Source organism: Cervus canadensis, chromosome 33, assembly GCF_019320065.1.
Source record: "Cervus canadensis isolate Bull #8, Minnesota chromosome 33, ASM1932006v1, whole genome shotgun sequence".
Classification (NCBI taxonomy): Eukaryota; Metazoa; Chordata; class Mammalia; order Artiodactyla; family Cervidae; genus Cervus; species Cervus canadensis.
Window position 1 is genome coordinate 12,062,871 of NC_057418.1, and position 288,358 is coordinate 12,351,228.

At 39.3% G+C, this 288,358-nt stretch overlaps 4 protein-coding genes and 1 long non-coding RNA gene across 9 annotated transcripts; 4 read left to right on the forward strand and 1 right to left on the reverse strand.

Annotated features, from left to right (window-relative positions):
• Positions 1-30,100: 30,100 nt before the first annotated feature.
• On the forward strand, positions 30,101-44,749 carry CCDC28A (coiled-coil domain containing 28A). The gene is made up of 6 exons (XM_043457275.1): positions 30,101-30,208; positions 33,655-33,854; positions 37,045-37,208; positions 38,011-38,165; positions 39,212-39,234; positions 44,178-44,749. The coding sequence occupies exons 2-6, from the start codon at positions 33,697-33,699 to the stop codon at positions 44,230-44,232; spliced, it is 555 nt and encodes a 184-aa protein (XP_043313210.1). The 5' UTR covers positions 30,101-30,208; positions 33,655-33,696; the 3' UTR covers positions 44,233-44,749.
• A 2,657-nt stretch (positions 44,750-47,406) lies between these two features.
• On the forward strand, positions 47,407-123,005 carry ECT2L (epithelial cell transforming 2 like). The gene is made up of 22 exons (XM_043457274.1): positions 47,407-47,504; positions 60,095-60,221; positions 61,330-61,442; positions 79,587-79,749; positions 82,983-83,235; positions 84,033-84,201; positions 85,040-85,175; positions 86,960-87,128; positions 87,779-87,907; positions 93,816-93,908; positions 95,483-95,665; positions 97,122-97,225; positions 100,724-100,849; positions 104,780-104,866; positions 110,096-110,310; positions 111,232-111,379; positions 113,015-113,088; positions 113,188-113,344; positions 113,961-114,026; positions 115,314-115,402; positions 120,767-120,939; positions 122,274-123,005. The coding sequence occupies exons 2-22, from the start codon at positions 60,120-60,122 to the stop codon at positions 122,399-122,401; spliced, it is 2,877 nt and encodes a 958-aa protein (XP_043313209.1). The 5' UTR covers positions 47,407-47,504; positions 60,095-60,119; the 3' UTR covers positions 122,402-123,005.
• Positions 123,006-124,665: 1,660 nt separating this feature from the next.
• On the reverse strand, positions 124,666-212,641 carry REPS1 (RALBP1 associated Eps domain containing 1). 5 transcript variants are annotated; one of them, XM_043457001.1, is made up of 20 exons: positions 212,284-212,641; positions 173,612-173,735; positions 171,762-171,958; positions 171,476-171,629; positions 170,372-170,496; positions 169,705-169,867; positions 169,363-169,426; positions 167,615-167,769; positions 156,009-156,130; positions 152,461-152,541; positions 146,997-147,084; positions 146,131-146,232; positions 135,658-135,727; positions 134,129-134,247; positions 133,218-133,282; positions 131,279-131,464; positions 130,030-130,125; positions 128,019-128,167; positions 127,184-127,289; positions 124,666-124,937 (listed from the first exon to the last, which is right to left on the reverse strand). In XM_043457001.1, exons 1-20 carry the CDS (start codon positions 212,434-212,436, stop codon positions 124,869-124,871), a joined length of 2,388 nt encoding a protein of 795 aa, XP_043312936.1. In that variant the 5' UTR covers positions 212,437-212,641; the 3' UTR covers positions 124,666-124,868. The 5 variants fall into 5 exon arrangements, with proteins under 5 accessions (XP_043312936.1, XP_043312935.1, XP_043312938.1 ...); XM_043457000.1 differs by having other exon boundaries at positions 135,658-135,730; XM_043457003.1 differs by having other exon boundaries at positions 135,658-135,730; positions 170,435-170,496; positions 212,284-212,581.
• On the forward strand, positions 196,156-208,636 carry LOC122433926. The gene is made up of 3 exons (XR_006267208.1): positions 196,156-196,203; positions 201,029-201,210; positions 208,552-208,636. It is a non-coding gene; the product is annotated as an uncharacterized LOC122433926 (long non-coding RNA).
• A 25,420-nt stretch (positions 212,642-238,061) lies between the features above and the next one.
• ABRACL (ABRA C-terminal like) lies at positions 238,062-253,375 on the forward strand. The gene is made up of 3 exons (XM_043457331.1): positions 238,062-238,552; positions 243,905-243,971; positions 252,791-253,375. The coding sequence occupies exons 2-3, from the start codon at positions 243,911-243,913 to the stop codon at positions 252,973-252,975; spliced, it is 246 nt and encodes an 81-aa protein (XP_043313266.1). The 5' UTR covers positions 238,062-238,552; positions 243,905-243,910; the 3' UTR covers positions 252,976-253,375.
• Positions 253,376-288,358: the final 34,983 nt, after the last annotated feature.

A 288,358-nucleotide genomic window follows, 5' to 3' on the forward strand; every position in this document is an offset into this window, starting at 1 on the left:
AGCTCCCTAGACAATTATAAAAGATATCTGAGTCAGATTTACCCAGCTGATAACTGTAGTCAAAACATGATTATCATCAGTCATCATGGCATATGGATTAGTCAACATTTACTAGTCAACTTTTACTAGTAACAATCCCCACACTAAGTCACAGTGACTTAGATAATAAAAGATATATTCATTGTCTATCAATCATGGGTTTATGGCAATTATTTTTCTGCCACAACTTTCTTCTTTAATATTCTCATAGCAAAGGGAACAGAGAGGGTTGGCAAAAACACACAATGATGATCAACACTTCTATTTAGACATAGTGTAAGTTATATCTGCTCACACTGAATTTCAGGGAATTTGAACTTGGACAAAGAGCTTTGGTTCAGTCTGGTGGCAATATTGAATATGGAACATGTAAACACAAAAGACATGGATGGTCATTTTCTACTCATCCTGCATTTGTGAATCAAACAAAACTATACAGGAGCTGGAAATGGAGATGTATAGAAAACAGCAGATGTGGAGAGACTGCCCGATGAGATTTCAAGTACTTGACTTCAGATACATTGGATATCAGCTGCATTGTCCCCCTTGGGTCCCATGAACCATATCAGCCCATGCCTTGGAAACCTTTGTGTACATTTCCAATCACATCTGATTGTGATACAACTGCTTTCACACAGGCTTCCACTCTTTTTTTTTTTTCTCTCAGCACCTCACTTGAGAGTGGACACACACTCTTGTTTCCCGTGCAGGGTTTCTCTGGACCAGTGGTATAGGGCAACACGGGAGCCCACTGGGACTGACATGACACCCGCAGAAGGACAAACCAGCAGTGGGAGGCAATGCTTCTCTCCTCACCTAGTCCCTGTGACAGGCCTGCAGAAGGTCTCAGCAGGAACAGGCACCAATCCATCTCCCAATAATGCAGCCCTGTGTGCCTTTCTCTCCTTCCCTGGTTCACTTTCTTTCATCCCTCCTTTCTGCTTCGTTGAATCACATCCCAAATAAACTACTTGCATGTAACTCTAGACCCAGGCTCTGCTTTGGGGGGAACCCAGAATAAACAAGTTGACACCAGAAGTAGCCATTGAAAGAAAGCCCTCAAGACAAGATTCTAAACCTGGCTCACCCACTGGGCATGCAGCAAGAAGAACCTCATTGTTGGTAGTATGTGAGATGGTTATAATCTCTGGCAACAATGGCTTCATAAACTGTAATCGTCCCTGTTGGATTGGAATGTGGTGGAAGTAGAAGGCATAGCATGGGTTATGTGGTAATTTGGGACTGGAACAGATGGCAATAGTAATTACAAAAATTATAGAATGGTTTGGCTTCCGTTAACTGCTTTTAAAGTCTTGATAAAAGAAAACATATTCATGTAATTCAAATATAATGCAAAGTCCACTATAAAAATAAAAAGTCTTCCAGGTCAGTGTCTTTTCCATAATTGGTGTTGGATCTACTAGACATCCATATGGAAAAGGTGAACTTTGACCTCTTACTTCACACTATATTCCGAAAGGAATTCTAGATGGATCATGGACCTAAATGTAAATATTAAAACAATGAGGTTTTAAGCAGCAGGAACTCTACTTAATATTCTGTAATGACCTAAATGGGAAAAGAATCTAAAAAAGAGCGGATATATGTATACCTATAACTGATTCACCTCCCTGTACACCAGAAACAAATACAATGTTGTAAATCAACTATACTCCAATAAAAATTTAAAAATTAAGAAAAAAAAACAATAAAGCTTTTAGAAGAAAATAAAGGAGAACATATTCATGACCCTGGGGTTAAATAGAACACAGAGAGTGTTAACTATGAGATGACTGATAAATTGGACTTCATTAAAACCAAGAACTTCTGTTCATCAAAATACCATTAAGAGAGTTTTTTAAAAGGAAAGCCAAGGACTTGGAGCACGTATTCAACAAAGTATGTAGATTCAGAAACATAAAGAATTCTCACAAATCAATAAGAAAAAAAATAAACTCATATAGCTGGATTTTTAAAAACTGCCTCCATTTGGTATATATGCATGATGGAATACCACTCAGTCATAAAAAAGCATGAAATAATGCCATTTGCAACAACACAGATGGACCCAGAGATCATCATGCTAAGTAAGTCAGAAAGAGAATGACAAAGCCTATATGATGTCATTTATATGTGGAATCCAAAATATGACACAAATGAACTTATGTATGAAACAGAAACAGACACACAGACATAGAGAATAAACCTATGGTTACCGAAGGGGAAGAGACGCAGGGGAGGGATAAATTAGGAGCTTGGGGTTAGAAGATCACGAGCTATGATATATAAAATAGATAAACAACAAGGTCCTGATATTTATTACAAGGAACTAGATTCAATATCCTATAACAAGCCATAATGGAAAAGAGTATGAAAAAGACTACGCATATGTATGTATACTGAATCACTGTGCTATACACCAGAAGCTATGGAAACTAACACAACTATACTTCCATTGAAAGAAACCTGTCTCCAAAACACTTTTTACAAGGATAAACAAATGACAAAAAGCATATGAAAGGATGATTAATGTCATTATTCATCAAGGAAATGCACATTAAAAACCTACAATTTAATACAACTACACTCCCACAAGAATGACTTAAAAGAAAAGAACGGTCAGGGTGAAGTAAATACCGGGTAAGGATGTGCAGCAACTGGAATCTGTTGCTTGTGGGGCATTTAAATCAGTACAACCACTTTGGGAAACTGCTTGGCACTATTTAACTAAAGGTATATGTACATATGGTCCAGAAACTAAGCAATTCTACTCTGGGAAAATTGTGCTCCCAAAAGAAATGAACATTCATGTTCACCAAGAGTCACATGAAAGAATGGAATGTACATAGCAGTTTTAGCATAATAACACAAACTGGAAATAACCCAAATATCCATCAATAGGAGTATGGATAAATGAACTATGGTGACTATGGAATGCCAAACAGCAATGAACAAGAGCATCTGCTTCCCACAACAACATGAATACACCTCACAAGCACAATGATGAGCTGACGTACAAACCACAAATCCATTTATACAAAGTATATAGGAAAAATACACTTGTGATGAGAGAGATCAAACAGTGATAACCTTGTGGGGAAAATGTTGATTGGGTGAGGGCATGAAGATGCCTTTTGGGGTGTTGGAGATGGTCTGTATCCTAATTGGGGAGCAGTTATAGGAGTGTATGTGAATGTAAATGTATAGCAAGCTCTATATCTAGTATGTATTTACTTTGTTGTATATAAATTGTACCGGGCTTCCCTAGTAGCTCAGCCGTAAAGAAGCTGCCTGCCATGCAGGAAGACCGCCTGGAGAAGGGAATGGCTACCCACTCCAGTATGCTTTCCTGGGAAATCCCATGGACAAAGGAGCCTGGCGGGCTACAGTCCATGAGGTTGCAAAGAGTCAGACATGACTCAGCAACTAAGCAACAACCATATAAATTATACCTTGATAAAAAAAAAAAAGTAAATAAAAGGAGACAGAGGAAGAAATTTTAAATGACTCTCATTTCCTATAGCTATTGGGCAAAATATGGTTAAAAAATCAGGCCCCAGATTTAACAGGAAAGGTGGCAAAACTGCAAGGAGAGTGAAGGCACACCCTCAAAAGTCTTCGATGCCAAAGTCAGGTGCCTGCGAGGGAAAGCTGTGCCCTGACATCTGGGATAGTGACATTTGAGTGGATACACCAAAATATCTTAAATTCCCAAATTTCCATGAAACTTCTGCCAGAAGCAGCAGTCCTTTCCCCCTTGCTAGAGAAAAATTCACAATGGCTGGAAGCTTTGCAAAAACCTCACCTGAGTCAGGCCTCTTGTACGACAATGCTTTGTCTTTTCAAGATCTGCCACCACAACCTTCACTGCCTCAGGAATAACAAGGGTTCACGGGGGAAAAAACATTTCCTACTCTGGGAGGAAATAGCTTATACAGTCAAAACAATCACAGGACCGGAATAATAAGGGCTGGCAAGAAGTGGAAGAACATGTGTGGGAGTGTACCTTGACAGTGGTCAATCAGAGTGACAGTAAGGGCAAAGAATATAAATCTCTAAATCTGCATAGTGGAGAACTCGTCCACACTGGAGCACTCTCCTGTGTCCTGGGATTATGCCTCCTGAAAAGGAAATCTGGAGTTACCCTAACATGCTGCTGAGATGGACTCTTGAAGTGTGGCCAGCGAGATGTCTTACTGTAAGCAAGGTCAAGATGCCAGAACTGCTTTGGCCGAATAGTGAAGAAGAGGTCACAAAACTCGGGGGGGAGGGGGGGGCAGTGGGATGTGAAAATGTTAAGATAGATTTACCACACTTCTTACAAATGATTCGAGAATCCACTATCTGGCCATACTCCCCAGGAAGTCCTAAAGGACACTTACTTCACTGAAGGGATAAAAAACACATCAAGAAGTTTGCATTGAGGGACTTCCCTGGTTGGTGGTCCAGTGGCTAAAACTCTATGTTCCCAGTGCTCCTGGCTTCCATCTCTGGTCAGGGAACTAGATCCCAAATGCTGCAACTAAGCTTGCATGCTGCAAGTAAAAGATCCTGCATGCCACAACTAACACCCAGTGCAGCCAAAAAATTTTATAAAAAGGAGAAGTTTGCATTGGGATCTTTGAGAAATTCAATGACACATTTCCTCTATGTGTTGAAGAGATGCTGCCTTGAAACGAGCAGAGATGACAGAATTCTAGAACAGCGGGGTCCTGGGAATGGCACTTGACAGAGTCAACATGGACATAATTACTGTAATAGACAGCAAGTCTAGAATAGCAAACATAGTGTCTTTACAGAAAGCTGTGGCAATGGTTATAGACTATGACGTTCCTAGGAGCAAGACAGAGGGATACCCAATCACAGTCTTTCTTCAAAAGCTTTTGCAGCCATTTATGATAGGAACTTTACAGTGGAGAAAACCGTCTTTCTACACTTTAAAAAAATTAATTACTGTACTTTTGGTTGCACTGGGTCTTTGCTGCTGCAGAGGCTTTTCTCTAGTTGTGGAGAGTGGGAGCTACGCTCTAGTTGCAGCGCATGCGCTTCTCATTTCAGTGGCTTCTTTCGTTGTGGAGCACAGGCTCTAGGATTCTAGGGCTTCGGTAGTTGTGGCTTCCGGACTCTAGAGCACAGGTTCAATAGTTGGGGTGCACAGGCTTAATTGCTTTGTGGCATATGGGATCTTCCTGGATCAGGAATCAGACCTGTGTGTCCTGCATTGGCAGGCAGATTCTCCACCACTAAGCTACCACTAAACCACAAAGGAAGGCCCTCTTCCTAGACTTTGTGAAGACAGTTACATAACAGGGTCTGAACCGACACAAACAGAGTCAAACACAAAATGCTATCATAGACCTCTGCGTGGGTAAGGCCTTAACGGGTGTCAGGTAACGTCTTTATGCTTGGCACAAGTCCATTGTTACTATGATCCCCAAAACTCTGCAGAATAGAATAGAATCCTAAAGGTAGGAAATAACCTATTCTGTGATTATTTCTCCAGTCCCCAAGAGTGAAATTTGAATGGACATACTTATCATTTGGCAGAATTTTCACATTCCATGACCTACTATATAAAAGTTAATATGGTAAGAAAGGCTACAAAGAAATCCTTGAAAATGTCCCCCATTGTAGTCAGTCTAAGTGCAAAGATAGCAAACCAAACACATCTCAAGAGGAATTTCAAGAATTCACACAACTCAAATATTTAGAGGATTCAGAGTGTTGGTTTCCCCGTTTAATTCACCTGTATGGCACCTGCAAACGCCAGATAGATCATGTCAGTTAATGGTGATATTTTAATCTTAACCACTTGCTAGCTCCAACTGAAACTGATGGACTGGACATAGTTTGTTTAATAGAAATGATCAATACAAGCTCTGGTATACAGTATACAGCTCTTGCTCAACAATAAAGAGGATCCAAAAAAATTTACGTGAGGACAGCAGTACATTTTACTGTCTTGACTTGGCTTTTAAACACTTCTGCTTTCTTCATAATATTGTCTCCAAATTCCTGATCATCTTGATATTCTCCAGAAAATCAAGCTGGTCCACTATGACATCATGCTAAGTAGACTTGGTGAATAGAAAGTGACAAGTATTCTGGATGCCTTAGTAAGAACCTCGCGTGCCAGAGAGTGGGAGATAAACAATACAAAGATTCACAGGCTTGCTACTTCAGTGAAACTTTTAGAGGGCCAGTAGTCTGTGATGTCACAAACAGGCCGCCTAAGGAATACAACAAGTTTTTGTCCTTGCACCACCACCACCAAGGGGAACAGAGCTTGGGGGTCTCTTTAGATTTTGGAGGCAATATAATACTAAACTTGGAAATACTATGCCAACCCATTTATTAAGCAGTTCAAAAGACTGCAAGCTTTGAGTGGGGCCTAAAGGAAGAGAACGTACACCTATAATTTTAAGTCACTCAAGTCATATGCTAACCAAGAACCAGTGAGATTAGATGTATCCTTGATATTTAAGGATTTAATGATGTTAAGATGCAGGGGCTTCCCTGGCAGTCCAGTGGTTAAGACTCTGAGCTTCCACTGCAGAGTGGCAGGTTTGATCCCCAGTCAGGGAGTTGAGATACTGCATACTTTGCAGCCAAAAGAAGAAGAAGAAAATTTCTTGAACTGAATAAAAATGGAAATACAACATATTAACTTAAAAACAATTTATTTAAAAAGAGGATGTTAAGGATCACTAGAGAACCTCAATAGGAGAGTTGTAACTCAGACCCTACGATTCTGGTAGAAAGTGATGTCTCTGGCAGCGGAGAACAACTTACCATTTGAAAAGCTAGGCCCCAGTAGAGACTGTCATGAGACATCAAATGACTGTGTGATCTAAGCAACCTACACATCATGAATGAGAGTTTAAAAGAACCATTAAGCCATAAATTCAGATGGATGTAGCAGTAACCTATCATAAAACGTAAGTGGTACATAAAGGATCAGGTCTAGCATGGCCCCAGGGCTCAAATAAATTACATAAACAGGTGGTCCAAGTGCCCATACCTCCTACTTTTATTGTACTGATGCCTCACTTTGCACCTATGACCAAATGACGGAAGAAGATAAAACACAGCCTTGATTGTCAGACATGTTCACTCAGTATGTTAGTGTGAGCCAAAAATGGAATGTGGGTACAGCTAACTCCACCCAGGAGGTGCCCAGAAACATGCGGGCAAAGGGAAATTCTCCCAAAGGAAGAGTTTATTTATGCTAAAGAAATCTAGCATTTTCTTTGATCATGTATGTGAACAACAAACCACACTAATATTGATAGCATTTGTGACATTGGGATGAATAGAAATCATAAATGTTTTCATTATTATTTATGGCTAGTTATTACACATTTAATTCATTAAAAAAGAAGCATTCCTTTTGTAATCCCACGTATTTTATCTTATGCATTTAAAAACACACTTTGAGATGAGTCTGCTGGCTTCACCAGACTGCTACAGAGGTCACAGCACAGAGATGGTTGAGAACCCTGTCCCAAAGACACTCACCCAGTGGTGTCTGTGGACATATACCGGCATAGTCACACTAACACCATCTATCACAGAGAAGAGCTGGTGGAGAGCTATGTCTTCATCATCAGAAGGAGTAAGTTAAATGTTGTAGCTTTATTCTATGGGATACTATAGCTACATACACTAAAACACGGGTTTCCCTTGTGGCTCAGCTGGCAGAGAATCCGCCTGCAATGTGGGAGACCTCGGTTCAATCCCTGGGTTGGGAAGATCCCCTGGAGAAGGAAAAGGCTACACACTCCAATATTCTGGCCTGAAGAATTCCATGAACTCTATAGTCCATGGAGTCACAAAGAGTCGGACACTACTGAGCGACTTTCACTTTCAATATCCAGTATTGTCAAAAGAAGGGGAAATCTAACCTTTAAACATTATTAGTGGGGAAGAGAAAGGTAATAAAAAGTTTCTGAAAGGAAATTTGGCATATGTTTAAAATTCCATGAAAATTTGCTCTAAAAACCTGCAAATCCTTGGCATAGCATTTTCACATTTAGAAGTGTATCTTAAGGAAATAATGAAAGGAAAGTACATAGATATTTAGTTACAAAGATGCTTACTGTGGAATTTTTTTCTCACAATGGAAATGTGAAAAAAAGATGATTAGATACCGGCAAAGTAAACTGTAATATCTACATATTAAAGAATAGGATGGGGGCTTCCACGATGGTCCAGTGGTTAAGCGTTCACCTGCCAATGCAGGGGACATGGATTCAATCCCTGATCTGGGAAGATCTCACGTGTCACGGAACAACTAAGCCCGTATACCATAACTACTGAAGCCTGTGCGCCCTAGAGCCTGTACTCAAGACAAGCCAGCGCAGTGAAGAGCCCCTGTTTGTCACAAGTGGAGAAAGCCCTTGTGCAGCAATGAAGATCCAGCACAGCGGCAAAAGTAATACTAATTAATTAATTTTTAAAATATAGAATAATGTCACTGAAGTAGTTTCAGTAAGATAGGAATACACTTTAAAACAGCATAGAAGAAAAACAGGACCTATGTAGTATGAAGCATTTTGTGATTTAACATTTATACAGCAATTTTTCATTTTAAGAGTTTCATATTCATGAAGCGAATTTGTAAAACAAAGGTCAAAGAACATAAAAGTCACACAAAATTTCAACCAACCAGATATATTCACTGTTTATTTCTTGTTGGATATTATGTTATGGATAAGACTCTAATGTAAACAAATGGAATAAAAACATATTTTTTAGGAACCCAAATATCAAATTGAACTACAAATCTAAATGTTCATCCTGTATGTAAGTAGAATGAATTATACTATACCTATCTGAACTTCCAAAAGAGCTAATAACTCAGAAATGTTAGGGATGCCCATTGGGTAAATTTTCCAAATTCTGATCAGGAAACAAATCTGATTGGAAAGAGGTAGGAAAAATGAACAGAAGCCACCTATAGTTAACATTTGTTTTTTGAACTTTTACCTAAACACCACAGGCCTTAGGTATGAAGGATTTTATGATTAACTACTGTGTTTGCACATGTTAAAATTCAAAGCTTGGGTTCTGGAGACCGTCTGCCTAGGGTTAAATCACTGCTCCACTACTTACAAATTCTGTGTTATTAGGCAGCGTACGGTCTCTGTCTGTCAGTTTCCTCTGAATGGAGAAGATAACAGGCTCCACTTACAGGGTTATAAAATGAAATGAGATGATATATATATGTAAAGCACTTAGAATCGTACCTGGCTCTTAATAAGCACACTATAAATGCTGACGACTGGCTTTGCAGGCATTAGTGAAGCAACAGAAGCACATTTTTAACAGCAATCTGAAGCCCTTCATATCATGTGCATTGAATAAACGACTCATTAGGAAGCTGCACAAGCTACAGCCTCCCCTTCCTTTTGTCCAGGAAAGCTGTTTAATACCACCGTAAACACTTACAGCCACCATCAGAATGAGAAAAGCTGAGAAGGATTTCCCTGTGAATAGAGCGGGTGTGTGCAGATGGGACATCTAAAAACCAGTACATAGTTTCTTAGGGGGTGAACTCTCCCCTCTCCTCCCTAAATTCTTAGAATCAGATTGTGATACTTTCTGTGCTCAAGACCCTGCTATTAAGTTGGCCCATAAAGATACTTAAGGCTTGGCACCCATCTTCTCAGAACTTAAAATCACTTAAGAGGATGATGTCAAAATACCTAAAAAGATAACTAAGTAATCCCAGCACATTAGCTTCCTAACATTGCTGTAACATATTTTCACAAACTCAGTAATCTAAACAATACGAATTTATTCTCTTACAGTCTGGGAGGTCACAAGTCTTCAGTGGCTCTTACTGGGCTACAATCAAGGTGTCCATACGGCTTGCACTCCTCTTAGACACTCCTGTGGGAGTATCCATATCTTTGTCTTTTCCAGCTCCTAGAAGCTATCCACATTCCCTGGCTCATGGCCTCCTTCAAAGCCATCAATGTCAGGCTGAGTCCTCACACTGCATCTTTCTGGTTCCCTCTTCTGCCTCTTCCATTTTTTAAAGGACTGTTTTATGATTATATCTGCATAATCCAGGATAATCTGCCTGCTTTAAGACCACCTGATTTATAACTTTAGTGCCATCTGCAATCTTAATGCTTTTCTACCATGTAACCTAACATCCTCTCAGGTTCTGGGGATGTGGACATCGTTGGGAGGCTATTATCCTGCATTCTGCTCCTAGTAAATGATAATGATCAAGTGAGATAAAGAAATGGCACAAGATAGGATTTCGATGGAGTTTAAAGTCACTGCAGCTGGGAACAGTCAGTGAAAGCTTAAAGGAAAAGGCAGATCTATTCTGGCCGGTTAAGCATAGTTTTAAAAGTGGAGTGGGAGGAGTCCAAATGAGAAAAGGAATAAGAACAAAGTCTTGAAAATGTAAATGAAATGAAAATGAACCAGACCACAAAGGACGAATACTTTGGCTAAAGGAAGAGTCACAAAAGGGGGAAGCAGAGTGGCTAGGAACCAGCTTGACAAGGGTCGAGAGTTGATTCCCTGTCAAAGCAAACTGACCCCAGTGTGCTTTTTAACATGATAATGTATTCACAGATGACCATCAGGATGTCAGTGCTTTTTCATGTAATAACAGCTGAATGTAATACCATCAGAAAAATCCATAATTACAGTTCCTGGCCAAATTAAAGTAGGCAGCCAAAACTGTCCCCTCAGATGAACTATAAGAAATGACCAAAATTGGATTTTGTAACAACAACAAAATAAATTGGATTTTGTCCATTTTTAACAGGGCCATTCATAGAAATCAAAACATTTTACTACGAAAAAATGATGCCTGTTAAGATCTCTCATATTAAAAAAAAAAAAAAAAGATCTCTCATATTATATCTTTACTCTGCAAAATAATATACAAAAATATTTTTAAATGTGAAAGGGGCTCTTTTTTTCTCCCCATAATGTGGCTGTTTGGTGCTAAAAGTAATGTTACAGGTCAGGTTCTCATATCAGGTACCGCATCAAGCCTGCTCCTTCATTTTGTTTTCACAAAACAAAAATGACATTTTACAAGGTGCATAGTAGTGAAAGGAGTACTGCATATGCTGTAACGTCCAAGTACTTGTGAAATAGACTCTTCCAAAAATCACTGAATATTTTCAATAGTTCACCTCTAGATTGTTAATCTCAGGAAAATGTATTATGTATACTGGTTAAAAAAAAAAAAATTGTAATTGTACAAATCAGAGTGAAAAAAAAAAAAGTCAAGAGTGAAAGCCGGTTTCGCTTGAGCCTTATCATTCCAGTCCTTACCTCCTACCCTTGAGCCATATTATTCCAGTCCTTGCCGCCCCGTCCCAGACAACTACTGCTTGCAATGTCCTTGTACAGAGTATCTTTACACCCAAATGGTAGTGCGACAAGAGGGAAGAGGGCAGACCACGACTTTCAAAAGAATGGCCTAGCCCTCAAGAATACAAAACAAACTCCTTAGAACAGATTAAGTCCAAGATGGTGGACGATTTGACTTCCAGTGGACCTTGAGCCTCATTATACCCTCATTATAATACATTAACACACGCTAAATGACACGCCTCATCCATGGAACAGAGTTAAATATCTTCAAAAGACTGAAGAAAACTGAACACAAAATAACAAACTATGTGTAAAAAAACTGAGAATGGTGTTCAATAGTGAGTGCCCCACAGATCACAGCAGTGGTCTTCAAAGTAGGCTCGGCTTACCTGGTTTGAGGCACCTGCCAACGCTCCACTCCATCAATGCCATTCCGCAGACACACCATGAATCCTCCTGCCTTGAGATCACCAGCGGCCTCGTGCGCCTCACATGCTCCTCCCCAGATGTCTGCGTGGCTCACTCCCTCGCCACGCGCAAGGCTTGCTCAGATGGCCCTCACACGGGTGGGAGCTCCCTGACCATCCGAGAGCTCACTCTGGCCCCTCCTGTCCTCTGCTTCATTTTTCTCCACAACACACCTCACCATCCCACCTCCCTGCCCCCGTTGTTGTTGTTTAGACACTAAGCCATGTCCACCTCTTTTGTGACCCCGTGGACTGTAGCCCACCAGGCTCCTCTGTCCATGGGATTTCCCAGGCAAGAATACTGGAGTGGGTTGCTCTTCCCTTTCCCAGGGGATCTTCCTGATCCAAGGATCAAACCCAAGTCTCCTTCATTGGCAGGCGGACTCCTTACCACTGAACCACCATAGCTTAGTTGAAAAAGAATCCGCCTGCAATGCAGGAGACTCCAGTTCATTTCCTGGGTCAGGAAGATCCCCTGGAGAAGGGACAGGCTACCCACTCCAGTATTCTTGGTCTTCCCAGGTAGCCCAGCTGGTAAAGAATCCGCCTGTAATGCAGGAGACCTGGGTTCAATCCCTGGGTTGGGAAGATCCCCTGAGAAGGGAAAGGCTACCACTCCAGTATTCTGGAGTATTCAGAGTCAGACATGACTGAACAACTTTCACTTTCACCATGAAAGCTCTGTATATTACTTATAATTCTTGCTATTACAATACTGTGATGAACATTTTTTTGTCTATTTTCTTGTGCATGTTCTTGTACTTAGGAGCAAAAATATTGAACCATGAGTGAAGCACATCGTTAATTTACTAGATACTGCCAATCAACTCTCCAGGGTGGTACTTATTCATACTCCCACCTGTTGTTTCACATTCTTCACAGCACTCCACATTATCCGACTTTTCAGTTTTCTGCCAATCTGAGTATGAAATGGTATCTTCAGTTTCAATTTGCATTCCCTCTATCACTAGTGAATTTGAGCATCTTTTCATGTTTATTGATCATTTTAATTTTCTCTTCTGTGAATTACCTGTTCATATCTTTTGCTAATATTTTTATATATTCTTGATACCAATTTTTTGTCACTTAAATGTGCAGCATGTCACTTCTCCAGTCTCAATGGTCTTTTAACTATTTTTTATTTACAGTAAAATTTACTTTAATTGATTTTAACATAATTTCAAAGTAGGTCTTTGCTCTAAGATAAGCAAAAGAACAGATATCCTAAATCTCATTAAGAGATCTTTCTCACACTGTTCCCTGAGTAGGGCATTGAGCTTTGGGGGTTGAGTAGGGCACAGAGCTTTGGATGCCCCAACAGTGACACCCTAACATTCTATCCCTGGAGATTTTACCTAGAGATACAGAAAGAACAGATAACACCAACATACAAGAATCAAATTGTACGAGGGTTTGATAAGATGGAGAAGGCAATGGCACCCCACTCCAGAACTCTTGCCTGGAAAATCCCATGGATGGAGGAGCCTGGTGGGCTGCAGTCCATGGGGTGGCTACGAGTCGGACATGACTGAGCGGCTTCACTTTCACTTTTCACTTTCACACATTGGAGAAGGAAATGGCAACCCACTCCAGTGTTCATCCCTTGAGAATCCCAGGGATGGGGGAGCCTGGTGGGCTGCCATCTATGGGGTCGCACAGGGTCTGACACAACTGAAGTGACTTAGCAGCAGCAGCAGCATGATAGGAAGGAACTCTTGTGTTACATTCTACCTACCTCCTTAGGGTTGTCATGATAATGACTGATTTTTTTCTCTGCAAAGCTCAGTGCTGTTTTCTTGTCTGTTTTTGTTTTAAGTAAAATGTCAGAGTACATGAAAATGCTATACTTATTTATCTTAATAATAAAAATAGTGGAAGTTTACAAATTCTTCATGAGTACAAGCTGGGCCATGACTATTACTGATGGAGTTTACCCAAGACACAAACTCCAAGTTTGGCGACCATCAGCAAGCTGGCGCAGTGGCTGAATCTCATTCCCATAATGCCAGCCAAGGTTCCAGAAGTAACTAGCAAAAGCGAAATGTTCTGGATCCTGAGACAGCTGATACGTACCCAGGCCCACTAGGCCACCGCAGAGGAGCCCGGCAACCAGGGACGGGACACTGCCTGCTTTTGCATAGCCACTGATCCCACCAGGGGCACCCAGCGCTGCACAGCCAAAGTCAATCCAATGTAAAGGCACCAGTGGGCTGGAGGCCTGCATTGTTCTCTTTCATTTCACTCGAACAGAATTTTACACTCGGCCTGCACTGCCTTCCCGAACACCTGGGCCGACACCTGTCTTTCAACTTTTTTAAAGTGTTGTTTAAAAAAAAAAAAAAAATTATTCCACCTTTTACAAATGTTTCTTTGTTTGTGGCTGTACTGGGTCTTGCTGCTGTGCATAGGGTTTCTCTGGTTGTGGCTAGTGGGGGCTCCTTTCTCTTTGTGGCATACAGGCTTCCCAGGGCAGGGGCTCTCTTGTGGCAGAGCACTGGCTCTAGGGCAGGTGGGCTTCAGGAGTTTCGGCTCAAGGGCCCTAGCGTGCAGGGTCAGTCGTTGTGGTGCATGTGGCCCCTCGGCATGTGGGATCTTCCTGGACCGGGGATTGAACTGGCATCCTTTGCATTGCAAGGCAGATTCTTAACCACTGGACCACCAGGGAAGCCCTTAAACTGCTTTTTGATGTACAGAAGTTGCCATTCCATTTCTTTCTTTCTTTTTTCTTTAAATTTATTTATTTATTTATTTTTCATTTATTTTTATTAGTTGGAGGCTAATTACTTTACAATATTGTAGTGGTTTTTGCCATACATTGACATGAATCAGCTATGGATTTACATGTGTTCCCCATCCCGACCCTCCCTCCCGCCATTCCATTTCTTAAAGATAAATTATTACATATTAATGATTTCTTAAAGGTGTTTAGAGTTTTTCTTACATGCATAGAATTAAAAGCACATTTTAGGATTCTTTTTTTCCCGTAGGCATCTATTTTTCAGCACAATCTATTACTATATTTCAGAATGACAGTGTTCCCATGGCACAGATATGGGGAGATACTTCTCTAAAAAAGAGGAAAGGACAGTGGGCTTTTGAGGAGGGCAGGGACCTGATGGGAAGAGAGTTTAGGAAGGGAGAACACTATTCTCTCATTGTTTTATGTGGGAAAGTTTGCCTCTGCCATGGTGAGTTCACAGTCATTCAAAATGTCTTGACTGACTTATACAATGGCTAAATTTATCCCTCCCACAAAAGTCTTGTTTTTCAAAACATCTGACTAGGCTGACATTATTTCACATGTTACTCTGCCAAGAAGGTTCATAGGTCCTAGGGAACTTCTTTCCTGAAATATATTATTGGGAATTTTATATACCTAACTTCATATTTGAAAGATTTAGTGTAGCTGTAATACTCTAATTATTCTAAAAACTTTAACCTTCTGTAATTGAAGTGATGGGATTCAGTCAGTTATTTTCATTTTAGTTTACCTAAATTCCTGATGATTATCAATTGATCATTAAATGCCTAAACTCCAGTGTGACTGAGGAGACTTTGAGCCCCAAGTTCCTTTCCTCACATTGTCAAGGGAACATTCATCCTTATCAAGTTTGATCCTTTAAAGATAGAAACAGTAAGAGGCTACTTGTAACTCAATTCTGATCCCCTCCTTCTCTCTCCATTACAGTCTCAGGTAGACAACGTTGATAATTCAAATGACGTTTAACTTCCTCAGTGTTTCCTATTCCTTATTCTTTCAACTTCTATTTATCTTAACACATTTCTCAATTCTAGATTAGGAGTTAGTAGTAAGGTTGTCTAGGCATGGTTAGGTGAATAATAAATATAACATAGCAACAAAAACTATGTCATTAAAACATAAACTAACTTAACTTCAATAGAGACCGCTACTTCTTCAAATATCATTATTATTCACAACGCTTCAGTGAAAGGAATTACTGGATAATTGTTAAATAACCAAACTGAGACAATTAGTAAGAGAAATTACGGACATAAGAAAAACAAACTAGACATAATTTTAAAACACTGAACTTAAATGCCAGTGGCTCCATATGTATGTAAAGGAAAAATAATTTTGTGGTAAATTAACTAATGAACAAACAAGACAATGGTTTGGTTTGTTTCACTGCAAAATACTTGTTTTGATATTTTATCACAGTCTTGTAAACCTCTCTCTTTCATGTAATAAAATTGCATCAGTCATTTTCCTCTGCTGATGGATTTAGCTACTGAGATTTATTATAGATCATAAAAAGATTCAAACTGTAAAGTTAATTTTAATACTACAGCATTTCCTACTCCAGGAACCTGTCTAGATTTTTTACATTTTTCTTCATCATGTCCTAAGGATGACTGTTCTTTTTTTTTCATCCTATCTTACAACTTGCTGTCAGCCTCTTGGCCAGTCTAGACTGGAAGAATAGTAAGGGCACTCCTATAACCCAGAGAGGTTAAGTGATAACTGGGAGGGGTGGTGAAGCTCCTGTGAAGAATATAATGGAAATTCTTAGATGTGAGAATTCTCTAGATAGCATCACCTTAAGGAAATCTCCCACTGAAAATGAAAATTTTAATAATCTTAGGAGTCTGACGGGGACTTCCCTGGTGGCTCAGACAATAAAGAATCTGCCTGCTATGCAGGAGACCCAGGTTCAATCCCTGGGGTGGGAAGATCCCTTGAGAAAAGAAAGGCTACCCACTCCAGTACTCTTGCCTGGGGAATTCCATGGACAGAGGAACCTGGGGTGTGGGGGCAGGGGTACAGTCCGTGGGGTTGCAAAGAGTGGGACATGACTGAGTGACTAACACTTCCACTTTCACTTTTAGGAGTCAGATGAATTACCATTGGGCTCAAAAACTTCGTTTCTTTTTTCAGACCCTATTAAATGAGTCAATCTTGCAAAATTGGAAAACAAAACTAGAAGTATTTACTATGAAAACACAGATTCCTTTTCTTTCTGTGTAGCATCCTCTTCTAGTAACAAATAGAAACAATGACATTTGTTAATATCATTAAGGCTACATAATACATTTATAAGTGACATCAAAATTTAGAAGAGCAAAGTATGGGAAAGGGGAGAAAGTCAAGGTTTGATAAGAAACTGTATGAATCTGGAAGATAATGGAGAACAGGGGTGCCTGGCTTGCTGCAGTGATGGGGTCATGAAGAGTCGGACATGACTTGGAGAGTGAACAACAGTAACATAAATAAGTAAGTAAATAAAACATTGGAGAAGTATGCAGAATAAAAGGAGAACAAAATTTTTGGTAGCTCTGACTGATAAGTAAGGTCACAAATTCAAGATACTGTGACTAAAGTTTTTCTTTTTGATCTGGAAGTCACAACTATTATCTAAGTGTTTTAAAAAGCTGTGCTATGTAATGCTTTAACAGCATTACAGCTTAAAGGAACTATCAGGTGATCTTCCCTTTTTAGAGTTGGTAAAATAAATCCCCAGCCATTGTGCTTGTTATTTGAGGAAAAGGGCAAGATCCTGATACCTTCTTTCGGTCTAGTGTAGATTTCTCTCCTTCCTGGTCTGACGCTCACACTATTAGAGTCACACCTTTTGTTTACATAATGCACACAGGTCACTGGCCCAGAAGATGCAATTGCACCCAGGGATGGTGAAAACCCTTTCCCTCCTTAGCATGGATTCTCTTGTCACATCCCCTCCTTCTTTCAGGCAGTAACTTAGACTCTAGGTATTGGCAAATGAAGAAGATATAGTCTTTTTCCTTTAGGAGCTCAGTGTCTAGCAGAAAATAATACACAAATATAATGCAACATGATACATCTTCTACTATAGTTGACAGAGGTTGAAAAGAAAAATAAATAGTCAAATATAATAAATAATAAAGATTGAAAAGAATAATAATCAGCATTACCTAGAATATGGGGAAACAGGGCACTGAAACATGATTGCCAGAAGTTCAAATTAATAAGTATTCTGGACGGCATTTAAGTTTTATGTATCAAAAGCATTTTTAAAAAGTAAGAAAAAGTGAATACCATTTACCTTAGCAGCTCCATAGCTCAGGACTTAACCTAAGGAAATCCTCAGACAAATTTGCAAGGATGTTTGTACAAATATCCAGAGAGTAGCATTTGTTGTAATAGTGAAAATACTACAGGTTCCAGTAAGAGGTGGTGATTAGTTAAATGAATTTTGCTACATCCATACAACAGAATATTATTATCACCATTAAGAATGCTATAGATTTTTATATATATATACATATATATATATATAGAGAGAGAGAGAGAGTAGAAAATACACATTTGATTTACTTTTGAGTGAAAAGTAGGTTATAAAGCATAATAGATAGGATGAAGATGGCATATAACTTCTTCCTCTCCAAAACCTATAACCCCCGTCTAATCACGAGAAAAACATCAGATAAATTCCAATAGTGAGGCATCCTGCAATACACTGACCTACTTCACAGCTGTCAAGGTCATAAAAACAAGGGAAGTCCAAGAAACCATCAAAACCAAGAGATCCCTAAGTAGTGTGTTAGTCACTCAGTCGTGTCTGACTCTTTGCAGCCCCATGGACTGAAGCCTACCAAACTCTTCCGTCCATGGGATTCTCCAGGCAAGAATACTGGAGTGGGTTGCCACGCCCTCCTCCAGGGCATCTTCCTGACCCAGGGATTGAATCTTCATCTCTTAGGTCTCCTGCTTTGTCAGGCAGGTTTTTAACCACTAACGCCCCCTGGGAAACCTGTGTATTTTACATATGTACACACATATATATGTTAAATATATAAATTGTCTTTCTTATAGTAGCTCATCTTTCATGCCCTGTTAGTTGCTTCTTTTCCCCCCATGCCTACACCAGGCTCCCAAAGCATTCCATTCCTCTCTCTCTTACTTCACTATATTTATAGTGTGGCATTTTAACCACTTGCTTACAATCCTGCAATCTCCAGTTTGACAGGAGCTCCTGTAGATTCTGTCCCCTACTTTACACTGTATTCCAGAGAGGTAGAAAATCCTTAATAAATATTTAGTGAGTGAACAACTATATTTCCACATGACAAAGAAGGAAGAAATCTCGAGAGGCAGCAATCCATGGCGGATATGTTTCTATAAGAACAAAAAGGAGAAACTAAGAACTGAATGATTAGTAGGATGAAAGGAAAGACAGATCTAGAGCTCAGGCAGATGCAGTTGTAGGGGCCTCGCCAGGAAAAATCACGTGACAGTTTTGACTGGAATAACCTGGGGAGCTATCACATCAATCTCAATATACGACTGTGTCTACAACATACAAGTTCTACACATGTCAATATGGAACAGAATCTGAGATATACTGTGAAGTAAAAAGAGAAAGTGACAGAACAGTGTGCATATCATAAGTGTGTGTATGAATACATGTGTGTACACACATATATATACATTCATATACTGCACACGTGTGTGATGAGACCAATAACAAGGCTGTGTAGAAGAGAGAGCTCCTTTTCATCATAAACTTTTATTACCTTTTAATATCACATATGTGTTATTAATCTATTCAAAGTTTTAGAGGGATCTACAAGGTGAAATTTTGGATTATATTTCTAAGTGAACTTTTAAAAAAGGAAACCATATGCAGCAAGGAAAAAAACGTCTGGAATAGGATATACTAAAATGTTAATGGCATACCCATTGTCTGTGCTAATTTTTAATTTTCTCCTTCTCTAGTCTTTTCTGTCTCAGTCTCCTAGTTTTGCCAGTTCCTTTTTTCCCAAGGCTGACTCCTTACAAGTGTTCCCTCTCTGGATTCTCTTGGTGATCTCATCAGGTTTCATGGCTGTAGGTACCAAGCATGTAATGAACAAATATATACATCCAGGCTAGATCAGAGCTCCAGACTTAAATATACAACTGTTTCCTCAACACTGCTACCTGAATGCCTAAAACATCAACTCAAGTGTAACATATCTCCAAATGAACTTCCTGCCCTCCCTGGCCTCCAACACACAAGTTGTGCCATCTTAGTCTATGTCAAATCCTTCCTTGCAGTTGCTCAGGCCAAAAACTAGACTCATCTTCCCACATCCCATATCCAATCTCTCAGTAAACCTTGTTACGTTCACCTCCAGAATGGATCTAGGTTTTGACCACTTCTCACCTCCTTCCAGCTGCCCTCCTGGTCCAGGCACTGTCTCCTCTCATGTGGATCACCTGGATGGTCTCCAGATTGGTCTTCCTGCTCCTCCCCTCCACTCCCACAGTCTCCCCCGAGGTGGCGATCTATCCACATGAAGGCCAGATCATGTTACTCCTCTGCTCAAAACTCCCCAGATGCTTCCATCTCTCAAAGGAAAGAAGTCCAAACCATAGAAACAGGTCACTGGGTCCCACATGACCAGTCACTCCTTCCGACGCTCCCATCCACAAAGCCTTATCTCTCACATGTCACCACTTGCCCTTTCCTGTGCTCACCCCTCTCAAACCAGCTCAACCCCCTTACCCGTCTTCTTTACACACCTAGCCTGCTCCTACCTTGGGCCACGGCGCTGTTCCTTCCTCTGCTCTTATCCCAGGTGTTCTCATGACTCACCCTTTCCCATTCTTCAAGTCTTTGCTCAAAAGTCACTCGTTCAATTAGGCCTTCCCTTCTGTGCCTCCCTATCCAAAATTGCAACTGCCCATCCATGACCCTATGCCCCTTTCCCCAGGCTATTTTCCCCCATAATACTCATCCTTTCTATTCTATAGAAGTGATTTGGTTATTAGGGTTATTTTTACAATCTGTCATGTCTACATTTGAGTACAAGCTCCATGAGAATGGGGACTTCTGTCTGTATTGTTCACTGAGCCTAGAAAAATATTTGACATATAGTAGATGCTCAGTAAATACAAGTTGAATGCACAAGCTTGGATTACTCACATAATAAGAAATGATTTAAAAGTTACTATAATGAATGAAGGCTACAACTGTCTACTTATTCATAATTTGAAAGTTTCGGTGGGTGTTACAAACATTGTATTTTGCTTTGAAAAGATCTTTCCATTCTTGTTGTCTTAGGAAAAAATATTTCATTTTTAAAGAAATGCTTTAAAATATTTTTTTTTCTTATTTCTCAGGGCTAAAGTAGAAAAAGGTTTTGTTTTATTTTCACCATGGGGGGGAAAGTAATCCGTTTTGTTTCAGTGGTTGCCTTTTCTACTGCAGGCAGCGCTGCGGAGGAAAGAGAAACAGCAATCAGGGCTAAACAAGAGGGTTTTACCCTGTCTCCACCACGCACTCACTTGCTTTCAAATAAGGACCTTAACCTCTCCTGAACCTCCTTTTCCACATCTGTAAAGTGAGAATGATACTTACGTCACAGAGTTGTGAAGATTAAATGGGGTCATAGCTAATATTTGCTGGGTGCTTACATCACAGAGTGGGTAATAGCATGCCTGTTTTCCCAGCTTAGGAAACAGAGGCCAAAGGTTATCCAACTAGTCAGGTAGCAAGGGCAGAGGCCCTGAATGGTAAGTCTGGGATTCTTTCCCCTCCGCTCTCCTATGTCTTATCTCTTTGGGAGAGGATAAATGGTGGAAAGAGCATCTAAAGATGACTAAGTGGGGACTGGAGTTTGACCCTTCCCTTAGCACCCGAGAGACTGTTGCCTTGAGCAATGTCCCTTGGGAAGTGCACCATGGACATGACTGGGTCATGCATGAACCACCTCAGGCTATCACAAATCTGGACGAGTTACACAGAATTAGCAATAATCCAGGGCAACATCTCTCCCACTTCTTTTTTTTTTTCAGGTAGATAATTACGCAAAGTCAAATTCTTCTACTTTTGATTTTTCTTTTCGGGTCTCAGCTCAGTTATTTCCACTCCAGAAATTTCTTCCTCATACATGTGCTCCTTAATCTTCTTTCACCTTTTATTAATTCTTATCCAGTTACCTCAGGTAAATCTTTCTTCTCCTTACTGACATTCTTTATTGCACCTATAAACCCCAAAACAGCTATGTTCACATTGGTAAGCATAAAGAGAGTATTCAAAATAAAACTAAGTTAAGGAGAAGACCAGCCCTTCACTTTGAACTGTTCCGGGCTCAGGGAACAATATGGCGTACTACCCCAGATGGAGATCAGATACCCTCTTCAGCATCTTCTCTTACGGTCCACTGACCTCTGCATTCACATCAACGTGGCTGTGGTGAACAGGGCTTAATGCAGCTGCGGGTGGGCCCAAGTCCCAGTTCCAGCCGGCAGCTGTGAGACTTCGGGCACTTCCTTACCTCTCACCCCACTTTCCTCATCTGTAACGTGTGTGCTAAGTCACTTCAGTCATGTCCGACTCTTTGCGACCCTATGGACTCTGGCCCACCAGGCTCCTCTGTCCAAGGAATTCTCAAGGCAAGAGTACTGGAGTGGGTTGCCATTTCCTTCTCCAGGATCTGTAATGTGGGATCATAACAAAATCTACCTCCTAGGATTACTATGAGGATTAAATGGGTTAATTCATTTAAATCACTTAGAATGGCTTCAGGGACAGAGCAAGGCCAAAACAAACACGTCAATGGGATTTCCTCAAATATGAATATTCAATATTAAATTTTTTTCTATATTTCTTACTCCTTAAAATACTATTATTATGGAAATGAAAGTGTGAAAATGTTAGTTGCTCAGCCGTGTCCAAGTGTTTGCAACCCCATGAACTGTAGCCCACCAGGCTACTCTGTCCATGGAATTCTCCAGGCAAGAATACTAAAGTGGGTGGCCATTCCCTTCTCCAAGGGATTTTCCCAACCCACGGATGGAACCCAGGTCTCCTGCACTACAGGCAGATTCTTCATCATCTGAACCACCAGGGAAGCCCCAACTATTATCATAACCACTCTTAAAAAAAAAAAAACAAAAAAACTTTTAAACTACAAATACAGTGGTTAAGTCACATAATTTTTTTTTTCAGTCACATAATTAAATACACTTTTACTAGGTAAACTGAAGATCTACCACTCATAGTATTGTTTCTATGGAAAGCTTAAATTCAGAAATTTTTATAAATGACATTTTAAAGCACATTTTATCTAGAAGATAGGGAATGCTCATATTGAAAATGCAAATATACATAAAACTATAACATATGATTGAATTTACCAGAAAAGTCTTTACTTTTGTGAAACAGGATTTATTTCATAAGCAATTTACCTATTTCTGTTGCCAGAGTTGCTGTAAATCTGGTACCTCTGAAAAGTATTAGAGGTGACAGGATCTAGAATCTCACTTATTCACGGTTTGGCATTTGCAAACAGAATCACATGTGCTATTAAAAAAAAAAAAAGTGTTTGTATAAAATCACCACTTCAGTTTCTACCATCTGTACTTGCTTGAGGGGTCAATTTCCTGCAGATAAGTCACCCAGCTGAGGAACTCAGATCTGCATGGGGAGAGTACAAAGAGTGGTGAAGTTAAAGTGAGGAAGCCCGCCCGACCAAGCTACTTCCTTTTTATCCCTCCAAATAAGGAAACTCGGCAGCACCCTGCAGACGGGGGAGTTCTGTTTATTTTGGAAAGAACGACAACAACAAAATATCTGTTGGTAAGATTGTCAGATTTAGTAAAGCAAAATATAGGATGACCAGTTAGGTATGATTTTCAGATAAAGAAATACCCTTTCAGTCCCCAATATTGTATGGGATATACTTATATGAATAAAGTATTCTTTATCTAAAATTCAAGTTTAACTGACCATCCTGTATTTAATCTGGTCACCTTATTTGTTGGACGATGAATTATTTCCAGACATATAACTGGCCCCTCCAACACATTTCCATACTTTAAAGAAATACATGTGTTTTGTATGCAAAGTATACCAATTTGAAGATGTCTTCAAGGTTTTGGAAACTGCTTGAATTAGAGAACTACCAGTAATCCTCATTTGCGCTGAAACTGGAGAAGAAATCTATAATCTCATGTAAGTATATTTTAATTCTAATTTTGGCTCAGTACAATTACAGAAATAAGTTTCAGAACTGTTTAATTCGTTTTTTTCCCTCAAAAGTTAAATGCAATTCTCAATTTTAAATGAGATAATACTGCCACCTGGAGGACAGAGATGTGTTATGTCTAAGAGTGTCATTTCTAATTCTTTAGTCACTGAAGTATGGTGACACCTGATTAGTAATACCATTCTGCTACTTGCCACTATGTAAGTCTGGTTTTCTCCTCATTTATTCATTCTTTATTGAACACTTTCTAGGTTTCTACTGTATGACAGACACTATGCTAGACTTTGGGAATACAAAGTTGTAGAAGACCTAGCTTCTTCCTTCAGGCAGCTAACAAACGAGTGGGAGAGAGCAGGGGATTACCAGATGTCATCCCAGGTATTCTTGCCCTTTAAGGTTAAAATGAAATTAATATAAACCTCCAATCTTCAGATGGTGGAAAATTCGTGTCTTTCTAAGATTGCAGGGGAAACTGTGGCTTGCAGTTTTCTTGTTCACCTTGGACTCATAGCTCTTGCTTCATCTGACATAGTTCAGTTTATGGACTGCCTTAGTGTTCTATACATGCTGCCCCTGTTCTCCATCAAGCCTCCTGAAGATGTAGAATACAATGCTTTCCCCTTGGTTTTCATAATGATTAATTTACCCAAAGCTTTGAACTTGTTGGGGATTCATTTTGATGTTTTTTTTTAAAGATTGATTTATTTTTGTCTATGCTGGGTCTTCATTACTGCATGTGGGCTTTATCTAGTCGCAGCGAGCAGGGGCTACTCTTTGTTGTGGTGCACAACCTTCTCACTGCATTTCAGGGCAGACTCTTAACCACTAGACCACCAGGAAAGCCCTATTTTGACATCAAGAAGCATGGGGGGATGTGTGTGTGTGTGTGTGTGTGTGTGTAATTAGAGCCACACCAGGAATGATAAATTGAATACCTTCCTTGCTCTTTTAAGGTCCTTCTTCCCATCATTTTGACTCTTCTTCCCATCTTTTTTTTTTTTTTTGCTGTCCATTTGCAACACTTCTCCACCCCCATCCTCTACCACAGTGAAAAACTTTCTCCAATTTATTATACAGAATGATTCAATTTCATATTCCCAAACTCAGTGTCACATCCACCTGTGCATATACAACACTCATTATTGTATTATGACACATATGGGCCATCTACCTAGAGTCTCACCCTTTATTTTTTGCCCCTATATAAGTGTTTATTTCCCCCATTAACAGGAATTACAGCAACTCCTTAAAAGATAGAATGATAACAGTTTAGGCTTTATGTAACATTTTAAAATTTCCTTGTTGCTTTACTACCTCCGCCCCCGCTTCCTCCTTTTCCTTCACCCACCTCTGCAGGTATTTCTTAGCAATCTTGTGGTTTGTTGTTGTTGTTCAGTTGCTGAGTTGTGTCTGACTCTTTGTGACCCCATGGACTGTAGCACTCCACGCCCCTGTCCTCCACTATCTCCTGGAGTTTGCTCAAATTTATGTTCATTGAGTTGGTGATGTTATCTAACCATCTCATCTTCTGCTGCCCCCTTCTCCTTTTGCCTTCAACCTTTCCCAGCATCAGAGTCTTTTCCAATGAGTCGGCTCTTTGCAGGTAGCCAAAATACTGGAGCTTCAGCATCAGTCCTTCCAGTGAATATTTAGGGTTGATTTCTCTTAGGATTGACTGGTTTGATCTTCTTGCAGTCCAAGAGTTTCAATCTTCTCCAGCTGCTGCTGCTAAGTCGCTTCAGTCGTGTCCAACTCTGTGCAACCCATAGACAGCAGCCCACCAGGCTCCGACGTCCCTGGGATTCTCCAGGCAAGAACACTGGAGTGGGTTGCCATTTCCTTCTCCAATGCATGAAAGTGAAAAGTGTAAGTGAAGTCACTCAGTCGTGTCTGACTCTTCGCGACCCCATGGACTGCAGCCTACCAGGCTCCTCTGCCCATGGGATTTTCCAGGCAAGAGTACTGGAGTGGGTTGCCATTGCCTTCTCCAATCTTCTCCAGCACCACAATTCAAAAGCATCTATTCTTCGGCTCAGCTTTCTTTATGATCTAACTCTCACATCTGTACATGACTACTGGAAAAGCCACAGCTTTGACTACATGAACGAACCTTTGTCAGCAAAGTGATGTCTCTGCTTTTTAATACCCTGTGATTTTGGAGCCTAAGAAAATAAAATCTGTCACTGCTTCCACTTTCTCTAACCCTAACCCTAATCTTGCTTCATGATAATACTATTGAGCCTCAACTAAAATTCAGCAACAAGAGAGAAAACTGATGGAATGATTGTAATACAGATAGCTAATTAGCTGGTACATTGTATCCTTTGCTTTCTGGTTGAGTCTATAATACAGCGCTTCTTCTAAAGTCTGAGTGCTCCTATGACAAAACTTGGAGAAGGGATACTAGAAGGATGCATTATTCTCATATCTTGCAAATGACCACTCACTAATCCTGTTAACTGTTCCTGCCCTTAAAAAGGACATGTGAATATGAAACTGGATTAAAACCTTAGTTTTGTAGAATCACAGGAAGAAACTATCCCAAATATTAGGCTTTTAAAATAATCACTCAGGCAAGCAACAACTTCCCAAAGTGTCAGAATTAGTTCCTTCATTAGATCCCTTGGTATGAAGACTTTGGTTCCCAAATACAAACTGCCCAGTTGGAAAACGAGAAATTGCCTGGGCATTAGTGATGCCATCTGACTGGTATTATGACTGGGCCTAGATCTATGGACTTTGGGGTTTAAAGAAGGATTCTTTGAATGACTTTACTTTCAGAAATAAAATCAGTGAGCTTCATTTGTTTGTAACACATACATTTGAGTACTTACCTTATGTCATGTTCTATGTAATACACAAGGTAAGGTGTTTCAGATACAAAAATAAACTAAAAAATAATATCTGTCCTCAAAGAACTTAAAGCCTACTGAGGGAGACAGATTAAGCAAAGGCCATATATGTGAGGGCTTTGTAAATGCCTAAGTCTGTAACTTTTCATGTCTGTTGTTTACCCTCTTGTTTGTTTTACAAAAGTAGCTAGCAGTAAAATACTTACAATTTAAAGGATCTCTCTGTTTACTTTGGGAACCTGCACTAATGCTTAAGATGTACATCTTAGAGTAGACTGAAGTCCAGAACACTCTCCTTGACTGGCATTCTTTCAGTTCCACGAATATGGCAAGCTCATTTCTGCTTTAAGCCTTTTTTACTAGCTGTTTCCTGAGCCAGGCATGCAAAGAAGCATTAAGACTGACCTATCCTGGCCTGGGCATTCTGGCATAGGAGGAAAAGGAGACGGAGGAACCCTTAGAAAAATCACAGATAGGTTTCTAAGTTTAAAAATCTCTTTCCTAAAAGAACCACAAGGGACAATAAAGCGGTGACTATTTTCTAGGTAGAGCAGCCATTTGATTTGGGTTGAGATACATTTTCCTTTGGAATGTAATCTCAAGGGGAAAAATAATGCCTGCCTGCAGTGCAGCTCAACGAACAAAGATGCACAACAGTGGCTTCCAAACCCACTCATTGCCCAGGACCTTACTGAAAAATATTCCTGAGCCAATAAAATGTGGAAAAAATTATGACACATGATGCTATTGGAAATTTAAACACTGACTGCATGTTTGATAATATTAAGCAATTATTGCTGTTTTAGGAATAATGGTGATATTGTGATAAAGTTTTTGAAAGATCCATACTGAAATATTAGAGATTCAGTCATCTGTGGGATTTGCTTCAGTGTATTACTGGGGAGAAGAAAATGTCATGGGAGGAATATAAATAAAACAAGATTGGCCATGAATCAACAGCTAGATGTTGGGTGCATGGGGATTCATTATACTATTATGTCTTCTTTAGTACATGTTCAAAATTTTCATAAGAAAAAGTAATTTTGAAAATATGCTATAGAGTACATTAGTGGGGGGTGAGGGGATTGGTCTTGTTGATCACAGCTCCTATTCTGGAAATATCTACTCTCTTTGGGAAGAAAGTATCTGATTGGAGTAATTTATACAAGGTGCGCATTTAACAATCCAAAGCAGGGATTTCTGAAGTATAAAGGAAAATCTAGTACATCTCAAAGAACAAGATTTCTTTCAAGCCTCTATGTTTCAAATAAAAGAAACCACACTCAAAATTGTACTTCTAGGGAGGGGGGATCGGGATGGGGAACACATGTAAATCCATGGCTGATTCATGTCAATGTATGGCAAAAACCACTACAATATTGTAAAGTAATTAGCCTCCAACTAATAAAAATAAATGCAAAAAAAACCCTGTACTTCTATGACTCTGTCTCACGTCACTCTGTCCCTAAGTCAGTACGATCCAGGCACCCTGACCACTGGCCTCCTCAAACGCGCCAAGCTCATTTGTACCTAAAGACCTGTGGTTTTAGTGTATGCTTTGTCAAAGAATGCTCATCCCGCTGGCTGGCTCCTGTTCTTCATTCATATCTCAATCTCCCCCACCAAAGTTGCCTTTTCAGGAGGGCTTCCCCAGTACTCCACCTTTAGTACCCCAACCCTTACAAAAACTATGATCTTAAGCTGTTATTTCAGAGCACTTATCACTAAATGAAACTCTTATTTGCCTAATTTATTGTCTGTCTCCTTTATCAAGGATATAAGATTTCTGACTGTAGGGCTCTTGTCCATCCTGTTCATGGATGTCCCCTGATTTCTTACAAGTGTCTGTCCAAAATAGATATTAAATACAGAACTTTGAACATGGAACTATGTAATTTGAAAGAATACCTTCTTGTGCCCTTATGTTATATCTGGGGTTGTAAATGCAAATGCCACAGGGCTTAGATGGGCACTAAATGCATGGGTCTTAGAGAAAAACAGAGATCACCTGAACTTATCTAAGAGTCAGCTGCTCTTGAGCTTGAACTACTGTTGCCAGCCTACAGTAGAGATCTAGTGTGGTCAGATCTTCCCATTTATTATTGGGATGATAAATAAATGGGTTGAAATAGCTCAAAATTAAACCTGTTTATAAGCTCTGCTCATACAGATAAGACAATTCAGAGATGAGCTGAGTTACTGAGAACAGATATTGAGAAGATCACACTCTACAGCATTGCTTGTAACAGCAAAAAATGGGAAAACAAAAACACCCACCATTATGGGAATTCTCAAAGAATTTGGAGTAAGCATATTTGATAGAATACGGTATGATTAAGACAAATGAAGTCTAGCCTTCTGTATTCATGTAAAAAGATCTCAAAAAACACACAATTGGGTGGCAAGTCAAGTTGTAGATCAATATACAAAATATAATAGTATTCATGTAAAACTAGAAACCAGGATAACTGCGTTCATCTTTGCTTTGCGTGTCTGGCATGGATATGATGCCAGATAACAGTTTCCTCACTAGCAATGAGGGAGAAGTTAAGTGCTACTCTCTCGTCTCTTCAGTCTAACAGTTTATGAATCTAAAACCTCCCCATCTCCATCCCCCACACGGAGAAGGCTATCCAGACTAGGAAATGAAAAACGGATTCGCCCCTCACTTAGGAGAGTTCTATCTCTCTCAGTTCTCAATTCCTTCTCCAGAGGCAGTATGTGTAGAGGGGAACAGCCTTGGTGAAAGAGAGACGTGGATTTACCAACCTTTTTCATTGTCATATTCTTCATTTCGAAACACAGATTCTAACACCTACCTTATAGACTTTAGTGAGGTTTACAGTTAACGTGTCAAATGACTAAAAGTAATAGTAGCAGTAATAGAATTCCATTTAAGGGCTCAGCATCAGGGTCGCTAAACAGAATCACGGTTTTTCACGCTGCCTCCCAACCAAAACTGATTTACTTTAAGTCGGACACGACTGAGCGACTGAACTGAATTGAACCGAACTGATCCGGACTGATCCTGGTGATGTTCCAGAAACAATCCAGAACAGTTGCTATGGCGACACTCTGGTTCCGCCTCCAAGCTTGTTCGAACAGCTTGCTGGGAATTGTAGTGCGTGGGAGATTACACTCACTGAGGGGGCGGGGCAGCTTCCGGAAAAGGTATATTTCCGGTTCTTGCCTTCACACCTACCCTCCTTATCCTCCCCGCTTCTGGGCCATTGAGCCCCAAATAAAAGCCCGTCTATGTGTCTTCCTTTCCGTGCTCGTCGAACTTACAGTTGAAGGCAGGATAAGGGAAGCAATGTGATGCCGGCGCCGTAGAAGGGAGCGCACAGGTGGTTCAGGAAGAGGCGGGGCGCCCGCCTCGGGCACGGAGGCTCTGCCTCCTACGTCACTTCCGTAAACAAAGAGCGCTGTGGAGGCGCGAGGTCCGGGATGTGACCCCGGCTCGAGCTGCAGCGGTAGCATCGGCGGCTGCGGCGGTGGCTTCAGAGGCCCCGGGGTCTTTGCAGGGTGAGGAGAACTGCGATCCCCTTTCTCCTCAGGTATGACGTGGAAACAAAGGCACCTCCGCAGTGTCCCTTGTAGGCCCCTCCCATCACTGTCTCTGGCCACTACTGGATTCTGGGCGGTGAAGGGTCTCCGTGACGGCTGATTGCGGAAGGGAAATGAGGTGAAGTCTAGAGAGACTCCTCGTGGTCTTTCTTGGAGGCTGTGAGTTCCTGGCTCTCAAAAGACTACGAGCTGTGTTCTGTGAAGGTCTTTTCTGAAAGGGTCCTTGCTGCTTGGTATACAGGAGGAATTTTGGTGCTCTTGTAGAAGTGATGTTACCTTCCCAACACGGGTAATTTTCGAGCCCTTCCCCCTCAGAACATCTTAGTTTAGACCACTCTTGGTTTATTTGCGTTGCTTTACTTCCTAGTTTTCTTTTTTTCTTCTTCTTGTATCACCAACTGTATATAAGCATCATTAAATTAAAAAACCAGTGTGTTTGTATGTAGCATAAATGTATAAGATCCTTGCCTCTGAAGAACTGATATCCCATCTTCTGTGTTCAGTTATTTTTTAAACATTTAACTTGTGTTGCATGCCGAACCAACCCCAGAAGGTCTGTTCTGTTTCTGAGAATGCTTAAAGGAAGAACCGTTAACCAAGATTTAAGCAGTTTGTTCTCTGCGCTTACAGACTGGGCAATACAGCCTTTCCTTTACAGCCTTTGGTTATTTGGCAGTTTAGCTCCAGTTATGATTGTCTAGAATCAGCGGAATAAACTGAGTTCATTGGTTTAATAACAGTGCTAGTAGCACACACACACAAAAGTTGTTTTGATTAAAATTCTCAAGTAATTACTTTAGGAGTGATATCAATGTATTTGAGTCTTTTTGAATGGTCATTGTTGTTTAGTTGCTAAGTTGTGTCTAAGACCCCATAGACCATAGCCCACCAGGCTCCTCTGTCCATGGGATTTTCCAAGCAAGAATACTGGAGTGGGTTGCCATTTCCTTCTCCATTGAATGGTCATAGAATGATTAAATTCAACACAGCATAGTCAAGACCTAATGCTCCTAAGGCTTTTTGCCATACGATGAGACAAGTAACCATTTCTCATCTTATGATACATGAAACAATATAATTAGGAAGAGTTGAATTTATGCATAAGTAAAAAGGAAATGTAGAAGGATGTTTTTAGATAGGTGGCTATTAGGAAAATAAAGCTGGTTAATACATAAAGTTAAGGGAAAGTACTGGGTAAATTCCCTTGTGGCTCAGCTGGTAAAGAATCCACCTGCAGTGCGGGACACCTGGGTTTGATCCCTGGGTTGGGAAGATCCCCTGGAGAAGGGAAGGGAAAGGCTACCCACTCCACTATTCTGGCCTAGAGAATTACATGGGTCCATGGGGTCACAGAGTCAGACATGACTGAGCAACTTTCACTTTCATATGTATTCTCTCTGGAAAAACCAACTGTAATTTCATAGTGTAACTTTTTAAATGAACATTCTTTGGCATTGCCTTTCTTGGAAGTATGTGAACCATGAACTTTCAGATGTTCAAGCTGGATTTAGAAAAGGCAGAGGAACCAAAGATCAAATTGCCAGCATTACCGTGAACTTTCAGATGTTCAAGCTGGATTTAGAAAAGGCAGAGGAACCAAAGATCAAATTGCCAGCATTTGTTGGATCATTGAAAAAGCAAGAGAGTTCCAGAAAAACATCTACTTCTGCTTTATTGACTATGCCAAAGCCTTTAACTCTGTGGATCACACAAACTGTGGGAAATTCTTAAAGAGATGGGAATATCAGACAACCTGACCTTCCTCCTAAGAAATATGTATGCAGGTCAGGAAGCAACAGTTAGAACCGGATGTGGAACAACAAACTGGTTCCAAATCAGGAAAGGAGTACATCAAGGCTGTATATTGTCACCCTGCTTTTTTAGCTTATATGCAGAGTACATCATGTGAAATGCCAGGCTGGATGAAGTACAAGTTGGAATCAAGATTGCCGGGAGAAATATCAATAACTTCAGATATGCAGATGCACCACCCTTATGGCAGAAAACAAAGAAAAACTAAAGAGCCTCTTGATGAAAGTGAAAGAGGAGAGTGCAAAAGTTGGCTTAAAACTCAACATTAAAAAAACTAAGATCATAAAAAAAACTAAGATCATGGTGTCTGGTCCCATCACTTCATGGCAAATAGATGGGGAAACAATGAAAACAATGAGAGACTGCAGCCATGAAATTAAAAGACGCTTGCTCCTTGGAAGAAAAGCTATAATCAACCTAGACAGCATATTAAAAAGCAGAGACATTACTTTGCCAACAAAGGTCTGTCTAGTCAAGGCTATGGTTTTTCCAGTGGTCATGAATGGATGTGAGAGTTGGATTGTAAAGAAAACTGAGTGCTGAAGAATTGATGCCTTGGAACTCTGGTGTTGGAGAAGACTCTTGAGAATCCCTTGGACTGCAAGGAGATCCAACCAGTCAATCCTAAAGGAAATCAGTCCTGAATATTCATTGGAAGAACTGATGCTGAAGTTGGAACTCCAATACCTTGGCCACCTGATGCGAAGGACTGACTCATTTGAAAAGACCCTGATGCTGGGAAAGATTGAAGGCAGGAGGAGAAGAGGATGACAGAGGATGAGATGGTTGGATGGCATCACTGACTCGATGGACATGAGTTTGAGCAAGCTCTGGGAGTTGGTGATGGACAGGGAAGTCTGGTGTGCTGCAGTCCATGGGTTTGCAAAGAGTTGGACACAACTGAGCAACTGAACTGAACTTTTTTTATATTGGCAAACTAAATGTATATAATAAAATTTCATGTTTCCTTGGAAATAGATAGAGAAAGTAAATTCAAAATAGTCATGGAACAAGTTTAACTTTACAGAACAGTTTTTGGTCAAGGAAATAGAATCAGTATTATCTTTTGGGAGAAACTGAATTTCTATGTGGTAATTGAAATAAGGTTTCTGGTTGCTAGTTAAAATGCAGGTACCTATGTCAGTTATACATCTGTTTGAATCTAGCTCCTTTTTCAAAGAATATGTTTTAGAAGGGAAACCTAAAGACCACCTTAGGCTTGAGGCAGGCGGAATGATTTGTTTGGTGTTTAGGTGTCATACCCCTTCTATAACAATATAGGTTTTTTGAGGGCAAGGACTTTGTGTTGCTCAGTACTGTCTCACTAATGCCCAACATAGTGTCTGACGTGGAAGAGAGTAAATATTTGTAGGATGAATTAGTAAAATGATGAACAAAATTTTTTGTCTAACAGGCAGTTTTGGTTAGGGCTTCTGTGTATTTAGTAAATGAAGCTCAAGGATCCTTTTTCTAACTTTCTTTAATGATCTCTGAAATTCTTGATCATCTTTCAGCCTGTAAAGTGGGTCTTTGAACCCCTTTCATTTTGGCATCTTCTAGCATATGTGTATAAATCTGCTGTATTTCCTTAGGTCATAAGAAGCTGGCCTGGGTGCAATAAGGAACTTAAAACAATGGAGGAGCGCAAAATGAAGAGGAGAAGTCCTAAGTCTTTTAGTGCCCACTCTACTCAGGTTGTTAATACCAAAAAAAATGCCATTCCAGTTAGTAAAAGCACGGGGTTTTCAAATCCTGCATCCCAGTCAACTTCACAGCGACCAAAGTTAAAAAGGTGACTTCTTTTCTTTTACATTATTATAGCAAAATGCTATTAAAGTAAATACTAAATCCACTCAATCTTATAACATTTTTATCTTGGTTTGACTTTTGAGGCACATACTATATGTGATTTAGAAAAAATTTTATGAAGGTTACAGTGTACAGAGATTAGAAAATGCAGAATGAATGATTGGCTTTAAGGCTCTTTGTCTCATATTAAAATATACAGAGCAAGAGAACTTGTAGACAAAGTTGATGAGCTAGCCAGAAATGGAAAAGAGATATGTGGTGGTGGTTTTTTAAACTGAATATTTGTGCTTTAGTAGTTTTTTTTTTAAATAATGAATTCATTGTTTTAATAGAAATGATTTGTATTTATTGTAAATATTCAAACACAGGAAAAATTCAAAGAACAGAAGAACACTAAAATTCCACCACCTGGAAGTAATCATTATTAACATTTGGTGAACATCATTTGTCTTAAGACTTGAAAGGAAACGGGGGACAAGTTTGAATATGTTACATATTACTGCTGCATATATGTATTTTGTAGTGCTAGATATTTGGAAAGCAAGATAATATCTTTAGAGAAAAAGCACTTCATAACCTCCATCCTTTAGATAATTATGATTAAATAAACTTCCAGTTGCAAGTTCATCATGAGAGTCAGTTAAGGAAGTAACACTGTGACACTTTGTAGCTGCTAGATTTACACAAAAGACAAGAGGACTGTCTTGGTGATGATCTTACACTCTTTGAGGAAGCCAAAGAGACATAGCCAGAGACATTTGGAAAAGAACATTCCAATAAGGACTAAATGAAAAACAACAGGAGTTATAAGGGCTTCTTTTAAGTACATTATCCGACTAGAAAGGAGTTTTCCTTCTGGAGGAGTTTAATTTAGAGTCAGATTTTGAATATGGTTATGGTTGGTGGAGAAAGAGGGCCAAGAGATTTGCAAGATCACTCCTTTTTCCAAATTTTTGCATCAGTTTATTTGTAGCTCATTGTCATTTTCTACCTGGTACTTTTATTCCTATACACCATTCTAGAATGTAGGCTTCCTGAGGCCTGGGGTTTATGTGCCACACAGTATTTAGAGTGGGCCTTGGCACAAAGTGTAATTTCAGTGGGTACTTTTTAATTGAATTATTTTAAAATAAAGTGAGACAGCATGACATGACCAAAAAACCTGAAGTAGGAAGGGACAGATTAATATTTTCTTTTTTGAGAGGGTTGTTAAATGATGAACTGATGCAAAACACTTGGATAAAGCTTCCAGTTTGAAAGAAAAACAATTTGCTACACCAAGACCTTATATTCTGTAGCAGTTTATCTCAGATTTTAATGTGAGTATGAATCTCCTGGGGATCATTTTAAAATGTAGTTTCTGAATCAGTTAGTCTGGGATGGGGCTTCAGATAAGCATTTCTAGTAAGCTCACAGGTAATAGGGATGGTACAGGTCTTGGACAGCACTAGAGTAGCACTCTAATACCATATATCATCTAATATATGTATATATATCTAATATCATCATTTGTAATATAAAATTACAAATCTTGCTTTGTGAAGAACTGTTACTGACCTACTCTCCACAGCCCATGTGTTCTACATTGATTTCAAGAGAATTAGTTTGTCTTGCCACATTCCCCCCACACCCACAGCCCACCCTATTCATCTGACCCAAATTTGTAGTGAGTAGAGTTGTGGGGAAGATGTCTTCACGCAACATTATGCAGAAACTAGTTGAGTACGCAGTATATGTGTACTTCAGGATCTGTAGCATGTGTTGGGGTTATAAAAGTAATCCCTGTTCCCACTTAGTCTTTGAGCCTTCACTCACATACCACCTTTCAGAAGTTTCCTCTGCCGTCCCTAGGCTGAATGAACTGTTCTTTCTCTTTGCTCCCATATCTCAATGTGTGTAGCACCATCACTCAAGTGTTTGGGAGCCTGGGATATGCTAGACATGTATAATAAGAATCATCTCTACTAAGGGTTCTGAAAGGGCCTTCCGGAGGAAATCACATGTAAAGGATGTGTGGGAAGTAGCCTGGCAAAGATGGCAGTGGGGGGCTGGGGAAAGATGCTAATGTAGGCAGAGGATTAGCTGAAAGCAGATGAGAGAACGGATTTCTAGGAAGCAAAAGAGATTCAGAATGTCTGGAGCATCAACAGAACAAGAGAGAATAGGATTCCTGAAAGTTATTGGCCTACTGAAGGGTTTGAATTAAGTCAATTATATGATCTGATTTTACTTTTTAAAACTGACTTGACTGCTCTGTGGGCAAGGAAGGGGGATTCAGACAAGACACAGGCAGGGAGACCAGTTGGGAAGCTGTTGGAATCATTCAAAGAATAGTAGCAGTGGAGAAGGAGAGAACTAGAGAGCTTGTAGAGAGCTTTATGGATATAATCTATAGGACTTCCTGCCTGCACATGGGAACATAGGAAGCTGGGGGACTCAAGGATGGTAACAGATTTTAGCACTTCATCACATTATGATTGTGAATTTATGTCTGTCTTTCTCCGAAGACTGGGCACGCTTCAGTACACTAACTGATGTCCTGCGCATGTTCATGTACTCAGTATCTGGCACCAAGTCAGCTACAGAGTGGGGGCCCCATAACCACTTACTGGACAACCCATAGTTCGGGGAACAACTGGGATAAAGTTTAGATGAGAAAGCAGAATGTTTCCTGAGAAGTGAAATATGAAACATAATGCTAGTAAGAAGACTTACTAATTCTCTTTTCAGTTATTTATTTATTTATTGCATATCTAAAGAATTAGATACTGGAGGAAAAGAATTTCCCCTGGAGGAGGAAATGGCAACCCACTCCAGTATTCTTGCCTGGAGAATTCCAAGGACAGAAGAGCCTGGCAGGCTACAGTCCATGGGTCGCAAAGAGTTGGACACGACTGAGCGGCTGAGCACAAAGATATGTTACTCAAAATTTGTATATACCTTAATAGTCCTAGTTTACATTTGTTTGAGATTTTCACAGCCTGTTCTTCTGGTTTCTGCCTTGAAATGACTGGTTTTACTTAGTATTGTTTTTATCCTTATGTCTTGTTTTTATGGAAATTCCATTTAACTCACTAATTTTGCTGAATCTAGAACAACCTGAAAAAATAGAATTATCTCTTTTTAAAGATAATCATATGCAATTAATTTTTATTATTGCATCCTTTTAACAGAGTGACGAAAGAAAAGGCCAAACCTCAGGGTGGAGAAGGCAAAGGTGCCCAGTCAACCCCAATCCAGCACTCCTTCCTCACCGATGTCTCCGATGTCCAAGAAATGGAAAGGGGCCTCCTCAGCCTTTTAAATGACTTCCACTCTGGAAAACTCCAAGCCTTCGGTAATCCACAGTGTTTCTTTCCACTCTTTTTCTTCTCAAGATGTTGGCATCATATTTTCTGCATGTATTTGTCATTCCTTTTTAAAGTGTCAGTTTTTTTTTTAATTAAAAAGTCCAGAGGCATAAAATGCAATCATCCTAGATTGCATTTGTCATGGGATATAATTTGCTTTTTAAACTTTCAGGAGAAAAGATTTTTTTAACAAGGGTTGATTAGTCGAAATGTTAAAGTAGGATTGCTGTTGATGGATTAGGTCTCTTGAAAGTGTAACAAACAACAGGGACATTCTTTGTCAATTAAAATATTTTAGACTTAGTTTTCAATTTAGAAACACTCGATTATTTTTTTTGAAGCCTAAACTTGTTTATTGTTCATGAGTCCTGATTTTCAAGAATTTCATGGCTGAAGTTCTTATAAGACTCTTAATTTCACTCAGATTATTATAAAATGCTGGGTTACTTAATTCTAATGGTATTTGTCAACTAGGACATGAATAGATGGTGTTAACACTTCTATATATGATATTACTATTTAAAAAAAATTTTTTTAGCTAAAAGCATTCTTTTACTTAAAAAAATTTTTCTATATAATTTTTTAATGCCTGATCATGTTCTAGATTGTTGTTTTCTTGATCAGGGATTTGATTTATAATTTACACAGAAAATAGGCAGTCATTACAATGTAATTTACAAAAGAAAGAAAACTGATTTATTTTATGTACCTAGACTTTAGAAGTTTTTCCTCAAGACAGTTAGTTTAACCTATCCTAATCTTTATTAATGTTCTGGAATGTTCCCCTAGGAAATGAATGTTCCATTGAACAGATGGAACATGTTCGGGGAATGCAGGAGAAATTAGCTCGCTTGAACTTGGAGCTCTATGGGGAGTTAGAAGAACTTCCCGAGGATAAGAGAAAAGCAGCCAGTGACTCTAATCTGGAGAGGCTTCTGTCTGATGTGAGTACCGTCCTCTTTTTTTTAATTCTTTTTTTAGTCAGAATTTTTATTGAGATAAAATTCACCATGGTAATCATTTTAAAGTGTAAATTCAGTGATTTTTAGTATACTCACAAAGATGTGCAGACATTACCACATCTAATTTCAGAACATTTTCATCACTCCAGAAAGAAAGCCTATACCTCTCCATTCTCCCCTCTCACCATCCCGTAGCAACCACCAATTTATCTTCTGTCTCTATAGATTTGCCTACTCTGCACATTTCATATAAATGGAAATCATAAAATATGTGACTATATATGTCTGGATTCTTTCACTTAGTGCAACATATACTCTTTTTTAAAAGAAATTTATTCAAAGGAAATTATATTTACATCTAAGCATATTTTCTGAGATGCTGGCAAATCTAAAAGTGAAAATATTTGCTTCTGTACATATATAAAGGATCTTAAGATATAAAAGATAGTATCTCAAAAGATCCTGGCATGATTAATACATTTTGTATTAATTACTCAGGCGGTAGTTGCATATACATTTGGTGTTTATTGTAATTTAGTCCAGGGTCTCCATAGAACTGTATAACTTTGGGCAATTTAATGTTTTTGTAACTCAGATTTTTCTCTCTGTAAAATAGGGATGGTTAATTCTACCTGCTACTAAAAGCTGAGTATCATGTGAAATCTTTTTGTAATCCATAAAGTTTTTAAAGATTTTGATCATTAAAATGGCAACTTTTTTCTTTTAAAAACTATCAGAGATGATTATAGTTAAGAATGGTTTTAAGAATACTTATAAAGCTTCTTTTTTATCATATGGTTTTAACTCTTTTCTCATATTCTTATTTCATAAATACTAAAGCTACTTTATTATTATTTTAAGTGACTTTCTCAGTCTAAAAAGTTTTAGAAAGTTCTTTAATCTTTTGCTTTTTTATTTAAAGAAAGTTTAAATGAGAAATAATTTCTTTAATATCTGATTAACAATTATCTACTTGTGATATTTATGTTATAAAAATGAAAATTAAATTTGTTGCTTTGTGTTTACAGCTAGAAGAATTGAATTCTTCCATGTATCCTTTGCTTAGTATCAGCAGTGAAAAGTTTACAGATTGTAATTTTTGGTGAATAGTACTAATCAAGTGAAGAAACCTACTATTATTTACTGGGGCCATCTCTTTTTCCTTTTGGTTTCTAAATGGAATTTCCTAATTGTTTTGCATGCTTAAAATTTGTTTTTCTATCATTTGTGCTTTGCTTTGTATTATTTTTGGAATTTTAAAACAAAATTTTAAATATTTTAAAGAATAAGAATTAAGAAATAAGATATAAGAATTAAGAATATAAGAATTCTTATAAGAATATAAGAATTAAGAAATCAAAAGAATTAAGAATTAGCCTAGTTGCCATATACATTATTTTGAATCTTAGACTCTTAAGGTAAATGGAAGTGGGATAGCAGACATAATAGACTACAGTAAATTTAATGTTAGAATTAGATGCATTAAAAAAGGTGTATAATGAGGTTAACTTAAAATCACCGAGGCACATGTAAAATATTCATGTTTTGACATTCTAATTTAGAGCAGTTATTTCAAGAACTTTTTAAACTGTATTTTTGAATGTAGTGATAGGCACAATATGAGGTATGTAAGAATAAAAGAAAATGAAGTAAGGCATCTCTTTGAACCAAATAATGAGATAATGGTAAGGATACTGGTTATAGAGTCAAGAGATTTGATTTTCAAAATTTGGTTCCACATTTTGCTAATGTAAATTTTGGTAGATTGTTTAACATCTTAGAGTGTCCTCTGTAATTTGAGGTAATTGCTACATGTAATGATGTGTATATGAAAATTTCCAAACTATATGTTATAGACTATATATTTTAAAAGTATTTTGCTATTATTGCTATAAAATGTACTATTTCTAATTGCTAAATTGTATAATAACAACAATGAAGAAATAGGAAGATATATATAAATCCAGTAGTAGTAACTAATATCTAACCTTTATTGAATACCTGTTATTCTCCAAGTATTATATGAAGCATTTTACATGCATTATCTCATTTGATCCTACCTTGAAAGTAGGAAGTAGGTGGTTCTACCCTTCATTTTATAGATGAAGAAAATACAGTTTTAAGAAGCCACATAAACTGTAGGGAGATATGGATGTGAGATATCATTGTCAAGAAAGACTTTAATACAGGGGTAAGATATGAGTTAATTAGGAGGTTTTTCACTAGGGGTAGTTCCTAGTTCTTTTTTAATATTCTTTTTATAAAAATATTTTTATCTATTTATTTATTTGGCTGCACTGGGTCTTAGTTGCAACATGTGGGATCTAGTTTCCTGACCAGGGATTGAACCCAGGTCCCTGCATTGGAAGTGTGGGGTTTTAGCCACTGGACCACCAGGGAAGTCCCTTTTATATTTGTTTTAAGCTTCATATTCTATGCTTTATATCCTTTCTTATATGCTTATGACACAGAATTGCTATCCTCTTATCTGAGTTTTTGTTAAATATTTAGACTTACTTGTCTCACCAACTTCCTCAGTTCAACCCCCACATTTAAACAAGGCATGGTGGTAGAGTACAAGAACATGGGCTTTGGATTGCTTGGTTTCAAATCTTGGTAAGCAACTGTAACCTTGAGCAAAGCCTGGCAACCTTAATTTCCTCATCATTAATAAATGTTCTCTCTGTAATCACACTTTCCCCTCCAAGTTTTCCTCTCTATAATCAGTTGTTGTTTTTGTTAAGTCACTAAGTCATGTCAGACTCTTTGTGATCCCATGGACTGCAGCATGCCAGGCTTCCCTGTCCTTCACTGTCTCTCAGAGTTTGCTCAAACCCATGTCCATTGAGTCAGTGATGCAATCCAACCTTCTTATCCTCTGTTGTCCCCTTCTCCTCCTGTCTTCAATCTTTCCCAGCATCAGAGTCTTTTTAATGAGTTGGCTCGTTACATCAGGTGGCCGAAGTATTGGAGCTTCAGCCTCAGCATCAGTCCTTCCAATTAATATTCAGGATTGATTTCCTTTAGGATTGACTGGTTTGATCTCCTTCCTGTCCAAGGAACTCTCAAGAGTCTTCTCCAGTACCACAATTCAAAAGCATGAATTCTTCAGTGCTCATCCTTCTTTATAGTCCAACTCTCACATCTGTACATGGCTGCTAGGAAAACCATATTTTTGACTATACGGACCTTAGTAGGCAAAATGATGGCTCTGCTTTTTACTATACTGTCTAAGGTTTGTCGTAGCTTTCCTTCCAAGGAACAAGTGTCTTTAATTTCATGGCCGAAGTCACTGTCCTCAGTGATTTTGCAGCCCAAGAAGGTAAAATCTATCACTCTTTCCACTTTTTTTCCCATCTATTTTCCATGAAGTGAAGGGACCAGATGCCATAATCTTAGTTTTTTTGGATGTTGAGTTTCAAGCCAGCTTTTTCACTCTCCTCTTTCACCCTCATCAAGAGGCTCTTTAGTTCCTCTTTGCTTTCTGCCATTGGAGTGGTATCATCTACATATCTGAGGTTGTTGATATTTCTCCTGGCAGTCTTGATTGCAGCTTGTGATTCATGCAGCCTGGTATTTCACATGATGTACTCTGCTTATAAGTTAAATAAGCAGATCGTCTTGGACATCTGAGTGCCTTCCTGAGTACGTACACTTGGACATTTGGGTAACCCTGAGTCCAACTCATGAATGACAAATCCAAAGAGAGACAACTACAGATAAAGACTCCAAAGCAGTGGGTCTCATTGGCAGAATGCATACTACTTCTGCCTTAAAGTGACTGGTCACCCCTTAGGCCCAGCTGAATGGGGGAGGCAGAAGTTGGTTAGTCTTAAGTAAGGGTCACCTATTAGAGATGGTTCTCAAAGCGAGGTGTGAAACGATGTTTCATTGTTAACAACTTTTAGGAGCACCAGAATGAGGTGCATTCAACTATTTTGGGACATTAAATAGGGGAAGGTGGGTGCAATGCAGTCTTCTTTTTATCCTTTATATTATGTTCCAGTTGTTAAGCTGAACTTAGGACACATTTGAAAAAAAAGTATTGGGATTTGAACATCACATAGAAAAACTGGTTTCTAATCTACAGGGTATTGGGCTTTGGAAAAGAGAGAAGGAGAGGGAAGAAAATCATTTTTATGTATTTCTTCCCCTCCATATATATTATGAAAAAAATAATTAAAATATCTTCCCAAAAATTTTAGGTAATTGAAATATATCCCTGGATATCTGTGAGCAGTGTTTTCTGGAATCTACATACAGAAGAAAGAGCAGTTTATTATTTGCTGAGCAATAGATAGGATTGAATAATTTTTATTAGTTATTTAGAGAGCCTAAGAAAAGGCTACAGTCCCTGACAGAACAAGTAGAAAAGTCTCTGCCTGCTAAGAATGATGATAAGTGGTCAAACATAGCCCTGTCATCAGCGCCCCTAGTTTTTTAATGTTCAAGATTATTTAAAAATCCTTTCTATGACTGTAGCAGATATTGCTAATCAGTCATGGCACTGTCTGCCATTTAACTGGACAGGGACATGAAATTACTTGCTATCTCTTAATTACAGTTAGTTGTCAGGCATTACCAGTTCTGTTTTATATTCTTTCATTCTCTACCCTCATCACCTGATTCTATAATATTTCAAATTTCTGTTCTCTAGAAACTCTAGAGTTGCACTGTTCAATATGAGAACCACTAGCCAGGTTATCTACTGAGCACATGAATTGTGTCCAATATGGATTGAAATATGCTCTAAGTGTAATGTGCACACCTAATTTCAAAGATTTAGACTGAGAAGAAGGATGCAAAGTATCTTAATGTTTTTATAAAGATTACTTGTGAAATAATTTCCTAATTATTAATATAAATAATTATACTTTAAAAACTATATCTGTTGCTTTCATTATATTTCTGTTGGACAGTACTACTGTAGACTTTAGACATTGCCATTAAAAGTTATTCTTCCTAAAACATCACTTTTATCTTGCCATTCCTGTTTCTTACCAAATTTTTCACTGTCAGACTTTTTAAAGGCTCTCAATAATTTGATCACAACATATTCATCCTGTTACATTTTTCATTATTTTTCATTCCCATCAAGTTAGTTCTCTGGATGCTCAAATTCATGCTCACCTTAATGCCTTTGTTCAGGTTGTACTTTCTACCTAGAGTTACTCTGGCCTCCCCTTTCTCCTTGTCCAATAACACTCAAGCTGACCACATTCATAAAGCATTTTGTTTGTACCTCAGACTAGCATTCTGCCTTATTTCATCTTATATGTGTTAAATTTCAACCTTCCAGCCGACCGAGAATATCTTTGACAGCAGAGCTCATGTCTGTACATTTTTTGCAAACATCTGCTACACGTGTATTGCTAGCATTTAGTTATCCACAGGATGTCCAGATCATTGTTTGAACTGGGTCTTGAAAACCAGGTGGTAAGTGGATCATATAGGTGAAAGAGGAAAATGAAAGGCAGTGATTAGAACGATAGGGAATACATTTTGCAGGAATTCTATCCTATTTCCAGTCTTCTTGAAGAATAGGTTGGAGGATTATAGAAAAGATTTTAGAACCATGATGATTTTCTTCTATTTTATTCTTTTGGACTTTCGAAAAGAAATTATCTTCCCAAGGATCATAAAGTGGTATTGTCTTCTCAAGTGAATTTTGTTAATCCAGTTAAGTTTTCATATTTAACATGGAGATGATTCTTGCTGCATTAAAGTCATTTTGTGCTCTCTTAGAACCAGGAACATAGTCTTGAATCAGTGACTTTCTTTTAAGTCTTCAAATTCTAGACATAGTAAAATACTTCACTACATTTAAAGACCATCTTAACCACATCCAAGTTCCTCAATAACAGCATAGGCACTTTCTGTTTAAACATATTTCTTTTTCTAATACCTCTGTCTCTTAGCTCTTGAATGTAATTTCCAGAAATGTAAAAGAAGTACTCATTAGAGAATGAAAATGTTCTTAACTGATGAATTCAGACAAAAACTCCATTTGGCAGATGCACAAGATGTTCCAAATACTTCCACCAGCTAAAATGAAATTCAGTTGCTTTCTCGTGGTTTGAAGAAAAGCAGCACTCTTTACTTTTCCAGCTGAATCCAGTAGCAGAATCATCTTTCACAATAAGGAATTAAAGTAATTAAAGTGCATATACAGTGATTGCTTTCACATGCTGCTTTTAGTAAACTTGACTTGCCATAATTCACCTAACTGGAGGTCTAGGTCTTGTTGAAGGCTTAATCAGGAAATGTGATACAGAGCTTTTGCTGCTATGCTTAATATTGTTGCCTTATGGGTTTATACTTGAAATGCACTGTGCTAAATGTTGTTGATGGGGCTGAAGGATTTATCCTTCCTGAGCTCATCAAACTTATTCCACTGTTGATAAGTTGATGATGCACAGGCTTTTTGTGGCAGCCCAGCTTCAGTTTACATTAGACAATCGGTACACACACCTGGTGTGTTTTCCAGTGGCCAGTGACAACAAAATGTTGAACGAATATTTGTGAAATTTGCTATTTTTAATAAAGTGATTGTTTTAAATTAAAAATAGTCTCTCTGTTTTAGATCAACTTACAGTCTTCAGTCTGGGAATACAAGGGCTGGCTCAATCCTCCAAGGGTAAACTGTATTTAGAAAGTTGAGGTTCTGTACCTTTCTTGCAAACCTTACACCTTGTGCACATTTAAATATTGATATAATGAAAAACAGCATGGGCTTTGATCTTACTTAGATCTAGGTTTGAATCTCCATTCTGCTCCTTAGCTTTAGGTTCATGTGTGTTTACTCAGTTCCTGTTTTTTTTTTTTAATCTAGAAAAATGTGGTTAATAACCAACTTGTAATGGTTGTAATGAGGAAGTAAAACATGTATGTATAAGATCCTTAGCACGATAGTTGACACCAGTAATGTTCAGCAGTCAGTAGCTTATTAATACTAACATTAGCTTTTAAATAACTTTATTGAAATAATTCATATGCCATAAAATTTTCCCTTTTAAAGTGTGTAATTCATTGGTTTTTAGTAGATTCAGAATTGTGCGTTCATCACCATAATTTAATTCTAGCTAGAACATTTTCATCACCTCAGAAACTCATTAGCAGTCATTCCCTATCTCCCAAACCCTTCAGCTCTTGGCAACAGTAATCTACTTTCTGTTTCCATGGATTTGCCAATTCTGGACATTTTCTATCAATAGAATTATATCATACACAGCTCTTGTGACTGGCTTCTTTAACTCCCTATAATGTTTTCAAGATTTCAAGTTTCATCCATGTTGTAGCATGTATCAATACTTCTTTTCCTGGCTGAATCACATTCTGTTGTATTGATATACCACATTTTGTTTATCCACTTATAGCTCACTTGCCTTCACCTTGTAGAATAGGCCCATGCTTCTTCCACCTTGTTTCCAGGCCACAGAAACAAGCACCTAAATGGAGACGGGGGAGGGCAGGGACCCACTGAACACTGTTTTTTAAAAATCTCAATTTCAGTAAATTTTGGCATTCTGAGTTGAAAGAATTTTGGTCACTTTATCTAATCATCTTTTTAATACCCCTTTTAAAAATGACAAAGTCACCAGAACATTAAATGCACCCTTCAAAACTTTTCTGTTGGGATAAGCGGATAGGGATTCCAGGGGAAAGAGCATCCTAAGGTCTGACATAGCAAAAGGAAACTCTGTCATTTGACATGTTTTTCTTGGATGAGTCCTGAGACAGAGTAAAGAAAAAGCTGTTTCCTGTGGCTTAGTGACAGAGCAGTAGATTGACCTTGTTTGTTCAGTTGGTTCATTTGTCCTTTGTGTCAAGGAACTCTATGTGGGTCTCAGGTGACAAATTTTTAGTTTATCTAATTTGTATCCTTTCACACAAACATGTTAAAAGACAACAGGAAAAAAACATGAGGTACTTGGATTAGAACAAAACCTAGTTAGAATAAAATTTATTATTTATTATACGGTTGTTATGTATTTACCTTCCCAGGTGGCGCTAGTGGTAAAGAACCCATCTGCCAATGCAGGCGATCCTAGAGAAGCAGGAGATGCAAGAGACACATGTTCAATCCCTTAGCCGGGAAGATCCCCTGGAGAAGGAAATGGCAACCCACTTCAGTATCCTTGCCTGGAGAATCCCTTGGACTGAGTGAGGAGCCTGGTGGGCCACAGTCCATAGGGTCTCAAAGAGTCAGACACAACTGAAGCGACTTCACACACATGTTTACTGTAGAAAATTTTTACTTATGATTGGATTTTTTAAAAGTACTACCAGAGCAAACCATTTAACATTTGTTCACATACTTCCAGAGTTCTTAAACATTTATTTACAAAAATTAAAGTGAAAGTGTAGTCTCCCAGTAGTATCTGACTCTTCTCGATCCCATGGACTGTAGCCCATCAGACTTCTCTGTCAGTGAAATTCTCCAGGGAAGAATACTGGAGTGGGTAGCCATTCCCTTCTCCTGGGGATCTTCCCGACCCAGGGATCCAACTCAGGTCTCCCACATTGCAGGCAGATTCTTTACCATCTGAGCCACCAGGGGACTCGAAAAATTACAAAAATTAGGTAGCACAATTCATTTAGTTTTCTAACAGACTTTTCATGTTGTGAACATTTTTCCTTGGCGGTAACTGTTCATCTACATTAAAAAAAAAAAAAAAAAGGCTTCACAATAAATACTTAAAGGCATTTTGACCAGAATCAATAAAAACTTATCAAGAAGGATATTGTTTGGGCTTTGGTACCTCTTGTGTAATGTGAAAATTGGCAATAGGTATTAAAATATTCGGAGGATTTACTGAAGATTAAGAAATCCCACCCGTTTGCATCACACAGCCTTAAAGTTACAATGGAGACCAAGCAAACACTGGCTTCAGCATCCAAGTCCCCTGTTGGGGTTTGGCTCCCCTGCTCGGCGTCGTCAGGGGCTTCGAGGACTATAGCGACTCCTGGGATCCTGTCACAAGCTCCCTGGAGGGTGACAAAGGAGCAGGATCGCCGACCTGGCCAGAATCCGGTGCAGCCCCGATGATGGGGGTGTAGTCCGCCCGGCTTCTCGGCCCCCAGCTGGAACAGCGGGCCACCCAGCCGCTCAGGCCGGGCTTTGGGCTGTGGGTGCCGATGCTGCAGAGCCGCCGGCGGGGCGGGGCGGGGCGGGGCCGTGTTGTCCGGACTCTATGGAAACGGCGCGCTGCAGACCCAGCCCCTTCCCCGGGCTGCGGCCAGCGTCCTGCTCTCGCCCCTCCACGCGATCCAAAGAGGAGGCAACCGCCGGGAGCCGGCTCTCTCCGCCACCTCCTGGAGGTAAAGCTCTTGGCTTCCGGGCCGCACAGCTTTTGCTTGGGGCCGTCGGGGTCCAGCGCCTGGGCGGTTTAGTTCCCGGTGCAGCCTCGCGAAGACCCTAAGCTGCGCCCGCGCTGGGCTCCCCTTCCGTGACCTTGAGGAACCAGCGCCCAGAAGTGGCGCTTGGGAGGAATGAATCTGTCCCTGCCTAAGGTCAGGTTTGAACTGGGCCGTTGCCAGTAAACTCTTAGCTTCTGCAGAGCACGCATTTGGGGTAGAGATGAAGTTCTTTAGCACTTCGGAAAACACTGATTTTCGTAGAATTCTGAACTCGCTCACAATGACTCCCACCCTTCGTTGGCTAGTTCTCGCCCTCTTCCTCCCGCGGAGTCAGAAATGTGGAGAATGGGAGGGGTGGGCGGGGGGTAGCAAAGGAGAAATACAAAGATCCTGCGAGTACAGTTCATGGTTAGAACTGCATAGCTCAGAAAAGGTAATATGCTAAGATTTGATGAATAGGATTATATTCGTAAATAGGTCAATAGGATCAAATCATGGTACTTATATTTATCCTTTTAAAAGTACTTACGCTCTACTTATTAATAAATCTTGCCATATATCAGAACAGAATATCCAGACGTCACATGTATTCAAGTGCAGCTCAACCCGTATAATTGTTTTCAAGCCCATTTTGACCTTTGTGCACCATAAGAGCCTCAAAAATCATGCTCTAAAAACCATTGTTTCCATAAAGAAAGTAAGGATTGAGACTAGAAAGTTTTAGAACAACAATAATTGGTTATTTTTCTCAAATGAATTTAAATAGTACAGTCGCTTCTTGTTATAATTTTAATGTTTATAACTTTAAACTTCTCTATCAGTGAGCAAATTCATCGTTTGAATATGTCCAGTTTTGGCTCACGGGCTTCCCCGGAGGCTCAGGGGTAAAGAATCTGCCTGCAACGCAGGAGAGGTAGGTTTAATCCCTGAGTTGGGAAGATCCCCTGGAGGGGAGGACATGGCCACCCGCTCCAGTATTCTTGCTGGAGAACCTCATGGACAGAGGAGCCTGGCAGGCTTCAGTCTGTAGGGTGGAAAAGCATAGGACCCTACTGAAGCCACTGAGGAGCAAGAGTTTTGGCTCACGGTGTGGTATTTCCTACCCCCTTCTATGCTGTTAATCAGGCAGATTTCCTCAAGACACGCGGTTATTTTCATCATTTATTTGTGCATTTAATAAAAATTATATGCAAGTTGACATTCAAGTGTCTTGTTTTTACATGCCCTGCATATTGGACATTTAACTAGAATTATCTTTCATTTCTATTTTTTCTTGAATCACACTCACTTTTTCTCTACACCTGTTCTTTTCTGCAGTCTTTAGAACCATGCAACCCAAGAGGAGGCATATTTAAAGAATTAAAATTTAGATAGTAAAATAAATGAATCATTGTACAACTCGCAGTGTGAATTGCCAAAGTACTCAAATGTAGGTACTCAAATGTAGGTACCTCTGTGCCGGGGAACAATGTTTCGTTTCCAGTTTCCACTCCAAGCCAGTGTCTTGTCCTGTGGAGCAGAACCAGAGTAATTTACATTCCCCCAACTGTGTAACCAGTCACCTGTGGAAACATAGTTAAGGACAACATGGTTCTGATTTATCCCAGTGATGATTTAGCTCTCTGTATGGACTGGCGATTGTCCAGCCGTCTCACCCTTTAGTCTGGCTCTGATTGTCATACGAATCACCCCCTTTTCTTTCACTAAGCATGGAAGTACCAGTGTCAATTGCTAAGTTTCTCATTGATATGTCAGTTATAAAGAATAGTCAGTGACGGAATAGAAAGTATATTTCCAAATTAACCCTTAGTAGTCATATATCAAATTAAAGTTACACTCACATATTAGGAAAAATCCAGTATAATCTTTAAATTTGATAGCCAATTACTGCCTGTGTGACCATAGATGATTTCCCTGTTCTTGTCTGTAATCAAACTCTCAAGGTGAATGTGAGAAATATATGAGCTTATGTATAGGAAAGAGACTTACTAGCACCGTGCCAGTTAGAGTAGCTATTCAAAAAAAATAGTAAATACAGCATTTATGACATGTTCCTCTCCCCACTTTGATTTTGTTACTTATGTTTGTTGGATCCAGTTACACATGAGAAGACCTACAGACTAGGATCTCCTGTTTTACTATCCTTTTCCATCAAACTTTAGAAATATGTAGAGCCCTTGTTTTGCCAAGTGAAGTAAGAAGGAGTTCTCCAGTTTGCGTCACCCATGCTGGAGTTTCAATTCAGTGGAAAAACTAGGCTGTAAGTGAAGAAGCAGCAGGATATTCCCTCTTCTAAGAGTGACACACTGCTTTGTGTAAAAACAAGAGAGATCCTAAGTGATCAAGGAAGATCTTTATGGTACAGTGTTTTGGCTTTTGGAGAAAGGACACTGAGAAAAGATGAAAAAATGGATGAGAATTTGATTTTGTATTCAGGTTTCATGTCTCTCTTGGTATTAGAATATATTGTAGCTGCCTTATTGTGTATTATAATTCACAATATCTATTCTTGCCCCCAGAGTGAATTCTCACCTCAAATAAGTATGCTATCTTCCAGTTGCTAATGTCATTTAAAAAAAAAACTGTCCTATCTACATATGAATTTGATTGTAAGCTTATTTTACCACCTAACTCACTTAACACAATGATGGACATTACTAATAAGATCACACAAGTAGATAAGTTGTTAAGTTGTGATGCAATAGTCAGGCCCTAATAATCAGTGAAGGAATTGGGCTTTTTCTTGGTTAGCAACTTTTCTTTCAGCTCTTGCATTTAGAAAATTGGTAGATGTGGTAGAATTACTCATTTACTCACTCAGCAAATACTTATCAAGTCCGTAACAGTTGGCAGGCTTCCCAGGTGGTGCTAGTTGTAAAAAACCCGCTTGCCAATGCAGGAGACATAAGAGACGTGGGTTCGATCCCTGGGTTGGGAAGATCCCCTGGAGGCAGAAATAGCAACCCAGTCCAGTATTCTTGCCTGGAGAATTCCATGGGCAGAAGAACCTGGTGGGTTACAGTTCATGGGGTTGCAAAAGTCGGACATGACTGAGCAACTCACACTTTCTACCTGTTGGTAGGCACTATATGATAGGCAGCTTCTAAAATGACTCCCTACAACCCCAGCCTCCTGGTATTCCTGCCCTTGTGAAACTCCTCCCCTCAAGTGTGGGCTAAAATTGTTTCTAATACAGGGGCTGCCAAACTTTTTCTGTAAAGGGCCAGGTAGTAAATATTTTTAGCTCTGTGCACCATATTGTTTCTTTCCCAATTATTCAATTCTGCTATTATACTACAAAAGTCACCACAGCCAATATGTAAATAAATGTGATTAGCTGTCTTCCAATAAAACTATTTACAAAAATAGGCTGTGGGCCAAATACGGCCTGCTGAGCATGTTTACTGACCCCTGCTCTGATTAATCAAAAGTGATGGTATATTACTTCTGAGATTTTATCACAGACTCTGGCTTCCATCTTGCCTGCGCTCTCTTACCCTCTCGCTTGCTTACCATTTTGTGAGCTAAGCTGTGGAAAACCCAGCTGGAAGGGGAGCCGCCAACCTACAAGGCAGTCTTGTTCCAACAGTCTGTGAGGAACTGAATCTTGCTGACAGCCCTCTACCAGGATTTGGAAGCGGCTCCTTCCACAGTTCAGCTTTGCAATGACAAAAGCCCCAGCTGACACTTGGGTTATTAGAGATTCTGAACCAGAGAACCTAGTTAAGCCATGCTTGACCCCTGACTCATGGAAACTATGATAGAATAAACGTTTTAAAAAAAAACAATTTTTTTTTTTAAAATTTGTTTGGTTGTGCTGGGTTTTAGTTGCAGCACACAAGATCTTCACTCTAGTTGTGGCATGCAAACTCTTAGTTGGTACATGTGAATTCTTAGTTGGGGCCTGTGGGATCTAATTCCCTGACCAGGGATTGAACCTGGGCCCCCTGCCTTGGCAGCTCAGAGTCTTAGCCACTGACCTACCAGGGAAGTCCCATAAATGCTTTTTTAATGCAACTAAGTTTTGGGACCGTTTGTTACTTAGCACTAGATACCCACCATGTTACCCACATCAGATAACTAATACTCTTCATGATAGGCTCCTATAGCAATGAACAAGGGAAATGCTACGTATTATATCCTTCTCATGGAGACTGACTATGGACATCAACATACTAAATTTCTAAAATATCCTGCAAAAAAAATCCCCCACAATTTAAATTTTGTTCCATCAATCATTTCCAGGCATATTTAACCACATATCTTCTTTTTCTGGGAAATACCTATTAATATCTTATGGAGCTACTACTTGGAGAGATTTTAAATGTTAGACTGAAAAGAAATCATTCCATTTAAAGAAGTAGTGATTGCCAGCATGTTGTCTCTCCCTCAGTCAAATAACTAGTCAATGAAGTAAGACATTAATCTAAGAGAATGAATATAATCCTGTGGGAATTTGCATCTGAGTCTGTATTTATATCTATATATGATGTACTATATCCACATATTGAAGCCCACCAGCAGAGATAGTAACTATTCTTTCTGCAATGTTACGCTCATTTTGTAATTCAGCAAATTCCTTGCCACAGGGGATAATAACAATTCTGAGAACTTGCTAAATAAAAATCCCTTATGTTGGCTCTTAGAGACATTTCACGTAACAACAGCTGGGCATCTTATGAAACTAAGGATTTGTTTTCATTTAATGTTGATTCAGAGGGAGGTATTAATTTTCCACATTGCCATGAGGTTTTTATCCGAACATTGTTGTAGTGTAGTGTGCCAAGACACATCACTGCCTTGCTTCACACATGAGATTGAGGTCCGAGATGAAATTACCTGTGAAGCTTCAATTTTTTTTCTTTTGGCTATGTCCACATGGCACTTGGGATCTTAGTTCCCAGACCAGGAATCAAACCCATGCCCCCTGCAGTGGGAAGCAGGGAGTCTTAAACACTTGACCACCGGAGAAGCCCCTAAAAGCTTCAATTTGGGGGAGATCAGAGCAGGAGTCCAAATTTGGTGCTCACCATGTCATGCTGCCCTTCCTAATATGGTGCATGCCTTTCTGAGAGACTCATTTTTAAAATGTGCTTCTATCTGACTGAAGTGTAATAAGTGTAGAGGCACCACCAGTGTTTGTCTTATTTTCATATTTTTCTGACTTGCCAAAAAAATTTCCTCAGCTACTCCAGGCTAAAGAAATTTACATTGTTCCCTCTTGGTATTTATAGCAACAGAGGTTGCTTAGAAACTTAAACATTTCTGATGCTTGAACCTCAGCTATAATTTCACTGAGAAGCAGTCATCCAATTTGTGTTTTAATGCCTTCTGTAATGGACATAATCTCCCAGGACAGCTAATGCTGCTGAAGTGATTGTTTTCCTACTTAGACTGAGCCAAAATCCATCCCTCTGACCTCATCCATTGTTCTTAATTTTGTCTTCTGGGCACTCACAAACCATATGTAATTGATTTTATGTATAAAAAGCCTCCAGATTTTTATGTGTGTGTGGTATGGTATGAGAAAGGGGTCTACTTGCTTTTCTCTTTTTAAAATATTCTATTTTTCTATAAATGAAAAAATCTCTCTCTTCCTCTTTGATTTGTCATCTAAGAAGTGTCTGATTGACATGAGTCTATTTTGGATTTTCTCTTCTGCTCCTGTGATTAGTTGTCTGTCCCCATGCTAATACCATGTTATCATATTACTGCAGCTTTATAAAGTCTTTTTTATATTAATTTCTTATTGACGTATAGTTGATTTGCAATGTTTTAATTTCAGGTGTATAGCATAGGGATTCAACAGTTTTACAGATTATACTTGATTAAAAGTTATTATAAGGTAATGGCTGTAATTTCCCATGCTATACAATATATCCTTTTTTAAAAAAATAAGATATAGTTGTGATGTGGTGGTGATTGTGATTTAGTCACTCGGTTGTGTCTAACTCTTGCAGCCCCATGGACTGTAGCCCTCAGGCTCCTCTGTCCATGGGATTTCCCTGCAGGTGTACTGGAGTGGGTAGCCATTAGCCATTTCCTTCTCTAGGGGATATTCCTGACTCAGGGATCAAACCTGCGTCTCTTGTGTTGCCTGCATTGCAGGCAGATTCTTTACCAACTGAGCTACCAGGGAAGCCCATAGTTGTGATAGAGTTTATATATATATATAAAACTTTGCTATACACCTGAAACTAACATAGCTTTGTACATCAACTATAATTAATTTTTTTAAAAGCCCCACAAGGGCTCCCTTGTGGCTCAGTCAATAAATAATCTGCCTGCAATGCAGGAGACCCAGGTTTGATCCCTGGGTTGGGGAGAGCCCCTGGAGGAGGAAATAGCAACCCTCTCCAGTATTCTTGCCTGGAAAATTCCCTGGACAGAGGAACCTGTCAGGATACAGTCCATGGGGTCACAAGAGTTGGACACGACTTAGCGACTACACCACCACCACCATTCTTTTTCAGGTTCTTTTCTGCCATAGGTTATTACAAGATAGTGAATATAGTTCCTTGTGCTATACAGTAGGTTCATAGATACAATAAGAAATACTGTATCTATTTTATATACAGTATTGTGTGTATGTTAATCCCAAACTCCGTATTTATCCCTCCCTATTATAAGTCTTGATATCTAGGAACACATCTCCTTCTCTTGCTCTTCCAGACCATCTGGACTACTTTAGCCCTTTAGTTCTTGGCCATGCCACTTGGTTTATGGGATCTTAGTTCCCCAAAAAGGGATTGAACCCAGGCCCACAGCAGTGAAAATGTAGAGTCCTAACCAGTGGACTGCCAGGGAATTCCCAACTTTAGTCCTTTAAATTTCCATGAATATTTTAAACTCAGCTTTTCAAGTTACTCACACCGCCCCCTGCCCCCAATCTCTCTTTGGGATTTTTTTTTTTTTGATTCCACTGAATCTGTAGATCAGTTTGAATGAATTAGTTTCTTCATTTTTCTGAATCTCTAATACATGAATCAAACATATCTCTCCATTTATTTAATTCTTTAAAAGTTTTTTTTCAGTAAAGTTTTCTAATTTTCTTTATAAAGTTGTACTTTTAGTTTTTCCTAGGAAATTAGTAGTGTTTGATATTATTCTTTTAAAACTTCTTAATTGAAATAGAAGATAGGAAAATATGTAAGTAATATGTAATATGTAAATAATAAGTAATATGTAAATAATAAATTATGAAGTGGATTCGCCGAGGGTCCCACTCTTAGATCAGTACCATCACCCCAAAATCCCTTCTCATATCCCTTCTAGTCATTCCCATCTCTTTCCTCACTAAAGATAACCACTATTCTGACTTTGAAAACTACAGTGTAGAACTTCGTATAAATGAGACTACACAAAATGTGTTATTTTGTTCCCAGCTTCCTTTTTAAATGTCTTATGATGTGTGATTTGTGCATACTGATGTGTCTAGCAGCAGCCTGTTCATTGATCTATAACATTTTATTGCATGAATATATGACAATATATTTATCCATTCAACTACTGATGGATGCTTGGGTTGTTTACAGTTTGGAGCTATCCAATGCAGCTATGAATACTCTTGTGGATACATTTGGTTTATATGTGCATATTTTTCTGTTGAGTCAACTGTATGCATATTTTCAACTTTAGGAAATAATGCCAAACAGTTTTTCAAAGCACTTATACTGATTTACACTTTCACCAGCTGTATATGACCGTTCTGGATGTTCACCAACACTCAGTTTTGTCAGTCTGTGCTGGATAACAAAGCATCCCCAAATTTGAAACAGGAATCATTGTCTTTCACAATTCTCTGGGTTCACAATTCATCTGGGCAGGTACACTTCTTCTTTTTCATGATTAATTATTTATTTTTGGTTGTGCTAGGTCTTCATTGCTACTCTTGGACTTTCTCTATTTGTGGCAAGTGGGGGCTACTCTTCATTGTGGTGTGTGGGCTTCTCATTGTGGTGGTTTCTCTTGTTGCAGAGCACAGACGCTAGGTACACAGGCTTCAGTAGTTGCATCTCAGGCTCAGTAGTTGTGGCATCTGGGCCCCAGAGCTTGCAGGCTTCAGTAGTTGGAGCTCAGTAGTGAGGGCTCAGTCGTTGTGGCACACAGGCTTAGTTGCTCTGCAGCATGTAGAACGTTCCCGGACCAAGGATTGAACCCATATCCTCTGCACTGGCAGGCAGATTCTTATCTACTGTACCACCAGGTAAGTCCTCTACTTCCTTTTATAGGCTGGAGTCATTTATATGGTTGCATTTACCTAGGAGCTCAGTTGGAACTGGAATACCTGAGTTGGCTTCATTCACACACCAGGTACTCTGACTTGCATGGCTGAAAATCTAGGGGCTGGGTTCAACCTCTGTCTTTTCATGTGGTCTCTCCTCACTCAGTAATCTAGTCTAAGCTTATTTACATGGAAGCTACATCTCCAGATGCAAAAAGAGAAAGCAAGTCTTAAGGTCTAGGACCAGAAGTCATTAACCATCACTTCTACAACATTCTAGTGGTTAAAATAAGGCAGTGCTAGTTCAGATACAAGGGGAAGAAGGTCAATAAGACTCTACTTCTTGATGGAAGAACTGGGATGGGAGCAATTATTCTTGGCCATAGCTACAGACAGTATACGACATCCCACCCTCTGGTCATGATTCACATGCCTTTCACAAGCAGAATACAATTACCCCATCCCAGTACACCCAAAGTTTCATTCAAGTTCATCTAGATTGGTAAGATTTTTATTGTTGTTACGAATGGGAGTTGAAGCTCATCAAATGCACTTCTGGGGGAATTCCCTGGTGGTTCACTGGTTAGGGCTCTGTGCTTCCACTGCAGGGGCACAGTTTTGATTCCTGGTTGAGGAACTAAGATCCTGCATGCCATATGGAACAGCTGGAAAAAATGCACTTTCTGTATTTACTGAGATTTTTATGATTTTCTCCTCTGTTTTATCGGTGATAAGTACATTGATTTTGTAATATCAAACTAAATTTATGTTCCAAGAATCAGTCCAAATTGGTGGTGATATGTTAACTTTTTCATATATTGGCGTGTTTGGTGTTCTAATATTTTGATTAGGATTTTTGTTATAGGATTATGTTTACGATAATAAACCTATAATATTCCTCTCTTATATGGTCTTTGTTGGGTTTTGGTGTTAACGTTATGTTGACTTCATAGAAGAACTTGGAAATAATTCCCAATTTTCTATTCTCTTGAATAAGTTCAATTGATATTTTTTCCTTAAGTGTTTTGTAGGTACAAATATTGGCTCCAGGAGTAGGGTACTGCCATACAAGCATCAGTATATTCCAAATTATGTGGCATTAACATCCAATATAGCAGCATGAAATTGTTATTGGGAACTTGGACTGTTAGCAATCCATGTCACCAAAAAAATTTGTAGAACTATATTCTAGAATAGCTTAAAGGGCATATTATATACCTAATAAGCTTATACTTTATGCAAAGAGGTAGAAAATGACTTATTATAATGAGTCTGTTATTACTGGCTGCATTTGCCAAGGTACTACCAGAATTAAAGGAACTCAGAAGAAAAAATTTGTCTGGTTTGCAAGCAGAGATGAAAAGGAATTCAGAGACAACAAAAAACTCAGATACCTGCAACTGAGTGGAGGTGCAACTAGTCGCACATTCAACCAGCAGAGAAGCAATAGAGAAACGCTCTGAGAAACAAAGGCTGCTTAAAACTCGGCATCGCAGCAAGACCGAGTCAAGAAGAAAATGGCTGTCACAGCACTATAGGATCTCCGAATGGAAAAAGGTGGTAGCATATACTTTCACAGCTGGGAGCATATCTCAAGAAGAAGAGACTTAGAGTTTGGTTCTTCCCAAGGAAAGTCTGATTAGGCTCATAGTTGTTGTTCAGTGGCTAAGTTGTATCCGACTCTTTGAGACCCCATGAACTGTAGCACGCTAGGCTTCCCCATCCTTCACTATCTCCCAGAGCTTGCTCAAACTCATGTCCATTGAGTCAGGGATGCCATCCAACCACCTCATCTTCTGTTGCCCCCTTTTCCTCCTTTCTTCAGTCTTTCTCAGCATCAGGGTCTTTTCCAGTGAGTTGGCTCTTCACATCAGGTGGCCAAAGTATAGGAGTTTCAACTTCAGCATCAGTCCTTCCAGTGAATATTCAGGATTTACTTAATTTAGGATTGACTAGTTTGATCTCCTTGCTGTCCAAGGGACTCTCAAGAGTCTTCTTCAGCACCAAAGTTTGAAAGCATCAATTCTTTGGCCCTTAGCCTTCTTTACTGTCCAACTCTCACATCTGTACATGACTACCAGAAAAACCATAGTTTTGACTATACAGAAAGACAGAGACAAGTCTCTAAACAGTTGTGAACATAGCACTGCCTGAATTCAAATAATTTTAAATAAATATTAAGAAATCAGTATTGTCAAAGGAGTCACCTACATGGTCTAAAAGAGAATGTGATTGAGACTAAAAAATGACAATCGAGATCTGGCCTTCTACAGCAGGATCTCTGACTTGCTGTGGATTAACTCTTTTATATACCATTCTTATCCTTTACAAATGGGAATACTTACTGCAGCTATCCTTTAATTGTTCTACCATTTTATATGTATCTTGTATGTATGGGGGCTTCCCAGGTGGATCAGTGGTAAAGAACCTGCCTACAATGCTGGAGACCTGGGTTCCATCCCTGGCTCAAGAAGATCCCCTGGAGTAGCAAATGGAAACCCCCTCCAGCATTCTTGCCTGGGAAATCCCATGGACATATGAGCCTGGTGGGCTACCGTCCATAGTGTCACAGAGAGTCAGACATGACTGAGCACGCACTCATAGTGTGTGTATGGGCTAGGCCAGATAACTTTTCTTTTTAGTTCAAAGATCTGTAGGTCAAGAGTATATCTTGGTCTGTCATGACTGTTATGAATCATTTCTATCTCCTGGAATCTAAGCTAAAAGTATTGATGAAAAATAAAAGAAAATATTGTTGAGATGGAACTTTAGGGTTGTCTGCTTTGGGGAGTGGATGAGTATGTTCTGCACATAGGAAGGGAAGGAAGTTGACCCAAAGGGTTAACTGTGGTAGACTGTATTACTCTTGTATAATACGCTGCCCTTGAATGTGGCCTGGACTTAGCTACTTTCTTTAACCTAATAGAATAGAGCAAAAGTGATGGGATACCGCTTCTGAGGTTACAAAGAACCTGTGCTTCCCTCTGTGTGTCCTCTCTTGCTTTTTCATTTGCTTGCTCTGATGGAAGCCAACTGCCATATGAATTGCCCTATGGAGAAGCCCATGTGGCAAGGAAAACAAGGGATTCCTCCACCCAACAGCTCATGAGCAACTGAAACCTGGCTTCAACCACATGAATGAGCCACAGATCCTTCAGAGGAGGGACTTCCCTGGTGGTCCAGTGGCTACTCCATGCTCCAATGCAGGGGGCCTGGGTTTGATCCCTGGTCAGGGAACTAGATCCCCCATGCCACATCAAACATCCCACGTGCTACTGGGAAGACCTGGCACAGGCAAATAAGTTTAAAAAATCCTTCAGATGAGACTGGAGTCCTGGCCAACACCTTGATTGCAGCCTATGGGAGACTGGGAAGCAGAGGGACCCCTTATGGACTGAATTATGTCCCCATAAAACCCACATGTCAAAGCCCCAACCCCCAGTGTGACTGTATTTGGAGATAGAGCCTATAAAGAGGTAATAAAAGTTAAAAGAGTTTATAGGGTTGGAGGCCTTAATCCAATTGCACTGATGTCCTTATAAGAAGAGGAAGAGATACCAGAACGCACTCCCACCCCCATCTCAAACCCACATGTGCTCAGAATGAAGACCTTGTGTGAACACTGCAGAAAGGCTGCTGCTGCAAGACAGGAAGAGAGGCCTCACCAGAAACAGCATGTAGATCTTAGACTTTCAGCCTCCAGAACTGTGAGAAAATAAACTTCTGTTGTTCATGCCCCATCCCCACCCCAATCTGTGGTATTTTGTAATGGCAGATCTAGTACCTTAACAATACTATACCCCACTAGATTGTGTGTGGATTTCTGACCCCCAGGAACTTTGAGATAATAATAACCGTTGTTTTGAGCTGTTAAATTTTAGGATAATTTTCCATGCAGCAATAGATCATTAATATATTAGTCTAATTTTTCTCTCCTTATCCTCTGACTTATGCCTTCAAAATTTGGGTAGGGGTAGGGGTGGGGTGCATCCTCTTTGAGCCTTTCAGATTGCAGAGACAGAAAAAGTCAGTATTCATGGCTAGTAAAGAATCATTCCAATTTTTGAGTCAGTTTCCCAGCAAAGTAAAAAACAACTCTGGTTTGGATTCATATTTCAGTGCAAGTAGTTGAGGAGAGAATAATTTCAATGATTTAGAGCTCATGAACTCCCTGTACATATTTGTATGGATATATATATATTTCTAATATAAAAAATCTATATAGATGAATTTCTGTAATTCTATTATTCCTATAAGGACAGAATTGATATACTGGATGTAGGTGATCTTAATTAAACATTTATTGAAATCAATGTATATTTTCTAGGACTGGACAAAAATAATTTGCTGAGATGTCAGCTGGGAATTCTCCCAGGGAAAGCCTGGAAATGGAGAGCTTCCACACAAGATTCAGTGCCTGGACACCTTTCAGCAACAAGTCATTAAATCGACAGGTGAGTCACATATTCTAGAATAAGATAAGATTAAATTATAGGGTGACATTTACTGTGATATATTGGGTCTCATGTTACCATATTTAAAATAAATGCTTGTAAGAACTTAGTATTTGAGTCACTTTAAACAGAAATGAACATACATTTGTCTGCCCCAAAGATAATCTCTCTTCACCCCAGTTCACAACTCCAGTTTTATGGAAGGCACAAGACCTGCCCCCACTTTTGTCCTGTTTACACCTCAGGAAACAAAATCGAAACCTCCAGGACACACCCTGATTTCTGTAAGGGTGGTGTTTTGGTGTGGAGAGCATTAGTGTGTGTATTTCTTTAATTCTGTCTGCACAGTTCCCTGGGGCCTGAGGATTCCCCCTCCTCTGAGAGGTAGTCACTGGATGGCCCAGGCAGCTCTGCCAGGCCTCCATGGAGGAGGCTGCCTGGGTACTCAGAGCTCAAGCGTGGCCCAGGCTTGTTCACAAAATAAAGAGACCAGACAGGCTGGGAGCAAAGCCTGACTAGTAGTAATAGCCATGAGTTTATGTATATCATCTAAGCCAACCTGGACTGAGGTCCTGGTTTAGGGGCACACTGGTCCTGGTGTATGTCTTTTGTGGAGACATTCCTAACAAAGGCTACTCAGTAATATTTACTAGCTTTCATTTTGGTGGGTGTTAGGAAAATGTAGGACTCTGGCTTAGTAAAATCACACCTACTCCACATGGCCCTGTTTTCACAATTAAGCAAGTAGCTGGTATGTATTTTCAAGATGAAATGTTTGGGATCTGTTTCTCCGTACCACACTAGTTTAGGTAGAAACAAGAGCGAGGATTCATTACTTCTTTGCGCCCTCCTTGGACGTCTCTGTAATTACGTTCCCACCTGCCTTTACCACCTGCCTGCCCAGCAAGCCTGGGCTTGCCTGAATCCCTGAATAAAAAGCAGTTTAAGCTGAAGGGAAAGACCCTTACTACAATGTGAAAGTGCTTTATGAACTGTAACGTGCAAAGCAAATATTAGCTGTGAGGTTGTTAGGTTGCTTATGTCTTGCTTAGCAACTTAGAATATATTGAACTATAAAGGAAAATGTCATTTCTCCCCCAACTTGTAGCTCTTTCAGGAAAGAGTTGCTCTTATAAGTCACTGGTTTGATCTCTGGACTAACAAGCAACGTCAAGAATTCTTATTCACGATTTTTTTACGATGCACTAAATCACAACTAAGGTAAATGTAGCCTAATGATGTACTTATCTTAAAGAAAATAAATATTACCATTGCTCATATAACCTTTAAGAGTTTCCATTTTCCCTAGAGAAAAACAACACAATTGATATTTTAACAATCAATTGTTTATAAACAATCTTTTCTAGTGCTGCTTCCTCTTTGAGTGTGAAATGGAGCCTTGGGGACCTTGAACACCTTCATACCATAGTGGGATTTGCAAAAAGTTATAAATAGCTTCAGCCAGTGAATCTTTAACAATCTCTTAGTATATTAAGTTCTCCTTGAAACTATCAGATAAGGTATTTCAAGTATGTGCTCCAAAATATTTGTTACGTGAGTGATAATTGTGAAGTCACTCAGTCGTGTCCGACTCTTTGTGACCCCATGGACTGTAGCCTACCAGGCTCCTCCATCTATGGGATTTTCCAGGCAAGAATACTGGAGTGGGTTGCCATTTATCTGAGAAGTGACAATGGCAGCAACAGTTAGAAATATGGGAAGGACTTGTACAGCAATGATTACTTATTAACAGTAAGTCCTGGGTTTTAATTGTTTCCCTTACATCCTATTATATCTGTAATTTATTTAAAAATACTCCAGCATGGCTGATGTGACATGTGAAAGTGTTCACTGCAATTACACCCAGGGGCAGCTAGTGTTCTAATCAAGAGTTAGTACTTTGGGTTGGTTAGCTAGCCACTGTATTGAAAAGGTTAAAATGTCTTAGTTATTACCAGATACATTGCTAAGTAGCATATCAAATATCAGACATTAGTTTTTCTCAGAGCAACTTGTGGCATAGCTTGAGGGATGAATGCTAGAAATGGCCTGTCTTTGGTGAAATTAAAGGTATTCTGATATGTGGACTAACCAAGATATTCTAGAGTGCCCTCCGGCACGCCTGGTTGAAGAATCCAGCCAGGCTGGTAGGTGCTCATAAGGATGAATTCATCTCCCAAAATATGGCCTTGTCTGCCTGCGGAATCTCTGAAAGCCTTAGGGCAACAACAAGGGTAGTGATAGAATCCTGTTTCTGGAACACTGTTATTTCTCAGTTGAGTGAACCTTTCACCCAAGGGTCAGAGAGCTGGGATTTCATCAAGCCCACAGAGGAGACTACATGAAGTGGTGAGGTTGGGAGGACTGGCCAACCTTTGGAATTCTTAGGTAGTTATCCAAAAGTGCCTAAGAGTTGTGCAAGACCAAACTGGCTAATTTTAGTTTCTAGCATCTGCTTGTCACTCTTTCTTACCCTTCCGCCCACCCCATTTCTTTCAATCAGCCATTTCTTCTCTTCTGCCTATGAACTCACCTTCTCTGCTGCCAGCTTTCTGTGCATCCGTGGGCCCATAATGGATTATCCCTGAAAGAGTCACTGGAGGGAGACGGCCATCTTCTCCCATTAACAGACTGTGTTGAAAGAGGCTGCAAAGACAGGTCACAGATAAAGAGGCTCTTCAGACAATGCTTAAAAATCAGGGGGAAGGGACATTCTTATGGTAGTCATTGGCTAGGTTTCCTTTGGCTCCAGCTTTCAAGATAAGAAAATAATAGACCCAACCCTTATATCCATAATTGCTTTGTGAGCCATCACGTTCTAGCCTCATGCATCACAAAGTGAGCAATTTTAGTTGTAACCACTGGAGGTCATTAGTGATCTTGTAGTATACTTTGAGGCTCAATAACATTAGGCCTGACATTTTTTCACTGGAAACTTCATCCATTGTCTGGTACCTGAATTCTTCTTACTCTAGGACAGGGATATAGAACTAACTGGTTCACTGAAATTTCTCTGCTTTGTTGGACAGCAGTTTCTGCAGAGTGTGTATTTCATAGTCCCATGAAGCTGTTATTACATGTTCTGGGCTAGTGATTTCAGGGGAAGCTGTATGTCAATTTCTAGTCTCTGAGTTTGGCATCCTGAAACCAGAATCTTTAATTTGCAGTGGTGGTTTTGTTGGTGAACATCAGTCGGTTCATTCCCCACAGTCTGGATGAAGTCTCTCTTACACAACTTCCTCCCATCTTTTTCGGTCAGTCATTTCTTCTCTCTTACAGACAGCTGCAGATACCACGTGTAGATGGTCTAATCTCATTTGAGCTATGCTTGATTTTAAGTAAATATAAAAGACCAACTCATTTTCATTTTTAGCCTAAAGTTAATATGATAAATTTTAAAGCATCATTATTGAAATGTAATCCACATACATAAAACTTATCCATTAGAAGGACACAATTCAGTGGATTTCGTACATTCCCCGAGTTGGGCAACCATCAGCACAATCTAAGTTTAGAACATATCCATCAACCACAAAAGAAACCTCCTTTCTATTAGCAATCACTCTCCATTCTAACCCCCTCCAATTCCAGCCAATTCCAATTCCTCCAATTCCATGTACAACCACTAATTTATTTTCTTTCTCTATAAATTTGCCTATTCTAAACTTTTCATATGAATGGATTCATACAATATGTGGCCTACTTTCATACAATGACTGCCTACTTTCATAAATTATAATGTTCTCAAGGTTTACATTTTTATCATGAAATAATACTCCATAATATGGATATGCCATATTTTATTTATTCACCAGTTGATGGAATTTGGGTTGTTTCTACATTTTGACTACTGTAAATAATGCTACTGTAAATATCACTTTATAAGTTCTTCTCTATGGATGCTTATTTCTTTTAGGTGTATAGCTAGAAATGGAGTTGCTCAGTCAAATGGTAACCCTAGAAGCAACTTTTAACTATTGTTTCTTCTGAATTTTTTTTACTCTAGTCCCTATTCCCCCGTAACTATGAATAAGCTTGTGACTAAATGAGAGAATTTAGTGTTATTTGAATGCGTGAACACTTTGTATGTAAGCTTAGTTATTTTTGTGTAATACCTTGTTTTCAAGACAGAGAAGCCAAAGTTTGAGATGCTTTGTTTTATAATTTCTGAATAACTTTGTTTTAATTCAGGCAGTTATAAAACTTAAATAGGCTATTGCAGTGTTGGCCAGATATATGTTGTCACAGTTTTTATTAAAAGTTTATTCTTAATCTGTATGAGATATATTCACATATCTAATATTTTCTGTCCTAATAAATATTCCATGTTGTTAAGAGTTTGGAATTTTTCTTATAATATTTAAGACATTTTTCAAAGGTTCACCTTCTTAAACCTTCCCTCTGTCAAGTTTTCCCTCTCATCTCAACTTAAATGTCACCTCTGCTGGGAAGAGATGTCCTCTTTGTGCTCAACTTTCACCCCATGATTTTTACAAAACTCTTGCATGGCATTTCCCCCAACCTCCCATACATTATGCTTAATCTGGCCACATGTCTGATGATTTCCAGTGGCGTTGTCCCCCTGCCTCTTGCCTAGGCTGACCTTTCCTGTGACTCCTTGAAGGAAACTTGGCTGTTTGTGTCTGTCATGCTTGGAGAAACCTATGAGACATTTGAATCGGTCTCCTAGTCACACTTGTGGGACTGGTTTCAAATTGCTTCTGTTCAGCCAAAGGTAATACCTCCTACAAAGACCTTTCTTTCTGGGGTTGGAGCTGTTCAAGCTTGTAGCTTTTCCTGGCGGGTGGGGCAACATTCGTGATTCATGTAACTGCATTCCCAAGACTTGAGAGTCACTTGGACTGCAAGGAGATCAAACCAGTCAATCCTAAAGGAAATTAACCCTGAATATTCATTGGAAGGACTGATGCTGAAGCTGAAGCTCCAATGCTTTGGCCATCTGATGTGAAGAGTTGACTCACTGGAAAAGACCCTGTTACTGGGAAAGAGAGCAAGAGGGGAAGGGGGCGACAGAGGATGAGATAGTTGAATGGTACTACCGACTCAATGGACGAGTTTGAGCAAATTCCAGGAGATAGTGAAGGACAGGGAAGCCTGGTGTGCTGCAGTTCATGGGGTCACAAAGAGTCAGACATGACTTAGCTACTGAACAACGACATTCCCAAAACATGGATGGAGCGTGTGTGTGTGTGTAGGTGGGGGGGAGATCACAATCAAATAAAGATTAGCTCTTGTCACTCATCCCCATCAGAGTCACCTGGAAATGGGGTTGGAGGGCAGAAAAATGTACCAACCCATGTATAGTTAAGAGGGAACATCCCCTCTTACTCTCATCTCAGTCACCCACCAACCCCCCACCCAAGGAGTTCCTTGGAGGACTCAGTTGAGGATGTCTGTTTCAATTGTAATCTCTGAGGAAATCTAGTGCATAAACTTTTTCAGAGACAACATACCTCTAGATTATCCTTAAATATAGAACAACTATATCATGCTGAATTACTGCCGTCCATTTGAAAGGAGGATATTTCTGTGTGGAGGTGGTGGAGAGGAAGGGGTAGTATTCAGAGACACATTGTTTTCTAAATATCCAAGACAGGTCTGGAAATGTGGGTCATCCTGCTTCTTCCCTCTCATCAGCCTCATATTCTGGATATACTGGGTTGGCCAAAAAGTTTGTTTTGAAAACCCAAATGAACTTTTTGGCCAACCCAATATTTCTACCCTTTCACATAGATCAAATGGTTATGGACAACCACAGGAAATATCAGTATTTGTTTTGGGGGTGGCTTTTAAGGGTGGATGAAACAAAGAAAGAAAATCCTGAAGTTTAAAAGGAAAGGAGAATATGAACTATATAGTATATGGCCTATACAGTCCATGGAATTCTCCAAGCCAGAATACTAGAGTGGGTAGCTGTTCCCTTCTCCACGGGATCTTCCCAACCCAGGAATCAAATCTAGGTCTCCCGCACTGCAGTCAGATTCTTTACCAGCTGAGCCACCAGGGAAGCCCAAGAATACTGAAGTAAGTAGCCTATCCCTTCTCCAGGGAATCTTCCCAACCCAGGAATCGAACTGGGGTCTCCTGCATTGCAGGTGAATTTTTTTTTTTTTTTTTTTACCAGCTGAGCTACCAGGGAATCCCTCAAGAAAGAAAATCCTGAAGTTTAAAAGGAAAGGAGAAACCTAAACCCAAAGCTTTTTTACCAGGTAGGGGTGGGGACAGAGTAAGAGCGTGTGGTAGGAAAGTCATTGGCTTACATTAGGCAAAGCCCCTGCACTTGAAGTCCTCACTTCCTGTTTTCTCCTTTTGTAATGTTTCACTTCTCTTTACAGCGTGGAGCTCCACCTGCCATTCTTTATACACAGGAGTACTTGCTTGTTTATTTACTGTCTGCCTATTCCATTAGAAGGTAACTTGATGGGTGCAGGGTATCTGCACTCTTGTATCTCTTTCCATCCCTAGTACTTAAAACAATACCAGGTTCATAGTAGCCACTCAACAAACACTTGTTTGAATGAATGGAGATGTGTTAGACACTCCTATTACAATGATAATAAAAAGATAATCAGGAAAAAACTTTCCTTTGGTAATTCTTTAGGAGGAAGGACTTTTTTTCAAGATATTACAAGTTCTAGAATATAGGATATTATTAATACTTTGCTTCATTGAAGACTTTTCATTTTTAATCAATTAAAGACTTCCATAAAGTGATTCCAGAAGGAATTATGCATAGTAATAATACCTAAGGGTATTACATATTGCTGGAGAAGGGTATGGTGTTCTTGTCTGGAGAATTCCATGGACAGAGAAGCCTGGCTGGCTACAGTCCATGGGATCACACAGAGTCAGACACGACTGAGTGACTAACACACATTACATATTGCACACCTCCAGAGGGTGCTGTTTCATTCTGTCATCTGTGTGAATGGCACCTGCTAAACTTGTTTATTGTGCAGCTTCCCAAATGTAGCAGCCCTGATAATACTCCAGTCATTTATAAAGTACATGATATTAGCTTCCAAATCTACCAAGTATCATTTACCCTCTGCGTAGGAAGGGTCAAATCCACAGATAATTTACTGGAAAATGAAGACAAGGTTTTAGGAGACTATTTGTCTCTATCCTGTATTTAAGAATCTCTTTAAGAAATTTTCAGGAGGGTTGTGACAGAGTCAGAGTAGAAGTGGGGCTTCCCTGGTGGCTCAGTGGTAAAGAATGCCTGCCAATGCAGGAGACATGGGTTCAATTCCAGGAGGATCCTACACATGGCGAAGCAACTAATCCCATGCGCCACAACTATTGATCCTGTGCCCTAGAGCACGGGAGCTGCAACTACTGAGCTCACATGCGGCAACTTCTGAAGCCCACAAAATACCCTAGAGCCCTTGCTCCACAGCAAGAGAAGCTGCTGAAATGAGAAGCCCAAGCATCGCAACTGGAGTAGGCCCCATTTGCCACAACTAGAGAAAAACCCCCACAGCAACAAAGATCCAGCACAGCTGAAAATAAATAAATTTTTTGAAAGAGTAGAAGAGGCTGCCTATCAGACTTAAATGGCTAAAAATCTTAGAAGCAGAAGAAGGATGCTTTTATTACATACATAATAAATATTCAGTGAACACCTGTCATCTTTCGTCCTGCCTTCTCTGTGTATGCTTTTGATGTCATGGTCAGAAGGCTTTCAAGTGCAAATAATAGAAATGGAATTCAGACAAGACTAGGAAGCAAAGGAAATTTAATGACCTAAGATTTGTCAGGTTATAGGCTGTGCTAGATCCTAAGATTCAAACAATGTTACCATGGCTCTTTCTCTCTCCCTTCTCCCAGCTCTGCTTCCCTTGTGTGCTGCATAAAACTATAGAGATAAGCACAAGACCTTTATGAAGGAAATTAGAAATCTGTATTAAAGAACAGGAAGAAAAAACCTGGGTAAATAGATATGCTATGTTTAAAGATACCAGTTCTCTCCACATATATCTTTCAATTCAAGTCAATCCCAGTACAAATCCCCAAAGAGCATTTTCTTATGAACTTTGAGAAACTAATTCTAAAGCTAATCTTGAAAAGAGAATGGACTATTACAGCTATGGAAAATCTAAGGATAAAGAAAAAAATTAGTGAGTTGCACTGCCAGATATTAAGACCACTTTTATCCATTTACGAAATATCTCCATGTAATAACTCAAGTGTAAAGGGTAAAAGGACTGAGATAAGTGCTCTGAAGGGGAGGAAAAAAACAGGCAACTATAAAGATTGGGTAGATCAGGCACTTGGGCAGCTGGATGGAGATCCTTCCTCTTCTTGCATCAATTCCTGTTTAAAGGGCTAGAAAGTGTCCATCACACACCCTCCCACCCACACCATTCCCCACTTCCTCTTCATCTTCCTGCAAAGCCCTTCCCCCTCCTAGATATCCTGTGCTTCAGGGGTGGTGGGTCAGCCCGACACCCAAAGAGTAAGTCACAGTTGGACAGAATCATGGTCATTCCCTCCTCCTTGAGGTGTCTGGTTTAGGAAAGGGCAGGCAGATCTTGGTTCTGCCGAAGGAAACACAAGAGAGTGGCTGCTAGAGTTTCTGGGAGAATTTTCTTCACTCTCAAAGGAACCTAAAAAGGAACTTGGGGGAAGGACATGCCTTCATTTGCCCTATAGCCTGTGGTCTCTGTTGGGTGCAAATCTCTGCTCACCGTAGTCAGCCATTTGGAAACAGCCTCAGAGAACAAGCTTGAGGAGCACAGCAAACTACTAAGCAGGCAAAGTGAAAATACAGAAAATCTTGACACTTGACTACTTTGAGTTCTTGAATTCACCAACTCTGGAGCTGCCCTGATTTTCCTTCTTTAAGAAAAGAGAAAGGAAGATAAATAGGTTTTAAGGTAGTCCATAATAGTCTGTTTATCTACTTGTCACTCTCTTGTCATATCAACTTTCCAGAATCTAGCAAAGAACCAGATAGATTTGGAAAAACAAAAAGCACCTAGTGGTCAAACTGATGTCCTTTACACAATAGGAGAGAGCCTGTCAGACCTCCCTGCAGAGTTTAAGTATTTAATTCAGGGCTTCAAACAGGATTATACAGTCTTCTAAGGACATCATGCATGTATTCAATACTTTGTATCTGATTGGCATCAGCATCAATATCTGCTAGGCTGCCTCTTCTACCAACAGGAAGTCTAGTTCACCAACATTGAGGAGGGTGACCCCATTAGAGTCACTTGGAACTTGTTAAAAACGAACTGTGAGCCTCACCCATAGACATTTTGGCTCAACATACCTGGGGTGGGGCTGGGAAGCTGTTTTTACTAAGTTCCCAAGATGATTTGATCTACAGTCAAGTGTATAACACAAGGCCTGGGATCAAACCAGTCAATCCTAAAGGAAATCAGTTCTGAATATTCATTGGAAGGACTGATGCTGAAGCTGAAGCTTCAAAACTTTGGCCACCTGTTGTGAAGAGCCAACTCACTGGAAAAGACCCCAATGCTGGGAAAGACTGAAGGAAGGAGGAGAAGGGGACAACAGGATGAGATGGTTGGATGGCATCATTGACTCAATGGACTGAGTTTAAGCAAGCTCCGGGAGGTGGTGGTGGAGAGGGAAGCCTGGCGTGCTGCAGTCCATAGGTCGCAGAGAGTCAGACACGACTGAGCAACTGAACTGAACTGGGTGACCTGAAGGCCCCAAGGCTTCTTCCACCTCTTCATCTATTCCTTCTTGGAGGCAGGGATACAGACCATGAGTGTCCTGTCTTTTCTATTATCAATTAACAAAGCAAAATTATTTGTTGAGTTTCTGTAGGTTTTTCATCTTTCATATCTGATACTTCTTAGTAGTTTTAGACTATTTCACTGTAAGTAACTTTCAACTGTGGTGTTGGAGAAGACTCTTGAGAGTCCCTTGGAATGCAAGGAGATCCAACCAGTCCATCCTGAAGGAGATCAGTCCTGGGTCTTCATTGGAAGGACTGATGCTGAAGCTGAAACTCCAATACTTTGGCCACCTGATGCGAAGAGCTGACTCATTGGAAAAGACCCTGATGCTGGGAGGGATTGGGGGCAGGAGGAGAAGGGGACGACAGAGGATGAGATGGCTGGATGGCATCACCAACTCGATGGCATGGGTATGAGTAAACTCTGGAGTTTGTGATGGACAGGAAGGCCTGGCGTGCTGCGATTCATGGGGTCACAAAGAGTAGGACACAACTGAGTGACTGAACTGAACTGAACTGAACGTTCAACTTGACACAAATAATAAAAGAAATATTTTACTCTCATGTAATTGGAAAACTCAGAGGTAGGTTTGGCTGCAGTTGAAGCTTGATACAGAGGTTCAGTAATAAAACCAATGATGTGTTTTTTCTGCCCCTCTGCTCTACCTTTGATGGTCATGGCTTCAACTATTATGGTTCCTCAGTTGTGTCCAGAAGAGAAAAATTTTTATTTTGGTTTCACTCTGATTGGATTAGTTTGGGCCCATGCCCATCTCTGCCGGTGGCTGTGGCCATGGGATTGATCCACATGAATTAGCCTTTACCGTGTGATTTTTGGAGTCAGCTTCTGTAGAACCATATGGATCACCAAATAGGAATTGAGGTTATCTAAAGAAGAGGAAATAAATGATAGATGCCAAAAGTGAAAGTGAAGTGAAAGTGTTAGTTGCTCAGTTGTGTCCAACTCTTTGTGAGCCCATGGACTGTAGCCCCCCAGGTTTTTCTGTCCATGGGATTCTCCAGGCAAGAATACTGGAATGCCATTCCCTTCTCCAGGGGGACTTCTGGACCAGGGATTGAACCTGGGTCTACCCACATTACAGGCAGATTCTTTACCATCCAAGTCAGCAGATAAAGTCTATTCTTCGAGCATTCAATGAATCTTTACCAAGGGTCTACTGTATAACAAGCATAGTTCTGGGTACATGAGATTCAACACTAAACAGAGTGTAGAAGACTCCTACCCTCTGAAGTGCATATTTTAGTAGACTAACACTTGTCCTAAAATGGTAAAAGAAGAATGTCCATGAGTCTCACTGGATATTTGATAATACAAAATAGCACCCCTGGAAATATTTGCGAGTATTTTGCCTGTCTTAGAAGCTAGAGCACTGTGGTAGACTGGATAAATATCTCAAAATATGTCCAGGCCCTAATCCCTGAAACCTAGAAATGTTATCTTGTATGGAAAAAGGACTTTACAGATGGGATTAAGGATTTATGATGGGGAGATTATCATGCATTATTGGGGCTCAACATAATCTCAGTGGTCCTTGTAATGGGTTCAAGAGACATCATAATCAGAAGAGAATATGATGTGATGATGGAAGAAATGGAGCGATTTGAAGATCTCATGCTGCTGGCTTTGAAGGTAGAGAAAGGGAATATGAGTCAAGGAAAACAGGCAGCTACTAGAACCTGAAAAAGACAAGGAAACAAACCTCCCCTTAGAGTTTCCAGAAATAAACCAGTCGTGCCAAAACCTTGTCTGTAGCCCAGTGACCCTGATTTGAGACTTGTGATCTCAGAACTCCAAAAGGACACGTATATTGCTTTAAGCCACCAAGTTGGTGATAATTTGTTATAATGAAAAGGAAATTAATACAAGCAGTGACTTTGTCTTCCTTGTTTTTCAACTTTTTTTTCATCCTTTATTTCTAATTTAAACATATTTATTTACCCCCCTGCTAAGCTACCAGCACCATATCAGGTGCTGGGGACAGAGTAGCCAATAAGACTGCCGCTATGCCTTTTTAATTTTTTTATGAGGCTTCTAATCCTGTAGAAGAGAAAGACTTTAGGTGAATGAGTTAAAAAAAAAAAAAAAGGACTAAAAAGATTTGAGGGCTAGCTAGAAAAGAAACACAAAAATAGTGCTTAGCTTACACTATAGTACACATCAAGTGTAAAGGATACAGGTTTTGGCAAAGAATATGAGATGGAATTAAGTATGAGATGGAATTAAGTAGGCAGGGCTCAGTGAGCAAACAGTAGCCTCACAAGGGGAAGTGTTTGGGGAACAGAAACGGTCAGCCTATTGGGAAGGTGAGAGGATTCTGGCAGTACTCCAGAAATAGCACCCCCCAAACCCACCTTATATGGTCACCTATATGTCACAAAGCTAGCTTTTGACAAGCCACGTGACTTTGATCTGCCATTCTGGTTCCAGAGAAAGTTTCGTGCGCCTGCCTCAGAACCTTATTTTGCTTCATTGGTCACAAGTCATATAATAATACGAATCACACAAGGAAAGTCATCCTGCACTCACATAGTGATATCAAGTCCAAGTGCATGCATTATCCTTTATTTTCCATAACCCTAGGCAGATTTGGCCAACCCAGTCCATATCAAGGAAATAACTACTGTTGTGCTAAGTGACAAAGGAAAAGTAACTGGGATCTCACCTAGTGAAGGGGCTCAGGGAAGCCTTCCCTGGGGATTTGACACTTCAGCTGGAATCTGAAGGATGTTTAGAGATAGACAAGCCAAGACTTGGAGAATGAGTGTTCCATCTGGAGAGGACCACTTGTGTGAAAGCCATGGGCCTTCTCTGTCTCTTCAATAGTTCTATAAAATCAGGCCTTTGTAGATGCATTAGAAAATGTGAATAAGCAAAAAGAGGAAAATAATCACCCATAATCACCCATAATTGCACCACTTAAATGTGACTTTCTTCTATTTTTTATGCTTTTATGTATCCACTTAACTATTTGTGAATGTGCATATACAAATTATTTTAAAATCGTAAACGAATCTTCAGTCAGGCTCCTTACTGCCCTACCCACACCTAGGGTTGCTCTTTCTTTCCCTGGAGACCCCAGCACACGGTTCTCATTTTCTGTCCACCCCGGACCCAGGGGTTATTCTGTGTGACACTCGCCTCCTTGTGAAAATCCACCCGGCACAGACCCTTACCACCTCACCAAGCGTGTGTGAAGCCGCTAGATGAGACAGGGAGACACTGCGTAAATCACCAGAAGGCCAGGAGCCCTGCCAAGTCTGCTCAGCCCTCTCCAGACCACCTCGCCAACCTGCCCTCGCAGCCGCTTCATCATGATTGTGGCAGCTTCTTTCTACTTCTTATCAGAAATTCTAGAACAGAGAATTAGATTCAAGTTCCGTATTACTAAGCCTGGTTATTTTTGCAAAGCACACGTTGTGCATTGAACAGCACACTGTGAGACATTATCATGCATTATTTAAATGAAGCGATCCCTGTCACAGCAAATGAGCAAAGCACATTTTGTTCATTGTCTCCTCGCATGTTGTTATTTCTCTTCACGGATTTCTTACTTCGCGACATTAACTAAAATGCAATGAGCCACAGTGTCATTACTGCAAACCAGCCTATTTCTCTGCTCCTCCTGCACTGATTGTTTTTTTTTAATGTGACTGAAGCATTTTCTTTCCTTCATGCTTAAGATTCATTATACTTGAATGTTTCCTTGTAGCAATGCAGACTAGGAACAAACATAAAACATGTGTAATTAAGGTTTACTTTAAAAAGCAACTCAGACTTGATTCTCCTTTACTTTACTGAGATGGAACAGCAGATGCTAAAGTGGATGGGAACAAAGACTCTGAAGATACTCAGACTTTGAAAAGGAGGCTGAAAACTCCTGTTTTGCACTTATTTTATTGATCTATTTTAGAATTCCAAATGAGAGCAAATTGTCTCTCAAGGGCCCGTAGAATGATTGTGAAGGCTACCTCAGACAGTGAGGCGTTAAGGTCATGAATCCACTGGGATTAACTGTCCTTGTTGTTGTCACAAGTCTCGTTCAGTTTGAATGTTAATCACTGTCACTACTGAGAAGATCCCTATGAGACACTCTGTCTGTGGATACTCTGTGTTGCCAGGACATGCAGAACTCCATCCTTTGCCCTCCTGCTTACCCCCAATCCCCATCCTTTCCAGACTGCAGGTTCATTTTAAACCACTCTGTTCTATCTCCAGTTATGATAAAGCTGCATGGACAGGGATCAAGAAAAAGCAGTGACATAAAGTCAGGGGAGTAGAACACACAAAAATAATAGGCAATCATTAAACCTTGGAACTGAAGCAAATAATTGCTTCTTAAAAAACAAAAACAAAACAACTTTTACATAATTGTTTAACTTACAGAGAAAAGGTGCAAAGCTAATGCAAATAGTTTCTTTAAACTTTTTACCTGGATCCCTTGATTGTTAACATTTTACCATTTTTTCTTTATTATTCTGATTATTTGAGAGTGAGTTGTAGACTTAATGCCCCACTAACCCTAAGCATTTCAGTATGTTTCTTAAAAATCAAGTGCACTCTGCTGAAAAATCACAGTACATCCTCCAATGTCAGGAAATCATCAATTCAACACTAGTGTCCAATGCACCAATGCCATTCAATATTCCTGATTGTTCAACAATATCTTTTACAATCATCCTTTCCTTCTCAGTCCAAAATCCAGCCAAGGTCATTTGTTGTATTTAGTTTCAAGTCTCTACATCCCCCTTCAATGTGGCAAAATTCCTCAGTGTTTCCTTGTCTTTTCTTACTTGACACTTGAAGAGCATAGAGCTGGTACTTTGTTGAATGACCTTCAATTTGTGGTTGACTGATATTTCCTCAAGATTACTTTGAGGTCATACATTCTTGGCAGGAGTAACACAGACTTGACGCTGTGTTCTTCTCAGTGGATCATACTGGGGGTATAGTATATCAGGTTGTCCCACTGTTAATGACCTTGACTTTATCACTTATACAGTATTTTATATTTATTAATAATTAAAAAGTATTTGAGTGATTAGTTTTAAACTAATTAAAAATATTTATGCAAGTATTTTTTTCTCATCAAACTTTTACCCACTAGTCTTTAGCATATGTTGTTGATTCTAATCTGAAGTACTTATTACTGTGATAGCTGATTTTCTCACTTCTTAATTTCTTCCATATGTATGAAATGGTGTTCTATTGCAAGGTAGAGCATTTCTTTCTCCCAGGACTTGAAATGAGGCTCCAGTTAAGCCAAAAGTTTGTTATTTCAAGGTCAAAACTGTCTCTGGGTCTAATGGATATTCAGCAGTCTGTTGGTGAGGGTAACTAAGGTCTTTTTTTGTCCCTCACTGGAGGTACCATTTTCATTTTGCCTTGAAACTTTCTGAGGCTTGGCCCACTCTATGTAAATTTAGGTCAGAGAAGACCCACTGAAGGAGGAAATCTGCTCAGAGTCATCACTGTTCTTTCAGTGAGTTAATCTGTGTCCATTAGGACTCAGTAATAGGGCAGCAGTAGCCACTTTGTGAGAAAAAGTCTTGAAGTCCCAGTGGCGTTAGGTAAATGAGTTCTGGTAGGTTCTTATACCAAAGTTTTCAATTAGCTGTTAAGATTAGTCACAAAATGTCAGCGATTCTGCAGAGTTTGGAGGAAATCAGGGAGTTTCAGGGAAAAGCTTAATTTACTGATACCTGGATTGCTACCCGGAGGCTTGGAACTGTAGCAGATGTTTATTGCTAATATATAAAGAGAACCATCAGGTATTAAGTGTCTTTTTTGTGTGTGTAATTGTTAGCTGCAGGGCCAACAGTACATCCTTCATGGACCATGAAATGTTTTTTGGCCTAAGAGGGCCTCTAAGATCATCACTTTAGTAGGGCCTTGGACTTTGTATTCCTTCAAGATCTACCTGTGCTTAGGTAGCATGCATATAAGAAGTTTTCTTGTAGGATATTGTATTTTAGAAGTTTTATTTGTGGATGTCATATTAAGAAGTTTTTGTTGAATGTATTAACATGTGATATAGTTTATGCTTAATTTTTCTTTTTTAGTGATAAACACTGAAATATTTATGGATGAAATTATATAATGTCTTGGATTTGCTTTAAAATAATATGGGGATGATTGAGGAAGATGAAGAATGGGATATGGCAGAAACCAGATTGGGTACAGGATGATAATTATTTAATTACTGGAGTCATAATAGTATTAAAAATATTAATGTAAGATAAAGAAATTTTCAAATAAAAGGAAACTGAAAAAATTTGTTGTCAGAAGACCTGCAATAAAGAAATGCTAAAGGAAGTTCTTCAGGCTAAGGAAATTGATACCAGATGGAAACTTGGATTTAAAAGCAGGAATGAAGAGCACAGGAAATGATAAATGTGGGAGAAAATATAAAATTTTAAAGTTATTTTAAAGATATATGACTAAAGCAAAACAATGTATTGTGGGGTTTATAACATAAGTAGATGCAGTAGAGAGATGACAACAAATGCACAAAGGATAGTGAGAATTATATCATTGCACTGGACTTTAATTTTACATAAATATTAGCTCTATGTAGACTATGAAAAGTTAAAGATGCATATCATACTTCCTAGAAACAACTTTAAAAAATAGTGCCAAGATACCCTAAAAAACAAATAAAGGTATTAAAATGGAATACAAAAAATGATTATTAATTCAAATCAAGGCAGGAGAAGAGGAATAAAGTTTCATAAAACAGATGGGACAACCAAACAACAAATAACAAAATTGAGATTTGGGTTCAACTGTCACCAATCAATCCTAAAGGAAATCATCTCTGAATGTTCATAGGACTTTCATAGAAGGACTGATGTTGAAGCTGAAGCTCCAATACTTTGGCCACCTGATGTGAAGAACTGACTCATTGGAAAAGACCATGATGTTGGGAAAGGTTGAAAGACAAAGGAGAAGGAGGGTGGCAGAGGATGATTGGATAGCATCACCGACTCAATGGCATGAATTTGAGCAAACTCCAGGAGATAGTGAAGGACAAGGAAGCCTGGTGTGCTGCAGTCCATGGGGTTTCAAAGAGTCAGAGGTGACTTAGCAACTGAACAACACAGCAAAAATAACAATAATTCCCTAGAGAAGGAAATGACAACCCACTACAATATTCTTGCCTGGGAAATCCAATGGACAGAGGAACCTGGTGGGCTACACTCCATGGAATCACAAGAGTTGGACATGACTTAGCAACAGAGCATATAACAATAATTAAATTAAATATAAGCAGACTAAACCATCAAATAAAGACAATGTTTGTCAAGTGAGCAGAAAGATAATCTCACTGTATATTGACTACAATGGACACTTTTAAATAGGACTTTTTTTTTTTTTTTTGCCATGCGACATGTGGGATCTTAGTTCCCCAACCAGGGATCAAACTCAGGTCCCTTATAGGGAAGCATGGACCCCTAACCACTGGACCACCAGAGAATTCCCTACATTTTAAATATAAAGACACTTATTGGTAAAGTATAAGAATGCTGCTGCTGCTACTAAGTCACTTCAGTCGTGTCCAACTCTGCCTGACCCCATAGATGGCAGCCCACCAGGCTCCTCCACCCCTGGGATTCTCCAGGCAAGAACACTGGAGTGGGCTGCCATTTCCTTCTCCAATGCGTGCATGCATGCTAAGTCGCTTCAGTCGTGTCCAACTCTTTGCGACCCTATAGACAGCAGCTCACCAGGCTTCTCCATCCACAGGATTCTCTAGGCAAGAACACTGGAGTGGGTTGCCATTTCCTTCTCCAAGTATAAGAATAGGAAAATATATTATACACTATGCAAATAGTAAGCATATAAAAGTAGGATGGCAACATTAATATCAGACAAAATGGACTTCAAGACAAGGAATGTTACCAGAGAGATAAAGATGGGCATTTTATAGTGAGAAAAGTAACAATTCATCAAGAAGTCACAACAATTATAAATGTTTATGTACCAAATAATGGAGTTTGAAATTACATGAAACAAAAACTGACAGAATAGAACCAAAGAAAAGGAAATTAGTTTGAATATAGAAGACCTGAGCAATCTTCTCATTCTCCTAGAACTAACATTTATAGAAAACTAGACACAACAATTTCCAAATATATGTTATTTTTATGAGAAAAGTAACATTTATCAAGATGCATTATTCCCTGGTCCACAAACTAAGATTCAAACATTTCAAATTCTTGAAATTTTATTAAGTATATTCTTAAACAACAATGCAATTAATTTGGGGATTGATAAAAATAAGATATCTAGAAAATCCCCAAATATTTAGAGATTAACATCATTTATAAATAACCTATGATCAAATAAAAATCACAAGAGAAATTAGAAAATATTTCAAGTTGAATGACAATGAAAATACGACATGGCTAAAGTGGACTGCAGTACAACTTAGAGGGATAATATAATGTAAATATTTTTGTTAAAGAAAAAAACAATTTAAAATTAACAATCTATATTTCCACCTTAAGAAAAGGCGGGCTGTGGGGGTGGGGGGGCAGGATATAGCAGACTATACCCAAAGTAAGTAGAAAGAGAGAATTGATGAAGAATGGAAATCAATATAATAGAAACTGAACAAACAATAGAGATAAACTATGAAAACAAAAACTGGTTTGTTATAAATAGTAACAAAATTGATGAACTCCTAGGAAGAGTAATCAAGGAAAACAGAGAGAGAAAATGTGAATTAGTACTATCAGGAATACAAAATTGGATGTTGCTATAGATTCTATGAACATCTAAAAAATATAAAATTATCAACAATTTTTTACTAATAAGTTAAACAATTTAAATAGTTTTATAGATTCTACATACATGGTGCATGAATTGAAACAGTTTACTGCTCTCTTTTCAATACATATACCTTTTATTATTTTCTTCCCTTATTGAACTGGCTAGTATCTCTATCCCATGTTATAGTAGTGAGTGTAGACAATCTTGCTTTGTCAAGAGGAAGACATGTACCATTTCACAATGAAGTGTGATGGAGCTATAGGTTCTTATTCTAACTGCATTGGGAAATCACTGCAGACTTTTACTTGCATGAGTGATATTATCTAATTTATATTTTTAAAAACCACTTGGGCTACTGTGTGGAAAATGGGCTCCAGGAAGACTGGATGGAAGCAGTGAGGCAATCAGGAGGTGACTGCACTCGCCCAGGAGAGAGGTGGGGGTTGAGAGAAGTGGCTGTGTTGGGGCATGTATTTTGGGGGATGTCTATTTGTAGAGCTGACAGGACTTGTTGATTTATTGAATTTGGGTAAAGAAAAAACCCAGATTTACATTGTATACAACCATGTTTACTTCAGAATTTTTTTCCCCTGTGAATTTTAGATATTGATTGATATTGATAATATATAATTTTGTATTTATAACTCATCTTCCTCTTTAGAATGGATCATTGAATGTGGATACAGTATTCTTAAAAATCTAGCCATATGTTATTTAGGACTTAATTTTTTTAAAGGTAGAACATTAGAGAAAGAACAGTGACCAATATTTATACTGGATTTTTAATCAATTTTAAATATTAGTGTTCTGAACTAAATTTCTGTATTTTTCTTTTTAGGGTTATCCAAGACTGGTTTTCAGAAAGGATGCAAGTGGCCAAAGTGGATTTCTCTACAGTGTTACCACGCTTCATTTCTCTATATATCTTTTCCTTTCTGAATCCAAAAGATTTGTGTGCTGCTGCACAAGTCAGCTGGCCCTGGAAATTTTTAACTGAACAGGTTTACCATTTGTCACTTCCTAGGAATAGGGTCAGATGCAACTGTCATCTGTAATGAGGCAATGAGGGTAGCTCCTTTCCCTGACAATAATAACTGAGGGTGTCTGAACCATAATTAATTTATCCTTAAGAGAAGAAAATAGGGAATTTTTTAAATGGGGAATTATATTTAATGGGGGAATTAAATACAGTAATTTATTTTACAAGTCAGGGGATATACACTATTCTAATAATTCATATAATTCTGATCATCTTTAAATACTCAATTTAGTTATTTAGGAAATAATTTATCTTGGTTAAGAAGTCCAATATTTTGTGAAAATTTATTTAAGATTTGGTTTTAAATGATATTATTTTAGTCATGATAACCCACCTTAAAAATTGCTCTACAACTACAACTTTAACTGCTCCCTCTTTGGCTAACCTCTGTTGAAGAATATAAAACTAGATCTTCTACATCTGCTGCCACTAATTCTGCCTCTGGGATGTTTATCTCTTTACTTTTAAAAGACTTAATGAAATGTAATAGTTGGCATACTTTAAATACAAATCAATAATTTACTCCTTTAACTTATACAAACTTTCCAGGATGGACTTACGTTGAGATTCTGATCTTACAGAATACCTGGCTCTCCATGGAGGGGCCACATGAAAAGCCAACTGTGAGCCCTGGATTTATAGCATTTGTGAATCCAGGTTTAGTGTTCCCATGGTATAGTGTTTCCTCTTTTTTTACTTTCAACCTTTCTCTGTCCTTACATTTAAGAAACATCCTTATAAACAAATTATGGTAGTGGTTTTCTTTTACCACTTGACAATCTTTGACTTTTACCTGGAATCATTTAGTCTGTTCACGTTTATGTAAATACTGATACATTTGCGCTTAAGTCTGCCATTTTACTATTTTTATTTACTATTTTAGATTTTGTTTTTCTGTCTTCTTTTAGGAATAACTTAAATGTTTCTTAGATTAATTTTAAATTCTTTGGCAGTTCTTTCATGGCTACCATAGAAATTACAGCACTTATCCTAGGGTTATTTACTACCTCTGAGATAATGCAAGGAGCATAGAACTCTTTAACTCCATTTGCTTCCCTGTTCAGTTTCTATGCTTTTGTTCTCAAACATCTTAATTTTACACATACACACATATAAAATACACAAACATACATTAAAATATATATGTAAATATATACTAACAAATATAAAAATAATTTATAATATCTCTTTTGTATTTAAAATATATGTATACCTCATGAGTATTTGTTACAATTGTTTAATACATAGTCAATATTTATTTACAAGTAAACTTTTTCTGTTATACTTCATACCTTTCTGCATCTCTGATTTCCCTACGGGGTTCAATTTTTTCTGAATTCTCTTTAATATTTCTTTTAGTACAGCTTACTACTGACAGATTCTCTTAGTTTTTGTGTGAAAATGTCTTTACTTCACCTTCAAATCTGAAGGATATTTTCACTGCAAATTTGAACTCTAGGTTGGCAATTAATTTTTTATTAGAACTTTGAAAATGTTCCATTGTTCTCTGGCTTTCATAATTTCTTGAAAAGTAGGGAGTTTTATTGTTGGTCCTTGAAAGGTAATGTTTCTGTTTGCTCTAGCTTCTTTTAGGATCTTTTTCTCTGCCTTTGGTTTTCTGCAAGTAAGATCCCCTGGGGGAGGAAAGGACAACCCACTCCAGTATTCTTGCCTGGGCAATCCTATGGATATAGGAGCCTGGTGGGCCACAGTCCATGGGGTCGCAAAGAGTCAGACACGACTTAGTGACTGAGCAACATGCCCAGAGGCGTGTGTGTGTGTGTGTGTGTGTGTTTATCCTGTTTTGTATTTTGCACTGATTTATAAATTGGGGGTTTTATGTCTTTTATAAACTTTGCAAAGCTCTCAGATTCTGTCTCTTCATATATTGTTTTTGCTCCACTTTTTGTTTTTCCTCTGGGTTTCGATTTATTACATTGATCCACCATGTCCCATAAGGTTCGTATTCTTTTATGTGTCTTTTCCATTGTTCTGGCTTTCAGTGTTTCAGTCTGGATTTTTCTTCTGGCCTAGCTTTCAGTATACTAATTATCTCTTTAGCTGGATTCTAATTTGCTCTTAAACTTGTCCCTTGAGTTCTAAATTTGTTATTATATTTTTCAGTTTTATAGTGTTGGTCTGATTACTTTGCCAAAATTTTCCACCCAGCCATTTAATTTCTTAAGTGTATTAACTACAAGTTTTTTTTTTAAGTTCGTGCCTGATAATTACAACTTTTGGATCTCCTGAGGGTCTCTATTTACTATAAAACAAAAGAAGAAACAAACAATTCTTGTCTTTTTTTGTGTGCCTGCTATTTTTGGTTGAGTACCAAATATTTCATATAAAAAAATTGATGCAATAATTTGAGTCTCCAGATGATGTTATCTTCCTCCAGAGAGAACTTGCTTCTGGCATTTGGTTAGCCTAGGAATAGCTTATTTAAATCCAATCAGAGAATGAGATATTTCAAAGCTAGTTTCAACCTAATTCTTTGTCATCCTTAGTGAAAAGGATCTCAGCTAAAAGCCAGGATGATTACCAAGGCTATTCCCCTTTGTGGGCTCTGAATGTTTCCTCTCTTCCCTGCAAGAATCCTTACAGTTCTTAACACCTTCTAAGTCTTTCAGTCAAAACGTCCTGCTCTGCTCCTCAGCCTTAGTTTTGCTTTGGAACTGTCAGGTGTCTGGAAGTGAAAAGTGAGACCGAATCAGGATATTACTTTTCTGGGTCTCTCTCCTCTAAGGCCTTGGTTATACAAGTCCTCATTGAATTGGTACCTTAAGTAATTGTTTTACAGTATTTTGTGTAGATTTTGATTAGATGAAACCACATGAAATTTGCTGTTTTCATATCTCAAAACTGGTTGCATATTGGCAGTATTATATGGGTCAAAGTTGTTCCCAGTGCAAAGGTCAGAAGCAGAATTCTCAGAATCTGGTGCACGCTATGGGAGCATTGAATAAGTATACAAAGAGGACTAATACATATATTCATATAAAACATACATGTTCATCAAATAATATTTTTCCTATGGAGTAAGGTATGCATCTTATTTTTCAGAATCAAGTTTAGATGGCAAGTCAACTGCACTAAAAATCTCAATGTAATAAGAAAAAATTATCTATGTGCCTAAAAAGATTATTACTAGGAAATGGTTCTTGCAACTCATCTTTCTCATTTCTTTTTCTGAAGGATTGCTTATGGATGCCCAAATGCATTAAGTTTGGATGGTTTCTGCCCTATACGCCAACAGATAATGAGTACGGTGCTTGGAAACACCATTACATTGCTTGTGTGTCCAACTTAGATTGGCTAACCCCTAGGGAAGCCGCTGCTGTTTATGGGACTCTGAATGAACCCAAAACAGAAGATGAAGAGCTACAGGAGAGGCAAAGAGAAAAGTGCCTAAGGAAAATAGTTTGGGAGAAAATTGCACTACATAAGCGTGAGTGGTATTTTACAACTTTATGTCTTAGCTGAGTATTGTAGAAACCAATGGATTTACATACAAATTCCCACAGAAGAGGATAGCACTGTCTTCTTGAAATAGCCTATAGGTGGCATTCTTTAAAGTATGTCAGGGAAAGCTCTTTGTTCTTTACTATTAACTAAGAAAAACAAAAAGATTTCCAATGAAATATGTAAGGTTAAATGCCAGTGCCTCCGTGAGACTAAAGGTAAGGAGAGAGCAGCACAAACACAGGCAAAAGCAAATACATTCAGGACAATTCAGAAGAATTAGTATTGGTGACAACATAGGGAAAATGGAAATGGAAGCAAGAATGACATTTTTTTTTTTAAGGTGAAAAGGGAGCCGGGATGAGACATGCTCTCAGCTAAGCCCTCTGATCTGCAGTGTGTAATTAGCAAACCTGATCTGAGTTCTCCCATCTTGCTTTTTCACTGACTCACCCTCTGTGAGACTGTAACAAATGGGAAATTTACTTGAAGCCAAGAAGAAAGGCAAAAATGATGTGAAGCCTACAAATTGATGAACTTGGTTTCTATGAGAAAAGAGTTGCTTATTCTCTGAGCTTTGTTTCTTGACCTGAAGTGACTGGTAACTTGCAGCTACAGAGCGGAGAGGATAAGAGAACCAAAAAGAGTCTGTAAAATGGCTGTAATTACTGCCATCTGGAATACTGCCCTGGTGCAGCTTTAATTTTGATGGCTTTATCTGTGTAGACTTGGCTGGGAGAAGCTTGAAGTAAACAGCCAAGCCTGCTGCTGTTTGTTTTTCAGAGGAGTTGTTCAAAGTTCGACCCCCTTGGGTGAGTGGAACACACTGCTCTAGATTGTTCAAATCCAAATGCCAACCACGTCTCTCCCAGACTGTGAGGGATCGAGTGAGATTACATGAAACTTTGGAGAAACAGCTTGTTTTGTCATCTTTAGAATCTTTGCCCAAGCGGTAAGCAAACCTTCATCTGTTGAAGGTTCAGCACCTTCCCATGATACCAAGAACTCATTCTAGAATAATTTAGCTAACATGCAGTGGTCTTGTATAATTTTTTTTTTTTGGTCTTGTATAATTAAATCACTCTTATCCTATAAAATAGCAATAGAAATAGTTCCTTAATCTTCAATAACAGTGGTCTTGAACATGCTTTCTGAAGTAAATATGTAACATTCAAAATTTACATTTCAAATATTCTTAACTGCAAAGAAGCTATATTGTGGATGTAGCAGTTTTTCTCTATAAAGTTATTGAGCAAAAATAACATTTTTCCAGAATTTTTTTTCCGTTTATTTTTATTAGTTGGAGGCTAATTACTTTACAATATTGTAGTGGTTTTTGCCATACTAGAATTTTTTTTAAAAATGGAGTAAGTATATTCATCCAAATGGTGGTGGGGATGAGGCAACTGTAGAAATAATGGACATTATTTGAAAAAACCATGAGGCCCAGGTGATTAGGGAAATTTAAAATATCTTGGCTGCTTCCTTTTTGAATGTTATTTTGAAACCTTTAGTATGTCAGTACATTGGTTTTAAGTGCCCTACAAAAGTAAGTCCCAAGAACACATTCTAGCATCCCATGAAGACAGGAGGAGACACCTGGTGGGCAGCTTTGGCCCCACCCACCCAGGAGTCCCCTTTGCTGACATCCGTGAAAACCACAGGGAGAGACCAAGGTCCTGAATCTGCTTGCCTTGTACAAAGAACTGATGCCCAGAGGACATAATGGTGCTCACTTATCAAACTAGAGAAAATAAAAACTTCACTTTCCCCCCCTCTTTTCCTCATAGAAGCAACATTTCTGGATGCCATTCCTACCCTTTATTATCAAAGAAAAATTGGCGTGGAGTTTATAAAAATGACAGTTCTTCAAATGCTCTCCAGCCACACTTCATATTAATATCATCTCGGATTCCTGCATATGAGGTACAGTGTGTTAGGAGGCCAGCCCTTCTCTGAATTGGGTTTTTTTAATCTTCCCTAGAATAGACGTATGGCAATCTTTTGGTCACCATGTGTATGAAAATGATTCATCTCCTAAAAGGAAAGCTGTCTGATCTAAGTGGAAATGTACAGGCCCAAACAGTTTTAAAAATCAGAAGCAATAAAAATAACCATAAATCAAAAAAAATTTTTTTATATTAAAGGCCCAACTGCCTTGCTTTTAGGGGTCCAATAAATTTTTGTTGAATTCAATTTTTTGCCCCTAATCCACAAAAGAGCAAAGTTATACAAATTATTTTAAAATTTCTTTGGAATGACTGAGGAATTTAATAATATCTTGTAACTAGCATCTCTAAAAAGAAAACTGTCAGAAATCTATTTTGTGATCTACTTAATGAAGGTGACTTTAAATGAAAATATGCTCTTTCTATAATGAAGTTATATATTTTAAATTTTAATGTGAATAAGAAAAAAGAAGCACAAAGAAGACATAGGAAGCATGTATACATATGAGTATGCATGTATATGTACATATACATGCATTGATACACACATAGGCATATATGTAAGGGATGGCATTAGTAGAATGTATTTGTTGGCTTACTTAGAAAGTTCTTGCAAAAAATTCTATTTGTAAGAAAATGGTTGCTTTCAAGGTATGAAATCACTTCACTGTTGAACATCTAGGAATTGACTTTGATCATTTACAACTGGCTAGCTTAATGGATCCATATGAAAGCAAGATCAGAGTTTGATCTCCATGTGGGCCATAGATAGTTTCTCTAATGTTTAAAAATACCTCATGCTGGGCACAGAGGATAACTGATGACAGAGTAAGAGTGAATAAAGTGGAATTGAATAAATCCATGATCCTGTTTGTCTTCTTTATGTAAGACTATGCCAGACTTACTCATCTGACTATGAATGTAATGGAGGTTTAGGTAAAAACCATGAAACCATGTGGTAGTTCTCGATTCAGTTGAACTGTGATCTCCAGAAAGTGGCATGAGGTTTTGGGAAAAATCAATGCCTTCAATGACTTTACAACCTGACTGCTGCTAAGGAATTAACTTTATCAAAGTGAAAAGTTTAATTGGTTGTTGAATTCAAAGAACAGTGGTTTTAGCATTTATTTACTACGAAATAAGTATTTACCAATATTGATCATTCAAAAATTTATAATTAAGAGGAAAACAAAATCTATCTAAGAAGTCCATTACAAAATTACATAATTTTATTACTTTAGTGTATATGTCACTGTGCATGGGTGTGTACAAAGATAAAAAAACTGGAAGAAAATAATTCATTAGTGTTTCTTTGAGTGGTGGATGGTGGAGTTACAAATGCACTCAAATTTCCCGTTAGAAAAAAAAAACAAAATAATTTAAAAAAGAAACTAGTGATGGGGAAAACTTATCATCTTCCTCCTATAATTTCGGAAGAAAAACAAGAGTCTTCAAAAATCATAGATTACATAGTCACTGTTTTTAATTTATTAAAAAGTATTCTAAAGTAACAGGCTTCCCTGGTGGCTCAGATGGTAAAGAATCTGCCTATAGTGCAGGAAGCCTGGGTTCAGTCCCTGGGTCGGGAAGATCCCCTGGAGAAGGAAATGGCAACCCACTCCAGTATTCTTACCTGGAGAATTCCATGGACAGAGAAGCCTTGTGGGCTACAGTCCATGGAGCCGCAAAGTCAGACATGACTGAGTAACACATTCTAAAGTAATGGGCTTTGGTTCCTACTGGTCTGGTTTTGTTTTCTAGATGGTGGCGAACAGTGTTAGAGCAGGTATCATTTCTGTGGTGTATGAACACAGTGGCCTAAACTTGGAGACGCTACTTTATCTCATAGAAAAAGCTCTGGATGGGCAGATGGCACAAAGTGTGGGAATATTCAGTGATGGAGACAGCAGAGAAATCAACTTACTCCAAGGTAAGACTGGGGATTAGGAAGAAAAATTTGCACTGAGATAGTGTTTGTCCACAGTTTAAGGAGGTTGCTATCCCATCTCAAAGCAATCAGGCAGGAGGAGTTCCTTCTTACTCTTTTCTTTCTTCACTGGGGCTTAGGAAGGCAGTCTCCAGGACTCCTTTAGAAATCGGTGCAGATACATGCAGACTAGCTGAATCATCACATTCAATTCCCTGCAGGTGAAAGGTACAGTGAAGTTTCCCATGCCTGGGAGCCTTACTTCTGCTCTTGAGGACTTATTTATTGATTGGCAATCACGGGAAACATTTCCACTTTGGAACTTGGTTGCAAAGTCCCAGGACTTGACTGGCCATTGACCAACCATGCCGTGAGCCTGGTAACTCACACCGCTGCCCCCCGGAAGCAAGACACAATGTCCTTAACCTAAGCACTGTGTCTAATAAATCCAGGACAGGAGGAGAGTGTTGTCTTGTTGGAGCCCAGTGGTTCCTTCTGTGGTCCTAACATGGGGCCATCACTGAAGCAGAGATGCCCTGCAGATCTTGGCCTTACAAGCAGATGTTGGCTTTTTGAACCTTTATATTTTCACAACACAAACTGCTCTTAGCTTCTGTTAAAGTAATGTGACATTTTGATTTCCTCCCCCTCAGGCTATAAAATTGGTATTAAAAATTTATTGATGCCTGAAGTGAGAGACTTCTGGGAAAAATTAGGAAGCTATGTGGCCCCTGAAGAAGAAGGGGGTCACGTGGACCTCTTTGTACCACTTGGAGCATCAGGTCAGTTTTGAGAGGTAGTGGTCATACCTACTTTGTGATGATTCATAAAATGTCCTCAATTCAAATAACTAAGTTACATTTATTTTTTATTTTTTCTCCTTATACTGCACATACTCAGATATTTAGGGGGAAAGGACATCAAGGTTAGTGGTCAGAGTCCCTAAAGAATAGTCATTAGTGGTAAGAGCCAACCAGAAAAATTATTTCTGTTTCTTCTGGAAAACACAGTAAAATCAGCCTCCACAGTGCAGGTGAAAATGCCAGACCAGCACTGGGACCATGAGTAGCCTGTATGAGGAAACTTTCCCTGTTGGGTTCAGAATCTGGAAGAAGTGGGCATGAACTTGGTGACCAGGGACCTGGACTTCAATTCCACTCATGTGACTTGAGCTGTGTGGTCTTAGGCTAGTTTGTGGACCTCTGTTTCCTCATATGAAAGTTAGGATAATAGTATTTTACCTTATTGGACTTGTGAATATCAAAATACATATAAAATACTCAAATGTTGGAGTATTAAAAAATGGTGAAGTGCCTTGTAAAGATGAGTGTGGTAACTTATCATTTTAAGTGTCTGTCTAGTATCAGCCATATTTAACATAAAAGCTCTGCTTTCTTGAATTCATGGGCTATGTTTTTTGTTTATTTCTTTGTTGTTGTTTTTTAGCTAAGCAGAACATGGGAAAGGAAGTGTGGAATTAAAGTTTCTCAAACTGTTTCTTGCTACCCATTCCTTAGGGAACTTAAATTTAGTTCTTAATCCTTAGATTTCATTGGACTATTCTATTGATACAAAGCATGACTCTGGCAGGATTCCTCTAGGCAAAGGAAGTATAGCAAAGTTTAAAAGAAAATGAAGTACAAATTATTGTAAAAAGATAGTTTTTACAATTACTACAAGTATATAATCTCAATTATGTAGAAAATAGGGATAGACAACTCTAGGAGGAAATATAGCTCACTATTAACACTGTCTATCTCTAGATCTGTTATTTCAAATTTTCTTTTAAAATCAGTTTGAAAAGGGTAAGTTACAAAGAATGTGGAAGGTGTGACCCCAATGTTTAAAATCTGTGTATGTGACAGGGAGGGTTGTGGTGGGGTGTGTGTATAAGAGGGTTTGGAAGCATATATACCATCATGCTGACAATAGTTGGATAATATTAGTGAGTTTTCCTTTCTTTTGTATTTTCCTTTTTCTTTGATCTTTTTTTTTTCTTTGGTCTCTATTTTCTGTAGTGAACTAGTATTACTTTTAAAATGAGAGCAAAACAAATTTTTTAATGGGAGTAGGGGGAAAGAAAGGATGTTAAAAAGTAATGTATTGAAAGGCCAAGAGAATATGGGCAAAAGGGGAAAAGAACAGTAGATTTAGTGACACAAAAATGGTCTCAAGTGAAACTTAATGGTACTCAAACAACAGATTTCCCATTGCCATTCTGGGCCCCCAGGTCATCCCTGGACTTCTCATCAAATATAATTTCTCCTAGGTGAACCATCGAGACCCTGGTTCAGTCAGAGGCCCTGGCTTCTCAGTCAAAAATCTTCCACCACCTTAGGAATCACTCTGGAGCCTGTCAGTCCTATAGCTGTACCACCTCTGAAATCTTGATCTTAAGCATTTGTCTCTAAGTACCACTTCCAAATCGTGTCCTCAAATATTCCCACTCTATCGGTTCTTTGCCTGAGGATCTCCAATCCACAAACTCCCACTTACTCACTCTCCATCACCATGCCTTCAACCTTGGTTCCTTCCTCATTAAACCTAGATTTACTGGTTTGTCATTATCATCTCTCTTGCAAAGAACCTGAACTTCTTTCCTGCTGGCCAAACCCCAGTTTATCTGGCTAAACCCCAATGCTGGCTGGAGAAGGAAATGGCAACCCACTCCAGGGCTCTTACCTGGAAAATCCCATGGAGGGAGGGGCCTGGTAGGGTGCAGTCCGTGGGGTCGCAGAGAGTTGGACATGACTGAGTGACTTCATTTTTCACTTTCACGCATTGGAGAAGGAAATGGCAACCCACTCCAGTGTTCTTGCCTGGAGAATCCCAGGGACTGGGGAGCCTGGTGGGCTGCCGTCTATGGGGTTGCACAGAGTCAGACATGACTGAAGTGTCTTAGCAGCAATGCCAGTTAGAACACAATCTTCTGCATAATCTATGCCTGCCAGTACTGAAGCAGCTGAAGACTGTTGGAAAGAGTAATACAACTGTTCTTACTGATGAACTTTAATGCCATAAATACCAAATGGGATTGGAGCTCTGACAAGCAATCCTACCACATTTCCTTGGTAAATTCATTTTCCCACACTTTAATGACTATGTCATCCCTTCTCTTTAGTCAATCTTTCAATAACCCTCTCTCTCACTTATTGATTTCACCATTTACTTCCCTAAGGAAACCCCTTAATATACCTCCCACCACAAAAACCACCATCTATCCCACCTCTTACATTCATCCTGTCTTCCCTTCTGTTACGGTGAAAGAAGCACCCCTGCTTGAATCAAACATCAGCTACTCCACTTGGACACCGGATTGCACCACATTTCACCTTCTCAAGACATCACTCCTATGCTCAAATTCACTCCCAGAGCCTCAGTCCTATTGGATTAATCCTATCAGAGCAAGAACACCTGTAGTAGCTCCTCCACTCTCCCTCCCCCCTGAAAAAGAGACCATAAACTTTCTCTCACATGAGTTGACTATACCAATGGTTCTCAAGTTGTTGACATGTATTTGACTCACCTAGAGTCAAATACAAGACCTAGAGTCACCTAGAGGACTTGTCACAATCCACCTTGCTGGATCCCACCCTAGTGTTTCAGGTTCAGGTCTGGCATGGGAGCTGAGAATTTGGCGATGCTGATGCTGCTGATCCCACAGCCACACTTGGAGAACTATTGGTATAGCTCAGAGGTCCCCAACCTTTTCAGCGGCAGGGACCGATTTTGTGGAAAACAGTTTTTCCATGGACCAGAAGTGGGGGTTTGGGGATGATTCGAGCATATTACATTTATTGTGCACTTTGTTTCTAATCTAATGCTTTCACTGATCTGACAGATGGTACCAGTCCACAGCCGGGAGGTTGGGGATCCCTGATCTAGCCGACTGTTTCTACCTTCCTCACCTCTCACTTGCCCGCCTCCCAAGCTCCTCCAAGTGGTCTCAGTCTACCAAAGCCACTTTTGGAAGACTATAAACAACTCCCATGTGCCCAAATCCAGCAGTCCCTTCTCCATCCGCACCTTGCCCTGACCTCGCAGTGGCGTTTGAGGTGGATGAATACGTCTCCTCAAAACTCTCCTTCTTCCCTTGGTTTCCCTAATACCACCCACTCCTCGTTTTCCTCCTACCTCAGCAGTCTGTTCCCCTCAGTCTCCTCTGCTGGCTCCTTCTCTTTGGTGAGGCCCTTAAATGTGTCGTGGGCTTGATCCCAGTCTCACTTATTTTCCATGACTATATACTCTTCCCTTAGGGAGTCTCATTTATTCCTATGACTCTATGTTCAATCTGGATACTGAAGACTCCCAAATTTATGTCTCCATCTCTGAAATCTCTCAGCTGTAAACTCATATCTAGCTTTTACTTGACATCTTCATGTGGGTGTTTAGTTTGCATAGCTAATAGGCATCTCAAAGTGCACACACCTGAAACAGATTCTTGATTGCCTTGCATCACAAACCCACCCCTTTCCCAGGATTCTTCACTTAAGATTGCATTATTCACCAGTTACTGATAAGCCAGAAACCTAAAATTCATCTTTTTTTTTTTTTGGTATTACAAATTGTAATACAAATTGTAAGCACTTTTATTAAGGTATAGTTGACACGAAGTATTTAAAGTGTGTAATTTGATAAATTTTGACATATGTCTACACACCATGTGAAACCATAAAACAGTCAAGATAATGAACACATTCATCATCCCCGAAAGTTTCTTCCTGCCACCTTGCAATTTCTCACTTTGCTTCTCCACTCCAACCAGAGGCAACCACTGATCTCACAATATATTAGTTTGCATTTTATAGAATTTTCTGTAAATGAAATCATACAGTGCATTTTTTTGGTCAGGCTTCCCTCACTCCAGATATTTTAGATTCATCCATGTCATACTGGTATCAATGGTTCATTCCTTTTTACTACTGGGAATGATTATATTGTATAGTTATACCACAATTTGTTTATCCATTCACCTGTTGATAGATATTTGAGTTCTTTCCAGATTAAGGCTTTTACAAGCAAAGCTGCTGTGAACATATGCTTTCATTTCTCTTGGGTAAATAAATGACTAGGAGTGGAATCACTGGTTTATATGATAGGTGTATGTTTAACTTAAAAAAAAAAAACAACCAGCCAAACTGTTTCCAAAGTGGTTATGCCATTTTAGATTTCCACTCCAGCTACCCAACACTCCGACACTTGGCAAGGTCAGTCTTCTTAATTTGAACCATTGAAGTGTGTCCTGATATCTCTTCATGGTTTTAATTTGCATTTTCTCTAATGATCAGTGATGCTAAGCTTCTTTCCATGTGTTTATTTGCCATTTGTCCTCCTTGGTGAAGTGTCCGTTCAAATCTTTTGCTCATTTTAAAAATTAGGGTTTTTGGCTTTTTACTGAGATATCTTTGTATATTCTGGGAAATAAACAAATTTTTCTGTTGCAAATATTTTCTTCCACTCTATGACTTATCTTCTCCTTCTCTGAATAGTTTCTTTTGAAGACAAGAAATTCTTAATTTTGACAAAGTCTAATTTATCAATCTTTATGTTTTATAGATTATGCTTTTGATGTCATATCTAAAAACTCTACCTAACCAAAGATCACTTCTATGATTTCTCCAAAATTATTTATAGTTTTAAGTTTGACATTTGGGTTTGTGATCCATTTGATTTATGCTTTTTTAAAAAAACAGAATGCAAGGTATGAATTGAAGTTTTGTTTTTTTTTTAAACAAGTGGCTATCAAATTATTTCAGTACCATTGCTTGTAAAGACCATCCTTTTCCCAGTGGATTTTATTTGCATCTTAGTTGAAATCAATTGACTATGAATGTGTAGGTACTATTATGAACTTGCTGTAATTTCATTGATCTATTTGTCATTGGAAATATTAGATACAAATAAGTGACAGACATCCCAATCTTTCAGCCACAACCATCTTGCTGCGAGCAACTGAAACAACTTGGAGTAATCCTTTACTCCTGGACCACAAAGAATTAAAATATATTACCCTATAGTTTCATTTGAAGTAGTTTGATCTATATGCTGTGTCACGGAAGAAGGGGTAAAATTAACACTAAAATTTGACCATTATATTCCACTGTGTGTTTAACAGTTTTTTTTTTACCATTTTTTTTTTACCATTTTTATTTTTTTTATTTATTTATTTTTTTTTCTCTTTTTTCTTTTTTTTTTTAATTTATTTGCACCAGGTCTTTACTTGCGGCATACAAACTCTTTAGTTGTGGCATGTGGGATCTAGTTCCCTGACCAGGGATTGAACCCAGGTCCCCTGCACTGGGAGCATGGAGTCTTAGCCACTGGACCACCAGGGAAGTCCCTTTTTTACCATTTTTAAACTATCTTCTTGCAGTGAGACTTCGAGTCAGACTATTTTAGAAAACCTGTGTAGACTTTTCTATCTTTGGCCGAATTCCAAATTTGAAAATAAGCACCAGGTCAAACTGCATCCCTCTTTCTCCACCCTGTTGTCAATCCTCCTGAATGAAGTGTCTGGACTTCAGCATTGATGAACTGTAAAGTGTTGATGGACTATTCCATGAGGGATTTGAATTGAAGACAAGGCCTACAAGTGACCTTTCTTGGCCAGCTCATTAGTGCTTCTAAGTAGTATTTAACTGTTATGGCAAACCTGTGAGTGAACTAATGAAAGTATTTTTGACTGTGCAGAGGCAGGAATAGAAGTTCTTTCTCAGCTGTCTCAACTGACTGGCACGTTATTTACTGCTCCCACTGGGATTGCCACTGGCTCTTACCAACATGGTAAGTGTGTATGGGTGCTGACCACCGTGTCCAGGGATACCCACCAACTCCAGGATCACCAAGGACAAAACACAGCTCATAATACTGGTTCTGGCAATGTCAATTACTGCCTTTCCTTCCTGCTCTGAAGGAGTGCTGTCACCCCCCAAACTAGTTCATTTCTCATCACTCAATCATTTGCTTAGAAAGGAATTATTACAAATATCTGCTTCAAACCATCATTTGCAAAAACTGTTGAAAATACAGCTTTAACAGTTAAACAAAGATGTAGCTGATCTAGAGAAATTATAAGTACAGAGAACAATTTTCTTCGTAAAACATTATTAATGTGCTTTCATTTGGAAAAATGAATTGGAGCTATAAGGAGCTAGTGAAGGGGCTGGCTCAAGTTTCACTGCAGTAGCCTTAAGGGAGAGGAAGAACAAAGAGAAATTACACTTGAAAGCAAAATTTCATTTAGATAATAAAGCTGCAACTATTGGATCAAAATGTAACATTGGCTGACTAACAAGAGTCAAATTGCTTTGCTATAATAATGTTAATCATTTTCCCCTTTAAAACTCCCTCACTTCCTATCAAACAGGGATGGGAGTGATGTAAAACTATATAAAGCATTACTTCTCTAATCCTGGATGCTAAGTGCCTTTCAAGACAGGAAAGCTGGCATCATTGGGAGAAGATTCATGATGATACAACAAAAAGCTCGCTGACCTAATACAGTTTTGCAGCAGAAGTTGCTTGCTACTTTTAGTTTACATAGCAGCAGCACCCAATGAGAGCATATTTGGCCCCATGAAGGGAGGAAATCAGCCTCGCAGAGATAGCAGGGTGTAAATAGCAGTGTAGTGCAGATAGCACTGCAGTTATAAAATGGATTTTCATCTTTTTCTCCTCCTCTGTCTCTTCTTCCTCCTTTTCCCACTCTTCTTCTCATTCTAGAAGAACATGTTACAAATAGTTTCACGTTTATCAGCAAAAAATGTGGAGAGAAGAATGAAACTATCTATTTAGGACAGAAAATCAAATTTCCCTTGGCCCTGTGTAATTCAGTCACTGATTTTCAAGGAAAGAAACTTTCTTAAGCACCCATTTCAGTACATGTAGAGATATCTGTAGAGAAAGAGCAGCTGGACATGATGTAAATAAGATGCAGGGCTGGCTCCAATGGAGATGACTTTCGGATGACATGATGGGGAAACCAGGCAAAGTGTGGTTTTCCTGTATTTTTACTTTTTAGGATGTGAACATAAAATAGTGTATTCTTATTTGGAAGTCTATTCTGCTTTTGATGCAAAACTCCAGCAGCTATTTAATTTTACTTCAAATACAGTGTAACGTCAAACTTATCTATCAAGGAGTAGATAGACATTTGAAATTATTCATTTTGTCCTTTTTGAGTTTCTAATTTTACCTTTGAAAGCAGACTATGGGTGTTTATCTTAGTTTTCTAATGAGAAAGTGTAATAAGCCTGATATAAATACAATTAAGGGTTTTTTTTTCCCATACTGTAAACAAGAAGAACTCTTTCATTTGAGCTTAAGTCTGTGATACTAAATGGGGAAAATAATGTCAGTTCTTAGTGACTGGCTGGGACAACAGTGGGAACCGGCACCCCCTTCCATCTACTTCAGCGAATCAAAGCTGCAGACATGGTCCAGCTTCACCGACTTCCTGGAAGACACCTTGAAATCAGTAAGGAAACAATTAAGTCCTCTCTTCAAGGAGCTGCAGAAGAACATCAGTGGCAGGATGATAGGTAAGAACTGTTGCTACTTCTGTTGCTGGTTAATTATGAAGCTTGTCACATATCCAGAGTGAATACAAATGTAGGAATGCAGAAGTAAAAAACTGTTTATTGTCTTTGTTTTTCATAGCTTCTTTCAGATATCATGAATATCCACTAAGAACAAATATATTCATCTTTACAATGCTGAAGCTAGTTCCTGGTTTCAAATGTTACCATCTTATTCTGTTAGTCAATTGTTTACCTTGGCAAAATTCACTTTGCTAAGCCAGAGAGCTCTGTCCTTTTCCCTCTACAATTTGCTCTCAAAGTTAAGCACCAACATCCCAATTAAGCATCTCTTAGACCACAGCACCCATTACTTACACTGTTCTATAATTGAATTCTATGTATTTTCTTTCTAAAATATTTAATTTGGTGATGGGCTTCATGGGGAGGCCTATTGGACATTATGGGCTTCATGGGGAGGCCTATTGGACATTATTTGTTTTCACATTTATGCTTGTTACTCATGATCCAATTATCACAATAAACACTTTTGGAAACAATGTCCTGTTTCAACTTTAGATCTTCATCTAAACCTGTCAGTTCTTCAAAATCAAGTACTTTTTAAAAAATGTATTTAAGTAGGTTTTTCCTGCATCTTTAACTGCCAAGTCATTTTCCTTCCTAACTCTTCACACTGAAGCACTGTATCAGTCAAGCCATTATACATCTGTCTTACTTCTCTCTTCCCTTCCTCTGCCTTGCTCTGTCTACACAAGAGCTGCAACATATAAATATGCATGCAGGTATTTTATCTGTCAACGTATGTCCATATCTGGTTGCATGAAGCAAGGATTTGTCTTTTTGGTTTTAACTCTATCACATTTAGTAGGTGTTCAGCTAATATTTAAAAATTGTTATGAGGCTAAAAACAAGGAGAAATTATTTCTCCTGGTTCTTTCACAGGTATTAACGACTAGAGAGATAAATGAAAAGATTAACAGTAGAAGTGTTCTCTGATCATGTATGTCATAAGGCATGAAAATCAAATGGAAAAAGGTTGCTTTTCAAATCAATGCAAGTTGCTCAAAATATTTTTAAAATATGTATGTATGTTTGTATGTTATTCTCTATGGACTTAAAATATTTATGGAATTGAGCACAAAGATAATGCAGAATATGGAAGAGCTTTTGGTAGAATTGAGAATCTAAACTGTATAAGGTTTATTTTTACATGTTCTTTCCCTGTCCAATGTATACATTTCATTCAATATCAACTTTGTCAGGGTGGGTACTTTTTATATGCTACACATTTAGATGCTTTTGCTCATTTTCTATTTTACCTTGATAATCTTCATGGCATAATAGAATTTTTATTCTTAGTCTGCATTTTTATACACTAACAAGCAACTGTAAGGACTGAGTTTTCTTCTTGATCACATCTCTTAAATTAATTACAAAGCATATGGACTTATATTTACAGGGCAATTTGTATTTGACACCATGAGTATGGCTAACATTCTGAATAACCAAGAAATCATACAAGCTCTGGCAGATGGATTGATAGAGCTTTCAAAAGAAAATTCTGTAAGTGTTCCCTTTAAAATAAGCTACAAAACCCCCAAAACTTAAATTTTAGTGTGCATTTACCACTTTATCCTTTAGGACACAATTCCTCAGAGAAATAGCATCAGTTTATGAAAACAGCCACTGAAAGAGTGTGAACCCAAGATGTATTATTACACCAAAATAGACATATAGGAAAATCTTCTCAGTTATTTGATATTAATCATATGGTACACTGACCTATCTTGTGATTAATTTCAGTCAGAAGTGACTCCTTTAAAAAAAAAACATGTTTAGTGGCTTATATTTCACATAAACATTATTCAACAGTTAAAACAATTTAATAGTATGGCAGAAAAACTGAGAAAGTGTGAAACCAGCTAGAACAGATGAAAGGCAAGGAAGGCTAGATGAGAGAGGAAGGAAAAGAGAAAACAACAGAACAGAAACAAGGCAGTAATTTGGTTGGGGATAAGCTTGAGGAAAGCCTGAAAAAAATCAGAAGCAAATCTTGAATGCTCTTCCAGAAAAGTCAGTCCACATACCAGGACACAGTGAGGGGAGGCAGTGTAAAAACATACTCTGCCCTAATATCATAGAAAGGCTCTAGGAAAATAAAATACAGTCAACTCTATATATCCTTGGGTTCTGCAACCATGGGTTCTGCACCCTCAGATTCACCCAACCACATGTTGAAAATATTCATTAAAAAAAATTCCAGGGACTCACCTAGTGGCTAAGACTTCTTGCTGTCAATGCAGGGGACCTAACTTTGTTCCCTGGTTATGAAACTAGAACCCACATGCTGTAACTAAGACCTGGCATAACATAATTAAATACATATTTTTTTTTAATTCCAAAAGTTTCAAAAGGTGAAACTTGAATTTAGCCATGCATTGACAACTATTTACATAGTGTTTATACTGTACTAGGTACTATAAGTAATTGACAGATGATTTAAAGTATATGTGAGGAACTTCCCTAGTGGTCCAGTGGCTAAGACTCTGCACACCCAATGCAGCGGGCCTGGGTTCAACCCCTTGTCAAGAAACTAAATCCTGAGAGCTGTAACTAAAGACTGAAAATCCCATGTGTGGCAAATAAGACCCGGTACAGCCAAATAAATAAATATGTAAAGTATATGGGGGTGTTTCCCAGGTAGTGCAGTTGTAAAGAATCAGCCTGCCAGTGCAGGAGATGCAAGAGACTTGGGTTTGATTCCTGGGTCAGGAAGATCCCCCAAAATAGGAAACGGCAACAAGCTCCTGTATTCTTTTTTTTTTTTTTCATTTATTTTTATTAGATGGAGGCTAATTACTTTACAATATTGTAGTGGTTTTTGTCATACATTGACATGAATCAGCCATGGATTTACAAGTATTCTCCATCCCAATCCCCCTCCCACCTCCCTCTCCACCTGATTCCTCTGGGTCTTCCCAGTGCACCAGGCCCGAGCACTTGTCTCATGCATCCAGCCTGGGCTGGTGGTCTGTTTCACCCTAGATAATATACATGTTTCGATGCTATTCTCTTGAAACATCCCACCCTCGCCTTCTCCCACAGAGTCCAAAAGTCTGTTCTGTATATCTGTGTCTCTTTTTCTGTTTTGCATATGGCATTATCGTTACCATCTTTCTAAATTCCATATATATGTGTTAGTATACTGTATTGGTCTTTATCTTTCTGGCTTACTTCACTCTGTATAATGGGCTCCAGTTTCATCCATCTCATTAGAACTGATTCAAATGAATTCTTTTTAATGGCTGAGTAATATTCCATGGTGTATGTGTACCATAGCTTCCTTTTCCATTCATCTGCTGATGGGCATCTACTTTGCTTCCATGTCCTGGCTATTATAAACAGTGCTGCGATGAACATTGGGGTACACGTGTCTCTTTCAGATCTGGTTTCCTCAGTGTGTATGCCCAGAAGTGGGATTGCTGGGTCATATGGCAGTTCTATTTCCAGTTTTTTAAGAAATCTCCACACTGTCCTCCATAGCGGCTGTACTAGTTTGCATTCCCACCAACAGTGTAAGAGGGTTCCCTTTTCTCCACACCCTCTCCAGCATTTATTGCTTGTAGACTTTTGGATAGCAGCCATCCTGACTGGCGTGTAATGGTACCTCATTGTGGTTTTGATTTGCATTTCTCTGATAATGGGTGATGTTGAGGCTCCTGTATTCTTGCCTAGAAAATTCCATGGATGGAGGAGCCTGGTGGGCTATATATAGTCCATGGTGTCACAAAGTGACAGTGAAAGTTGCCCAGTTGTGTGCGACTCTTTTTGATCCCACAGACTATAGCCCACCAGGCTACCATGTCCATGGAATTTTCCAGGCAAGAGTACTGGAGTGGGTTGCCATTTCCTTCTCCAGGGGATCTTCCCGACCCAGGGATAGAACCTGGGTCTCCCACATTGCAGGCAGACGCTTTAACCTCTGAGCACACACACCAAAGTATCTGGGAGAATGTCCTAGGTTGTATGCAAGTACTACACCATTTTACACAAGGGACTTGAGTATCTGAGAATTTTGGTATCTGCAGAGGTCCGGAAGCAAATCCCCGTGCACAAGGAGGCATAATTGTTGCAGCCCTCAGTTCAGGGGAAGCTGAGAACAGGACAGGAATGGGGTATTATTAACATACCTGATGCTGTATAAGGCTTGTAGTTTTCCAGGAAACAGTTCTCAAATCCTTCCTTCCCACTGTAGTAATTATACTTTGTGGGGGATTTAACATTGCCTTTGGACACTTTCTCCTTATCCATCATGGTTTCAACTTGGCTTCCTGGGTAAGCACCAAACATCTCCTGGGCTCATGGCCCAGTGTGGAGCCTGAGGAGTTGCAGGTAGCCATGATTTCCTTCTCTGAAAACTCAACTTTCCAGTGCACTAGCCAACCCTCTCACAGCCCAGCAATAAAGGCCCTGGAGAATTCTGCTGATAATACGATCAGGGATGTTCACAGGGATAATCCTGAGGCCCTGAAATTCTCTGCAGTGTTCTCAAACACCAAAGAATTATTCAATGTTTGATGTTGGTTCATGGTATTTATGCCACCAAATTATTTAAAAATAACCTTGTATCATATAATTTTCATGGTGTTCAAACCTACAGCCTGAGAGGGAACCAGATTTGGGAGTCTCGCCAGGGTGTTTTCCCGAAGAACTCTGCTGCTTGGAGGCTCTCTTCTTTCCCCTGTAACACACCAAAGTTGTCCTGTCACCTTTCCTCCTCTGGCTAAGAGGCCAGTGTGGGCCACTTTGGTTCTGAAGACCTTGAGACCCTCCCACAAGACCTTGGCATCCTCACTGAACTGTAACAATAAACTGAGAACCAAGATTAACCAGAAAGCCCCATTTACTACCTCAAACAGCTACTTTGTTTTCTAGACTTGTAAATTAATTAGGCAGAAAGCTGAAAATGCTACTAGAAAATGTGTTCTCATATCTGCTGCACTCTTGTTGACCTGCATTTGAAATAAAAATTGTTCTGGGGGGGGTTTGGTAATCTTTCAGGACAACCCTCTGGAATTTTTGTCATATTTTCTGCTGAAGAAATGTAGTAAAAAGAGCAAGCATTTTGAAAGAAATGTCATTCTGACAAAAAGTGACCCAAAGGCAACACACAATTTACTCACAAAGGTAAAATTACTGTGGTATTTTTATGCTGTTGCTTCACTGTACAGTTCGAGAAATGTGCTTAAGAAATTCATAATCAGTAATGATAATTCTAACCTGGAAAGCTTTCAATTTGTCATTTCTTGTAAGAACTTCATTTTCATGGATTTTTATTTTTTAAAGGGTGTTTTATAGTTTCATAATGTTAGTAACACTTAATCTACTTGATTAGTGGATTACATGGCATCATGCTGATGAGAGTAACACTAGTTGACTCTTGGGGGAAGAATTGAATATGCATATTCTGTCCAACATAACCTAAAGAGATTTTTTTTTTTTTTCATTTGCATCCCAGGACACTTTTTTGCTGAAACTAAAAATGGTTCTTTTTTTCTTTTTTCTTTTAGTTGAGATTCAAATTCATAAAAGAAAAAAAAGTGGGTTTGAAGCTAGTTCTTTAGTCGAGCAAAAATAATTTTGCCAGTACTATATTCAGAATACGTACATTCTTGGTTAAGTGAAGTAATATGGATTCAGGAAATACTGAAAATTGCATTGTCATTCAGAGAACTGATTTCTATGAAAATGCCATTTCATGCCCATTGGAAAAGCACCTATCTTTGATGATTGAAGGCTGGGAATGCCACCCCTAACACAAAGTCACTGTGGAGACTGTTAGGAAAAATAGACTTGTAAGTTCCCCTAGTAGCAAATGGTGTGTTGCCCTATTAACCTGATATCCTGGAAGACTTTGTTGCCCTAGCTTTCAGGACAGCACAGTGCAGGGGAAAGCAAATGGTGCCCCTCTGGGGCCGCATCCTCTCTGCCAAGCTGCCCTAGACTCACTCAGGAGAATGAAAGGCCTGCACTTATGCAGCCCCTGCCCTCTGGCTTTAGTAGACCATGCCTCTTAGCAGAACCCCCACCCCCTGAAGCAGCTTATTCTCCCCAACCACAAGCATCCTCTCCAGCAGGAGTCTTGATAAACACATTCCCGGGGACATCAAAGCCTTTAGATGTTAGAACCCTGCTTCCTTGTAGCCTGACCCCTAAATCTATCTCTTAGGAAACTCACAGACCATGTACTCATCAGGGTTCTCCAGAGAATCAGAACCAATAGACCTGCTCTTGTTACATCACCTTCCTGTAATAAAACTACAGAAATCTTAAACTCCTTAATGCCTGGGAATATCTTTGATATTTTCCTTTTTTAAAAATAAAATTAAAAAAAAATAGGTGTTAGATTCTTATTTGGTTTTCTGTTATTTAACACTTGGGAGCCTGTGCACGATGCCCACGAAACAAAGTTGGTGGCCCTAGGAAGGAAAACCACAGATTAAATATAGAGGCTGAATTTGGATAAAATGGAGGTGAGTTTCTCCACACCTTGGAGTTTATTTTTAAAAGTGTAGATATTCATCCAGAAGAGCACACAAACTCTCACCCATGAGAGTGGAAAGTAATGCCTTCTTCTGAGACAACTGTTTTATAGATTCTTCCACAAGGGTTTGTATAAGAGGATTAGTCTGCCAAATCCAGGACCAAATACACATACATATACATAGGTAGACAGCTCACTCTATAAATCTATCTATCATCTATCTATCTATCATCTTGCTGCCCAGTCAGTACAGTAGTAACTCCTGGCCTTGATATGCCTGCAGTGTTTACACTGATGCTATAGAACCATGGTGATAGGTCACAGCCAGAATCATAGTTGTTCTTCAGCACTATCATTTTCACAACTACTGCATGCATGCTCAGCTGCTCAGTCGTGTCCAACTCTGCGACCCCATGGAGTAGCCTGCCAGGCTCCTCTGTCCATAGGATTTCTCAGGCAAGAATCCTGGAGTGGGTTGCCATTTCCTTCTCCAGGGGATCTTCCAGACGTAGGGATCAGACCACATCTGCTTTGGTTCCTGAATTGACAGGTGGATTTTTCTTTCTTTCTTTCTTTCTTTTTTTAACTATTGAGCCATCTGGGAAACCTCACAACTCTTTCTGGACCCTAATTCAGGTAGTCAATTGTTTTCTGGGAGAAGTGCCGGCAATAAGTAGGATGTTAGCAATAACTAAGATCCTAGAGGAAAATTCCAAATATGTGATCCAAAGTCTCCCTTACAGGCCGTGGAGAGAGTCAAGGCAAAGGCCCATAGACTCAAAATAATTGTTTTCTTAAAAATGTGCGAAGTTTGCTGCTCCGTTACTTCCTTCGAGTTCATGTTTCAAAATGATTAGCAAACGGCATCTTAACCTAAGAACAGGCTCTAAAAATCCTAATAATTCGATAATATAAAATGAGAGAACGTGTTGTTTTTAGTTTCAAACACAATTACTATGTCAAATTGACTTGCTATCCACAAAGAAAAATTTACATTTAAGAAATAGCTGTAGCTGGGAATTCCCTGGTAGTTCAGTGGTTTGAAAAATTCTTAAAAAGCTGTTGCTGAGCCAGAGATGAAACAAAGCCCAGTCTGAGTAAGCAGGTTCTAAGATAACCAGGGTAGTCTAGGAGTCCACTGCTGAGCTTCAATGACTGAGCACTCATGGGAGCCTGTCCAAAGGGATGATACCCCAGATAAGGGGGGCCTCTGTCGTCTGTGGAATCCACAATCCGAATCTGTATAGTTTGGGTTCTCTTAACCTCCAGTCAAGCAGGCTGAGTTTCATTTTCATTTTATGCCTGCAACCACGTCTACCTACACAACTGCAGTGTCACTGCTGACTGGTTGAAGTTATCATTTCTCTACATGAATGATCAGCATTATTACATATTTTGAAAGAAGACAATGTTCCACGCATGGAAATTTTGAATTATTTTGTCAAAATTCAAAGTAGATTCCCCCCCACCCAGCATAAATATAAATACTGGAGTAGGAAATGACGACCCACTGTAGTATGCTTGTCTGGAAAATTCCATGGAAAGAGGAGCCTGGCAGGCTAAAGTTCACGGGGTCACAAAGAGTTGGACCTGTCTGAGCACACACGCACACAACTATAAATACATGCCAGACTGGTGTGGGTCAGCCCCAAATGGGGAAGAGAAAGGACATGGTGAAAAGACTATGTGGAGCAGCCATGAAGTGCTCAGACTCAGGTGCGGGGCCTGCAGGCCCAGGAGAAACTGGCTGCCTGCATGTGCTTCTGGGCCCAGGGGTCTTACACAAAGGCTTCAGGCAGCCATGAGGGATGTCTGGAGGTACAAAATAAAATTGTGTCTTTGTCTGAGTAGAGTAAGGCAAAAGGAGTCTTGGTTATAAATTGGTGTTTTTCTTCTAGTTTCATTCCTACATATCAAGGTTGCCATGTATGGCTTTATCTTTGACTTGGAAGGGCAGCAGTAGTGACCATTAATCATCATTAGCTTTCAATACAAACGTGGGACCATTGTTCCATTTCTCGGGTGGACCCTGGGATGCTGCAGGCAGAAGGGGGGTTATTTTTTAATGTGATAATTTATATGGAAGCCACAAGAAAAATTAACAAGGCAAAGTGAGGAAAGAATAAGCCATATTTAAATGTGGAAACAGATCTAGAAATGCCATGTGAATTTCTTTATGACACTTTTTCATTAGGTGAAAAAAGAGGTGAATTTCACAAAGTACTGTGAACATTTCTTCTAGCATCTTGAAAGTAAGGTAACTTATGTGCTCACTGCTGCCAGAACTGAGGCAGAGACCTATTTCCCAGGCACGTGTGAGGAGCTGCTCCCAGGGAAAATGGCAACTGCACTGAATTGAGTTTCTTAACACAGTTCCTAGGAAGCAAAAAGTTATTTTTTTTTAAAAACATAAAATTTAATTTTGTTGAGTGCTTAACTTATGTGTCTAGAGAACACTGTGATTAGGGCCAAAGGCAGAGCTACTGAAATCCTCCTGTGGGCTTAGCACTGACTGGGCATTTAGATATTCCAGGGCCTGCCTCCGAATAATCAAGTCTGCATTTAATCCTCAGGAAAGAGATGTTATAGAAGATAACCCTCAGGACACAAAACCCAGTCTCAGCAAAAATGATCCAAATTTTGAGTTGCTGGTTAAGCTGGTAAGCCAACTATTCTGGTTTGTTCTTTCTTTTTTCTTGAGAGTTTCTCTTAGGGGGGAAAAAACCCCAAATATAACTGGAGGAGATCCAACCAGTAGCTTTTTCTTTTGAGTAAGTCCTGATCTAAAAAGAAGCTGAGCCAAGGGGATGGACATGAAACATCTTGGTAACAACATCTCTGTGCTACTCCATGCTTTTCTAATAGGACGCTAGAAAGGCATTTTAAAAAATGGTCCGTGGACACGAAGGTTCACAGTTTCTAACTGACCCATCAACTGCTGATTGAGTATAATCAAGCAGTCACAGTTTCTAACCGACTCATCATCAGCTACGGTCTGATTTCAAATGTTGAGGATAATCAATATAACCTTTAGGGCTGTCTTTCAAAGGGTAGTGGGTGGAGAACGTGTGGACCAGCAGAGGCCTGGTCCCATGCTGCCAGTTAACACACAGCACATGCGTGCTGCTTAGACTTTCTACAACACACATCCAGTTTTACTATCATGTTTCAACCTCAGAATCCTGAAAAGCAGACATTAGAACCCGCATTTTGTCGAAGAGGAAGTCAAGTCAGAAAACTTAAAATGATTTCCTTAAGGTCAAGCAACAGGCAGAGAGAAACATTTGAATCCTGCAGAAGGGCGCTCAGCCCTGGGCTCTTTCCCAACTACACAGTAGCTGGGACCCGTCTGCCTACAATGGATTGTCGGGAGCCGGCACACGAGATCCCACCACTGACAAGGTCATGAGGAGAAATCCTGACAGGCAAGGCAGATCAGGTTTTCAGGGATTCCAAAAAGCTGCCCCCAGCGCTCACCTTAAAGATGATATCTGTCTTTCTGATGCTTGCTTCAATAGACTACTCCCTAATTTCTGTGACACAGGCAGAAGGCCTTCCCCGATCTCTTCCCAAATAAGAATCAATTTAGAACTTTAATCTATAAGTTTCCCAGGTGGTGGTATTTTATGAGATTATCCAGGGTGAAAGGAGTGTTTTAATTTAAACTCCTTTGCTGGTATTTTAGTTTGTTTGGCAAATGCATTTATGCCCTTGGTACTAATATGCATGACTGCTCATAATACCCTAATCATAAAACAGCATAAAGAACCTGATCATATAAAGGCCCTAACAGACATAGAGCCTTTTTGAGGGGTGAAGGAGTCCTATTAGAAAACACAAGAAAAATTATTCTAAAAGTGGTTATTGGGTTGACGTTTGCTTGCTGTGTTTTGCTTGCTGTATTTTTACTCTTAATGTGCTAAGGTTGTGCAGTGGAAACCATTGTTAATATAGTTAAAGGTCTAGAAAAATAAGAGCTTAGTCCTAGTGTGGTAACAATGAGATGGTTGTTAATTGTCACCCAGGAGTGCTAGGCAGAGGCTACTTCACCAAAGTCGCAGAGTCAGTGTGGGGTAAACTTCTTAGATAAACTCAACTGACAACTTCTGCAGAACGATTAATTTTTGTGTTAACAAGGTTATACTTCTACTCTGTACTTTTGCCCTATGAGGCTGCTACCTTTCAGTTAAGGTCACCATAGAAGTGGAAAATAGGTTTACATTCACCTGACCTGCATAAAATGTTAATAGGCCCCAAGGCCAGAAGATAATGTACAAGACCCTCATAAACAAAGAAGTATGTAGAAAACACCCTGGTTTCGTGAAGAACAAGCTGATGTAATGTTAAACTATTTTCCCCTAGAAATGTACTAACTTAGGGTATAAAAGCTACAGTAAAAAATAAAGCACTGCCAGACTCTGCCAGACCCTGCCAGACTCTGCTGCACCCCCCGTCTGGTCACTCTCTCTCTCTTTCTCTCCCTCTTTCTCTCTCTCTCCCTTGCAGACTTGGCCCTATCAAGGCTGGTCTCACGTGTCTTTTCTCTCTCTCTCGCCGACGCCGTTCATCCTGAGGGTACCCCCTGGATCCTGCCGAGGCTGGACCCCGGCAGTGGATGGTGCCTACAGTCCGCCTACAGTGGACAGTGTCCCTGTGGACCTCGGCGGCCACGGGCTCACTCAGCCCCACGCCATCCCCAGGAACCACCCAGGAAGAGACGGTTTACAAGGAAACAAATAACGACAGTATCTCCTCTGACCATTGGTGATAATACTGCACAATGGTTTTGTTACCCAAACACAACTCCATATGCCCAACGCACAGTGAGGCCAAACATACCAAGTTATGAGTTCAGAGCAGAGAAAAGTTAATGGCAGGGCCAGGCAAGAGACAGGTGGCTCAGGCCTTAAAAACCCCAAACTCCCTGAAAGCTCTCAGCAAAGCCCTTTTCTAGGCAAGGTGAGGGGGAGTGTGGTTAGTCCTTGCAGACTTCTCCGTGTCAGAGCCTTTGTTCTTGAGGTCAAGTCATGGTCAGGTAATGATGTTCCTATAAATTTCTACCAAACAAACATTATCCTCTCTTCTGACAGGAAAGAGCCAGGTCCCAAGGCACACTTTCACCCTCTGAGTTCTGGTCTTGGCTGAGAGGAGGCCGATCTCAACTGGTGACTCCCTCAGGGCCAGGTCCCCAGACCCTGCCCAGCCGGCATCACTGAGGGAGCCAGGCACCTCAGACTCCTCAGGCCGCCCAAATGGCAGGGACAGGTTCTGGAGACCAAGTCCCAGGCACATGGCCACTGCCATTAGGTCACAGAGGTGGGGATGGGGGAGAAGCTCACCATTGCCTCAAGGCCTGGGGCTCGGCCAGTGGGTGGCCTTGGCAAGAGCTCCAGAGCCCTGCAGAACAGGGCCCCTGCTGGCCCAAGGCTGGGTTAGCTAGAGAGCCCAGGGAAAAAGCTGAGATCCACCTCTTACCTCACTTTCCACCAGAAGACCACCTCTCGGGCTGACGGTTGGTGGAATGCTCCCACCAACGGTAGCTTATTGACAGTTGGTTGTTTGTGGGAGGGGCCACTGTGGCACCAACCAATGACTGAGCAGGAACGCTAACGGTCTCTCCGTGGCCGTTGCCTGGTAACAGGGTGGGGTGGGGGTGGGGCTAATGGTTCACAGCAATGGCCCCGTGCTAAGAGCTATGCTGGGCAGCGCTCTATTACAGTTTCAAGATAACAGTGGAAGTTTGACAACTGAAGCCTTAAATCAAAATAGTTATAAATATTATAAGGATTAATTATAATGATTATTATAAAAACGCCAGTATTTTAAAGATCACTTCATGGCAAATAGATGGGGAAACAATGGAAACAGTGACAGACTTTATTTTAGGGGGCTCCAAAATCACTGCCCATGGTGACTGCAGCCATGAAATTAAAAGACGCTTGCTCCTTGGAAGAAACATTATGACCAACCTAGACAGCATATTAAAAAGCGGAGACATTACTTTTCTAACAAAGGTCCATCTAGTCAAAGCTATGGTTTTTCCAGTAGTCATGTATGGATGTGAGAGTTGGACTATAAAGAAAGCTGAGTGCTGAAGAATGGATGCTTTTGAACTGTGGTGTTGAAGAAGACTCTTGAGAGTCATTTGGATGGCAACATAAAGGATATCAGCCCTGAATATTCATTGGAAGGACTGATGCTGAAGCTGAAACTCCAATACTTTGGCCACCTGATGTGAAGAACTGACTCATTGGAAAAGGCCCTGATGTCGGGAAAGATTGAAGATGGGAGGAGAAGGGGACAACAGAGGATGAGATGGTTGGATGGCATCACCGACTTAATGGACCTGAGTCTGAGTAAGCTCCGGGAGTTGGTGATGGACAGGGAGGCCTGGTGTGCTGCAGTCCTTGGGGTCCCAAAGAGTCAGACACGACTGAGCAACTAAACTGAACTGAAATACACATAAAATATAATATGGACTGTAAGCCAGCTGCCAATGGATATGGATGCAATTTTAAACTCATTGTGCCTGCTCAGTTGCCCAGTCTTGTCTGACTCTTTGCGACCCTATGGACTGTAGCCCACCAGGCTCCTCTGTCCATGGGATTCTCCAGGCAAGAATACTGCAGTGGGTTGCCATTTCCTCCTCCAGCAAATCTTCCTGACCCACGGATCGAACCTGTGTCTCCAATGTCTCCTGCATTGCTGTGGATTCTTTACCGCTGAGCCACCAGGGAATTTAAACTGTCTAAATAGGCTTTATATACAATAGGCATGTGTTTGAAAGATTAAAACTAACCAAGAACAGTGTTTATAGTATTTCAAACAGAATGAATGTTCTGATTCTTCTCTTAAATTATTTTCACATTTTAATTTTAGCTCATGAAATTATGGTTGACATTTTAGGTGCAGATCACATGGCATTAAACATTAGTATTGTCATATTTTATTTGGGGCAGTGTGGGGCAGGGCTGGAGGGGAAAGAGGAAATTGTGTTTTAAGAGTTTTAATTGTTCTAGGTGCAAATACAAGGCCATTAGATTTTTAAAATTTGAATATTGTGATTGTTTTCTAGATTGTAAAAATACTAATTTTACAACTTCAAAAGTATAAATAGAAGGGAAAGAATCCTAATTCCAGTAAGGAAAATTAATTTCTCCAATCATAAACATTGCACTCAATATCAGGGTGTGGGATTTCTTTATATCAGTGCATGGCTTTTCCCTCGGCATTGCTAAAACAGAACTTTGATATATAGAAAGCATAGAACATCGGGAAACCTAACTACCCAGGAGAGACAGTACTTTTTCCTAAACACAGAAAGAAGAGCATGATTTTGGTATTTCATAATACACAGCAGGAATAACTATTGAACTATTTGATAATGAGAGGTCTAGCTCATTTCAGTCACAATAATGAATAAAACGCTACTGGAGAAAAAAAGAGGAAAACAATGCACAACCCAAAGGCTTTCTCACCATCACCTCTGTAAGGGCAGAATTCTGCCTTCGCATCATTGTAGCGCCAACACCTAGCACATGACACTAGATATCTATTTGGATGGATAGATGGATAAAAGTAAATTCTCAATCTGCACCTTCTCAAGATTCAAGAGTCCAAGGCCCATCTCTACTATGGCATCAAGCTGGCCAGTGCAAGGGACAATTTGATGATGGGGACAAGCAGTGGTCAGCAGAGTCCTCCACATTCCCTTATCAAGTTTCCCTTCAGCCCTACGTATTACGAACCAGAAAGACACCCTCAGAGTGGCTGCCTGACTGCTCAATACTTTCATTTCTCTGTCTCCTTTGACCATCAGGCTTTTTGATGATGGAAGCCTGAAATGAGTCATTACACTTTCCTTCTGAGTTCTTAATGCTTTTCCACAGGAGAGAAAACTCCAGCTGGATTCAGCCGAAAAGCGAACGAGAGTCGTCAGGGAACTCTTAAAGAGTGAGAGAAAATATGTGCAGATGCTGGAAATTGTGAGAGATGTTTATGTGAGGCCACTGAGAGCGGCACTGTCATCAAACAGAGCCATTCTGAGTGCTGCAAACATCCAGATCATGTTCTCTGATATTCTGCAAATCTTATGTCTCAACAGGTAAACTCTGAATAGCTATATTTTGAAATATGCATTGTAGTATGGGAGGAGCACACACTTGTTTCAAAAAGTTATACAGAGGCTCAGTCATTCTCTGCCCCTCCTGGGGACACTGCCTGATCCTCTCACAGAGGAGAGACAACTCTAGACAGTGGGCTGCAAACAGCAGTGATGACTCCTGGGGTGTATCCCTGCCTGGACTCAGAGCTATAGTACAAGGGGTGGAGTTCAGTGCCTGGGGATTCTATATTCATCATACTATTTATGCAAAAGACAATGGGAAGGGGAGCTGTTCATAGTCATTAGCGTTTGACTGATCAGTGGGAGAGGAACAGGAGGCTGTAATGGGATTAAGTCACTAGAATACTTTGCTTAGAGAACCAGAGGCTGGGGATTAGTGTAATAACAGTATATGTATATGAAAGGGTTGAGAGAGAAAATTGATCATTTGCACTGAATATAGTAAGACAAACTGAACTTGTGTTTCTCTGCCAGTAACTCTTTAGATAACTTAGAACAAGTTCCTTAGCTTCGGGGACCCCAGATTCTATAAAAGGAACTGGTGTGCTTCCAGTTTTGAAATTCTGTGATGGCTGAAGAATAGCCTTTGATCCAAGGGAAATGGGCTTAGTGGCGGTGATGGCATTCAGCCATTGAAGTGAGTTGAGCACCCTCCTCTGAGGACTGTAAGAAACTGTCCCCAGACAAAGGGGAGAGAGAACACAGGGCAGCCTCTCCAGGCCAGCCTGGGATCCTGACTCAGCCCCCAAGTCAACCTGCTTCCTCCCTTTCCGGCTCTGTGTCAAGGCGAAAAGATCTGACAAAAGCCCCGCCCTATATGACTGAGTACAAATTTATTTTTTATAAGTTATAGGCTGTCACTGGTCAATATTTCACAGCCACGCTTTTCTCATGTTGCAGGCGGTTTCTAGATGACCTGAGAGACAGACTACAGGAATGGGGCCCCGCTCACTGTGTGGGAGAAATATTCATAAAGTTTGGAAGCCAGTTGAACACGTATACCAATTTCTTCAACAATTACCCTGTGGTTCTAAAAACTATTGAGAAGGTAACAGATTGAGGGACCATCCACGCATTTAATTAGATCTTCTGAACTTGCGAGGACTAGAAGGACTAGAATTAGTAGGAAAGACTTCTTTTCTACCCTTGGCTTCCAGATCTCCTCCTCTGGTTTACCTTGAGCTCTTTGAGGATGAGGGCACTGACTTAGTTTTGATCCCTGGCACAATGCTTGACCCAGCAGTGCCTAGGAACTGGCTGTGGGACTGAATAGTCCTCATGCAGATTTCCAGACTCCCACCTGCCCCAGTTACCCTAGGGATTGGTTATAGGAACATAGTTCACAGGCAGAAGCAAAACTGTGAACCCTGCTTTCACACTGCCTCTACAGCCCGTGGGGTGAGTCCAGCTCTCTCATGGAGAAAAGGAATTCGTAATCATGTGTTGGAATAATGACACTCAAGGTGTGAAATCTCACGATAAAATAAGGAATTCCTTTGTCTCGTATTCCCGACCAAGCGCCTTTTAAACAGTTGTCTTTGTTGTGACAGTGTGTATGTAGTCTGAGCAGGACTACACAGCTCTCTTCTGTGCCCCTTGCTGCTCTCATTGGGATCTCCTCTGATGACCATAAGATACCTCTTTTCCCTCCTCGGTTTGCATCAAAAGGGCAGCAGGAGGGGCACCTTGGGACGTGGTGGTACCCTCTGCCCTGTCCCTGTCCACTGTGGCCCTGCCCACCTGTCTGCCCTGAGGCCCTGAAGTGAAGGCCTGGGGCTGGGAGGTCTCTGAACACTTCCTGACCTCAGACATCTCCCTTTGTCGTCTTCTTCCTGCTCCACCCCGGGGAGTTTAAGCTCTGCTGCGCAACTCGATTATGTGAAAGTTGCATGAATAAAGCAGTGACATAGAACTGACCTTTAGGACAAGAATTGGAGCAAAGCATCAGATGTTATCATAGCAGATTGGTGCCAGCAATTTTATAGTTATGGATAATAATGTCTCTATTTCACTAGCATGGGGGGTGCATATAAGTAAGTACTCAGTAAATGTTAGCTATTAATATTACTGAAATCAGTGACTATTTGATTTCTAGAAATTAGAATTACTGGCATCTGAGAAAAATGAGGTGACTTCCTGGGGGCTGTAATGGTGATGAGTAATGCATTTTAAAACAGATTTTAAGTACAAAGGAGCACCTTCTTCATGTTATTGTGGAAAACATGCTTAACAGCAGAATCACACACCAATCCCTACACTTAACACTTACTGTGTGGCAGGCACTCTGTGGACAGGATTTCCGCCCCCTCCCCAGCCCCTCACCAAAAGAGTTAGCTATGACATCCATAAGAAGACTGAGGCTCAGAGGAGTTAAGTAAGCTTGACAAAGTCACACAGAATTAGATAAAATTAAATTAGAATTCTAATCCAGGCCTACCTGCATGCAAAGTTCATTTTTATTTTTCTATATTGATTAAGCTCAATGACTAGGGTTAATTTATGGTATAATTAATACATTATACTTAGGATATCAGGAAGCACCTATAGTATTAATAGTACTGTGATTTGGTGTAGATGTTGCCCTTTTGCTTTAAGCGCTTCATAGATGATGCTTGTCTGGTGGAACAGAAACAATACTTCACAACTGTCTTACAGAATTTTGACAATATAACTCTCACCTTAGTGCAGAGAAATGATACCAGCATTCCGAGCTTTCCTGAAGAGGCACGATAAGACCATTGTTACCAAAATGCTGAGGTAAGCTCTGAGGGAGAGCACAGCTAGGGCACGCCAAGGCCTGGAGTTCTGTGGCCTCAAAAAGAGACCAGAGCTCCCTTCTCTCTGCGCCTCCTACAGTCTTCCAGAGCTGCTTTTGTACCCATCCCGAAGGTTTGAAGAATATCTTCATCTTCTCTATGCTCTGAGGCTTCACACTCCTGCAGAACATATTGACCGTGGAAACTTGACCATTGCAATTGACCAAATAAAAAATTACAAAGGCTACATAGATCAGGTTGGTTGCTGGTAAGAGTCTGTGTTCTTTAAAAATGTTATAATGCTTTTGTGGTACTCTGACTCAAAGGTTCTGAAATCCCTTAGCCTCTTGGGGTTCTCTTCAAACTTTTTCATTCTTTTAATGCTAAATCATTGTATTCAGTGATATTGAGCACTGAGGGCCTTTTTTTAAACCAAATGATGTTTTCAGATATCTCTATAAGTACACTTATACAGATTAAAAAAAAGAGCAAACCTCTTTGTTTCTGAAAGTACTTCTTAATGTATTAGTCAACTTTCCTGCCTAAGAAAGTACAGCAATCACAACTATTCTCTGCAAGATTTGATCATCTTGGAGTATAGGACTACCATTCTGAACATGTCACTGTGATGGGCACACAGCCCAGGAGTCTGGGCTGAATGGAAACAATAACACAGTACACCTAGAAAAAAACTTTTTGGACAGTCTTGCCACTTGCCTCTTTGTTTTAAAACACTGGGTACAGGAAATTGAGAGTCTTATGATAGTTTATGAAAATACCACAACATTATCAAGTGCCATAACATATTTTAATCTATTTTTATGTATAAAAATATCACAATTTCAGTTTGCCTAAAATCACTTTCTTTTCTAGATGAAGCGGAACATCAATATGAAAGATCACCTGTTAGACATACAGAGACTCATCTGGGGGTGCCCTGTACGTATTCTAATGCACTTGCTGCATCTCACGCTCAAAAAGGAGACAGGGATTCTGATGCAGCTAACATCTGTTGAGTGTGTGCCAGGTGCTGCCAAGCTCTCATATTCCACATCCTTGTTATCTGCAAGGATGCTAGATGAGAAGAGGCACAGGTGGGCTGGACCCCATCCCATGATTTCTCTTAGTCTTAGCACCTTGCTTGGTACTACAGAGCTCATGACCTGCTTTGAGGAGTGGGGCCATGTCTTTATTGTTTTCTATCTCCCTGCACATAATATCTGGTGCAGGATTCTGCCCACTGAGGACATCTGTAAAAATCCTAGACGTCCTCTGTTAGTTATCTGTTACCTACGGAATATCGTCTGACTCATTCTGCTTTCCTTCCCACTGCCTTGCCTACCACCTTATGACCAAACCACACAGACACACTCACAGTTCTCTAGTGATGTCAGCCTCTCCCGACAACATTTGTGTTTGGCTCATGCTCTTCCCTCTAAGAAATTGCTTCTTTTTTCTGCTCCACTGGATAAACTCCTATTCATACTTTAAAGATCCAGTTCAAGCATCATCTGCCTTGAAAAGTTTCCCCCGACATCTCCAGGTGTGAGTTGCCCCTTCCTCAGTATTCTCAGCACCCTGCACCTCCCCGTCACACTTTCTTACCGTCCTTTATCCACAAGATTGGGAGCTCCATCAGGTATGAACTAGTGTCTTCTAGTGTTCAGCATATAGCAGGAGTTTAATATGTGAATTATATTGAATTAAAGTATCAATCGATTGTGGTTTTATTTGGCTAAATTGAGGAAGCAAAATGCAGTTGTTTTGGCCTAGTTTAGATCTGCACATTTTGAAAGGGAAAGAGTAATGGGATTGATTGGGTTACAGAAAATCCAAAAATCTTGGGGCTCACAAAGTCCACAGAACTTTATCTCTGGATCACTATATGCCCCAAGTGATCATCTCCATGGCTAGATCAGTAAAAGAGCCTGATATCTTAATTTGTAACATTTCACTCACTTCCTTTTCTTGATAGATCCCTTCTGACTCACCCACATCCCCACTTTATTTTTGGTAGTAGGAAAGCATTTATAATAAAAAAATAATTTCAATAGTTTTAAAAATTAGACAACTTCCTCAAGTATAGTTTTAAAAACAATGCTTTTTTTCATAATTGAACTTAGTTATACTCAACACTTAGATCTTTTGGGATATGATTACTCAGTAGTAAGACTTATTTTATAAAATATATATATATATTTCTAATTCTTTTTATTTATTTCATAGACTCTATCAGAAGCAAACAGATATCTGATTAGGGTTCAAGATGTGGCCCAACTTCACTGCTGTGATGAGGACATAAGTTTCTATTTAAGGTAAATATTCAGCTATCCTATGGCTATGAGTGTTTCTTACTTATCTTGTACCCAGAATCCAGCACAATGTCTGTCATATTGTAAATATACAATAAATCCTTGTGTTGATCTGAAAAGTTACACACGCACCCCTCTGAGACACGTGAGGTGTTTATCACCTTACTCACATTCCAGGCAGCTACTTCGTAGAATGTAAGAAACTAAACTGTCATTGCCTGGGCCACTAACTCGAGACATGGGATTTCCGGTTTGGTCACTTTCCTACTGAGAGGAGAGCTGATGTGAGATATCACATGGATGACCTGCTCAACTCTAAGAAAGAGAAGACCAGTTAGTTACTGAGGTCAGCACTCGAAAGGTCTCCCCGTAGGACCACCATTGTATTGAGGTCTCCCATGTCTAGTTTGCACAGTGCTCACAGTAGTGTAAAAACTATTGTGATGCGAAGGTGCTAACATTTCCTTTTCTTCTTTACAACAAGGATGGGCAAACTTTTCTGTAAAAGGTCAGATGGTAGTATTCTAGATCTTTCTTACCAAGTGATATCTGTGGCAACTACCTAACTTGGCCATTGTAGCACAAAAGCAGCTACATAAATACAATACATAATGATTAATATGATCTTCATAAACAATACAGTATATAAGTCAGCAAATGTAGCTGTGTTTCAATAAAACTTTATTTACAAAAAGCAAGGAGTGGGGCCATTGTTTTTAAATTCTTGCTTTAGAGAACTGTTTGCCAATCTATGTTTTCAGTATTAATGGCAAAGATGGTAGCTCCACAAAGAGCAACCAAATGCAGAGAAATTAATTCCAATAAAAGAAATGAAAATCAGATTGCCTGTTATTTCAATGAACATTTCACCGAATGTTCCCCAAAGGCCCAGGACAGGATTTGGGTTGGAGGAGAGGTTAGAATAAACCAGTCCCTTCACCTTGATGTAACCAGTCCCTTAAATGGAAATCAATCACACAACTGTGTCACTTTTCTCCCTGTCCCAGTGCTTTTGTTTTCTCGTTTTGTTGTTTTTGGTCAGAAACAATAGAAATGAGCTACAAGAAGAGAAGGAAGCTAGATATCAAGTCAACAATTCTAAACACATCCGTGTATTAGGACACATGCTAGGGATTATTCCAGTTTTTTATTATTAGAATTAATTTTACCTTCATGTGCTCATTCTCAGACACGCTTCCTTTATCTTTCTTTATCTAAGTCCATGTTTCTAACTGACAGAATTTGCTCTGGGGAGAGTCATTTTAGAGCTAGGAAACCTGGAGGCATTTGTCTCTCTGTAGATATAACCCACATAGTTTTGGATTAAGCCTTTATGTACCTTGGAACTTTGACATTTTCATGTGTGACTTTAAACTTGCTGATTTTTTAAACATTTATGTTTACTTTTGTTCTTCTAATGGGGTGTCACCAAGGGCAAAAGTGGAGCCTCTAAGACTGGTGAATAGAGGCATGGCTTTAGATCACCAAACAGAGCCATCCACTGCTCAGACCCTGAGTCCTCTTGAGGACATACATTACTAAACTACAGAGTATGTATATTGTTAACTTTACTTTTAGCTTACCCAAAGGGACCTATAGTCATTGACCAGGAAACTGGGCACTGGGGGAAGAGAAATACCCAGATTCCTCAGGGATACAGGACTCTGGCTCTGAATTGACTTTTATCCTGGCAACTGCCAAAAGCCACTATGATCCACTAGTCAGAATGTGGATGATGAAGACAAGGTGATAAACAGTTTGACTCAGGTCAGCTCGCAGAGGCTTCCCTCATGACTCAGACAGTAAAGAATCTGCTTGCAATGCTGGAGACCCAGATTTGATCCCTGGGTTGGGAAGATCCCCTGGAGAATGGAATGGCTACCCACTCCAGTATTCCTGCCTGGAAAATCCCATGGACAGAGGAGCCTGGCAGGCCACAGTCCATGGCGTTGCAGAGTCGGACACGACTGAGTGACTAACACTTAGCTCACAGAACCAATGACGTCCTGTTATCTGTTCATGCCAAAGTTTATGCTCTGAAAATTACTTTTAAAGTTTTATGTATTTATGGAAGTTGGGTACTTTGTTTTTTGGTCTGGCTAATGTATTAATAGTGATTAAATAATGACAAAACACTTCTAGAATGGTGTTAAGAATTTAAGCTATGTTTGGCAGAGTCATTGAGTCTATTTGTGAAAAAGCAAAGAAATCCTGTCCAGGTTCAAGGAAAACACTCTACCCGTGGAGTTGGTTCTTCTGAATCTGAGCAGCAGCAGTTTTCTGAAACTTGAGTAGGATCCAGAGTTTCCATTTCAGTTGTTCCATTATGTCAATGTGAAAGGCAAAATTATTTGCTTTTACATATGTGGAAGAATAAAGGTTTTTTTAAAAGGGTTCTGGTGTTTTTTGTCTTTGGATGAGTTGAAACTCTTGGTGAGTATAAATGGCTTTTGGAAAGCTTTTTCCGAGGTAAAATTCATTTATATGTATTTTAAATAGCACTTTCATAATCAGATTAAAATAATAAAAACCTCTTTGTGCATTTATCTTTCTCTGCTCACATCCTCAGGTTACAAGTGGCCTCAACTCCAAGTTCAATAAATGTGCCTGCTCCTTCCCTCCTCTGGGCCATCCACCCACCCAGTCCAAGTGGGTCACGCAATTAGAATTCTCCCTTCATTTAACTTACTTTCAATGCTATCCCTTCCAAAGTGAAAAACCAAACATCTGTTTACCAAAGCAAACACCCTTTTCAAAGCTACATCTTCAAAGCACCCTGGTAGGCACATTCCCGGGCCATTCAGATAGAAAGGCAAAGTTTTATTACAGCTTTTAAATATTTTTCTCAAATGACATGATTCTCATCAGTAATAAGAGTAAAAATATTGCCAAAGGAGGGTCACAAACATGGGTGGAATTCTTTTGCCTAACGTGGCCATTCAGCACATACAGCTCACCACATACCGATCTACATGCACCCCCTTTCTTGCTTCCCCTTTCCCTCATCCCTACTTCTCTTTGCTCCCTTATTCTCAGAATAACCTATCAACTTAATCTGGAACATTATTTCTTGCAAACTACCAGTAAATATGAAGCATCCCACTCCCTCCAGCCTAAATCATAACCACAGATATGGGAAGGAAATGTTTGAAAAAGGAAGGTGGCTCCAGTGGTTGGATGACCACTGCATTTCTCTCTCTCCACACACCTAACATGACCTGTACCCCCAACACTCTCCCAGGAGCTGAACCTGAAGCAAAGCACTCCTTAAAAATGTTTAAACCACTCCCTCTCCCAGTCTAGTCTTTTGCCCACAACATGGGCACAGCTGTAATAAATACATGACTTAAGTGCCTCAATACTCTCAAGTGTGGTTGGCGAACCAGCATCACCAGGGAGCTGTTAGAAACACAGAATCTCAGGCTAGTCTGCTGCTGCCGCTGTGTCACTTCAGTCGTGTCCAACTCTGTGCGACCCCAGAGACGGCAGCCCACCTGGCTCCCCCGTCCCTGGGATTCTCCAGGCAAGAACACTGGAATGGGTTGCCATTTCCTTCTCCAATGCATGAAAGTGAAAAGTGAAAGTGAAGTCGCTCAGTCGTGTCCGACTCTTCACGACCCCATGGACTGCAGCCCACCAGGCTCCTCCGTCCATGGGATTTTCCAGGCAAGAGTACTGGAGTGGGGTGCCATTGCCTTCTCCGCGGGCTAGTTTAGCTCTACTGAATTTTCATTTTAACAAAAATCTCTGGGTAATTCAGAGGCACAGTAAAGTTTGTACAAGTCAGAGCCATTATGATACAGAGTGGATTCTAAATGTGAATTATAGTAGCTTTTATGTCAGTCTTTGGTAAAAATATATATACCATTTGGTCAATCAATCTTACCCTTGGAAACCCTATCTGCCAGAAATATCAGTGCATGTAAGGAGTCTGTTTATATGTAAGGAACTAGTTTTTTCAAATATTGCTCACAGTGGCAATAAAGAAAAAACAAAGGAAACGAGGGAGGGAAGAAGGAAGAGAGACCTGAGCCTGCAAACAAAGAAATGCCCACTCAGTGAGGGAAGAGTTCGAACAACGATGGTCCGTCCATGCTATTACTTGGTCATTAAAAAGAACTTGAAGTGACTTCTATTGCTGGGAAAAGCAAGAAAAGGGCCTGGAATAATACTCAAAACCACCGACCTGTCAATAGATGCACACATAGGTACATATGTGAGTGACTACTTGAATGGATTAAAAGAAAAAGTGGAAAGATTATGTACTGTTTGGTAACTTGGGTAACACAAGTGGAGGCAGGCGTGAGCCAAACAAAAAGGGAAACAAGAGTGCTACAGTAAAACCAGACAGTGCATGCTGTGACGGTGCCACTCCTGTGCAACTCTCTCTGCTTCTAACTCAGCAGCGTAAAAATCAAACAGACGACGAAGATAAGAGATAAGAGAATTCCCCTCAAGAAACCAGTCAACTGAGTTGCTTGCTTAGAGTAACTTCCTGAGGGCTTCCTGAGGCTTCTAAGAGAAAAACACTTTTGGGGGCTATCCTCCACCCAAGTAACGCGCTTGCTGCACTTGGCCACCCCCGGTGCTGGACAGAGATTGGGGGCTTGGGGTGAGGCTCTCCCAAGTTCCTCCCTAGTACATCATTTGATGCTTGGTTGAGTACTCCCATGAGATAACCCACACCAGAGCACAGTGAAATCCTGCTCAACACCGTGATCTGGCTCCATCAGCAGAAAACCACAGACGATACTAGGTGGAGGTGGGGGACCAAAAAATGCCTACCATTGACCATGGTAGCAACCTCAGTAGAATTGAAGAGCTACTTAAATCCAACCTTTCATCAATTTCTCTCCAACTGATACTAGAAAATTCTCTATTTCCCTACTTAGTAAATGCTTTTTTCCCCCTGCTTTCTACTTGAGACACCGTACACCTTACTGATTCTTGTGCTTCTCTCGAACCCAACTTGTTACCCTTAAAGATGAAACCAAACTAAATGAAAACATTCTCCACAGACTGTCTAAGTACATCAAACACAAAATACCAACACAGCTTTAACCTGACTTGTAATACTGGGAAAATTCAGTGTTCATTTTTTTCTGCATCGATTGGATACTGTCCAATGGATAAGCTCAAATCATTCCACCAGGAACCCTGAGGCCTACCCACATGACTGGACTGAGAGACAGAGGGACTATTCACACCAGGAGAAAAATATACAGAGAACTTCAAACAGTCAGTCCAAAGGTCTGAGGGAAAAACCCTGATGATGAGCTTATCAACATAAAGATGGTGAAGTGTGTTAACAAAACACATATGTATGCATATGTAAAACTAAACTGCTCTTTCTCTTTTTTAAACCAGGCTCTATGAACATACCTGTGATCTCAGTCTTTTCCTCTTCAATGATGCACTGCTCGTTTCTAGTCGGGGTACATCTCATACTCCATTTGAAAGGACCTCAAAATCAACCTACCAATTCATTGCATCAGTGGCACTTCATAGGTTAATCATAGAAGACATACCAGATTCCAAATGTATGTATTCTCTTCCTCCTAAGAGATAACACCTTTAAGAAGCTGTATTATATAAAACTCATTAGCTATTAAAGTAGAAAAGCAGGAAGAGAACTGGAATTTGCATTTGCAAATAATTTCCCAAGTATTTTCAGGATCTCATTAATGTAAACTTTCCTCTACCTTTGAAATAGCAAAAGAAAGGAATGCTGGCATTGTCAGACACAAACCCTACACATTAGGAAAACAGCTTTCCAAAGTCACAAAGGGAGACATAATCCTGTATCATTGCCAGGGAAGCTGGAGTCCTTAACCACTACCTTCTATTGCTTGTAGATGTTACAATTTTTATCTATTACTTTTCCATTATACTAGGACTAAGTGATTACTGCAGATTTGACTGTTCTCTTTTTCTGTAAATTTGCATTTACAAGTTCTCTAAAGGATGCATTTGCAAATAATGTTTAGTAACAAACATTTAACTCATAATAATCTCAGAAGAAATAATCGTTGTTACAAAAAGAAATCCTACTTAAACCTACTGTACCTTTTAGTTTTTGTCTTACACTCTACTTTCCAATCTTAAAAAGATCTGTATCTCTTTTCCTATATTTCTGTTAGGCCAGGCAATCTGAATATAACACCTTTTGTTCCAATATTTTTCACTGCATGTGAAGGTAGGACTTACGGGTAAAGCTAGAACCAAGATCTGAGAAGGAACTAATCTAAAAAGAGCTGCTTTCCATTAGCTTTGGCTTCATTTAAAATCTGAGCATGAGAAAAACTGAACACTAAATGTGGGAATAAATATTTTCACCTATTGAGAAATAAATATTTTCAAACTCAGGTAAGAAGGGTTAGTTATCCATAATGTGCATGACATGTCTCCTTCCGTCTCCCCTTCATCAGCTGTGCTCTATGTCAGAACATTATAACGTAAGCTAAAAGTGGGCATTCAGCTAAGTCGTCGCTGGCTTCATTCTGTCCTGCTGCTCATACCAGGGTGGCCAAGGTCCAGCTCTCAGCATCTGTTATCTACAATAACTCTTGTAAAGACCTTTACTGGTTCCAGTTCCTTCTGAAATTAAAGACTATCATATCATCTATTACTTTAAAAATAATTGCTAATTATAACTAAATAATTATAAAGACAAGTTTATTTTAGACTATATTTGAATTTTTCAGTAATTTAGGAAGTTACATTCTAAACTGGATGTGTTTGAAACTTTAATTTTCAAAAAGTCTTCAAGATGACTTGATCAACTCTTGAATTTTAAAACATTTTTTCCTTTTGACTGTTACCTACAAAAATTAATTTATGTACATTAATTTATGTACTTTCAATATTTTTACAGTTATCAAGAATGCATTTATTCTTCAAGGTCCAAAACATGAATGGATCTGTGCAACAGAAGTTGAAGATGATAAATTTCTATGGTTGTCTGTACTCCAAAATGCCATCAAAAGTAGTATGGAAAAGTGAGTCTGGACTTCAGACAACAGGGGTGCCAATCTGCCCTGACAAAGACAACATGTTGTTTTCTGTTCCAGAAGATCCAGTAAGAAGCAGAATAATGGTTCATCATGGATGATCCATGGATGAACTAGGGGGGACTCATAAAATTCCTCCTAACTTTTAAACTTTATCATCTATGCTCAATTAGGTGAAATGGATAAGAAAAATTTTAATGTAAAAATTTGAACCACTTCTTTTGATAGCTGTTTTTTATGGACAGTATTATTTAATCTGACTGACAAAACCTAAGGCTGAATAAGGATATTGAGTATTTAAAGATTTGTTTTCTGATCTAATGAAAAATAAAAGTCATAATGAAAAGTATTTCTTAAATGATCAGTCTAGAGAAATGTCTTAATCTGTTGGTGACTTACCAATTATCAACCTCTTTTAACATTTCCATGAAATAGTTATGGATTTTAAAAATATGTATAAGAAATCTAAATAGTACTTTACTAAAAAACTGGTCACATATATCCATAATATGAATGTATTCCTACAGAGAGCATTAAAAACATACCACTATAAAGCACTAAAATTTTCTGTAATTCTTAAGTGTTCTTTTCTTGCAAAATTAAATTCTTAGACCTTCCAAATAAAATGGTTTAAAAATTTGTTACGCTGCTAAATCAGAAGGCTGTTTGGTAGAGGGTGAGGGGGTACTTTCTAAAAAACAAAAACAAAACTTGCCTGTAATGGAATTTAGCTGAGTAAAAACTGAAGAAATTAAGACAATTCTATTTAAAACAGAATTAAAAAAATAGGTATTGAGTAGTTTTCTGGGCCCTTAAAGCTTTCATTTAATTATTTAATAAACTGAAGCTATAAACTGGTTAGCCACTTTGAAACTTTAGCTGATATATGCTAAATATGTAATATTTTTACTCAGTTAATGATAGATAATATTGTATTAATCTTGGAAGCTTTTGGCTGTCAGTTCCTCTTTGCTTCAAATTCTCCTTTAAGGAAATGAAATCTACTAGTACAGTCTAGCATTGGGAAGTAGGCTATTTTAAACATTTTCTTTTTTCTACAACAAAAATACAAATTCCTTCTAATTCTTAAAAATTTAAATTCTTGTTTAAAAATGTACAAAAGTTAAAATGTTGTTTTTAATTAGTGTAAAATCACACTTCTGATTATGATAAAACCATGCAGCTTAACATCTATGTCAGACAGAATAAAACATTAAAGGAATGTCTGCTGTTAGTCAGCAATAAATGTAAATTCACAAATGTGATCAAAATGGAAATATCATATAATAGAAAACAAATCCTGAGACACTACATGATCCTGAATAGGACAAACTTTAGAAACTCTTTGTTAATAGGAAAAGTCTCTCTCTATAGCAAAAGAATGGAGTAGAAATGGCAACCCACTCTACCATTCTTGCCTGGAGAGTCTCATGGACAGAGGGGCCTGACAAGCTACAGTCCATGGGGTTGCAAATAGTTGGACATGACTTAGGGACTAAACAACAAAAACATGGCAAAAGAATGAGTAACAAGAGAGCTAAAGATAACTAGGAATCTTAAGGAATTTTCATTTATTATAATAGTGAATAATTAAGATCCTCAGAAGTTCTAAAACATGTTACTTGAAAACACTTCTAGAGACTGATGAGCATAAGCTTATAATTGCGAGTTTAGTGCATAAATCATGCAAAAAGTGACATCTGCAACTGGACAGTACTTCTGTGGCTTGCAGCATCAACACTTTCCCTTTGCTTCTAGCAGACAATTTAAAAATGCCTATCTTCAGTTATTTCCTAATTTTATAGGACTGCTGAGGAATTAAAATCTCACACACAACAAAGTTTAAGTCACAGGTGATACTGATCAAATTTTCATCAGGAAAACATAAAATCTAACCCCTAAGCTGATATGAAAAAGCCTGTAAGTGCCATGAGACTCTTGAAGGATGTTGGTTACAGCAGAGCTTATGGTTAAAGTATGCCTTATCTGATACAGTTCTTTCAAATTAAAAATCAAATGGGAAACACATTTTAAAGATTTTTGGATTCTTTAAGTATTAAGCCTAAAGACAAATTGACAGTTTATTTAATTTTGTCTTCTTTTGAAAATATTTCTGAGTTTGTGCTTAAGGTGTTAAATGAGAAACCCATTCTGTAAATCCAAGCAGTGTGAGGTTTTGGCCACATAAGTATAATGCACCAAAGTTATGGGATAACAACGGGGGAGGGGGGCTGTGCCAACAAACACAATACACCCTCCAGAAAAAGTCATCCTGACCCTTTTATTGTTGAAATTAAAAAATAAAAGATACTTAAATACAATGGTGAACATATAGGGCAAAACAGAATCATAAAATTTAATGTTGAATTAAGCAGTGAGCTGAATGTCTGGGTCTCCAAATTGGCTTTGAACCCAAAACCGCTTAAAAACAGGTATGTTCACAGTTAACGGCAACTGGCTTAAAGGTGAGAGAATGGTCGAAGCTGTTCCAGTTGAACTTCCAGGGAAATTCTCTCCTCAAGAACATCCTGAAAAAGATGCAAAGACAAGTTATGTTTCAACATATACAAAAATGCAGGCACATCTAACAGCAGCACTGCATGAAGGGACAGCTGTTCCTTTTAGAAATGTAAGTTTCTTTTTAGGTGCGTACATTAAAACACAATCTTAATTAAAATCTTTTTCTCTCATTACTTTAAATCAGGGTAATCAAATGTTTTTTCCTTCATTATTAGAAAACCCAGTATTTGCAGATGATGGTTATTAATGCATGAATTTTGCACAAAGCCCACCCCTTGCAGTAACTGCAGATGAGCTGGTTAACAAAGATTTTTTCCCCTGGTGATTACCTCTGGTCATAACAACTCCTGCACCTCATTTTGAGCTTCAGTTTCACAATGAATTAATGTATTTTATAATCAGAATTTCTAATGACTGTCGATTTGAGACAGTCTTTTCAGACAGTCAGCAACTTAAGCAGCCATATCCTTTTTTTCTTTTTCTCTATCACACTGACAGTATCATGTTTTAACCAGAATGACCTCCTCCTATTTGGTACCATACTTTCTCAGAGGATAATGAGAAAAGTGATTTTTAGAAACAGCTTCTATACGCATGTTTCTATGGTTTTTCATAGTTCTTCAGAAAAACATGCATTAACAAAACTTTCACCTAAAGGTAGCTACCAGAAAGCTTGTCATTTAGTTTTACATTCTTCCTTTACAATGGACCAAATTCACAAGTCATAGAACAGCTATGAGTATCTTCTTTGATCAAAGAGTTACACAAGAATACTATTCCTTTAACATACATTTATCAAATGCCCCACATGTGTGGAGTTTTGAGGACAGAGACAAGATGGTTATAAACCTATCCAGGACAGTCTCAGATTATCTCTGATGTCCTGGCCTACATATTAACACATCCCTTTCTCTCTTTTCTCTTAAAAGTACTTTGGTTTGAACAATGTATTACATGGTCACTGTAAACAGGAATGATTATGACTTAGCCTCAGTGAGTTCAGGTTAGTAGGACAGACACACATATGTGCCATAGATATGGACAATGTGATAAATGCTAGAAAAGGAATATGAACAGAATATTACGGGACTCAACTGACTCTGTATTCATTTTACATTTCCATGGACTCCTTCCTCATCTTTATGGTTTACGACCTTGCTACTCAAAGTGGAGTCAACTGTCCAGGAGCATCTCCTTCACCTGAAAGTTTATTAAAAACTGCAGAACTCTCAGGCCCTTCTCCATACCGGACATGAGTCACAATTTTCATTTTACCATGGACCTTTCCTACGTGTATACAATTACGGTTTGAGAACCACTGGTTTCTAAGACGTGAATGCCTAATAATGTTGATGAATCATACATGATTCTGCTTGTTAGTTTTTATGTACAGGGATTAAAAAAAATCATGGTGAGTAGTAAGCAAGAAAACAAACTCATCCTCTCAAGTACAGATGACAGAAGCACACACTGGCCCTGAGCACCATTTCTATTTAAGGTTTGTCTTTTCTGTTTTAGAGATGATCTAAATTGCCCCCATCCCTCTTCTTCAGATCTGTCATTTTCATAGAATCTGAGTTGTTTTGATAAAAGGATAAGTTAACAATACTCGAATCATTGTAGAATTAGTGTGTAGAGAGCCACATATATGATCCTGGAGGTAGCTGAGGTCACAACATTTCTACTCTTGGGTTTCATTATGAAAGTTAACGAACATTTTCAGTTCAGTTCAGTAGCCCAGTCACATCCGCCTCTTTGCGACCCCATGGACTGCAGCACACCAGGCCTCCCTGTCAACTGCCAACTACTGGAGTTTACTCAAACTCATGTCCATTGAGTCGGTGATGCCAACCAACCATCTGGTCCTCTGTCATCCCCTTCTCCTCCTGCCTTCAATCTTTCCAGCATCAGGGTCTTTTCAAATGAGTCAGTTCTTCGCATCAGATGGCCAAAGTATTGGAGTTTCAGCTTCAGCATCAGTCCTTCCAATGAATATTCAGGACTGAACATTTTAGGAATATGCTTTACATACATACAGGATAAGGCAATCATACAAGAAATTAGCACAGGGAATTCTTTTTAATATTAAAAGATTCAAAGGCATATAAAACATTTTAGATCCACACTTCTCCTGCTACTCGGAAAAGTTTCACACTAGCATAAGAACTGCTGGATCACCTCCAAGTCTTAGTTCAACACTAACAGGCTCTGACTCCACGGAACTTTCCAAATAAAGATTCAGAAACTACATTACCTTTAACTGTTGCTGCAATTCACTATTCAATCTGGCCAAAACTGTGTTGGTTTCCTTATTGCGTCTAATTGATGCCTGAATAGCTTTCTTATCTTTCCCAACAGACCTGAGAAGATAAAGAGAGCAAAAAACTTGACCTTCATTCTTATTATTAAATTCATTCCATTCTTCCCTGTGATCCATGGCCAATCCCAGAAAGCCAAGGGAGCACCTTTGCCCTGCTAGCGTATCTCAACCTTGCTTGATCAGTTTTAAAGCTCAACCAAAAACTACTAAGCTTCAGAGGCTTAGTTACTGTAGTTATTGATTTAGTGACTTTTCTGTAGAATCACCTGAGTTTAAGTCAGTGCAGAGCAGGAATAAGCAAACTTTTTCTATAAATGGTCAGATAGTAAGTATTTTAAGCTTTGCAGACCATACCATTTCTGCTGAATATTCTGTTTTTCGTATCTTTTCTTTTTCTCTTTTTAAACAAAAATGTAAAAACCCTTACAAAAACTGGCCATAGGTTGACTTTGGCCCATGAGCTCTAGCTTGCCAATTCTTGCTTCTAGAACAACCATAGTTAAAACATCAGTGTTACTGAGCGATATAAAAATTTTTTAAGTCTGCTCTAGGATTTGTAACTTGAGTTGAACTTAATAACAGAAGGGGGGGAAAAGTGGGAAGAATATTCCACTTACTTATAAATGAGCAAACTCTCAAAGGGGAACAGTGGAGGACCTGTGCTCAACTACAGGACCAGTCTGACCATAATTCCCTTCTGTTTAATATTTTTAATTACTGTGCAATTTGTTTCCAGGAATTACACATGTTTAGGAACAGCTTTGATTACCGAGGAATAGAAGGTTGTGATGCAAGAACAGCAGCTAGGACGCCTGTCTTCTGTGTATGTTCATCAACTTCTGGCCTTAATTCATCTTCTGATTTTAATCTCCTTCGAACAGGCTTAGGTGGTGGAGCAAGAGGTGTTGTGCCTTTGCTCTGGGAGACAAGAATTTCATGAATAATAAGCATTTCTTAAAGACATTTGTGGTTTGTTAGCACTTTGCCAACATCATATGCTTTCTTTAAGCCTTCCCTTCTCTAAAAATTATGGGTCACTTGTCCTACTTTAAAGCAATTTATATATTTGTGGCAACAGCTAACTTAAATTACAATGGGAAAGAATGTTCCTAGTGACATCGCAACTGTAAATGTACCTATTAAGACAAAATTTTTTACAGGGTGACATAACAAGCTCCTCAAGGCCCGAATTCTGTGACTCAAGGCTGTAATATTCAGTTTTAACATAACACACTCAATATGTATCTGTTCAATAACTATAAAAGGCAGTCTCCAGAAACATGCATCCAGTATCACCACAGGGTTTTCTAGTCACATATCCTAAGATGTATTATCTTAATGAATAATTTATAAAGAAGTGGAAAACCAGGCAATTCTTTAAAAAATCTTTCATTAAGATATACAATAACTCTTAAAAATGAGTGGCTGTTTTATTGGAGATCTGTCCTCAACAGAATCAAATATAACAGCCTGGTATTTACTATAACCTGATCTGACCTGTTAATAAATAAAAACAAGAGTCAACTGCCATCCCTTTGGTTAAATGCTATTTTTAATCTATTGCCATTTACTGACAAAATAAAATTCACTATTAAAAAAATTACAGAAGTATTAACAGTAAAAAAAAAAAAAAACAAACCAGTGCCCAGAAAGTAGTATTTACATACTTTCAGAAACACTCACTGTTTTAATGACTACTGGGGATGTCTCAATGATAACAAAAAAAGTGACCATAATTCCTTTCTCAAGAAGTGTCCTGTTATCTGCAATGTACTTTGAAATGCAAACAACAGATAAGAAGGACTGATATAGAGAGAAGGATGCAGATATAAAGCAAGTATATTAACACAAGGAAAAACGTTATAGTTTTCTATTTCTTTAATTCTGTATTTATATGAAATGAAGAACATTCACTAAACATACTGATAGTCATTTCGTTATATATGTAAGTCAAATAATTATGTTGTACACCTTAAACTGTGTTGTGTATCAATTATATCTTAATAAAACTGGAAGAAAAATATAGTAAATATTAATGGTACAATCAAGGTGTGGCTTTATTGTACAATATAAAATTCTTCCAACTTTTCTGTATGGTTAAAATTTTTCACAATAAATTTTTGGGAAAAAAGTATTCCTAAGACAGCTAAAAAAAGAACAGAGAGTATAACATTAACTTTGCCAAGTCACTTCAGTCGTGTCTGACTCTGTGCGACCCCACAGACGGCAGCCCACCAGGCTCTGCCGTCCCTGGGATTCTCCAGGCAAGAACACTAGAGTGGGTTGCCATTTCCTTCCCCAATGAAAGTGAAAAGGGAAAGTGAAGTCGCTCAGGTCATGTCTGACTCCTAGTGACCCCATGGACTGCAGCCTACCAGGCTCCTCCGTCCATGGGATTTTCTAGGCAAGAGTACTAGAGTAGGTTGCCATTGCCTTCCCCCAGTATTAACCTTAGAGGGTTGATAATCTTTCCCTGTTATACACTCAGAACTGAAGTAACAGAAACTGAGTATGACAAAAAAGGAAGTTCTACTTTATGTACTTGAAACAACGTAATAACCACACAAAATCTGAGAACCTATGGCACGTATTAATACAAATGACAGGCTATCATCTCTACCTCTAGGTGGATTGTGTTCTGAGACACGCTATATGTATTACAGTTTAAGGCAGTGAAACGGGTTAGATGATCTCTAACTTTATTTCTAAGATTTTTCAAATTATATCATACAATTTTTATATGCATAAAACAATCAATACTATAAAAGACTTTTGTATACCACATTGGCGGGAGCACTAGCAGCTGTCTTTTCTTCAATTTTACTATCTGTTTTGGCAACGCGAAGAGAACTTGCGGGATCAGAAGCTTTTTCAACCTAGAGATGAGTATATTATTATTACAAATTATATATAAGTAACATACATATATGAATAAATATGTAAGTGGCAGATCAGAGCGTAAAATGTTTAGAAAACATTCATTCTAACAGTAAGAAGCTCAGATGAAGATGAGAGGAGTTTGAGACTACCCTGTGAAATGATCATGCATCTGCCCCTTTAGGGCAGAGAGGGAAGAGAATACATCTCTGAGGGGATGGCGGACAAAGTCTGGGAAGTTCTTTGGCTGGGGGAGGGTACGTACAAGTACCCCCTGCACACCGCTACTCCCACCTCAGGCCCAGTCTGCCTTCCTGGAGGTGCAGCCCATTTCCCTAGTAGCCCCAGGCCAGGTGGAAAGTTATAGGTTTGAAGAACTAGCTGGCAGAAAACTTCCCATGGACCAAACCTGTAAGAACTCTTTATGTAAATTATGCCAGTCAAACATCAGTTTTTTAAATCTATTAGAGAAGATCAGTATAAACTGGAATAATCAGAGCAAACTTCAGAATTCCCCTGTTCCCTCCAACTCCATATTTACACTTATGAGGACAGGGATTCTTGTCCCTCTTACAGAAGTTTTTGCTGCTAGAACCAAACAGTCCCCCAGAACACTGGCTGCAAAGATGAAATTCTGGCATCCTGTGGTCTGTAAGTCTGTCTAACTGATGTGACTTACTCCCACACAATTTTCACCAAATCACAATCAAATGCTTAGCATTAAGAGGCAACCCCATAAACTGACTTATTCTCATACAAACCGAGTGTAGCTATGGCAACCACAGCTTCTCCTTATACAGAAATCTTTGAATCACACAATCAGATGCTCAGCATTAAAATGCAACCCCCAGAACAGTGTTTTAGCCAAAACCAGATGGTTGCATCTTTTCATGTGACATCTACCCTTCACCCAGATATTGATTCTTACTAAGCATTTTATGCAACCAGCAGGTGGTCTGAGGCCAGTAAGAAATTGAGAAGCATTGATCTACGGAATATAAACCCTCTAAAAGCAGGAACAGCAGGTATTTTACTCACTGATGTCCCTTCTATTATCTGCTCTTTTAGGGGTTCCTCTGTTTCAAGACTGGCTTATGAGCACAATATTGGAAGATTCCCAGCAGAAAATTAGAGAAGCTCTTGAAAACTGACCGGCAAGACCTCTGGATGTTTCTCGGCTTCATCATCTTGTTCTTCATTTACATTTGATGCAGCAAATACTTCAAATTGGCTGAAATCTGCAAAATTTGGTTGTTCTGGTATCTGCTGAGGTGAGGTACTAGTGTGAGTTATTAGGCCATCGGCATCCACTGGGCGATGCACAACGGGACCAGGAGCCTATAGGAGGGTTTAGGATATAGGAGCAAATGTTTTACTGATCTTAGTGTCACAGAGAGCCTTCTTTTTCTTTGAAAATTTATTATAAGGATGGTCTGATTTATTAGCTGAAAATTCAGGAAGGTGAGCTACAGTAACATTTAGCTCTAAAAAACCTTGAGTGAAATGCCAAGACAGTAAAAAATTAAGATAACAAATCTCCAAATAAAAAAATACTTTATTTAACAAAGTTCTTACTGCCAAGAATGTGCAACAAAGGAGACAAGTTCTGGTCTTAATCTCTGATTCTCTCCTTGCATCTATTTTTTTCTTACTTAGGTTGCTGCATAATGGTTCATTATTTTAAAAGGCAGGTTTTAAAAATGTTTCACTATGTTTCTAAAAAGACTATTATCTCTAAAGTGTGAAAACCAGTGCTCTCGCCACTCTCCAGCACTCCAGTGCACTCGCCTTCAATCTGTCCTCCACCCTTTTACAAGATCAATTCTCCTAAAGTCTCCATTTGAAAACTAAATGTATTGAGTACCTATACTTTTGACCAAACAAATAAGGTCCATCCCTAACAAAGCTGATAATCTAGTGCAGGACATGAGGGAAGTAAACAAGGGATAAGATACAGTGTGAGTTCTGTGGCAGAGGAAGCGCAGCAAGCTAAAGGAATGCATCTGAAGTCTCTCCCCTGCTGGCCCTTAGAAAACTCTCCCCATCCTGCAAGAAAAACTCCACCGTCGTAGTATGACAGAGGAGATGCTCTGTCATTTCCTCACCTCTTCAATTTTATTCCCCATCACTCTAGTTGTACTGAACTCAATAGCTTTTCCTTGAAGAATATGCCAGGCCTACCTTACCCTCTGTGCCACTCCTTCTGGTTGTAATGCCTTCTCCTTAAGAACTAGTATTTTATCGTTCAAGTCTCTGCTTACGTCTAACTTCCTTCATTTTACTTGACTTTTTCAGTGTGATCCCTGATGTTACTAGCTAGGACATCTATGCTAAAACATTTTATAAGTATGTCTACTATAGCATTTCTATTATAACTGCTTACAGGTCTGTTTTTCCCACTAGACTGGTTCTTGAGTCAAGAGATAATTCACTCCGTTTTACACCTTAATACAGTAAAAGTATTTTCATTGGCCCTTTAGATAAAATAAATACTGGAATATTCAAATTTCTGTATCTTTTGACAATTAGGAAACCATATATTTAGCTACAAATAACCAATTTCATTATAAGAATCTAACTCAGAAAAATCAACCAAATTCATTCATGTAAAAATGTAGCCAGTCAGTCACATAAAACTAAGTTACAAACTAGAATCTACTTTGGAACATAATAGTTTTATGCAGATGAAAGAACTTTGACCTGTTAGTTGTGCAACACTTTATTCACTGATGCAGGAACACATCCAGGGAGATGCAGGGAGGTGACCTTGAGTCACTACTAGATCCAGGACATACATGACACACTCCCTATCCCTCAATCTATTGATTCTTCTTCTAAACCCTCCTTTGTCGAGACACTATCATTTGGTTCACTTCTAAGCTTCTTTGAAAAAACAACCCAAATCATTATTGGAATTCTTATCCTCTAAGAAAAGACCTAGCTTCTCCGAATTAAATAGGCATTAAGAATGACAGTTAGGCAATTCCCGATTTTCAAAATAATTATAGAATAGTATCAAAGACCTAACAGATAAACTGACCAAGGGGACTATAATAACTGATGCTTACTAATGAAGACTTAGGAGAATTACCTGGGAGGGCTGTGGTCTTGGAGGCACTGCAGGAGGTTGGGCAACAACTCCAGCCTGTTGCTGTCCTGTGTGAATACACAAATCTTCTTTTTGTAAATATATATAATTACTTTGCCAGTAAAGCAGAAAGGCTGAATGAATGTGATCAAATGATAAAGATTTCAAATGCCAATGTATAGTACTGGAAGCCCAATCCATCTCATCAGACTGTCCGGATACAGTTGAATCTCACAGCCTCTTCTCAGACCCCACTTCCCTGGCTCTAGTGCACACAGTGCTGGTCTTGGTCCTCCCCGTCCCAGTAACACTACACGTTCTTGGTCTTCTCCCCACCTTTCTGACTACTTCTAGCTATCAAATATGAAGACTTCCAAATTTCTTCTTTCCATTTAGCATTTTAGTCTACCATTTCTATGTAAATGATTCTCAAATAATAGATCAATCTTGCTTAGCCCATAGGTCCAGCGGCCTGTCTATTTCTTTCTCATCATTCCAAACACATAATATCAAAAACAGACCATCATCACCCTCTATCCTAACTTTTCTACTTTGACCAACAGTAAGACCAGTCATATAAAAACTGAACCCTCTGAGTAAGTTATGACTCCTCTCTCCCCTCTGTCATGTAAGACCTATTAGCTTTTCCTCCTTAATATCTCCACATAAAATCTTTTTTTTTAATCTCTTGTGGCATCTCTCAGGTTACCATCTTTATCATTTGAACTCACATTTTAGACAGTCATTAAAAAAAATAAATTCCCTCACCTGATACTTTTTCAATTTAAAATTTTTCTTCAGATAAATATCAAAAAATAAGAGAAAACAAAATACTGTGTATCTTTAATCAACTAAATATATTTAACAATTTAACATATTTAATTTAATTTGTATCACAGTTCTCTAACCCCTACCTGTTGAGACGGAAAAGGTCCGATTCATGTCTAAAGATGATGATCTAGAATGAGAGGGCTGAGGCCGTGGTGGTGGGGGTGGAGGTGCGGTGTTTTCAGGCGACGTTCCTGAATGAGACCTGCAAAAGTGGCCCCATTACAACTGGTCATGTTATTGATATTGCAGCTTTTCTTTTTAAGCAATCAAACTTAGCTAGGCAGCAAAGGATCTTATTGGAGTGACATTTTCTCCAGAGGGTACACAGGTATTAACAATGAATAGAGTATTATTTATGATGTGCATTCAACAAGCAGTTACTTAATACAGCAAATAATCTTCTAATTATACATTTAACAAAATTTAAAGAACTTTAAAAAAAGTTATTAACATGAATTCAAGGTAGACTACTAACCTAGCGTAATGTTTTCATATTCAGTTAAAGGCAATATTAGTCTGAAAAGCTGTTTTCAAAGAAGAGAAACTTTACTTGCAGATACGGTTAGCTTTCAACGTATTTAAATTTGGTAAGCTGAGGTATACTTTGGCTCAACTATGTGAGATGCCATCTCATCTTAAAATCACTCATTTTAGAGGTGATTATACTCATGTTCACTCACCCTGGAGATCTGCTATTAGCCACTAAAGTCTTCTATATTCTGAAGAATCTCATGGACTAAGACAATCTGATCCTCACTTATAGGAATAAAAAGGAGACTAAAATCCCAAATGAGAACCTTAAGACATATGAAGAAGCAACCTTCTGACTGTGTGAGCTCTTGGAGAGTCTACGTTACCAGTCTCTCCATACACCCTCCAAGTGTGTGGCAAAAGACTCTCACAATGTATGAAAAGCAGCAGAGAAAGATGCTTCTGTCCTGTGCAGTTTTGAGAGGATGGTGAAGCCCTGGGAGACAGACCCCTTGCCACCTCACCCTATCCCGTATCATTTTTGTCTGTGCCTGAAATGTTAACATGTGACACAGGTCTTCAGGATGGGTAGGTAGCCCAACACTGGCCTGCGTGTCCAGATGACATTTTAGAACACCAAATTCTTTTGGTACTTGTCCCATTCGGCTCTAAGAGGAAACCTGCACATTTCATACTTAAAGAGACTCTCACTGCTCAGCTACAAAAAAAGGACTGTATTAAACCAAGTGCAAAGAAGTTATCAGTTTATTTTAAACCTTCCACAGAACACCATGAAGACAACGATTCCTTTTGCTTTGCTTTGCTTTGGAAAGAATAAAAATCATTTCCCTTTTACATAAATCAATTGGTAACTTGACAGCATTTAGAGAAGTGAAGAACTGAGAAAAATAACTTATGCATGCATGCATGCTAAATCACTTCAGTCGTGTCCGACTCTGTGCAACCCCATGGACAGCAGCCCACCAGGCTCCACTGTCCACGGGATTCCCCAGACAAGAATACTGGATGGGTTGCCATTTCCTTCTCCGAAAATAATTTATACTTGGTTTCAAATAATTTTCAATATTAAAATGTAACAAAATACTTTAATTATGCTTTTTTAATTAACAGAAACACTAACCTTTGACGAGTTACGTTGTTTCCAATCTGTTCTGGATCCGAAGTAAAAGAGTCTGAACTACTGTACCCATCTGCTGATAAATGGGATATATCCTATTTAATAATAATCATTTCCTTACTTTTTATTCTATATGCCCTAAACAGGTAACTGAATTACTGTTTCAAACCAGGGATATTCAAAGATTGGCCAACAGGTTAGTGTTTCACCAGTGTATTACTAACCATAAAAGATTAGATATAAATCAAATAAATGGTGTACTTATACAACAAAATACTATGCACAGAGAGAAATTAAAATCTAGAAATGTTACCATTTGATAATAGAGAAATATTCAAAATTAGTTACACAGAAGCAGGGCAGAAAATAGTACATATATCACAATTTCATTTCATATAAAAATATAACATGCACAAAGTAAAGATTCAGGTTGACAATGAATGTTAATTATGGTCATTTGTGGAACAGTGAGATTATAATTTGTATTTTCTTATTTTTGTTTATTAATTTCTACAAGTGTGAATAGTTTTTATAAAGAAAAAAATTCATTTTAAAGGATAAATTAGAAGCATTTTAAGTTAAAAAGTGAACTTAAAAATTGTTAATGTAAATTTTAAAAAAATTGATAAAGGAATAAATTGTGCTTAGACAATGATAAAGCTTATGAAATTAAACAGAGGGTACCAATTTTTCACCTGAGGACATATTTTCAATTTCCTCAAAATCTTATAAAGGAGCAGAGAATCCCAGAATCAGACTAACAGTTATGAAACAATAAAGAAGTTTTAAAACAGAAACTCTAGGGATAATCTGAGGAAATACTACTAAATACCTCTCAAGAGTTATAAATTCAAGGAACTGGTTATTTGGTTTAGTTTCATTTCAAAGTGTATCCCACTTCTTTTTCCTGTCAAATCACTGAGAAGTTTACTAATTGGTACAGGAATGATGCTAAAATTAACACATTCCCATTTGGACATTGTTAACAGGCATCTCAGACTGAACACGTCCAAAACTGAATTCCTACCCTTTCTCCCACAAATCTTCTACTACAACAGACTTCTTCAGTTTCCAGTTGCTCTGGCTAACATCCCTTGAATCACCCTGATTCCCATGCCCCTACCCCTCACATCCTGTATCACAAAGGTAAGCAAATCCTGTGGTCTTTTCCTACCAAAATCTAGCCAGAATCTGACCACTTCTTAGCACTTCTACTGCTACCACCCTAGGCCAAGCCATCATCTTCTCTTGCCTGTATTAATATAACTGTTTCCTAAAACGGTCTTTCCCTGTTTGAATTCTTGCCTTTTTCTGGTCTATTACCAATATAGCAGCCAGAATGATCTTGTTAAAAAAGGAAAGTCAGAAAAAAAAAAAAAAAAAAGGAAAGTCAGGTTACATCACTTCTCCATTCAGAAACCTTCTAAATGGCATTTCATCTTTCTCGGTAGAAGTCAGTCTTATACTGCTCCCCAGTTACTATTCTCCCACATGCTAGTTCTAGTTCTGGTGTTTGCTGGCTGTTTCCAGTAGATATAAAGAAGGCATCTTCCCTAAACCAGGGCTCCATATTGGCTATTCCTTTGGCCTAAAACGTCCTTCCTTAAGATACTCACACAGTTAAATTCATCTCCTTCAAATTTTAACTCAAATGCTACTTTTTGGTAAGGCTTTCTTTGATCCCCTTACTTAAACTGTCACTCCCCCTCCCCTTTCACAACTTAATTTTTATCCAGGGTGTTAACTATATCCTAAGATACAAGTTATTTTTATTTTATTTTTCTGTTATCTCCCCTACAGAATGCAAGCTTCATAAGGGCAAAGAATTTTTTGTTTTGTTTACTGCTGAATACTCAGTGTCTAGAACAGAGCCTGACACATATTAATAGTATTCCATTAACAATGACTGAATGAACATGTACACAGTTTCCTGTGAGAGGAAGAAAGGAGTTAGTGGGGAAGAGCTAGCGGAGAGGGGTGGCCAACAGGAGGCAGGCCTTGAAGCAGGTGCAGTGGCAGTAGGCATCCGTTTATTAATACAGAAGGTACAGGTCTTTAAAAGGATTGACTATTCCCTACATTATCCAGTGAAGATAATACTAAATGGTTATATATTCAAATAATTCAGATGCTAAATGTAGACAAGGATAAGAGAAGATGGCAGAGGAGCAGGAGGAAGTGGAGTACACCTCTCTTCACAGATGCATCAAGAATACATCTTCAGATGCAGAAGATCTTGCAGAGCACCAGCTTAGAGTTAGTAGGAGTCCCTGACCACCAGAAAGGAATATACAGATTCACACAAAACTGGGTAGGACAAAGAAGGGAAGGGAAGAGGAGGAGAGTTAGCACAACTGAACCTGTGCCCAGCAGGCGGGGAAGTGGAAGAAGGAGTGATATCCCCATATCAGGGCAATCGGTTGGGACAAAGGAGAAGCATCTGAGACTGCTGGAGAGTGAAGGAGCTGATCTGTGACAGTCTGAATGGCGTGAGAACCACACCGACAATCTGTGCCGTGGCCCTACATAGCCCAGGCAGGGACACAAGTCCGCCAGAACGCAGAGCAGCTGGGAGCTGGAGCGTAAGCGCAATCCCAGGGCAAGGACTGCTGCTGACTTTGGGGAAACAGCCTGAAGGGATGCGAAGGAGGAGATCGCTGTGGGGAATGCCTTTGGAATAAAGTCAGGCAGCAGTGCTACTGCTGAGTCCCACACAAGGAGCGGGACCATCACTTCTCTCCCCACACGCTGGCATGAGCAGCTGAGTAACAGGGGAATACCCCAGAGAAGGTGGCCATTTGAGTGCCTGACATGCCAAGCAACAGAGAAGGACCCCCATCAGCCCCTTGGAATGTCAGCTGCCAGAAGCTAGAAAAAGATTCTAACAGCACCATATCTCCCGTGCCCGTGGCTGCCAGCTTCCCTGCATACCTGGTGCCATCAGAGTCCCTGTGACCTAAGCCGTCATACCACCTCCACACCTGGTCCTCCCTGGGGCAGACCCAAGTCCTAGAGGGCAGCCTCAGGAACTAATTCTTGTAAATGACCCACAAGCAGAGGTGGGGATAAAACCACAATTGAGCTCCAGGGGCAGAGTGGACAAGAAAGAGGGCTGAAAACCTTTTCACCAGCTATACGAGCTAGAGATTATATCCACATGGATCAACTAGGCAGACTCTTGTGTCTATGGAATGCATAGAAGGATGAGTGTATCCACAAAACAAAAGGCCCTAGCTCTGACAGCTGTGGACACTGGAGGCAAGAACCTACAGGAGTAGAACTAGATTCGAGTCTGTGCTGTCCCCACAGCTGGTCTAGAGACCAGCTCCCCCAACACTGGAGGGCTTCCTAGCAAGGTGGAAGTGGACTGTGAATCACAGTAGGGGAAAGGATGCTGACAGTTGAGACCTGAGAAAAACATTTATTATTATTCTTATATTTTGATTTGTTCTGTAGTTGATTCTGGTTTTCTTTCCTCTGATGCTGTGCCTGTTGACTTCATTATTATTTTATCTATTTAAGCTTTTGAGAATTTTTTAAAAACACATTTTATTTCCTTCATATACATCTATCTCTACATTGGCTTTTTGCAGATCTGTGGGGCTTTTTCTTTTTTGTTGTTGTTTCGTGTTGTTTCCTTCTTCTTTATTATATATAAATTATACATAATAAGATATATATATTATTTATATATTCAGTTCAGTTCAGTTGCTCAGTCGTGTCCGACTCTTTGCGACCCCATGAATCGCAGCATGCCAGGCCTCCCTGTCCATCACAAACTCCCAGAGTCTACCCAAACTCATGTCCATCGAGTCGGTGATGCCATCCAGCCATCTCATCCTCTGTCGTCCCCTTCTCCTCCTGCCCCCAATCCCTCCCAGCATCAGGATCTTTTCCAATGAGTCAACGCTTCACATGAGGTGGTCAAAGTATTGGAGTTTCAGCTTCAGCATCAGTCCTTCCAATGAACACCCAGGACTGATCTCCCTTAGGACAGACTGGTTGGATCTCCCTTGCAGTCCAAGGGACTCTCAAGAGTCTTCTTCAACACCACAGTTCAAAAGCATCAATTCTTCAGCACTCAGCTTTCTTCACAGTCCAACTCTCACATCCATACATGACCACTGGAAAAACCGTAACCTTGACTAGACGGACCTTTGTTGGCAAAGTAATGTCTCTGCTTTTTAATATGCTATCTAGGTTGGTCATAACTTTCCTTCCAAGGAGTAAGCGTCTTTTTAATTTCATGGCTGCAATCACCATCTGCAGTGATTTTGGAGCCCAAAAAAATAAAGTCTGACACTGTTTCCACTGTCTCCCCATCTATTTGCCATGAAGTGATGGGACCGGATGCCATGATCTTAGTTTTCTGAATGTTGAGCTTTAAGTCAACTTTTTCACTCTCCTCTTTCACTTTCATCAAGAGGCTTTTTAGTTCCTCTTATATACATACAATATATACACTATTGTATACAATATATTCTTTTTATAGATATTGAATATATATACATATATATAGACTATACAATAAGATTATTATGTATATATTCTTTTTTATATATAAATCTTTTTTATATACTTTAACTGTACTTTTCTATTTTTTTCTTTCTTTTATCATGTTTGTCAGTTTGTTTGCTTTATTCCTCAGCTGGCTCTCTTCTTTGGTCCTGTTTTCTGTTTAGTTAGTGCTGTTTTAATTTGTTGATGTCACTTATGGTTTCCTTTGCTCACAGGGTCACTCTCTTGTACTTCGTTTTCTTTGCACTATTTTGGTTTTGTGTGTGTATGTCCCTTTGTTTCTGTTACTATTTGTCTGATTTTGCATTTACCATTTGTCTGGGGTTGTTTTTTGTGTGTGTTTGTTTTAATCTCCTTTATTGCCATAACAAACAGCTTGTGGGATTCTGGTTCCTGGATGAGAGATTGGGCCTGAGCCTCTGGGTTGGAAGCACTGAGTCCAGGACACTAGACGGCCAGAGAATTCCTGATCCCAGGGAGTATTAATTAGCGAGAACGCCCACGAAGGCCGCTTCCTGGATCCGAGACCCGGCACCACTCAACTGCCGGCAGCACCCAGTGAAGGGCACCTTACCCAAACAACAAGCAAGACCTCAAGAGGAGACAGGCTTCCCACAGAATCCCAACACACACCACTCACACAGCCCTGCTAGTTAGAGGGGGAAAAATACCTCCTCCCACCAGAAGGCAAGCACAAGTCCCTCCCAACATGCAGCCTACACAAACCACTGGACCAACCACACCCACTGATGGCAAGACCAAAAATAAGAGAGGATATGTCAAACACAGAAAGTTAGATACCATGAAAAAACAGAGAAATATTGTGCAAATTTAGGAACAAGGTAAAAACCCACAACACCAAATAAACAAAGAGGAAACAGGCCAACTACCTGAAAAAGAATTCAGAGTAATGATAGTAAAGATGATCCACAATCTCAGAAATAGAATGGAGAAAATGCAAGTCATTTAACACACTTAACAATGACCCAGAAGAAACAAAGAGTAAACAGAGACAATTACTGAAATTAAAAATAATCTACAGGGAATCAATAGCAGAACAACTGAAGCCGAAGAATGAACTGAAAGACAGAATAAGTGAAAATAACTACTGAAGAGCAGGATAATCACAAAAGAATGAGAAGAACTGGGGATAGTCTCAGAGACTGCTGGAATAATATTAAACTACCCACTCCAGTATTCTGGCCTGAAGAATTCCATGGACTGTGTTGTAAAATATTAAACACACCAACATTCAAATTAAGGGGTCCCAGAAGAAGAGAAAAAGAAAGGGTCTGAGAAAATTTTTTAGGAGATTATAGTTGAAAACTTGCCTAACATGTGAAAGGAAATAGCCAATCAAGTCCAAGAAGCACAGAGAGTTTCATAAAGGATAAATCCAAGGAGAATCATGCTGAGACACATATTAATCAAACTGACAAAAATTAAACAAAAAGAAAAAATATTAAAAGCAGTAAGGGAAAAGCAACAAGTAACATACAAGGGAAACTCCATATAGTTAACAGCTGATCTTTCAACAGAAACTCTACAGGTCAGAGGCAATGGCAGGATATATTTAAAGTAATAAAAGGGAAAAATCTATGACCAACATTACACTACCCAGCAATAATCTCATTCAAAATTGATAGAGAAGTTAAAAGCTTTACAGATAAAAGTTAAGAGAATTTAGCACCACCAAATCAGCTTTACAACAAATGCTAAAGAGACGTCTATAGGCAGGAAACACAGGAGAAGGAGAACACGAAAACAGTAAGAAAATACCAATAGGAATACATGCATCAACAGCTACTTTTAATGTAAATGGATTCAATGCTCCAACCAAAAGACACAGACTGGCTGAATGGCTACAAAAACAAGACCTGTATATAAGCTGTCTACAAGAGACCTACTTCAGACCTAGAGATATATATGGACTGAAAGTGAAAGGATGGAAGAAGATATACCATGCAAATGGAAACTGAAAGAAAGCTGGAGTAACTATTCTTATATCAGACAAAATAGACCTTAATATAAAGGATATTACAAAGAGTAACAGGACACTACATGATGATCAAGGGATCAATCCAAGAAGACATAGCAATTGTAAATATTTACACACCCAAAATAGGAGCATCTCAATACATAAGGCAAACACTAACAGTCATAAAAGGGGAAACTGACAGTAATACAATTAGTAGGGGACTTTAACACCCCACATACACGAATGGACAGGTCATCAAAACAAAAAATTAATAAGGAAACATAAGCCTTCAATGACACAGTAGACCAGATGGATCTAACTGTTATCTTTAGGGCATTCCATCCAAATGCAGAAGAATAAGCCTTGTTCTCAAGTGCACAAGGAACATTCTCCAGGGTAGATCACATCTTGGGTCATAAATCAAGCCTTGGTAAATTTAAGAGAACTGAAATTATATCAAGCATCTTTTCTGACCACAGTGCTATGAGACTAGATTATCAACTGCAGGGAAAAAAAGCTGTAAAAAACACAAACACACGGGGATTAAATAATATGTTTTTAAATAAGCAACAGGTTACTGAAGAAATAAAAGGGGAAATAAACAAATACCTAGAAAAACAAATGATAATGAAAACATGATGACTCAATACTTATGTGATGCTGCAAAAGCAGTTTTAAAAGGGAAGTTTATAGAAATAGAGTCCTACCTCAAGAAAAAAGAAATACATTGAATAGACAATCTAACCTTACATCTAGAGCAATTGGAAAAATAAGGAAAAAAATCTCAAAGTTAACAGAAGGAAAGAAATCATAAAGATCAGAGAATAAAAAAAAATAAAGGGAAGAACAGCAAAAATCAGTAAAACTAAAAGCTGGTTCTTCGAGCAGATGAACAAAATTGACAAATCGTTAGCCAGACTCATCAAGAAAAAATGGAGAAGACTCAAATCAACAAAATTAGAAATGAAAAAGAAGAGGTTACAACAGACAATGCAGAAATACAAAGGATCATAACAGACTATTACGAGCAACAATATGCCAATAAAATGGACAATCTGAAAGAAATGAACAGATACTTAGGAAAGTTCAACCTTCCAAGACTGAACCAGGAAGAAATTAAAATTTTGAACAAGTCAATCATAAGCACTGAAATTGAAACTGTGATCAAAAATCTCCCAAAAAACAAAAGTCAGATGGCTTCACAGGTAAATTCTATCAAATGTTTTGAGAAGAGCTATCCTTCTCAAACTCTTCCAAAAATTGCAGAGGAAGGAACACTTCCAAACTCATTCTATGAGGTTACCATCATCCTGACACCAAAACCAGACAAGGAAATCACAAAAACAGAAAATTACAGTCCATATCACTGATGAACATAGGATGTAAAAATCCTCAACAAAATTCTAGCAAACACAATCCAGCAACACATTAAAAGGATCATACACCAAGATCAAATTAGGTTTATCCCAGGGATGCCAGACTTCTCCAATATATGCAAATCAATCAATGTGATATACCATATTAACAAATTAAAAGATAAAAATCATATGATAATCTCAACAAATGCAGAAAAAGCTTTTGACAAAATTCAGCACACATTTATGATAAAACTTTCCAGAAAATTGGAATAGAAGGAACCTTTCTCAAGTAATAAAGGTCATATATGATAAACCCACAGCAAACATTATTCTCAATGGTGAAAAACTGAAAGCATCTCCTTGAAGATCAAGAAGATTGATAAGGGTGCCCACCCTCATCACTATTATTAACAACATAGCTTTGGAAGTCCTAGCCACGGCAATCAGAGAAGAAAAAGAAATAAAAGGAACCATACTGGAAAAGAAGAAGTAAAATTCTGTTTGCAGATGACATGATTCTCTACATACAAAACCCTAAAGATACCATCAGAAAATCACTAGAGCTAATTGGTGAATTTAGTAAAGTCACAGGATACAAAATTAATACACAGAAATCCCTTGCATTCCTATGCACTAAGAATGAAAAATCAGAAAAAGAAATTAAGGAAACAATCCCAATCACCACTGCAACAAAAAGAATAAAACACCCAGGAATAAACCTACCTAAGGAAATATAAAAGCAATATATGAAAATCTATTAAGACACTGATGAAGTCAAAGACAACATAAACAGATGAAGAGATATACCATGTTCTTTCTTGGATTGGAAGAATCAATATTGTGAAAATGATGATAGTACCCAAAGCAATCTACAGATTCAAAGCAATCCTTATCAAATTACCAATGACGTTTTTTACAGAACTAGAAGAAAAAAAATCCACAATTTGTATGGTCACACAAAGACCCTGAACAGCCAAAGCAAACCTGAGACAGAATGGCATTGGAGGGACCACCCTCCCTGACTTCAGACGATGCTACAATGTACAGTCATCCAGGCAGTGTGGTGCCGGCACAGAGACAGAAATACAAACCAACGGTACAAGACAGAAAGCCCAGAGATAAACCCACACACCTATGGGCAGGTGTGACAAAGGATGCAAGACTTTATCTTTGACAGAGGAGGCTAGACTATAGGATGAAAAGTCTTTTATCGAAAAGATAGTATCTTCAATAAGTGGGGCTGGGAAAACTGGACAGCTATGTGTAAAAGAAGGAATTAGAACACTTCCTAAAACCACATACAAAGATAAACTCGAAATGGATTAAAGACCTAAATGTGAAACCAGAAACTATAAAATTCTTAGAGGAAAACATAGGCAGAACACTCTTTGACATAAATCATATCAAGATCCACTATGACCCACCTCCTAGAGTAATGGAAATAAAAAGAAAAATATACAAATGAGACCTAATTAAACTTAAAAGCTTTGGCACAGCAAAGGGAAACCACAAACAGGATTTAAAGACAACCCTCAGAACAGGAGAAAATAACTGCAAATGAAGCAACTGATAAAGGATTCATCTCCAAAATATACAAGCAACTCATGCAGCTCAGTATCAAAAAAACCAACAAACCAATCAAAAACCGAGCAGAAGACATAAACATACATTTCTCCAAAGAAGACATACAGATGACTAGTAAACATATGAAAAATGCTCAACATCAATTATTATTAGAAAAATGCAATCAAAACTACAATGAGGTATCATTACCACACCAGTCATAATGGCCACCATCAAAAAATGTACAAAAAATGCTGGAGAGAATGTGGAAAAAAAGGAACCCTCTTGCACTCTTGGTGGGAATGCAAACTGATATAGCCACTATAGAGAACAGTATGGAGATTTCTTTAAAAACTAGTAATTAAACTACCATATGACCCAGCAATCCCACTACTGGGCATACACCCTGAGAAAACTATAACCGAAAAAAACACATGTATTGCAATGTTCACTTCAGACACAGAAGCAACCTAGATCTCTGTAGAAAGACGAGTGGATAAAGAAGTTGTGGTACAAATATACAATTGAATATTACTCAGCCATAACAATGAACGAGTTTGAGCCAGATCTAGTGAGATGGATGAACCTAGAACCATTTATACAGAGTGAAATAAGTCAGAAGGAGAAAAATATCATATATTAATGCATATATATGGAATCTAGAAAAGTGGTATTGATGAACCTATTTGCAGGGCAGGAAAAGAGACTCAGAAAACAGGCTTATGGACACAGTGTGGGCAGAAGAGGGTGGGATGAATTGAGAGAGTAGCATTGAAATACAAACATTATCATATGTAAAACATATAGCTAATGGGAAGTTGCTGTATATCACAGGGAGTGCAACCTGGTGCTCTGTGATAACCTGGAGGGATGGGCGGGGATGGGGTGGGATGGAGTGGGAGGGAGGCAGGGAACACATGTATGTATACCTATGAATGATTCATGTTGACGCATGGCAGAAACCAACACACCACTGTAAAACAATTATCCTCCAATTAGAAATAAATTAATTAACAAAATAAATCTCACATGGAAAATGTAATTCTCTCTTTCACTTACCTACAGTATTTCCAGAAGCAAATTTCACTGATGAATTTATCTTATTTTCTTCTGAAAGGTCAGATGTTTTCACAAGCAATGGGCTAGTGGGATTAGTATGATCTACGAGAGAATTAATACGTAAACATACAAGATATAGGTACCTGAATTAATAAATTCATAAACCTCAGAGTATAAGACAAGACTTAATTTTAATACTCTGAAGAAGTAGCAAGTAAATCCGTGAAATATAAGACAAAGTAATATTTTAATAGGATAAATATAAACCTGTTTATATAGAATTTGTTATCTGCCACAACAGAAGATACCTTATAATAAAAAATCAAGCTGCATGTTCATACATTGTTAATTTTATCCCTTAGGGCAATTAGTTAAATAAAGCACCACACAAACAACCGTAAAGTAATTAATTTATTGTTGTTGACCTACATAGAAAACAAATCTACTTTTGAGAGACCCTAACTAAAACATTTAATCTAAAATGAGAAGAAACTTCAAGAATTAAAGCAAAATAAACAATTTCAAAGACAAAATTCATTTTAACATATACCTCTTCAGTTAAAATTTGAACACATTTTCAATGTAGATCTGTAAGCATGATCATTAAAATACAGAGGGTATTAGAAAAGTCACGTTTTCCAAGCGTCCTTATTTAAAATTTTATAAATTAAATTCAATAATTTGCTTAAATTAAAAAATATACACATAGTACATATATTGCCATAGAAAGTACTATGTTAAAAATAAGTAATTAGCAAAAGGAATCTGAACTCAGAATGATTGCTTGTGTATTTTGGTTTGACGCAAACCTAAAATATTAACACAACACACGAAACTAAAAAACAACCCAGCAACAGTTTCCTTACCACTGCCAGTTCTCTTAAGTTCCATTTCCTGCATGTGGATTTTGCTTGGAGTCATACGAATGGGAACTGGATGAACAATAGCAGTATCCTACAGACAAATAAGAGGACATACAGAATTTGTATTAAAAATGTCAAGTAGATACCATGAAATAACCAAAACTAACACTTCAAAAACTAGTGGACAGAGTTCTCATTCACACTAAGCTAAGCATGAGAATTTTTTAATTAAAAATTCCAGAATTATATTTAAAAAATCAAGCTTACTATATATGCTTAGGAATCTGATTTGTTTTATAAAAAGTACATTTTAACTTTGAATGATTAAAGATGTGAAGAAAAAATTGGTCTTACACACTTCACGACAATATTCAAAGGCAAACTGTGAAATGATATGAGAATCCAAAGACTGAGTAACAGATTGAACTCATTCACTAAACTGCTCAAGAAAACTTGACACTCTTCTTTTTCATGTATAAAACAAAGTTAATGAAATGCCCGTCATATTGTGGGCACAATACATACTTTATACAGATTAGTTCCACAGAACTTTGCATGTTTAAAATTCATGCATAAAACTTCCACAAAGGAATTCATTTTTTAAGTTAGGATAAGTAACACTCCTACTCTAATACTTAAACTTTTCATGACTATAATAAATCTGATAATCTTCAACTTAAGTCATGAGTGGCAAAGCTAGTTAGAGCAGTTAAGGAACTGCTAGAACAAATTTCTGAAAAGACTGAAAAGTGTACAAGGCGCCGGTATGGCAGCCTCTCCAAATGGGAAGGAAGACAGAAAGGTGCATATGGGAAGCCAGGCAGGCCTGGCCCTGGGAGCTGAGCCACCCAGGGGAGGAACCAGAACAGGATCAAGCAACTGGCTTAATGGCAACAGACCAGCTGAAAAACATGGCTACTTCTACGAGTAGCTACGTTCAGCTCCTTCTATCAGGAGCTGGCTCATATTTTGAATGTGCTGCTGCTAAAGACAACCTGAGATCCTTAAATTTTGAATACCTTGTAATGAATTTATAATTTAGTATAAAGAATAATGACCTTTCAATTTAAGTTAGACACCGTTTTGGTGACAGTATTAGGTAACACCACAGAAAGTTGAGTTCCAACATACCATCTCCTGTTTTATAGGTCTCCTTGGTTAATTCTCATAATCTCTAAATTCAAACCATTAATAACAAATGAATTCCTTATTGCAATTCTATGGATAAATCCATTAACAGTAATTTCCTGTCCCCATACCAGTGAGACTCTGGACAAATAGTTATCTACTATCTAACAAAACTGAACTAACCTTTCACCTACAACTCTAAAATTATAGTTATAAAAGATGAATATAATAGATGGATAAAAGTTTATAGATTTCTCACATAATAATGAGTCATACTCAGAAAGTTATTAACAATAACTCTAGATGTTGTTTGTTTATAGGTATAAAAAATATGGCTTCAAGAATAACATTTTCTTAACTTACAATTTTAATAGCAGAAATAACTGCTAAGAACCAGAATTTAACATTCTAAGGCAAGATTAAAGGAGAAAGCAAGGTATCTCATTATTCTAAACCCAAACAAACTAGGAAAAAACAAGCAAGGAAAACTTATTAGATACTTTAACTCATAATACTGATCTAATATGTATTCTGTGTGTATGTTTATAAAGTCAGATTTATAAAATTTGTAACAGAAATATTAAATAGCCTTTTCATGTATTTACCATACAAAAAATAGAAGTCATATTAATGAACCCTAAGAAAAGAAAATCATGAAATCTTCTAGAATGAATATTCTCTAAATAATTTGCCTAAGTTTCTGTACTAATAAATCAATTTTCTGTTGCTATGAGCCTACAACAGCTTTATTCCACCAGATCCTGCTACTAGCAGGACAAGGCAGTTCCTGGAAGAGTTTTACAGAGATGACCAGGCCTAACCTCAGACTGGTGGACTGGAAGCTTGGTTTGTGACTGTAACGTGCAGTTCAATAAAGAGGATTTCAATATCCAAATAAAGAACCATAAATGCCTATGATTCTTTGAGTCCTAAGCCAAAAGATGCTACGTAAAACTTCTGTTCCAAATTAGCATCCTCATATTTAAAAATAGAGAAAAAAGTAGAAAGACTGACTGGAGGCTTTGCCCATTTCTTCTGTCTATTCAAACCACACAAAGCCTTTAGGACCTACCCCTACACACTTCACAACCATGGCACATTTGTATCATATATTTGAGTACTTCATCTGATACAATTTAGTACTTTACCAAATATTCTATTGTGCTCATGTATCTATATTTTCTACTTGGCTTAAATCTTAATATACTGTTTGTCTCATTATCCTGTTTATCCCTGCTTACTTTCTATTCCTGTGTCACTAACTTAGTTCAGGTGCTCATCATCTGACTCTTTCCACCCCATCAATCCTTCACATTGTTGCCTGAATGACCTTCCCCAGCTACCTCTGCAGAACCCCCATCTTCTCATGGTACTTCTTGTCAGCTTGCAGTGTCTATGAGATTAAGTTCAGATCCTTGGTCAAGCATACAAAGATCTTCCCACTTGTGTTTCAGGCACACTCTTTACTCCCCATCACTGCCCCATACACAACTACCCTGTATCTCACTGCACTGAACTGCTCCTGCTCATGCTTTTCTCTCTGCTTGGAATGCCCTTGTCCACTTCTGCCAATTAACAGTTTCATTAAAAATTCATCATACAAATGTAATCTCTTTTGTGAAAACTTCCCCAAACATACTGGGCTGAGTTATTCTACAGTTCTCCGCCCACAGTTTGTTCACAGCTACATATGATAATTATCACAATCAGCTATATTACAATCATCAACTTGTAATGATCAAGCTGTGGTCTCCTTAAGACTGGAATTTTTTTTGACATCTTGGTATTCCTAGAGAATAACATGGGCACCTGGAAGGGGCTCCACCAAACCAAGTGACTTGGCTGGACATAATCAGTGATCAAATGAACTCCCTTTTCACGCGCTGAGTGACACAAACATTCTACAGCACTCAGGGTCAGACATAAACCATGGAGAAGACTAGTACACTGCACTTCTCGTCATTTCAGAATTTCCTAGCAGAAACAGATTCTACCAGAAGCTATTAACTGATAAGCAGTTCAACAAAAGTAATCGAGTTTCTGGAAACGAGATATCAAAAACCCAATTTCATAAGAAACCTGGGAACCTAAAGCCATCTTGGTTTTCATGTGAGGTCACTGTACTGTGTGACAGCTCTCTCTAAGTGCCACAGAGCAGAGTGGAGCTCTTCACAGACTTAATGTTTATTGAGCAAATGCCTGCTTATCAAATTTTGGCTTTTAAAAATTACTCCATCAATTCTTTCTGACATCGTAAGGTACGCTAAATTTGTATATCTGAACTGTGGTGTTCTTTTTCTCCTATGTGATTCTAATCTGAATGGATCTTTATTTTACTTATAATTCTCATTTATAAAAGCCTTGCTGAGGATCACTTGGGATTGTGACTACAGACTGTTCTGTGGACAGGCAATATGTTAAGTAAGAATTAGATGATGGTTAAGAAGCTCAGACCCTCACTAAGAGCAGAGCATTGTACCAATTACAAGTTTATAGTGAGATTATAATTCACCACCATAAGAGAAAAAAGATGTTTTTTTGGTACCAGATTATAAATATTTAAGACTGCCAACATTATTAAATTTAGAGGTCTAAATTCAAGTTTAAAATTTTCATTGACCATTAAAAATTTTTTTTCCCTAGAGCCTTCTGTCATACTAGAAATAACAAAAGAAAGTATTGTGTTATGTCATTTAAAACATTAGGCTAGAATTCACGAATTTGGATATTATTTCCAAGAAGTTACAAGAACATCACTGTTATTAAACTATTTCTCTGCATTTCCTGCCAGTCATGAGTCAATTTATTTTGCCTTTGAGTCTATATTTTTAACATTCTTTCCTAGCCTGAATTTCTATTTTCAATATCACTTAAGTGTTAGAGAATAAAAGAGAGCCTCAACTGCTATATCCTTCCCTGTAAAGTACTTTTACTAAAGTACTTTAAACAAAATTAACTTGACTCTGTAAATAGAAGATAGGAATAACATGGAGAAATGAAACTCAGAGCTAAAGTAAAACTTAGCTTATAGCACACCTGTCACTTTCCAAGGGACCTTAATTACTGCTTCTAATAAGCAGCAAAAATTGTTAAGCATTACCTTTTTATTTCTCTTTCATTTTTCAGAGACTAAAATCAAACATCCTCAAGGTGGTAAGAAAAGAGAAGCCAAAGGCATAGATAATCTACATATTAATTGTTCCCTGAATAATGATTATAAAATAGACACTTAAAACATTTTGATACATTATGTTTGAATATAACAGCATTCTCTATATTTCAAATAGATACAAATTCTTTAAACTGTAAAACACCAAAGGTTCATTCATTTAAAATGCTGAAGCCATACTATTATCTTTAAATACCACTTCTCCTCAATTTATATTAAATAACAAGAGTATTTTTACATTTAATGAATAAAATGTTGGCTATCTTCGGTCAGAAACACCTCAAAAGAATGCCTCATGTCACCTTCTCCATATCTTTTCACTGAACTCATTTTTAAAAATCCTACCTTTACACTCTTCTTCCCTTCCTACTTACTTCCTCTTTTCTTTTTGAAAGGTGCTTATTAGCATGTCCTTCTCTTTACAGGAAAAAAAATTAAAAGAAAAAGCAGAAGTGAACAGTGAGAAGAATGATTCATAGCTAAGGTTTTGAAGTTTTCAAATAACTTGAGGGACAGGCGGGGCATATATGAAGTTCAATCTATGGGGATAATTTATTTTTTAAATCAGGATGTGAACTTTGTAGCATTTTCAAAGCAACACAGCAAACCACAGGAAGACAAGACAGAGGTCCTCTGCACAAATGAAAATCTGACTGACAATTCTACATTGTTTTGCTGAACTTGATTCTCTTGTAACAGAACTCAACATACTGATTAAGTCAAAGCTGTACCATCTAGACTATTAAATAAATGATGACATTGCATATTTACATACATAGTACATAATACATGATGTGTAAGCATACAAATAAAATAGTATTTACTGTCATTACACTGAAATAAACAGCATGTTTAATAAAAACATACACTCAATTACCAAATAAAAACAAAATTAACTATATCAATTGTTCACAAAATGCTTCTTTAGACACATGTACCAGATATTAAAAACACAGATTTCTCTCACCAAAATAACTAGAAAATACAGAGAATGGTAAAAAAAAAAAAAAAAAGTTCTTTCCACCACTGAGCACACAAAAATTGAAAAGCCTGCCACCAATTCCCTCTAAGCACTCCACTGAATCATGCATATCAGCTAAAAACCATAATGAATGAAAATTTGGGTTAATAAAATTAATTTCAAACAAGCAAGCTAAGTGATTGACTTACAGGATCAGCTGGTGCAATGTTAGAATCAAATTGGGTCAGAGTTTGTGAGCTTGAAGAGCGTTCACTAAATGTCTCCCACTGCTGAACAGACAGAGGAGAGACAAGTCAGCATGACGAGAAAGATGGAATAAAAGATCACCGGAGAAGATTTAGCAAGGTAATTCAGAGGTTGCACTGCAAGTTGTGTTTCGTAGGCCTGACAAATTCCGTTGTTTTATTTTTGCATAAACATTTTATATTATCTGTGTAAAGTGAGCAGCTTCACATCAAGTGTACAGTAATAACTGGTCTCTCTATGGGAGAGATTCAAAGCCTTACAGAATTTAACTCAAAACACATTAAAGGAACAGAGTCTAAGTGGTATTAATGGTAACAAGATAAAAATTTTAAAGGGTTTTTTCTAGACTAGAGAAAGAATAACTTCAAATCCTTCGTTGAAAATCCAAGTGTTGATGCACTGAATTAGTGCTGCTAATGAATTCTGATTGTATCAGAGTTTTGGTCAAAACAAAGCAAGTCAGTGTGACTTGCCAGTGCGACCCCTGAAGGATGATTCTATTATGTACGTGCACATATTTTATACAAATGTATAGATATTTAATAAAATATAACTGAGATAAAATGCAAAGAATTCTGGAATTAATATAAGTTGCAGTTTGTGTCAATCTGCAGCAAATCAACCCCTATATTCAGCATTATGAACAGGGCCATGCCAGACCACAAGACAGAACTGCCAATCAGGCACCCACCTCCAGCCCCATGCTAGAAAAATCAGAATGCGGCCACAATGAGAGCAAATCAAGCAACTGAGTATGTGTTATATATAGAAGATGTATTTTGATATGAAATACTACTCTTCTAAAAGAGGTACACAAATATCATACCTCAAATTAGGTGGAGTGATAAGTGAATAATTTGAAGATCTTAGTAATAAATAGTATAGGATTTTTAGATCAAAATCATTAAAATTATCATTACAATTTGATTCTTAAGAATTATCAATGACTCTGAAGAAGGAAAAACATTTGCACATATAAAATATATACACACAAATGTTTACACACAGACACACCTATACCATTAACTAAAATCCTCTTTTTATAATTCAGTAAACATTTTTATGCTTCAAAGTTCGACTTAATATTTAAAACAGTGCTATTCAATTTGAGAAGACATGTAGAAATTAAATAATAGCAAATGAATACATTTATAAAAATTATCTGCAAAAATGGCTAATGTAATCATTCAACAGTTTTTCTCTCAGATGTTTCAAAATCATAAAATTAAGATATATTGAGAAACACTGATGCATTCAGAGTGTCTCCTGAATAGAGAGTCCACAATAATTCACTCTTATCGTGGGACATCACTTCAGGGAAGTGACTTACCAATATCTGTTAATATAATCAGTTTCTTCAATAATTACTGCTGCATAGGCACAGAAGAAATTTTTAAAATTGTAATTATCTAACTGTGGAGAAAAGTTTAGATGCAGACTATTTTTTTCCTAAAATTAGAAGACATTTATTTACCTATTTGGTGGCATGAGATTTTACCTGATTTCACAAGGCGGTATGTAAGCTACCTGGAGTGCGGAAAAACACTCTTATCTTTAGAAGCTTGGTATAATGGTTAAGAGCACAGTCTCTGGAACCAGACTCCTGGAATCCTAGTTATGCCATACACCCTTAGGCAAGTTATCTAACCTCTCTCTGTTCCAGTTTCACCATGTGAAATATGAGATTAATAATGCTTACATCACAGAATTGTTATAAAAATGTAAACAGTTAATATATGTAAAGAGCTTTTTGAACAGAGCTGGCACATCAAAAGTCCTCGACAAATTTTATTGATTATTATTAGTGTTATCCCCTACAGTGCCTCATCTATATTAACAGGTGCTGAATGAATATTTACTGAAAGATTAGTGCTTCAAGGCAGAAAACTAAAATATAAATTCCATATACTAAGGAGACTTTAAAAAAGAGATATTATTAAAATGTGTAAAAAAATCAATGTTAGTAGAATTTTGATTTTCTACACACAGTAAAAAAAAGAAAAAAGAAAAATTATGAAATTCAGTACCTTACTAGTAAATACTACAAAATGAAACTTGCCAGGAATATTTAAGAAGAAAAAAATGCAACTGCTTCAATCAGAGTTCAAAGGGATTTCTCTTCCTAATTTTTAATGATCACATGTGATTTTATTTAGAATGAAGACAGACTTTTGAATTGAGATGCCTTAGGGTTGCTTTTACTTATGAACTGACATTGATAAAAATACTTTTAAAATCTGACACTGCTTCTTAAAAATGACAGAAATTAATAAATGCAGCAGAAACAGTGCTTTCAAGAAACTGACCCTATTCTCTTATTATAAAGCCTCTCTACTAATAAATGCTTTCAAGGCTTAAATTTTCCCTCCAGAAAAACACTCATATAAATGGTTTTATATCTGACAGCACAACGGATGTATGTTATAATGTCTCAGAAACAGGTATCTGTGATTATGTCATAAAGCAGCAGCAAGCACTTTAAATCTGCCAGTTACTTCTCTGTTTTTCAACTGTACAAAATTAACTAGCGTCTCTTAAACCCAATATTTTTCTGTCTTTAAAAGACATGGAAAACACAGAAGCTTAGAGGAGTTTCTTCCTGAAAGTCAAAAAACTTATATTTGTAGCACTATCTAAAAGTGATACCAAAAAACTATAAGAAAAAAATATATAGATACAACTTGTTCACAAAGAAGACTGCTCTAGTAAGTTAAGCAGTGGTTTTCAATTAGAGATCGACAGAGCACTAAGGTTTAACTGAGGGGCTTCAGGGGGTACTTTGTGGAGGCAGGGCTTCAGGTCCTCTTCACTGTTTTATATAATCGAGTTCCAAAGTAATGGGGGGGCGGGGCGGGGGGGGGGCGGAATGTGTCTCAAATTCTGTTTTGTATGCTGTGCTTGGTCTTATATAACATGGTCTTTATATAAAGTGGTCTTTAACCACTGCATTTAACAGGGTTGAATCACTCCATTTTGTATTAAACAAAATAAATTACTATGAATAGCTTGGAATACTTTTTTCATGTGGAAAGCCGGTTGAGTGGCTTCTCATATCACTTCTAATGCCAAGATTCCAAATCTATTATCCCAGGCTTTCTTACAGGAATGAGAAGGCAGCGTGACACAGCGGGTGTGCTAGCTGACTGAACGTCAAAGGACTTGTGTTCAAACCTCAGTCCTTGTCCCTTACAGGCTGTAAGATATCTTGTCTAAGACATCTACCCTTTTACTGTTAAGTTCATGCACCTGTCTCACCTAACTCACAGGGTCTTAACAGGAATGAATGGTGGAAACTAAACAATAGTACACATGTGAAAAAGGACTTCGAGAACCTCAGACAGTCATATAATTACAAGCATCTATCACAGTCACACTTGATATGGTCCCTATGCATGCATGCTGAAAGAGCTATAGGCTGAAATTACCCTGCTTGGAACTTCTTACCTTAAAAAAGTGAACATTAGTGAAAGAAAAGGGAAGTATTGCTAACCTCACTGCTCTGATTCAGCTCCGGCCAAGTCTGGTTTAGCGACGGCATTGACGGAGACTTGCTTGGAGGAGCTTCTGCAGGAGAGCCTGAATAACCTACCTCACCTGGCTGATCCCCAACATCTGCAATTTAAAAATAGAGAAATTTTCTGTAAACAATATATTTTAGTTCTGGAATGCTTATTCATAAAAACCTAACAGAAGATTTTCACAAGTAGTAATTTATAATCTGAATTGCCTTTTCTCATGTTCCCCAAACAAACATTTTAACAATTAAACAGGCAATATGTATTCCTGCTACTTATTGTCTACCTGAAACCAGAGTTTTCCATGAAAAATAAAATCTAGTTAGAAATACACAGAGAAAGAGTGTTGTACATAGCAATGCAATAAGGCACATACTTGGAATCTTCTTCTAATAGAGATGGATTTGTACCAGTTCCCAAAGTGTACTTCAAGGAATATTAATTAGTAAGGCATTTTTAAAAAACTAGGCTTTTCATTCAAATAAATCTGGGGATACCATAATTCTCTGTTGGACATGTCCCTATGCACATTTGTATATTAAAGACCTAGAGCAAATAAATGTGTTTAAATCAGTCTTTCCCAAATATAAACTTTTTTAAAATCAGATAAAAAACCCTCAATATCCCCTTGGCATATACTTTAGGAAATGTTGATTTACACTAGTTCACTTGCATTTTCTCAACAAGTCTTCCTTGTAACCAAGAAGCAGCATATATTTTTAAGGCAGACAGCAAAAGGAGAGGAAGAACCCAGGCACGAGCAAAAAGCAAAGTCAATAAGTCCACATGAAACAAACTTTTCGTTGTTAGGCTCACTAGCGTTTACAGACTTAACCGAGAGGGCTACAAATCCATGACACAATTTCAAAGTGGTTTTTAAAGTATTATGTGATATCATGTTCCACTTTTAATTAGTTAAGGCCTCATCTAAACTCTCTCTTAAACTGTAATTTAAAAATGGAAGAAAATTTCAATGGTAAATAAATTCTCATTCCAATCTTCCCAAGTTTTATATGGCTTTGAATATAATTCCTGTCTGAAAATCACATTAACTTTGCCAAATTAATGGGGTATAACTAATCTGTTTAGAACCTGTGTCAAAAAATATGATTCTAATATCCGTCACTATCTTTTTGTTTGTGACCATGGGCAAGCTGAAGAAAATAAATAGCACCTGAGTTTCTCCATCAGAAAGGAAGACACCTGCCATTAAATGTTAGTATTATATTTCAGATTCCTATAGAGACAGACATAAAATAACTTGGCGAAGTATAGGTTTAACCTTTCAATCTATTCATGAGTAAATCCTTCACACTATAGTACTGAACACAGAACCTAATACTTACTAGGCACTCAAATATTTACTGAATGAATTACTTTTTGTGATCTTCATTTAAATTCATTCTTTAGTGTTATTTCCCTAAAACCAGAGTTAACTACTGAGACTTTGAAAAGTTCTCAAAATTTTTCTTCACCTTATTCTGAACATGATTACCTCGAAATATCAATACTTCCCTTTTACTTACCCTGACATTATTTCTTTATAGTCATATCACACTGCAAGTTCTATCATATTTTGATAAATTTTGGTTTTCATAGATCAAGAGTTATTCAGATTTCTTTCTTAATTCCATGCCTTTCTCAATAAAAGTGCCATAGTGATACAGAACAGTAAGAGGCAGAAATGCTTTAAATAATGTTCTATGAAGACTTTTTAACTCAAAGCTCCCAGAGAACAACTAATGAAAAAAATTATTTATGATAAATAGTAGCAGCAAATTCCTCATGGAGACAGCTTGTGGTTTTCAGTCTGAACAAAAATCATGGACTTTTTTTTTTCCTATGGTAACAAAGGGAAAGGGAGTTGAAGGAGAATATGGCTATAGATCTAACAGTTTACTGGAAGTGAAACTGTCAGAAGGATAGAGATTGAAGAAGTATCTTTAAAAGATCCCTCAAAGCAGGTATTAAAGAAACAAGAAACAGAATAAAAATAGTATTAACTATAGGATGATTAATTTTCAAAAAAACCTATTCAAAAGTCATATTCCATTTCAACTTAAGCTCCAAATATCACCTTAGAGCACACAGGGGCCCTCAATTGACTGTCTAGATCTCTGTTTTCCTGTTAGTCCACTGCTGAGAAATTTAGGGCCACAGTGCATGCCACTCCCACTGCTGGGAAGTGCAGGTTTGGGATAGATTTGGGGTACCTCCATGTGAACCATGGACTCCTGGGGACCCCCATGACTCTGCTAGGGGGTCTAAAAAGTCAACTATTTTTGTAATAGTAATAATGCTTTTCCCCTGTGGGGGCACATGCACTGATGGTGCGAAAGCAATGGTGGGTAAACCTGCTGGCTTATCAGCAAGAACTAAGCCAGTGGCTCCTAAACACACTAGCAGTCATTGTGTTCTTTACTGCCACACATTCCAGTTAAAATATATAAAAATAAATGAACCAGTAACTTCACTAAAGAATGTTCACAATTAAGCAGTAAGAATTATTAATTTTATTAAATCTCACCCCAAAACTCATTTTAAAACACACTGTATGATGAAGCGGGAAACATGTAAAGCGTTTCTCCACATTAAAGTGCAGGGGTTTTCTCATGGGAAACTACTGGTGTTCAGTTGTCAGCTGAACAGGCCACTTTTTTCACTGGACACTATCATCCTTGAAAGAACAGTTGATAAAACTATATAATTATTCAGACATGGTAGGGCACAGATTTTCTCAAAAATGGATTAAGTGACCCTGTATCTAAAATAACTATTTTCAGTATTTGTCACCAATGACAAAAGTTTCAACTTTTAAGTGAAAGTTGGAATTCTGGAAAATGTATACCATGTCTATAAGCTCAAGAGCTTCCCAGTACTTAAAAGACTTCTTTGATAAGATAGGTTGTAACATTAACAACTAAACTTTTTGATATTTTACAATAAAACGTTCCAACATTTCAAAAGCTGTACAACTCAATGAACTGATATTTTACAAATAATCAATGCATTATGTTATAAAACCATGCGTGGGTAACAGATTCATTCAAAGTGCAAGACAGATCTACCTAATAGTACAAACAATTCATTAATATGGTTTCAGCTTTCACTGCAATTAATCTTTAAGAAATTACTATATGTTGAGTTTTCGGGTAGTACCAAAGAATATCCAAAATTATATGAAAATAATCCTCCCTTTTACTATGTGAGGCCAAATTTTCTTCATGTACCAAGAATTAGCTATCTTTTTCTACAAAGGGCCAGAGAGTAAATATTTAAGGCTTTGTAGGCTTTAAGGTCTCTGTTGCAACCACTCACAATATGCTACTGTAGTCAAAAGAAGCCATAGGTAATTCATAAAGGAACAGGCTTGGCTGTGTTTCAATAAAATTTTATTTTTGGATGCTGAAACTGAATTTCATATATTTTCATGTGTGATAAATTTATTCTTTTTTGAAAACAGTCAGTAAACTGGCTCTGGTCTCAGGGCTTAAGTGTGCCAGCCCCTGCTATACTTCAAATAAAGTAAAACACTCATCAGATTGAATGCAGAATGCAGATAGATGAGATCTAAGCTGTCTTCTATTAAACCAAATATTAAAGAGATTTTCAAAATTGTAAAACAATGCCACCCTTTTTGCAATACAGTTATTTTCCTAAAAATATCTATACTAATATATAAGGGGTCTATTTTTATTTCAAAATAAAGAAGTGTTTTTTTAAGTGTATCACTTATTTCCTAATAAAGTTACTATTGATAGATCTAATCTATAAAAACAAAGTTTTGAGGGTCCACAAATTTTTTTAAGAATATAAAGGGGTCTGAAGACAAAAAGCTTTGAAAAAAATCACTGTCCTTGAAAATTCAAAAATTATCTCTGGAATAAATTAGCAAAATTACCCATGGTTCTTTCTTAATTTCATACATAGAACAAATGGCAGTAGAAAAAGAGCAAATTACCTATGTTCTAGAAACTGCCAGTCATGAGTTGGAGGGGGGGCATTAAGCGTGTAAATTAACTGCGTCTCCTTCAAGCCACTCCTTACAAACACCCCAACAAAGGGCTTCACGCCCAGCCACAAGGGTTAAGTCCTTAAGACTGCATCCTCATGGAGGCAGGGGTGTGGCTTCTCTCTTACCTGATGCAGTGTTCCAGCCTAGCCTCCTGCTGGAACACTGTGTCAACCCTGCCTCCCTCCTGAGGCTTCTGCTCTGCCCCTGACATCATCAGAGCATCAGGGCTGAAAAAGAAGAGCATGAGCCTAAATCATTTGTTAAAGTCAACCCCAGAAGGGCTTTTATGCAGAAAGTATTTCCATGTATAAAAAGTTTGTCTGGAAGACACAACCCAGTATGAGCATACTGATGTACTGTCAACCTACACTGAAAAGTTAGTAATAATAACATTTAACACACAAGCCTGATTTTCAGGATAGCACTAGCAAATAAACAGTCAGTAGTTTTCATCCTTCGAGCCTTCATAGACTCTGAAAAGTTCCCCAGATTCAATTCAGTTCAGTGTACCTCCTGAACAAGCTCTTTCATGAAGAGCTTCGGTTTTATTCCAGGTTTATAACGTACCTAACCCAAATTTATCTTATTTTCCTAGTATTATACTCAACATACTAAAAAATTATTTAAAAAATGACTGCCAGCTATTATTAATCTTTTAGAAACATAATACACTATCTGAAATCTTATGGTTTAAAACTTATTTTCCTTTCAAGTAGCAAAACAAATCCAAGAATTCAGTCATGAAGGTTCAAGGTTCTAAGCTCATTTAACAGCTTCATCTAAGCAAAAGTAACTATATCTTTTATTTATTTGAGGTGTAAATATTATCTTTACAAGAAAAAAAATTTTAATTTAAAAAAGCAGGTTTCAATAAATTTTGCGTTTTCAAAAACAAATCCTATTAAAGAGTACTTTTTTCATTCATATTTTTAAATGACAGAGGCAAGAAATGCATATGCAGAAAGAAATTAAGGACTCAGTTTAAGATATGTTTTGCCTTGAATGACATTACATGGATCAAAAAACTTAGCTCTAGTTCAAAAACTAATTCCACTTCTCCCTGATACTCCACAAATGAAAACCTACTCAGTAAGCAGATCTTAAGAAGGACTCAATTTTGAATTAAAACCAAAGATTATTTTTCTAAAATTGAAGTAAAAACATGCCCAACAAGGTTTGAAAAGAATAAAACATTTACCCTAAATATTAATTAAATTGCACTTGTCTTTCTCTTTTTTTTTTTTTTTGCAGTATTTATCAATATTTTATAGCAAATACTGTTTTGACTCACCTATTATACTTCAAAGAAAACTACCTACAGATACACAGGAGGTTTCCATTATCTAAGGATACCTAAAAATGGGAAAAGCCCATTTAAAGCTAATCCAATTAAAATAAGGACTCAAGTTTCATAAACAGAAAAAAACAACTAGAAACTGGGGCTTTATCTTTAAGACTAACATAGAAAATGAGTATCAAGAATAAGAGATTAAAAATATGGGGTGAAATTTGGTGGCACAATTAATAAAGCAAGAATCCAGTAGTGTGCATCGTTACTGAGGGCCTGTAAATAAACACAGCAAACAAAGACATGGTACTGTGCAAGAGGATGAGGCTCCCATTTATTTCCATGGAGCTCTCATCCTAACAGAGCAAGACAAACATCCTTCACTCCATTCTGACTTTCACAACACAATCACCAAGATAAAATCTCATTTCTGCAAGAATAATTAAGGGTATCATTAAATATTCCCAAGACTCTCATTAAATCTACTGTATTTAAACCGTAATCTTGTAAAGCCCCTAGTGTCACTCTTGCAGAGATTTTCTCTTTTAAGTATGAGCTAGCCTTGTTTGTCACTTTTCTGTGACAAACAGAAAAGTGTTTGTCAATTTCTGCCAGGAATCTGAGGAGGCTAAGTATTTTTTCCAATCTCATTAAGTGGTGCCCCTTTGCCAGTATTTGCAGTTGTTCTGATCCATCAGTTCCAATACCCCACATTCTGAAAAGAAATGATGCCATTAAGAATGTATACAGATATGGGGGTGGGGTGTGCTTAAGAACTAATTCCTTAGACGTAGTGGTAATGGTGAATATTGTGCCTATTTTTATTATCTTTATCTCTGCAACTAAAGGCACCTGGAGAGCAAATTTTCCAAAACAAAGATTCAACTTTCTTTGTACAAAACAAAAATGTGGTGTTTTTTTTTTCCCCTAGCACCATTTTAAAGATAAAGCCAGGAAATTATCTGAAAATTCCATCAATATGAAGCTGGCTGAATTAAGGAACATTCATATGTATGACAAAGAATGTGACAACTCTATATGTAATAAGGGCAGAGATGTCCAACATTATTAGAAAAAAATTCACAGATGTATAGTGTGATTGCACTTGTGTAAAAACAGCTGCACATGTTATTTCTGTGGGCTTTTTTTTTTTTTTTTAACGGTAACTTTCTCTAGGTTTATTAGGGAGATTTTCACCCAGTTTCTGTGGGCTTTTATATGTTAAATTTTCTGGTGAAAGAACCTAACATTAATCAACCTAGTCTCAAGTATGGCTTTTTGGCAAATTACTCATAAATAAAAAGTCTCTGGCTTTAAAAACATTCATGTTAAATACCACTAGGAGCTTGGGGGCCTATGCTATGTATTATATTAACAATAATGAAACACACTCAAATTTACTGCTTAAAGAAGTGATTATGGAAAGGACACAGAATAGTGAACAAATTCCTTTCCATCTTTGAGTATCTCAACCAGATCCTACCAAGGTGCTCATGTGAGCTGTGTGGTGTGAAGACAGGAAACAGTTTTAAAAAACAAGTGGTTCAGTCATTTAGACATTTCAAAAACATAAACGGCTACTTATGTACTCAATTTGCACCCTGTGAGATACTTAAATATAATGAACAAGACAGATCTGCCTGGGATCTGTCACCTGCCGGGACACCTCTAAGCTAGTTTAAGAGACTGACCAAATGATCACATAAAATATACATAAAATAGCAATTGTGCTAAAAAGATGATTCTTTGGAAACTGAGTTTAAGACATGGAGGGTTTGGTTTTTTTTTTTTTGACATGGAGTTTTAAGATAAATAACAACTCAACATGCTTTCTTTTTTCTTTAAGGTACAGTTGTGGTAGGCTAGCACACAACCTTAATCTTTCTTTCAAGTGGGGTGCATAAATTGGGAGACGGGGAATCAACACATATATGCTACTATATATATAAAATAGGTTACTAATAAGAACCTACTGCACAGCACTGAATATTCACTGGAAGGACTGATGCTGAAGTTGAAGCTCCAATACTTTCAGGCACCTGGTGCGAAGAGCCAACTCATTGGAAATGACTGATGCCGGGAAAGATTGAGGGTAGGAGAAGTGGGGGGCGGCAGAGGATGAGAGGGTTAGACAGCATCACTGATTCAATGGACAGGAGTTTGAGCCAACTGTGGGAGATAGTGAAGGACAGATGAGCCTAGTGAGCTGCAATCCATGGGGTCACAGGGTCAGACGTGACTTAGCAACTTAACAATGAGAACTGCATTGCCAAATTCAGAGATGGTCAGTGTTAAATATTTTAATTCAGGTCCACACAAGTACTTCTACCTATGAGCCTTAGAGTTTTTCTGGTTTATCTGATATTTGTGCTTAGTCGCTCAGTCATGTCCGACTCTTTCTGACCCCATGGACTGTATCCCACCAGGCTCCTCTGTCCATGGAATTCTCCGGGCAAGAATACTGGAGTGGGTTGCCATGCCCTCCTCCAGGGGATCTTTCCAACCTAGGGACTGAACCCAGGTCTCCCGATTGCAGGCAGATTCTTTACCATCTGAGCCACAAGAGAAGCCATCTGATATGTAATCCTATAAATCTGTTCAAATGACTTTGGATAAAATACATATTTATCCCACCTATGTTTGCACACCTAGAGAAAACTACTTCAAGCAACTGTAACTTGTCATCACTGTTTATCATCTACCTTTCTATAAGAGTTATTTAAATTATAAATACAGAATACTTGTGGAGCTAATGGCTCAGTGGTGTAAAGAATCTGCTTGCCAATGCAGGAGACTTGGGGGTTCAATCCCTGGGTCAGGAAGATCCTCTGGAGAAGAAAATGGGAACCCATTCCAGTGTCCTTGCCTGAGAAAGTCCATGGACAGAGGAGCCTGGCAGAGTCCAGTCCATGGGGTTGCAAAAGAGTCAGATATGACTTAGCAACTAAACAACAAAATAACAACAAAACATCATAAACTTATGACAACAAATGATTTTATTTTCAAAGCCAGAAATGTTAAAAAATATTTTACTTTAAAAATGGCACATATTTAGCATAATAATGGAGAGTACATCATGAGAAACGCTGGGCTGGAGGAAGCACAAGCTGGAATCAAGATTGCCAGGAGAAATATCAATAACCTCAGATATGCAGATGACACCACCCTCATGGCAGAAAGTGAAGAAGAACTAAAGAGCCTCGTGATGAAAGTGAAAGAGGAAAGTGAAAAAGTTGGCTTAAAGCTCAACGTTCAGAAAACTAAGATCATGGCATCCAGTCCCATCACTTCACGGCAAATAAGATGGGGAAACAGTGGAAACAGTGTCAGACTTTATTTTTCTGGGCTCCAAAATCACTTCAGATGGTGACTGCAGCCATGAAATTAAAAGATGCTTACTCCTTGGCAGGAAAGTTATGACCAACCTAGACAGCATATTAAAAAGCAGAGACATTACTTTGTCAAAAAAGGTCCGTCTAGTCAAGGCTATGGTTCTTCCAGTGGTCACGCACGGATGTGAGAGTTGGACTATAAAGAGAGCTGAGTCCCGAAGAATTGATGCTTTTGAACTTTGGTGTTGGAGAAGACTCTTGAGAGTCCCGTGGACTGCAAGGAGATCCAACCAGTCCATCCTAAAGGAGATCAGTCCTGGGTGTACATTGGAAGGACTGATGTTGAAGCTGAAACTCCAATACTTTGGCCACCTGATGGGAAGAGTTGACTCATTTGAAAAGACCCTGATGCTGGGAAAGATTGAGGGCAGGAGAAGAAGGGGACGACAGAGGATGAGATGGTTGGATGGCATCACCGACTCAATGGACATGGGTTTGGGTAGACTCTGGGAGTTGATGGACAGGGAGGCCTGGCATGCTGCAGTTCATGGAGTCGCAAAGAGTCGGATATGACTGAGCAACTGAACTGAACTCAATAATTATTTACTGAGCTACTTAGTGCTTGCATGCAAAGTGCAAGGTCCTGAGAATACTACAATGAATATGATCATTTCCAGTTTTTTAAGGTGCTCAGAATGTTGTAGTAGAAAGAAGGGGACAAAAGAACAGGGTTCAGCATAATATGTGCCGAAATGAACAGCAACGTAGGATATGCTGTGACAGATCAGAGAAGACAGAAACCACCCATGCCTGGAAGTCACAAGGGCTCCACGGAAGGGATGTTTATGATACCCCTCAGGTCAGCCAAAAGAAAGTATTTAGGTATTTCTCCTTTAACTGGGAACTTCTAAAAACACAGCTATTTAAAAATGGTTTTTAGGAAAAAAAAAAAAAGAAAAATGGTTTGTTTGTTTTTTTTTTTTAGAAAAATGGTTTTTAAAGATACTGATTGAAACACAGTGTCACACAACAATTTCTATACTTCAAGGGACTCTGTGTCATATAAATCTCAGGCTTACAATAGGCAGGAGAAGAAAGATTAAATGATTCTTCCCACCTCCAAACAGAACTCCAAATTTATCATTTATAAGTAGGCAAAGCAGATTTTAATCTAATATCGTGTGGTCAAAACATTTACAATAAATGTGACTGGAAAATCATATAATATTAGAATTGGAAAAAATTGAGTCTTTGACACCCTTAAAATTATAATTAGAGCAATAGTGTATAGATACATGCAGGCAAAAAACCAGAGTGTCTCTTTGCCAAACAAATCCAGCAGACATAAAGAGACAAATGCCCAGGAAAGAATTTCTTGAATCATCAGTCTTAAAACTCCATCAGATCAACATGACAAAAAACAAGACTTTATTTAAATTAAAGAAAGAAAAAAAAGACTAAACTACAAAAACCTGAAAGCCACATTCACCTATCTGAATCCAACAGTTAATAAGACCAGAGAAGTCTCCAGAAAATGACATACAACAGAGTAAGTCTGACTTATTTCTTGTTAGTACACTATCAGTTTTTTAAAAATTAAAGTCATAGAAAATCTCTACATACAAGGTCCAATTTATAAATCAATGATACAGCAAGTCTGTAGCTATCACAACTGTTTCCCTTTTGGCTTACCTAACAAATATGCTAAATAAAGAAGTAATTTTTATTTATTTCTTAATTAGGTAAACCAAAGCAAAGTTATCTAACAAAAACACTTAGCTTTCAGCTCAAGTTAGAGGGTAACTGATACCAAATAACTACCTGAAATGATCAGGAAAATCCTGGGATTCTCACAGGATAGTGTTTGTAAAGAACTGAAACCAACAGTAAATTATTTAATCAACCTACTGGTAGATAAAGAGTCAATATATAATTCAAGTCTTAAAATAGGAATGGTCAAATTCACATTTCAGGTGGAGAAACAGATGAAAAAACAGAGTGACTGGTGAGACCTTGCCCAAGGTCAGAGAGGAACTGACAAACCAGAAGCACACTCAAGTTCTTAACTCCAAGGAGACCTGTTCTCTTCCGGAAAGTAATGACGTGTTTATGGTTCCTTCCATGTAATTTAGAAAAAGAAGTCAGATCATTTCATTTCTGAGTTAAATAGAAGTTGCTCTTTTAAGAGCCAAATTCTGTTCTATCTTCTTACAACTATAAAATTCCTTCCAACCTAACACACAAAAGAGAATTTAGATTTAAAAAATTTGAAAACAGTAATTTAGGTTTAATTAAACTTGTTAAGAATTTAGCATTAATTTCCTCTTATTCATTCAGAATGCAAGGAAAATGTATTCTATTTCTGTTTCCTTTTAAAGAAAGCTACCAGGCAATATGAGGCCTTATAAAAACATTCCAGTAAATATTTTTTAAAAGCATTATCTATAATCAAATACAAATTTCCCAGACTTCTTCAGAGTCTGAAGAAAAGAAGTGGGCTTTTTAAAGGAAATGCTTTTGGTCTGCAAAGATCTAATGATAAATCAGGCATTCCCTTCAACAGATCAAGACACCTTAAATGAAAAAATGCTGATAATGGAGACTGGCTCCTTTAACCACTTCAGATAATTTATAATACACTTAAGGGCCACAAAATAACAAGACACTGTGAAATGCTCTTCAGATCTTCACAATTCGTGAGTGTTAAGTGAAACAGTGACATACATAGTGGCATATATTCTTTATCTTTTTATTTCAAGTTTACTAAATAAGTGAAACCATTATTTCAGGTTTAACCCATACAGTCTATTCTGATGGCAAATCTATGTACTTTTGATGAAATGTCTAAGCTCTTAACCTAAGTTATCACATCTTGATTTTGCTTTAGGAATCAAGTGTTATATTTGTGGAAGTATGCAGTCAGGTCTCTTCAGCTCCTGATCTTACCTGCTGAATCTTCCAGATCAATCAGTTTGGGCATTAAGCTTTCAGGGAGTTTTTCCGGCAAGTCATAGCCATTCTTCCTAGCAACTACCAGATGAAAAGCAGCACAAAACTCATCCAGTGTCAAGGCTCCATCTTTATCAAAGTCTGAGAGTTCCCTAGAATAAAAACTTATTATTAATATAATCATATTCTGCTTTGGCTCCTTTTAGGTTTCAAAAAGAAGAGAAATTCTTTCCCAGAAAATAGCAATTAACAATTTAAAAAATTCCACAGATGGAAGGACATGTAGTAAAACAAGTATGTGCATGCTAAGTTGCTTCAGTCATGTCCCACTCTGCGACCCCACGGACTGTAGCCTCACAGGCTCCTCCGCCCATGGGATTCTCCAGGCAAGAATACTGGATTGTGTTACTATGCCCTTCTCCAAGGGATCTTCCCAACCCAGGGATCAAACCCGGGTCTCTTATGTCTCCTCCATTGGCAGGCAGGTTCTTTACCACTAGCACCACCTGGGAAGCCCAAAACAAATATGAAAGTGAAAGTGAAGTTGCTCAGTCTTGTCTGACTCTTTGTGACCCCATGGCCTGTAGCCTACCAGGCTCCTCAGTCCATGGAATTTTCCAGGCAAGAGTACTGGATTGGGTTGCCATTTCTTTCTCCAGGGGATTTTCCTGACCCAGGGATTGAACCCGGGTCTCCCACATTGCAGGCAGACACTTTACCGTTTGAGCCACCAAAACAAATACAGCAAACTGTTAATTGTAGGCAGTGGGCATATGGGTGTTCAAGGCACAACTTTTTACACTTTTCTGTATACTTTAAAATCTCATAAATAAAATGCTGAAAAAACAGTTCCAATAAATAAAGTCACCAAAAAATGACCTTTAACCCACATGCATTTCTAGTAAAAGGATTTAGTTAAACCCTGGGTTACTTAATAATGTCACTGAAATTTTTAAAAACTGCTTTTATTGTCATCAAATTTCTACATGTATGCATTTTAAAGCATCCAACAGAATTACAAGTCCTGATACACTGAAACAGCAGCCCCACCCTGGTGTCCATTTCCTGGTTGCAGGAGCAATCATTTTTTAATTTATTACCTTAAATTACATAAATGTTAACAGCATGCATATATTGCCAGTTCTTGATTTTTCAGTTTTAGGCATTATCTACCTTTCCTACCATAGTATCCTATGCTTCTAAAGATGCTACTAACAAAGTAATTTAGAGTATAAATAAATACATTGATATAAAGTAGAAATAACATGTATTTATCTGATAATTGCTTTTAAAAAGTAATTTGTGAATGCAATTTGTGTTCTGATGGCTAATTTCAACTACATACCAGCTATCCTGAGTCTCAGTCTAAATTTAGATCGGAGCTAAGCATGTTCTTGAGATCATGCCTTGGTATAGGACTTATTTACCCTGTTAAAAACCAAATGGGATAAACATAACCATGTATGAGCAAACCAGCTTTTATGCCACACATTATTCTTTCAACAAGAAACAGCTGATACAGCTTAAAAACTTTTAGCACACTTTAAAGAACTACTGCAGAGTAATCACTTAGTTCCCTTCTAAAGAGTGAGAGAGAAGCTGGATATTATAAGGCAATACTGAGTTCTTTGAGAACATTCTTGAAAAGGTTACTCTAATAGTTTACTTTTAAGTTCAAAAATCTACCTGCTGTAAACTCCTTTGAAACAACCCACATTACCCAACTAATGATACACCATACTTACCAAATATGAGAAAGTTCAAGAATAGGAAGTTTTGATTTTGTAAAAAACTCTTTAGCTGCAGATCCTGAAATATTAAAACAGTGTTGTTTAGTGTTATTCTGGACTTACAGCTCCAAGAATAAAATGTGAGGTAAGAGTCTTAAGACTTCTGTCACTGAGAAAAAGGTAACCTTAACATGTGTACATATCATATTTTTGGTTTCCAGTGACTATAAACTTTTTAGACAATTTGAAAATTAATTTATCCTTTATCATCACTGACCAATAAAACCATGTCTTTGAGATTATGAAACTGAGACCATCCTATCCCATTTATAAGAACTTCTGTTTTTAACAACTCACCTGGAATAAATCCGTTTAGATCAGGCTGAATGGTTTTAAATTGATTTACATAATACTGTCTTTGTTCATCTGTTATTTTCCAAGGATCGTCGTAACTACTGGATTGCCTACGAATTTCATTGGCAGTTGTAGCTGAGGCTACAGTTCGTACTGTTGTCTGGTCCTGTAATGAAACATTTTTTCCTCAGTACAGTATCTATCTATATGACTATATGGACCAAGATTGTTAAGTTACTTATCTTTGAAAGTAAAACTTACTTTTTGTGGATGTTTAAAAATACGTCTTAACAAACTCATCAGCAAACCACATATTTGTTATATAGGTTATTAAACATTTTTGCACAAAGATTACATAAATGTGTAGAATGACAGCAATATGTAAGCAACAGAAAGCTATGTAAAGGGTGCTAAGAAAGCCAAGCAAATACATTCCTAGATGCAAAAACCTTTCAAAACTTCACTATGGAATTAGCAAGAAAAATCAGCCAAAACTTTCAATAAAACATTCCAATGAAAAGACTTGAAGAAAAGGCACAAAGCTCTTTTTTTCTTAATAAAAGAGTGAACTTGTATTTATAAAATGTGCAACAGCAAAATATAAAAACAATGACAGCAGCAATACTTTTAATGAAGCAAATAAAAATGCAATACCAATAAAATGTCACACCTGGACAGAAGCAGGATGCATGGTTAAAAGAGTACTGGTTGGTGGAGTATCTGCAAAACTGACCCAATTTTCTTGAGGTGGAGGTGGAGAATGTCCTGACCACACTGCATCACCAGCAGAAGAACCTAAAAACAGAATGGGTAAACATGCTGACTCACTTTTGGAAGAAAAAATAAAGTTACCAGGTTTTTTTTTTTTTTTTTTTTAGTTACCAGGTTTTTAATGATAACAAATCACCACATACATGGACAAGTTTTCTTTTAAAAAGCTAACTCTGAGGAAATAATAACAATTTCAAAAATGGAATCTTATCTGTCAATTTAAAATCATACCTCATTTGACATAATAACCAGTTTATTGCTATAATAAGCAATACAGCAGCAGAATCATTTTTATAACAAAGTATACTTCCCTTCACTAATATAATATATATACCTGGGAATATATCTTCAATATAATATATCTCTTATACATTTTACCCTTCAGAGAGAATCTGATACCTATAAACTTTTGTCTAAGCATCACAGATATAAGTAAATGCAATTACCAATCAATTTACTTAGAAACTTTCACAGTTGGCTTTTGCTTCTATTTAAGGAACTTAACTGGAGAAGGCAATGGCACCCCACTCCAGTACTCTTGCCTGGAAAATCCCATGGACGGAGGAGCCTGGAAGGCTGCAGTCCATGGGGTCGTGAAGAGTCGGACATGACTGAGCAACTTCCCTTTCACTTTTCACTTTCATGCATTGGAGAAGGAAATGGCAACCCACTCCAGTGTTCTTGCCTGGAGAATCCCAGGGACAGGGGAGCCTGGTGGGCTTCCGTCTATGGGGTCGCATAGAGTCGGACACAACTGAAGCGACTTAGCAGCAGCAGCAGCAAGGCACTTAATGAGTCTGAGTAAACTCCAGGAGTTGGTGGTGGACAGGGAGGCCTGGTGTGCTACAGTCCATGGGGTTACAAAGAGTCGGACACGACTGAGCGACTGAACTGAACTTATAAATTAAAAGCTGACTTAGAGGCAACTCTTAAAGGAACACTATCAAGTTTCCTTCAATTTATAGCCCTTAATAAACGTTACTTTAAAAAAATTTCCAAGTACCTGATTGTGCTTCACCAAAGGGAGACCAGAATGGTCCAGGTCCTGCAAGAGGCCTCTCACTATTTCCTCCACTGGGGTGACGGTTGTGCTTCCTCCATGTGTGTGGAGAAGTTGGTGGGGACTGCTGTGGCGAAACTACTGGGGACACAGGTTCCTAGAAAGAACATCATTATGTGAAAATTTAAATTTTAAGGTAACATTTTCACTACTCAGGCAGTCAATAGATGTTTTAGCGTAAGCATTCCCACAGTCTATCAGTTGATAGCATGAACGTGTACGTGATTACCTGCTGGTCTACAGATGCACGAGGCTGGACAGGATCATGGCCTGTGGACCCTTTTTTCACTTGTCCCCTGCCAGGTGGTGGGGGGATTACACCAGAGTAAGACCCTTGATTTTCAGAATCTGACGAATATGAGGTTGCATGACGAGATTCCTGTTCATTCTTTGAAGCAACAAATCTTGGCAGAGGAAGGTCCTTTACTATTAACCGCAAAAAAAATTATTACTTCAAAATAAAATAAGGTATACACATTAAAAACTGAAATGAGATGAATTTGCTATTAGAAAGAATGTTTGCAAAAACTAAGACAGAAACAACAGACACAAAATGTTTATCGCCACAAAATTCAGATCATCTCCCTTAGACTGTTTAGGGAAACTCTAATGTAGAAGGTAGTAGTAACATCAAACTGTCACTCTAAGGGGTTAAGTTGTATGAAATGTTCAATGCATGTCAGGCTTTTTTTTGTACTTTATATTTATCTCATAACCATATAAACTTTACAAAACCCCCATTTTACACATAAAGAAACTGAGACTCTTAAGATGCCAAGGTCACTGACAGTAACTGACAGTTAGGATCTGCAGCCAGGTCAGTCTAACCCTGAAGCCTAGACTGTTTCTACTCACACTGGTTCCCTAAAGGAAGATGTTAGAGCTCTAAACAAAACAAGAATATGTCACTAAGTTTGAAACTAGATTAATCTAGACATTTTCGATGCAGAAATTCCTGGAAACATCTTACTGTCCCCACCTACCAAGGACACAGAACAAGGCGTTAGTCATACCTCCCACTTTAGTCCCGCTTACGACACTCCTACATGCAAATATTCTACATTCACTTTTAAAGAGAGAAAAGGATAAAAGACTGAGAATGTCTCTGCACATTTTTCGACTAGAACAATACAGCAGCAGCAGCATCTTTAGAAGAAAGTGTACTTCCCTGCACCATGATTACCTGCATTTCTCTTTAGAATCTCCACATTAAGGAGGGAAAATAGTAATGTTTATGCAGCATTTATGTAAAGAAAATAAAAATTACCTAAAAAGAATGTAAACTCTCAATTCTAGAACAATGAAACGAGAGCTCCACATTGAAAACTTCTGGATGACTAATAAACAGAGGTGGTACTTAAAACTATTTTATAAAAATTCTAACATTACAGAAAACCTCAAGTTTTCTCTTCCCACCCCATTCCCTATGAAAACCAAAGAACTCTGCATTTAAGAATGAAGAAGAAATTCTTAAGGATTTAATTCTTAAGAAATTAAGAATTTTCAACTACTTAGACATCAACGAGCCTTCAAATATTAGAAAGCCAAATTATCCTAGGTGACACTTGTAGGGTGGGCAGATGTTTGTATTTGGGTTTTAGTCTGCCAATATGTTAATACTGTCTCTACCAATCAAAATTTTGGTTAACTAATACTTTCTAAATTTCAAATGGAATGTTCATAGCTTTTCCAAACAGGAAAAGACTAAGTATGTTTTATACTTAGTAGCAAACATAAGGAAGGCATATATGAAGATAGTCACTACAACTCATCAGCTACCTTGATAAAATTATTCATCTAAATTCTAAGCAATTTTTAGTAAATTAAAGTTGCCATTTAAGTTTTTATATTACCATAAAATATGTGTGAAGTACATAAATGCCATAACAAGTTAAGGTAGACATACTTTTCTAATAGTAACAAGTGAAAAATGCATGGCAAGAATAAAATCACGATACGTTAACTCAAGGTCACAAATGCCACTGAAACATCAGAAAGGCTCCACAGTTCTATTGACTTTATTTCATTTTTTATTAGAAGTTCACTTTCATTTCAGTTACTAATATATTCCATAGTTACCTGTATTTATACTTTCCACTCTTAAAGGGAAGCCAGACTGGGCAACAGCTACAAGTTTCAAAGCAATATAGAACTGACTTCTTCCAAAATAACCAAGTCTTGTTGCACCACAAAGCTCCATAATCTATAAAAGAAAACAATGTTAATATCAAGAATTATGACAATAATTCTCCACATAAGCAACTATCCAACCTCTGTTTGTAACTTTTCCAAAATACATAGCTGACATATGGCATATTACTCTCAACTGATGACCAACTCTTCAAGTTTCAGTTTTAAATGTTTGAAAATAAAAAGGCACTGACCTTACGATAGGTTGTCATTCTCCTACTTAGTAAAATTCATGTGATAAACAATTATATTTTATTAGAATAACTTTTTTCTTAAGAATCATATCTTTTAGAAACAAACGTACCATCTGTTCTTCTTCATAAACACTGTGCATACAATAGGTCCAAAAGTTTCTGCAACCAATAGATTATTACCCAGCCATTTAAGGTAAGCCATAAAATGACTTACTAAGTGGGAAAGGGCATGATCCATAATTTTGACCATGTAAGCACAAACTTTAAAACAACCAGATATATAAAGATTCTACCAGCAAGTTTGCTAGGTGAGATTGCGAGTATGGGTTATTTCTCTTTACTTTCCAGATTATATTTAATGTGGTTATGCTACTTTTCTTTAAAACAACAATTTTTGTTTGCCCTCTTTTAAAAAAAGCATGAAGCCTTTTAAGGACTGTTCTAGTCATTCGATAAGTATTCCTTGACTGGCTACTCCAAGCATCAAACTGCGCTCACTCAGTTGTGTGGGACCCTTCGGACTGTAGCCCACCAGGCTCCTCTGTCCATGGGATTTTTCAGGCAACAATACTGGAGTGGGTTGCCATTTCCTTCTCCAGGGGAATCTTCCCGCCCAGGGATCAAACACATGTTTCCTGCACTAGAAGGCAGAGTCTTTACTGCTGAGCCATTGGGGAAAAGAGACTTTTAGGTTACAAAATTAAATTATAATCCCCAAAAGTGTATTAATATCTGCTATACAGACATTACAAAGTAACCTTAAAACAAGCACTAAGTAACCATGTCTCCGCTTCTCAAAAATCCAAATTCTTGTACAAAGAGAGCATATTTAGTCTATTTTCTTTTTCCCAACACATTCAAAGAAGATTAAGGTACCTGAGATGGTGTGGTACTAAGTCAAAAGTAAAGTATTTAGTAGAATTGCAATCGATGGTTCAGCAATATATCACAATAACAATAACCATTTGTTTACTTGCACAAGGAAAGATGACAGTCATTTTTGCTATGATCATCATGGGAGGAAGTTCCTGTTTCTGCCACTAAGGGGCGTCACTTCTGTGTAAATTTAAAAGGGCAAGGAGGATAAAGAGGCAGGTTTACATTAGGAGAACTGTGGGGAAAAGGAGGGTGAGAGCTAAGAATGGAGGAGCACAAGGGTATGAAGGCACTGCGTTGTGGTTACTGTGCCCACCTGGAACCCCCTCTGGGATCATTATACATCTGAGATACTTCTACTTATAACCCAAAGCACCTAAAATACACCAGGTAAGAGCCAGATAAAGGGAAGACCTAAAAGGAGATCACATGTACTTTGTTCATCCCTGTTACATCTGTTTCAGGTGCCTGTGGGATTTTCAGTGGGAGATACCCCGGGAATAGAACAAAGAGCTAGAGTTCAGAAGGGAGTACATTGAGAGACGCTCCGTACCTAGGAAGCAGACAGGAGGTCATGACTAAAGTTGGGGGACCAGTAAACGAGACTGCCAGCAAGCCCAGAGTGACAAAAGGAAACCGAGCTTATCAAAGAGAAAGTAGGGAAAACACCAGCAGAAAGTGGGAAACCAAAGGTGGGATAGGCTTTGGAAGGCGTAAGCAAGCTTTAAAGGAAACAATCATTGCACATACAGATTTACATATAAGGTACTATGAGAAGCAACCTAAACTCACAAGAATAGATAAAATTAATTATGGAATAGCCATATGAGAAAAATATGTAGCCTTTAAAATTCACTTATAGGATTAATGTTATGAAAGCAAAAAGCAGTATACACATAAGCATAACCAATTCTCTTATAACATATACATAAAAATGGTAGTGAATATGTCATCATTTATTTCTGGGTGCTGAGATTAAGAGATATTTCTATATTTATTTACATGAGACTGTATTTACTCCAAAAATATATATTATTATTTAATCAGAAAATCGATAGATAATTTCTAAAAAGGAGAAGCAGTAGAACCCCCAAAAAGGAGGGGAAATATACTCGATGTTTTGCAATTATGTTTTGTTACTTGAGCGGTTATAGGAATGAGGTAGGATAAAATCCAGTTTGTGGGTTAAGAAATAAACAGGAGGAATTTAAGTAGAAAGACAAGTACAAAACAGGTTAAAATATTTGGCTTTAAAGAAAGTAAATTTAGAAGGGTACTTCTGCTTCTCTTAAGTCTCAGAGCTAGTTCAGCAGAAGAGGCACTAGAAATGAGGTCTTTTGATTCCAAACCCAAAGTTCTTCCCAAGATGTAAGGGTGGAAGTGGGGAGTGGGATGGGGTAGAAGAGCAAGGAGAAATACTATCCTTCTACTGTAGCAGACATAACAAAATTTTAAAAGTCTGTATGCCAAGCTGCCGCCTCAGGAAAGATGTTTTGAAAAGAGTAGATTAAAAAAATCAGAGGCAATAAATGCAATTATTCCTCTACAGCTCCTCCCGGTTTCATCCCTTTCGAGACTCGTTCTGTGGCCCAAGTCAGGCGTGTGTGTCCCCGTGTGAGCACTGGAGAGAAAGAAACAAGTTATGACATATAAATTTACAAAAATAATACCTGACAAAACAGTTTAAAGAAGTCTATCAAGATTAAATTACCAAGAAGTCTAAATTACTATCACAATCTGTGAATTAGGCAAAAGCTGTCTCTAAAGAAATATTTGGAATAAATTCCTAGAAGGAGACCTGCTGGACCAAACTATCAGTATATTTTTAAATGTTTTACCTATCGCCAACTGCCTTTCCAAAAGGTCACTGAAACTTATTCTCTCACTGTCAGTATACGAATGTTTCTCATCTCTAGTCACTTCATCTTTTTCTCCAGCAACTGGAAAAGCCACTCACACACTTACATGTATTTATTTTTGACCCCCTGTGTTACACAGTTCTACATAACTATTCCTGGATCTTTAACATCCTTTTTTTGTCATCTCTACTTTATTTTTTTAAAACAATTTTAAATTGGGATATAGCTACTTAACCTTCTTTTAAAATTACTTTAGCTTTATAATATTTAAATACCTGGAGTAAGGTTAGCCCAGCCTTTGCTTTTTGTTCTTGTTTAGAATTTTCTTTGCTATTCTCATGTTACTTAATCTTTCAAATAATCTTTAAAATACTTATCAAAATAAATTGAGATTTTAACTGGGACAGCAATTTTCATGTACAGTCTGGTTTATAACTTTAACAAGACCACTTCACTGTTTTATCATTAAGGGCAATGTTGGCTAGTACTGTGCAATACCTTTGTTAAGAAACTATTTAGCTAGTTCTACTATTCTAATAGTTTTGTTTGGGGCTTTATATTTTAAAAAACCACAGAGAGATATTACTTTTATTATGTGCATTTTGGGGCAGAAAATGAGAAGATAGTTTATTTATCTCTTTGGCTTTATTAATATTAAAAGTTCTATTAATAGAGTTCCTAACATCAAACCACCCTTTGATCCCTAAAATGAATTCCATTTAGTTATGGTGCATTACATTTTCAAATAATATTTATATAAAATTTTAATCACAATCTTAAAATGACTAAGTGTACAAAAAATATTATATCTGAAAGGTATGGAATTGATATGAGTTGGCTTTGTAAGCACAACTATCAAGCTTTACTTTTTTCCTGCTCTAAAATACTTTAAATAGATTAGGAATTACATAATCCTTAAAGATTTAGAAGACAATTCACCAATGACACAGGGTGGGCATCTCTGATACACAACTCATTTTCTTCCATGTTATTGGGAATAAACTAGGTTTTCTATCTCTAAAATATTTGATAATTTCCAAGAAAATCATTTATCACCTCCAAATTTAGAAATTTATTATTAGTTCAGCATTATTCAAAGGAGTCTCACTCTTTTAATTGCCTCTTTATGGTAATTTTCCCTTATTCTAAATCATGTATATTTGTGCAGAAGCTCACACAGCTATCTGATCATGAAAACTACTTAAAGTGCCTAGGATACAGAGTCCCACACCCTTTCCATTAGATTCCAACTCATTTAGGAAGCCCAGGGCCAGTGAGTGACTGCTGGTCTACTGCTGACAGCTACTGAAAACGATTAACCTTCATTCTATTAACATCACAAAATCTACATGCTCATGATAAAAGAAATAAGATATACTTAGGATACAGAATTAAAAGTTCTTATAATTCTCATCAAAAGTACCAATTTTTTTATGTTCTTCCAATTTTCTCTACACATACACAAACACATGAGCACACATACTTCACATACACTTTTTACCCATGTAGGGTCATACTATATATGATTTTTTCCACATACTACTATTCAAAGATCTTTTTATATCAGCATATATAGTTCTCTTTCATTTTTTTTAAACACAGCATTCCACTGCATGACTATTCCTATTGCAAATTAACCAGCCCCTTACTGATGAACATTTACATTTTTCCAGCTTTATATTACAAATAATGCCATAAACATTCATGTGTTTGTCTCTATCTTTATACACTTGTACAACTGTAGAACAAATCTGCAGAAACAGAATATGCTTTCAAATGTAACAGTCAGGTACTGTAACTGAATAACTGTAACATCTTACTGAAGGGCACAGAATCCTGGCTGCCTGGTTTTTCTTTTTTCTAGGAAAAGATAAAGTAGATTGTAGTTTGCTTTAATACCTACAGAGATTACTGTTGCTAGGCAATTATTCTATATCATTCATACAGTATTTGAGGAAGTTATATAATTTTAATGTGCCTCAGTTTCCTCATATGTAAACTGGGGAAAAGAATATACTGTCTCATATGGCACTTAAAACAAGGTCTGGTCCACGAATATCATTATTATTACTTTTTACTTGCGCTCCTGATCACAATGTACTTAATTTAGTCAGGGATGTCAAAGACTAAATCATTCTTGAAAATCACATTTTCCTGAGAGCTGAGAGCTAACGCCTATAAGCACCAAATTGGGTTTTATTATAATTTTTGAAGAATAGTCTTTAAATTCTAAAATATAGGGTGCCCTCATGCCTTCGCAAGCATACTGAACTTGTGGCTTAAGACAATACACGAAACACAGGAATGTATCTCCTTTCCTTTCAGGTACCTTTTTAAAATGATAGTAAGGGAATTCATAAAAATAAACAAGAGGAAAGGGGAACAAAGAACTGGAAATTTAGGTAAATTTTAGCAATTAGAAACCAGACGGGGCTTCCCTGGTGGCTCAGTGGTAAAGAATCCGCCTGCCAGTGCAGGAGACACAAGTGCAATCTCTGGTCCAGGAAGATCCCACGCCGCAGAGTAACTAAGCCCACGTGCCACAACCACTGAACCTGCGCTCCGGAGCCCGGGAAATGCAACTGCTGGGCTCACGGGCTGCAGCTTCTGAAGCCCACACTCCAGACCCGAGCTCTACAACGAGACGCCACTGCCATGAGGAGCCCGCACACCAGAGCAGCCCCCGCTGGCCGCAACTAGAGAAGAGCCCGCCCGCCCAGCAACGAAGACCCAGCACGGCCAAAAGTAAATAAATAAATTTAAGAAAAGCAGGTGCCGCACCTAGTATGGCATACATTCTTCTTCTACCCACACCTAGGGTAGAAGTCAGCGCCAAGAACATCCACAGAGAAGAATCATTTTGGCCAGAAAAATGCAGGGACTCATCCAGAAATGCTAGATATGACTGACTGAGCCTGGGACAGAGATGAAGTTCCCCATCCCTACAGTCACTCACAGAGTATCAGCAACTAGACTTTACCCTCCAAGTAAAGACAAAGAAGCGAAAAGCTAACAAAAGCAAATGTCCAGGAAGTACTAGGACTGCTGACCTAGACAGGAGTTGCTGCCCTAGAGAAAAGTTTCTGTTTCCAGCATTTAGCAACCCAGTTAAAAAGAACATCTGACCCACTCCTCCTAAAGTGAGGCAGCCTTCTGAGGTGTTATGCCCCATTATACAGTGCTCAGTTTTTCTACTGCCTCTAACATCAACAACCAACTGAAGAAAGCTACAAAATGGAAGAGAATTGCCAAAGTTACAAATGGGAGGGAAAAAAAACTCTGAAAGACATAGTTCAAGGAAGAAAAATCACTTAAAAATATTCTAGAGTATATCTTCTGGGAGATTTAAGATAATACTGCATCACTCACAAAACAAGAACAGGATAGCAATGATACTATGAAAAAGGAAAAATCAGAGGATAAGAGGTATGGAAATATAGCCAGTCCCTTGGTATCTACAGGGGACTGGTTCTAGGACCTGCCAGGACCTGCCTTGGATGCTTCAAGGATGCTTGAAGTCCTATAGCTGGTCCTCTGCATCCCTGATGATGCAGAACCCACAGGTACCAAGAGCCAACTGTATACTTTTTGGAAAAAAATCTGCACATTACTAGACTTGCACAGTTCAAACCCATGCTGTTCAACGGTCAGTTGTATACAAAGTTCAGTAAAAATACAAGATTTACAAAAATCTTTTTTTCTCTAGAAGCAAGAAAGGGAAAGGTGAATTAGAAAATACGAGAGAAAAGAAACAAAGAAGACTAATCTAGATGGGCCAGATTTTTATTAAAATGATATCTACAAACAATGCAGAGGAAGGAGGAGAGTGATAATCAAAGAACAAGAGATTTACCCCAAAGCTAAAGGACAGAGGTTTTCAGACTGCAAGAGTCTACTGAGTGCTCAACATAATGAGTTCAAGAATTCCTATACACATGATTATTGTGTAACTTCAGAACAGCAAAGATAAAACAAAGATCCTAAGAGCAGCCAGAACAGGCATAGGGCAGGGAGGTAAGAAAGAGTGCTTCAGAAAAAATATTAACTGGACTAGCATCAGACTTCTCATTGGTAATACTGAAAACCAGAAAGCAGTAGAGCAACATTCTCAAAGTTCTAAGAAAAAATATTTTCAAACTAGAATTCTGTATCCAGTACCAAGATGGTAACAAAAACAGATACTTTCGTAGATGAAGGAATTTTAATAAGTTTATCTCCTATGAACCCTTCTTGGGAAAATGATGTTATTTAGCAAAATCTGGAGACAGGGAATACAGAAAAAAAGTAGATACACACCAAGAAAACAGAGAAATAACGTTGCAATGGAGAACGGCTATGCAACTGGCCTAAGCAGTAACCAGTTCTGACAGAGTAAACTGACAGATGCTCTAGGAGAACATTTCAGAAAAAATAAAGGAACGGATATGAAAGCAACAGTGCAAGAAAAAAAAAAAGAAAGGCAGTGGAGAAAGTAAAAGAATGTAATCAGAGTACAAAGTCTGGAACTGAAGTAAAAATATTTATATCATATTGTAAAGACCTTTTTACATTGAATTTTTATATTCTAAAGTCAATCTAAAGCCAAAACATTAAATAATTAAGAATCACAGTTCTAGAACAAGGTGCCAATGTTCTCAATATGAAGTAGGTAAAAGTAGAGCTAACAAGTTGAGAGAGGGAAGGATAAGAGAAGGTGAAGGGAAAAGACATCAGCTTCTGGTTTCTAGTCTACCTGAACAAACCAAAAAAGTCAAGAGCTCCTTTTGGATATGCAGGAGAACAGAGATCATACAGAAAACTGCTGCTACCCAAACTGGAGACCAAAAAGAAGCAAACACAGAGAATCACAACTTACTAGAAGAGAAACCCATCAACATCAACTTCTCTAAAACCAGTGCCAAGGAAGGGAAGACTGAACTGTCACTGGTGAACTGCTGTAGGCTCAAGGTGCACAAGGCTGAGGGAAAAACTACAGGGGGACCTGGTCATACAGGGGCTTTACCTCCAAGAGAAACCTCTACCAGGTCTCACAGTGAGCGTGGGAGAAAAACCTAGCGCTTCTAGCAGGGGGAGGGGAAAAGGAACCATCCTGAAATCCACCAAAGCACTCTGCTCTTAACAAGGCCTGTCCTCAGGAGAAACCAGTTAACCAGAGCCCAACCTGCCCGGTATTTATCAGCGCCTACCTGACCTGGGAGAAGGGAAATGCCACTCTACCCACCTTCTCCCACCTAAGAAGGGTAGAGGGAATATGGGTGGGGCTGAGAAGCAATGATGAAGTTCACAGGTTCACCGAAAGACTGAGACAGCATCGTAAGACTACAGAACGTTTTGCTTCCTCCCACACCTCACCGCCACATTACTAAAGAAGTATTTATGGCAGCCCATTAACCCAACACTTCATGTCACGCTATTCAGAAAAAAAATTACAAGACATACTAAAAAGAAAAAAAAGAAAAAAATCACACTTTGAAGGAACAAAAAGCAAGCATTAGAATCAGACTCAGCTACAGCAGAGATGTTGGAATTATCAGGCCAGGAACGTAAAACTGTGGTTAATTTGTGAAGCATTCTAATGGATAGAGTAGACAACATGCAAGGACAGACAGGCAATATAAGCAGGGAGATGGAAATCCTAAGGGGAAAAAAAGCTAGATATCTAAAACACTATGAGAGAAATAAAGATTGTCTCTGAAGGGATTATTAGCAGAGTGGACACGGCTGAGGAAATAATCATCGATTTGAGCTTAAGGATATCGCAACAGGACCTCTAAAATTGCAAAGCAAACAGGAAAAAACAGAATATTCAAAAACTGTGGGACAACAAAAGATATGACATACGTGTAATAAGGAGAATAAAGAGAAATAAAACAGAAGAAATATTTGAAATAATAATGACTAAAAGTTCCCCCTAAATTAATGCCAGAAATGGAACTACTGAACCAGGAAGCTAAGAGAACAGAAGAGAGGATATATGCCAAAAAAACTGTACACCTAGACCCTCTACAAAAATTAACTCAAAATGGATCACAGATCTAAATGTAAAGCACAAAATCATAACACTCATAGAAGATAGCATATGTATGTATTCAGGACCCTTAAGAAAAGCAGAGTTTTTTCCTTCACCCAATAGGGTAATACTATCACAGTTTTTGTTTTGTTCTGTTCTTTTTAATGATTTGTGACTTTTGCCTTTTTGCCAAGCTATCGTTTCTGCTCTATCTTCCCAGCAGTCTTTCCAGTTGCTGCCTTTCTACCTTGTATGCCATGGTTTAGAAATGGAACCAACCTCTTCATACTGTAGAAAACAAGAATAAACAGTTCTTTAACAGTAACTCGAAGGGCTCTCCAATGAGCAAAAGGGACACAAACAACATTTCTTACTTCCGATATACGAAGTCTGGAGGTGGTGATGGGGCTAACATTATTGAACACAAACAATGCTAAGCATAGTGCTAAATACTCAAGATGTTCCCATCTAATTCTGAAAATAATGGAGTAGAATTAGTATTGTTACCATTTTAAAGAAAAAGAAAAAGAATCAGACTGGCTAACTAACTAAGGCCAGCCAACTCAAAAGGGGGGGAGGAGCTGTAATTCAAAGTCATGCTTTTAATCTTCTACCAAGACTTGCTGTCCACTGTCCTTTGCCTGCAATAATGCTGGCTACCTCAGAGCAAGTGCCCTCAATAAGGCCTAAAAGTCCAGAATGCCTAGTACACAGTGACAATGAAAGAATAGCTTAAATGCATTAGGAAGGCTTTTTAATCCTATGCTCGTAACACTGGGTACAGGGAATGCTAACAATAAAGATATATGGAAGTTATTTGAGAATTTCAGCTGAACACATGAGCTGAATTATAAACAGAAAAATGCAAAAAAATGGAATGAGCAATATATTGAAACTATACATAATACTGAGAATCAATAATCACTGAGAATACCGTCAAAATTCTCTCCAAAATGAAATCTTATGTTTAATATAATAAAATACAATAGAAAGAAGATCCTCCCTTAAAGTCATCATCAAGTTAAAATTAAGAAGGTGATTCTATTGCTTTCATTTTTATAAACATTCTTTAGTTTAAATTGGGCTGGGTCAGCAGACAAGCTGTTTTTGTTGGCTTAAAGGCCCAGACAGTTTAGTCTACCTATATGCACAACACCTGCTACCAAGTCAGTCTAGCTTTTATTGTTCCATCAACTTGTTAGACTTGTCTCCACACCTCTCTGTGACTCATTAGCTTTACTGACATGGGAATACTTGCAATGCAGACTCGGGTTTACTACAAATTAGTGAAAAATAGGGAACAATTATACTGAGTACTTATTATCAGGAAGACTGTTTACTTGCTGTCCCACTTAATACTCAGAACAACCCTCTAATGTTGGCTACCGTTATCTCCAGGTCACAGGAAAGGAAACTGAGGCAAGTAAGTGGCAGTCAGGATTCAAATCCAGGTTAGTCTGAGTCCAAAGGCTTTCCACTCCCAGGTGCCTCTGAGGCATAGTTAAACAGAACTCTTAACAATGGCATGTTTATGGGGCAGTAGTTCCAAATGTATTCCAAAGAACACCAGTCAAGTTAAAGGCTCTGCAGCTGAATAAATTGATGTATTACAGTCTCCTTGGAGACTTCACAATGCATTTTTAGCCCATAAGAGGCACTAAAAAAATCCTACAGCCTAGGAACAAACTTCTTTTTGGATTAGGACCAATTAAAATGTTTCCGAACTAGTGGTCCATAGTCAGATACTCTGTATTAACACACTTTGGAAATCAATGTTGTAAGACCCCACCCAGAGCAGTGATTTTCAAACTCTCCTGGTATAAGGATCCCTTATACATGCTTTAAGAAGTTACTGAGGACTTGCTCAAAGCTTTTGTTTTTGTGGGTTATATTTACTGATATTTACCATGTTAGAACTTAAACTGGAAAATTAAAAAATACATACCTATGAATTTATGTAAACACAAGAATAATTTATGTAAACACAAGAATAACACAAGAATAATAATTTTCCATCATGTGTAACTTAAAATTTTATGAAAATAACTTTTTCCCCAAATTAAAAAAAATGAGAAGAGTACATTGTTTTATAAATATATATACAAATTTCCTTAATGTTGAGCTTGCAACAACATTAATGTCATTTCTATATTTGATTTACTGCAATATGTTGCTTTGTTGAAAGCAATAAAGACACTCCCACTTCACACAGATATGTGTTGGAAAACAGAGGACGATTTACATCGTCTTTTCAGATAAACCTGATATTTTCTGATACTACACCAAAACTCTACAAGTGGTAGTTGCTTAAAGGTTAACTGCAATTCAGAATCCAAAGCCACATTAATAAAGTTTTCTGCATACTCTTACATTAAAAATCCACTGGTGTATCTGGTCTATTGCATCCCATATTGCCCCATATGTAAACTATTGGTTCATTGAGTCATGCAGATCTTCCAAATGTTGACATATTTTATTTACAAAATATTAAAAATTACATTTGTTAATATCACCACTGGTCTCATCAGAAAGGTCATTAAACACTGGGAAGCAGTCAAACACATGGTTGCAGGTAAATTCCAAAATCTTAATTTCTGCAGAAAGTTTGAATTTTATATCATTAGTAACAAATAGTAATAGCTGTTTTCCCTTAAGTGACAATCATACTTTCTTCATTTCGAAGAAAATCTTTGCCCAATACCCAAGTAGGCTGTTTCTTCGAGAAAAATGATGCTCCATAAAAAAAAAAAGAAAAAAAGTCAGGATAGGTCACAACTCAAACAGTAAAATAAGTACTTCTCCTCAAGAAAATCATCACTTTTCAGTATGCAGCAAATGTGGTTTATGCATAGTTTCCACTGCATCACGTAAGATACTAAAAAGATACATACTAAAGGATGAAGATTTTTTTTAATTAATTTTTTCTACATACAGAACATTTTACAGTGAAACTGGTTTTTTGCCTGTATGTCAGTAAAGAATACAATAGTATTACAGTTGCTAAGTCATGCCCGACTGTGACCCCATGAACTGCAGCATGCCAGGCTTCCCTGTCCTTCACTATCTCCTGGAGTTTGCTCAAACTCATGTCCACTGAGTCAGTGATGACATCCAATCATCTCATCCTCTGTTGTCCCCTTCTCCTCTTGCCCTCAATCTTTCCCAACATCAGGGTCTTTTCCAATGAGTTAGTTATATCGACAACTTCTGCATTATGAATTAAAACATCAGCACAGCAAAAAAAAAAAAAACATGGGGCAGCAGGGAGGAATAACACTATCATTATGAAAAATATACTTTAACCTCATAGACCAGGGCTCTGAAGACCAAACTCTGAGAAATGCCATTAGAGAGCACACTCTCTATGGTAGTGATTGCTTCGATGTCAATGCTATACACTCCCTGCCCTACAGCAGCCGCTAAGAACATGTCTACAGGTGCACGCAGGTATACCACAGATTAGTGAAACTGGCCAAATGCGGAGATGCAGTGAGCTAAGACGGAGAAGGCAATGGCACCCCACTCCAGTACTCTTGCCTGGCAAATCCCATGGACGGAGGAGCCTGGTAGGCTGTAGTCATGGGGTCGCTAAGAGTCGGACACGACTGAGCGACTTCACTTTCTTTTCACTTTCATGCATTGGAGAAGGAAATGGCAACCCACTCCAGTGTTCTTGCCTGGAGAATCCCAGGGACGGGGGGGCCTGGTGGGCTGCCGTCTATGGGGTCGCACAGAGTCAGACACGACTGAAGCGACTTGGCAGCAGCAGCAGCAGTGAGCTAAGATGAGCAGGTGTGACAGGAGCAGCTGCTATTCAGCTCTAGCAAACTGCTGCTATAGACGAACATCTGTCAAATGATGCGATCTTGAGATTTTTCTAAAGCTGGAAGTCTAGAATATTCCATGACACTGTTCTCACTTTTAAATGCTAATATGGATTCAGATAATTTTTAAAAAATATGCAGATCACCTAAAACACCGAGACCACCTATCTACACATAATGTCTCAGAAAGGATTCTATAGTTACTACTAGGAAAATGGCATAAAATAAACAGCAAAAACTGCAGTAATGTTCCTTCCGATCCTCTAGCAAGCAAGGTGGAAAAAGGTGAGATGGAGTTTCATGGAAGATAATCATATATACAGACGTTATTACATATTATAATCCTACTAGAAATACTCTAGAAATACTACAGTGAGATTCCAAAGCCCCTCCAAATTATTCTCAGGTTATTAATGAATACAATGGCTTAATATAATATTTCGTTATCTAGCAAGAGACTCAAACAACTGAGACAAGTGAAGAGTAACCACCCTTCCCTGACTGGTGTCAGGTCCAGTCCTCACACATACCCACAGCGTAACACATAAGAATTCTAAAACACCCTTCCTCCTTTCCTGCAGTAAGTCAAGACTGCTCCCGCTTCAAGGACTTTGCACTTGCTGCATCCTCAGTTTGTCTGCCCCTCAGATCTTTGCTTGGCTACTTCCTGGGTCATTCAGGCCTCAGCTCAAAGTGCAATTTCAGGGTTTACCATGAATACCCTACTGTTCACTTATTTATTGCCAACATCTTCCAAACAAGTCAGTCTCCAACAAACAAGGAAGATCCCTTCTATTTATAGCACTTATAACAACTCCTGATGCACAGTACCAATATGTTTTTGGTTGGATACATGAATGAATGAAATATTTTTGAATCAATTTTGCTGCAGTGTCTTTCCACTCCTACACAGACTACAGGATTAAAGATCTTAAAAGTACAGCTCCAAACAGTTTATATTATATGTAAAGAACAAACTCATTTAAGTCTAGCTCTTAAGACAGTTCCCAACCGTCTTCCCAGTCTTACTTTGGTCAGCCTAGACTGGGCTCAGCTGTCTTCACACTTTTGCTTTTCTCTCTCACCAGATCGCTCTCTAACCTATGTCTGTCTGTTAAAATTATACCCTTCCTTCACAATCCATAGTAAGAACCTCCGTCCTATAATATTTTCTATCCTTTCTACTCCATAAACAAGAAAACTAGTGCGTTCTTTGTACTAGCATGCCAGCTTCTATTATATCACTTGAGTGACTTGAGTTATTTGTGTAATTAGCTTAACACTCCTGACACCTCCTCCCTCCACTGAACTCCTTGAGGGCAGAGACCAAGACTTAGTCACAACGGAAACCCACTGAAAGATATGGCACTGTATTTTGCCAGAATAGACAGTTAGTGCTGAAGGGAACTGCTCCCCCATGGTGCTCACATCCTCCGGACGTATCAAACTCATTCTGTTCGTCTTCATTTGAATTAAATTGTTCTTACTAGGAAAGATCATTTTAACCTTTTCTTCAAAAATTAAACATTTTCCAATAATAAACATGCTTGCTTTGTTCAATGTAGTTAGGATTACACACGATCCATGCATGTTTGCATATCATCTTTGCTGCAGTATACTGCGGCAGGTAGAAAGGTTAAGAAAAAAAAAGTCAATGGCAAAGAAGACAGAGGCACAAGTCAAAGCCCAGTCATTCCAACATGACTTAATATCTTTCAAATACTTCTGTCAACAGAGTATGTTTCGCTTGTTTACAAGAAATGTGGACACATCAATCTCTAGTATTTTCCTTTGTTACAAGAACAATTTAAAAACTTAGCATAGTCCAACAATATGGGAAACCCACCTGTTACTAGACTCATGAAGCATGTGTGCGTTCCTAAATGACTCTAGCTGTCACTCTGTGACCAACTCAACCGCCAATTCCCTACTAAACTTAGGTCTAAAGTGAAACGCAATGTTACCAACCCTTTCAAGATACTTAGTTGTCTTACTGGGGCAAATATCTAATCTCACTTTTACTATATTACTTTCTTATCTAAAACCTTTAACACTTTTTGCTTTCCATCTCAAATGATTTTTGATTACAAGCCTACAGTTCAAGATCACACAGCTTCTTGCTTTCTCCTGCTGTGATTTTATCCTAACACTTAGGTAAATAAACAGACATTCTCTTCTTTTCTTCCTTTCACTCATACCCTCATTCAGAACTTTCATTTCACATTTCAACCACTTTCTTATCTCAATTAAGGATGAGTTCTCCAAGTCTCTCCTCAACAGTTATGTCCTTAGAGAAAATTTTAAGAAAACATATATTCATTGCTGACAAATAGCACACACTATTTTACAGACTACTTCAAAAATAAGAAAAACATAAAATCTGTCAAAGTTCAGCTAAACAGCAACATCAAATTTTCCTGAGCCCTTACTATATATCAGGGACTGAAATAGCAGATAAGTACTAAATAAGTAATAATCCTCTTTCTACAATACATGTATTTGCAAAAGCCATATTTTTTCAATGTAAGGAAGAACTACCAATGTCTCCTATAATTTGTCAGCAGAAAAAATTCAAATATATGTTGTTTTTCCCTTACTAATATTATCACAGCAATTCATCAACGAGCATACTATTACAATATGGATTACTGCTACAGGACTGAGAAGCTTCTTAATATTAGAAGGCAGATTTCATTCTACCTACTAAAAAAAGAAACCATACAGAATGTACTGAGTTAAATAATTAACATAAAAGAGGACAGAGACAGACTTTAAAAGTTTATGAAGTTCTTAACTTGAACTTCTGAATAGAATAGGTAATTAATTAGAGATTCCTCTTAGCAGTATCTAATTCCTAATTCTGTAGTATAATTTTATTTGCTTTGGGCAATATCAACTCCCTTTGACAGTCAACCATGATAAAAGTAGTACACACAGACCAATAAGTATTTTACTGCTTGTAATCAGTATCACAGTCATTAGCTGTCTAAACAAATAAAAGACTTCTAACAGCCACGAATATAAGGACTCTGATATGAAAAATTATATGACTGCTAATAAAGTTTATTGGTAGTTCCTGTCCTCACATTCAATTAATTTTTTTGTACTGCCTACTTAACAACAACTTAAACAACTGAAATAGAGACTAAAGGTAAGAAAGGACAAAAACAATAAAAATATGAAAGTGATTTGAAAAACTCCACAAACCATCCAAACCTTAAGCTTAAAATAGTAGTATTTGCCTTTAGAAATATTACTAATGCATGGAGATAATCTGTAAAGTAAATCTGGCCAGTAAACTATACTTAGGGTGACCATGTAATTTACAGCCAACCTGAGACATCTGCAGGAGTGAAAGGGAGCACTATTTCTAAGTATGCCTGGACAAGAGGCATAAGTCAGGATTGCTTCAAGCAAACCCAGGCTTATAACTGCCCTTCCAAAACACTGTTAAAGATAAATGATTCCATTTAACCAGTAAGGGGCAAAAGGTGACAGGAAAAGCAACATTTAAAACCTATTCCCTTACAATACACCATATTGAATATTAATCTTAATTAAAGAGTCATTTTTTAGAAACCAGTGACTAGTAGTTGGACCTGTTTTTCTACATGAAGATTTAACTATTCTAGAGCCTCGGCAACACTACTCTAGCAAAATTTTTAAAATAATAACATAAGTTAAACATTTAAATACTGTGGGCCAGGCATCATTCTTAGCACTTCATAAATTAAGTCACTTAGTCTTCACATCAGAAGCTTTCATCCCTGAAAGACAGAGACTTGTATCCCATTTTATAGATAAGAGAACTAAAGCACAGAGGTAAAGTCACCCTCCATGGTCAAAGGAGTGGGGGAGCAGAGAATTCCCCACTGCACGAAGTTACCACTATCGCTCCTTCAGTGGGAAGACTGAAGTCCGTGACTTTTCATAAGCACACAGAATAGAGCGGAGGTCTAAAACGTCTGCATTCAATGAGCAGAGTCAGTGTGAACAGGTTAAGCACTGTGATGTAACTTTGTGCGCATATTCCCCACCACTGGCCAGGGGTCAGCAAAACATGGGCCTGGGAAATTTCTGTATCACTTGTGATAAAGAGAAACCCACATCCCACTCTTAGGATAATGTTCTAACCTGTGCTATGGGCTACTGCAGGTTGTTACAGGGTGAAGACGATGACAGTGATGATGACGACTATGGTAACAGTTAGCACTGACGGTGTATATACATGTGCCAAGTACTGTTCCAAGCTCAGTAACCTATTAACTAATATAACCATCCTAACCACCTTAAAAGGTAGGGACTTCTCTCAAAAGAGAAAACTGATATGCTGGTGAGCTTGCTCAAGGACACACAGGAAGTAACAGAACTTGGATTGAAGCCATGCACTTCACCACTACATTATTTGCTAGGGATCATATTGAATATTTTCCCAGTGGTAAATTCACATAACAAGTTGTACTATACCAGAGTTCTACTATGTTACATTATAAAATAGGAGCTGTTAGTTTTGGCGATTAGGTCACAGAATCAAGTTTTCATAATTGCTTCCTACATGAACATAGATTAAGTTACATATATATCTTGTTTCCTTGTAAATAAAAGGAAAAGGTTAGATTTTACTTCTAAGATTGCATCAAGTGCAAATATTATTTCTCTGAATGAAAATTTCATGTCAAGTCTGTAACTACAATACAAACTACCCTCTAAAAACGTCGAATTTTCAAAAATCTGTATTTCTGCCAAAGTACCATAGATTATTAGTTATGCGCCCCCCTTTAAAGATGATACATATTTAAATAATGTGTTTTTAAATATGAGTTGTTATGATAGCAAAAACCATAAGGAATTAAATTCACTGGGGACTTAAGTAGGAATAATTAATAATAAGTCACTTGCTAAACTCTGTCCTGTAAATATAGCTCCAACAATATCTGGTATGAAATTCAAGGATCACTATTTCTGTTTTGTAAATGGGTGTTTCATCACATTTTTGTATTAAATATTTGATAGTGAAAAACTTTCTGCACTCTAGTTTTTTATTATGTCTGAGGGTTAATCTTCCCCTCTCTAGGAAGAGAACCAATTTAATTACTCAAGAAAAATGGGAATATGATTTGGCTTGCCACATTTGTTTTTTAACAGGAACATAATGCACACATTAAGAAACAAACACTACTGGTCCTTAAACCAGGTGTATCTTACAAAACAGATAAAAACTGGAGAGTAAAAATAGTATTAAATATAACCAATCAACTATTATGAACTCATACTACACATATACTTTAAAAAATACATATACATATCAATATCAAATGCTCCATGACATTTTACTCCATTAGAAAATACTATACCATACAGAAGTTCCTGATGATTCAGCATGAGACCCCCTCAGTCCTTTAGGGCTCATCAGTCTTCCTTTGAGTTCCTTTCAATGCATGCAGTAGTAACTGTGGGGGATGGGTAGTGGCTCAGAGCAGTTCTCCTGAAGACCAAGTTCTCCCCTGCTGGTTTAGTGATCCCAGTACCAAGATGCTTTACATCCAGTAGATGCTCAGTGATACACCAAATATCACAGAACACCTTCCACCCCCAACTCAGGATGTAAGAACAAAAGGGAAAAATGCCTCAGGGTCTGCCAGAAAGCTACTTTCTTTCTAAAGAAAAAATAATAGTAATAGCTATACAGCACACTCCAAATAACTATATAGCACTACTGTAATGCTATAATATTCTTATTTTACAAATTCATTAGTTCTCAAAACAACCCTATCGGGGTGCTAAATAATTCTCAGATGAAAAAACTAATGCCCAGAGAATCAAAGGCCCAGGGCAGTGAAATACTAGCTCAAAGGTCAGAAATACTAATAAATACACTGCATCTTTAAAATTCTATCAAAGACTTCTAGTTGACCAAATGAGAAAATAAATAATAAGTTATCAAAATTGATGATAGAGCTACTATTTATTCAGTGGTATACTAGTACTTATTTAAGATCATCCTCAAACAATTTTCAAAGTAAGCATTGTTACATTAACTTTATAAATCAAAACAGCGAGACAAAGAGAAAGTCCTCGCCCAAGGTCATTGACTAGAAATCAGCAGGGCCAAGACAGGAGCCCAACTGTGAGAAACTTGAAAGCCTGGTTTTTTCCCTTATGTATTTCCCAAACCTCAGATTCCTACATACCACCTTCACAAGCTAGCCATGTCCATGAGCCACTTGTGCTATTACGTTCTTAATATTTCTTCTTTAAATCAAGACACTTTTTAAAAAACTCAACAGATTTATTTTAGAAGGAACTTGTTATCACTATGTAAATGGAAATTAAGTATCACTTGAGATAAAGAGAAATAACAAAACCAGTAACACATTCAATGAAAACAAAACTGTCATTTAATTTCAGCCAAATACCACTGTCTGCAACATGTACTTGTAGCTATCTCAAGGCCTATCTGTTCTTTATTAAGAGAGTTAACTGTGTTAGAAAGATGTTAAAAACTTACCGGTACTAAACTGAAACATTCTCCTTAATCAGATTTAAAAAACAATTCAAAAAGAACAGCTTTCTCACAACTGTGCCTTCACAGTGCTGGGTACAAACCTGACACTCTGGAAAACAAACCACAAGGCTGCTCCACCGGCCTCCCATGCTTCAAGCGTGCAGCCACGGCTGCAGTCGTTCCTGAACTCACAACCCTGTAGAGAATGCTCTTACTTGGAAAGGAGGCAGGCTGTTAGAATTTGTGGCACTATAGATAAGCCTTGGCAAAATGTTCTCCTCTTAAGTATGTACAATGTTCAAAGTATACAGTGGGCGCTGGGAGGTACTTAAGGTTCTCACATGCAACCCCTGTTTTCAAGAAATGTCTAACTTAGTTACAAACATAACATACAAATGAAAAAAGATAAGCTATCATATAAGGCTGTACTCTTATATGTTGAAATGACTGGTGTTTTGAATACAAGCTTTGTCATCTGATAGAGCTGGATCTGAATACCAGCTCAGGTTGAGCAGGTAGCCTCCAGAGCCTCAGGTTTCTCATTTATAAAGTGGAAATAATATATATTCTCTTAAGTTTAACTTTAAACACATGTCAAATAGCTCTATGCCTGACCCATAATAGGTACTATGTAATCAGTACTTGTTTCTGTAAGAATTAGAGACAGATTAGAAATATCTGTTGGGGGGGGGGAAAAAGCCTGATCTGGATCTTAAAGAATGAACAGGTTTTTGGATAACAACTCAAAACAACATGGGCATTGTTATTGGGGGGTGCCAACAGATCAAAGTAGAGATTCTAGTGGGGGTTAGGTAGTATATTGGATCAAACTAGACGGTGAGGGTTCTAAGTGCCAGACTAATTTTAATTTTTACTGAGCATTTCTGAAGAACATCATATAATTTTTAAGAAATTCACTCATTTGTTCTTCAGCAATTACAGAAAAAAAAGCTAGTTAAGACTTAGGAGGCTAATACACTTGTGCAGCAATAATCTGGTTGAAGCTCAGAAAGTAATTAATAAACAGGACAGAAAAGGATGATTGGCTGAAATTTTTCAAAGAACATCTGAAGGACTTTGTAGGCTGAATATAAGAAAAGGAGTCAAAGCTGACTCTACAAAGAGAAAAACATAGGAAGATGGGATCCTTAAAGACAATAACATAATTTAACATCACAGAGAACAAAAAAAGAGATAATATCCAAGAAGTAATTCAGTGTCAATTATAAGGGAAGTAAGTGATAAAAGAGAATGAAGCCTAAGAAAATATTACTGGAGTTGGTGACCAGATAAAGATGAACTTTAAGAATATCTTTTTTTCCCAAGGGGTAGAGTGGGAGGAATAGAAAAGTTAGGTTACTACTACAGACAGAAGAGAAGAAATCTGGGTCATCTGTTATTCAGAAGTAAAAGGAAGAAGAAAAATAGGAAGGCAACTGGATGGGTGTGCAGGGTCAAACGAATAACACCGGAAGCAAAAAGAACACTACATAAATAGAAAATAACCATAATACAATACAATTAGTTAACTATGACCATAATGTTTTTGTCTTTTGTTAGGTGTAAGTGAGAAACACTTGTTTGGATTCATTCCAGAAACAAGTCTTAGGGGGAATCTAAGAAAGGTGATTAGGGAAGTAAAAGATTTCTCTCTCTAGGGGTTTTAAATTGTGGGTAGTAATAGAAAGGGCTTCCCCGGTGGCTCAGCGGTAAAGAATCTGCCTTCCAGTGCAGGAGACACGAGTTCGATCCCTGGGTCAGGAAGATCCCCTGAAGAAGGAAATGGCAACCCACTCCAGGATTCTTGCCTGAGAAACCCCATGGACAGAGGAGCCTGGTGGGCTACAGTCTGGGAGGAGTTGGGGGGAGGCACGACTTAAAGTGACCAAACAACAACAGTAACAGAGAACCTAACTATAAACTCCCTTCCTCTGGTTATTAAATCTTTAGCTTCCTGAAGGCAGGCACAGAATAAAGTAGGCTCTTAGATTTCAAAGGTTTAACATCAGCAGTTTCACGATTCTTGTCATGTTTACATTTACTGTGACAAGGACCAGCAGCAAAACCTGTAACTGTGACATGACAGAAATCTCAACAGCCCGTGGGGAGAATGTGCAAGCACCACATGATACAACGTGAGTGTATCCAGCACCCGCCCTCTAAATGGATTTGTGGTTTTCACCTTTCAGCCAGGTACACTGGAACTTAACTGTGCTTTGTTACATTTTGTAAAGAAAACATAAGCAATAGTGACAAGATATCTATATTCCACCATAATTTGCTGCCAATAAATAAATTTATAAATAAAATAAAGTAAAATAAATTTATTTATAAATAAAACAAATTTATTATTTACTGCCAATTAAATTCGTAGTTTTGCTTCTTTTTAAGTTTCTCGCATTCTGCTATTAAAAAAAAAGAAGAGGGGGGGAAAAGAAAGGTTCTGGAAGGAAGGGAGAGGGAACTGGCAATGCTGGTCAGCAAAGTGCAAAGTCAAAACTCAAAGAGAATTCTGTGCTATTTGTTCCTGCTCTTGCCGCCTCCTTCTCTTCTCATGCCCAGAACGTTGACTGCGGCGGGGAGAGAGTACCCAGGGTGCTGGCAGTGGAACATCCAAGGCTGCAAGCTTTACCACCCCCGCTTTTACTTCCCTGGGTGAGAAGCCCAGAACTGCCTTAATTCATCTCCCCAATCACGTCCATGGATGCACAGAAACAGAAGAGCTAAGCAACTGTCTTCCTTAATAGTTAGATCTGTTTTCTAAACATCTACCATGTGCTTTTGCTACTCAAGATAATCATGAGGTCATGAAAGGAAAGAAACCTGAATGGTACTTGGAGTTTACTTATAATTCTGTTGGGATGTAGATATCCTGGAAAAGTAGTTAAGCAATGACATAACTGAACAAACAGCACCAACAGCGCAAAACATACATAGGACAGGTAGGAGGCCCATGAGGGCTGCAGAGATAAGATCTCCGAAACATACAAGAGCTGAGGAGCCTTTCACAAAAGGGGAGGATGGAAGCAGGAAAGCTGGTGGAGGGTACAGAAAGTAACATGTTAAAAAAAAAAACACAAAAAACTAACAAGTAACTGTGTGAGAAACAGCAAGCAGATCTGCTGGGTCAGAACACAAAGTCCATGTTAGAGGAATAACCAGAAACAAGACTGCCGCGGGGGAGTGAGCTGGCAGGTTAACTTTAAAGGCCGGGTAAGCATGACTGCTCACATCTGATATGCTCTCCATATTACCATGCATTTTACCAGAATGCTATGTTTTCTTCCAAAGGAGTCAGCTTAATTAAATGAGAAACTACTGACCTAATTCCTTATTTAGATTACTCATCTACCACTATTTGTTCATTGTCCTGTTAAAGAATTAGAAATTATACCTCTGAAAAGCAGAAAATCTCATGTGAGTTTACTATTAAAGTGAACTATCTTTAAAAATAAAAAATTAAATGAATAGCCTTGAGGTACAACAGCTTAAAGGAAAGTTATTAATATGCATGTTTACTATACCTGATCAACTTCCAAAGTACTAGCTAGCTTACTCACAGTCTAATTGAAAGATTGATACAATCAAGATCTCAGAGGTTCCATATTGTTCAAAAAGGCTCATTCCCTGTCATTTGGGACTTTCTAAGTGGCATAACAAAATGAAGCGGTGAGGCTAGGACCCAGCAAGGCTCTGATGTGGAGTAAAACCCTGGAGCACCAATCAGTCCAGTAAGACCTGGTTGCCTATCATATCCAGAGTGATCTAAGGAAAACAAGGATAAGATAACACTTGCCTTCAAACTGCTTGTCACCTATCAAGGATAATATACACACACCAACAGGAAGTACAAGTTGTATACAAGTATAAACATATACAACAGTATGAGGAGACAACAGAAAGGGGGTTATCTGGTTGGCAGGATGAGGGGAAAGTTCAAAGCAGGATATCAAACTAAAACAGAACATGAGTGGTATTTTTAAATGTTTCTTGAATTATGAAATACCTTTATAATTGCATGAAAACAATACAACATTGTCTTTTAAGAATATCAAGATTTTCCTTGATGATTCAGATTTTTTGGATAAATGTTACATATGGGATGAAAATTTTCAAGGAAACTAAAGGACTATAAAACATGAGCTAGTTTGTAAATATCTCAGCACAGAGAACTCATCAAGAGAAGGATTTGCTCTGGATCCTAAGGGAAAATGAACACAACCCCAGTGACAGAGTTCCACTGAAAGCTGCTCTCTTCCTCTAACGCCTCAGGCAGCTACTGCTTCAGGCCTCCTTTTGCTCTCCTTTCACCCCGCAAATGCATCCTGACTGATCTTGTTTATACCCATGGCATAAACCGCCACCCCATCCTAAGGGGATCCAAATCAGGTTACCAGGAACCTTCTCCTAAGTTCCAGTCCTCTGGAGAAGCAGGGCCTCATAAAAATCGAACAAATTAATGTTACCTAGACTTCCCAAAGAAGACAGTGACTAAGTTAGCCTGAGTAAATCAGTGTTCTGCTCAGCCTTCCTTTAGAACGTTGTTTGTGTTTCATATAAAAAGTTTAAAATTTTATCCCTAGATTTAAATAAAGTTACTAATTTATCTAGCAAACAACTGAAAATAAACAACTGTATCCAAATAAGCGCAGCAGAAGTTTTATTTACAAAAATATTCCAAGACACGCTGCTGAAAGACATGGATGAACAGGACTTGTTACAACTTTTAGAGTCTAACAGGACTCACAACAGGACAGGGACTCTGCAAGCTGGTATGGGGCCCTCAACTTGATCAATCAACATCAAGTAACTCTAGAGAAGAAATGTGGGGATTTAGGATATACAAGAGATAGAGTAGAGGGTAAAGATATGAGCACAGAAGTGAGATAATAAGTATGTAATCATATAATTTTTAGGAAGCAGAGCACAGTGATTAAAAAAAAAAAGGACTACTTAAACCTCAGCTCTACCACTTAGGAGTTATATGACCTTGGAGAAGTTAACACCTGTCCTTTCTTTATCTTCATTTTAAAAGCAGGCATAATAAACTATCCATTTCACAATACTGAGAAATCAATCTAAAAGAGTGCAAACAGTGTCTGACATAGCGTAGGCACTACACTATTATTACTATTTGAATTGGGTGCAATATATATAGTCAAGCTAGAGGTAAGCAAAGATATTTGAAGAGGGGGAAAGTATAAATCCATGCTCACCCATTCAACACTCAACAAATGTGAACTGACAACAATATGCCAGAGATAGTGGTGAACCAGATAGGAACACTGATCTCCTACTATGTTCTTGGACCTTAGGAGAAGATTAGTATACCCTGATGCTTAGATGTTTAATAACAGTATTTGTTGAATTCATGAATGATGCAATTATAAGATATTAAACAGAAAAAAGTATTCTGAATATATGGAAAGCAGAATTTAACAGAACCATCCTTGAAGAAATGGTACAGCAACACTACAAGGTAACTCACCCTCAAGGAACTGATGCACACATCTACTAATTCTTGAGTATTAAGAGAGCATCCAATTTTTTATTAATGAAATAGGGAGAACAATATCTGGCAGGCTTATAAAGATTAAAAGAGATCTTGTGTTAAATGAGAAGCACAAAGCTGCAATGAAATGCTGATGGCAAAGGATAAGCTAGACTCTCTTAGCTCTGAGGTTCACTCCTCAGCTAAAAGCAATTTTTTTTTTCCTTTGGAACTTGCTTGCAAAAAGCTAAGACCTCTTGCTTTAAATGTGCAAATGCCTTTTGGGTTTAACATCCAAGGTTCAATTCTTTGGAGGCTGGACTACCTTCAGGTAAAGAGATGTTACTTCCTCATTCACCTTGCCTTCTGATAACAGTCTCAAGACAGTTTCAGAAGATTTTTCAAGTCCTTTAAGTGAGAACACCTAAACCTCTACACAGAAGTACAATTTATCATCTACTCTGAAAGGACATTTCAAATACAGCAAGTTAAGTTTGAATCTACCATTTCGATCGAATGGCCTCATTCAGGAGACACTATCAAGTCTGCGAAAGCTTCTGAAGCCACCCAGCTGCTGCCCTCAAGCTTTCAAACGCCCACTGAACCTTGCTCCCAGACGGACTGAACATGGCATGGGTGTGTGCTCACTCAGCACACCCAAATTCAGCACACTGCTCTCAACTAAACCCGACCCCTCCCTCCACTTCTTTATTTCTGTTAATGGTTGTCATCACTCAGCAAGTCACGTAGACTCAGGACCTCAGAACCATCTTTTATTTTAATCTTTTGGGGTAAACTCCAGAAGGACAAATCTGCTCATTATAGGGTAAAAGGGAGAAACATAAGGCAATAGAGATAGGATCAAAGGATTGGGGACAGTGTATTAAGTTCAATGCAACAAAAACAACAAAAGGTATAAAGCTAGGTTTGAAAAACAATGGAGAAACTTTTACTACTATTAAAAGCCAAGATCCTACAAATTATGAGTTTTCCTTAACAGAGCAGAGCTTGAGTGAACAAAACTTCTTTGCTCACCCTCTAAAAGACAGGCACTACACTAGATGTTTACATGTTACTTCACTGTGGTATTACGAAACTTTTGGATTTGGTATCATCCCCAGTCCACAGATGAGGAAATGGAGTCTTTAAAAGAGGTTAACTTACTTCCTCAGAGCAAGAAAGTCAATGAGCACTGAGGTGGAGATTCAAACCCAGAACCGTCACATTCCTAAGTCTATGCATTCTGACCACATACAATACTTGCTGACACAGAAAATCACAAGGGTGTTATAAGTAAATGCTTTCCTATGAAATAATAATTGTTTTAGAAAAAATATGAATTCTTGTAAAACAACTAATAATAACATACAATACCAATAAACATTCTGTAGTTTAAGGAGTCAAACCTCTGATCCTTCTAACCACAAATGAGACTTCAAGAAAATAAAAAATACTCTTGAACAGTTTCTAGACAATAATTCCATTTTTTAAGGATATAGATACAACTTTTTACATAATCCACAGACAAGAGGCAATAATCACTCTTAGATCAGCACTCTCCAACTAATTTTTATCCAAAGGAGCACATTAATATAATGTGGCCCAAGATCTATCTACTATACCTCAGATTGGATACAGCAATGTAGAGAAACTACACAGACAACAAACTGCTGACTAAGTAACAGAAGCTTTCTTTTTACCAAAAAAAAAAAAAAAAAGTCATGATAGTGACAGTAATTATTTCAATAAAAGGAAGCAACCAGAAGTAGTCCTGTAGATAGAAACCATTATTTCATTAAAATTATTACTTATTGGGCACAATTATTTCAAACTTATTAATGTTAACATATTAATTTCTGCAATTTTCCATAAAGTTAAGACATCTGAATTAAATGTATATAAAGTCAGCATACCACCCACAGTTAATAGATGGAAATTAATTTCCATTATTTCAGATCACAAGTTTTTCAGCCCCTTCTTAATCTATTAATGCTTATTCATACCCAGTTGTAACAAATCTTCATATGGCAATGTCCTTCATACATAATATCTATTGATATGTCATCTTCCATATGATATTCAAAACACAAATGCGTAACCAAATGCCACATTACATTAAGTTACACTGAGGTAATATGAATGACACAGACAGCACAAAGGGCCCTTTATTCTCCACCATTCACCTGCACATTCTCCAAGATGACAAGTTCATGCCTTCTCCTCACCCTCCAAATTGTTATAAAGTTTTAATTCACAGCTTTGAGGTATAATTTATACTTCACAAAAAGTGTGCAGTTCATTGAGCTTTAAGGAAATTCATACAATTTTAGAGCTTTTCCATCACACCACCCTCCAAATTTTCCTCCAGTGCTTCCACTCCTGCCCTGGCCTCAGGTATCCATCCTGTTTTCTGTATTTCTAAACATTTCATAAATATGCAACCACACAACATATATTCTTTAATGTTTGGCTTCTGTCACTTCCCATGTTTTTGATATCCACTTCTGCTGTAGCATTTATCAGTAATTTGTTCCTTATTTTTCATAGGAAAGTATTCCATTGTATGGATATACCATATATTGCTTATCACCATTTGAGGGACATTTGGATTGTTTTCCAATTTTTGGCTATTGTGAATACGGCTACAATGGACATTTACAATTCTCTGTGTGCACACATCTTCATCTCTGTTGGATAGATTCCTAAGAGTGGAACTGCTGGTTCGTATGGTAAGCATATGTTTAACTTTTAAAGAAACAATCAAACTTTTCCAAAATGGCTGTAGCATTTACATTTCCAGGAGTAGTGTATAAGGATTTCAGTTTCTACACATTAATAATATTAGGTAATGTCAGTCTTTTAAATTGTAGCCATTTAGGTGGGTGTGTGACAATAGATCACTGCAGTTTAATTTGCATTTCTTCAGTGACTAACAATGTTGAACATCATTTCATATGCTTATTTGCCATTCATAACATCTCCTTTGGTGAAATAACTATTCAACTCTTTTGCCCATTTTTAAATTGCTTTTTTCCTTTATAATTGAATTATAAGACTTCTTTATATATTCTAGATTAAAGACTTTTACCAAGTTTGCAATATGCAAATATTTTCTGTGAGTCTGTGACTTGTCTTTTATTTTAACTATCTTCTGAAGAATAAGTTTTAAAACTTCATTAAAGAAGTTCAATTTATTACTTTTTTAATTCATGCTTTTGGTGTCTTATCTAGGAACTCTAACACAAGGTCACAAAGATGTCCTCCTATGTAATCATTTAGAATTTTTATAGCTTTAGTTTTACAATTATAAATTTACAAAGTCTATCATTTAGATAATTTCATGTATGGTGTGAAATATTAGTATATAAAATAGTATATTTAAATCTACTTTTAAAAAACATACAGATAGCCAACTGTCTTAGCATTATTTGTTAAAAAGACCATCCTTTCCTCATTGAATTGTCCTAGCACTTTTTAAAAAAACCAAGTGAACATAATTGTAAGGGGGGGCATCTATAATGCTTATTCTTATGCCAATCATACTGTCCTGATCACTACAGATTATACAAGTTTTACAGTTAGGCAAGGTAAGTCTCCTATTTTGTTTGTTTTCAAAAGTGTTTTGGCTATGCTAGATCCTTTGCATTTCCTTACAGATTTTAGGATCAGCTGGGCAATTTCTGTTAAAGAGTCTACTGGAATTTTTACAGGTATTTTATTGAATCTATAAATCAATTTGGGGAGAATTATCATCTTAATATTCAATCATCCAATCTATGAACACAGATTATCTCCCCATTTATTTAAATCTTATTTGAGAGAATTCCCTGGTCCAGTGGTTGAAACTCCACACTCTCTCACTGCTGGGGGCCTGGGTTCAATCCCTGGTTGGGATCCCACAGGCCTTCTAGTGCGCCCAAAACAAAAAAATCTTATTTAAATTCTCTCAGTTAATGTTTTGTAATAAAAAAATCTTGGGTTTTTTTTGTTGTTGTTAAAGTTTATTCCTAAGTGTTTTATTCTTTTAGATGCTACTGGGAATAATTTTTCCCCTTCCCTCTTCCTTTTGGAATTGTGGACATTACCTGTTTCCTATCAAAGAACTGCTGTACTGTGCAGTCAGGATCCGAGACTGTTCTTGCTTTCTCAAGGACGTCTCTCCTCATCTGCCTTCCTTCCCTTATTAATCCTAACAACTAAAACCATGCTGTGGTATTTCTCATACACTCAAAAAAGCAAAGACTTCCTTTATGTCCTCATACCTCAACTTCAGCCCTGCGTCTGTTTCCTTTAACTTCTTTAAACCCAATTTCTAGTTCCTGGGTCACTGTATGTCCTTTAAGTCACTCAAACCTGGCTTCCATCTCTACCAGTCTGTGACACAGGATCATTATAGTCACTGATGACCTTTAGGTTGCCAAATCCAAAGGTCATATTTCTGCCCATATCTTCTCACCCTCTCAGTCAAACTCAAGAATTAATTATTCCTTTCTTGAAATATTTGCATTACTTGGCATCCACAACATGATCCAATATATATTCCCAATTTCCACTTGGGCTGTCCTTCTTAGTGGACTTTCAGTTTTCCCAACTTAGAAATGTAGTGTTCCTCAGGGTTCTATTTCTAACCAATTCTTTTCTCTCTATAGTCTCTTCAGGGATTTCACTTATTTTTATGGCTTTGAATATCACTAATCACTGCAGATGGTGACTGAAGCCATAACATTAAAAGACACTTGCTCCTTGGAAGGAAAGCTATGACAAACCTAGAAAGCATATTAAAAAACAGACATCACTTTGCTGACAAAGATCCATACAGTCAAAGCTACAGTTTTTCCAGTAGTCATGTACGGATGTGACAGCTGGACATAAAGAAGGCTGAGCACCAAAGAATTGATGCTTTCGAACTGTAAAGACGGAGAAGGCTCTTGAGAATCCCTTGGACAGCAAGGAGATCAAACCAGTCAATCCTAAAGGAAGCCACCTCTGAATATTCATTGGAAGGACTGATGCTGAAGCTGAAGCTCCAATACATCATTGGAAAAAATTCTGATGCTGGGAAAGACTGAGGGCAGGAGGAGAAGGGGGCCACAGAAGATGAGATGGTTGGATAGTGTCACTGACTCAATGGACATGAGTCTGAATAAACCCCAGAAAACAGTGAAGGACAGGGAAGCCTGGAGAGCTTCAGTTCATGAGGTTTCAAAGAGTCAGGTATAACTTAGCAACTGAACAACAAACACACTGATAATCTTTAAACTGACATCTCCAAGTCAAATATCTCTGAGTTCTTCAGGATTTGCTGATCCTCTCTGATAGAGGTCTACTTAATCTTACAGGCTTCTGAGAATTTAAGATTGACAAAAGAAAACTGCCGAATTCACCATTACCCTTCACCCAAATAAAACAAAAACCCCTTTAAAAAAGCCTATTTCTTTCCCAGCCATCCAGTAATAGTTACTTGCAGCAAGATCCCTGAATTCTTCCCTCCATTACATTCCATATCCAATCCACTATCATATCCCACTACGTCTACCACCTACCAATACCTCAAGCGTGTCCACTCCTCTCCACCCTACCACTAGCTCACTAATCTAGGCCATCATGTCTCCTACCTGAATTACTGCATATCGAGTGGCCAATCTTCTCTACACAGCAGGGTAACCTCTGACAAATATAATTAAGATGCTGTCACTCCCCCGCTGAACTCAACATGCCAGCAAATTTGGAAAACTCAGCAGTGACCACAGGACTGGAAAAAGTCAGTTTTCATTCCAATCCCAAAGAAAGGCAATGCCAAAGAATGCTCAAACTACCGCACAATTGTACTCATCTCACACTCTAGCAAAGTAATGCTCAAAATTCTCTAAGTCAGGCTTCAACAGTACATGAACCGTGAACTTCAAGATGTTTAAGTTGGATTTAGAAAAGGCAGAGGAACCAGAAATCAAATTGCCAACATCCACTGGATCATCGAAAAAGCAAGAGAGTTCCAGAAAAAACATCTACTTCTGCTTTATTAACTATGCCTAAGCCTTTGACTGTGTGGATCACAACAAACTGTGGAAAATTCTGAAAGAGATGGGAATACCAGACCACCTAACCTGCCTCTTGAGAAATCTGTATGCAGGTCAAGAAGCAAGAGTTAGAACTGGACATGGAACAACAGACTGGTTCCAAATCGGGAAAGGAGTACGTCAAGGTTGTATACTGTCACCCTGCTTATTTAACTTACATGCAGAGTACATCATAAGAAATGCTGGACTGGATAAAGCACAAGCTGGAAACAACATTTCCGGGAAAAATATCAATAACCTCAGATATGCAGATGACACCACCCTCATGGCAGAAAGTGAAGAACTAAAGAGCCTCTTGATGAAAGTGAAAGAGGAAAGTGAAAAACTTGGCTTAAAACTCAACATTCAGAAAACTAAGATCATGGCATCTGGTCCCATCACTTCATGACAGAAAGATGGGGAAACAATGGAAACAGTGGCTGCCTTTATTTTGGGGGGCTCCAAAATCACTGCAGATGGTGACTACAGCCTTGAAATTAAAAGATGCTTACTCCTTGGAAGAAAAGTTATTACCAACCTAGACAGCATATTAAAAAGCAGAGACATTAATTTGCCAACAAAGGTCTGTCTAGTCAAGGCTATGGTTTTTCCAGTAGTCATGTATGGATGTGAGATTTGGACTCTAAAGAAAGCTGAGTGCCGAGAAATTGATGCTTTTGAACTGTGGTGTTGGAGAAGACTCTTGAGAGTCCCTTGGAATGCAAGGAGATCCAACCAGTCCATCCTAAAGGAAATCAGTCCTGAATATTCATTGGAAGGACTGATGCTGAAGCTGAAACTCCAATACTTTGGCCACCTGATGTGAAGAACTGACTCACTGGAAAAGACCCTGACACTGGGGAAGATTGAAGGCCGGTGGAGAAGGGGACGACAGAGGATGAGATGGTTGGATGGCATCACTGACTCAATGGGACTTGAGTTTGAGTAAACTCCAGGAGTTGGTGATGGACAGAGAGGCCTGATGTGCCGCAGTCCGTGGGGTTGCAAAGAGTCGGACACGGAACTGAACTGAACTGAACTCCCCCAAACATAAACTTTCAGTCGTTCATAATCCAAATGCTTGATCCCTGTGTACAAGGCCTTGCAGCACATGGTCCCTGCCATTCTCCCCTCTTGCCCATACTTCTCCAGCTTTCACCTCCTCAAACACACCAAGCTCTTCATATATTGTTCTAGCCCTTAGCATGCTCATTCCCTCTATGTGAAGCATCTCATTTTTGTTCTCTTGCTATGCCCCCATCCCCTCATAGAGGTCTTTCCTTACACTTAGGTAGGTCCCTATAGCCTCCCATCATTCTCTAGTAACACAGTTCTTTTCCTTTTAAACATTACCACAATTTATAATCCATGAAGGCTGGGAAGATTCCTGAGTTTTCACCACTTCATATACAACCCAAACATAAATAGTAGCCATGAAGTACTTTCTGAAAACATACAAAACTGATTTAAGAAAGACTTATGGTCAGCTTTTCCAGGTCTGCCTGCTGTTCCTTAAAAACTGTCTTAATGTAGAGGTCCATGGGTCAAGCTTGGCTAGGTTAGGGGAAGACTGGCAACCTCAAATTATATATGCAGACTTTTGTGTAACTAAGTCTTCTAAGCAGAAGTCCAGCATGTACACCAGAATCTCAAAGGAATCCACAACCACAAGAGTTAGAGGGAAATACACAGTTTAATAAATTGTCTTCATCATGTAACAAGAGACTCAAATTCAACATACTCAATTCTTGAAACAAAATGAGATGTAGTTTCTTTTAAGCATTTAAGTCCTATAATTTATCAAACTGCAACAAAATGTGGTATATGGTATGAACTTAAAAAAAGATTTCTGAGCCAGGTTATTATCATCTCCTGATTTTTGTCATGCCTATATACACAACTCGTCAGCCATAAATTCCTTACACAGAGGTAGAGGGAAAAGACAAATCAAGATGCATCTATCACAGGAAAGACTACAGAAAATGAAATATATTATCAGGGAAAACATCAAAAATGCCAAGTCTTATTACCCAACAAATTCTCACTGTTCAGACACCCTGAAGAACTAAGCATCACGGACCATACAACCCTTGCATCAGTTCCCTCTTATATACACAGTCACTTCAGCACTCTAGGCAAGATTCACCTCTTCAATATCTCCCTAAGTGTGTAAAAGAAATCAATTCTAGCTTCAAAATAGCGTATCAACTAATTTCAAGTCTGAGTGACTACGTTCTTAAGGATGTGGCTGGACAGAGTGGCCATTCCTACACTGTAACCTCTTCCTTAAAAAACCCAATCAGGAACTTCTCTGGCAGTTCAGCGGTTAATACTCTGAGCTTCTAACGCAGGGGGCATAGGTTCAATCCTTGCTCAAGGAACTAAGATCCCATATGCTGCACTGTGTGGCCAAAAAAGTATAAAAAAAAAAAAAATAAAAAGCCCAATTCAATCATTTCCATGGTGAGAACTAAAATCCAGGCACTAAGTAATCTCCTCGGGGCAGGGCTGGAACTTGTCTCCTGTGTTTAGTGATCCTTGACACATCCACTCCTCACATTCTTTTAGAGCGCTGTCACAACGCCTAGCGTGAGTTCTCAAGTTATTAAGACCAACTCTGGGCTACTGGCTAAAGAAAAGAAAAAGACGCAAAGTACCTTATAAGAAAGAAAAATTATTTAAGTAAATATGATACTACAGAAAGCCAATAAATGTGACTCTTTCTCAAACAGTATATTTTTCAACTGTGTAAAGTGTTTAAGATAAGATTATTTTTATAGTGTTATAATTATTTTAGCGATTACAAATGAAAAATCACTTCTCCAGAACAAACTTGACATTTATTAAGTTTGTAACTTTCAATGCATAAATGAAGCTCTGCTTCTTTAATCTTATTACTAATGAGTAGATCATATAATTGAACAAATTTCAAAAGAAAAATGAAATGGCTTATATTTCATTATTATCACTTTTCCTGCACTAAACAAACATGTTATTCAAGTATTCTACGAAGATATTGCTCAATACAAATGAACTTAAAGATTTTTCTCAGACTCATTAATGGGTACATTGCTTATAATCTTCAATAAAAGAACAATTACTACTAGGACCTTTTATCAAGCTATTGCGCATTCAAAGTGTATATGAGGTTTTAAAACATTTTCCAAAGTATAAATTTTAAATAAAAGCTAGAAAAACATACTGATTAGTGTGGTAAATAGCATACCTTCCCTAACATTTAAAAAATAATTCTGAAGATTATTTTTAAGCCACTGAATATTTTCAAGGTCAGCAGACAGCAAAATTCCTCATGATTAAATCCTACGAACCAGATTTTTCTCTGCCTAGTCTTGTTCCTCTTTGGTGTGGAGCATAACACTATGAAGCTCTAGCTCATTCACTTCATCAATTAACACACTGTCTCCCCAAACAAACCCTTAAGTTCAGAACAGGTTTTCCTCTGGCATTCCCAAACAAGTAGAACGAACACTGCTTCTCCTGCTGCAGAGCCCAGGCTCCAGCTGTGTGGACTTCAAGAGTTGCCACACACAGGCTCAGGAGTTACGGTGCATGGGCTTAGCTGCTCCGTGACAAGTGGGATCTTCCCAAATCAGGAATCGAACCCATGTCTCCTGCATTGGCAGGCGGATTCTTACCCACTGGACCACTAGGGAAGTCTAGGACAGTGTTGCAATGTGAAACTCAGGATACCATATACAAGAACCTTCCTAGTTCTCTGAAGTGACTATATTTCCAGACATCATCATGAATAAAAATATTTATTTTGCAAAGGAGGAAATCCACATGTAACTCAAAATCAAATCATTTAAAATCTCTACTCTTTGTAAGAACTATGGGCAAACCAAGTACATAAATGGTGAAAAGTAGGAAAGAGCTGACAGGTGGCAAGAAATAATGGTAAAGGAGAGGTATTCTATTCACTCGAGAGTTATTTACCACTTCTCTGCCTATCAAGTTTCCAGGTAATAAACAAGAATAATACTCTCTTCACAGGATTGTTTTGCAAGGATCAAATGAGTTCCTGCATGAAAATGACCTGCACAGTAAAAGGACACAATAAGCGCTCAATAAATGCCAGTTCCTTCCTCCTTCAATTCTGGGCCCTCTGTTCTTTGTTCTCCATACTCCTTCCTCAGGGGACTCAGTCGTCTCATGACTTTTATTAACAAATGCTGAAAACTACTATATCAATCAAAGCCCTGATGTGTAAAAATGCATGCCTACTGTGTGAGAAGCTGTCTGGTCTCTACCTCCAAGATATGCAGGGGAGAAAGGCAGAGGAGAGATCCCAAACACACAAATTTCACTGCAAGAACCAGCACTCAGAGCAGACATTCACACATTTCCAACTATCTCCTGGAGTACTCCACTGCCATCTCAAAACACCTGAAAACAAACTCATCAATTTCTCTTAAAAAATCAGGCCCTCTTCCTGCCCCTTCTGTAACTGTGAGTGGTGTCCTACAGAGAATAAACCTTGCCCTTCTCTTCTCTCATCAAAATATCACCAGCTAACCCAGGCTCATCAAGGCCTACCTCCATCATCCTCTACTGTATCTTCAGCCTCATTTTCTGATCAACTGTTACCAGCAGAGTCCAGACCAAGTTTTCTAAATCTTGGCACTACTGACATTTTCAGCCGGATGACTCTCTGTTGTCCTGTGTACTGTAGGCTGTTGAGCAGCACTCTTGCCTCCATCTACTAGACGCCAGTAGAACTGCTCCCTCCCTGAGTTATGACAACCAAATATGTCTCCAAGTGCTTTCTGGGTGGCAAAATCCCGTTCCCCCTAGCCGTCCCCACCCCCACAGTTGAGCTCCAAGGCCCTGTTCCTCATCACTTCATTTACATGTGAAAGAATCAGTCCCCACTGTCTTCTTCCCCCTACTTTGTTGCTCTGGTCTCCTAATGCCTCCTAAGAGGGTTAGTAGCTCAGTCATGTCCGACTCCTTGCAACCCCATGGACTGTGGCCCGCTAGGCACCTCTGTCCATGGAATTCTTCAGGCAAGAATACTGGAGTGGGATGCCATTCCCTTCTCCGGTGGATCTTCCCAACCCAGGGATGGAACCCAGGTCTCCTGCATTGCAGGTATATTCTTTACTGTCTGAGCCACCAGAAATGCCTCCTAAAGCACAGCTTTTATGAGTCAGTTCTCTTTAAATCTGTAACTCCCTGCCAGCTTCACAATTAGTTCAAAGCTCTCCACCCAGTCTCAAACATTTACCACGAAACACCTCACACCGTGCTACCCAACCGCCCTTCAGTAACACAGACCTGCTCATCCAGCCCTTCCTTTCCTGTTCTGCTGCCACCCTGGTTTGGGCGCCCAGTGCCTGGCACCCATTCTGAGCCACTGCTCAGCCTCCTTCCCTAGCCTCTCATCTTTCTCACTCGAAGTCAAAAACTATCAGTGAGTCTCCACCGCCTCCTGAAACATAAAATTGGCCTGTTCTTCAGAATATTTCCCAATGTGGTCTCTAAGTGCCAGTATCTCCAAAACATACTACAGCTTTGGCAAAACTGGTTTATCTGCTAGTCCTTGCAAGGGGTCCTACCCACACTTTCTACCTCTGGCCGTGTTTTAGCTCCGCCTGGAAATCCTCTTCATCCCTCCACACTACTGTAAGGTCCCTCTGAATTAAGTGAAGAGGCCTTTCCTGGTCACACCCTCCTTTTTTCATCTCACGGCATTCACACTGCTTTGTTACATGTTTATTTCTGGAGCTTACAAGGTCCTTGAGAACTTCTTACTCCTGCTGTGATGCCCTGCAACACCTAGCCCAGTGCTAATTTGTACGTGAGTTGTTCCAAATGTTTTCAACTTAGGAAGCAAGGGAGGACTGTGTTTTCCGACAATCCTGAGCTTCCATTAGGGAATTAAGTCCACATTCCTCTCTTGTTCCACATTTTATCTCCTAGGCCAATTTTTTAAGTAAATTGCTTTCAAAATACCCAGAAAGCTATAAGAATTGTGCTTCAGGGAGTTCCTACAGTTTCCAACTTATTAATATAACTGAATCCTGAATATTTACGCTATTTAAGTTCTCTAAAAAAAAGAAAGCAATAGAAATTTATTTTTGAGTGTAAATGAAATTGAGCATGACATGAAAATAAGTTGGACTGGGTTAAACATATTTGAAGCAAAGGTTAAATTAAGCCTAATTTGTATCCTAAACAATAATGTAATGTCCTAAAGTCTTCATGCACCCTTAAAAATATGAATGTCAGTTGATTTCAGCTTACCCTACCCCGAAGAAAGAAACCAAATAGAACATGGGAGGTTCCCCCTTAATTTTAATTTTCTAATGTCTTGCACATATTTCTACAAAAATAGCAAAATCATTAGTGAGTATGTTCCTGTAAGTCTAACTCCAAAGCCATAAGGGGAACATACAGTACTCACACAGCAGGGGTCAGCAGTTAGAGGCCCTGTTTTGTATGCCCCTGAGCTAAAAGTGATTTTTACATTTTTAAAAGACTGCAAGAACAAAAACAAAGAATATACATACAGAAACTGTATGTGGCCAGCAGACCCTAAAATATTTACTTTGTCTCTTCAGCAGAATGAATATGAGACTCCCAGCTGCTGGTGTGTAAGACGCCCAATTTTCCTCCCAAAATTTTTAAAAAGCAACATAAAACAAACCAGATTATGTGAAAAGAACTCGTTCAATTTAATCACAATTAATGCACAGATAACTTCTAAAATAGAGGCCTGTGTGGACATTTTTATATTTCCCAGAAGCTTCCTCAGAAGGAACTTGACCCTCATTCTAAGCACACTTAGGCTTGAAGAGTTTAAAGGGCCTGGCCCAAAGTCACACTGCAGGTTAATAGAGTGGGGATCAAGGGTCCAGGCCTGAAAACTCCTGATTCAGGGCTCTCTGCAATACACTACATCATACCTATGCACATGGCCATAAGTTTTGTAGATTTGGCTTGGATCATCATAAAGAGGAAAGCTTAAAACCTGTTCCCGTACGCTGTTTAGACAAAATCTTACTAGCAGTTATGAATCATGAGGCCCAGAGTAACATCAATGCTCACCACATACATTAGATAAGACGGAGAAAGCTTAAAACTTATCTCTCCTCTCTCCTCTAGGGCATTGAGGCAAATACGCACCTTTGACTTGCAGTTGCTCAATACTTATCTACCAACCCAATCCACCAGTTCCACCAAATGCTATCGAATGCCAATGGAAAAACCAGCCACGCATCCTAAAGTTCTTTCCATACCTGCTTGCAAACTATTAGCTAAAAGTTCACATTTTTTAATCTCCTTGAGAATTCAGCTTCCTTAAGAAAAAAGAAAAGTAGATCCCAAGACCAAGGATTCAAAAGCATGGTAACAATCCCAGATCTTTCATCTCAAGTTGCTCTTCCAGGGTTGAAAAATCCAGATTCTGCCGGGCAGCCGAGAGATACAGGGCTTACGCTCTCCAGAGATAATAGAGAGACCACCACCCCCTCCCCAACCCCCACAGTATCTCTGCCTGACTTTTGTCCTCGAAGAGCGACCCCCTCCCCCTCGCGGGTCCCGGCCGCCCGGGCACCTGCGGCCCCAGCCCGCAGCGGAGGAGTCCGGGGAACCTGCCCACCGCCGGCCCTTCGGGAAACGGCGCCCACTCCCACCCCGCGGAAGCAGGCGGCTAGAGGCCCAAGCCGCCGGGAAGGGACCCCCCCTCTGCGGCCGGCCGACCCCCGGACGCGGCGGCGTTACCTGGAGGACCACGTCGTTGGGCAGCTGCGCGGCCCGGAACAGCTCCAGCACTCGCCCGTTGGCCGACACCTTCTTGGTGCTCTCGATGTCGCAGTAGGAGAAGAGATCCGAGTAGTATTTCTGCTCCGCATCGCTGAGCGTTAAACCTTCCATCTTCGCCTCCGCTCACGGCCACCCCGCCCCGCATGCAACACCGGGGGCCCGGCCCCGCGACCCCGCGATGGCGGGGGCTGCGCGCCGCCCGGCCTCCTTCTCCTCCTCGCCCCCCGCCCCGAAGCGGCTGGGAGCCCCGGCCTCACACGCGCGGGGGGCGGCGGAGCTACAGGGCCCGGAGGTCGCGGGGAGGGGGCCCGGCTGGGCTCGGCGCGCCGCCGCCGACGAGGCCCCGCGCGGCGCGCGGCTCCGGCTCCGCCTCGGCGGCCGCGGGGAGAACACGGGGAAGGAGGCGGGGGCGGCGGCGGCGCGAGGCCGGGGCGGACTCCGCCACCGCCTCCGCCGCGGGTTCGAGTCTCTCCGGCTCCCCGCCGCTTCCCCCAAGACTTCCCGCCTCGCCTTCCCCTTCCGTCCACGCCCCCGGAGCGGCAGCACTTCGCGGAAAAGTTGTGGGGCTTCTAGTCTAAAGTTTCGGGGGTTCAGGGCTGAGCGCGGCCGCCGCTCCGCCTCCCTCTGCCGCCATTTACTGCGCCCCGGCCCGGCCCCCGACGCGACCGCAGCAACTCTGACAGCGGCGGCCGCGCTCCAGACCCGGATGTGAGGCCGGGAGGAGAGAGCGCGAGAGGGAGAGAGAAACACCCACCGGGCTGGCTCGGCCGCTCCCGGGAGAGGGGGCCGCAGCGCCCCCTGGTGGCCGGAGCTCCGCGGCGGAGGGTCGAGCCGCCTTCCGCGTTGGGCCGGCGAAGCTGGGACCCCTGGGGGCAGCGACCAGTGTTGGGAAAGCCGGCAGCCCATTCAAACCAGGAGAGCCTAGATACGGGCTGCAGTGTGGATTATTTCAAAGCTTCTGGCACCTAATGGTTAATAAACATTGAGTGAAAGGGGAACATTGTTCAGGTTCTTATCCGTTGTACAGCTTTGAGGTCAGATGTTACTGAGGATCAATTCAGTATTTCTATGTGCTCTGAAGGGCTATGAGCATGCAACCAACCCATCTGAGAACTCTCATCGTATAGCCACTGAGACCCAACTCCCACGCTGGCTCCAAACCGTGTTTACCTGGGAAACAAAATTGCTGAATAGAGGGAACAGCTGGCAAACTTCATCTCGTTATACAAAGTGGTTCTGGTCATAAATATATACCATACCTTAGTGTCATAAATATATACCATCAGCTCTCTAAATCTGCTTAGACTCTGGGCCGACCACAGGGGCTTGCTCTGGCGACCCCTAATTGCCTCCTTTATGAAAATGATGTGTTTGCACTGTTGTATTCTACACCTATCCGGGAGATGCTTCTTGAGATGTCTCAAATAGAATATCATAATAGTTTGTCCTGAACAAATAGGAAATAGTTCAAAAACAGCAGCTAGGGTAGAATTAGACTTTTCAGTTTGGGTTTTTATTTCGTCTGCTACAGGTTATTCCGCAGAGTGCTGACCTCACAGATGACCCATGAAAGGAAAGTGTTGCAGGTTTATAATCCTCTATTTGGAATTCCAAAATTCAAAGGCACTGAAAACCCCAATGTTTGGGGTTCCTTTTTTTTTTTTTTTTGGAAACACTTTGTCAGCAAAACCTGCCCTACCTCATTTGGAGGCAAAATCTCAACTCAACTTACATGAGGCTATTTATAGTCGTTATATATGCCACTTAAGTGTCAATATTTATTCATTTTACTCCAGACTTTAATGGAATGTTAAAATACACACAATTGTAGACATTGCATTACCTTTCTTGTTTTAAAAAAAAAACAAACGAAGAGGGATTGTGGGACTATATTAGAATACTAGCACTTTATATACTTACATATATAACATGACATTAACCTTAAGTTTCTCTATTTCTAAAACTTTAAATTTGTCACAGCAATACCTCACATGCCCTTATAGGACACCTACCAGAGGTGATCGGAGACCCACAGATGTCCTGTCTTCCAAAGGTGTGAAAGGGAGGAGCATATGAGATAGGAATTGGCTCATTCATCCAGCTTCTTTTTCTCCACACCCTTCCTAGACCCTGAAGCTCTTTCCTGCCCCAGGGCCTTTGCTCCTGCCACTTGAAATACACTTCCCATAAGCCTTTGTGAGACTTGTTCTCTCACACCTCGGGTCCCTGCACAGGTATCGCCTCCTCAGAGAGAGACCTCCCTCAACACCTGATCTGAAATAGCCCCCACCACTCCAGTGGTTAAGAATCTGCCTGCCAACGCAGGGGACACGGGTTTGATCCATGGTCAAGGATGATTCCACATGGTCAGGGAAGACTCCACATTCCAAGGAGCAACTAAGCCCCTGGACACCACAATTGCTGAAGCCTAGAGGCCGGTCCTCTACAACAAGAGAAGCCCACACACAGCCAGGAAGACCCAGCACAGCCATTAATAAAAATAAAATAGCCCCCCCACCACTCTCTATCCCCTAATCTCAATTCTTTTTCTTTGTAGCACTTTTCACTCCCTGACATTCACATATATTTTTGTTTACATTCTGAGAATTGAGATATATCTGACATACAATCTTTTGTATGGTGGTGAGGGGAGTCCTGAACATCAGTACTGTAAGGAGCACTGTATCTGTGTAAAAGTTCCTCCAAACACACACATACACTCTCAAAAAACCAGAAAGCCTTGCATGAAGGGGAGACCTTTGCCAGCCCCAGCCAGATACTAGCTTGGCCTGGTGTTGGAGGGTTTGACAGTTTCACAAATGCAAGGGTTTTTTCCTATATCTGTTACTTAAATTTATATTTTAAGGTACAAATGAGAAAAAAAAATTAACATACAGACCCTTTGAGGTCAAGTCTAATTCTTTTCTATACATGTCTAGGTATATCAGTTTTAAAAAGGGACATCACGAGAATGCTGTTTTAAAACAGCTAGTCTATAGTATATAGCTACAAATTTAAAGATACTGGTCTTCAGGTAAGATCAATATATTCTGAGCTAGTGACGCAGAGAATATAGAATGGCCTTTTGAAAGTACAGCTGATGTGTCAGCAGGGAGATAATGTTCTGTGGAGATGGGACCCCATACTCTGGGACGCAGTAGCACCCTAAATTAGCCATCTTGTACGTTACTCTGTCTCCAATAGGTAGACTATATCGGACAGAGAACCAAGGGATAGAAGCAAAACTGGCTGCACTTACCTTTGCCCTCAGGGACCCACTCCGGGGAGTTTCCCTTCCCCTCAACCTTAGAGTTTGAGCATGCAAAAGTCCTGGTTCTGACATAGGACTGTTTCCACTCGGAGGCTTATTATTAGTCCCATTAAACTGTATGCCACAAATGGTGTTCTGTCGCTTGAGGCTCCTTGTGTCAATAGATCAGTAGGGAACAAAAGAATCAACATACTGTAAGGCAACTGAACCAGCTCAACTACCCACACACTTCTGTTCCTATCAAGTGACTGACTTAGTGCTTACCAACCTGTCGCACTTAATATTGTAACTGTTGTGCTCACTTCGGCAGCACATATAGTAAAATATTGTAACTGTTATGATTGGGGTTTCCCTAGTAGCTCTGTTGGTAAAGAATCTGTCTGCAACGTGGGAGACCCGGGTTCAATCCATCAGTAGGGAATATCCCCTGGAGAAGGAAATGGCAACCCACTCCAGTACTCTTGCCTGGAGAATTCCATGGACAGAGGAGCCTGGCAGGCTACAGTCCATGGGATCACAAAGAGTTGGACACGACTGTGTGACTAACTTTCAGTTTTTTTATAATTGGATTAAATATGATGTAATCTAATTAGGAAAACATAATTTTTCTTTCTATGGAAACTAAGAACATGCTGATGGTAAACTGCTAAGAAAAGTGACTGTTGAATTAGCTGGTGAACTCATGAGGAAAGACAAGAGTTGCAAGAAATACCACCATATCTATGGGTTGGGCACACAGGATATTGATGTCTGCTTCTTGTTCAATTGGTTGATGTAGTGATCGGAATGGAATATAGTTTCTTTCCTGTAATTATAAGTTTCTGTTTTTTTAATAATTTTTGAAAAGCCAATAATCTTTATAAAAATATACACACTCATGATAAAAACTCAGAAAAGAACAAAGAAAAAAAAAGTTACCTGAAATCCTCCCATCAACAGACAACCTCCGTTAACATCTGGATGAATATCTTTCTTAACATTGTTTACTTAAAATTCACACAAAAAGACAGGCAAACAATATCAAGTAAAAGGATGTATTTTTATATAACATATAAATATATATACATTATATTTTATATATATTATGCTATACATACACATTATAAATATATAATTTAAAAATCAATGGATGCATTATTTATTACTATATATTATTACTGCAACATATATTCCATCATATATTTAATATCGTGTGCCTACTTCCTTGTCATATCTTTTGTATGTAACAGGTCTTTTTCACTGAACTATAGATTGTACTTGTAAAGGAGTTATCACTTTTCTCCAAGCAGTATGAATCTTACTGATTTCTTCTTTTGGTGTGTTCAGTTGCTCAGTCATGTCTGACTCTTTTGACCCCATGAACTGTAGCCTGCCAGGCTCCTCTGTCCATTGGATTTTCCAGGCAAGACTACTGGAGCAGGTTGCTATTCCTTCTTTTTCTTTTGGAGTCATCAATAGAAATGATATATAATCAGGTTAACTTAAAAAACCACAACTATATCCTCCAGAAACCACATGAGGCAATCTTGTACTGTCTTACCAATTGGATCTATTTTCATTACTTAATAAGAGAGAATCATAAAATGATTAATTTTTTTAGATGTTGCAATTGAGGTTTAGTAATGAGATCGAAAACACCAGATAAATGTAACATCTCAGATAAGCATCAAATCCACCAGAAACAGAGGCATAAAAATCTATACAAAATTGTTGACACAGCAAAACTAAATCAACTCTTTATAAAAACAAAATTCTCAGGAGAGATTAATGAAAAATGGAAAAGCAAATAAAGATAAAAAATAAAAATCCAAATAAAAACCAAACCAATAAATACTTATTACTTACTTATGCAAGGCAGTTGTCCCCATAAATATCCTTTGTAAACCTTCTCAATTTAGTATGTATTCAATATTCTGAATTTTTAGCAAGGGAAGAGTCAGAATGGTTTCCCTCTTCTTTAAAGTACTGAAGCATGCAGAGGTAGTTGCAAAAAAATACTAAATGTATGTTGCTTATTATTAGTAGTGTTTTCTAAAGCAAAAGCTTAGACTTGGGCAGGGCCATCTCTAAAAACTGCAACTTTTTAAACTAGTAATTTAACAAAAATAAAACAATCTGTCCTTAATTCTCTATCTACAATCTTCATTAGTATCTCTTAACATCCATCACCCTACCATGAAAATATATTACAGTATTATGGATTCCATAACCTTTAATGGGGCCTAGGAGCTAGAGGTTTTCTGCTTTGTGAAGTATTTTTCCATTTTAACACTATTTTTTAAGTATCCAAGGATACTTAAAGGTTATCTCTGCACAATCTTAAAAGTAAAAATGTGTAAAGTGAAAATGAATATAAATCTTAATGGCTACAGTAACAGTAAGGTAACAAGTAATGAAAACAGATAATACTAGCTTGAGGTAAAATAGCTTTGAAGTGTGATTCTGGCAACTGCAGTTCAGTCGCTCAGTTGTGTCCGACTCACTGTGACCACATGGACTGCACCTTGCCAGGCTTCCCTGTCCTTCACTGTCTCCCTGTGTTTAGTTTTTAGTCAAGTTGCACAGCACTCGGGATCTTAATTCCTCAATCAGGGATCGAACCCACCACCCCTGCCTTGGAAGAGCAGCAGAGCCTAAACCACTGGATCACCAGGGAAATCCCTGGGGCAAGTTTAATGTCTGTCAGTCACAGCGTCCTCTGTGAAATGGGATGCTTTATTTGGCCAGTATAAGAACAAGAATGCATATAAAAGTTTGTTATCAACTGATGTTTAACTACTGGCAGCTATTATCAAGGACAGACATGGTCAAGATCTGTTTGCTTATATTTGTTCTTGTTATTTATTCAAGTAATTCAAACAATCAGGGATATTCTTTATTAAGATTTAATAGCAATTTACAGCATGTGGTTATTAGCTGTAAAATCCATTTCTTCCTAGTCTTTAAGTTTTTACTATACTATAAACCCTCTGGACAAAGAAAAACTGATGTGTCTAGTGCTTTGGAGACATAAAACAAGTGTTATGGCCAGTAAGCATCTAGTGCTTAAAATCTACTTACCTTTTTATTTCAAGGATTACATAAGTGTAGTGGGATCAAACACTTTAAACACTGTATGTGGCTTTTAAATTTTCTCTAGTATGTATAATCTTCCTTAGTAGCGGCATGGTGTTGAACTTAATTTTGTCAGTCAAACCTCAGAATCTCCCCGCTAAAGTGTAATCATTTAAGTCATCAGTCTCTTTCATGTAAATGCTCAGCCTTTCATATTTCTTCCTCTTTTCTCTGTTTTCCTCACAGATGCCATGGGGTTATATGAGGGCAGAAGATGGAGATCAGCTGACACAATTTCTTGACTGTGAGCAAGAAGGGGCCTCAAATCCACAGGCCGGAGTCCTTGTGCCATCCTCTGGTCCCACTGCAAAGTGGCTGGTGTGGCCTGGTCCCAAAGTCTATGTGAGGTATCCTCAGAGCTAGTCTGGCCTGTTGGGGCACCAGGCTGGTATCATAAAACCACTTGTAAATCTTTAATTTCTAATCATTCAGTCTCAGCACTTGGTAGCTTCTGTAGTCACCAGCACTTTCATTAGTAGCTCCGTTGGTCCCTGTGGGAACTTGGGGAGGTGGGTGCTTCTTAGAACTGAGAATTGGGCCTAGGCAGGTGCTTTGGTTATCTACTGCTACATAACGTATTATCCCCAAATTGTGTGCCAGAAAACATGATTTTGTGGGTCAGGGGTTTGGGAAAGGCTCAGCGAGGCAGATATCTTTTGTTGTATCTTACCCTGTGGTCATCTGAAGGCTTGACAGGGCTGGATGTCCAAGATGATTCACTCATGTGGGTAGCAATTAACGCTGACTGTTGTCTGGGAATTCATCTAGGGCTATCTCCTGGAGCATGTCATGGCATCTCCATCTGCCTGGACTTCTTACAGCACAGTGGCTGAGTCTTTAGAGAGAGCATTTAAAGAGCATGCATTCAAAGAGATCAAGGCAGACTTAATGCAACAGAATTTTAAGGCATCCTATTGATTACAGGTGAGTCATGAGGCAAATGCAGATTTAATAAAATGAAAATTATATCCCACCTTTTGATGAAAGGATCCACTGTTTCTCATTATAATGAATAAGTCACATAAAATGACTTGCCTTTTTAAACCATATATGTTATAAATGACAAAAAATGAAAACAACTGACCAGGGACTTGACTTTAGACTGGATTTCTCTGTCACTCAATCAATACCACATCTTTCTGTTGCTGGCTTGGCATTATTGCCACTTTCCTATCGAGATAATGTCTCCAAATTAACTGGATATTCTTTTTGTATTTACCATGGGAATGATTCACCTATAAAACCATTTGATACTTTGGAGTGGTGGTTCTTTGGCAACTTTATTAGTTTCTGCGTAGCTAACTGACCTATTCAGGTTTTCTTTCTCTTGTTGAATAACTTTTTTTCCTCAAAAATTTATCCATTGCATTAATATTTTTAAATTGGCATCTATATTTTTTAATATGCCTTTTGTAACTATTTTAAAGACAGAACCTAATTAAGTTTCGAGACAGAAGATAAATTTAATTACTTTCTTGAATTATTTTAAAAAATATATTCATAGTGCCTTAAAAGTTTTACTTTTTTTTTTTTTTTTAAAGTTTTACTATTGTCATTGTGAAAATTTACTGCTTGGATAGTAGCAAAGCTGATTTTACCAAAATAAGTTTATCTCAGGTAAGAACTATAAAATGTAACTGTATGCCACTTTCTATAGCATATAAAATCTCATAAAGGTTCATCCAACAAGAGGTCAATAAAGTCACTGATAGTCTCAGTGATCTCAGGATTCACAATGCCCATGTTTCCCGGATTAATATTTTCATTTAAGAACAGAAAACTGTTTTCTCAAAGTAACTTAATAAGCCAGTTCATTAACTCAAAGAGAATAATTTTCAAAGGGTTATTTACTACCAAGGCAATCATCAAGATAATCACTATATGTACAAAAATAAATTAAAAAAAAATAAATTCCCCTGAAGATTCAAAACCAAAATTTCCCCAAAATTGCCTGATAACCAAAATGAAATTTGCTTTTTTTTTGGTTAGTTTGTTGTTGATGGTCATATTTTTAGAAATTGGAGACTTTTAAAAAACAAATAGTTGCTTAACCTGGCCAATTTCTCCACAACTCAAGATATGCTCTCCAATTAGCCAATTCAAGTGATCAAACTGAGGAGTCATCAGAGTGATTTTGTCGTACGAATGCATAGGAATAATTGGATTCCACAATTTTAATATCTTATTCTTCTCTTTTATGATAGAATTCTCCAAAATGAATTCACTAACTTTTTTTCTCCGTCTTCCTTCCTTTTCCTCTTTTCTCCCGCCTTCTCTCCCTCCCCTCATCTTCATTCATCAGTTATTAAATACATATCAGGCACTGTATTAAGTCTGAGGATTTGAAGAAAACATGTCTTGCCTTTAAAGAGATAAGAAGCTAGAGAGGGTGGCATTCACTATGAGTGAACAAGTAATTATGTAGGGTGGTGCATGGTCTAAGAGAGAGGAACAGAATACCTTAGAATATGTAGAGAAGTTTTGTGTGTAGACTGGGAGTGGTGAGAAGTAAGTTGAATATCACCTTTTACTGTTGACCCTTCCATCAGGACAGAACTGCAGGGTGATGATGAATAATTTGATAGATAGAAAAGGACATTGAGAGTTAACAAGGTGAAAGAAATGGCATGTCCAATTACATCTTTGAAGATGAGAAACTGAAGATGGAACTAGAGCTGATGTTGAAGGCAAAGGTAAGTGAAAGGTAATGGGGGGGAAAAAAGGAGAGAAAAATTTAAAAGAGTTACACAGGCGGAATAAATTCCAGTGTTCTGCTGTACAACCAAGTTTGGACACGTAACAATACTATATCATACACTTGAAAATTTGTTAAGTGGAAAACTCAAGTTAAGGGTTTTACTACAATATATTTGAAAAACAAGAACAATATTCCCACAGGACAAATCCTTGTGTTGACCAGATTGAACCTTAGTGGAGAGTGATGCCTGGTTCTCTGTTTCAGCCAGATCCCAGAATCTACTTGACATTTCTGTTTTGTAATTTATGTCCTGTTGCCTTCATCATTTTGAGAAAAAGGTGGTTTATTTTGAAATAAGACTATTTATGATGTTTTAAAATCTGCTCTAATTAGATCAACTAGAGTTATTTTAAAGACATTGTTTGTTGTGATGAGCTTTGGAATAAGAGAACTACCATTTACTTTACATTTGACATCCAGGTACTTTTCTACCTATTTCCTTTATATTTGTCTTTCTTTCATTTCCCTAGGGCCATCACTGATACACATTCATTGAATGTTCCAATATATCTCTAACCCTCTAAAGGTTCTAGTTGTTCAAGATATGTAGGACTTTCAAAACATCTTGGGGACTTGGCTCACACCTGTAAATTCCTGTCATGGAAATACTTGGTTAAGTTTAGTTCATTTCAAGCAAATATTTATTGAGCACCTAGTAGGTGTTAATAATTCTACACCTAAATGCTGAGAACAGAGAGCTGAATACCACAATCATGGCCATTGAGGAATTTATAGTACAATGGAGGAGACAAGTGTATGCCACCTAACAAATTCTTTTCCATCTCTTGTGTTGTATATTATCTCTATGTAACTCCCCACCCCCACCCACCACCTCTGAGTCCCAAGCTGGCCTTGTCTCTAGTTCAAGGATGTCTGGTTCTCCTCTGCTGGCCTTTGATCCCCTTTCATGTGACTATTTTGCAGTAGCTTGTGACATTTCAAGCTGCTGACTAGAAACGCTGTGTTTTCCCCAGCTTGTCTGCACTGGAGAGAAGGAATGCAAAAATCTCACCTCAGTTTCAGAGGATTTGAAGTTAAGCGCTCCTCACTCCCAAGGAGAGCAAAACTGTCAGGTTTTAATGAGGAAATTACCTTCTAAACTCTCAAGGTCTATCATGTAAGCGCCCCAGAGAAGAAGGCAACATGAAGGGAAATAATGCTTCTGAGAAAAAAGGGAAGTAGGTGAGGAGGGATTTTCCAACAAGAGGGGATTCCCAGAGGGCCCCTTGAGAGGCTGGGGGTTGATCCTGGAGAAGCAGTCTAGGAGGCTTTAGGCCACTGCTCAAGAGAAGAGGGGTGAGCACCAGAGACATTGTCTGAAGGCCCAGTAGTCGTAAATCTCAGAGTCCCTGATTTCACTGGAGAAGCCACTTGTCTAAGAACAGGGACCAAACCAGGCTTTCTCTGGTCCACACTCGGTACTCAGTCCCAGCAGAGCGGAGCCCACTCAGGCTTCTCTATGTTTCATTGCCCAAGGGGACCCGCCTCCAGTCTTGTCAAGACCTCGAATAGCCATACCTCCGAGAGAAAAGGGCAAAAGCTCTACTCTTAGCTAACAAGAGGTGGGAAGGGGAAATTCCCCCATACTTAATTAGGGGCAGAACCAGCGAAGTTAACAATCAGCCTAGGATATGATAATGACTGACCTCACTGTTAGCTGTCTGCTCTCCTCTAGGCCGTCTAATCTGTGTGCACCCACCTGCTCATTTACCACCGACACTTTTTCAGTCTTCATGGCAAGCCATTACATGAAAACTATCCATGTCATTGGGCCTTTCCAGATGGCTCAGTCTTAAAAAAACCCACCTGCTAAAGCAGGTGTCGCAGGAGACACGGGTTCGATCCCTGGGTCAGGAAGATCCCATGGAGGAGGAAATGACAACCAACTTATGGACAGGGGAGCCTGATGGGCTACAGTTCATGGAGGTTGCAAAGAGTCAGACACGATGAAGCAACTGAGCATGCATACATGCACATCCATGTCAATTAATATTCTAGAAAAAATTTCAGGAAAAAAACATTCATTTCTTTCCCATTATCCAGCTCTACTACATTCAATTCCACCTTGCTTATAGTCTGACTTTCTTTTTGAACTTGACCTTTATAGTAGACCCTAGACTTGGTGCTACTAATAGTTTTGGTTCTTTGGAATTTGGCCATTGCACATGATTTTGACTTCCTTCCAGGAGAGCTCAATCTTCCTGCTCCTGCTTCCTGCTCAGTCTCCTGCCTTACGTGGACCCTAGTCAACTCCTGCCCCTTGGCTGGTGCCCTAAGCAGGCTGTGTTCTTCCCTCATCTCACCAAACAGAAGGGGGAGAATCAGGCCCTGTCCCTGAGTCTTAGAACAAAATCCAGGCTGTTGTCACCACGGCCCTGTTTGCAGCCAGACTTCCCTGTAAGGTCCCCCTGTCAAGCTCCTTTGAGTTACCACGTGAATGTGCTTCCTGAACCACGGCAACTCTCTGGCAGTTTCAGAAACGAGCTTGTACTCTGCTCTGAAGGTGGAAGAACCTGAAACCAGGCCCTGGGTGAAGTGCTGCGTCAGGCGACTGTAACAGCTCAGACTTGTGGGCGGAAGACACATCCGTACTGGTCCTCTCTGAGCACCTAACAGGGCTTCAAAGGAACCCTTTGCACGTCCTGAAATGTCTTAACCAACTGATGGGAAGTAGACCCACGGGGTTCCCATCACCCACACAAGGTTAAATTGCAGATTAACTTGTTTATAGCTGAGTAGAAAATTAAGTTACCATATCTGAGCAAGATCAGAAGTTCCCGCTGGTACCGCACGACAGTTTCCTTCAGCTTCCTGGGTCCCTACGAAATGCAAGTCAGCAAAAGGGACATGGCACCCACTCTGTTATCTGGCAACTAGGCTGTAATACACACCTTCTACTCATCAATTACAGAAGAGACTGGCTGACTTCACCCTAGACAAGGTTCCTCCCACAGCCTGGAAAGATAAGCTCCATCATTTAATCCCACTGTACTCAGGAATAATAATTACCATTCATTGAATGATTGCTTTGGGCTCGGTAAACCTCACAATTATTCTATAAAGAAAGGTTATTATTCCCATTTTACGTATGAAGGATAGAAGTCCTAGAGTGGTGGAACTCAAGCACACTCATGAAGTAATAGAGGTGGGATTCCAGCCACAGCTTGTTCAGCACCAAAGTGTGTTCTTTCACGTTTTCATCACTATTGAATGAGCGCACCAACTTCACTGAACCCATTTTTTTTTCCCCAGAAAAAAGACCTTTATGTTTTGGCTGCACCATGCAGGATCTTAGCTCCTGGACCAGGGAGTGAACCTGTGCTCCCTTCAGTGGAAGCACAGAATCCTAACCCTGGACCACCAGGGAATTCTCCAAAATAACATTTTTTATAAAAAAAAAATTGAAGAGAATAAAAAAGCTACAATAAACATCTAGCTTGAAACATTTAGTGGCTCAGTGGTAAAGAATCTGCCTACCAATGCAGGAGATGCAGGAGACACAAGTTCGATCCCTGGGTGGGGAAGATCCCCTAGAGTAGGAAATGGCAACCCACTCTAGTATTCTTGCCTGGAAAATTCCATGGACAGAGGAGCCTGGCAGGTTCATTGGATACCATACAGTCCATGGTGTCACAAAAGAGTCAGATGCGACTGGGCACTCACAGCTTCAATTGAAGGAATAAAGATGTGTATATAATTTATATATCCTAAAACAATAATATATAAATTATAAAATAACACAATAAATTATTATACTTGGCAAGTGTGATGAAAGTTGTTTAAATAGTGTGTGGGGTGCGTGGGGTAGAGTGAAAGTCGCTCAGTCCTGTCCAACTCTTTGTGACTCCATGGACTGTAGCCCGCCAGGCTCCTCTGTCCATGGAATTCTCCAGGCCAGAATACTGGAGTGGGTAGCTGTTCTCTTCTCCGGGGGATCTTCTCAACCCAGGGACTGAACCCAGGTCTCCTGCATTGCAGGCGGATTCTTTACCAACTGGGCTACCATATAATGAATTAAATGTTACCATACAGCAAACTTGGGATATTTTGAGAAGTACATATCATTTAGCAGTGGCTTATTAGAAAATTATTAGCCTGAAATAAAGTTGATGCAAATATATAATGACACATTAACAATGATGTATTTAATTAAAAGTCACTTATAATAAATCATAAACATACTTAACAATACATTTATGATAGTTAAGAAGCAGACTAACAGTAACTGAAAACAAGATTCATCACAAGCCAATTGTTGATGCCTCACAGTTAAGAAAGTGGCCTTCCTGATATCACCGAATTGCAGTGTTTTACCTGTGAAAAAACAAGTAGGTGCTTTGAAACATAGTTTTGTGACCATTATTATTATTTTTTTAATATTTATTTATTTGGCTGTGCTGGGTCTTCATTGCGGCATGTGGGATCTTTAGTTACAGCATATCAACTCTTACTTGTGGCGTGTGGGATTTTGTTCCCTGATCAGGAAAGGAACCTGGGCCCCCTGCACTGGGAGCAGGGAGTCTTAGCCACTGGACCACCAGGAAAGTCCCTCTGACCATCATTCTTAAGGGTAGGTCTTTCTAATCTCTTACTTTCTCAGTGATGGCTGCTTACCCCATGTAAAGTCTCTCTAGCTTTAAGTAGTTTGAAAATAATAATTGGATTAATAGTTGAATTGATGAAAGTGAAAGTGAAGTCACTCAGTTGTGTCTGACTCTCTGCGACCCCATGGACCCCATGGAGCCTACCAGGCTCCTCCATCCATGGGATTTTCCAGGCAATAGTACTGGAGTGGGTTGCCATTTCCTTCTCCAGGGGATCTTCCCGACCCAGGGATCGAACCTGGGTCTCCCGATTGTAGACAGACGCTTTACCATCTGAGCCACCAGGGAAGTCCTAAATCACAGTTGTGTCCTACTCTTTGTGACCCCATGGACTATACAGTCCATGGAATTCTCTAGGCCAGAATACTGGAGTGGGTAGCCTTTCCCTTCTCCAAGGGTTCTTCTCAACCCAGGAATCGAACCCAGGTCTCCTGCATTGCAGGCGGATTCTTTACCAGCTGAGCCACAAGGGAAGCCAGTTGAATTGATAGTTGAAGATAAAAGCTGAATTTAGCAACTTATCAGAACCTCTCTACTTATGGGGAGGACAGAAAAACAACTACAAATAGAAGCTTTTGATCGTTGCCAAGTACTGAAAAGAGAGTGTTCGATAAGGGACTTACAAAATCTCAGTGGAGGTATTGTATTGCAGGTATTTCCCCAATAGAGGAAATGATTCTAGATATCAGATCAAAAAACTCTGTTAGGGTAAAGAGCAGCCTATTAATTCATGCTGGTGGTTGAGTCGCTAAGTGGTGACAGACTCTTGGCGACCCCATGGACTGCAGCATGCCAGGCTATTACAAACTTGGTTACTATTAACCCTTCTTCTGGATTTGTGTCATAGCTGGAGGAGCACCTGAAGTCCCCTAACTATTTAAAAGAGAAACCCATGTAGAAATATCTGGATGTTTGAATTCTTAAATTAAAATCTAAATATTTGAATGACATTATCTATCAAACTCAGACTTTGTAAGCCCACAGAACTACTTAGCTATTTTAAGGAAATTTGTGGCAGTAAAAATCATGTACTGAGTTCCTTAGAAATCAATGAAAAGATTGGAATTAATTCTAGAAAAAAACGCCATTTATCAAAGAATGCTTATGACTTATTTAGGACATTCCATTTAATTTTAATCAATATTGCTAAGACCAAGAAAGAAAAAAATACAGTACATGTGCTTTCCCTACAATTTTTTATTATTTTATCCCCTAATTAAACATATAGAACAATTGCCAAAAAGATTTTAAAGATTTACTGTTACAGATATATCTTTTCAATTTATGTTGACCGAACATCAAACTACATTTCTCCTCTCTTTCTCTGAGGAGTTAAAAATATGTATTATGAATAGTAATAACTGATGGCTCACAGGTAGTTATTATAAAGAAATTTATATGCTATTAATAGCACTTAAAATTCACATCATGTTAATCAAGATGTCAAGGCAACCTAAGTGTCCATCAATAGATGAATGGATAAAGAAGATGTAGTATATCTACATAATGGAATATTACTCAGCCAAACAAAGCATGAAATTCTGCCATTTGCAACATGGATGGACCTAAAGGGTATTATCCTCAGTGAAATAAGTTAAACAGAGAAAGACAAATACTCTATGTTATATGTTGACTGCAAAAAGTAAAACCAACTAAAATATATAACAAACCAGAAACAAGCTCACAGATAGAACAAACTAGTGGCTACCTCTGGGGAGAGGGAAGGGAAGAGGGACAAGAGAGGTTTAGGAAATTAAAAGATACAAACTACTACATATAAACAAATAAGCAATAAGGGTATACCCTGCTGCACAGGAAAACAGCCCATCATTTTGTAATAACTTAAAGCAGAATATAATGTATAAAATACTGAATCACTATGTTGTATACCTGAACTATACTACAATAAAAATAAATAATTTTATAAGTTCACATCATATTATAAGTGACAATATCAATGAAATTTTCATTATTGTGATTGCTTGCACTTTATCATTAAAAATGCGTTCACAGAACTCTGCTCAGGGTTATGTGGCAGCCTGGATGGGAGAGGGGTTTAGGGGAGAATGGATGCAAGTGTATGTATGGCTGAGTCCCTTCGCTGTTCACCTGTTGTGAAACTGTCACATTTTTTGTTAATCGGCTTTACCCCCAATATAAAATGAAAAGCTAAAAAATGCATTCAGTTAATTTTTGCATGTTTTTGTGGCTTATTTCAATTGAATATGGTCCAGATGAATTGATACTGAGGGCAGAGGTATGTTAATCTCACATTAAAAGTGCAGTGGATGGACAAGGAAATGGCAACCCACTCCAGTATTCTTACCTGGAGAATTCCATGGACAGAGGAGACTGGTAGGCTATAGTCTGTGACGTTGCAAGAGTTGGACACAACTTAGCAACTTAACTACTACTGCTGTGAACATTAATGCATAAGTATTTGTTTAAATACCTATTTTCACTTCTTTTGGTTATGTACCTAGGAACAGAATTGCTGTTTTGGGTTTTTTTTTTTAATTCATAGCAATATTTTCCCTTCCCTTCCAGTAGTAGTAGGACAAGGAGAATTGGAAATATTTTATATTGGAAAGGGGCCTAAATGAATCTGGAGTCCTTAAACTTTGGTTTCCCTTAAACTTTCTGTAAGACTAACCTAAGTGAAATATTTTGTCATTAATCACAGTAATGTATTCACTTTGTAAGTAATGACTACTACTCAATTTAAAATTAATCTTCCTTTCAGAGTGGCCAGGTTTGCAGTGCCTACCAAGACAGTGTCAGTCAGGGCCGTGTGATCTTTGGTAGGTTACTTAATTTTTTGAGCCTCATTTTTCTCTTCTGTTGAGTGGGAGCTACCCACTACATAGGATTAGTGTGCATTGCTCTCTCTTTGTTAACATAGAAAGATGTTTACATTGGAGCTAATCTACCATTTAACAATTTTTTCAAGGGTCATATGATATATTTTGTTTCACAAATTTGGTATCAATTTAGGAGAATAATTTGAAAAGTGAATACTGTGAAAAGTCTATATAACTGTAGTTATTAAATGACTTGTAAACTATGTTTATATTCATATATTGCTATATTTAATCTTCTGGTTTTTTAGACCTCTTGGGAGGTCTCAGACTGCAATAACTAATGCTAGGGTAGCCGTTTGACATCTTTGGGTCAAGCTAATATTTTAATGAGAAGAATACCTGCATTTGTCAAAGAACTGGGGTTGCCACAGAAGTAAATTCCAATGATCAAGTGTCCAACCTGACTGTTTAAGGAAATATAGTTTGAAACAAACAAACAAAAAGTGCAGTGGAAATAGAACATAAATGCTGGTAATTATCCTAATTTTTTTGGTATTACCTCTTCCCTAGAAACTTGTTTAAATTTTGGTGAGGGTGGAAAAGATATTTAGTCTACAGTGACTAAGATAAGGAGTGGACACATCTACTCTTTCATTTTAATAGTTCTGAGAGGAGTCAAGATGTTAGAAAGGCAACCTTCAAGCCCATTCAACTAAACACTTGCTGAGTAACTACTCCCTTCCTGGCATGGTGCTAAGCACTGCAAAGGATACAAAATCAACAAGACACTGTCCACCCCCAAGAATTTTACAGCCTCTAAGAGGAAATGACTATAGCACAAGTTCCATACAAGTTTACATAAATGTATTATTCAGAACAGTAGACCGGAGCAACTTGGCCTTCCTGAGAGAGTTGTTGTTAACACACATCACTGAGAAAATAAATGGCTATAGACTTAGAAAGTGGCTGATAGATTAGAAAGTGGTGGAGAGAGACCAAGAAAAAGGCAAATTCTAAAGTTTCTGCTAGGTCTTCTAAGCTGCTCAAGGGTCAGAGAGGAAGGTTCGTTTTTCAGCAGAGCACATTAATGAGACTTAGGAGTTTGGACCGGAAAGCTTAACTGCCCCACACAATAAGGAAGGGAACTGCAGGTTCTGAAGGCCGAGAAGCAGGGCCTTAGGAAGCAGGTGGGGAGATGTGAGGACAGAGCCTGGCAGCAGATGCGGAGGCTGCAGCTGTGAGGAGGGGGGCCTGGGAGCAACTCTGGAGGCAGGGAAGTGAGGAGACTTGTAAAGAGGACAGGCTTCCCTCATAGTCCATCAATAAATCATCTGCCTACCATGCAGGAGGCCCCAGAGTTCGATTCCTGAGCCAGGAAGATCCCCTGGAGAAGGAAATGGCAACCCACTCCACTGTTCTTGCCTGGAGAATCCCATGGACAGAGGAACTGGGCAGGCTACAGTCCATGGGGGTCACAAGAATTGGACACAACTTAGCAACTAAACCACCATCACCACAAACTTCTTGCTTCTTGAATATAGCTTGCCTTCCTCCTTAAAACTTTGATAAAGCCTGATATTCATCACAAATGCCGAATGTTACTTTCAGGAAGGAAGGGCGAAGGCGTCAGTGTGAAGGGTAGGGAGAGAAATGGAGTTTTTCCACGTCTGTTTTGGGTGAAATATCTGAACATTGACAATATATGAGATGTCATTAGGATTGGAGAACTCAGAATCGGTGGAAAGCAGAAGATACATCCTGAGAATTGCAAAAACAAAAGGAAGAGCATTGAACTTCCTAGAGGATCAGAGTGGTAAACTTGAATTAATTTTATTAAATTTCAAAGATGATGGTGAGATTTGCATTTCATAGGATGACATGATATTACTGTCCTGAAAGATGTCCAAAGTGCCGGAGGACTCCCAAGGGAGGGATATGACATATTGGTGACAGAGGAGAATGGAGTGAAGGAAAAGATGCAGGGCCAGGCACAGTTACTGTATCAATTCATTTCCCAAGTTTTTTTTTTTTTTGCAAAGAGGTAAGATGCTTCAAAAAGAGGTGCAATTTAATTTAATCATTACTATAACCCTGTAGGTAGGTTTTAGTATCACTAATTTTTAGATTAGAAAACTAAGACTTGTAGAGGTTAGTACCTTTTATTTTTTTATTTTTTTTTAAATATTTATTTATTTATTTGTCTGCACTGGGTCTTAGTTGCAGCGTGTGAACCCTTAGTTGCAGTATGTGGGATCTAGTTCCCTGACTGGGGATCAAACCCAGGCCCCCTGCCCTGGGAGTGCGAAGTCTTAACTACTGGACCACCAGGGAAGTCCCAGGTTAGTACCTTTTAAAGGACACATGCAGATAGGACTAGAGACGCATTAGGGGCCTGGGTAACCTCTGCCCTGTAGGTAACACAGGGGGCTTTGTGAAAGAGCTGGCATTTGACTTCAGCCTTGAATTTCAGTAGGCAAAGATACAGAAGGAAAGAAGGACTCATCAGGCAGAGGAAAAATCTGAGCAAAGGCAAGACAGTGGGGATTTGGTGGTTTCAGGCTCTGGAGAGAAGAAGGTACAGGTTGCATGCTGAGCACACAGAAACTGCTAACTAAACATTTACAGAATAAAACTGATTTCCTCCTCATCCCCGTACCCTGAACCAGATGCAGAAACAGGATGGAGTTCAACTTGACTGACTCATGGTTTTCACAGATGGTTTGCGGGGGAGGGGTGTTTAGGAATCTGGAAGGTAGTAGGGGCCAAGTTGTAGAAGATTTTAAAAGGCATGGCTAAATATATACATGTATATATATATACACATACACATACTTTATTTAATGGACTGTGAGGAAACCCTGAAGATTTTTAGCAGGAGTGTGTGGGAAAAACAATAACAATAACAAAATCAACTAAATTTTAAAGATCTAATTGACTTCATTGAATGATTTATTGAGTGATTCATGAATCAGGCAGCATCCTATCTAGCAAGCAGAAAGAACCTCCGTGGAGTCATATAAAACAGAAAGCTTTTATAGGTAGAAGGGGAAAAAGCAAGGGTTGTTTCAGTCTTAGGTAATCTACCTACAGGGATAGAAGGAGGTAGATTACCTCACTGGAGCTGACCAGAAAATTCCAGACTGACCAGTTAAGACTATATACTTGGGGGAGGTCGTAACTGCAATTAATTTAAGTATTAAGTCTTGGTTTGCTGATATGGGACTTAGAACAGGTGACTTCATTTGGGACCTATTTCTTTTTAACAGGTATGATGTTATTAAAGCTATCAATTCATCTCAGTTCAGTCACTCAGTCGTGTCTGACTCTTTGCGACGCCATGGACCATAGCACACCAGGCCTCCCTGTCCACCACCAACTCCCAGAGTTTACTCAAACTCATGTCCATTGAGTCGGTGATGCCATCCAACCATCTCATCCTCTGTCGTCCCCTTTTCCTCCTGCCTTCAATCTTTCCCAGCATCAGGGTCTTTTCAAATGAGTCAGTTCTTCGCATCAGGTGGCCAAAGGATTGGAGTTTCAGCTTCAGCATCAGTCCTTCCAATGAATATTCAGGACTGATCTCCTTTAGGATGGACTGGTTGGATCTCCTTGCAGTCCAAGGGACTCTCAAGAATCTTCTCCAACACCACAGTTCAAAAGCATCAATTCTTTGGCACTCAGCTTGATTAAAGCTATACTCTCAGAAAATTTACTTGACCACTGGGTGAAGGATAGCCCAGAGCAGGGCATCTCAGTCTTGAATATAATGGCAACTCTGTTTCAACAACTCTGTGATTCTGTATTTCTAACAAGTTCTCTGCCTTAAAGATCCTGACCCAGTGTAGCTGGAGTAGGCTTAGGAATCTGAAAACTCCACATAAAGAAGCCCTGGCAGGATGGACCCAAGCACAAGTGAGAAGTTTCAAGCTGAGAGGACTTCCTTTGTTTAGAGTCTTAGGACAGGAAGAGGTATTAGAGAAGGAAGAAATGGTGAGAAGCCGGGAGGTAGCTTTTTGTCCGCCCCTTGACACAGGAAAGAGTCCAAGAAAGGGTTTACTATTCCGTCCTTTCCCAGCCTTTCTCTGCACACACATGAGTGTTTTCTGGTCATCTTACTCCTCTCCCACAGTAGATTAAAGGAAATTGAGGCTGTCTGACCCAGTTTCTCCCAGAGTCCCCTCCCCAGGGGAGGGCATCTGCAAAGCAGTATTCACCAACATTCTGCTGAGAGCTTTAGGGTGTGCGTGTTGAGGGGTCTGACCCCTGATTTCCTCTGCCTGAGCCCTGCTTCTGGCTGTAAATTTCCCCTCCATTCCCAGCCTTGGATCCAATGGCAAGATATGCTTTTGTTCCTGCATTGGGTCCAGAACAAACTGGGATGGGGTGAAAGTCAGTTCTGTTCTGTAAATGGTTATTTGGTGCTTTCTGTGTTAGGCATACAACCTTCTATCTTCTCTCTTGGACTGGAAACTTCCAGGTCAGAACGTCAACTCTAAACTGCTTTATCTGTGCTTCTTTTGAACTCAGCCTTAGAATATCACTTTTTCCCCAGAGGACTGTAGTTGACCCTCTTGTCTGAATTCCCCTGTCTCTGTTTGCACCCTCAACTCCACTCAGGAGCTCACTTCTTGCTGATCTCCAGCCACCTAGAGCCATTACTGTCCCTTACTGGGACTGGCGTCAATGCCAAGTGCTGTGGAGAGCTGCAGGACAATGAGAACTGGGGACAGGTAATTGTGTCTGCCAACTGAGTCATTAGTGACCTTAGACTAAAGAGGCACTTTCAGCCAAAAGGTAAAGGCAAAAGCCATATAATAGGTAGTAAAATAAATATGAGTGGTGAGGGCTATATGCGGCAAATCTAAAGTGTTCTTTGAAAAAAATGTGTCCTGACAAAGAGAAAACGGAAGTTCAAGCAAGCAGTAGGTTTGAGCGAGGCAGTCGTGAATAAAGCAGAGGATTTATCAGGACTGTAGAAAGACACAAACGCTCCAACAGAGGTCTGAGAAAAATGAAATCCTCTGTTGCTACTTCTAGGGACATTTGCATTTTGGGAAGGGACTTTTCCAACCGCAGACAAGTTTCATTTTGCCTGGTCAGTGTGCTGAAAGCATTTAAATGAAATGCCTTATTTCTGAAAAATGGGAACTTTGTAAATTTTTAAAAATACAGGTTTCTATCTTCTCTTGAAAAATTGTAAGAGTTAGCAACATTGGGTGAATATCCCCTCAGCTGTCATTTATATTATTTATATTCTTTGTCTTTCGCTAAAGGCATTTGAACTTGCAGTCTCTATATTAAAGTCATCTATATTGATTGGAGGGCTTCCCAGGTGGTATCCTAGTGGTAAAGAACCTGTCTGCCAAGGCAGGAAACATAAGAGATGTGGATTCGATCCCTGGGTTCAGAAGAACCCCTGGAGGAGGGCATGGCAACCCACTCCAGTATTTGCCTGGAGAATTCCCATGGACGGAGAAGCCTGGCTGGCCAGGGTCCATAGGGCTGTATAGTTGTATAGACGCAACTGATGCGACTTAGCAGACATGCACATACTTTAAGAAGGGCACTGCTTCTTAAAGGGGCAGCAGGTGATTCTAATGTGTAGCCTGAGTAACTCCTATTGTCAAGCTTTGTGGCACTAACCCCTTCCACTCCAGGCCTTGTGTCACCCCTGGACAAGAGCTGGATATCTGGATTAGAAATTGTAACCAAATGAAACAAATCTACAAAGGCTAAAAATGAAATATGGGTAGGGTGACCCACTGTCCTAAATTGACTGGACAGTCCCAGGTTTAACTTTTTTGGTGAATCATTTTGGATAAGAATTTAGATTTCTTGCCAGAAAAGTAGGGGGCCTAGAAACAGGTGGTTTGTAAATTTTTCCATTTGTGAGTTGGAGGGGGAGAAATGCCAAAACTAAATAATAGCTTTATCTTATTAAAATTCTTAATAATTTCCAGATTTTGTTGATACCTTCTTAACCTCCTCTAACAACTCTGTCCAAAAGAACTTTCTGGGAAAATAGAATTGTTCTGTGCTATCCAATACAGGTAGTTATTAACCATTTGCAGCAGTTGAGCATTTGAATTGAGGCTACCTTGACTAAGGATCTGAAGTTTTAATATTATTTCATTTCAATTAATTTAAATGTAAATGAATATATCTGTAGGAATTTAGTAGTTAGCTACTGTACAAGGCTTGTTTTTATTGTATGGCAGAGTTGCTATCATTTATGGTAGACATATCATGGGGTGATTCATCTCCTACACTTCCTTTGTAGAGAAACAGCAACCCTATATATTGGATTTAGCAGATTTAACTGGGTAGGGGGACATGGGGCGGTGGGGAGGGGAGGGCTATTGGGGAGAGGGTCGGGGCAGAGAAATAGTAATTGATCCAAACTGGGCCAATTAGATTTTTTCTTTCAAGAGTCTGAAATTGAGATACTCAAAGTCTGTATCCATTTGGTAATGGTAAGCTGAGCAAGCAGGGTTGACACAGACGCTGTGCCATGGAGTCTCAACTCCGTGTTAGGACTAATCCTCACCTAACAGGTGCAATCATAAGTTATGCTTCGGTGGAGATTAGAAACTGTGTAATGCAGGTGGGGTTGAGGGAGGAAAAGTGGGGGATGGAGAAGGGAAAGAGGGGAGAAATCCCTTCTAATGAGTGATGGACATAATACCCGAGCTTTGTTGTACTCCATTGTTTTTAATTTGGATGTTGAAGAGGGTGGGGGGGCGGGGAAAGAAAGATATGGAGGAAGGGGGAATAAAAAAATAACAAAAATATCTTAATGTAAGTTCTAGAAATAATGGTGACATATATTCTCTAATAAGCCAGTTTATAAAAGTCCTGTTCTTCAACTGACGAACAATGGTTCTCTTTCACATGGAAGTTTCTTCTCTGTGATGACTCTTTGAGAAAGAGACATATATCTTAGCCCATAATGGTTTTCAATAAATACGTTTGATGAACGAATAAATGAATGAGCAATGGGAAATGCAGCATCTTCCCAGTCATATCAACACTTGTGCAACAGTTTGGTTTTTTTTTTTTTCAGCCAAAGCATCTTCATTTGTTCTCTGGTTGGTTGGTTTGTTTTTAATTTATTTTTATTTTTTTGCTGTGCTGGGTCTCCGTTGCTTTGCGAGGGCTTTTCTTTAGTTGCAGAGAGTGGGGGCTACTCTCCAGTTGTGGTGGGCAGGCTTTTCGTCACGTGGCTCCTCCTGTGGACCTCAGGCTCTAGGGCACAGGCTCAACAGCTGTGGTGCGTGGGCTTAGCTGCTGCAAGGCATGTGGGATCTTCCCAGAGCAGGGATCCAACGTGCTTCTCCTGCACTCACAGGCAGATTCTTAACCACTGAACCACCAGGCAAGCCCCAGTTTGTTTATTATTGTTTATTAGTCTTGTCCTTGCATTGTTTCTTTTTTTAAAAAATTGAAATATAATTCACCATAAAATTCGTCCTTTCAAAGGGTACAAATCAGTGGTTTTTGGTGTATTCAAATGATCATGTGATCTTCATTAGTATCTAACTCCAGAGTATTTTTCATTGCTAAAAAGGAAACCCATAACCATCAGCCCTATTTTCTTCCTCCCAAAATAACTTTCTTGAATTGTAATTCTTTACAGATTAACATGAGGTTTATGTTACACTTAGTGTAACATATATACAAAGTATTTTTTAAAGAGTGAATCCATTTTTATAGTAACAGGGATTTTATTTGCTTAAAGTAATCTATTTCTGTCTCTCTTTCCCACCCCCACCCCCATTGGCAGAGTACTGTGAAACACTACTTACTTGTAAAGAAGTAGTACATACAGATTGATTATTCATTTCACTGAATATTATCCAAATGAAGAACTGCCACAAACCAAAGGAGCTAGGTGCTGCCCTGAGAGTTGCTAAATACGCTCTTTTCTTGAATTATACTTTCTGCATTATATAGACTGAAAAATACAAACTATTTCTTCTCAGCTTGTTTTAGTAAGGAAAAAATAGTCCTCCAAAGGATTTTGGAGTCACCTTAAACTTCACGTGACATGAGAAACCTTGATCAATCAGAACTTTGTTGAGAGTAATCTTCCGGTGGTAGGGAACAGAGACTCATTCAAAGTCACACCCGAAGTGACAGGTGTTTACTCTGACAGGCTAACTAGGACGCTCTTTAGGGAAGTGGCTGGATACAATGCAGCCACAGGGACCTGGATACTCATATTATCCTCTGGAGCAGGTCTTCGTTGTTTTTAATATATCACTGGATCTCAGCTTCCCTTAGAGGCACTTCTACCACTTCCACTCATACTCACCTTCGACTTCATCCTTAGTTTTTGCTTACTCCAGTATTTTGCTTTGTCAGGCCCATTTTCCCTATTTCTGCCTCAAGCCCTCTCAGCTTCAGCCTTCCTGTCAGATAGCTCCTTCTCTGTATTCATTCTCCCTTTTCAGTTTCCAAGGGAGAATCTGATTGGCTTATCTAATGATCCAGAGTTCTGGTTTGTGAGGACTGTTTGTTCCAGGTCACCTCCTAGGGTGATGGCCAGTTTATGGACTGTGTCTTTTGCGTCACATGACCACTCTTAATCCAATCAGCTAAGGCGGTTGGGGGGGAACTTTGGGGGCAATTATTTGTGCAACCTTTGTCCTAGGAATAGTTCGGGTCAGTTCTCTTGGCAGAGGCTTGGTTTCCTTTTTGAAAAGATACCAGGTAGGGCAAACATCACACACACACACACACACACACACACACACACATACTCAGAGATTAAAATAAGTTACTATAATAAAGGATGTATGAATAAAATGATTGAATTATACGGTTACATGTAGGAAATAATGAATAAAGAGGGGAAGAAATCTACATTGACCCAGGGCCAAGAATTATAATAGCTTTATCCAAGTAAAGTTTCTTTGCAGTAAAGCCGTTTTCAAAACTGCATTTTCTTTCGCAAATCAGACTAGCCTGCTGTCATATTTGTAGCTATCTGAAAGCCCCCTGCCCTGGGTTTAATTCCGCGCAGTGGTGAAGAATCCGCCTGCCAATGCAGGAGCCACAGGAAACACCACTTCTATCCCTGGGTCTAGAAGATCCTCTGGAGAAGGGCATGGCAACCCACCCCAGTATTCTTGCCTGGCAAATTCCCTGGACAGAGGATCCTGGCGGGCTACAGTCCGTGAGCCCAAGGAGTCAGACCGACTAAGCGCGCAAGCAAAGGAGATCTCAGCATTCTGCACGTTGGGGGAGCTTTTTTTCTGGCGTTCGGAGAGAGATCCTGGCAGGAAGTCAATTTCCAGGAAAAGATGCGGGGGTTGCAGCTCCTTGGCTCCGAGTGGCGCGGGGCAAAGGTGGCGGTAACTGGAGCTCTGGATGCATTTTCCTAGAAGCCTCCAGCGCTCCGCCACCTGTGCGGAGTCTGCCCCCTTGTTGGCGTCTCCGCTCCAGAGTTTCCTCCTCCTAGCTTAGTCCCCGGGAGTGTGGGCGGCCCCATTCCTGAGCGCTGAAACTCTGCCCCCCTCCCCCCGCTCGCCCTCCGCCTGCGGCACACCAACGAGCCTTTTCTTTGCCTCACTCACTTCCTTCCTCGGCTTCTTCCTCCCCAGTGCGTGGAAGAAGGCAACCAGCCCGCACCGACGCTGCCCCAGTTTTCTCGGAAAAAAACAGGAGGTAGAGATAGGTGAGTGATCGCCCTGGGAAGTGGCGTGCAGGTAGAAAGGATGGACTGGGGTAGCCGGGGGAGGTCAAACAGCCGGAGGAGGGGATCGCGGGCTGAGGTTGGAGAGCCAGGACGGGGAAGAGAGGGGGCTAAGGCGCCTCGAGGGTATAACTGGCATTGGGCTGAGCCGGGTGCTGGGGACCGCGTGGGCGCGCCCCCGCGCCCCCCCCCCCCCCACCTCTCGGGCAGACTTCCGTACTCGGCTCACGTGACATTTTGCCGGTCCGGGGGCGGACGGGGCAGGGAGATCAGCAGCGTTTATATATACATTTTTTCCCCCTTTTTTCTTACCGCGGAGCAACTTGCCGGCTTTGCACTTGGAGAGCCAGTTCCGCAGAACTGAGCGGGAACAGACCGGCAGTGAGGGGCCAGGCTCCCCCCGAGGAATTCTGTGGCTTCAGGGCAGTGGGCTTTGCGGGCGCGGGCGGCGGGTGCGGATCTGAATGCTCCGGGTTCTGTGTACCGGGTGGGGGGTAGTGAGAAGACAGTAGCGACTCGGGGAGCCCCAAGCCGGGTCCGTTTGCGTCGCTGGGTTTGGGCACCGGCTCTCGAGGCGCGCCTGGGGCGCGCCGATCGCGGGGGAGCGCGGGCCTCGCGGAAACAAAGGCTTCCGGGATGCGGATGCTGCGCTTCCCTGGGAGTCCCCCCGGACCCCGCTGTGCACCCCGGAGCGGGGGCCGAGCGTTGCGCCCCCTAGCTCTGCAGCTGTGCGGGTGATGACCGTCTGATGGCTTGCGGGGACAGGGTCTCGGGACCCCTTCCGGGCCAGCTCCCAACTCGGCTCGGGGATGACCAAATATGGAGTGTGTGCGCGCCTGCGAGGAGGCGGGAAGGAACCCAGTCATTCTTTGACCTGCACCAGCTGCTCGTCGGGGATTTTGAAGGAGGGCTGGGAAAGAGTGGCCAGCCCTAGTGAGGACAGGTGGCTCCCGATTCCCAGATGTCCCCACTCGAGTAGGCTTATTTCTTGACTTTAGAAAATCTCCAGGTATTGCCTCCAAACTTTAGAAAACAAACCAACCAAAATTAAAAAAACCGAAAAACCTGTTAAGAGGGTCCTTAAATATATCTTCAAGTGCCTACTGAAAGTGGAGCATTTCGGCATATGGCCCAGTCCGCCCACGTTCCGCTTTCCTTGTGGTTCCCACGCACAGTGCCTAATTGGTTTCTGTCACAATGAGAGGGCTCAGCTAGCATCTGCCATCCCCTTCCCCTGAGCCTCCCATTGAGCCGGCTCTTTCTTTCCCTTAGACTTGCTTTGCCCGTGGCCTCTCATTGTTCTTGATCTTGCTGCTTGCACCAGCCCCAGGCTTCTGTCCTCATAAAAAAATGTCGTGGACCTTCCGAGGTTTGTGCAGCAGAGTATTTTATACTCCTTTGTCCTCATTAAATATCAAAGAAATAAACCGTGCCAGGTTATGTAGGCTAGCAATAGTTTTTAAGTCTGTCATTTTCCTACTCAAAATGATCAGTGCTGGGAGCCTTTTTTGCTTTTTAAGGGTTTTGTGTTAGTAAGTACTCAAATATTTCACACCAATACAACTTACCGTTACATTTAGTTCTATTTGCATAATAACCAGCCCCACCCCAAAGCAGCAGAAGAGGCAGAAGGATGAAGTAAAAACAGCATTTAATTGTGAGAAACCCCTCTGAGTCAGTTTCATCATCCATGAAATAGGGATAAATAATACTCTGTAAGGGTCTTAGAATGAACACAGATAAGGAGCCTCGGGTGTAATTAATTATAAGGAAATTCTGGTTGTCTTCCCTTCTTCAAAGATGAACATGCATCTGCTTGATGTGATGCACATATTCACACTACTTAAGAGTGTGATTTCCTCTTTGAGTCTCATTATTAAAAGATAACTATGACTGGTGTGAATGGTGGTGGGTGGAAGGAATGGAAAATGATGTTAAAGAGATGAATATTCTGGGTGGGAGGAAATCAAAGCCTCTGAGAATTAGAGGACTGTAATCCCCTTGGACATTTCCCTTTCCCTTTTGTCCAATGTGGGCCGATTTCCTCATCAACCCTCACAGATCCTACTACTTCTGCAAACTTTATTCACCATTAGACAGTTTTGATTATTAGAGAATTTTTTTCTCTTATGGCTTCCAAATCTGCCTTTCTGTTTACCTGTCTATTCTACCTAATATGGTAATGCAAACAAGACTATTCACATGAGTACATAATGGAGTTTTATTTTTTTTAAAGCAGCAGGTCTCTTAGGGTCTCTAGGCTAACTTTAAAAGTCAAGATTCTTTAGAGTGCAAGTGACAGAAACTCAAACCAGCATAAGCAAAACCACAGAAGATTGATTAGTTCATGTACCAGAAAAATCCAAGATCATATACAGGCTCAATCATTGATGCACGGTTGACTTTTTTTGTGTGCTGGATTTATTCCTGGCAGGCTTTTTTCACACGGTAGCCGTTTACATACTGGCCGGCCATAAACTTAGAGCCCAGTAGGAGAGTGTTGTTTTACTAGTAGTCTGGCAAAATTCCTGGGCTGATCCCATTGTTCAAGATGGGATCACCTATCCTATGCTCCAAACCAATTACTCTGACTTTGAACCATTCCTGGAGTCCAGAATGAGGCTCCACCCAAAATGAGATGAGATAAGAACAAGGAAGGAATGGCTCTAACCAAAAAAAAAAAAAATTGGACTGCGGGTGCCAGAAGATAGAAAGGGTGCTGAGCAGGGGAAAATGACAGCTATTCACCACACTGACATTAACAGGTTTTTTTCCTACCACTAGTCTCATGGCTTGTCTTTCAGTTGTGTCCTCCAGTTATGTTTTAGCGTTTTAGTGTCTCTCTAAAACTGTATTTTGAATTGAATATAATGTTATAATTTCACCAATAACTATAAAGTTCTCACATTTGGACACTAATTTTTGATACTGGGTTTTATGTAGCTGCATTAACCTAAGATGTTGCATCTTGTTGCAGTGTTGTTTTTTAGTCGCTAAATCCTGTCCAACTCTTTTGGGACCCCATGGACTGTAGCCCTTCAGGCTCCCCTGTCCATAGAATTTCCCAGGCAAGAACACTGGAATGGGTGTTTGCCATTTCCTACTTCAGGGATCTTCCCTACTTGGGGATCAAACCCGTGTCTCTTGCATCTCCTGCATTGGCAGGCGGATTCTTTACCACTGAGCCACCAGGGAAGCCCATCTTGTTGCAATATAAGCTTCTTAAATTATAAGATTTACACAAAAGTGTAGCAGATGGTAGTGGTGCTTTTAATTATTAACTATTAGAAATCTGGGGTCCTGATCAATATAATTTAAACATAGATGTCATTCTTGTTTTTTAAAAGCTACCAAGAATTAGCTACGATCTGTCTGAATAAAATTATTTCTTCCAAATCATCACCCCAAAGTAAACCATTCAGGCCATCCTACTCTTTTCATCCCTTATTTAATTTGGAAAACTTAGACTCTGCTGATGCCTCTTCTGCCCATGCTTTTCACCCTCATATTGCTGTTTCCAGTGTAAATTATTTCCTTCTTATGGAAACTCATTCTTCCTCCTTTCCCGCTTTACTTCTTCGCTCCAACAGAGTTGGGTTTCTCTCCTTCAGCTCTCCCTGCGGCTTCCCTGTTTCTTGCTGGTATCTTTCTCCTCCCACTTTCTGTAGCTGTGTGCCAGGCCCCCTTTAGGCTTCCTTTTCTGTCTTTGAGTCCACTTCCTCCCCTTAGAGCTCCTTTCTGTACCTCACTGAAATCAGCAGCTCCCTGTCAATAACCCCCACAGGTGTGTTTTCATCCCCTCTCACGCCTTTGCTCATTTTCCTGTTTGCCAGCCAGTTATTTGTTGAGGTCCTACTCTTGGTGCCAGACGGGGTCCCGCAATAGCAGAACGGTCAGATCCCCGCAGAGAGGAGCTCACTGTCTAGTGATAAAAGGCAAAGTGAAAGAAAGTGAAGTCACTCAGTCGTGTCCGACTCTTTGCGACTCCTTGGACTGTAGCCTACCACGCTCCTCCATCCATGGGATTCTCCAGACAAGAGTACTGGAGTGGGTTGCCATTTCCTTCTCCAGAGGATCTTCCCGACCCAGGGATCGAACCCGGGTCTCCCGCACTGTAGGCAGACGCCTTACCGTCCGAGCCACCAGGGAAGTACCTGATAAAAGACAAGAAGCTGGTCATTCCAATCAAGTGAAATGAAGAGGATGCGCATTACTGTGGGAACACACACGGGGGGCACTCCTACTCCCTGGTTTCAGGGAGGGCTTCCTGGAGGAAGTTGTATCTCAGTTGGGACTGGACAAGTGGAAGTTAACTCCAAGAAAGAGGGATAGTCAGAGTTGGGTTGAAGAAGCAGCAGTACCTGTGAAGGCTGGACGTAAGAGAGTGAGGGGACATTGGAGGAATGAAAAGAAGCGTCGTGTAGCTGCAACCTGGCATTCAAGGGCATAGATGTGAGGTGGCTGGAATGATGGGCGCAAAGCCAGCCAATGGAGGACCTCATGAGCCAAGGGACCTCGCCCAGCTGCTGTGCTAACCCTGAACTCCTTCCTCATCCGAAGATGAATGGTGTTCACCACAGGCTCTCCATTGCAGTCAGATTGCATTACGAGCTGTTGGGGAAAGAGCACGAGTATTTGTGACCCGGAAGTCATCATTGCCCTGACCTCATGGTACTAAAATTGCCCTTGTAGGGTTCCGCCTGGACCGCCTTTTCACCTCGGGGCTCCTAGAGGGGAGGATGGTGTTGGTTTTTCCGGTTTATCCTGGTGCCCCCAGCTCCTAGATTAGGGCCTGCCCCAGATGTGCTGTGGTTTCTCCTTGTTTCTGTGATTTTTCCAACTACTTACCTGGTCCACTCTTCCCCCAGGAACCTCCCCGAAACCTGCGGCTTTCTCCTTCAAGCTCCCTTAATGCCTTGGACCCACCGCTCAAAGAGAGCTTGTCCCATTGCTAGTCATGCCAGGCCTTTCACTGCTTGTGGATGATGAGTTCCCTGAGGGCGGGTCTTGTGTCACTCACCATTCTGTTTTTGGTGCCAGGCAGAGCCTGGGTTTGGAGTTAATAGTGGGTGCAAGGACAATGGCTCCATTCTCCCCAGTAGACTGCATGGAGTAAGAGTGGGACCGCCCACCAGGGCACTTACAAAGATGGGGGAAATGGAGGTACTCTACCTGGGGGAGATACATCACACACGTGTTTTTAGGAAGAGGGGCATGGTAAATTAATAGTGACAAATGCTGCGTGAAAAAAACCGAGGGCCCTTGGATTTGACAATATATGCTTAATGGAATGTAGAAACTAATAATACAGATTTTTTTTTTTCCCTCCCTCAGGCAGCAATGAATGTGGATCATGAAGTTAAACTCTTAGTGGAGGAAATTCATCGTCTTGGTTCAAAAAGTAAGTATTATATGATAGATACGGTGTTTCATCTGAGTTTGCTTTAGAGCAAGGACTAACTCTTTGGGTACTGTGCTGTCTCTTCGGTCATGTCCTACTCTTTGGGACTCCATGGATTGTAGCCCACCAGGCTACTCTTTTCATGGGATTCTGCAGGCAAGAATACTGGAGTGGGTTGCCATTTCCTTCTCCAAACTCTTGGTAGAAGCCTTAAAGTTTTGGCAGCTGTCAGCTAACTGCTCTCAGCCCTGAAGTAACTTTTGGAGACACAGAACTGTTGGAGTATTGTGATTCTTATACAAAGAATGGTTGAGTTATTATCCTTTGAATGGGAAGAAAATCACTGTACATCTGTAACCTAGCTGCATTGAAATCTTGTCATTGAATCTCATTGTTCGAATTTTTGTCATACTATTAAAATTCATTTTTTTTTTCCTGCTTTACCCTGCCACCATTTTGAAAATTGGCAACTGACTAGAGACTCATTGAAATTGCAATACATTGTCTTTATTTTCTTCAAACTTTTGAATTTTGTATAATTAGGTATTTATGTATATATAACTAAAAGAACCCATCCTTTGGGTAGTTTTTTTAAAAAGTCAGCTTTTCCCTCAGCAGCATATAAGCAGCTACCATGAAGTTTGAGACATGTAAAATGGGGAGTATTAGTCCCCTTTTCCTAAATTGTAATGAAAACAACTCTTATGCTTGTAACTATAAGTATTAATATTTTGTACATCTCAGACCAGACATGTAATAGTTTGGGGAGCATTTTAAAAATTGTAAGAGCAATAGATGTATTCAGCAACAACTGAGATAATGGACCCCAAAGTTTTAAAATTATATCATGTAAGTGAAAAACAACTTTAAGAAGTACCTTATAAGAGTTGTCCTGTCATTGTAGCCTTGTTTTTTTTTTACACTGGAGGATAATTGCTTTACAATGTTGTATCACCATTATAGCTTGATTTTCTTACATATAGCTGTGATTACTTATGAATCACAAATCATTTGAAATAACAAGAGGTACTTTGAAAATTCCATTGTCATTATTATCAAACATCCCCTGTAGTTTTCTTTTGCGTATGTAACCTTACCACAAACTTTGTGACATGAAACAGCAAATGTAATATTTTTCATTAAGGATATATTGAAGTATAGTTAATTTAAAACATTGTCTTAGTTTCTGCTATACTGAAGAGTTATTCAGTTACACATGTATATGTACTCTTTTCCATTAGAGTTGGTCACAGGATGTTGAGTGTAGTTCTCTGTGCTATAGAGTAGGACCTTTCTGTTGATCCATTCTGTGTATAATAGTTGGCGTCTACCAACCACAAACTCAAACCCTCACACCACCTCCTTCTTGGCAGCCACAAGTCTGTTCTCTTTGTGAGTCTGTTTCTGTTTCGTAAGTAAGTTCATTTGTGTCGTAGTTTAGATTCCACATGTTAAGTGATATCACGTGGTATTTGTCTTTCTCTTTCTGACTTCCTTCACTTGGTATGATCATCTCTAGGTCCCGCCATGTTGCTGCAAATGGTATTTTTTCATTCCTCTTTGTGTGAGTAGTATTCCATTGTATGTATGTACTACATTTTTTTGTAAATAGTGTTATTGTGATCATAGGGGTGCATGTATCTTTTTGAATTATAGTTTTGTCCACATTTAATATCTTAATGGTTATGTAGGTTGGGAGTCTGCCTCAATCTGTTTGGGCTGCTGTAACAAAATACTGCAGACTGTGTGGCTTATAAACAGCAGAAATGTTATTGCTCATAGTTCTGAAGGCTGCAGGTCCGACATTAGTGTGCCAACATGGTCAACTTGGAGTCTTCTAGGTCTCAGATTTCTTGTATCTTTTCATGGTGAAAGGGACTAGGAATCTCTTTGTAGCCTTTTTATCTATCATCAGTCTGTCTATTATTGTGGTAACACTCATTTATAAGATCTTGTAAGTTTCATATAGAATAATATTGGGTTGACAAAAAAGATCATTCAGGTTTTTCTGTTACATCGTATGGAAAGACTCAAATGAACTTACTGGCCACCCCGATACTTAGCACTTCAAAATAAGCTGGTTTACAAACTAGATGACTGTAAGGTAATTATCTTAACTTGTATAAGGAAGAAAATATTTTGAACATTGTAACTTCACCAGGCCTCCTTGACTTACCTATTCCTGGTAATAGATGAATTATTGAGTTGGAAAGCATCTATGGAGATACGTTATCTATTGACAGATTAAGGTTAATTATTTATGTTATGTCTGGAATAATGTTGGCTAATCTAAAGTATGAATTTGATGACTAGATTGATGAATTTAGTTTTATCTGTTTCTTTTAAAATAAAGTTCTTTAAACCCTTTCATTTTTTATCCTATCACTTCAGTTCAGTTCAGCCGCTCAGTTGTGTCCGACTCTTTGCAACCCCATGGACTGCAGCACCAGGTTTCCCTGTCTATCACCAACTCCTGGAGCTTGCTTAAACTCATGTCCATTGAGTTGGTGATGCCATCCAACCATCTCATCTTCTGTTGTCCTCTTCTCCTCCTACCTTCTATCTTTCCCAGCATCAGGGTCCTTTCCAGTGAATCAGTTCTTCGTGTCAGGTGGCCAAAGTATTGGAGTTTCAGCTTCAGCATCAGTCCTTCCAATGAATATTCAGGACTGATTTCCTTTAGGATGGACTGGTTGGATCTCCTTGCAGTCCAAGGGACTCTCAAGAGTCTCCTCCAACACCACAGTTCAAAAGCATCAATTCTTGGGTGCTCAGTTTCTTTATAGTTCAACTCTCACATCCACACATGACTACTGGAGAAACCATAGCTTTGACTAGACGGACCTTTGTTGGCAAAGTAGTGTCTCTGCTTTTTAATATGCTGTCTGCTGCTGCTGCTGCTAAGTCACTTCAGTCGTGTCCAACTCCTAGTGACCCCATGGACTGCAGCCTACCAGAATCCTCTGTCCATGGGATTTTCCAGGCAAGAGTACTGGAATGGGTTGCCATTGCCTTCTCCGAATATGCTGTCTAGGTTGGTCATAACTTTTTTTCCAAGGAGTAAGTGTCTTTTAATTTCATGGCTATAGTCACCATCTGCAGTGATTTTGGAGTCCACAAAAATAAAGTCTCTCACTGTTTCCATTGTTTCCCCATCTATTTGCCATGAACTGATGGGACCAGATGCCATGATCTTAGTTTTCTGAGTGTTGAGTTTTAAGCCAACTTTCTCACTCTCCTTTTTCACTTTCATCAAGAGGCTCTTTAGTTCTTCTTCACTTTCTGCCATAAGGGTGATGTCATCTGCGTATCTGAAGTTATTGACATTTCTCCTGGCAATCTTGATTCCAGCTTGTGCTTTATCCAGTCCAGCATTTCTCATGATGTACTCTGCATGTAAGTTAAATAAGCAGGGTGACAATATATACTGTTGATGTACTCCTTTCCCGATTTGGAACCAGTCTGTTGTTCCATGTCCAGTTCTAACTCTTGCTTCTTGACCTGCATACAGATTTCTCAGGAGGAAGGTCAGGTGGTCTGGTATTCCCATCTCTTTGAGAATTTTCCACAGTTTATTGTGATCCACACAGCCAAAGGCTTTGGCGTAGTCAATAAAGCAGAAGTAGATGTTTTTCTGGAACTCACTTGCTTTTTCGATGATCCAGCAGATGCTGGCAATCTCTGATTCCTCTGCCTTTTCTAAATCCAGCTTGAACATCTGGAAGTTCATGGTTCATGTACTGTTGAAACCTGGCTTGGACAGTTTTGAGCGGTACTTTGCTAGTGTGTGAGATGAGTGCAATTGTGCAGTAGTTTTTGCATTCTTTGGCATTGCCTTTCTTTGGGATTGGAATGAAAACTGACCTTTTCCAGTCCTGTGGCCATTGCTGAGTTTTCCAAATTGGCTGGCATATTGAGTGCAGCACTTTCACAGCATCATCTTTTAGTATTTGAAATAGCTCAACTGGAATTCCATCACCTCCACTAGCTTTGTTTGTAGTGATTCTTCCTAAGGCCCACTTGACTTCGCATTCCAGGATGTCTGGTTCTAGGTGAGTGATCACACCATCGTGGTTATCTGGGTCATGAAGATCTTTTTTTGTATAGTTCTTCTGTGTATTCTTGCCACCTCTTCTTAATATATATCTTCTGCTTCTGTTAGATCCATACCATTTCTGTCCTTTATTGTGCCTATCTTTGCATGGAATGTTCTCTTGGTATCTCTGATTTTCTTGATTTCTTATTTTTATCCTATAGAAAAGAGTTAAGTGGATAAAGATTATTTGGAAATTTAAATTCTTTAACAAATGTACCTTGAGTGCTGTCTTTGTGCTCAACTGCTGGAGATGGGAAAATAAACAAAAGCCCATCTCAGCCCTGTGGGCCTCTTTAGGTAGTGAGAAGACAGATAAATTGGAAGCATGTTTTGGGAGGTGATTAAGAGCGTGTGCTCTGGAGTCAGACTCTGGGAGGAATTCCACACATTCCTGCTGTGTGACCTTGGGCACATTTCTAAACCTCTCTGTGCCTTGGTTTCCTTATTTGTATAATGATTCTACTCTATTTCATTGAGTGTTGGAGACACATTTTTCACGCCTTAAAATCTCTGAAATAAGGATTATTTTATGATACATGGTATGCTATCGTTAAATTGGCAGTTTAATTGGAACATGAGATAATGGTGCTTCTTACAATCAATGGTGTCTTATCTTTGACAAAATGGTTAAGTGAGTTTTAATGACTATAAAACGCATTGAACAGTTCTAGGAACATACTGAGTACTCAATAAATGGTAGCTTTCATTACTGTAATTGATGGTGAACGCTTTGATTGATACACATTCCATTTTTTAAGAAGTGCTGTTAACTCGACTAAAGCAATCATAGAGTACTTCTCAGAGAAGGTGACATTTGAGTCCTTTTTTTGTTTGTTTTTTTGAGTCCATTTTTGAAGAAAAAATAATTTAGCTAGAAAGAGGATCTGCGATGCCAGGTAGATGACCCAACGTGGACAGAGTTACCTGGGGAGGTGATTCTTATCACCCTGGATTACAGCAGGTTGCTCATTTTGACTGAATCGCAAGATGCATGGAATGAGAAGGCAGGAGGCCAGGTGAGAGGTGAGGCAAGGGCCAGAGGATGAAGAATCGTATTCACTCTCTCTTAAAGGTGCTAGGGAGCCACTGAAAGATTAAAGTAGAAGAATATCAATTAAGCTTGTATCATACAAAGTTTCTTCCACATTTTAAATTCTGTATGAATGTGGAGGATGTAGTGAGGGTAAAAACAGAGAAGGGGAGACTTGTAAGGAGCCTGGCAATTAGCCACGGGAGAATCAATTTGGGCCTGAACCAAGGAATTAATTGTCCATGGAGAGGGAAGGCTAGAGCAACAGAAGATACAAGGAAGGTGGCATTGCTCGGACATTTGTCAGATTGAGGAGTTAGTGGGCAGGAGAACCCCAAGATTACAGCAGGGTTTCTGCCTTTGGTGGCTTTAAAACATTTAACCTAAATTGAGAATTTACCATAGACTGGGCATGCTATAAAAGACTTTACCTACATTCTATGTTTTAATCCTTGCAACAACTCCGAGAGGGATATTTTTACCCTCGTTTGATGGATGAAGTAACTGCAGCTCAGAGAGCTTGAAGGACCAGCCAGGTTACCCAGCCGCTGCACTGACTCCTGTGATCAGTGAAAAGTTTTCATTGCCGACAAAGGGTCGTGCTGTTGGAAGTAAAAACATCAAACAGGTACCTCTTGGCTTTCCAGGCCAAGCATGGTCAGACTCCCTATTTTCCATTACCAACTTATTTCCATCTTCTTCTCTTAGATGGTTTCCTTGAGGTGAGTAAATTAGTCACTGTTCCCCTAGACACTTAACTTCTTTCACCTGTGCGTATGGCTTGGCATATTCTCCCATTTCTTTCACTCATAATTGAACCAGTGATCACTGATCTAGTGCTTAGCATGGGCTGGACTCTGTGCTCTATGCTTCAGAACTGTGTCCCCAGCCATACAGTGTGGGAGGTATCAAGATCCCCATTATACAGATGAGGAAACAGGTTTAGGGAATTTATGCAGATTTCCCAGGCCAAGCAACTAGCAGATGGCCAAAATTTCAGCTGAGGACTGTCAGGGTTTTTGGTTGGTTGGTTGGTTTTTAAAGCTCTGTATTATACTCCTCTTAAAGTCCAGTGGCTCAGAGGGTAAAGCATCTGCCTGCAGTGTGGGAGACCCGGGTTCGACCCCTGGGTCGGGAAGCTCCCCTGGAGAAGAAAATGGCACCCCACTCCAGTATTCTTGCCTGGAGAATCCCATGGACGGAGGAGACTGGTAGGCCACAGTCCACGGGGTTGCAAAGAGTTGGACACAACTGAGCAACTTCACTTACTTTGCTTTCTTTCTTTAAAGTCCAGAACAGGTACCACCAGTCATGAAGTCTTCCCTTCCTGGTCTAGCCCAGAGTATCTTGGTCTCGATAAACAATCATGTACCTCTTTGTCCTGTTGCTCTACCTACTGTGTATATGGTTATTTCCTCATAGGAGGGGGAATCATTTCTTTGCTAGCTAGAAAGTGATTCTATCATTCCTTCTCTCTGCCTCTAGTGCCCAGCACAGCGCTACACCATAGGAGGAGTTTATTAAGCTGCGTGCTGTAAGCTCTAATAGGGGAGCACCCGAACCCAAGAACCCTTCTCGTTGTGATGGCCTTCTCCTTCACAGGGGATACAGCTTTGGGAGGGAAGAACTTGGAGCATTGCAGTAGGATGGGGTGAAATGTTCAGCCAGGTAGATCGAAGGATTCAGCTAACACTGGGGAAGTGTCCTTGATTACTCTTATCTTTGAGACGTCCTCTTATTGACTTTTAACCAAAGATCCACTTTTTGTTTACCTCAATTAAAAATAGACTTTATTTTTTAATAAAGTTATAGATTTACAGTTATAGATTTACAATAAAATTGAGCAGAAGGTACTGAGATTTCCCGTATACCCTCTGCTCCCTCACATGCATAGTCTTCCCTGTTATTAACATCTTCCACCAGAGGGGTGCCTTTGTTACAGTTGATGCCCCTGCATCGTTGTTGTTGTTCAGTTGCTAAGTTGTGTCCGACTCTTTGTGCCCCCATGAATGGCAGCACGCCAGGCTTCCCTGTTTTTCACTATCTCCTGGACTTTGTTCAGACTCATGTCCATTGAGTCAGTGATGCCATCCAACCATCTCATCCTCTGTCAACCCCTTCTCCTCTTGTCCTCAATATTTCCCAACATCAGGGTCTTTTCCAATAAGTCTGCCCCTAATATCTCAGTTGGTAAAGAATCCACCTGCAATACAGGAGGACCCCGGTTTGATTCCTGGGATGGGAAGATTCCCTGGAGAAGGGCTAGACTACCCACTCCAGTATTCTTGGACTTCTCTTGTGGCCCAGCTGGTAAAGAGTCTGCCTGCAATGTGGGAGACCTGGGTTCCATCCCTGGATTGGGAAGATCCCCTGGAGAAGGGAAAGGCTACCCACTCCAGTGTTCTGGCCTGGAGAATTCCATGGACTGTGTAGTCCATGGGGTCGCAAAGAGTGGGACATGACTGAGAGACTTGCACTTTCTTCCCATCAGGTGGCCAAAGTATTGGAGCTTCAACTTCAGTGTCAGTCCTTCCAATGAATATTCAGGGTTGATTTCCTTTAGGTTTGACTGGTTTGATCTCTAGGATTGATCCTGCATTGACATATAATTATCACCCAGAGTCCATAATTCACATTACATTTCACTCTTGGTTTTGTACATTCTGTGGGTTTGAACTGATGTGTAATGATGTCTCCATCATTATAATATCACAGAGTGTCTTCATTGCTTTAAAAATTCATTGTGCTCTGCCTGTTCACCCCTCCCCTATCCTAACCACTGAAAACCACAGATGTTTTTACTTTGTTTTCTCTTTTTCCATAGTTTTGCCTTTTCCAGAATAGCCCATAGTTGGAGTCATATAGCACATAGCTTTTTTTCAGATTGCTTTCTTTCATTTACTAATATGTATTTAAGATTCCTCCAGGTTTTTCATGACTTGATAGCTCATTTCTTTTTAGTGTTTCTTTTAATTTTTAGCATCTATGTTAAAAACTGGCCTTCAAACTAGATAATGTAGGGATTCTGGTAAATAAAGATTTCTTCATTTTTTGTGGTCACCACTCCTTTCCTGGGGTTTCTGAGCGTGTTTAGAACACACTTAGAGAAATACTGCTCCTGATTTGGGGTTTCTCTTATATTTGTTATTTTTACTGATTCAACAACTAACAGTTAGGAAGTTGAAATTGAGAGACTTCCCTGGCGGTCCGGTTAAGACTGGTCTCCAGTGTAGGGTGTACAGGTTCGATCCCTGATCAGGGAGCTAAGATCCTACACGCCTTGCAGCCAAAGAACAAAATCATAAAACAGAAGCAATATTGGAACAGATTCAATAAAGATTTTAAAAATGGTCCACACCAAAAGAAAAAAAACCTTTTAAAAAAATAAAAATTTGGACAGAGAGGAATGGTCCTCCATATGAGCACTGTAACACATTCACTTTTTGTTAATATCTCTTTGTTCTCACTCTGCTGTTTGTACCAGTGATACTAAGGCTAGAATATGTACTGCACATTGCATTTCCTCTGTTCCTTTTTGAATCTGGCAAGAAGTAACACTGAATTTTTGACGGTTGACTGCTACATTGTGATGTTGGTTAACCTCCAGTTGTTTATGAAAGATGATGTGTGTTTGCCATACGTGGTGGCAGTAAACAGACTTTGCATTAACTAACAGTGTGTTTTCTCAATTAGATGCTGATGGAAAATTAAGTGTGAAATTTGGGGTTCTCTTCCAAGATGACAAGTGTGCCAACCTCTTTGAAGCACTGGTAGGGACTCTCAAAGCGGCAAAGCGAAGGAAGATTATTACATACTCAGGAGAGCTACTTTTGCAAGGTGTTCATGATGATGTTGACATTATATTGCTTCAAGATTAATGTGGTTTGCATGGCTCTGTTTATTGTATTTTGTTTGTTTCTGGTAAACTGGAATATTAAGTCAAAGGACAAACATAGGAACCTACTTAATGTATTTTTATAGAACTTTATAAACAAAAGGAGACTCATTTTAGAAGTCTGTCCTTTTTTTTATCTTGAAAACAAATTTGTGTATTACACTGTAAAATGAACAAAACGTATTATTTTTCTCAGGAATCTGGTTGGAAAATGTAAACAATGGGGCTTTTTTGGTGGGGGTACCAGGAATGTTTGTTTCATAAATTATTCATAGACAGTTTCTACAGATATTGAACATTCTGTGAATTCAAGAAACAAACTTGTAAGACTAGCTCCCACAAGGACTATAATGTTTATGTAATAAAAACATATAACTCCCTTATAAAATTGTCTTATTGTCTTATTTTGTCATTTGAGATTTATGTACCTCACAGACTTGAGTTTTTGCATCAATATTAGGTAACTGCAGTAAAAGTTTTCTTAATTTGGAGAAATATTTTCTTAAAACTACAGAATTTAAAAAGTAGGGATGATTAGTGTTATGACTGGGCCCTGTTAAATATAATGATTTTGATGCCTATAATGTGCTTAACCCTGGTAGGGGACATGCCTAAAAGATGTAACCCAAAAACTTCACTTTCTAACTGGATCAGTCAGACCCACCTGAAACAATACAGGAGTATTTATGATTGCAAGTTGCAGCTTGTAGTTCAGAACTGAAAATGATACAGAATCTCAGGGAGGACAAGATCAGTGAAAGGCCTTGTGGTTGGAAGAGGTATAGAGGAGGCAGAATTTGTAGGATTAGAGCTATAGATATTCAGAGGGGGAAAGATGGGATGGGTGAGGGTGATGACCCAAGGGAAGGCAGAGGGACATGGATTGTTAGCAAAGCATGATTTGTGAGAGGATATCAGAATTCACTGGCACTTCATAGTCACTGTGAACATTTATTGAGCCTTTTTTATGCCAATCCTCATATAACCCTGTGAGGTCGGTATTAATGTTACCTCCCATTTCATAGATGAGGTAAGAAAGACACATAAAAGTTAAAAGTTTGTTTAAGTTCACCTAGCCAGAAAGTGGGTAAGTCAGGGTTTTGAAATTTGACTCATCTAATTGGCAAGTCCAGAGATGGGATGGACTTCAGGCATGGCTGGCTCCAGGGACTCAAACACTGTTGTTTAAACACTTCCTTGCCATATTGGCTCTGATGCATTTTTTGGTTCTTTCTCATTCTCTTTCTACTGTAAATAGATTCCTGCAGGTATTAATAGATGCCTGCAGATAGGTGCAAATGCATCTACTCTTAGATTAGCAATACTAGTAAAGAATTATATATTATTAATCATATAATTATATACCATTAATTATATATAATTGATTCTAAATGTTAATTATGAATTTTAAGACAGGAACTTGGATTGATTGACTCCACTTGCAGCATAAGTTGACCCTTCTGATCAATATCATTTGCCAGAGGGATGAGATATCTTGAATGTTCTGGGTCAGATGCTTGTTTCTGAGTGAGGATTGGGTAGGACTTGTGCTTCACAGCCTCAGCTCAAATAGGAAAGGGATAGTTCCCTAAGGGAAGGATGCTGAGCACATGGGAACAACACAGGTTGACCATTTTGAGGGATGCATCCACAAAACCATGCATGTGAGAGAAAACAAGAGAAATGAGAAATGGTCAAAAGCTACTATGGTATGGCTTCAGTAACTGGGAGAAAAATGTGTTTGCAGAGACAGGGAAATTGAGTGGAGCGGGAAGGTTGGTTTTAGGGAAAGTACATTTGGACACGGTGGACTTGGAGCGTTTGGACTGGAAACGTGTAATAAGCAGGTGAGGATTAGGTTCTGCAACGTAGGTGAAGGTTCAGGAATATCGATAGAGACCTGAGAATTATTTTGATTTTGATATGTAGATGATCGTAATTCTGCCTCTATTATTATCTAAGTTGAGATTTTAATTATTAGGCATTTAGAAAACAGAGAAGATATACAACTTACAGATTTTGTAAAAAGCCTGGTGTGAGAAGTTGAAGCAATTTGAAAAGGAAAATAATCTGGGTAACTCACGTGTCTGATGGAAGGATTTTGAGAGGAGGTTGATCATAGTCAAGTTCAGCTCAGTTCAGTCGCTCAGTCGTGTCTGACTCTTTGTGACCCCATGAATCGCAGCACGCCAGGCCTCCCTGTCCATCACCAACTCCCGGAGATTACTCAAACTCATGCCCATCGAGTCGGTGATGCCATCCAGCCATCTCATCCTCTGTCATCCCCTTCTCCTCCTGGCCCCAATCCCTCCCAGCATTAGGGTCTTTTCCAAAGAGTCAACTCTTCACATGAGGTGGCCAAAGTATTGGAGTTTCAGCTTCAGCATCAGTCCTTCCAGTGAACACCCAGGACTGGTCTCCTTTAGGATGAACTGGTTGGATCTCCTTGCAGTCCAAGGGACTCTCAAGAGTCTTCTCCAAGACCACAGTTCAAAAGCATCAATTCTTTGGCGCTCAGCTTTCTTCACAGTCCAACTCTCACATCCATACATGACCACTGGAAAAAAGCAAAGTCCTCCTTAAAATTTCAGAAGGTGAAAAGAGTTACTCAATTTGTTACTTTGTTTAGTGTCTTCTTGGTGAGTATCAAATGCAATTTCAAACCCATGATGGTTTTAGAATTTGAGAAATATCTTCCAGAAAAATATCCATGGGGTTATCTAGTTATTTTGAGAAAATTACCAGAGCAGCATTCTTATCTACCACTCACATCTGTAATAATACAGGTTTATATATATTTCCCTTAGATTCAAGATGGTCATATCCTTTGAAATAATATATGTATCATGGTGTTAAAATTCAAAATCATAAATTTGATTTGATCCAAATTCACAGTTAAAATAATTTCTCTTGGCCATAAATTGCATTTCAGTTAATCATCTCAGTAATGAGTGTCACTGACTATAGGCAGATGGGAATTAGAAATTATAAACAATTGTACACAAACATTTCTTCTGTTATGCAACAGAAACATATAGTATCTACTTTATTCAAGTCACTGTGCTAGGCATTAGGGGTTATTATTCTCAAAGAGAAGCAAGTAATTTGCACAATGTATATTAAACATAGAACCCTTGGATAAATGACATAGGGATACACGTGCAAAAATGATGAATTGTTTTGGGGTGAATTTGTTTGGGGTGAATGAAGATTGCCTTAAAGCAGGAGAACGATCCAGAAGGACTTTACTGGTCCTTTACCAGAAGGACTTTACTGGTGCAGTTTTTTTTTTTTTGGTGGTGCAGTTCTTTATGCCAGCAAAGCTAGAGAAAGGCAAGTAACTTAAGGTAAGGAAGAAAGAGGAGTATTGGGACCCGGGGCTAGAAAGGGTTGGGACGTTACTTTGAACCTTAAAGACTGAAGAAACGATTCCAAGTGTATGTCTTAATAATAGTGAATTACAAAGAACTGTAAAAAACTTAAAGGAAATAATTTGATAAGTCCCACTCATTATGAAGTAACTTTAATTTGTAAGATCTACAGCAGTGCTATTTTGTAAACTGAGATTACACCAAACAGTCTATAATTACAGCTTATTATCTTCAGAGTGGATGACTGTTAATTGTAAAATTGATTACTGTCACCCCTTGTGCAAACTCAAATTTCCATAAGTTCCCATCATAGAACATCCAAGCACACGTTCCTTTGTTTGCTGGAGGAACAATTTAAAAATAAGTTACAGAAATGTTGATTTGAGGAATTTGTCTTAATCGAACACTCGCATCCCCAGAAGTCCCTGGTGTCTGAGCTGCTTCCTGTGGTTTCGGACAATGAGGGGAAAAAAGGCCCGTGTATTGACACCCAAAATACAGACATATATGTGATGGCAAAGGAACAAGCCTGCTTTTCTGTGTGACGGGCGTGTTGACCTCACTAATTTATAGCCTCGTATATCTAAAAAAGTCAAGAGAATGGCACGTGCCTTTATTGTCAGATAATCTTGGAGTTTCCTTTTCCTTAACAAAAGCTATAAATAACTCTTCAAAGAAAACCACTCTTTGGGAGCCTTGTATGATTAGATATCAGAAATGACCGCATGTTTTTTGGAAGACGTTTTCGTATGGAAACCCCTCTCTTGTAGCTTTTGTTTAGCTGGCTCAACCAAAGGCTTAATTTTTTTGACATCTGCACTTCCCCTTTCAGTGGGGAAGTGAGAGACTTTGTAGTGAGAGACTTCCGGTTGGAAGGAATGGAGACTCTTTGCTGGGTAAGGGGGGTTAACTATGAGCACGTGAACCGGGCAATTAGGAAGATAAAGTAACTCCCTGAAATTGGCGACCCGGACATCATCAAAGCAGGACTTCTGGGGGAACTCCTAACCAGAGGGCATCAGAGTGACCTGTAGCTTTTTCAACATCTAAATGTTTTGCAGACTGAATGAATACATCGGGGTGGGGCCCCAAGCATTTCCGCTGAAGTATCGTCTCCCAGGTTGATTCTGATGGGCAGCTGTGGGGAAGAATTACTCCTCACTGCCTTAGAGCAGAGGCCCCCAACCTCAGGGATCTAATGAGTGATGATCTAAGGGGGCGCTGATGTAATAATAATGGGGAAAAAGTGCATAATGTGCTTGAATCATCCCCAAACCATCCCTGCCGCTGGCCCTGGCCTACGAAAAAAATGTCTTCCATGACACCTGTCTCTGGTGCCAAAATGGTTGCAGACCCCTGCCTTAAGGAATCTCTGTCAACAGCACTCAGCTGTGTTCCTGGATCCACTTCTTTCTATTTGCTTCCCCTCCTGTTTCCAATTAGATAACTCATCCTCTATCTTTTCTCTATTCATAGCTTCTCCTCAAGCGTCAATTTGCTCCCTATTACTCTGATTTATTAGTGCCAGTTCTTGCCGCTGGCTGTGTCATATGCTGAATGTCTGTATGTCTAAATTAAAATGCTTAATATAAAAGAGTTTGAGTAGCACAATTTGTCTTTACCGTGCCAGACCACCCCATAGGTCATTGGCCAGTTTAAGCACTGATTGGGTCAGCTATGCACCCTCATCTAATCGGTTATGGCTGCCAGCTGGGGCAGGGAAGACTTATAACCTGGAGCTGATGTCATAGGGTTTGAGAGCTGCGCTGCCTCAGAAGTGATTGTAGGTCTGGCAGGCAGTGGGACTGCATTCTAGCCATTTTCTCAGAGATCTTCTGTGACTTACAGTAGAATATGGAAACAGTAACGTTCAATTTGGAAGATATGACAACCCATTTTAAGCATAAAGAATATTTCCTCCACGTGTTAATTGTACTTTCAATATCCATGATTAAGAAAATACATAACACAAAAGGTATAAAATACAAAAAAAGTACAACCGAAGCAAAGATTTTTAAAAGTTTGCATTTTATTACTTGTAAGAGCAGTACTTATACTTTAATGATAATAGCACAGTTATTCATGTATACAAGACGCATCATTTATCCACAGAAAATGTTTGATGCACATATGTTTTCTTAGACTCTTTGAAGTGACTCTTGGCTCCTTAGGAGTGCTCCTTTTACAGGTTATAAATGAATTTGTGGTTCACTAAACACAGGTCCTATATCAAAAAAGGCTGCATTGGGACCTCCAGGGTTTACTACTCACTAACTTTAGTTCTTAGAGTTAGTGGTAGTTCTGTTTGCCTCCTCTGGAATCTAGGCAGGCTTGTGACTACTTCAGCAAATGGAATACAGTGGAAGTTATGCTAATGGTTTCTGAGGGTATGTCATAAATGGCCATAGAGCAGCTACCAGGCAAGTGTAATGAAGTGTTGAGAGGGAAGCAGGGCTTCAGGGATAGTTTGATCAAGCAATTCAATGATGTCACCAAGATCCTGGATTGTTTTTCACTCTGCCTTCTGTGATGTAAGTTTCATGGTTTTCATCCTAAGTAGGACTTTCTTGGGTCAAAATAGAGCTGCCAACAACTTCAGTCTCCTGAGAAGAATTCAGCTTTGTTTGTTTGTTTGTTTCATGACTGCTGTCACTTGGAAGCAGGGTAGAGGGAAGTGGCTGGTGGGTCCTACTCTTTAACCAGCTAACTGGACTCCTGGTTTCAGCCCTTCCCATCACCCTTCCTCTCTGCCATAACTGGAGTCCTCTGGTATGGAACTACTTCCTTTCCACTTTCCTGTATGTCTCAGTGTAGTGGGGAGGAGGAGGGTTGTCTGGTTTTATGGGAGGGGACATGGGACCAGGGAAAATTCTACCAACTCAGTGAACAGAGGTCAGCCAGTTCTCCACACGAATCTCATTGCTGCCTTAAGGGTTCCCTAGAAGTGTCAAGTTCTGAGTCTCTCTCTCTGGGGCTCTGAGTGGGTGAGAAGGCTCAGTTCCTATCATAGATGCTTAGGTAGCACCTTTCTCAAGTCTGTTATCATGCTTCCATCTGCTTTCCAACCTCTAAAAGATTCCTGATGTTGTCCATGAGCTTTGTCTTCTCTTAAATCTCTTTATCCTCATGAATCTGTGACTTTCTTCTTTTGTCTGCTGCAGTTCAGAACAGATTCAAGAGTAAAAGAATATTTACAAGGTGATTGATTCAACATTGTTGTTATTATTGTTTAATCTCTAAGTCGTGTCCTACTCTTTCATGACTCCATGGACTGTCGCCCAAAAGGTTCATCTATCTAAGGGATTTCCCAGGCAAGAATATTGGAGCAGGTTGCCATTTCCTTCTCCAGGTGATCTTCCTGACCCAGGGATTGAACCTGCATCTCCTGCATTGGCAGGCAGATTCTTTACCACCCAGCCGAATCAGGGAAGCCCTGATTCACCATTATTTAGGTGGAAAAATCTCTCCCTTTCTTTCATTCTTAAACTGTTTCCTCTAATGTTTTTTTGCTCGAAGACCCCCAGATTGCAAATGAAAGAAATCCGGAGTTCATTTTTAGCTCTACTTTGTCATCAGCTATATTGGAGGTCACTGCTGTGTTGATCCCTCAGTGCAGATTCTGTAACCTCAAGGCAAATTTTGCCTGATTCTTGACTGCTTCAGCCTCTAGGTCATCCAGAGAGAAGACCAGGAAAGTAGGCGTGGTGTCCTAGGAGAAGCACAGAAAGATCTTATTTCAGGGGAACGTAGGGTTTAGGCCACTGGGAAACACAATCCAGGTTCACCGCTTTGTTTCACGTGAGTGTGTTTGGAAGAGACAGAAGAAAAGGAAGTGGGAAAAGAAATAGGACATCATATCAGGAAATGGTAGGTCCTGCAAAATTAGAAAATGAGAGTAGAAAATATAGGATAATTATTTGGGAGCAGATTACAGAATGTATTGAAACTGCTTTATGTAGTTGCCGTACAATTCAATAACAATTATGTGTCTAATTAAATAGGTGTCAAATTAACTTTGTGAAGTGCAATATTTGATTAGAATAGTCTTCAGTATTTATTGTGTTGATGTAATCAGCAGAGAAAGAGCTTGCTGACAGCTGGCTGTTGGGGGAGGCAAAGGGCATTAGCACCTACAGCACATGATAAAAATGAGGTGTTTTTGGATCTGAGTCTACCACTGAGTTCAGGACTCTACCATTGCAGCTAAGAGAGGTTTGGCAAATCAAAGAACTAGATTCTTGGCTTGTGTTGGTGGGAAAGTTACTACCTTTAATTCCCGGTCTTTCCTCATCTGTAAAATGTGCATGCACGCATGCTTAGTTGCTAAGTCATATCCGACTCTTTGCAACCCCGTAGTCTGTATCCCACCAGGCTCCTCTGTCCATGGAGTTTCCCACTCAAGAATACTGGAGTGGGTTGCCATTTCCTTCTCCACAGGATCTTCCAGACCCAGGAATCGAACCTGCACTTCCTGTTTGGCGCTTACCACTGAAACACCAAGGAAGCCCATAAAATGGGAGGAATAACAATAAATATCTGACTACTAGGATTGCTGTAAGGACTAAATGTCTGAAGCATGGTGCAGATATTTCTCACCTTATAGGTTACATCCAATAAGCCCACCATAAATGGAAATATCCTAAGTTGAAATGCATTTAATACACCTGACGGACAGCACCATAGCTTTGCCCTGGTCTGGCGTGTGTGTGTTCAGTTGTGTCCAACTCTTCGCGACTCCACAACGGTAGCCCTCCAGGATCCTCTGTCCATGGGGTTTTCCTGGCAAGAGTATGGGGGGAGGGGATGAGAGTGGGGGACACATTTTCCTCCTCCAGGGTATCTTCCTGACCCAGGGATCGAACCTGTATCTCTTGTGTTTCCTGCATTGCAGGCTGATTCTTTACTGAGCTACTGGGGAAACCCAGCCTACCTGAAATGTGCATGGAATATTTACATTAGCCTACAGATGAGCAAACTCATCTAACACAAAGCCTATTTTGTAATCCAGTGTTGAACATCTCATGTAATTTATTAACTTCTGTATTGAAAAACAGAACAGGTCTAAGTGTATCGGTTGTTAATCCTCCTGGTCATGTACCTGGCTGGAAGCCAGGGCTCCCTGCCACTGCCTAGTGTCACCAGAGAGGATCCACATACTGCAATGTACCTGTAATACATATAGCGATACCACATATTGCTAGCCTGGGAAGAGATCAAAATTCAAAGGATGGCTTCCATTGAATGTGCATCACACCATTGCAAAGCCAAATAATCGAAAATGAAACCATCATAATTGGAGATCATTGGGAATTGCTTAATAACCCATCTCTTCTCCAGCAGATCTTCCCGACCCAGGAATCAAACTGGGGTCTTCTGCATTGCAGGCATATTCTTTACCAACTGAGCTATGAGGGAAGCTCTAATAAATGTTAGTTGTTGCTATCATTGTCTTGGCAGGGATTTGTTGTGGGGGTTATAATTGTTATCACCATTTGTTTTATGCAGTATTGAAAATGATCTGAGGATCAAGGGTGACTCTGGCAAGCAAGAAGTGGTCATGGATCAAGGTTTCACTGCATCAGAAATCAAGCAGAGGAAAAAAGGCTCACTGAGAAACATAGACTAAATCCAGAGACCGATTTACAAATGACGTTTTTCTTTTGGTGAATTGTTCGAAGGCCAAATCTCCAGCTCCCATCACTCACTATACCTTCACCCATCCTATGGGAGACTGTCTTTTTGTTCACTGGTGAATCTCTAGTACTAGAGCATTGCTAGCACATAATAGGTTCTTAACAAATAATTGCTAAATGAATGGGTAAATGAAAAAATTATGGATGGATGGATGAATAAATTTAGCAGATGAGCTTGGTTTTTGTTCTGAGCATCAGAAGCATGCTCATGTATCATGGTCACTTACAGCTTAAAATAATAAGAAAGAATATGAGTTGGCAGTTACAGTTCTTTGATTTGGCGGTATGCTATAGCTTTCTTAAGTCAGTGTTTTGGCAGTTTTTATTATAGAGTGTTTGGATGATAAATGAGTACTTTCTTACAGAAAGGTAACACATGGCTCCTGTATTTTATGAAATAAGAAACCTTTCACTTCATTGCCAGGTTTTTAGAATATGTTTCATAATTAGAGAAATTAAAATGAGCCTTTGCAAGGCTGTGCCAAAAATGAAAAGTTTTGGGATGGATCCAGAACAATGCAGCCTTAGGATTGTACATATTTGGGAACTAAAATCTTACACGCACAAGAGCTCGTAAGGGAGGGGCCGAGAGGGTGGCAGCTGTTTTCCCAGAGAGCTGTGGCCAACAGAAGCTTCCACTATAAATAGGCCTGGTTGATGAGGCCGTTGTTTCACATAACATTCCAAAGGTAACCAAAGAACAGGAGTAGGATATGGTAGATTTGAATAAATGTTTGGTGAGGCTTTATTTTCAAATGACAATAGGTTTGAAAGTTTGGAGAGGCCTCAAACTCTGGGTTGAGAGAGAGGGAATGACCAAGTTCAGAGTACACAGTAAGTTGAAAGAGAAGAGCTTCAGTAGCAGAGATGGGGCAGAGACACCCATAGAGGAGGAACAGGGCAGCGAATGGCCTAAAGAAGCAGCTGTTTGCCTATTCTGGGGCATCCAGGTGCCATTAGTGGTAAAGAACCCTGATGCAGGAGACTTAGAGATGGGATTTCCATCTCTGGGTAGGGAAGATTTCCCTGGAGGAGGACATGGCAACCTACTCCATTATTCTTGCTGGGCGAATCCGATGAACAGAGGAGGCTGGAAGAGCCATAGGGTCATAAAAGAATCAGACACAACTGAAGTGACTTAGCACACACACATATTTGCATATTCTAGGTTAGCATCATGATTTTCAAAGTGGGGTCCATTGCAGGGTCCACTTGGGAGCCCCAAACTGATTGAAATATGCCAAGTATTTCTTTGGTGCTTAGGGACAAATGACTTTCATTTTACATAGGGCTAAGAGAAGCTTCCCTGGTGGCTCAGATGGTAAAAAAATCTGCCTGCAACGCAGGAGACCTGGGTTCGATCCCTGGGTCAGGAAGATGCCCTGGAGAAGGGAATGGCTACCACTCCAGTATTCTTGCCTGGAAAATTCCATGGACAGAGGAGCCTGGTGGGCTATAGTCCACAAGGTCGCAAAGAGTTAGGCATGACTGAGCGACTAACACTTTCACTTTCAAGAGATGCTTACTAGCAACTTATGAAGAAATCTAAGGGTTGCCAAATTTAGTTATTTGGAAGTTAAAATTAGTGTCCTAGTAGAGCTGACACGTCACCTAACTGTAGACTACTGATCACTCTGGTTGGAACTCGGTACCACTCAGTACTGTTGTAAAGCTTGTGTTGCAAATACATATGATGACAGTTGGAATTCCCATACTTTTTTGAAGGGATTGCTTTGTTTTATGTTTATCATCAATGTTTTATTGAGTTAATCATGATTTTCAGTTGCTATCATGCTAGCAAATTTATGACTATGAATTTAGCATTATTATTATAAATTTGTTGGTTGTTTGAGTAGTATATTTGCATGTGGTAACACATGTTTGAGGCAATGGCATTTTTGGCCTTAATTTTCCCTGAAATTAAACTTTGAGATATAAATAACCCATACTCAGTTGCTAGGGTATTACATAAAATATATGCTTACAGAGCAAGAGTTTATTTTTATCAGTTCTTTCTCCTACTAGAAAATGAGAGTATTTGGTGATACTTGGGCTCATTTTTCTTACTTAAAAGGACTATGATCCAAAAACTTTGAGCTACAGTATTCAGACAAATAGCTTAATAAAACTTTAACAAAGCACAGCTACTTATTGAATGTTGGTGACATTGAAGAAAATAAAATTCCCATTTATTAGGTTATGGTAAAAGTGAAACTGAGGGCAGTCATCAGTTAGGTCCCTTAAACCATAACTTGCTTAATAAATAATATATTGTAACCTGCCTTCACTGACCAAGCTTGCCTTAACTATTCTTGAAAATTGCATATGCTCTAAGCTTCTTGTGGTTTGGGCAATATATTATATTATAAGATTCCTTTAACCACTTCCTCCATGAATTCTCCAAGTAAGAGTACTGGAGAGGGTAGCCATTCCCTTCCCAATCCAGGGATTGAACCTGGATCTCTTTCATTGCAGGCAGATTCTTTACCCTCTGAGCCAGCAGGGAAGCCTAACTAATACATAGATAACACTGCTGACCTATTGTAGGTCTCTATAGTAACAGTTGCTTAAGTTGTTTTTAAGGAACATGGAGCTAGTCTTGCCCAGTTTAAACTGGCCAAGGCCACCAACAAGTCAGTTGGACCTGTGGGGAGTATCTAATGGATGACCTTTTGACCTCAACAGGATAAGAACTCTACCCTCAGATCATGCGAATGCTGCCATTTTCTGAGCATGCATCCTGTAAAGAAGCATATAACTTGGATACCCCTGCACAGAGCAGTGGTTACTTCACCTTTTTCCGGCCTCTAATCACCTTCTCCTACACCTTTGACCACCTTATACTCTTCACCCATAAATACTCCAAGGCCTGGCCTTCAGGGAAGTGGATCTAAGGTTTGTTCTCCCACCTCCTTGTCTGGCTGCTCTGTAATTAAATTCTCAGCTGCAAACCTCAGCGACTCAGCATTTAGCTTGTTTGATGTTGGGCCACTGAACTGAATTCGGTAATGAGTTTTAACTTCACTTTTACTAATGTATACTTGGAATCCTAGGTGTCATGGATTCAGCAAGATTTGATTGCAAAGAAAAACTTACTGGAAAAGTCCCTGATGCTGGGAAAGGTTGAGGGCAGGAGGAGAAGGGGATGACAGAGGATAAGATGGTTGGATGGTATCATCAACTCAATGGACAGGACTTTGAGCAAGCTCTGGGAGATAGTGAGGGGACAGGGAAGCCTGGCCTGGAGTCGCAGAGTCAGACACAACCGAGTGACTGACCCACAACAAAACAACAAAGAAGCAGATACCTCTGTAGTACTGGGTTTCTAAGAAAGAGTGCTTGTAGCAGGGTATGTGAGAAACTCCAGGTTGACCCAGTTAGGGTGAAGGTACCAATCTCTGTAACTCTGAGATGCTGACTACTGGGTTTCTTGAATCCAGAATTCTAATCCAGAATCCTAAATCTTCAACTAGGCAAAACCATGGATGCCTCTTAATTTCAATTGATCCTTTAACAACTTGGGAGTTGAGGATGCCAGTGCTCCATGTGGTGGAAAATCCCCGTGTAATTTATCCATGTCAACCCTCTATATATTCACTGTTCCTCCATATCTGAGGTTCAACATCTGCCTATTCCACCAATCATGGATTGTATATAATACTGTAGTATTTCTAGTAAAGATATTTGCATGTGAGTGGATTTGTGCAGTTCAAACCCCTGTTGTTCAAGGGTCAACTGCAATTATATTTCAGGCCTGCCTACTCTCTGCTCTGTTAGAATGTCTTACAAGACTCAACTCAACCCAACTCTAAATCAGACATGAGAAAGGACGGACAAGAAGGCTGAGAATGAAGATCTGAGGCCCAGAACGATTCTCTGAATGGGTTCAGGTGTTTTTAGGGGCTTTTAAGGCAGTGACTCATGAAGTAGAAGAGGGGGAGAAAGGGAAAGAATAAAAATAGGCTCCCCAAAGAAACTTACTAATCTCTCTTTTAGGATCTGCCAAAGTCCAAGACAACTCTCCATTTTGGGCTAAATGATGGGTTTCTTTTGGAGAAGGAAATGGCAACCCACTCCAGTATTCTTGCTTGGGGAATCCCATGAACAGAGGAGCCAGGCGGGTTTACAGTCCATGGGGTTGCAAGAGTCAGACACGACTTAGTGACTTAGACACCACCACCACGGGTTTCTTTTAAGTACAATAAGACAAAAACTGAAGAACATCAAAAGGCAAAGAACCGTGAATGGGTTTCTCTTCTTTTTATTCACCATCAAATCAAATATTAAATGTTCAGGCATCACCTATACCTGAGGGATTTCATCCCTCAGCCCAAAGTGAGATAATGAAGGTGATAGTACTAGCTACCATTTACTACCTTTTTACTCTGCATTTAGCAATATACTAAGCACTTCACATACATTATTTAATCTTTACAACACCCATGAAATAAGTATTAATAAAAGTATTATTATTCTTCATATGCTATATTCTGAGGCTAAGGGAATCTAGTAACTTCCTCAAGTTACTCAGCCAGAAAATAACATAACTGGGAGTCTGAGCTCTCTGCCCACTATTCTACATTGTTTTCAAGAAGTTTACAATCTAGTTAGGAAGATAAAATAAATGCACATGAAATGATTAGTCTAGTGGTTGTCTCTATGTTCCACTCGGGGCATATGAATCACCTGGAGACCCTAGCAAAATGCACATGGTGTTTCAGCACATCTGGAGTGAGGCACAAGAGACTGCAGATCAGGTAAGCTCCCAGGTGATATCAGTACTGCTGGCCCCCCGCTAGCCATTGAGAAACAGGGGTCATCTGTGGAACACTGCGTGAGTGTGAGTGTTAAATTTGCTCAGTCCTGTCTGGTTCTTTGACTATGAACCGTATAGTTCACCAGGCTCCTCTGTCCACAGGATTCTCCAGGCAAGAATACTAGAGTGGGTTGCCATTTCCTTCTCCAGGGGATCTTCCTGACCCAGGGATTGAACCCAGGTCTCCCAATTCACAGGCAGATTCTTTACCATCTGAGCCACCAGGGAAGCCCTGTGGAATTCTGGAACTAACTTTAATTCAGGATTTTTTATTACATAGATTCACTTTTTAAAAATGGAAATACATTGTTTCAATTTTTAAAAATTTTTTCCCAGAATAAGTGATAAAGTGCACAAATCTTATCTGTACAGTGCCATGGTCTTTACACGCACATACACACAGATAATTACCACCCATATTAAGATACATAGCTTTTCCAGGCCTAGAAGCCTCCCTCTTGCCCCTTCTCAGTGAATATCGCTCCCTCAGGTAACCACTCTTTTGACATCTATCCCCATAAATCCGTTTTGACTATTTTTGAATTCATACAAATGGGACTGTATAGCACACATTCTTTTTTGCCTGCCATCTTTGCTGACCACAGCATCTGAGACATTCATCCATGTTACTGTATGTAGCTGTAGTTTGTTCTTTTTAAATAGTGTATGCTGCTGTAGTCCAGTTGCTAAGTCATGTCTGACTCTGCAACCCCATGGACTGCAGTATGCCAGGCTTCCCTGTCCTTCACTATTTCCCAGAGTTTGCTCAGATTCATGTCCACTGAGTCAGTGATGCTATCTAACCATCTTATCCTCTGCCACTCCCTTCTCCTTCGGTGTATAGCATTCCGTTATACTAATATTCCATAGTTTATTTATCCATTTTACTGTAGATAGAAATTTAAGCTGTTTATATTTTGAATATTAAAAATAAAACTTGTGCTTATCTTTTGGTGGGTATATGTATAGTATTATTGGATCATAGAGTTGACAGAAATTTGCTTTTGAACTATATTTATAAAGGGGAACTTCTATTATGGATTTGAGGTGCTAGCTATTTTTTCTAAATGAACAGTAAATATTTACATGAATAATACTAGTAACACAATAAAATACTAATAACTGTTAACAATAACATTACCTATGTACCCCTGAAAATTTTTCCACATATGCTACTTTGGAAAACGTTGATAAAGCAGAAAAAAAAGCATGGGCTTTGGAATGAGTCCTGATCTAGACTCCTGGCTCTGCTGCTTTCTATAGCTGAGTGCTCTTGGTCAAATAATTTGCATGGTTTAAGCGAAAGTTTATAATCTCTGAGTCTCACATTAATGAACTGTAACTTTATGTTAATGGATAAATCTTACAGAGATAAAGATTGAGGAAATGAGCCCAAAGTTGGAGCCCAAAGAGTACACATTTGTATGATTCCATTTATATAGAATATAGTAATAAGCAAAATGAATCTTTGCTTTTAGAAGTCAGGATAGTAGTTACTTTTGAAAGGAAGTAGTGATTGGAAGAGAGCCAAAGGGAACCTTCTGAGGTACTGGAAATGATTTATATCTTGATCTGGATAGTGGTTACACATATTTATTCATATATATTCAAACATATTTATACAACATATGCAACATAATAGGGGCCTCACTGGTGGCTCAGATTGTAAAGAATCTTCTTTCAATGCGATCCCTGAGTCAGGAAGATCCCCTGGAGGAGGAAATGGCAACCCACCCCAGTATTCTGGCCTGGAAAATTCCAAGGACAGAGGAGCCTCACAGGCTACAGTCCATGGGGTCACAAAGAGTCAGATGTGATGGAGAGACTAACAATTTCACTTTCATACTACATAATACTTGGGGTGCTTTTGGGGCACTGGTCAAGTTGCTTCTTGACCTAGGTGCTGGGTACATAGGTGTACTCAGATTGTGAAAATGCATCAGGCTAAAATTCATATGAGGTACTCCAGAGGTGGTTTCCTTCTCTGTAAAAATTGGGATAATAATGAAAATAGTCTACTTCAGAAGTTTGTTGAACAAAGTCTAATAAATGTCTGCTCAGTAAATATTAGTTTCTTTGCTCATATTTCCCCATGGATTGAGAGGTGCAGTCAAAAGAAGAATTAGAACTCACGATGCTCCATGAGAAAACATCCATTTCGTCACATTCACATTTTACTTAAAAAATGGTTTAGGGTAGAAATAATCAACAGGGATTGATTAGAAGAAGTGCAATTTCCAGATTCATTGATGAGGATCTTATTAGTCAGGGCTCTCCAGAAAAACAAAATCAATAGGAGATACACACATGCATATTGATGCCTTCAAACTGTGGTGCTGGAGAAGACTTCTGAGACTCCCTTGGACAACAAGGAAATCAAACCAGTCAGTCTCAAGGGAAATCAACCCTGAACACTTGTTGGAAGGATGATGCTGAAGCTGAAACTCCAGTATTTTGGTCACCTTATGCGAACAGCTGACTCATTGGAAAAGTCCCTGATGCTGGGAAAGATTGAGGGCAGAAGGAGAAGAGGGCATCAGAGGATGAGATGGCTGGCTGAAGGGCATCACTGATGCAATGGACATGAACTTGGGCAAACTTTGGGAGATGGTGAAGGATAGAGAGGCCTGGCGTGCTGCAGTCCATGGCATTGCAAAGAGTTGGACATGACTGGGTAACTGAACAATAGCAATATCCATGCATATATATAGAGATTTATTTTGAGTCAGCTTATGTGATTGTGGCAGAGAAGGCAATGGCACCCCACTCCAGTACTCTTGCCTGGAAAATCCCATGGACGGAGGAGCCTGGTAGGCTGCAGTCCATGGGGTCGCTAAGAGTCGGACACGACTGAAGTGACTTAGCAGTAGCAGCATGTGATTGTGGGTACTGGTAAGTCTGAAATTTGTAGGGCAGGCTAGTAAGCTGGAAACTCAGGCAGGACTTCTAGGTCACAGTCTTGAGACAGAGTTCCTTCTTCTGTGGATAATCAGCCTTTGCTTCAACTGACTGGACAAGGCCCACACACATCATAGAGGGTAATCTCCTTTACTTAAAACCAACTGTTTATAAATATTTATCACCTCTAAAAAAATAACCTTCACAGCAACAACTACACTAATATTTGGGTAGAATAGGTCAGCCATTTGACACATAAAATTAACCATCGCAGAATCTATAAATTTAAGTTTAAAGTTTAAGACAGTCAGCGATGGGTTCTGCTTGAATAGCCCTGACTAAATATTTAGTCAGAGCACATTAATCTTCTTGTAGATACTTATATCCATTCCAAGAGATACATGATCTTATGCTTTAATGTTTCATGGGCCACAGGCAACGATACTAATCTTGACAGAGGAATCTTCATTATGAAGGAGACTAGATATCTTCCTCACAGCAAGAACGTCAGATAGCTAGCTAAGTCTTCAGGAATTCTCCAAAATCTTTTCAGATCATATCTCACAGAAAACTGTCTCCTACTAAAATACTGGATACAATGGTATCCTTCCACCAATGAAAGGGTTGAGTTCCACAAGTGTACTGCTTTTTTGTTGTTGTAAATTGAAAAATATTTCCCCCAAATAATGTTATAAATGGTAGTTATTATGTTCCCTTCACCAGGGGATCTTCCTGACCCAGGGTTCGAACCCAGGTCTCCTGCATTGCAGGCAGATTCTTCACTGTATGAGCCAATCATGTTCCCAGGCTCACAGAAAAACCTAGATGGATAGAGCTAGAGATCTATTTTCTATCTATCTATAGAAAAAGCTAGTGAGATCTCCATTTGTATAATTTTAACCATTCCTTTAGGTAATTAGCTTCATAATTCATTTGTGGATTGCTCAGTCCCCTTTCTCAGACCTCTTGAAGGTGTTGGAAATGAGTGACCAGGTGCTCCCGCCACAAAGGTCCAAGGAGAAGTTGAATGAACAGAAAAATTGTTTAACTGACACATGGATTTTGAGATTATGTCTGCCCCATGGAATTATTTCATTTTGTTTCATTGCTTCAAAAAAAAGCAGTTATTGACATTTAAGGGCTTCCCCGATAGCTCATACAGTAAAGAATCTGCCTGCAATCTGAGAGACAGGTTTGATCCCTGGGTCGGGAAGATCCCCTGGAGAAGGGAATGGCAACCCACTCCAGTATTCTTGCCTGGAGAATCCCATAGACAGAGGAGCCTGGCGAGCCACAGTACATGGGGTTGCAAAGAGTCGGACATAACTGAGCAACTAACACACACACTGATGGCTCTGTGGGTAAAGAACACACCTATAAAGCAGGAGACACAAGAGACCGATCCCTGGGTCAGGAAGATGCCCTGGAAGAGGAAATGGCAACCCACTCCAGTATTCTTGCCTGGGAAATCTCATGGACAGAGGAGCCTGGCAGGCTACAGTCCATGGGGCTGCAAAGAGTTGGACATGACCAAGAGACTGAGCACACATTGACATTTAAAAATCAAGAGATATCTCAGAAAAACACAGATTCCTGAATTTTCTTGAAAATAAAGCAAAACAGAGATCTGGTGAAACTAGACTGAGATTATGACACGGAAAATATTGGCGGGAACAAAGTAACCGAAGCCCCCGAGTCATGCTCCCCAGGTCAGCAGAGCACTCCCTGGCTGACTGCGCTGCTAGTGACCACCCAGTATTTTTGCCCAGAGAATTCCATGGACAGAGGAGCCTGGTGGCCTGCAGTCCACGGGGTCGGAGTCGGACACGACTAAGCAGCTAACACTTTCTTTTTTTTTTTTTCATTTATTTTTATTAGTTGGAGGCTAATTACTTTATAATATTGTAGTGGTTTTTGCCATACATTGACATGAATCAGCCATGGATTTGAGCAGCTAACACTTTCACTTTATCTTCTTAAAGGTGAACGGGGAGGAGGCCTTAGACAGAGAAGTTTCTCTTCTGCCTCCTTCCTGATGCCTCCTTCTTATCTAGCCGTTCTCTATTCTTCTGCCTGCTCTGTCCCTCCCACTTACAAACAGTCCTGCACACCTTGCCCCCTCATCCCAACCTCATCGAGATTCAACACAGGGGACTTGGCATGTGCCCCGGCAGATAAATAGAGGTGCAGTGTACTCGTGGATCTGTGGCCACCGCTGGAAGGAACAGGGATGTTCTGAAAAACCCTGGAAGGGAGACCCCTTTCTGAAGCAGCTTCTTGAGATGCAATATCTCACTGTGAGCCGAGGGGTAAAGACAGACACCTTTACTTTACATATTTACCCCACATTCCTGGGGCTTTGTGCCCTGTCACCTTATGCAGGTATGTTTCAATTAAGTAAATTATATGATCATTAAAAAAATGCCTAACAAAGCTAAGGAAATAGGTCCTCAAATCTAATGTTCTTTCCTTCTGTGCCTATCATGCCAGAGTTTCTAGCACTATAGAAAGGGCCTTTAAAAATAGTTACTATTCACTGCATAGTATAGAGAAACAAAGACTGGCCAGATGTTTCAAACACAGTGTTTATTTTAATTTAGTCAAAATAAATCTGGGCACCGTTATCTTCTCTCAACGCCAAGTACATAATCAACACATGCGGCAAGATAGTGCCTGTATTACAATGATCAAATGGACAATTTACATTGTTAGTATCCAATTAACATCCCCAAATGTTTATTAAATGCTGACATATTGATGGAGCCATGATTAGACTCTACATAAAACAAATTAATCAGACAGGTAACCACTCAGGCACCATTCACTCTTCAAAGTAAACAACATTGCTAATAAGACATATGAAACAATGACATTAGTCTGATAAGCATGGCATTTTCAGAAATGACTGGGTTCGTTTCATTTTACCACCAGCTTCTGTGGAAATAGTAACTTCATCAAAGCTACATTGGCTATAACTGGATTGGATTTTTAACAATACTTGTATAAAATGCATATATAAATAAGTATTTCTCTATATTTGCATAGAGGCTGTAGCATTTTTAATTCCAATTTTTCAGAAAAGAATAAAATAATTGTTAAATCAAGTTTTATGAACCCTTTAATTCTCTTTGTTTCTGTTTTTTTCAGTAAGAGAGGGGTTGAACAAGGAAAGCCTTTGAGAGGGATATAAGTTGAGTGTTAAAAGAAGAGTATATGCTTGCTATGATGACATGAAGTATGAAGGCTTTTTAAAAAAATTTTACTGGCATATAGGAATGAAGGTTATTTCAGAGGAAAGAGGAGAGAGAGAAAAGGTCTAAAAACAGTGGACAACTAAGTGTAGCTCAGTTTTCTGGAGTGCAGGATGGGAGAAGTATGTCAGGGATGAGTCTAGAAAGGCAAGCAAGCATCAGATCACATTCTAGGACCTAATGTATCATTTGAAGATGTTGGTGCTTCTTTCTACAGCCAACAGAGTCCACTTAAAGCTCCAGGGTCAAGATGAGACTTTAATAAGTAAACATTGCTTCCAGAAAAGTGGACAAACCAAAAGGCAAGGGCTCAAACTAAGGCAGTGGCTGTCAGGACAAAGAAACCAGGAGTGACAGAAATGTTGGGGAGACAAAATGATTAGGGCTTGAGGTGCTTCCTTGGTGGTCCAGTGGTTAAGAATCTGCCTGCCAATGCAGGGGACACAGGTTTGATCCCTGGTCCAGGAGGATCCCACATGCTGCAGGGCGACTAAACTCCTGAGCCACAACTACTGAGCCTATGCGCCACATCTGCTGAAACCTGCCTGCCAAGAGCCTGTGCTCTGCAACAAGAGAAACTACCTCAAATGAGAAGCCCGTGCACAGCAACGAAGAGAACCCCTGCTTGCTGCAACTAGAGAAAGCAACAAAGACCCAGCACAGCCAAAAATAAATAAATAAATCTTAAAAAAAAAAAAAAAAAAACGATTAGGGTTGGACACCAGGTGGATGTGGGGAGTGAGAGAAAAGGAGACTTACAGAACATTCCAAGTTTCTGGGTTGGTTAAGAAGTCAGGGTTGTTCTTGGCTAGGAAAGCTGGCAGCACAGTCCATCTACAGATTGTGATGCGGGCAGGGCTGTAGGCTCCTCCTAGCTTTCTGTCCAACTTTCTTTAGTGTGGGCCTTCATCCACATGTTGTCATCTTGTTACTGTGAGAAGCGTATGCTATCACATCTGTGGTCCAGGCTGGATGCAGAAGAGGGGCCAAGAAGAAAAGGCTGAGTCTGCCCCCATTTAGTGACATCTCCAGGAATCCCTGAAGAAATGACGGATTCCGGGGCTGGTATGTGTGTATGCTAAGTAACTTCAGCCATCTCCGACTTGTTGTGACTCTGTAGACTGTAGCCTGCCAGGCTCCTCTGTCCATGGGATTTTCCAGGCAAGAATACTGGAGTGAGTGTCGGATCTTACCCACCCAGGGATCAAACCTGTGTCTCCTGCGGTTCCTGCATTTCAGGCTGATTCTTTACTGCTGAGTCACTTGGGAAGCCGCATTTAAAGGAACTTGCCTGCATGTCCCATCCCTGTCACTATAATATGCACCAGTCAGAACTAGTCTGACTGTTAACCACCCTTAGTTGCAAGGGAGTTTTTATTGCCTCTCTGAACTAAGTAGTGGTTCTATTAGTGAAGAATGGACTTTGGGTGAGCAACAGATGCATTTTCTACAGGTGATGAGGTGGATATTGGTTTCATACTCTGAGGCAGGAAATATAGAATGAGTAGCAGACCTGAATAGAAAGACAATGAGTTCAGTTATGGATGTGCTGTGTTTGAGGTGACTGTGAGTTATCACTTGTGATAAGCAGCTGGCATCTGAGAATCATGAAGAAACATGACTGATGATAATTTTAGGAATCCTTAGCCTGTAAATGGCAATTGGCCTTTCTCAGCATAACAATCATTACTATTGATTATATGCCTGTTTCCTTTAGATGTCAAAGCAGATTGATTCCTAACAGCAATAGTCTTTAAACAGGGGAACTCCTGAACATAGGAGAATTTCCAAAGGGCATCTGAGGATAGTTTTGAGGGTATCCACTTCTAGGTTCTCAATTCCCATATGTATTCTGACTTGAAATTGATCAACTTGAGAAGTGGTAGCTCTGTTTATGAAGGTTCTTCGTTATGAATATTCCTTTTCCCAAAAGTTCTCTTCCGCCTTGAAAGGGAAAAATACACCTTCACTCAGCTGGAATTTCATATTACGTCACTTAATTACAGATTTGTTATAAGAAATAGCATTATTTTCTTGTTTCATGACTTATTGTTAAAAATGAAAAAAATTAATTCTATTACCTCTACATAATTTAGATCTCATCTTTACTACTCTAGCAACCTGTTTTATAAGATGTTCTTCATAATTTATTTCTCAATAGTTTATGTAATATTTCTTAGATGTACATGTTAATTGATTTGTTTGAACAGAAATTGAAGTCAGAGTTATTCTGAAGAGAGTAATTCTGAAGTGACTGTTTTTGCCGAGCTGATTTTCCACAAATTCAGCGACCTAAATCTGCTGTTTTAGCTCATCAAAGTTTTGACAAAATATGGTGGCTCAATGGTAAAGGATCCACCTGCCACTGCAGGAGACATAAGAGATGTGAGTTAGATCCCTGGGTCAGGAAGATCCTCTGGAGTAGGAAATGGGTACCTACGCCAGTATTCTTGTCTGGAAAATTCCGTGGACAGAGGAGCCTGGTGGGCTACAGCCCATGGGGTCGCAAGAGTCAGACACAACCAAGCCTCTGAGCAGGCACACACACACACACAGACACACACACAAAATACTTAAAACATGTGATGAGATAAAAATAATTTTATTAAAAACTATCACTGTGCAAAGTTATACTAAAAATGAAAGATTTTTATTTTATCAACCCGCTTTGAATATATCCTATGTTAGAAGGTACCTCTAAGTAGAAAGGAGCATGTATAATTAATAGCCTTTTGATAAGTCTTGGCAAAGCTTTCCTGGTGAAAGACCTAATAACTGGATAAAAATTCTGTTGCAAGCCAGGTGGTTTCCAATTCTTTTTGTCCAACAAAATTGAAGGCAAGTCTAATCAAGTCGTCATTTGGTAGAACATGAAAAAGAATTTCATAACAAATCACTAGGTGCTCTTGACATAGAATGAGTTCAAAGAATTGAGTGACTGTGTTTCAGCAAAATCTTTTCTATTTGCATATATTTATTTATCTCAACAAGATTTCTCAGTCCCCACATTTATAAAATTGAAAAATAGAAATAAAAGCAATGCCAATCTTTATCATATTAGTAATAATAATATTCATGAGTGAATATATGAACTAACTTTAGAAACATGCCCTTATTCATCTCATTAGGAGAAGCATTTCCAAAGAAAACGTTCTTCTGATTTAATGATTATCTAAATTATCAGCATTTTGATTTTTTTGATCAACTGTGTACTAGTAATTATAATGATAGAAAATTTTAACATTTAAGGCATTGTGGGCACAGAAAGTAAAAAAAAAATTCCATTTATATACACATTTCCCTTGCAGATAGTATAATATGGTGATCTAGAAAAGACCTGAGCATAGAGTGATATTCCATTTGGATAAATTCATGTGGGAGAGGTTGAATGTATTTAGCAAGGGATAAAGTAAAATTTCTGACTGCTAAATGGAATTACTTGCTCAGATCTTTTAAAAAAAACAGACACATGTAGGTTTCAAATCAGTAGTATATTTAGATTTCTTTGACTACTTTTAAAAGACTGAGGTAACAGTTGTAACAGTGTATCAATATTTAATGCACAGTGGAAATTATATTCTCTGGTTATTAAGCCTTATCATAGCAAGTACTCCTAGAATCAGGTTGCCAAGAGACTAAGGATAAATTAGGGCTTTTTGGACCTACTCTGGTGGTGGAAGAGCATCAGGATCAGGACTGAAGCTGAAGTTGAAACTCCAATACTTTGGCCACCTGATGCGAAGAACTGACTCATTGGAAAAGACCCTGATGCTCGGAAAGATTGAAGGTGGGAGGAGAAGGGGATGACAAAGGATGAGATGGCTGGCTTGCATCACTGACCCAATGGACATGAGTTTGTGTAGGCTCTGGGAGTTGGTGATGGATAGGAAGGCCTAGTATGCTGCAGTCCATGAGGTTGCAAAGAGTCAGACACGACTGAGTGACTGAACTGAACTGAACTGGTGTGGAACAGGAGTCTTTGGAATCTTTCCAGATAAATGGCAGGAGGAAAAGATAGATTTACCATGTTCTGGTTTTGTAGCCTTAATAACAGCCTTAATAATCTCCATGTAATAAATATAGTATCAAGATTGCTATTGCTGCTTACCACTGCTGGGATGACTCACTCTTAATGCTATTATTAACATTACAACCCTCTTTACAATGAAATCTCGGTAAAGTGCCTGCCTGTTTGTCACTCTAAAGGGGCAATACACCAAATGATAATTTTGTAGGCTGCAAGGTGGAAAAACTGAATTCAACTTTCTGGGTACCTTATCATGAACATGTGATTTGGATTTAAAAGATCATCTGAAGAAAAAAAAAAAAAAGATTAGTTAGCTCATTTGCTGTTTTGTTTCTCATGGAGCACATTTATTTATTTTTTAAAATGTATTTATTTATTTTTAAAAATGTATGTATTTACTTATCTATTGGAGGATAATTGCTTTACAATACTGTGTTGGCCTCTGCCACACATCAACATGAATCAGCTGCAGGTCCATACATACATATGCACACTCCCTCCTGAATCCCCCTCCCATCTCCCACCCCATCCCACCCCTCTGTTGTCACAGAGCACTGGATTGAGCTCCCTGTATCACACGGCAAATTCCCACTTGCTATCTATTTTACATATGGTAATGTATATGTTTCCACTGAAGGCCAATGCTTTACAATGCTGTGTTGCTTTGTGCTATACAGCAGTGTGAATCGGCCATAAGCGTACATATACCCCCTCCCTCTTGAGGGACTACATTTAAGTAATCAAGACAGATCTGATCATTAGTACTGTATCTTAAGGATTTTCCTTGTATCCTGATAAAACTACATAAATAATAGGCTAGAGATAACAAAAAGGCCAGACTCTTTTTAAGCCTGTGATGTCCCAACAAACGAAATAGCACATATCATGCACATTTTTTGTATAGTGAGGTTCATCTGTAGATTTGAATCTGAATACATTTGTGATCTGAATATGCAGGTTATTGATAAAGGACATTTTGAGGAGATTATTTCATGAAAGAATGAAAGACAAGTCCTCTCCAGTGGTCAGAAAAGAGAAAAGAAAGTTGGCCTTTTGAAATGGAGCAGGACCGTATGGTCCTTGGCCCTGCCCCCATCATGTTCTCTGCCTGCCTTTTGGCTGTGGAAAACTTCAAAGAATAGGTTTAATCAGGGAGGTGAGAGATGCTGAAAGAAAGGAAAACAGTCAAAGGAGACTAAATAATAATAATGTAGTCATTAAGCATAGTCAAGGACCTTTAGTTCTTTCTCAAGGGCTATAGATAATATTCTGAGCCATATCCTGTGAGCTGTCTTATAGATACTAAAACACCAGGTGAAGTTAACTACACGATGACCAGACCAGACCAGGATGTGAGCTGCCACAATTCTGAGAACTGACTGCAAAGAAATGGGAACAAATGCACCCCGGAACTGAAGATTTAACTGTACCTAAAGCAACCAAGACGCTGCTAGGCAGACCACCGATGACCAATTTGAAGATGACTGTCAGAGATGACTGTGCTGTTTCTGCATGTGGCCCCCTCCCCTGACTTTGCCTATAAATGCTCTCACTCCCTGCTTGTCAGGGGGGGAATTGGCCTTGGACAGATGTCCACAACCCTCCCCCCCAGTTGCCGGCATCTGAAATAAAGCAAACTTTCCTTTCCACCAACCTGACCTGTTTACTGGCTTTTGAGCAGGGAGCAACTGGACCCCCCACACAGACCTTTCGGTAACACTTTCTGTGTTAAATAAACGAAGTGCTCTGAGTCTTAGCAGCAGTGCCCGTGTTCACAATGCTGGCTCTCAGCAGGGTTAAATGGGGTAGGAGGTGACTGAGATGAAGAAGGACCTTTGCCTTTGCATATTTCTGTATTTCTGTCCCCACGCTCTATTTCTGTCTCTTTCTCTCTCACACAAAGACACGCACAGGCACACTCCACACACATTTTTATCTCTACCCAGTTTGGGGAGGCAAAGCCACTCCATAGCTAAGTTTGGACTTTGAAGTCAAGCTCCACTGTGGCCTAGTTCTGGGACTCTGCAAACACTATTTAACTCGTCTGAGTTTCAGCTAACGCACTGAGAATTATTATGACTCTACCAGACTCTTAGTGTGGTTGAGGGAGTGAACAAAGTAATATCTATGAGATACTTAGGGCAGAACGTGACATATAGTAAATTCTCATTAAATAGGAGCTATTTCTTTTATTCTCGGAGAACAATTACAGACCACGTTGTTAAACTGTAGTGGACAGAAATTATGCCTAAATTTTTAAAGGGTTCATTTTTGGAGGAAATAACATTAAGAATAAGCATATACCGAGGTTATTATCAGAGCACTTGTAAATATCTCATGATAAAATAACAAGAAAATGGTGTTTACTATCAGCCCTAAAGTTCAAGTCTATATTTGGTAGTTAATGCTTACAAATGGCATCAGTTCTTTTAGTTCACTGCCACGACATTAAGTATATTAAAAAATACATTAAATAGTTTATAATGTTGTGATAAAAATGTAGAACTCATATTCAAGGGGGAAAAGCATGAAAAAGTAAAAGAATTTTTTAAGCATTGAAAAGGGCTCTCTGTGGGGATAGCGGTTAGAGGGTTGGTTGCAAGTTCTGCATATTAAGTAAAGATCTTTTTGTCTCTTGCCCTGAAGCTGTGGAAGAAGAGAGATCTTTTCAAAGGAGATTCAAGAAGCAACTATAGAGAAAGGACTCATCTATTCCTATGGAACTTAATCCTCCCCGCCAAAAGCGACAGGGATGGTTGAAATAGTTCTTTCCAGGAGGATGTGAGCAGAACCTAAGATTCAGGAAAACACAGGAGCATTTGGAGCTGAGAAGCTGAGTGAGCCACAGCAGCACCCAGGAAAAGAGCAGGGGCCCACTGAGGCTGGGGGGAAGAATGGACAGAAGGTGAGAAGGGCCAGAAGGAAGTTACTGATCTTGTGGTCTTGCAGCCAAGACACATCCCCGTGGGAGATTGTCTTTGGGGCCTGGTGAGCAAAGAGAAATCACAGTTTTGAGTAGGCAGAGCAAAGGGCAAAGAATCACAGATCAAACCAGGAGTCAGAGCTCTGGGACCTCACCCAGAGGGCCTGGCACTCAGGGATGGGTTTAGTATTGCCTGTGAGTGGACCTGAATGCCACAGTGATAGGAGGTATGAGATAAAAGCATTGAGGTAGCAAAGGTCTCCTGAGAAAAGGCCAAAAACCTAGGGAAATTTGAGGAATTCTTGCAAAGTCATGACTACTTCAAAAGACAGAGTAATCTGGCCAGGTCAATCCTAAAATCCAGGATAGGACAAGGCTGAGGACCATGACTCAGACTGAGGCTGTGTTGGACTTCCCTAGTGGTCCAGTAGTTGGGACTCAGAGCTTCCAATGCAGGGGAGTCAGTTCGATCCCTGGTCAGGGAACTAAGATTCTGCAACCCTCACCGGGTGGCCAAAAAAAAAAAAAAGACTGAGCGTGTCCACACTCACCTGTGTCTGGACATACTGACAAGTTCTTTGATGAGAAAGTATGTGGTGACCACATGGAAATCATGCCTGTTTATTACTCTTTATAGGTAACAGAATACAAATACATGTCCACAGTAAAAGCTTGGCACATCTATAGTATAGCCTGGATTTCTCTCAATTAATCTCCGGGTGTTCTCAATTCTCAAGATAAAGAGTTCTATTCAGATATTTCAATAACATCTGATATTTCAGTAACATCGGTTTCATTCAGAGGAAGCTGAATCAAAGTAAATAACTAAACTTCAATGATGAAGATGACCGTCAGCTTGGAAAGTAGCATGGTTCAATTGTAAACATAATAAGAGTACACATTTTGGAGTCAGCCAGATCTAGGTCTGAGACCCATCTCGAGCACTAGTTAGAGCTGTGGGCATATTTTTAACCTGTGCTGACATTAACTCCTCAGGCACTGTAATGGCAACCTTGCAGGGTTATTTGTCTTATAAGATTAAATGACCTTACACATGGAAAGTATCTGGAACGAGGTAAGTGCCCAGTACACATAAATCCCTTTTGTAATGATTTTGACCTTGTCAAGAAACGCAGACCCAGATACAGGTCTGACAGGCACCCTGACAGCTATAACCCCTATGCCAAGTTTTGCCAAATTGTGCAGGCTTCCAAAAGGGTCTTAAGGTCTCTGGAGTCAGACTTACTGGGCTCAGAACCACTTGGTGGTGGTATGAACTTGGAGGAACTGATTATCCTCTCTATGACTTGGATTATTTACCTGTCAGTTAAGATGGTCATATGCACCTTACAGGGTTGTTTTGAGTGCTAAATGAAATATTTCACATAAGGCACTTGGAATGATCTAAGAAATGCAGCCTTAGGTGAGGTCCATACAGATAGATTTTCCAGAATGCCAAGATCTGATGTAGCAGTCTCTAGAGCTCCCTGGGTAAGCCTAAAGGCAGCACTGGAGAGAAGCATGCTGATTGCAAGGGCCCCACTAGTCCCTGCGGATGATTGTAAATAGGCCACGGTAACCGCCAAGGAGACACGGTAGCTTAGGTTCAGAATGGAATGGCCTCTTCTGCTCAAATATAATGCCATCCGACTTATTAGAGCTAATCTCTGTGGCACTCCAACCCCCTAGGACCAACTGTGGAAGAGGAGCCTTTACTCCAGGTTTTACTCTCTGTTTATCTTCTTTCTTATTTATTTTCTCTTCTCCCCACTTAAATGTAAGCCTTCTGAGAACACAGGCACTGAATTATGCACTTCTGTGCCCCCAGTGCCTGGAACAGTACTTGGCACAAAGGAGATGAGTAGATGCTCCATAATATTTACTGAATGAATGTGTAAGCATTCCTCTGCTGATCACACTGTATCATTTCTGAGACTTGCATCCAAGGGGCTGTACTTTGACAAGTCTCTTTTGGTGAAAGCGACAGGAACCGCACGAACCAAACAGGCTAAGTCAAAAGGAAATTTATTAACTTATATAACCAAGAAGACCAAGGGTTGGATCCATGGCCTTGATCATGGTAATCAGGATTCTAGAATACGGCTTTCTGCTGTGTTAGTGTTGTATGTTTGAGATAAACGTTTGTATACCGTTCACTGGCAAGAACTCTTGGTATCAGGTGTGAGGAGACAAGAGTAGGCTTGGGCAGTGGGAGGCAGCTGATTCTGTGGGGAGCTTGGGAACTGAAGAACCCTTCAGTCATCCATTCAAGTGTCTCTGTCTGGCTGAGGGCAACTCATGGAGAGCAACTCAGCTGAGAGCCATCAGCTGCCAATATTCTAAGCCACCAGGAAAATGAGTGCTCCAGTGTAATCTTCCTGTTGGTTGACTTCAGACTCCACATTGGCTTAGGAATCTGAATTGTAGTGTCTACGTATCTCCAAAGGTATTCTTGGCTATCTGTTTCTACATGGATCTGTCACTTTGTAAGGGATGACTTCTCTCTCATTTTCTCTCTCTAGAGAAAGATTCCCCCAAACCCCAAGAACTTCTGACATCCTCTGTTGTCCTGACTCTCCAGCTAGGATTTTGATGTGTTTTCTGGCATCACAGAATTCATTTTTTAAGAATTGTTTTGAGTTTATACAATTTCATATTTAATTTTTCTTAGGTTAGTCTAAAAATGTTTTCATTATTAACAATTCTTGGGAATATCATTTCTATGATTTAGTAGCATATGTTCTATGAATGTATCAACAGTTATTTAAAATTATTTCTCCATAATCATACATTTAAGTTAATTTCAATTTTTTATACTTATAAATAAATAAACTATACATCCTGTGCATGTCTGTTTACATTTCAAATTACTTCTTAGGATTGATTTCTACCAGTGAAATAAATGGACTCTAGAATATGGACATGTTTATCCTCATTATGTTTTAAAAATTATAAATGCAATGATTGCTTATTATAAAGAATTCATGAAATACAGGAGATTTAGCTAATACATTTCTATTAAGAAGTAATTAATATACATAATCTCATTCCCAAACAAATAAACCAGCTCTTATTGCAATCATCTGGACTTCTGTTTCCTGATGATCATTATTATGCTTCTATTATCTTAGAAATTCTTTCTTGGTAGTTACATTGATTCTTGAAATCACATAATTGACAATTATTTCAACTTAACTCTTAACTTTTACATATTTCTCTGCACCCGGTTTTACTTCTTGCTTTTCTGGGAATATCTCTTCTTTACTTGTTCAATCCACAAGGTCACAGTGGGAGCAGCCATATTCTTATACATTGTCATTCAAGCTACAGTTGACTGTATCGGGGTGGGCCCCTAACCCAACCTGAAATATAAGTTCCATTCCCTGAGAAAGTTAAAGTTAAATTAGGGAGCTCAAGACTCAATTTGGCTTAGCTTCTCTCTTGATTGAAAAGGTTGTAAATTCATTTCTCATCATGTGGCTTAGTGGTAAAGAATCTGCCTGCTAATGCAGAAGACCCGGGTTCGATCCCTGGGTCAGGAACATCCCCTGGAGAAGGGAATGGCAACGTACTTCAATATTCCTGCCCGGGAAATCCCATGGACAGAGAAGCCTGGCAGGCTACAGTCCATGGGGTCACAAACAGTTGGACATAACTTACTGACTAAACAACAACAACCAATCCTGTATAATGGATTAAGATAAATTAGATTTTTAATGCTTTCTTCTGTTGAAAAGAAGAATGAGAAACTCCTAAATGCCAAAGACTGAGAGTAGTAAAAAAAAAGGTAAAACTATAACAATCCCAGGCTAAGGTATCAAATTCAGTATCATCTCTTACTTTACTAGGTATATTATCTATGTTGCTTAACTTTTCTATTATCTTTATCAATCTTTTAAACAGATATTGAAAGAGATGGTTTTCAACCTTATCTTCTTTCTCCTATAGTACCTTAGGTTCTTCTAGGATAAGCTTTCTGATTGTTCATCTTGACCTATCTTTACATGCCTCAAATGCCTGGTGATGTCTATTTATGTTTATAATGAGGAACACGGTTGCTCACTCAGCGTGTCTGCTTGTGTTTGCCCAGCAACTGTGAATCTCTTTCCTCAGCAGACTGTCCCCTGAAGAGAAGGGCTGAATATAAAATAAGTAAGATGATAAAATAAGTAAGTCTGAAAAGCAAATAGTAATGTCTATTTATTGAGTTAAAAATAAGGTAAAACTAAACTCTAAAGACATAGTTGTGAGATGGGAGGATTCTTTTTTCTTTTTCTCTTTTCGGAGCATTCTAAGTATTAGGGCTTCCTGGCTGGCTCAGCAGTAAAGAATCCACCTCCCAGTGCAAGAGATGGGGGTTCAATCCCTGGACGGGGAAGATCCCCTGGGGTAGGAAATGGCAACCCACGCCAGTATTCTTGCCTGGGGGATCACATGGACAGAGGGGCCTGGCAGGCTCCAGTCCAAGACTTGGACTTAGCAACTAAACAACAACAACATTCTAAGCCTTGGCACTTAGATTATGTTAATTATCAAGGCAGAGTAGCTCTGCAGATGGCTGATTCAAGGTCTTGATGAAAGCGAGCACTTTGACAAGAAGTGTATCAGGTACATTTTACTGTGGCAGTCTCTGAACATAACAGAGAACATCAGACAGGCAGATAAATTTAGTGAGTGTGCGCTCTTGAGTCTTCCCAAAGGCTTCAGACAGGCTTGAACTGGGCAATACTGTTCTGCCAGTTTAAGGTAAAGCAATGTTTATGAGGGCTTCCCTGGTGGCTCAGATGGTAAAGAGTCCGTCTGCAATGCAAGAGACCTGGGTTTGATCCCTGGGTCAGAAAGACCCCCTGGAGAAGGGAATGGCAACCCACTCCAGTAGTCTTGCCTGGGAAATCCCATGCACAGAGGAGCCTGGTGGGCTACAGTTCCTGGCCTCACAGAGTCAGACATGACTGAGTGAGTAAGCATGAGCACAAATGTTGACCAAGTCCTTGTACCCTCGTTTCTCAAATTTCAACATAATTAGCTATTATAGTTTCAAAAGCTTCCTTTATATAGTTATATCATTGAATATCTGGCTTTATGCATAACAGTTGTGTAATAATGTCTAGACTATGCAATCAGTTGTCGTCTGGGTTTCAAAGTTGAAGTTAATCAGGTACAGCAAGACTGACCAGAACCAGCCATAGCACGTTAACATTTCAGAAGAAATAAAGGGAAGCTAGGGGCTTCCCTGTGGCTCAGATGGTAAAGAATCTGCCTGCAACGCAGGAGACCTGGGTTCCATCCCTGGGTCAGGAAGATCCCCTGGAGGAGGGAATGGCAGTCTACTTCGGTATTCTTGCCTAGAGAATTCCATGGACAGAGGAGCCTGGTGGGCTACAGTCGATGGGGTAGCAATGAGTCAGACACGGCTGGGCGACTAATACTACAACCACTACTAAAGTGAAAGTAGAATAATAGGAATATAGAGGAAGATTTTCAAACTAGTTGAAGTATAAAAGGAAATATATAAAATGAAATTTAATCAAAATAAAGCAGGGAATGATAAAGACACAGACAGACACACAGAAAAAGAATCAATAGTTTTTTTAAAAAAAGAAACAAACAAACAAACCTGCCTGTGAACAAAACTAAACATCATAAGGCCAAAAATGGTTTTATAAGCAAGTTGACTGACTCTTCAAGCAACAGAACAGATAATTTTCATCTTATACATAATATTCCAAAGAGTAGTTAGGTGGGATCAATATTCTAATTCATGTTATGAGGATAATGTAACCTTGAATCTAAGGACTGAACAAGAAAGGAAAATTGTTGGTTAATTTTACCTGGAGACACAGGTAAAAATGCAGCCAGAGAGCAGGTTGAGTGTATCATCGACTCTTCCAGCAGGGGGAGCCCACTGACAGTATCCATCCTCATCTGAGCTTCTTGCCAGTGGTTGAGTAGTTGAGCCGGTGGGATTAGGTCCTGATCTGAGAAATTTTACTGCTGTTCTTCAGTCTCTCATAGTACGAAGAGTCAGGTTGATACCTGTTATGAGGTGAGTTACATCCTTTCTCTAAAATACGTTGATGTTTTAATCTCCAGTACCTGTGACTATGACCTTATTTGGAAATAGGGTCTTCACAGATGATCACGTTAAGATGAGGTCACAACCCAAGGTGACTTGTATTCATATCACAGTTCTTACGACTGGGGGATATTTAGACACAGATACAGTCACACAGGGAGAATGCCACATGAAGAGAGAGGATTGAAGGGATGTATCTACAAGCTTCTCATTACCAGCAGGTAAGAGAACAGCATGGAACAGATTGTCCCTCAGATGCCTCAGAAAAAACCAGCTCTGCCAACACCTTGATTTTGGACTTCTAGCTTCCATTCTGAGACAATGTATTTATGTTGTTTTAAGTCACCTGGTTTGTGGTACTTTGTTATGACACCGCCCCCCTCAACCAAGAAACATTATCTATAACCTTAGTTCCAAGACAAGACGAAATTCACCCCCTATTCCATGACATATTAGGATTGGGGCCAAGATGATATAAAGGTCTCCTTGGTTTCCATTCATCGTTTTCCTGGTTCCCATTCCTCTGTTAAGCTGGTACTTTCCCAGATATCCATGCGTAAGGGTGGGAATAATTGTCCAGCCTGCTGTGTGTGTGTGTGTGTGTGTGTGCACGCACGCATGCACGCGCTCAGGTGCTCAGTCTGTCTGACTCTTTGTGATCCTATAGGTTGTACCTCGCAGGATCTTCTGTCCTTGGATTTCCCAGGCGAGAACACTGGAGTGAGTTGCCACTTCCTCCTCTAGGGGATCTTCCTGGCCCAGGGATTGAACTTGTGTCTCCTGAATTGGCAGGTGGATTCTTTACCACTGAGCCACTTGGGAAGTCCGTTTCAACCTGCTACTGGAGTATTTTATGGGTGTTATCAGGTAGAGGTTTCAGGGAGGGCATTTTATAGGATTCTATTACCTCCCCCCAATACTATATCTTGGTGGAGGTCTCCTCTGGGATTGAGACGAGGCCTGACTGGCACCCAAGCCTTCCCTCTCTACTTCTGTATAATTTAGAGAAGCTAGAACAGTGATTCTCAACTATGACAGTGTCAATATGGGATAGAAACTCTCTACCATGATGAATATCAGAATTTTCAGGAGTGAGTGGGGAATAAGACATATTTTTGAAAAATGTGTTAGCAAATTAGGGAACATTCTGGGAACCTATGTGAAAAGTCAGCTGTGGTTGCTACGCTGTTTAACTTTGTTGAAGTTTTGAACCTTTTAAATTCAATAGCCGCTTGCAATAAACCTATACACATTCCTACAAGTCTATTTGAGATTTGAAAATAATTGGAAAAATAAATTGCTATGAATCTGTCATTATTTAAAAATTAAAAACTAAAAAATGGAAAGTCATGTGTATTAGCTTGCTAAAGCTGCCTTAACAAAGTACTACGAACTGGGTGGCTTAAAGCAACAGAAATCATTTTCTTGCAGTTCTAGAGGCTAGAAGTTCAAGATCAAGTGTCAACAGGTTTGGCTGTTTCGATGGAGAACCTGTTCCATTCCTCTCTGGACTTGCAGATGCACGACCCTGATTTTGGCCTTCATCTTCATATGACATTCACCTTGTGTGACAGTGTTTGTGTCCAAATTTTCCCATTATTACGATGATATGGGCTTCCCAGGTGATGCTAGTGGTAAAGAATCCACCTGCAATACAGGAGACACAGGTTTGATTCCTGGGTCAGGAAGATCCCCTGGAGGAGGGCATGGCAACCCACTTCAGTATTCTTGCCTAGAGAATTCCATGGACAGAGGAGCCTGGTGGGCTACAGTCCAGAGGGCTGCAAAAGAGTCAGACATGACTGAAGTGACTAAGCATGCATAAGGATATAGTCATATTAGACCAGGGCCCACCCTAATGACCTCAATTTGATCATTTGCAAGGTGGCTCAGACGGTAAAGAATCTGCCTGCAATGCATGAGACCTAGGTTTGGTCACTGAGTTGGGAAGATCCCCTGGAGAAGTGAATGGCTACTCACTCCAGTATTCTTGCCTGGGAAATCCCATGGACAGAGGAGCCTGGCGGGCTTCAGTGCATGGTGTTACACAGAGTTGGACATGACAGAGCAACTAACACTTTTTATTTTGTTTGTATTAAAATAATGTCACTTTTGCAGATACTGAGAATTAGGAATCCAACATATTTTGGGAGCGGGAGGGGACACAATTCACCCCATAACAGAGTATATGAATTTTTTATGTTTATCAAAAATAGATATTGGGTTCAAAAGGTTGAGAATGTTAAAAAGCTAAAAAGTGTAGCCATCTCAGCTTTGACTTTTTACATTGGTTTCCTTGAGATACTCTCTA

Bases quoted from the DNA above. Each gene is read 5' to 3' on its own strand.
- CCDC28A (XM_043457275.1), top strand. From the start codon at position 33,697: ATGGAGGAGCGCAAAATGAAGAGGAGAAGTCCTAAGTCTTTTAGTGCC. The intron at 37,209-38,010 runs GTAATCCACAGT...ATGTTCCCCTAG, and splicing joins TGGAAAACTCCAAGCCTTCG to GAAATGAATGTTCCATTGAA. The intron at 39,235-44,177 runs GTATCCTTTGCT...TGATGAATTCAG, and splicing joins GAAGAATTGAATTCTTCCAT to ACAAAAACTCCATTTGGCAG.
- ECT2L (XM_043457274.1), top strand. From the start codon at position 60,120: ATGTCAGCTGGGAATTCTCCCAGGGAAAGCCTGGAAATGGAGAGCTTC. The intron at 61,443-79,586 runs GTAAATGTAGCC...TTTTCTTTTTAG, and splicing joins TGCACTAAATCACAACTAAG to GGTTATCCAAGACTGGTTTT. The intron at 95,666-97,121 runs GTAAGAACTGTT...TTATATTTACAG, and splicing joins CATCAGTGGCAGGATGATAG to GGCAATTTGTATTTGACACC.
- REPS1 (XM_043457000.1), bottom strand. From the start codon at position 212,436: ATGGAAGGTTTAACGCTCAGCGATGCGGAGCAGAAATACTACTCGGAT. The intron at 169,427-169,704 runs GTGAGTTGTTAA...TTAATATTTCAG, and splicing joins TCTAAACGGATTTATTCCAG to GATCTGCAGCTAAAGAGTTT. The intron at 133,283-134,128 runs GTAGGGGTTAGA...GTATTCACACAG, and splicing joins GACCTTTTCCGTCTCAACAG to GACAGCAACAGGCTGGAGTT.
- ABRACL (XM_043457331.1), top strand. From the start codon at position 243,911: ATGAATGTGGATCATGAAGTTAAACTCTTAGTGGAGGAAATTCATCGT. The intron at 243,972-252,790 runs GTAAGTATTATA...TTTCTCAATTAG, and splicing joins TCATCGTCTTGGTTCAAAAA to ATGCTGATGGAAAATTAAGT.